At 39.3% G+C, this 239,252-nt stretch overlaps 4 protein-coding genes across 10 annotated transcripts; 2 read left to right on the top strand and 2 right to left on the bottom strand.

Annotated features, from left to right (window-relative positions):
- Positions 1-4,680: 4,680 nt before the first annotated feature.
- Positions 4,681-114,252, bottom strand: LOC124876665 (rho GTPase-activating protein 26-like). Its single transcript, XM_047379617.1, has 24 exons — positions 113,615-114,252; positions 53,815-53,910; positions 51,189-51,250; positions 50,334-50,405; positions 42,824-42,925; positions 42,609-42,719; positions 42,141-42,245; positions 40,962-41,091; positions 40,593-40,693; positions 40,071-40,165; positions 38,005-38,083; positions 35,836-35,872; positions 35,175-35,240; positions 32,145-32,219; positions 31,939-32,023; positions 31,738-31,796; positions 22,009-22,114; positions 18,072-18,231; positions 16,523-16,667; positions 16,160-16,346; positions 10,214-10,249; positions 10,001-10,111; positions 7,628-7,719; positions 4,681-6,346 (listed from the first exon to the last, which is right to left on the bottom strand). The coding sequence occupies exons 1-24, from the start codon at positions 113,766-113,768 to the stop codon at positions 6,258-6,260; spliced, it is 2,355 nt and encodes a 784-aa protein (XP_047235573.1). The 5' UTR covers positions 113,769-114,252; the 3' UTR covers positions 4,681-6,257.
- A 16,842-nt stretch (positions 114,253-131,094) lies between these two features.
- Positions 131,095-140,215, bottom strand: LOC124876465. Of its 7 annotated transcripts, none has more exons than XM_047379266.1 (9): positions 140,081-140,215; positions 139,636-139,741; positions 138,897-139,090; positions 138,262-138,349; positions 137,897-138,028; positions 137,291-137,497; positions 136,739-136,910; positions 136,420-136,499; positions 131,095-132,874 (listed from the first exon to the last, which is right to left on the bottom strand). In XM_047379266.1, exons 4-9 carry the CDS (start codon positions 138,310-138,312, stop codon positions 132,836-132,838), a joined length of 681 nt encoding a protein of 226 aa, XP_047235222.1. In that variant the 5' UTR covers positions 138,313-138,349; positions 138,897-139,090; positions 139,636-139,741; positions 140,081-140,215; the 3' UTR covers positions 131,095-132,835. The 7 variants fall into 7 exon arrangements, with proteins under 7 accessions (XP_047235222.1, XP_047235220.1, XP_047235221.1 ...); XM_047379264.1 differs by having other exon boundaries at positions 137,897-138,052; positions 140,081-140,214; XM_047379265.1 differs by having other exon boundaries at positions 137,897-138,052; positions 138,897-138,977; positions 140,081-140,214.
- A 16,989-nt stretch (positions 140,216-157,204) lies between these two features.
- LOC124876079 (putative fibroblast growth factor 1) lies at positions 157,205-159,417 on the top strand. The gene is made up of 3 exons (XM_047378573.1): positions 157,205-157,665; positions 158,709-158,812; positions 159,034-159,417. Exons 1-3 carry the CDS (start codon positions 157,371-157,373, stop codon positions 159,217-159,219), a joined length of 585 nt encoding a protein of 194 aa, XP_047234529.1. The 5' UTR covers positions 157,205-157,370; the 3' UTR covers positions 159,220-159,417.
- A 61,288-nt stretch (positions 159,418-220,705) lies between these two features.
- Positions 220,706-227,294, top strand: spry4 (sprouty homolog 4 (Drosophila)). The gene is given in 3 exon segments (XM_047380001.1): positions 220,706-220,944; positions 223,043-223,903; positions 223,906-227,294. Coding segments are annotated over 2 exon segments (1,146 nt in total). The 5' UTR covers positions 220,706-220,944; positions 223,043-223,093; the 3' UTR covers positions 224,242-227,294.
- Positions 227,295-239,252: the final 11,958 nt, after the last annotated feature.

Below are 239,252 nucleotides of genomic sequence, written 5' to 3'. Positions count from 1 at the left end.
TTCACGTAATTCCAAGTGATAATTTAGGGATATTGATAATATCTTTAAAAAGTCACTGTGCTGCAGGTTCTTTGATACAGAAAGTAGTTTTGAATCCTATAAAACCTGTAAGAAATTACAAGATTAACTGCATTTTTGCATCAAAGCATATGTAACCTTTATCTGATTTGACTGGAATTTGTCCATAAATCCTTGATTAGTTCATCTCTAATATTAACCTGAAGTATGTAATATACTAGGAAAGGAAACTATTTGCCTAATACAGTTTGATAGAAGTGTAAAAGTGCATTTTGTTAAGCCCACCCATTTAAAACGTAAGAAGCTGCAGTTCAGCCCAGATAATTTGCTCATTCTTGCTTAGGCGATGTCTCATTACATCAGTTATTTTTGTCCTAATAGTGCCAAATATCATGAGAGGGTTTTAGCTATTTTTTTATATATCCTGCAGATGTGAAGGGTCATGTGTATAGTGGTGGTTTGTAACTTTGCTTCAGGGTCCTCAGTCTTCAGTGTCACACATAACACCAGCTAACTATGATCGGCTGTTTAAAAAATGATTTATTTTCAGATGTTGCTACAGTTTTTTATGTGTATAAAGCATTCATACTAGCTTAGATAGTGGCCAAATCTACAGTTCAGGGTTTCGATTGCTTTTGCGGAGTCTAAACGCAACACCATTTACTTCTCTGCTCTACTGTCCTCAGTTTTCTAAGCAAGATGTCAACTTTCAGGGTTCATATACAGTCTGGACAAGTATGAAAAAAGTATGTATTGTATTCTCAGATTTTTCTCTCTTTCCATTTGTCTAAACGTTGTTCCTTCTGCTCTTTTTTTCATGTCTTAACTCTCTTCCTTGTTTTCTTCCTTTTTCTTCCTTCCTTGTGTGTATCCTTCATCCTTTCCCTGTATGTACCTTTTATTCCTTCCTTCTCTCCTCTCGTGTCCTACCTCCTTTCCTTTCTTGTGTTCGTTCTTCTGTTCCTGGTTTTCCTAGGTCCAATAACCCCTTTGTTAAAAATATCAGCCCCACTGGATGATCGGTGTGATGCACAGGCTTTTCAGCTTTAGCTTACCCCAAGTCTGCTTTTATCCCCACGTGTTGATCACTGAATACTCTTGTTTCGGGTGACTTTGTATACAGTATTACATTTGTCTTTAGGCGATGGAGCTTCTGGAGGCCAGCTTTAACGTGCAGACGTAGCCCCCTCCAACCCCTTCTCTTGTTTTTTATTTCCCTAAAAGCTTATAGATGTATACAAGAAATGCAGACATATCCAGTGCAATGCAAGCGTGTGTTGCTACAAAAAAAAATATTTTTACATGTCTGTCATTACTCACAACTTTCTTATACTTTTCAGTTCGACTAAAGGCCTTGCAAAAGGGAGACAGAGAGCCATAGAAATACGATTTCAAATCAGGAAGTAGACAAATTTCAGTGCTTTTGGAGATTAATCTATTGTAAAAAAAAGAATATTTTTAAATAAATCATCCTGATCCTCTTTGATATGACTAATTTTACTCAATCATTTTTGTACATTAAATGACTGGAGAAAGTAATTTTCTTTTCTCGTTTGTCGGTTTGTGTTTGATAAAGGTAGACCTGATGAATACATTAGGAAATGTTGAACATGTTTGTCTTGTGAAGTAAATGTTAATTCTACAATTCTGTGGACAAGTCTACAAGAATGCTTACTGTTTTTTTTATTTTTTAAGATACAAGTAAATACGTAGGAGAGGCAGGAGGCTGTTGGAGCGACTGACTAGAGAGAAGATTTATTTTAAAATTTTTATTTTGGCTAAACAACAGTGACCAAAGCAGAGGAGAATATGAAAAGAAACTGAAGTAATCGAACAGTTACAATTTGTGTAGCAACTGCAAACTTACTTCTTAGCACTTCTGGTTATATTTCAAATGTGTCTTTTTTTTGGAAAAGGTCTTTGCTTTGGATCTCATGTATATTGCTGTAAGGATTTATTAGTCACTTAAAAAATGAAAAAGTTAAAAAACAAACAAGGAAAAGATAAATCTCCTTGTGAAAGTAACATTTTCCAGAGCCTGACAAAATTGCACTACCCTCACATTGGTTCTCAGTCTATTTTGTGTAAAAACATGCAATTATCTTTAAACATTAAGGGCAGACCATGTTTCACTGGTATAGAGCTATGGCTTTCACTGAAGTCTGTTTTTGTTCATATTTCAGTTATGTAGATATAATCCAATGTAAAGAATATATAGATATAAAAAAAAGTTTTAAAATGGTTTATATTTACACGTCTTCTGCATTCAGTGTCAATATTTTCCCCTATTTGATTAAATGTTGAATTAGGTTATTTGTGTTGTTTTTATTTAGTTTTTTTTTGTTTTGTTTTTTCAACATTGGATTTGGCATTGTGTCAGATGATGTTTCTGTCTTCTCTGGTTAACACCGGAAATGTGGAAGAACTGATTTTTTTTTTTTAGTTCAAGCATCTTACACAATAAATTTTCCTGTTTTTCAACACTGAGCGGTGCTGGCTTCGTTCTTCTCAAGTGTAAAAGTTGTTTTATTTTGTTTAATATGAGACGACCTCATAAATTAAAAATATGTTTTATTGAAGAATCTTGAAAACAAAAATTAAGAGAAATTGCTAGATTTTAGGACAACTAAGTTGGCTTTATTTATTTACATAGTGAACTCTAGTTCAGTCCTAGTTAGAATCCAATCCAGTCAACTTCAATGTATTCTTACAGCTGCTAAAACATTTCTTTCTAATGAAGCAAAGTTGCAGCAGAGCAACCATGTGACAATAATGGATAGGAACAACTCCCGTTCAACAGGAAGGAACCTTTAGCAGAGTCTGTTTTGATTGACTGGGGGTTTTAGCACTGGTGCAGAAGATTTTTCTATGTTAAGTAAAAGGTAAACAGTTACCAGCAGTAGCCCTTTTTGTGGCTATATCTAGTTGAAAACAGCTGAACAAATAAGCCAGCAGTAAAATCTATGGGATGAGCAGCAAATCCGCAATAACTGCAGATTATTCATAAATGGGGAGTAGTAAAAGAAAGTAGCAAAGTGAAAAAGGGTAGTTGTTTGTCCTCCAGCAGCCTAAGCCTATAGCAGCATGACTATGGAGATAATCTAAGTCACTCTAAGTTTTATCAAAAAGAAAGGTTTTAAGCCTGGTCTTAAAATTAGACAGGGTGTTTGCCTCACAGACTTAAACTGAGAGTTGGATCCACAGGAGAGGAGCCTGCTATCTAAAAGATCTGCCTTCCGCTCTACTTATAGAAACAATACGACCCAACAGTAAACCTGCAATCTGAGAGCAAAGTTCTCTTGATAGTAAAGAGCTATTAATGTTACAGCTTTGAAGAAATTAACTAGTTTTTCTTTGTTACTCGTGGACAAGATATTAATTTTGGCAATATTGACCAAAATGATTATTTTCCACCTTTAATGAAATAAATAATAAATTAATAATAAAGTTACAAATTAACATATTAAAAAAGCTAAACTATTGCTTAGATAAATGGTAACACTTTAAACTGCTAACCTTTTGTGGCTGTCACCAACCCAAAATTTAAAAACATCAACCTTGCCAAAAGTCTTGTAAAATTGTAAAACTTAATTTCTTTCCATCGAAAAACTTGTCTACATTTGGAATAACACAAATGAGCATCTTCACTGATTAGACAAGTCAGAGGGCAGTCCTGACCAATCAGAAAGCAGAATTCGAGAAGTTTAAACTTTGAGGAGTCCTCATCAGTCAGCAAATCCCGCAATCAGCAGCCAGCAACTGAAACCTGCAAAACACAAAGGCCACAGAGCCCCCATATGCTGTAGAAACAGGGAAATTGTTGAGCATCCCCATACTAAAAGCTGTAATAAGCCACAAGTTCAGCATTAGTCAAAAAAAAAAAAAAAAAAAAAACGGTGACTAAGATTGGGAATAACACTACATCCAACTTGGACATAGTCCAGGTTTTAAAAAAAAGTCTGACCTTGGATGGCATTTCTTTCTGTTTATTTTTTCAGACTTGAAAGCCCAAAATATTCACACTTCTATGTTCAAATAAATGTTCATAAATATTGAAATCTCAGTATTTGTATTTTGATAACCGATGCAATAACATTAGAAAAAAATTATTTGTAAAATATCCATCTTACTATTCATACTCTAAATGATTTTTCTAGTTTAAATTTTATAGGATGGAATTTCATTTTACCAAAAGACAAAAAGCAGTGAACCACAGCTTAATCTAATCACTATATTTCGAATGAAATGAAAGAGCTTCACCGATTGGAGAAGTCCGAGGGCAGTCCTAACCAATCAGAGACCGGAATTCGAAAAGTTTAAACTTTGAGTCACATTGGCCAGAGTCCTAATATGCTGTAGAAAAAGTGAAATTGTTGTAAATCACTATACTAAAAGCAATAGTAAGAAACGTCTGTATTTTTTATTTTGTTAAAAAAACTACTTTTGTAATTCTTTCATTTTCTGTTGCATTCAAAGCTGCTAGATTTATCTAACTGCAGCCACATATTCTCTTTTGTGGTATAGACCCTTAAAATAAAAAAATAAATAAAAAAAATGGAATCAGCAGGTCAGACACAAATGAAAACCAGAAATCTTTATAAACCAGGCAAAAACCTGGTTTATAAAGATTATTAAAAATAAGAAACAAAAATCAAAGCAGAAGTCATTCAAGAGGTGTCTTTAATTCTTTGCAATCCTTCACCAAAACATCTGCAGGAACATTTAAGGCTGTGGAGAGACTTAAAAGTAAGAAAATCCTGGCAAAAAATTGCAATAAAGGAATTAAGTTAGTATGCTAGAAATACAAAATATAAAATTTCATACTTGTGAAAAAAAAATTATACCCCATCAAAATGCTTTGTTTTTATTTACAGGATCATTAAAAACACCTCAAAAGGATGAAGTCCAGGATTTTACCTTTCAGAAAATATTATAAATAAGTTTATTTATATGAACAAAGTAGTCTCATTTCACATTAGCTTGTTTTTTTTTAGTCTCCCATTTTTTTTTTACTATTTAAAAGTTCATTAAAGAAAAAATCCTGCTGATAATGACAGATAAAATAGGAAAACAAGAGCAGTCACTAAAGCCCAGAAAACAAAAACTTTTCATTAACCATAAAATCAAAATGTCCATCTGTCTCACATCATTAGGCTTTAGCATTGTCTTCATAATTCCTCATAATTAGATCAATGTTGGGGGGATGATGTTATGTTTTCTCTGTGCTGCTGACATTAAAGCTTCAGTATCTAAGTTGTGGAAAAATAAGATGGAAAAAAATAGAGGTGCTTTGTGGTGTAAAAAAAAAGAGAAAAAGCTTCCTGGTTGAGTTGAATTCAAATAATGGACCAACATAGTGCAAACATGACTCATATCTCTCCACTTGCAGCTGAGCATGTTTTAACTAGCAGCAATCAGTTGCTACTCCTATGCCTCACTGTAAACTGCTGAGCTGCCTGTGGATCCTGGTTAAGATTTTTCCCATTTCTTTTTTTCTACTGATGGCTCTGCAATGGAGAAGGGTTATAAATGAGCTTGATGCCGAAGCTGACCCGAACTGTTTGAAACACACTCATCTGTCTTGCTGATCTGGGCTCCGGCGGTTTAACTCCGAAACATCAGCCAGGCAGAGTCTCTTCCCCTGGAATTACTCTACGAGTGATTGCAAACACGTTTACAGCCAAGCCCAATCATTTCAGTCTGCTTCCGTGGTTCAAATTTCCCAAGGGGATTAGCGATCAAACAATGGATAGGTGAACTAGCAGTTAAAAGCTGAAGGCCACTTACTATTTATCTTGTTCCCTGTCAATAACGCTGTATCTACCTAATGAAAACAGGGAATGATGAACTGGCAGTCCAGATCAAAATAACAAATCAGACGTTTAAAAAAATGAATCGTAACTCTCACCTCAACAATATCAGCTCCCTTATAAGAGTAATTTTTTAAACTGTCAAGTTATCTACATTGCGGACACATGAACATTTACATCTTCTTCAACATGAACTTCAGTCACAACAATCCAACAACAGCATTTTCATTTTTTCTCTCTTTCTTCCCAGTGCAAGTCCACACTGCTTCAGTCCTGTGTTACATCCCTTTGGTTCTGCTTGGTCCAGTTTCTTTTACCCAATGGAGTCAACAAAAAAGCCAATAAAACCTGGTCCTGTCGATCATATGATAACAGGGGAGTTTTATGCAGTCAAGTTCAGCTTGGTCTACAATATTTTTCTTGGTCCAGCTATAGGAGCTCCACGTAGTTTTCTGGAATCAGTCCTGTTCGGCCATCTAGAGTCCCCTCCAGCCAGCCGGGCTCCCTGGAAGCATGAACTGTGAGGAAACAACACAAAATGTTAAATTAGATTATGTATTTTAAAAGCTATTCTGCTGAAATCAGATATTTACGTACACTAAGATTAACAATGCTTTAAACAATTTTGTAAAGGCCAGATGAGGCATGCCTTTGTAAGCTGCTGATAGGTTAATTGATAGCGTTTCAGGTAAATGGAGGAACACCTGGGGATGTATCTCAAACCACCAGAAATTACATTATTTATAAATTACATTTCACAACTTCCGGTTTTATAGGGTATTTTTTTCTTATATTACTTGAATTTCTCAGTTTTGTTAAAATTGATAATAAATATCCACATGTCCAAATATGTTAGAAAAGCACACAGGTCGCCCTCATTTTTTCATGACTATGCAACTTGGTGGAACAAGCCAACTGTAAGCTCAATATAAATTAATGTATTTATATCCAAATTACAGTTTAGTCATCAAATCACTCAATGAATCTGTGCTAATCAGGATAAACCAGTCTTTGTGTGTTGTATCACACCAATAGTGTTACGACTGCTTGAAAAAACCATGAGGTTGTAGTCTGAGCTTCTTGTGGACAGATTAAATGCTTCATCCTTGGCTGACGATGAAAAGCCAGCAGTTTTCAGATACCACTTTGAGGATTACATGTCCCCAGGGACACAGTTTGGCCCAAGAGGGCTCACATGACACTGCTCTGCATTACATAACTATCAATATTCTTTAAGGTGCCAACGTTATTTAGAGTTTAACACCTACCAGTCAGCTCTTCAGAACAAGATAACAGAATCCTTGACATGAGTTCTTTATGTGTTTGCAGCTAGGCAGAAACCATTTCACAATTTCTTCAACAAATACAGCTAAAAAGGTGAACTGCTGGGTTGACTGTTAATGAAAGAGTCAGCCTTTGGACAGCTTTAATAGCTTTTCACCATTGAATGTGTGCAAATATGGCCTTCATGTAAAGGAAGCAAATGTGGGAGTTCAAGGCTGAAGAAGCTGACATATCAGATTATTCCAGGGGTTAAAGTGCAAAGATAAATAAAGCTACCAAAAGATCCTCCTTTGTCTGTGTTGCTTTCACCTTTTCATAAAAACTGAGCAATCAAAACCTTTAGTCACATATTAAGAGTAAGAGTAAACACAGTCTTTCAAACCGTAACAAGGAAATTGAAGGAAATGCAAATCCTCACAGCTTACTCTGTGTTTTTACAACAAATTAACTTCTACAACGCCAACACACATCCTGTCCTTCTCCTTCACTGCTGCCAGCTCCGGCGTCTGACTCACCGTTCTCAAAGACGGTCCCGGCGATGAAGGACAGCTCAGAGTCGTGCTCTGCCTTGCAAGCGTACAGCGCTCGAGCCTTCCTGCCTGTCATGCTGCAAGCAAAAGGACAGGTGGAGCAAAACATCATTAAGCTTTACCATCATTTATTCATTTTCTACAAACTACCGTCAGGTGATTAGTTTATACATAAGCTTTATTAGATCAAACTGCTATTTTTGTTTTAAATTCATACAGCAGTTATACAGTATCCAATTCACTTATTGGCACCCCTGAAAAATACTTGTTAGAATATTTCAAATAAATACAGCTTTTACTCTAGTAGCATCATCTTACAAGGAAAAAAAGTCCAGCATCTAATTTGAGCTTAAATATTAGGTTTGGAATTACATTCAATTTAAAGAAATAATCGCTATACCCACTCAGCTGTACCACTCTTTTTGCGATACCCAAAAAATAGTTTTAAATAAAACCTCCAAAGGAATAGTTTTTATTTACTTCATTTTTTTTATTTTTAAGATTTTCTATGAAGTTGCAATTAACAATTCTTACTTTGAGCTTTCATGGGGTATAAATATAACCGGACACAGAGGCCCTCTACATTTTGCCACCTCTTCAAGACGGGACAAACAGGAAAACATATGTTTGAAAATGGCTACTAGAAATTAAAAGTTACTTGCCTAAATCTGTTCATATCTGGAGTCATAGCAATAATTTAAAGAAGTTTAAGATCACCAAGCTTCTGTAACAACTAATGGACGCATAATACATGTTAACAGGTTGCTTGGGAGGCATGCCAGGAAAAAGGCCTCTCTGGCCTACCATCATAAATGTAAATGTATAGAGTTTGTCTCAAATGAAATTGGGATTGACCTTTTTAGCAAGAACAAACACATTCCCGGAGGCACTGGTGTGAATCAATGGATGGTAAGTAAGGCTGATGATGTGTGATGTTCTGGGCCAGTTTGTTTCCCAAATACCCTGAAAAATCTGCTAGTGCACGGGATTGTAAACTCTGGGTTTTTCAACATAATCATAATCTGTATGCATAAATCAACATGAAAACTGTTCACTGCACACAAATGAAGGGATAAATCTATTTTCAGTGTTTAAACACATCTTTCCCAGGGGTGCCAGTAAGTAGAGGGTCCCATAAACAGCATCCTGAGTGAAAGGCTACTGTGGGTTTGAAGCAATCAGAAAGAGAACCAGGTGTTAGCAGCTCCTATAGCAGACCCGGAAACTTGAGTCTTTAAATGTGAAGCATTCAAATGCAATGACAGACATGTACGTCTGCCAAGGTTCAGTTGAGTAACTGTACCCAATCGGGGGTGTTGTGTTTTACTACAATTTAAATAGAGGGGCTTATATAAGAAGGACTGCTGCTTGCTCAGGGTATAAATAGTTCAGAGCGTTTCTTGATCCAACATGTCAACCTGATCTTTTGATAGATCTTTGATATGGAAGATCAGGGCTCACATCATGCTTGAGGGCACACAAGCATGTTCCCAATAATCAGTTGAGACATTCAAGACATTGACTTTAATAAGACTGAAATAAAATTTGCCCTGCAGCTGAAGAAATGAGGCTTATTCTAAAGACCCAAATTCCTCTCTTCCCATTTTATGTTTACAGCTTACAACATTCTAGCATATTTACCTGGTGCTGCTCAGAGATCTTATAAATATTCCTCTTTTAAAGGCCATGCTTATCCAGATTGATATTTGCATCTGCGTTTTCCAGGAGTTTTATAACATCCTGGAAATCTGAGTATAAAACATTTACTATTATTGGGTTTTATTATCGGTATGTCCTGCAAATCATGAAACAACACAATGCTGTGGTAAAGTTCTAGATCACAGATTTCTTTGGCATTTGGACCATCTTAAATCAGCACTATTTTAACACCTAAAACATTTAGGCTACTGAAATCTGGACAGAATTATGTTGCACTAAATACAGATTCTTTAAAGCAGTTTCTGATCTGTTATGTTCTTATTTGGTTTATAATAATATAAGAATTTCAATGCAGTTTTTTGCATTTTACAAGATTCAGTTTAATGGTCACAGTTTTAGTTTACACTACATCAAAAAACTGTGAAATAGCCATCTTTGCTATTTACATTAATTGTGCAATTAACTGTCAGTAATTCAAAAGCCCCAAAATAATCAAGAAGTTGGACAGAAACTCATACAAGTTGTGGAAAATCAAGGTTAAAATTTGTCCTTTACATATAAATCTATGTAAAAGTTGTTCTTTTTCTGGAAAATTGGAATAGATAACATAAGCAAAAAAAGGTCTGGAACCAAATGTTTTTTTTCCCATTCTTATCTGGGATCAGCTTTAAATAAAACAACAGAACAACATGGACGTACCTGACTGGGGAAGAGTCACTGGAAGCAGAGGAGATTGGCTGTGGACTTGAAGGTGCAGAGAACATTGGCCAGGACGGAGAACGTGGTGAGGTGGGGCTGGGAGATATTGCACTGAAAGCAAAGGTCACACATTTAATCCACAAACATATACAACCACATACTGCTTGTCAACTGTGAAGTTTACACGTAAAAACCTCCATAGACTTTTCTTACCTTGTTGGTATGCTGCCACGACTTTTTGGGTTCAGTCTGGAGACACAAAATCAAATCAGAGATTTAACTACACACTGGAAAAAAGTGTTTGAATAAACTAAATCATAAGGTCCACATTTTATCTCAAAGGTTTAATAAAGCTTTTTCCTTATGCAACATGAGCTTTTAGAGTGATCTTGTTTGTCTCTGCTGAGTAAACCCTGCAATAGATTAAAGAAAATATAAAACATTTGGCTTCAAGGATGAACAGTATATTAGTCACCCTGAGAGTCATATTACACTTTTTACTTTTAGTTGTGCTGCAGCAGTTTCTCCACATACAAACAAAACATACAAATCTCCTCCAATGGAAGTTTGGGGCTTTCAGAGATTTATTTATTCATTTATTTATTTTATCTGCATATTTTCCCAAGGTGGAATGACTATACAGCTATTCAATAACTCTTCAAAACAAATATTTGGTGCATACGTTTGCATTTGTTGTGTATTTTCTTAAATCCACACTGGATTCACATCACACATACATGCACACCCTGATATTTGGTCAAACGTCCCTTGGCAAGTTGCTCATATATTTAGCCGCCATTAACGAGCTTCCACTTTTCTAGTTTATTTAAATTGGTTGCTTTTCCTCTTCAAAATGAGGTAAAAACTAAATGCTTCATTTTATGGCTCAAATTAAGCAGCACACACGTAAACAGGACAAACTATAATGGTTTTCGAGATAATTAGCTTATGCTTTCATTTCGGCTACACATACTGTACAGCAGTAGCGTCCAAGATCACAAAAGACTATATGGTAATCTAATTTCCAAATGGTCCATCACCATAGCAATGTAAACTATATAAGCAAGCTGTCAGCCTTCACCGATAAATTTGTCATGCTGTCCATCAAATCTGTTGCTGCATGTTGGTGATGACTTCATACTGCTAAACAGCAAGAAATTCCAAAACCAATAATAATTAAAGCTGCAAGCAGCATTGAAGGCCCTCGTCCCTCAGTGCAACTTGACCTGTGGAGCGACCGCGGGAGCCTGGCATCGCCGGCTGCACGCCACCAACGAGGCCGCTGTTCCAATCCAAATGTCGCCTCTAGGTGGCCCTTTGAGCGTCATGTCGTGATCTTCACTCATGCAGAATTCTGGTCTGGCGAAAAGTATTCAAAAGTTGGGAGAAATCCGACCTTCCAGATGGAAGCTGCACTTAGTGGGTGGGGCTGAAATTATGTCATAAACTAACTGTGGCAACATGTTCACTGTTGATCCCTGATCATGTACAGGTCCTTCTCAAAATATTAGCATATTGTGATAAAGTTCATTATTTTCCATAATGTCATGATGAAAATTTAACATTCATATATTTTAGATTCATTGCACACTAACTGAAATATTTCAGGTCTTTTATTGTCTTAATACGGATGATTTTGGCATACAGCTCATGAAAACCCAAAATTCCTATCTCACAAAATTAGCATATCATTAAAAGGGTCTCTAAACGAGCTATGAACCTAATCATCTGAATCAACGAGTTAACTCTAAACACCTGCAAAAGATTCCTGAGGCCTTTAAAACTCCCAGCCTGGTTCATCACTCAAAACCCCAATCATGGGTAAGACTGCCGACCTGACTGCTGTCCAGAAGGCCACTATTGACAACCTCAAGCAAGAGGGTAAGACACAGAAAGAAATTTCTGAACGAATAGGCTGTTCCCAGAGTGCTGTATCAAGGCACCTCAGTGGGAAGTCTGTGGGAAGGAAAAAGTGTGGCAGAAAACGCTGCACAACGAGAAGAGGTTACCGAACCCTGAGGAAGATTGTGGAGAAGGGCCGATTCCAGACCTTGGGGGACCTGCGGAAGCAGTGGACTGAGTCTGGAGTAGAAACATCCAGAGCCACCGTGCACAGGCGTGTGCAGGAAATGGGCTACAGGTGCCACATTCCCCAGGTCAAGCCACTTTTGAACCAGAAACAGCGGCAGAAGCGCCTGACCTGGGCTACAGAGAAGCAGCACTGGACTGTTGTGGTCCAAAGTACTTTTTTCGGATGAAAGCAAATTCTGCATGTCATTCGGAAATCAAGGTGGCAGAGTCTGGAGGAAGACTGGGGAGAAGGAAATGCCAAAATGCCAGAAGTCCAGTGTCAAGTACCCACAGTCAGTGATGGTCTGGGGTGCCATGTCAGCTGCTGGTGTTGGTCCACTGTGTTTTATCAAGGGCAGGGTCAATGCAGCTAGCTATCAGGAGATTTTGGAGCACTTCATGCTTCCATCTGCTGAAAAGCTTTATGGAGATGAAGATTTCATTTTTCAGCACGACCTGGTACCTGCTCACAGTGCCAAAACCACTGGTAAATGGTTTACTGACCATGGTATCACTGTGCTCAATTGGCCTGCCAACTCTCCTGACCTGAACCCCATAGAGAATCTGTGGGATATTGTGAAGAGAACGTTGAGAGACTCAAGACCCAACACTCTGGATGAGCTAAAGGCCGCTATCGAAGCATCCTGGGCCTCCATAAGACCTCAGCAGTGCCACAGGCTGATTGCCTCCATGCCACGCCGCATTGAAGCAGTCATTTCTGCCAAAGGATTCCCGACCAAGTATTGAGTGCATAAATGTACATGATTATTTGAAGGTTGACGTTTTTTGTATTAAAAACACTTTTCTTTTATTGGTCGGATGAAATATGCTAATTTTGTGAGATAGGAATTTTGGGTTTTCATGAGCTGTATGCCACAATCATCCGTATTCAGACAATAAAAGACCTGAAATATTTCAGTTAGTGTGCAATGAATCTAAAATATATGAATGTTAAATTTTCATCATTACATTATGGAAAATAATGAACTTTATCACAATATGCTAATATTTTGAGAAGGACCTGTATACTACATTTGAAGTGGATCCGATGATGTATGAGGGAGATAGAGCACTTGAAATGTCCTAGGGGGCGCTGTTGATCCAAATTTCAATGTAATCCAATAGAGCTGTTTGGTGGCTGACAAAGATCAAGCATATTCAGTTTGGAACAAATCGGACCATTCATGTGTAATTTAGAGCCCAACGTATGGCCATGGCGTGACAACTACTCACTGGTGCCAATAAATCCATCTGTAAACACTCTTTCTCTTCTTAATGTCTCATTAGACGAGCCTGTCAAATGTGCCCGGGCAGCCACCCATACACACAGACAGAAAGCATGGCTCCAGTGGATCAGGTTCTGCCATTTGTTAGGGGAGGGAAAGCAAATCATGAAACATTTCTTACAGTACTATAGAATCCATGATCCGCCTATCATAATTTTTCAGACTTTTCCAAATGTGTATGCAGAGGCCAAGCTATAATGCAACCTGCAAACCATGAACTGTAAACTGTAAAGTTTTTTTTTTTAAAGTTAAAAAAATAAATCCACTCAAAGAATCTCCATTGACAAGGAAAACCTCTCACAGCTGAACATTGCAGAAAAACTAATCCGCCTTTTCAGGTTTTTTCTCTTATGTTCACTGGAACAAATGTGAGGAGTGCTCAGATTGTGTGAGAAAACAGGTACAGGTCCTTCTCAAAATATTAGCATATTGTGATAAAGTTCATTATTGTCCATAATGTCATGATGAAAATTGAACATTCATATATTTTAGATTCATTGCACACTAACTGAAATATTTCAGGTCTTTTATTGTCTTAATACGGATGATTTTGGCATACAGCTCATGAAAACCCAAAATTCCTATCTCACAAAATTAGCATATTTCATCCGACCAATAAAAGAAAAGTGTTTTTAATCCAAAAAACGTCAACCTTCAAATAATCATGTACAGTTATGCACTCAATACTTGGTCGGGAATCCTTTTGCAGAAATGACTGCTTCAATGCGGCGTGGCATGGAGGCAATCAGCCTGTGGCACTGCTGAGGTCTTATGGAGGCCCAGAATGCTTCGATAGCGGCCTTTAGCTCATCCAGAGTGTTGGGTCTTGAGTCTCTCAACGTTCTCTTCACAATATCCCACAGATTCTCTATGGGGTTCAGGTCAGGAGAGTTGGCAGGCCAATTGAGCACAGTGATACCATGGTCAGTAAACCATTTACCAGTGGTTTTGGCACTGTGAGCAGGTGCCAGGTCTCCATAAAGCTTTTCAGCAGATGGAAGCATGAAGTGCTCCAAAATCTCCTGATAGCTAGCTGCATTGACCCTGCCCTTGATAAAACACAGTGGACCAACACCAGCAGCTGACACGGCACCCCAGACCATCACTGACTGTGGGTACTTGACACTGGACTTCTGGCATTTTGGCATTTCCTTCTCCCCAGTCTTCCTCCAGACTCTGGCACCTTGATTTCCGAATGACATGCAGAATTTGCTTTCATCTGAAAAAGTACTTTGGACCACTGAGCAACAGTCCGGTGCTGCTTCTCTGTAGCCCAGGTCAGGCGCTTCTGCCGCTATTTCTGGTTCAAAAGTGGTCTGACCTGGGGAATGCGGCACCTGTAGCCCATTTCCTGCACACGCCTGTGCACGGTGGCTCTGGATGTTTCTACTCCAGACTCAGTCCACTGCTTCCGCAGGTCCCCCAAGGTCTGGAATCGGACCTTCTCTACAATCTTCCTCAGGGTCCGGTCACCTCTTCTCGTTGTGCAGCGTTTTCTGCCACACTTTTTCCTTCCCACAGACTTCCCACTGAGGTGCCTTGATACAGCACTCTGGGAACAGCCTATTTGTTCAGAAATATCTTTCTGTGTCTTACCCTCTTGCTTGAGGGTGTCAATAGTGGCCTTCTGGACAGCAGTCAGGTCGGCAGTCTTACCCATGATTGGGGTTTTGAATGATGAACCAGGCTGGGAGTTTTAAAGGCCTCAGGAATCTTTTGCAGGTGTTTAGAGTTAACTCGTTGATTCAGATGATTAGGTTCATAGCTCGTTTAGAGACCCTTTTAATGATATGCTAATTTTGTGAGATAGGAATTTTGGGTTTTCATGAGCTGTATGCCAAAATCATCCGTATTAAGACAATAAAAGACCTGAAATATTTCAGTTAGTGTGCAATGAATCTAAAATATATGAATGTTAAATTTTCATCATTACATTATGGAAAATAATGAACTTTATCACAATATGCTAATATTTTGAGAAGGACCTGTACATCATGAATGATGCCAACAGAATTTGTTGAATGTTCTGTTTGCAAAAGATTCTACAATAACAGCTTAAATATTTAAATAATGATATTTAAATAATTAAATATCATGCAGCAAACTCCCGCGAGTCTCTCAGAGACTGAAGCAGAAAACCTAATGTCCTCTCAGTAACTGTCTGAGGAATTTTCAGTAGAATCTCCATTTATTATTTCTTTGCACAAAACAAATTAAATTTGCAAGTTAGCTCACACATCAAAACTCTCTAATGCGAGAATGATTCTACAAAATGAAAACCTGCCAGAAGCACAAGCATTTTATCAGATCTATCTTTGCCTTGGCAGCTTTTTTAACATTCACACCTCACTAAAAAGGCCAACAGGCTTAGAAATACACAGTTCTGTCCACAAAGAGTAGGGAGAACATTGTGGAAAAGCTGCAATTAATTCAACAACTTTCCTTAACTCTAACATGGTGTTAGTTCACACAACCTTGGGGAATTATGACCTCTTTTTTAAGTGTGAAGATAAAATGCAGCTAAGATACAACTTTGACAAGGGGCATTGGTAAGCAAAGTGAAAGACTATTCTTTCTACAGAAGAAAGACAGAGAAGACAAAAGCAAGCCTACAAATCTATAATATTACACACTCAACATCATGGCTGCAAGTTTGCCCACTAAAGTCAGTAGATTCATTCTTGTATCATTGACTGGAGGACATTTTTCCCTCTACCTTCAAACCAGATTTGGAACTTGTTTGCTTATATGTATAACATGTAAAACAAAATAAACACAGAGATGGACTGTGGACTGGACTCACAGCAAGCTGGGTCGGATTTGCCGGCCATCCTGCTCTCCATCGATGCTGGTCAGGCTGTGTCTAGGGGTTCGACTGTGGCTGCCGGTGCTGCTACTGCTGCTGCTGCTGCTGCTGTTACAGTTTGCAGAGGAAGACAGTGGGTGGAGGTCAGCAGCTGGGGTGCTGCCAACACTGTTCCTCTGTTCACCTACAAAAATAAAATAGGATTTAAAAAGTCTTTGCTGCTATAATTATAAAAATCCACTGTGAACTCTGATTTTACACTGACCATTTAAAATGGTTGGTTTTTTTTGTGTCTAACATGCCGCATACAATTCAGATATTTTTGTAAGAGGACATTTGTTATTCAATAACAGGGCTCACCTTTCTGAGAATGTGTTGGTGTGTGGAAGAGTGTGAGAGGCCTCTCGTTGCAGGATGGCGCTTTGCCTTCAGTGCTTCTCCTCCTCAGCTGGTCGAGCTGCATGTTGGTTGAATGGCCTGTGGAATTCGGCACGTTCGTGAATATCTGTGTAAACAAAAAAAATGTTCTAAGGAAATATGAATAAACAATTTAAGCTTACAGAATCATTGAAAACCCTTCAAGTGAGAAGTATCCTACTGCTGCTCTGAAATGTCTGTTAAAATAATTAGCATGCAGATTAAAAACAAGTCATGTTTATCATGCTCTAAAACCACAGCTTATGTAAAAGAAAAAAAAAACAAAACAGGCTCTTAACATTGTGGACAAACTGGTTGGGTTTGTGAAAACTAGAAGCTATAAATGTCATCCAAAATGTCAGTTGAAAACCAAGCTGTTAAATACAGCTAGTTAATAAACTATTCCCAAGCTTTGAATATCATACGGAGCACTGCTCAATCCGCCATCCAAACAAGAAAAGGGTATGGCACAGATATAAACCTACAAAAACATGGCTGTCCACCTATCAAGTGACATCCCAGACAGCGAAAGGTGGTGCTAAAACAACCTTGGCTCAGGGATTCTCAATACAAATGCATGTTGCACTTTTTAGATATTTTTATTTTTTAAATACTTAGAAAGTAATTTGTTCTTCACACTCCACTTCACAATGATGCACTACTTTGTGTCTGACTATCTCATAAAAATACACCGAAGTAAGGTAAGGTGGAGTAAAATACCCTTAGGTAAATTTGTCTTGCAGACAAGAGCGACTTGCATCTGTTAAACTATCCAAGTAAAAACTAACACATTTATAACACCACAAAGAAAGGTACCCTAAAAGACTAAAATACTCTAACATTAAGGCTGAACATGAACCTAAAAAAATACAATAAATTAATTAATAAAGAAGAGTGACTGCAGGATCAATCAACAAGTGAGAAAATAATGCCACACTTTCATCGACGATGGTGGTGGTGACGTGACAAAACGTGGGAAAGTTTAAGGGTATAAATATTTTGCAAGGCGCTGCAGTTTAATTCATGTTAAACTGATGTCATTTTTCTAGAGTTGCGTTTCCACAGAGTTTATACTTTAATTGTTTTGTTTTAAGACTTTACAAAAAATCAACCTGCTGAATCTCAAAAGAATGAAGTCAACAACAAAAAGGAATTTCATATTTCTGTATGTGAGACATCCTTTTACCAACTCATGTCAAAATGTGTGCAGGTGGCAGAACCATTTACTTGCGTCTAATTGTTTGCTCTGTTCATTGACTGAACACTGTGTGTCCAATAGCAGGCTCTGTTGCCAACGCGAATTGTGTAAGCAGCTTGAGGCATGTGACTTTGCAGTGTACTTAGTTATTGTAAGCGTTATTAGTTTTAACAGTTAGGTGCAATAAATTATGTTTTAATGAGAAATATTGAAGATTTAATCTCAACCATGAACTTTAAGAATTAATTTATTCTTCAACCACGCCTGGACTCGCAGCCCTCCTCCTCCTCTTACCTTCTCATGGTGCTCTATGAGGATTTCCACTACAATGTTTTGGAACTTGATGTCCATGATGGCTGCGACCGTCTCCTCCTGTGGGCGGAGCAGAGTTGGCCCAAAGACCACACCCAGATTGGCGACAGTCATCAGGTTATGTTGGTGGTGACTGGCCACGCTATACAGGAAGAACAAAGAGAAAGGAGCACCACATTTAAATGAACTGAATGTCTCCTGGTTGAGGAGTTTCAACATCTTTGTTAAATTTGGATTGAACGTTTGGGCTATAAAAGCCCCGTTCTCAATGTTTTTTGGGGTTTTTATCTGAACTAAAAACAAGGACTTTCCAACCTTAAGGGGCAAATATCATATTTTAGAGCAATAAACCTGAAAACAATCTGTAAAATTATAATCACTTTTTTGCAAAAGTGTTTCAGGGCCTTTAATTTTGACAACAGAAAGCCTTTGTAGCTATGCCTCTCCTCAAACAAGAAATGAGTACCACGTATGACTGATAAAAATACTTTTTAAATTCTCGAATGGATGTGTGGCTATTTATTAGGAACAAAGAAGACAGAACTCTACACAGGATCCCACAAAAAAACATTTGCTTCAAGAATGAAACAATTGGATTCTAGGCTTTCAAGGGAAAGAACATCCCAAACTGGAGGGAAGAGGACACAACACGGTTTATATCAGATTTATTTGAAAATTAGTTGGGTTGTCTGCTTGGTTAGCCGGCTTAATAACAGACATGCCGCTCTAAGTTCGGCAATGGTAGCTGTAAAATGGTGTAACCTTAATGAGAATAATTTTATAACAGCTGAATTTGTCTTTCTTGCATGCTAGGGAAACATATAGTAGCTTTCCTTCAGCCAGCTGACCGGCAGTGCAGAGCAACAGGTGTGGGTGGGGGACTTTCCGCTTCAAAAAGCAGGAGAGACCTCTAATGACTCCAGGTTTTTCTCTGGCATCTAATTAAAAGAGCACCATGGGACTGGTATGATGGAATATTTTGGGGCTTTTAAAACCATAACTGCTTAAAACCTTGATTTTTCTTAATTGGCCCTTGAATGCTCTCTTGTAAGACCATGGCCAGGTTCCTTAAAATAATGCAGGTATGTATAGATGGTTTCGACGTAATTTTAAAAAAGTGGCACACATAATTATGACAAATAATATCCCTTTCAGTTGAAGAATCTATGAAGAGGGCTTCCCGCAATCTGTAGCCCCCCAATGATGAACAATTAGTGTCTCCAGGTGAGGTAATGCAAGAAACCCTCTGAGCTCCTTTGTTTACACTCTGAGTTGTTTTGTGCAAACCTTCCAGCTAGCATTTAATTTATAATGTAGCTGATTGACATATGTGTAAACAATTCACAATGTTAAATTAGGAATCCTAGTTTAGGTCAGATCAAAATTGCCCTTGTATAATACTCAAGGAAAATCAAAATAAGCAGAAATATACTGATGCAATTTCAAATATAAAAACATCAAATCCTTGTTTATTTATTTTGGCGGGGAAATATTTTGCCAGGTCAACATGCACTTTAATCTCCTTCATGGACGTTTGCTCGGAATTCATTGAAACTCCCTCCATGAAAAAAAGATGGTGCATTCTTGAGAAAGGAGCAGACAGATGGGCTGGTGCAACGAAAGTATAATGCCCTCAGGTACAGCTGTCACCGTGAACAAAGTCATAAAAATCTACTGTAAATCAACAACCTGACAAGGGCCTTTGCAGAAAGGCTGAAAGAGCACAGAGAACAGGGGGCATCAGCTGTCTGCATGCAGCAGGTCAGAAAAGGACAAAGCATAAAGGGAGACTGTTTAAGGGATGTTTTTGCTTCTGCCATACATTTCACAATTAACCTATGTGTCAGTAAAGCTAATCTGAATTTAGTTAAGTCATATCTGCTTAGAACAGATCAAATACAATCTTTTCTACCAACAAAAATATGAAATAATAAGGAGGTAGAGGAATAATACATTGATTGTGACTTTTTAAGGATCTCTTCTTCACTAATTGAACTCTGTTAATGATTTACTAATTGTTCGACTCATTTATGCATTTTACCTTTACCATACAGTATATAAACACTGTCTCATCCTTCTCAATGAGGCCATGAATTAATTTTCAGGCTGATGGAGAAAAAACTGCAGAGACCATAGGTGTGCTCTGATACAGTCAACATATCTATAAAACAGTATGATAATGGCCCCTGTCAGCTGTAATCCACCAAAGCTCGTGGAAATGTACCCGTCGCCAAAAGGCCTGCATGAGCTTACCCACATGTAGTATAAACATGGATGATAGCCCATTTATCCTAGATCGCATCGTGCTGCTGCTGCAGAAGAAAAGCCTAATAGAGCCACAGGGCTTAGATGCAGATTTACACTGAACACACAATGTCAGTTGGATACTTTAGAGGAATAATCGCACATACACACAACCACACATCACTGGGATTCCACAGTTTTTCTTAAGCCGCGGCTCATTTGAATTATGCAGCATTTAATAAATGCAGGCATTTAGATTTCAATAGATTTCGTCAGAATAATACGGAACATAATTGGAGCCTCAGAGTCAAAACATCCTAAAATTGTGTGTTTTATTTATTTTTTGTCAAGGAGAAAAACAATAATGCGGAATGGTCAGAGGCCAAAGACCTAGAGTTTTATTAATGATGCGTTCGAGTTGGACCCATAAGTCAGAATTTCCTACTTCCAAGTTAGAGATTTCAAATAAGCAAAACCACCTTAACATTGATATTGATATTATATGTCTACCTTATACAATGTAGTAAAAGTTGCATTTATGATTTTTTTTTTTTATCATAACAAACCAGTGGCACACAACGAAGCTTAGCGAGAAATCCGTTGTGAAAGGTGCTTTTGATTGTTTTTCAGCATTCGGTCTTCTTTGGCAGGAGTTTGCCAGAATCCAACATCTTCACTTGACAATATTTGCCCATTCTGCTCTATAAAGGTTCTCAACGCTTTTATAGATTATAAGGACATATCTGGTCGACAGGCCTCCTCAGGTGACTGACAACACGTTTTGGTCAAATGTTGTTCTGGACTTTAGCTAGTCCATTCCAGACTTTTAATTTTCTTTGAGTGAAGCCTTTCTTTTGCTAATTTGAGTGTTTAATTGGACTCACTGTCATACTGTCCATCTTTCACCGTGTGTACCTATTTGGCACTATGCTATGTGTTTATTTCCATATCTTACGGGATTATGGTAAAAACGGTCAAGTTTGGTTTCATCAGAAAATAACACATTCTCCCACAGGTTTTGGGGAGACTTTAGCTAGGCCTGAACTTTGGAATAAAATATTTTTTCCTTCAAACCTACTCCTTAATCCTGGGCATAAAGAGGCAACAGGAACTTGTTGTCACACATATAACACCATCAATACATTTTAAATTGTTCCTTTGATATTACAGCCAGGCTCTTTGCAGCCTTCCTGAGCAGCTTCTCTCTTGTCTTTTCATTAGTTTTGGAGAAATGTCTAACTTTTGTACAGAATCATGTACAGTCATGAGAAATCCAGATGAACCCAAAGTTTTAGAAAGAATACATTTAAATTTTTACCAATTTTTTTTTTCAAATTGTAGACCAGAAATTAAAACATATTCTAATTTCAGACATTTCTGGAAAAATCTGCACAGGCCCTTCAATCTCCCTGCTACAGAAAACCTGGAAAAATAAACTCTCCTGTTTGGTCCAGGGTTTCTATCTACAACCCACAATGTGTCAAATTACATAAGAATTACACTGAGTCCAAGTCTTTTTCCAGGACTAACAGCAGAACGAATCGAGAGGTACTAGAGTCCAGCAACTTTAGAAGGAAATTCAATCTAGATTCAGCTTCCCTGCTACCTTTAGATATTAAGAATTTCAATGTAACATAGTGCAGCTCATCTTGGCTTTGGTGTTTTCTCCACCTACTTGGCCAGATGTTTCATCAGGAGCTCCAACATCTGTCTGTTCTTCTCAGGTAATCGGTGGACGAGAGCATGGATCTCTGTCACTCTGGCCTCTGGGTTGTCCATCTCTGAAGGAAGGCACATAAAACGGCATTGATTGAGGTTTTTTGAGAAAAAGAGACTGTCACAGATCAGCGCATAGCAACTGTCAAATATATAAGGGAGGCACCAGTTATTTAGCTGGTGACCTGGACCCAGGAACCTTACAATCTGATGGAGTCAACTGGTGCTTCCTCCAATATAAAGTATCTCACAAAAGTGAGTACACCCCTCAAACTCTTGTTTAACAGTGTACATTTTTTGTCCCTTCAAAATAACTCAACACACAGCCATAAATGTCTAAACCACTGGCAACAAAAGTTAGTACATCCCTTAGTGAAGATGCCCAAATTGTGCCCAATTAACCATTTTCCCTCCCTGGCATCATGTGACTTGTTAGTGACACAAGGTCCCAAGTGTGAATGGGGAGCAGGTGTGTTAAATTTGGTGTTATCGCTCTCAAACTCTCTCATACTGGTCACCAGAGGTTCAACATGGCCACAAAACTCTGAATATCTGAAAAAAAAAAAAAGTGTTCTACATAAAGATGGCCTAGGCTATAAGAAGATTGCCAATACCCTGAAACTGGGGAGCTGAAGCATGGTGGCCAAGACCATGCAGCGGTTTAGTGAACGTTAAGGTTGTGTGCAGCAAGGTACTGCACCACCAGCAACATTTATGGCGGAGATGAGTGTACAAATATATTGTTTTTATACACATAATTTGTCACAAAAAGTGATTTTAAGTAATAAGGTAGACTGGGATTCCCCTGTAAACAAAGCCAGATCTTGGTCCAGCACTCTGGGATTTTCTGCTAATTGTTATCTGTTTGTGGCGACTGAAAGTGAAAATAAAGCGTTAAGTAGGTATCTGGTGAATAACTGCAAGTACAAGAATATAAAATGTTATACTCTCTGCAGGACATTTTAATTTAATGTACCCATTAAAAATGTACTGTTTTGTCCCAGGTACCTCGGAAATATATTTTAATGGAGTACCCCTTATCAAACAGAGCACTTTCACCTTTCTTTCTACATAAAAAATACACATTCCCTAAGACTGGCTTTTCATGTAAACCTAACTTAGTGTAGTGGGAACTCTTTATTATTTTCCATTTTTCATGGTTTTATGCAGACAGCCCTGCTGGAGGAGAGACAGTTCCAGTTTCCAAAAGCTCCCAGTGATCCTCTTCACCCTCAGTCCTGCCATCATCTACTCCACTCTCTATGCATCTTCTGCTTTATGAAATATTTGCTTATGATTAGAGAGTGAAGGTATCAATTCTCTGTACTTCCGAACTGATTATCTGTTCCTTTTCCTTTTTTTATTCTAATGAATACAACTTTACTAAAGACATGTTTCTGTTTTTGTTGTAGATATCTGATATGAGTTTACCTAAAAATAAGTGTGTTAATGAGTGTTTAGTAGTTGCAAATAAATTGCAAATAAATCATGTAGTTGTAAAGCAACAACTCTGGCCAGATGCAGGTTGGTAAAAAATTGTATGTAAAATAATGATTTAAACTTTTCCTGCTAATGGATCTAGTGCAACTTGAGGAATAGTGGAACAAATTAATCAACTGTATAACTCATCATCTACTATTACTTACCAGTTGAAACAAAAATCTATGAATTAGCTAATATTCTTTTAAAGGGAGTAAAGGAGTACAGTATGAAGCAGAGCATGATCCAGTCTCTTCAAAAAATGGGCAGCAGGGCAGTATTCCAACATGATAACACCCCAAACACACCTCCAAGATGACACTGCTCTGCTAAAGAAGCTTGGGGTAAGGGGGCTAGACTGGCCAAGCATGTCTTCAGACCTATACCCTATTGAGCATCTGTGGTGCATTCTGAAACGGAAGGTGGTGATTGCTCCAACATCCACCAGCTCAATGATGTCGTCATGAAAGAGGATTCCAGTTACAACCTGTGAACCTCTAGTGAACTCTACAGGTCCTTCTCAAAATATTAGCATATTGTGATAAAGTTCATTATTTTCCATAATGTAATGATGAAAATTTAACATTCATATATTTTAGATTCATTGCACACTATCTGAAATATTTCAGGTCTTTTATTGTCTTAATACGGATGATTGTGGCATACAGCTCATGAAAACCCAAAATTCCTATCTCACAAAATTAGCATATTTCATCCGACCAATAAAAGAAAAGTGTTTTTAATACAAAAAACGTCAACCTTCAAATAATCATGTACATTTATGCACTCAATACTTGGTCGGGAATCCTTTGGCAGAAATGACTGCTTCAATGCGGCGTGGCATGGAGGCAATCAGCCTGTGGCACTGCTGAGGTCTTATGGAGGCCCAGGATGCTTCGATAGCGGCCTTTAGCTCATCCAGAGTGTTGGGTCTTGAGTCTCTCAACGTTCTCTTCACAATATCCCACAGATTCTCTATGGGGTTCAGGTCAGGAGAGTTGGCAGGCCAATTGAGCACAGTGATACCATGGTCAGTAAACCATTTACCAGTGGTTTTGGCACTGTGAGCAGGTGCCAGGTCGTGCTGAAAAATGAAATCTTCATCTCCATAAAGCTTTTCAGCAGATGGAAGCATGAAGTGCTCCAAAATCTCCTGATAGCTAGCTGCATTGACCCTGCCCTTGATAAAACACAGTGGACCAACACCAGCAGCTGACATGGCACCCCAGACCATCACTGACTGTGGGTACTTGACACTGGACTTCTGGCATTTTGGCAGTTCCTTCTCCCCAGTCTTCCTCCAGACTCTGGCACCTTGATTTCCGAATGACATGCAGAATTTGCTTTCATCCGAAAAAAGTACTTTGGACCACTGAGCAACAGTCCAGTGCTGCTTCTCTGTAGCCCAGGTCAGGCGCTTCTGCCGCTGTTTCTGGTTCAAAAGTGGCTTGACCTGGGGAATGTGGCACCTGTAGCCCATTTCCTGCACACGCCTGTGCATGGTGGCTCTGGATGTTTCTACTCCAGAGTCAGTCCACTGCTTCCGCAGGTCCCCCAAGGTCTGGAATCGGCCCTTCTCCACAATCTTCCTCAGGGTGCGGTCACCTCTTCTCGTTGTGCAGCGTTTTCTGCCACACTTTTTCCTTCCCACAGACTTCCCACTGAGGTGCCTTGATACAGCACTCTGGGAACAGCCTATTCGTTCAGAAATTTCTTTCTGTGTCTTACCCTCTTGCTTGAGGGTGTCAATAGTGGCCTTCTGGACAGCAGTCAGGTCGGCAGTCTTACCCATGATTGGGGTTTTGAGTGATGAACCAGGCTGGGAGTTTTAAAGGCCTCAGGAATCTTTTGCAGGTGTTTAGAATTAACTCGTTGATTCAGATGATTAGGTTCATAGCTCGTTTAGAGACCCTTTTAATGATATGCTAATTTTGTGAGATAGGAATTTTGGGTTTTCATGAGCTGTATGCCAAAATCATCCGTATTAAGACAATAAAAGACCTGAAATATTTCAGTTAGTGTGCAATGAATCTAAAATATATGAATGTTAAATTTTCATCATGACATTATGGAAAATAATGAACTTTATCACAATATGCTAATATTTTGAGAAGGACCTGTATACCCAAGAGAGTTAAGGCAATGGTGGCCACACAAAATGTTGACACTTTTGGCATAATTTGGACATATTTGGGGTGTACACACTTTTGTTGCCAGCGGTCTAGACATTAGTGCCTGTGTGTTGAGTTATTTTGATGCAACAGCAAATTTACACTATTATGCAAGCCGCACACTGACTACCTTGCATCAAAGTGTCATGTTTCAGTATTTACAAAAATGGGAGGGGTGTACTCACTTTTGTGATATACTGTATTATGTTGCACATAGAAGCATTCATTATTAAGGTCATGTGCCAATGAACCAACTAACTGACTGACTTACTAAGCAAATAAACAAAACATGAAGTAAAGCAATTTTATTGTCATATCTCGCACTTTTATGTTTTGTGGTGTGCACAAAAGGCAATAAAATTACACAGTCGTTATCTGGCCTACAAAAAAGATATGTTGTCCTTCTTCCTCAGTTGGTGTTTTAATTGAATTGTTACTCTGCACACCAGTGACACACACTCAAAGAGAGCTCTATCTAACTGTTTTAGAAGAAAACATGTCTTTATTCAACCAGAAATTAGAATGAACAGAAATGTTTTGCACACTAATTCCAAGAAGTTAAAAGAGAAAAGGAGTTATGCTGCGTTCCATTAACCTCTGAAGTTGGAAATGGAATGTCTGAGTTTACGTCATCTCCCAGTTGTAGCGGTCCAGTTTCCTGCTTGTTTTTGTATGTATTGCAAGCAACTGTAACAGCAGTCTTACAACAATTACAATGACAATAACACTGTTCCATGCGGTATTTCGTGCATATAAACAGTGTTGAAACATCTCGTCTTATAAACACTGAAAAATAGTACGGGTATGACTGACTAAATGTTGCATAAAAAATAAAGAACTGCTAAAAACAGTCACAGGAAGAACATTTTACTACTATTGATGCGAGTATTCAACCGGGTATGGTCGTGCTGCCCCGACTTTCCGATTCGTATTTCCGAATTGGCGAGTGTTCCAGTTAAAATTTCCAGCCCGAAAGATCGGAAATTCCGACTTCCTAGTACAAATGAAACGCAGCACTAATCCTAACAACTGATCTAATTTCAGTTCTTAGGCTGAATCCCACTTCATCCCTTGACACTCACGGATGGTAGCGTTTAGCCCCACTCTTCTACGGTGGATATGTTGTCTCCACTGTTTCTATGGTGCGGAGAACTAATGGGAAAGGCTTTGTAGACCTAAAGAATGCAGAATGTTCTGGGGCACCATTGGCAATTATTAGGAACTCACAGATATAAAGTTAAATCCAAAATTATCCATACCCTTGCCTGATTCTCCATTTTAACTGACATTTCTGACAATCATTTTCTGTCTATTTAAGTATTAACTTAATTCAGTTCCAAAAATAAAAACAGAGGCTTTATGGTTGAGTAATTTCATGTATTCTTTCTCTCTCTCTTTATGCCCACATAAAAAAGAAATACTTTTTATCACAATGCACTTAAAATGAGACAAAGTATTGATTATAATTATGCATTTATGAACAACAGTAAAGTCAAATCTGAGCCATATTGGGGGCTATAAAAGTAATGGTGTTTCAGGGATATGCTTCAAAGGAAGTTTGAAATAATCCATGTAATGTCTGGTAGTTGTGTTTATTATACTGGCAAAATAACAGAATATTGTTCAAGTTGCATACCAAAGCTTTCAATAAGAATGACTGTGATTAACAGTGTACACCTTTTCATGACTAATTTGTTAGAGATCATTTAGAGATTTATCTTTTTGGTCAACTCTGCTGGAGAACGGGAAAAGCACTTTGCCTTGTATACGGTTAGGGCCAACAGACCTGTTGTTAAAGCATCACTGTTTTAAGTCAACAGAAAGGTGACAGAGCGCTCACAATAGATCAGCCCTCGAGCTCTGGCTGTCAGCAGAAAGAAATGCAACACTGGCTCAACCACGGGGCTGGCAAGCTCTGTTGCACACTTTAATACTAACAAAGTATTTCCATAAGGACAGATCATCTGCTGCAAACACAATAGACTAAAACATGAAACCAATTCATTATACTAAAAGTAAAAAAGATCAATGACTAAATGATCAAGTTAGTCAATTGTGACTAAAACAACTTGAAAATTTTGATAAACATCCAATAGGTCAACAAATAGTCATTTGATAAAAAATATAGAACACACTCCCTCCTTTATTCCCACTAAAATGGGTGAAATTACAAATAGGAGCATCAAATCAGGTTTACACAATGAGAACATCATTAATCAGCATTTTGAAAGAGGTATGCCCTGTTTAAACCTCAGACATTTACTGTAGTTTGGTGTCCTCCAGACTGTTGAAGTGAAAATTAACACCATAGCGAAATTAAAAGAGCTGTGTGAGGCCTTCAGAAAGATGAATATAGCAAATTATGAGTCTGGTAACAGTGCTTAAGGGCTCTTAAAATAATTTGAACATCGGCCATTCCACTGTACAGAAAACCATTTCAAGCTGAACACATTCAAAAGAACTGCCAACATGCCCAGGTCTGACCATCCAAGTAAGTTTACCCTAAGAGCAGAGCGCAAGATGCTAAAGGAAGTCTACAAAAACTCACAGGTTGTTGGAGCTTGATGTATGCAGATGCATGCCTGTACAATAAGAAACAACATAGGGCAGACCATGGTTGACAGACCATGACTTTTGAACACAGCCACACAGACCATGACTTTTGCAACAGATTAGAGTAAAATTTAAATAGTTGGACAGCAGAATAGAGGACCTGTTTGGCATAAACAAAATACAGCATTCCAGGAAAATAACTTCATACCAACTATGAGGGGTGAAGGTGGAAGGGTCATGGTACGGAGAGGCTTTGCTGTGGCAGAACCTGGCCTTGTTATTTTTTTTTTCCAGAGATAAAGACAACTGGATCAGACATTGGTATGTGAAAAATCCTAAATAAAGAAATAAAAAGTTTGTGGGAATGTCATAATTGTTTTACATGACTGTATCTGTAAAATGTTTAAGGGATATCCTAAATACTTTTCCAAGGCCCTTTTCACAAAAAGCAACAACGTAATTGTATAAACAAAAAATGTGTTTGAGAAATTATTTCAAGCTCTTTGTAGTTTCTCAGTTATGCAAATCTTGTTCATCAGAGCGTAAAAACATTTGCTTTACAAATTAGTTGATGCAGAGAGTTCAGCTCTGAACTGACATTAGGAGAGAGACTAAAGGGCAGCACATATCAGCGGCGCCAGACAAGGAAAGAAGTACTCCCCCATCATTTTCTGTTAAACAACCTACACTGATGGCATCTGGTAGGCGACCGATGCTGGAAGGCACGCCATCCAGCTATCATTTTAAAACCTGTTCTGTTCAGAAGCGTAGATTCCTTTAACAAAACAGACCATGGCTGAAACCCAGTAATCTATCAGTCTCAGAACATTTCCTCATGACATCCAATGTGTGTTAAAGGCACCAGTTGACACAAGAGTGAATTTTAGAGATATAGCTTGGTCAAACATCTAACTCACCCCATTTGTATACCCAAGAGCAGAATAAAAATCCTTTTAGCTATCAGATGAAACTGAACAATGATTTAAAAGATAGATTTCAGTTGATATTTGCTTAATAGGTAAATCCAAGCTTGTTAGACCAGCTGCTTGCAAAGAGGTCTTCTATTGTCACTGTTTTGCCTCTAATTTATTTATTTCATTCAATTCATTGAGTATAATATAAGACACTATCATAAACTGAATGAAGGGTTGTTTAGTTTTCAGGACATTTAGAAAGTGTAACCTTGAAGGAAAGTGTTAGGAAAGAATAATTTTAATTCGGGTATATAAAAAAATCTGGAAATGCATGGGAAAAACCAGATGTCAGCGCCCAGAAAAGTTAATCCATTGGTATTCTCCTGTCAGCGTGCACAAAAGACAGGTATCAGAAGTCAAATTCATCCTACCGCACCTTCTGCTCCTCCTCCCCTTCCTCTTCTTCATCTTTCCTTCCTTCTACAACGAACCAGTTTCCACAACATCTTTCTTTTACTTTAACCCTGTCTCATTTTTTTGTTTGATGTGTGTCTCATGTTTAAACCTGATATTGGACACAGGATGAGAGTAAACAAAGAGGAAACTTGAGGAGGAGCAAGATGAGCGACTGTGGTGGAAGGAATTGGAGATGTAAAAGGGAGAAGGAAAGAGGGAGGAGTCGGCAAAGGGAGTTCAAACCAGGACAGTGTTCACATAGCGCTCAATTGCTTCTTCGGGGATTAGCGCCGAGACAAGAAAATAAAAATACTCAGTCACATTCTTTAAAATACTGATTCATGCCACTTAAAAGCTAACTTAATCAGAACCATTAAACAACAATTATTCCAAGCATTATATGGAGAAAAGTTCCAGATTTGCTTTAAACCAGCTACATTCACATACTCAACTTCCACAAGTTGCTGGCCTAAAACAGGCAAACATGCATATAGAAGCAACCCTTCGATTCTTTCTCTGGTTGGATTCGCTATGTATGGAGCTGCATCCTGGCAGTGTTACCAGGGACAGAGTCATTTCCTGGAGCTCATTCCCATTGCAGTTGAGCTTTCCAAAAGATTTGCTGCAGTTAAACATAGAAAACCTGTCTGCATATCCTTTTAGGCCATCCCTTTAAACCAAACTGCAACTGATCTTACCATTTGTTAAAATACAGTAAAAAAAAGAATAAAATCAACAAGGAAAAAGAGCATTTTGGACAAAAATGTACAGTGATTTCAAAATGTATTCATATCCTCTAAAATATTTTAAACATTTTTAGTGTTGCAGCCACAGACTATAGTCTTGAGATACATGGTCTTCTATTTTTTTCATAACTAAAAACCTAAAATTTTTCAGTTCTTTGCAAAATAGCTCAAACTCAATCAGATTAGATGGAGAGCATAAGTAAAGCCTTGCCATAAAATGTTAATTGGATTTCACTCTGGACTTTGACTGGTCCATGCTAATACAGGAATAGGCTTTGATCCAAACCATTTCATCATAGCCCTGCGGTCCTGCTGGAGGGTGAACCTCTGTTTAGTTTTCTTCTAGCATTGGCATTTATTTAGCTCCATCTATCTTCTTATTACATCTGGGCAGGTTCCATATCCCTTCTGAAGAAAAGCATCCCCACAGCATGATGCTACCACAATGTGTCATCCAGACCAGAGAAATATCTTCTATGTCTGCTGAAATATGTTTGGTGCATTTGCCGATTTGTAGAGTGCACAACTAACAGCTGCCCTTTGAACAGATTCTCCCGCATGAGCCATGGATCTCTGCAGCTCCTCCAGAGTTACCATTGACCTCTTGGCTGCTTCTCCACTTTAGGTGGAATGCTATATTTTGGTAGGTCTACAGTGAAACCTTTTTTTTATTTTTTTTTTTACAACGGATTAAATTTATAAAAATGATTGTTGTAGATCTGATGAAGCTGATAACCTCTAGAGGAAAGCCTGAACCAGTCTCTGCTTGCAAGAGTTTATTTTGTATCCCAGCAGCAGCAAGGAAAGGAATGCAGTGGACTGAAACGATTGCTTTGGCTGTTGGACAGTAGAGATAATCAATCTCTAAAAAGGCTGAGTAAGCCAAGTTTTTTTTCCGTCAACAGGCGCTGTGTATTAAAATAGATCATTTTCAGCTGGGGTTTGGCAAAACATGCCTAAAAAAAAAACCTGAGCTAGTTTGCACCATTTAGTTCAGCAACCCGGAAATAAGTCCCATTTATCTCCTTTGCACACAAATTCATATGTTGCCGTGTTTTAATCTCATCTGAGGATCTCCTAAAACATGATAAAAGGAAGAAAAAAAAAACATAGACATTACTATTACAGTAAAAATACTGAAATCCCTGCTTAATCCATACCAAAACTGTGTGGGATGACTGAAGAGGATTTCATCTTAAATCAGCAACAAACCAAAGGTTACCCACTGAATTGCACTTTACAGAAATCTGTGCGAATGTTGTGTAAGACATTAACGTTTTTTGGAGCAATCCCTCTTTTCTTTGAATGGCTATCATGTTTTCATGAGCATTTGGGAGGTAAATGAGATGCACAATAAGAAGACACTTACTGGCAGCTTTGATGAAACTTCTCTGGTACTGGTACGTCATAAGAGGTGCAGGCAGCACCCTGGAAAAACAGAAGTCAGGTAAAAGACTATCTACTAAGCTAATAAAGCAATTAAAATATACTGTCTCCTTAGAAGCTGAATCAAGCAGAAATTGTCCAGTTATTACAGAGATATGAAGAAATAACTCTATGCCACACAAACCTGAGATAATGCTTGATGGCACTTGTTATTGTTTTAATCTCCCACTCTGGGTTGTCCAGCTCCACGTCAGCACACGTCTTAGGATCTGATGGACCGAAATACAAATATATAACTGAGATTGTCAAGCATTTTAAATATAACTACTCAGTTTCCCCTAAATGTATGTGTATGTGCACATTCTTTACTGTGTGTGTTTCTGCGTTTACCCATAGCCAGGCTCAGTAGCTTTTGTACTTTGGAGTTTACACCAACGATTCTGTACAAGCCCTGCTCATCAATACCTGCAGGAGCAAAGATGAAATTAAGAAGTTCTTCATTGGACATTTTTAAGCAATTACTACATAAGTTTATTCATCGAGCATTCTCCAGGAGTTCTGATAAACAGAGGCTGAAACACTGGAAATTAATCTTGAAAAGTTGAATATGGATTTGTTTTTTAAAGGTACAGTATCCTTCACACATAGTAGCACTTCTATTAAAGGTAAAAATGTCCTACAAGCATTATAATAAATACATCTTTTATTGTAGTAACAATGTCAAGAGCTAAGGATGCTGTTCACTCTGACAAGATTCACAGGTTCTCTGGAAGGGAAAGAGCCCCACAGCATCACATATTCTAAGTTAAGTCATACTTATACACCAGGAAAACAGAAAGACGAACCCCCAAGGCATTCCTACCATCTCATAAAGATAAAATAGAAATAATGGTTACATTTATTTGAGTAAATTTGAACAGTTTTATTTTATTTTAGTTGTGGAGAGGCATCCTGGTATAAAAACCTAGAAAATGTGGTAGCAATAATAAGGCACTGAACTGGATCAGGCAGAACTGTTTTATATGCTGGCACCAATCAGTGAGCTAACAGAAAACTGATTTTAAACAAGGTCAGTCAGCACAGTTCATCATCCAAACTGAATTTCTATAAATTAGTAATTAACCTCTTTTATTGAACTAAAGATCCCAATTCTGGCAGCTCAGAAACACAGGGACATATTCATACAGAAATTACAATGTGAATTCATCCACTGAAGAGTGAAGAGGCATAGAACCGGCAGCAACAGCAGCTCTTAGGGCATCTGCTTAACAAGGTCCCATTTTTTTTTGTTGGAACATGCAGACCTTTACTTTGACATTTTAGAGGAGCATCTGAAGGCCAGAAGTTACTAGAAACATCAAAGAGATGCAAACTCAAAAGGTGGCAGCTTTACTTTCATTTGACTTAATCTTTTATAACATGGCTTGCCATGTCAAGGACTCCACGTATTCCCACAAGAACAGCAATATCTACAGAGCCTTGTGAAAGTATTCGGCCCACTTGAACTGGTCAACCTCTTGCCACATTTCAGGCTTCAAACATAAAGATATAAAATTCTATTTTTTTGTGAAGAATCAACAACAAGTGGGACACCATTGTGAAGTGGAATGAAATTTATTGGATGTGTCAAACTTTTTTAACAAATAAAAAACTGAAAAGTGGGGCGTGCAATATTATTCAGCCCCTTTACTTTCAGTGCAGCAAACTCACTCCAGAAGTTCAGTGAGGAACTCTGAATGATCCAATGTTGTCCCAAATGACTGATGATGATAAATAGAATCCACCTGTGTGTAATCAAGTCTCTGTATAAATGCACCTGCTCTGTGATAGTCTCAGGGTTCTGTTCAAAGCGCAGAGAGCATCATGAAGACCAAGGAACACACCAGAGAGGTCCGAGATACTGTTGTGGAGAAGTTTAAAAAAGATTTCCCAAGCTTTAAACATCCCAAGGAGCACTGTGCAAGCAATCATATTGAAATGGAAGGAGTATCAGACCACTGCAAATCTACCACGACCCGGCCGTCCCTCTAAACTTTCATCTCAAACAAGGAGAAGACTGATCAGAGATGCAGCCAAGAGGCCCATGATCACTCTGGATGAGCTGCAGAGATCTACAGCTGAGGTGGGAGAGTCTGTCCATAGGACAACAATCAGTTGTACACTGCACAAATCTGGCCTTTATGGAAGAGTGGCAAGAAGAAAGCCATTTCTCAAAGATATCCATAAAAAGTCTTGTTTAAAGTTTGCCACAAGCCACCTGGGAAACACACCAAACATGTGGAAGAAGGTGCTCTGGTCAGATGAAACCAAAATCGAACTGTTTGGGCACAATGCAAAACGATATGTTTGGCGTAAAAGCAACACAGCTCATCACCCTGAACACACCATCCCCACTGTCAAACATGGTGGTGGCAGCATCATGGTTTGGGTCTGCTTTTCGTCAGCAGGGACAGGGAAGATGGTCAAAATTGATGGGAAGATGGATGGGGCCAAATACAGGACCATTCTGGAAGAAAACCTGTTGGAGTCTGCAAGAGACCTGAGACTGGGACGGAGATTTATCTTCCAACAAGACAATGATCTAAAACATAAAGCCAAATCTACAATAGAATGGTTCACAAATAAACGTATCCAGGTGTTGAAATGGCCAAGTCAAAGTCCAGCCCTCTTGATGTGCAAAACTGATAGAGACATACCCCAAGCGACTTGCAGCTGTAATTGCAGCAAAGGGTCGCGCTACAAAGTATTAACGCAAGGGGGCCGAATAATATCGCACGTCCAACTTTTCAGTTTTCTATTTGTTAAACAAGTTTGACACATCCAATAAATTTGATTCCACTTCACGATTGTGTCCCACTTGTTGTTGATTCTTCACAGAAAATTAGAATTTTATATCTATGTTTGAAGCCTGAAATGTGGCAAAAGGTTGACCAGTTCAAGGGGGCGGAGTAATTTCGCAAGGAACTGTATATATATATATATATATCAACATCCTGTTAGTATACCTGTGCCAAATACATTAATTCCCTCAATTTTTGGGGGACATATTTTTCTTGCTTTAGTTTGATCATCGAGTCTCGTAATTTACCGTCCTTCAGTATGATTATTCTATATGTTCTGGTATAGCTTGAGATCACATGACTCAAATAAAATGGACAGATGATTTACAAGGTTTTCTCCCTTTCCCAACACACCTGGTATCTACTTAGAGTCCCCTTAAAACTCTCAAAATCCTAAAAATATGTTTTTACAGACTTTACATATAGCATTTTCCATATATATAGAATACACAGAATAGAATTTAAAAACGTCATTGCACACCTAGGACAAGCAGATGTCCACTGGATATATGCAAAAGTAAAACAAACCACATGAATAAAGCAGGAGAGCAACCAGACAGATATACTGTTAACATTATACCTCGAGTTTCCACAGCGTAGATGAATTTTTTCATGACGTTGAACCCAGTGACATCCAGCTGGGCCACTGGTGATGGGAGACAAGCACAATGAGCATGAGGCGATTAGCAGCTTAGAAAAAATACATGATGAAAAGGTCTTCCACCTTTACATTTTTATAACCTTCAAAAATGTATCCTCTCTTTCCACACTTGCCTTTTAGGTTCTGCTGAGATCATATTTTGAAGCTAAAAGAGTTTGAATGCTGCAAAAAGTCTTCTTCAGTGCATTCCCAAATATTCTTAGGGACATCAAAAATCTGCGCAATTAGAATACTCCAGTTGGTGGTCTCAATTTCCCCCATTGGGGGAAACCTAAGTCTGACCAGGTGAAACAACCCCACTGTATTACACAAAAGGCATCACCGGTCACCTCTTTCCTTGTACTCTTAAGCCCCCATCTGTCATCACACCATATTCATTTTTTTTTGTGATTGCTCCAAAGCTTTGCGCTCCCTAAAATGAAGGCACCCATTTCCACATGATGATTTTAAAAACTACATGTATGTTTAGTTCCAATATCTTCAGCTTTTTTTTTTTTTGCACTGTGCATGCGTTGCCAGCTAAAATATATTCATCCCCAAAGCCCTTTTTATGCATAAATATTATAACTGATCTACTTACTGCCTTCGGTTTGGTTGTCTTTGTTGAGATTGTACACCTGCAAACAAAAGAGAGACAATGCATCAAATTGTCCAACTGTAAAACTATTTTTTATTAAGAAAGAATGTTCGTATATTATACTAAGCAACTGTTAGCAACTGATACATCTTGTGCAGATGCAAAAACCTTACCACATTATTATGATGTAAAGGAAAATTCATGCAGACCTTACATTTAATATAGACTTTAGCACACCCTATAATTAAAATTGGCCATACATGCATAGAAACCTGAAGAATGCTTGTTTTCGCTTGTTATTGCAAGCAACATTAAAGATGGATTCTAAAATGAAAGCTGCAATATTTTTCATAAGACCTTTTTTTTTGTAATTCGTAGCTAAATTTGATTTATAATCAAGGTTGAGTGTTTATTTGCTGGAATGTTTTTTTTTAAATTTTATTTCATGGTTTTACAAAGACAAAAAAATAAATGTTTGATAGTGAAGTCTGATTTTGTCTCAGAAAAGAGGTTCAAGCAGCAGTGAAACTCATGAAGACAATAATGTAGATCATTGCAGTAATGTGGTATGGTTGCATCCATGCTATGTGTTGAACAAATGTTCTGCAACGTACTCCAAGGATATTATTGTGTGTAATATGGGATGAAAAGAACTACATTTGGGCGGGAAGGTCAATACCAAAAGGGTTTAAGTTGGCAGTTCAAACATTTTAAGTTTAGTAGTGTGTTTGAAAAGTATTCACACCCCTTGAACGTTTATTTTTAAGCGATTTACTGTGAAAACCAAACACAACGTAGTAAATATCTTAAAGTCAAACATAAATAATCTGTTGTTTTCAATAACTTTTAGAATTACAAATCTGAAAAGTGTGACATACATTTTTATTTCATTCCCGCTCAAGTCATTACATAGCAAAGTTGCACATCCTTTGGGGTATGTCTACCAGATTTGCCCTAAACAATAACATTTTTGCCTCTTCTTTACAAAACAAAACAGATTCCTAAATCGATTTTTCTCAGGTGATGTCTCTTCTTCCCTGTATTTAGCTCCATCTTCCTCATCGACTCTGACCAGCTTGTGTGGCCCTGAAGAAAAGCATCCCCACAGCATGATGATACCACATTTCACGGTGGGGATGGTCGGTTTTCGTTTTCTGCCACACGGTGTGTTATATGAAGATCAAAAACGAAGAGCACCTACTTTAACAGGTTTGCTGATTTGTCCTTGAAGTGGCTGCTAGCAAACTGCCGTCATTTAACAATGTGGTTCTGCAGCTCCTCCAGAGTTACCATGGAATGATTCTCTGAATAACGCTCTGCTCTGAGATAGCTATGTACTAATCAGGTGACTTCTGAAGGCAGTTCATTGCTAAGGTTTTTTTATAGGAGTATAAGTGTAAAGAGGGCTAAATAAGAATGCATGGCACACTTTTTTTTATTGTAAAAAACTTTGAAAACCATGATTCATTTTGCTTCCATCTCACAGTTATGCACTACTTGATGTTGTTCTTTAACATAAAACCCCAACAGAATGAAATTAAAGATTATGGCTGTAACATGACAAAATATGCAAAAGTTCAATGGATTTTTAGGCACTGTAAAACATTTTTTACTAACAAAACCTTTTTTTAAATAAAGTGAACTTTTCTAAGCTTTACAAATGAAAACAAATAAAACGGACAGAAATTTCAAAGTAAAGCTTATTTCTGTTAAGAACTTCTTATTTCAAGGGTGGTTTAATCCACCTGAAACGTTCGATGAGATTGTACCAATTAACCTCTTGACAGTTAAAGAGCAAACATGTCCCAACATCAAATGCGGTTTTACAGATGAGGTAGAAAACACAAACATTTCATTTTATGACAGCTCGTCTGAGATCTGCATCTGCACGTTCCAGCTTGTGTGGTGTTAATTACCTTTGCCCGTTTGAAAACAGATATGAGGGAGGTGTCGAGGCATAAATGGTTCTGAATGTGGGCACGGAGAGCAGCACTAAAACAGTTGCTTTGGGCTAAAAAAAACAGTAAGTAAACCTAAAGTAGACAATTTCTTGTACATTTGACAAAGTTGTATGAAATCTCAGAGGACAAGATGTCCTCTTCTCTCCCCTTTTGTCTTCATCACTGTTTGTCTTCGTCATATAAGCACAAACTAGTAACCATGGCAACCTACCGGTTCTCTACCGTCCATAGCCTCCATCCACAACCTGCGATCCTCCTCTGACAGAGCCTGCATGGTGATTATGCCTTGCCTGTATACACACACAAACACACACACACACACACACACACACACACACACACACACAAACACACATTAGCTTTTTAAATTTTATGGTAAGTGGCAAAGCTTTCAGTTAGAGGCTGTTAGATCAACAAATTTCCCAGTACAGGCCAACTGCACATGAAGAAATGCATGCAAATGCTGCGTTCTACACAGGAACAAATCGCTTATAAGGAAACTATTACTGTAATCATGACATTTTATCTGCAACAAACACTATAAACAGTATAACAGTATAAAAATAGACATTTAAAAGACTTTCAGACCAATTTATACATGCAAATAAGATTTTTTTCCCCCCAAGTGTGAAACATGTTTATTTGAACATGCCAGAGTTCTGATTTTACTCTGCTGATATCAAATGATCAGCTGATCAGATCAGATATTTCACCATAAAAGGATCAGAGGAGCATGACGAACGTTCCCTGAAAAATCCATCAGCTAACAAGTATTCATTAGACTGAGAAGATTAGACGAATCATCCCAAGAGGAGCAGCGTTCATTGTGTGTTCCCACACCTCCGTCACTCTCATTAGCTGAATCTGTCCCTGTCTTCTTACAAGTTTGCAATCGATCCTGCACTAGTCATTCTGTCAGCAGGAGCACATTGATCAACTGCTTGCTTCCACACTTTAAGCCAATCATGATCCACTGCCCCAGTACAGGACATCACTCATCTGGACGCACCCTGATCAGAGTGCACAGACACATCCTGGAGCCTCTACTGTTAAGCAGGTAAAGCTCTTTGGCTCCCAAGAGTGGTGGAAATTTAAGGGGAGGATACTTGTATAATATGCTATCACAGATTTGGTTGGGTTAATTCCTGGTTTAAGTACAGCCAAAAGTATTTGTTTAAATTGTTAAGTTATTAAAGGCGCAAGACTCTTCTTTTAAAACCACATCTACTTTATAAATAGCAGGATACCATAACAGAACATCAAACAAAAGGACCTAAAAGGCATGACATGTAAGAGGAGGATAAGGTGGCAACGAAGAAGGAAAAGGTGGAGGAGGTACAGGAAGGCTGAACATCAGCTCCACACAGAGAACCGCTGTTTCTTCTTGATTAACCCAACAGCACCCTCATGTGTCCGTAGGGGGAAATTACAGCCTTGTAAAACCTAACTTGTTGGGAATCAGCGTTATTAAAGTGTGTTGATGTAATATACAAGTGCACCTCAATAAATTAGAAGACCATTTATAGGTTAATTTAAATCTGTTATTCAATTTTAAAGATTCACCACAAACAAAGCAATATATTTTAAATGTTTAGTTCTTTTAGTTTCTGCTAACTTAGGTGATAATGAGTCCCAAAATGCAGTTTCTCTGAAACATTTAGTAGGATTTTTGTGAACCTATGTGAAATTGTATGTTTTCTCCTACACAATAATGGAAGAGGCTGCTTACTCGACTTCAGCAGACCCTCATTAGCACCCTCTACAAGGATGGAAAGCTACAAAGGGTCACTGCTAAAGAAGCTGGTTGTTGAATTTGGGGGAAATTATAGAATATTCCATTCATCCTTCCATCCATTTTTTATACCTGCTTCCAAAATGGGTCAGAGGGGAGCTGGTCTACAGGCAAGAGGCAGGGTACACGCTGGACAGGTCGCCAGTCCATCACAGGGCTGGAATATTCCTATTTTTTCTTTTTTTTTCTTTTCTGAAAAATTGAGTTTTGGGTTTTCCATGGCTGTAAGTGAAAATCATTTAACCTAACAGAATTAAATCCTTGAATTGTATTAAACTGTGTGTAATTATTATTTATAATAAGTTTCTATTTTTAATGACATTATTTAAATAAATAATTGTTTCAAAGATATATTAATGTTTTTCTGTTTTTGTTTCGTAAATATAAACTATGCAAAATGATAAATAAGTGGTGAAAGGAACATTATTTCAAGAGCTTGTCATTTAAAAAGATGAAGCAGGTAATCTAACAACAAACACACCAACCTGTCCACGGCCTCGACATCAAAACAGAACCTCTTTTCTATTGATTCTGTCTTCCTCCTGGTGCACGACTTCAGGATGAAGCTCTCCTCCTCACCCTGACAAATAAAAGAGGAATAAAGCACTGTAGTTCAATAATAACACGCAAGCAGATATTTGAACTGAACACACAAAACAAAATGTTTCGGGTTTCACTTCACATGGTGATGGAGGTTTGCTTGATTAAGAAAAACTGTCTTTAGGGAAGATTTTGCAAAGATTGCAAAAAATCTTCTACTTTCACTTTGCTTCATTTTAAGCTACAGAATAATTGAAGCTCTAAATTTCTGACTGAAAGTTTCTTGCAAATGTTTTTATACTTTACAATTATGTGCTACATTGTGTTGCTTAAAATAAATTGCAGTATGTGGTTGTAACATGAGAACAAGTAAAATAATTCAAGGGGTAAGAAAGCTTGTGCACAACATTGTAGCAGATAACTGGACAGATACTACACCCTGGATGATCAGTGAATGACATAATCACCATTTTGCCCCCGGATTTGGGGTCAAATACGACCATAGCGAACTTCTTGGGCTCACGGTGGTATGTGCAGTAGTACTTAACCCAAGTAGAAACAAAGGAGCCTGAGAAATAAAGAACAAGAGGTTAGATGAAACATGATTGCAGCAAAAGGACAAGATGACAGAGGAATGAAGAAGAAAAGGTAAAAAAAAAATAACTTCGAGATGGACAGATGTAAAACAACAGCAGCAATAACAAAAAATGCTGAGTCAGCCTTGGTTCAGATAAAATGTGCTACTATGGAAACAACATGAAGCCGGAGCTGCTGTCAACAGATAAGACATGACCGATGTGACATGCTGACAGAAACCGAGGTGGGCTTATACTCACGCTTCTCCAGTACAAACAGGTAGCCCTCCATGGTGTGCTGACTGACACTCTTGTGTTCATGTGGATTCTCCTTCATCTTCTTCATCAGGCTCTCCACCTCCGATCGGGTGCTTTCAAAACGGTTCCTCGTCTGTAAGCACACATTTAGAGGAGCTAAAAACATCCATTAACGAAGCAACTGATCAAATAATGCTAACAGGAAACTTCACACAGAAACAATTGCTGTCTTTGATGTGATTAATGGATTCAAACATGTTTATAGCATCTAGCTGTGCTCATGTTACTAGTGCTAACTGAAAGCATTCACAGAACTGTGCATAAGTCTTGAATTTCTAGAGCATCTATTAAAATGGAAGGATGCTTTATAGGATTAGGGTTTTTGCAAGTGTGAATACTTACATTTAAGACTTTTTAGACAATGGCAAAGGAGCTGGGCATAAAAAACTAACAAGACTATTTTGATTTAATTACCATAAAGAACCTATCATAGGTCAGATTTGGGAAGAGATTTTTTCAGGTGTTAACAAAAACACTTTACATTTCTTCTGACAGTGCTGTTTACTGTCCTACATCAAGGGCTTTGTTGTATTTTTGAAGTGTAATAATGCCTTTCTTCCTCAGTTAAAATCACAGCACAGAGAAGGAATGAAAGTAATGAAATATATTTTTTAAAAAGGAGACCTTACTAAGGGTAATTTAAGAACTTTCAATGTAAATCAGGATTTATTTAAGACTTTATAAGGCCTCCAATTGAGATGATAAATTTAAGACTTTTAAGACTCTGTAGAAACCTTGAAAAGTATCACATCTCTTGGACATGCGATGCAAGTTAACAAGGTTTCCAGGTTCTTTAAAACAAAAACTGGCCCACAACATCATACATCCTCCACCACACTTCCCAGTGGGTATCAGGTGCGTTTGCATTTAAGTATCCTCTGTTTTATGCAACCTGGACTGTTTTCAATCAAAGCACATAGTTCCAGGTTGTAGTTCCAGGTAATTTTTTTTAAGACTTTTTAAATATCTTTACCAGAAATGCCAATTATTGACAGTTTAAAGGAAGCCGAACTGCTGGAAACATTCCTATCAATCAAAACAAATGAGACTTCAATTGATCTGAACTGCCAACTCTATCTGGACAAAAGTCTAATATATGTTTGCTTGTTTTGGGGTTCTTACATTCTGTATGCTGATAGTGAGATCAGTCTTGAAATGGTTAAAGTCCTTTGCCAGCTCATAGCCATGGTGATAGTAGGTGAACAGGCCTTGAAGAAATGCTAACAGCTGAAACAAAGCACAACAACAGTAAAGAGATGACGGGAAAGGGGGAACAAGGACAGAAAGGATCAAAAATAAAACATGAGGGGAATATTTAACATGCTTTACAAGATCGACTTTTTCTGAGTCAGTTTCTAAGCAATGTGTGCAACAACTTGTCTTTATTTCCTTAAAAAAAAACATAATAGAGATGCCCTCAGGCAAAACAAAACCAGTGCTTGCCGCCAACAGAAGGCTGCTTTTATTCGGAGCATTTGGCATGCTCGGACCTGCCACCGTAATTTGCTGTAATTAGACCAGTTAGCAGAGGAGTAACAGGAACATTTTTATTGCATTAAACGTAAATAAGAAAAAGGAGTGTTGTCTTACGGGCTCCACAAAGTCAAACATCTTCCTCTCTTGAACTTCCTGCACCTTGAAGACGTACTCCAGAGAAACCTCGTAGAAATGCTGCCTCACGTTGTCCACCTGGTTGTCCGCCTGAAACAGAAAATAAACTGCATTAAACTGGTAAATCTGGGAAGCTGGAGAGAAAGGAGGAGACAGTTAATAGATGCACAGTAGACACAGACAAATAGCCTTACTTCATGTAGATGGGACTCTTTTTTCTTTGCTGAAAGGCTCAGATGCTTCTCCAGCACTGCACAATATTTCTCTGTCTCTTTGTCATATTTCTTTTTGGCTTCCTGCAGAACAGAAATTGACAGGAGAAACTTTTAAAAAGCTTTCAAAAAATCAATGGATCCATTGATCAATCAATCGATCAATCAATCAATCTGTATTTATACTGCTTCCTTCCAAAGTGCATGTAGATCATGAAGCTTCACATAAACAAGGTACAATCACAAAACAAGTTGCATGCATTATGAACCCAACTGCTTATTTAAAAATAATTATAATACATTTTATGTGTAATGCTCTTTACATCAGTTTACAGATGTCAAAATAATAATAAAAAAATTTAAAAAGACAAAAAAAACTGAGTAGATCTAAATAAAAAGAGCAAAATGAAATATAATGTTTTTAGAAATCTTTTGAACACTCAGGTCTTTAGAGTTTTCCTTAAGGACTCTATAGTCTGTGGTGCCCTAATGTGTTCTGGGAGTGCCTTACAAAGGCGAGGTGCAGCTTTGCTGGAGGACCGATCCCATAGAAGTTAGTTTGGTTCTTGGGAATTAGAGTTGTGATGAAAGTGCTAATTGGTAAGAATGTTGTGGTCTATTGTGGTTTATGGAACTGGGGGCATTTCCATGGACACAATGATAGGTGAGGAGGCAGATCTTATATTGGATGCGAGCAGAGACAGGGAACCAATGGAGGAAATGGAGGACTGGGGTAAAGTGGTCATGTTTTTAGATTTTGTTAGACTTAGGGCAGCATTATTCTGAATAGACTGGAGATTTTTGTTTGTGATACCAGAAGGGAGGTTGTTACAGTAGTTCAGCCTGGAAGAGATCAAGGCATGGACAAGCTTTTCAACGTAAGGGAGGGTAATTGATAGACGGAAGCATGCAATATTTCTGAGGTGGAGGGAGGGGGTCTTAATGTGGGAGTCGAACGTGAGGTGGGGTCAACCTAGCCACCAAGGCTGGTGACAGAAGAGGAGGGTGAGATGTCATTTCCCTTAAATGGTGCCACAATTGTAAGAAAAATGCTTTGGTGGGTTTAGCAGCAGAGTTTTGTATGCGGGCTGTGTTTATGAAAACCTTGCCAAATCCTCTCTGCCAATGGCAAACAGCTTTTGATTGAGGCAGTGTGATGGTATGGGGTGGCATCGCCCTCACTGAAAAAACAAGGCTTGTCATCAGTGGAGGTTATCTCAATACGGAAAGACAGCAAGATGAGGTATTGCAACGAGTCGAGTTCTCATCCCAAAGAGTAAAAAAGATTAAACGACCTGCCTGCAGTCCTGACCTCAATCTTATTGAACCATTGTTGGATCAGCTTGGGTGTTCTGTTTATGACAAAGTGCCCAACACAACCGCACTGAAGAAGGGAGTTTCATCCCACAACAATGTGTGACCAAGCTGTTGAGCAGCATAAGGAAGAGGTCCCAGGTTGTTGTGGTCGTTTACGGATCTCCCACTTGACGAGGCCCTGCTTGTTCAATAAATAAATGGTTAAATTGCCAGTGTTTCTTGTTTCTTTCATTTTTAGTCATCCAAACAAGAGTCAGACAAGAGACAGAACCAGAATAAGCCTTTTGGCATTTGTAGAGAGGATTTGGCAAATCGTTCATCAGTGCAACCCACATATATTCAACTTTGCTACTCAACCCACTGTCTCATAATGCGGCATTATTTAAAGGAAAATAAACATGCAAGGCTAATTGCCAAGAAACATTGTTAAAATAACTAAACACAATTATCCTTACTTTTTTGTAGTTTAAATGCAAATTAACAGAAAAATAAAAACTGTTATTTGAATAAAAATAAGCATGTAAAAAAGTTTTAAAATATTTAGAACAATTTCAATAGCAATCTAAAATATGCTAAAAACCAGAAGCAAAAGACAAAATAAAAGCATTCAGTGATTTAAAGTTAGACTTGAAGGGGCACAAAACAAAACAACAAAAAGGCAGTCAGTCTGACTCTCTAATCAGAACAAGCAGTTGGTTCCACAGTAAAGGGATCTGATGCCTAAAAGCTTTATCACCAAACCAATTCTGGAGACACTGGGAACCACAAGGGATCCCGCATGTGAGGGTGCATTGCTCTATTGGGATAATAAGGAACTAAAAGATCTTTCAGACATGATGAGACCTTGTTATTGAGAGATTTGTTGGTGAGAAAAAAATTTTAAAATAACTGTTGGGCTGTATGGGGAGCCAGTTTCCACTATAGGATAAGTATGACATCATAGTGTGTCAGCATGTGTGTCTTCATATAAGGCATTTATGCAGAGTAATGCAACAAAAATTCAGCCACAAGTAAAGCCGCAGGTGTTTTATGAGCAAAGACCTTGAAATTGTATTTATTTAAAAGTTTATTTTTCCAGCATATCATATTTCCATGTTTTACAGGACCCTTCCTGGGAGAACAGCTGTTTATCAAACAACAGAGTATTTCAGCACATGGACAAAGACACATGATCCGATGATGAGCTGGGTCTACATTCTGAGCTGAAAAATACTGTAGAAAAAGTAAGTAAGCAACAAACAGCTGTGTCTTTCCCTTGGTCCAGATGGGAATTAGAAAACAGCTGCAGACCACATCAGAAAGGATGAGTGTTGCTCTAAACAACAATCTCTCTGTTCAAAGTCGGGCTCTCCAATTCTCTGTGGAGTTCGAAATAACTACTTTCTGTAACCTACATCTGTTAAGGCTATATTATAGGTTTCACATATTTCATGTACTAAAATAAAGACACATCTACATTTAAATAAAACAGCTAAAGGCCAGATTGCTGTTCTGTTCCATTTTCAATTAGTGTATTTAAAAAAGGGAATTTGATGAAGTTACAAAACATTTAGCAACTTAGAAATGTGACTTTGTTTGTTCACCAGCAGGTGGCAGTGTGGTGCAATAGCAGAGGATATTGTGACCTTTCCCCGGGAGGGCAAAGTACTGACATGTTTCTTTGCGGGATCCAACACAGGCACTAGGTTGACTCATCACATCTACAATGAAGGTATAAACCGCTGCTCCAATATGCCAAAAACATTATCCCACAGAAATCAAGTTAATCAGTGAAGTTATGCAATACATTATCACACATTGTACATTCAGGCACACATTCAACTCATTTAGTTATTTTGTCTCATAAACTTAAAATACATCCAATTTTTTTAAGCAGATATTTTGTAGAGGAAGCTTTAATGATAAGTATTGAATTCCAATTTTCAAAGCAAAACTAACAGTTACAATAAAATACACCAACAATTTTTTTGTGTAAACCTTCAGCTAAAATTTCAAAATCGTTCAAAGCAATTTGGACCGGGAGGCTGCCAAGAGGTCGAGTGATTCGAAATATAAGGGGCAGCAAAACACTGTTGATTCCTTACTTGTATAAACGTGCTGTTGCTTTTGTGGCTACCCCTGCTTCCTCTGTGCCCTGTGAAAAGAGGATTTTCTAAAGCAGGAAAAATTTTCCACTTTCCCTTTTGATTCAGCCTTTGTATCATAAACAAAGGTTAAAATCATATTCAGACCATATGCAGAATTTATGGATTTAAAGCTTCACACACCACAGTCATGTCACTGTAATTTCTCTGCCTGTTTTACATTTATTGTCCGTTTGATGGCACAGTAGATCAAATGAAGCATCATGAAGCTTCGGCTCATGAGTTGACCAATTGGATGGAAAGCTTCAGTGCTTCACAAAGCTTCATTTCGCCATCAGTGGAGGCAGTAATTTTCCTACAATAGCTGGTGGTGGTATTTATGTGACAACAATCTGCAGCATTTTCCATGTGTATCTCGCAAAACCTTGTGTCTAAATGTCTGATAAAACCAAACTAGAACATCTGTGTCACAGTTTTAACAAGAAATGCCCTCACAGTCTCATAGGTTTCACAAACTATTGCAAGACAGATAAATATTACCATGTCAAACTGTGGCATTTTGAGAGACTCCTATCAAAACAGACAATGCTCAAACTGAAAAAGAAAAGAACTGAAAATGTGCTTTAACCAAATTTTATCTTAAGGGTGTGCACACTTATGCAGCCAGGTCGAAAATATTTGGAAATTATTTATCATGGGAATAATTATTTTACCTGGAAATAACATAATTTATGTGATTTGTAACCCTACATATTTAGCTTATTATTTTTATTTACCAAATGTAACATAGATGTGCCATCACCTCTCATCTGCTGCTTCAGAGTCAGGTGAAACTACCAAACAAAGATTTAACCAGTTCATTTAGTGGTGAACTAGGATTAGCATATAATTCATCGTGACCTAACTGATTGTGAACTCATCTCTTAATCCGATTACTGTGCCAAGATCAGACAACGATCTGCAACAAAGGGGATGGATTAGTCAAATGTGTGCTGATAATTTGTTTAGTAATTAATGTTTCATGGAAACCTGTGCCGCTACTTATTTAAGTCGTTTGGCAACTAACTCCATGGAGAAAGCACACCGTGATCTAATAAAGACAGATTATAATCTGTCATATTTATTTCATAGGGCAGGGTGATGAACCTGAAAAAAGCCTGTCTTTGGTTTTGGTTTCAAAAAGTTGGGGGAAAAAAATACACAGTTTCTTTCTTTACTTGTGTAACGGCCAAATGCCCAGTATGCCCAGTATGCACCCAGCAACAGAGGAAACATGATGGTCTATTTCCCCCTTTTATAGCCGCGTAATGTATTTCTCTTATCTCCAGTTTAGGTCATTTTATGCTCTTGAGAGCATAATAAATAGCACTAGTAGGTTGGCGTGGGGGTCTGTAAGTAGGCAGTGTGCATACATTATAGCAGGCTTTACTTCCCATTTTTCTGGTCAATAGATAACTTTTACTACGTGAGAGTCACAAAAACTCGGATAAAACTCCACTTCCAAAACCAGTTTTTTGTCGACTGTCTTTGTGTTTTGTTTTGTTGTCCACAGCTGGCAAAACTGTATTTTAGTTCATGCACATCATTTTTTGATTGAATCTCAGTCTGCTGCTTGCAATCTAAGCCATTTTCACGGCGAGACGGAAGCTACAGTAGATCCCCGTCTGTCTGTGTCATGTGACCTGTGCTTCTCGGATATTAATGCAATGTTCTCAGAAAGGAATGTAGCTGATCTGAGTGTAGCTTAAAACTTGTCATAAAATTTTGCAACATTCAAAATAAAGTGCTGAGTTTGTGGGGCAGGAGAACAGTTTTTTTTTTTCTGTAGCTTTTGTTGTACACGACTAACTGGGGCTGCATTGCACTATGTTGCAAATCAACTTGTCATTGAGTCATATCAAAAAGAACAGGAAATAAGCTAATATTAGGGTAGCCCTAAAACACAATAAAACACATGAGTAGGACGTTACTGTGTTTGTCAAGTAAGAATAAATCTCTTTAGAATGTGATAACAAGATAATGCATATTGTAGCTGACATGCTCTGAGACATTTATAGCGGTTTTCTTAACACTGCTAACCCTGTGTTGGAGCTTCATATCTAGGTTGTACTGCAAAAATTCTAGTTGTGACAAAATACCTCTCATCTTATTCTCGACTTAATGCTAGTCTAACATAAAAATGGAATGTCTACATTAAAAATGTCTAATGATATTGTAGAAGTTTAAAAATTTTTAAATAAATGACAGTAATATATATAGTTTATTATGAAAATTATTTTTTTTTTCTTTTCCTCCTGGTGGCACTATGCTGCTACTAGGCGCCTTAACAGTGCAGCAAGTGGAGCAACTGTTCCCCCATTTTTCAGGGAGCAAACTTATGTTTTTGTTTCCCTGTTTTTTGACTCACCTCCTGCAATCTGAAAAATATATTAACTCTATGTTAATTCTTATTGTCCTTTTTTTTTAAATAAGTAATTTTATTCCCACGCTCATTCAACTGTCCAAACAGACAGCAATGCGGAGGAAAACTAAGTGAATCTGAATTGTTTTTATAAGGGTTTTAACAGAGCTGGGTCTCAGACAAAATAGAGCAGAAACTTTGCAAGGACTTGCACTGTTCAGGTGAAGGCTGGGCCTACCAGTGTTATGCAGCAACATGGAAACCCACGCAGGCATCATGCAGACTGCAATGACGCTCCCATTCGTACAAGCAGCATCCTAGTGGCTGTTCTCCAGCTAAACCTAACTGTAAACTCTTTAAGTAGGCTTAAATCATTATATATATGTGAGACAGCACACATCAGCCACAAAGAACAAAAAAAGATTTTATTTGGGGCTGAAGCTAGGGATCTCAGGCTTCAAACCATGATGTGTTAGCCCCCTACCCCTCTGATTAAGCAGATTAATGAATAAATGTCAGAAAAATACTATAACAAGTTATATATATTTATTTATAATTATATAATTCATGTGTTAGAGGTTTTATTTTGGGGAGGGTCTGCATTGTTATTGTTTGCAAACCCCAATTCTGCATTTAATGGCAGGGATTGTTCTTTTAGCACAACACCTGCCTAAAAAACTCAAAAGTAATTCTCCAAATTGTCCGGCCATAGTACTTTCTTATTGGAAAATGGCAGGTACGGGTAACCTCTACTGTCAGGTTACATGACAACCCCTCTATGCTGTTCAGGGTAGTATTGAAAAATGAAGGAACACAAATATCTTACAGTAGAACAAATACCACAAGATTTTGCCTCTTACTATTTCTTAATTAGAGGGGATATTTTCAGATGCAAGATTTCAGCATTGTAGCAGCAATATTAAAAGCAAAAACTGTCCAGTTGGCTTTGATTTTTCATTAACATTTTTGCCTGAAATACCATTTCTAGTTGGCATGAAACAACAAATCTGAGATAATCAGAACATAATTGTTGCTCAGTGGTAGAACAGGCGTACCATATGGACAGACTACAGTCCTCAACGCAGTTTCCCCGGTTCGATTCTTGGCTACTGGCCATTTGTTGCATGTCTTCCCCCTTTCACTCTCTGTCCTTTTTTCTGTCCAGCCACTAATGAATAAAGGCCACTAGTACCACAAAACCTTAAAATAGCAATACCAATAAAGTTCATTGCATCTGTATACGATATAGTCTTTAGGTTCTTTTGTTATTAGCCACACAATGTTTTGTCCCTAAGGACATACCGGACATGTTTCAACAGAAAACGTTCGTCTTCATCAGGGAACAACAGCTGATTTTGACATGTCACGTACTATCTAGTGACACCTCTGATGAAGACAAAAGTTTTCCTTAGGGACAAAAAAATTTGTGTTTCTAATAATAAAAGAACCTAAAGACTAAAACTTAAAAGTTGTATAGTTTTTATAGTTTTTGTTTTTTGTAAATGTGAGAGCTATATGAGATTTATTTTACAAAGGCTTTGTGTATTGTCCAACTACTACTACAGAAAATAAAAAAGGTTTTATTAATTATTGCTTCACCACCACTGTGGACACATCAATACTCATCCACAGCTCATGTATAATCATTTCTGTGACTGGTCCTGTGATTGTATAGAGTTGCTCCTCTTGCCTTGGCTGCGCTGATCTGCTCTTTCCTGAACCTCTCCAGCGGAATAATCAACACATCATTGGCGTTTTCGATCTACAGAAGGGCAGACACACAAAGAAATGTATTCTCAATCAGCAGCAGTATATCTTACAGCTTGTATGATTTGAGCTTGCTACATTTTGATCATTTAATAATTATCAAACCAGAACCGTAAAAGAGTTCAGATGAAAAAGAGGGACTGCAAATGTCACAAGATACTATAGAGTGGGTTCCTACAGATTTTATATGATCAGTCAGTCAGTCAGTCATTTTCTACCGCTTATTCCATAGTGGGTCACGGGGGAGCTGGTGCCTATCTCCAGCAGTCTATGGGCGAGAGGCAGGGTACACCCTGGACAGATCGCCAGTCCATCACAGGGCAAATTTTATATGATACAATTCTGTAATTGTCCAGACTGGCTGATGACAGGCAAGAGAAATGGTTTGTAGGATAGATGAAAATAGAAATGGATGGATGGACAGACGGACAGATAATGGATGGTTGGATGACTTTTAGACAATTGTGTAGGGAATTAAGTCTGCAAATGTTTTTTTATGCTTATTTAAATATGGAAAATACTTTACTTAAATTCCAGATTTGTTCTTACTTTTCCAGACTACGTAGGAATCTTGAGCAGAACACAAAGGTCACAGAGACATGTCATAAAAACCCTAAAGTGCTGACTCTCATAGAGGCCAAAGCTTACTTGTAAAATGAAGATGTTGCCATATAAAAAAACAATCATTTTCAGGTTGTGATCAAAAGGTTTACCATGACAAAAAAATAAAAAAATGTGTAAAGAAAATCCCATAATGTCTTAAAAGTAGGTCACTCACCATCCTCGTCCTCTCATCCTCCAGGTTCTGTAGCACAGCTGCAAACTCCTGAAGTGCTTTGGCTGTGAACAGTCATTTTGGTAAAAAGACAAATGTAAACAGATTAAAAAATTTACAGAAACAAGTAAAGTTCTTACGTAAAACAAAACTGTAATGTAATCCAGTTCAAATGATTTTTAGTAAAAGTACAGACAAACGCAAACAGGTGGATAGGAAAGAACTTTGTTCATTTTCATGGATCCTTCAGGAGTGTCTCTAAACCCATAATGACACAGCGGAGAAATTAACTGGATATGAAACCCCTATTCAGATTGATGTTCCTATGGTGCTTTCACAGTGAACACAGCTCTGAGTTTGTTTCTTGATAACTGGAAAGCGAGACACTCCTACATTGTTTGGGTCAGAGTTTCCACTTCTGCGACAGCAATCACAATCACAACTTCTGCACTATTTGAATGAAGCTTTATAGCGAGCATTCAAGAAGGCTGACTCTCACATTTTAAATCAGTCATATAGAATAATAGCTTAATTTCACATGTTTTACAAGAAGAAGCATCAACATGCAGCTACTGATCACTTTGGCAGAGAGAATATCAGTTCTGACATGTCTATGAACACTATAAAACAACAGCTTGGCCCAGTTGAGCGTCAAGCTGTTCCGGAAAGATAGCTGGGGATATTTAAACAGCAATGGGTGGGTGAGAGCGAAGCCAAGAGCCGCGGCCTGCACAGACAGAGCTGGACAGCCATGAGACGGGTGTGGTGACTGCACTCCCACTGACAGGGCAGGATGTTTGAACAGAAACGGTCCACATGAGTACAGGGAGTTAACAGTTTCATTTTACAACAGAACAACATTGATATTAGTCTGACACTTGTGAGCTTTAGGTCCGCATTAGGTTCAAGGCACTTGTATTAAATCAGTAAGATGATAAGATGCAGAAAAAGAAATTCTACGTGAGAGAATAGGAACAAAATTGTGTTTTTAAGCAGAAAAACATTTTTACTGTGCAGTCAACTGTGATGTATATCTTATATGCACAAATGAAGCTCCTGATCCTCGCATGAAAACAGTCTTGCATGAACAATGGAAGCTGTAAGGCAAAGATGCAGCTGTGCTTTTACAAACGTTCACATTAGCAGTAACCAAAGCTGACCAAAAGTAATTCTCAAACTACTAATTCTTAAAAAATTACATATTTATTTCAACTGCATTGTGTAAATTTGTGTGTCTGAAGTTCTAACATTTAAAAAGAATATGGTTCAAAGGATAGCTTTTGACCCTCTAACTCAGGAAGCCTTTTAAGTGTGCAGAAGATCAAAAATGTCTATTAGAAAGATTTCAGCTTTCTATCTAGTTTTAACCTTAAGTGATGCTGCATTGGCTGCATGTAAACTGACCACTGCCTCTGATTGGCTTACAATAAAAGCTTACTCTACCTCAGCCAATCATCATCACTTATTTGATTGTCTCACCTCTTGTTCCTCACTTCACCAAAGAAAAAAAAGCTTAGTTCGTGTGGCTGTGAGCCCCGACAGATGACAAGAGCTTCAATGAGCAGATTTAGTTTATAACGTGTCCAATTTAATTGTCAATAACGGTAAGTGTAACAGCGCTGTAACGCTGAAACAAGTCATTCGTTTCATTACTCGTTACTAAAAAAAGTAAAGCTGTTTATTTTAATGCCATTATTCCCATCACTGCCAGCTGGACAGTAAAAATAAAAAAATGCAAATGAAAGTTGTATTTTTGGCTAGCCCCACACAGGCCTGATTACTGCCTCACCTGTAGAATTAAGAAATAACTTAAACAGAACCTTTCTGAGAACATTAAGTAGACCTAAGACGGCGGTCAGAAAAGTAGACTCAACAGATGAGAAACAGTCACAGACGTCCACGGACAAAAACCCTTCAGTGTGGGTAAATTAAAACAATTGTGCAAAGAAATAAACTGGGTCAAATTCCTTCAGAGCAATATAAAAAAAACCATTGGCAGTTATCATAAATGCTTAATAACAGTTGTTGTAGTCGAGGGCAGCACAACCAAGTGCTAGATTTAGGTCTTAGTTACGTTTTCCACCTACGGCTTGTTTGGATAGGGTTTTAGCCTTAATAAATGAAATCTGAAACAATTAAGCATCACTAAAACTCAAAAACAGAAGAACTCTTAAAAGCCACATTCTTTTTTTTAAAGGCTATAATTTGAATCTGAATTTGGAACACTTTGAAAGATAGATTCCTAACACAAGTGAGGAGAAGAATTGAGTAAAGTGACTCACAATGCCACTGCATATTATCTGCAAAGACATGAGCTCAAAATACAGGCTGTACAAGAGACATTTGGTACAACAATCCTCTTAACAGTGGCCAAAATGTATCACAGACTGAGTTTATTGGACAACCTGATAACTAACCCTTGTATACAGAAGTTTATTACAGACTAAGCTTTAATCCCAAAATAGATCAGGGACATGCTGAAAAAAGCCATAATTTGAGTCTCGCAGATAAAAAACACAAGGGGGCTTTATAAGCCTGTTCTGTTCTGTACATAACACAGCATTGTCGAGAGCTCATTCAAAAGCATTCCTTTTCTGACACACTGATGTAAAAGATTCAACACACCCACCTATGCATATCTCGTCATCTGTCTCAGCATCTCCAATACATTGGAATTTGAAGTCGTTGAGAGAGTCAGCAAACTTCCTCTTTGCCGTTGACAAACCTGACAAAACAGAAAGATAAGAAAAGAATCAGGTCAACTGAGGCACCTGATAAATTATCTTTTTGAATGTATTTCATCCTATTCTGTGAAAGCATAGAATAATAAAAGCATCTGTTGTATAGAGTCACAGATAGAATCACATATTTTCTGTAAACTTTACCTTAAAATGTTATGTAACTGACTTCCATTGGAGTTTCTCAGAATAAGATCCTTCTCTTATGTTATGACAGCTCTTATTTATCTGCAAGTGTGTCTACCCTGCAGAAATTCAAAAGGTTCTATTAACCTTCAATCACATTAGCCACATGAGACCGTAAAAATCCTTTAACAGTTGCATGCGACTCAAAATAAAACACGAGGGCCTAAAAGCTCCAAGGAGATAGACACTCACAGCAAGTTTGGCTTCTCTTGCTTTATAACTCACTGGCAGATTTGGCTTCACTACAGCATTTCCTGTTGTTGGGCTGGCTGAGGTCAGCCGCACACAGACTCGGAGTGAAATAGGGGCAGGATAACGAGGAAGGCACAAACGGAGTCACATTATTCATATGTTTCTTAGAAACCACACATAGTGGGGACAGACTCACCGAAACCAGGGTCTCGCACGCAATCCTGGCTAAATGAATCAAGGCGCTCAAGTAGACTTAAAATAATGATCATTTTATATGGCTGGTTTGGGGATAATAATTAGTCTTGTGCTTTGGTGGTCAAAGAAGAAAGAGAAAGACTTAAAGGGGTAACATTATGGTTTGGTCAACTCAGCAGGAAATTCGTACTTCTCAAGTAGGAGTAGGACATATTCTGCAAGATTAAAAAAGAAAGTACAGTTTTGAAGGCCAATGATAGTTTAAAAGACAAAGATAGGATGTGATGAAAATGACAAAAGAGGACAGATCATGTCTCTAACAGAAACATGCGGGAGTCATGGAAAGGACAGTGAGTGAGAAGAAGACAGACACTAGTTGGCTTTGCACATGCACATGCTGCAGGATCTGTGCAGTTTGCCAGTTAGAAATAAAAAACAGGCCTCTTCAGTCCTGACTGATGTGCCAGAGTATTAGACATGCTGCTGGCACACATGGACATACATCATTTTCTCTCTTGAGACTGACACAGTGAATCACTGTAGGATGTCACCAAGCAATCAGTCAGAATGGCTTTACATCAATAAAAAATTTTAAAGTATGACCAAACTGAAACCAAAGGGTGAATATGAAAGATAAGAAAATTACTAATTTCCACTAGTATTAATAGAGTAGTAGTGTCAGGTTGGAATGAAATACATATATAATAAAGGGATGTAGCATCCAAACATTAGTTAAATAAAATAAACATGGTCAATCTTGTACTGTTTAAGTTGTCTTTGGTGCAGCATGATGTTCTGTTCCATCACAGGAAAAAAGCCAATAAAGCATGGTTTATTTTTAAGGCCAGGGTTATCATAATAAACAGTATATAGTTGTGTTTCTACAAGTAGAACCTTTTCTGGGAACCGGGGTAGTTTTCTGTGGGCATTATTTACCCCCCTTCATTCCATCTGCATCTACCAGGATAAAACAATTTACTCATATAGGAATTTACCTAAAACAAAAAGCAAGATAGTACTTTCATATTGCCCTGAACCTCTATGGGTGGAGTTTGTGATCCAACTAAGTTCTTCCTGGTCTTGTAGTTCCAGTATTCTGCTTAACTATCTTATTCAAAATCCTATTGTAATCAGCCTTAGTATATTTTGTTCCTTTGTACAATGGCTACCTGTGGACAAACAACTCCACAACCTTTGAACTTTGTCTTCAGGCAAAAATTATTTGGGATTAGGTGAATCCTCTCTTCCAAGTTTTTTTATATACACTTTTCATGCACTGCAACAGATATTAAATGTATTATGCAAAAAACAAACATGCTAACATAACTTCAGTTTCCCCAACTGTTTATTTTTAGCTGTGAAGCTCTTTATATTGCATTTAAGGATGTGCTATATTAGCAGTGTCTGCTCATGGATGCAGGTTTGAAATGTCTGTTGAACAACAAATCAAATAAAAGAATTTATGGAAATATTTGTTGCCTTTCTATCACAAAAGTTGACTACTTTACAATAACTACTTTGCATCTTATACTGCTCTATATTTACTCTCACTCACTTAAAACTGTGCACATATATTTATATTATATTGTAGATATGTTTATACTGTTTAATTTGTACTGTATTGCACCGACTACGCCAAAACAAATTCCTTGTATGTCCAAAAACGTACTTGGCAATAAAGCTTTTCTGATTCTGATTCTGATTCTGATAAACAGCACCAGCAATAGGATTGCAAAGAAAACACAGCATGGGCTGTTCAGGGTAATTGGGTTTTGAAGGATATAGGTTCAGGGTAGTAGAATGCACCTTACCCGTGTTTTTATCTAATTTCCCATCTAATTCTCCGTAAAGTCTTAAACTAAGTAGGACACATGTATTTGCTAAAACTACAATAAGGCTGATATTAATGAAAAAAACATACATAACTAGTTATTTTACCAATGTTGTTATGGATTGTTTTAAAAATAATTTCATTTAAAAATCTGCTGTTACAATATAATGCAAATAATCACATCGACAGTAAGTGAACAACCTTAAAAAACTAAAATCTGGTTCATTAAGTGCAACTAAAATGTCTACTGTAAAGGGAATTAGTTTTCACTTCTGAACTTTTAGTAGAGATTACTTTGAGTTGTATATGAAACTGAAACTATGTGCAACAAAAGTTCAGCAACAAGGCACTTTACAGTACTTCATTGCTTTTGACATGTTAATGAATTAGAATAAGAGTGTGATTGTAGAAGTAATTAGAAAAGGGCCAAATGCAACCGTTATGTGATCAATCATTTTAGCGATATAGAGTACTTTTGGAAACATAACACATTGAAAAACATGGCTGTAATGTTAATTGCTCTTGTTATATAAGAGTAGCAAAGTGCCTGTTTTCTGTCACCAATTTTTCACCAACCTTCTATTTGCTCTCTTTAAACAATGCATGAGGGTAATGTTTGCAGCATGGGTGGCCTGTGAGAGAATGTAAGGCAGGTCTGCCAGCAGTGACATCTCACTACTCTTTTTGTTCTTTACAAGACCACATCTATCCTATTACACATAAACTCACTGTTACATCATCATTTCTTCCTTTCATTCCAACCCCTGCACCTTGCATGTAAAATGTGCCTCATTTCCTTTCCTTTCCTTTGACACTGACCTATGCTTCTCCAAGTATTCCCTCCCATAAACTAACCACTAATTAATGATTTAGACAAAAGACGTTTTCAGAAGATTTCCAAAAACTTTGAATCACTCTGTAAACGCTAATCAAAATTTTTTCTTTATAGTAAAGGCCAGCACATTCTACACCCAAAACAATGTCAAAAGTATTTTTTTAACTTTGAGGTTACTGTCCCATATATACAATGCAATGAGTACAGTAGACTAATCAGTCTGAGAATGTTTATGAAATATGCAGATATATACGTTTTTAATTGCATCATTATGTCAAGCCAGTAAATGTTCACACCACACAAATATTGAATTCAATATAAATGTAACTACTATTTACACAAAATGTTTAGCAAATTTATAAAAGACAGTTACAGTACTATATTCAGCAAAGTTAAGCTGCTCATCATTAGGCTAGATACATGTTTATCTTGCAGCCACGCACAGTAATGAGGATGGCAGGTGAGGTAAGTGTTGGAGAACTGCAGCAAAGACTGTTGACTTAGGGTCTACAAAACAACCATTAGGCTAAATCTATGTGCCAACCGGTTGTTTGGTTACCATCACAAATGTTAGCATATGGAGTTTGCTAAACATGGCAGGGACTGTTTTTAGTCAAATAAGACTGAGATGGAGGTTTTCTGAAACAAACACTATCAGTGGGTTTGGCATGACATAAAGGATAATTATTTAAAAATGCATCTCATACCCGTTGTTGAGTAAGGCAAAGGAACTATGATGCTGTGGGCCTGTTTGTCCTATTTGATGCCCTGGGAACCTTGTCAGAGCGCATGACATCATAAATTCTTGACAATAATAGAAGATTTTAAATGAAAATCAATTGGAATCTACCAGTAAACTTAAAATGGGTCATCACTGGGTCTTTTAGCAGGATTAGGATTTAAAACATATGGCCAAATTAAAAAAGAAATGGTTCAACAGACACAAAATCAATTTTTTTCCCCAAGAGAACACCCAGGTGGTGACCTGAAGAGACAAAACGAGAAGAGATGCAAATATCCCTCTATAGGTATGTTCCAAACATTGTGAAATGTTTTTGTGTCCTATTTGCAAAAACAGGGCTCTAAGCATAAAGCCCAGGGGTGCAAATAATTGTACACCCAGTGATTTTCTTAAAAACAATACATTTTTCACATTAGATTGTTTTTACAAAATTGAATAAACACAAAAAAATTAAACACACAAACACACACACACGCATACACACACACAGAAACATCCTCAAAGACACTCAACTTACAATGACCCAAATCTGAGGTCTGAGCTAACTCAAACTACATTCCAAATCAAAACCACATTGTTGGCTAACGTGTTTCTGTAAAGTATGTCCATGAAAATAAAGAAACAATGCAACGTAACAACAGAGAGGCTGTTGTGTAAGAGAACGTCCACACACAGATGCAGCAAGCAGTAATCCCTTACCATTTATGGAATCAATTCTAAACCAGTGCTTCACATGTTCAAGTTTAACAGAGAGTTAAACAATGCCAGCCAAGAACAGATACCCCGAGCAAAGCGAGACCACAGGATCACATAATTGACTGACAGGTTGAGGCAATGCATTGTCAGTGTTTGTTTTTAACCAGAAATCAGCTTCTTCATGTGACTCTCCAATGCATCCAATTTTTATTCAGTTTGTTTCTTATTATTGAATAATGAACACTGACTTTTAACTGCTGTAACTGATGCCTGCAGTGCTTTAGATGTTCTTGGTTTTTCTATGACTTCCTGGATCAGAAATCGATGGCCCTTTGGAGTAATTTTAGTGGGCTGGCCACTTCTGGGATGGTTCAACACTGTTCCAGATTTTCTTAGTATGAGAAAAATATTTCTCACTGTGGTTCAATTGAGTCTCAAAGCCTTAGAAATGTATTTGTAGACTTTTTGAGCCTGAAAGAGGTCAGTGACCTTTTATTTCATCTGTTGTCTAATTTCTTTAGATTGGGACATGGTTGGTTGGCTTTTGAGATCCTTTGGCTTACTTCATCTTGTCAGACAGGTACTATTTAGGAGATATCATATACAGGTCAGGCAGTAATCAGGCTTGGATGTGGCTAGTGACATTTAAATAAAGACAATGAGGTACAACACAGTCAATTCATGATTTCACAAAAGGGGGGCAATTGAATTTTTGCATAGAGCCAGGTTCTTTTGGATAGATTTTTTTCATTAATAAAAGAAAATCAGTTGAAAGCTGACTTTTCTATTCATTCAGCTTATCTTTATCTACAATCAAATTTAGTGTGATGATCTAAAACACGTAAGTGTGTCAAAAAAGACAACAGAAAAAAACAGAAGAAATCTGTAAGCAAACAAAAACTTTTTCTGAAACATTTAAGTGTAACAAAAAAGCAAAAGGAGAAAAATTCTGCAAATACTTTTTTACACCACTTTTTTACATCATGCAGAACTGAATTGAATGTTTTATTGTCTTTACAGCATTCCATCATTGGTATCATTGAGTGGATCTACTGTTAATGCGATAAAAATGAACCAGTGGATGGAAAAATTTGAAATATTTTCAGTGTGTGTGTGTTAGCCAGTCCAGTCCAGAAGGACAGCAGAGGATAGTGAAAGCTAAAAATAGGTGACCCTGTTGACACTGGCCTTGCTGTCCTCTTCCTCTCTTCTATCACACTTAAGACAGGATTCCTGCCATGCCTCTTTCCTCCATTTCCTACTAAACCCACCACATCAGGAAATGTAGGAAAATAAAAAGCACAGTTTTGCATCACAAATAAAAATAATAACATACAGTTGTATGGTTGTAGTTCAATATGGATCCACACACCTTTTGCACTGTTCACGTAATAATGCAATTAGAATGTCGAATATTTAAATTAGGTTTTAAGAATTTTACATATTTAGAGTTTCAGGGGTTTACCAATTTTACTACAAATTTTTACATTTTGGCTTTTTGTGTATTGAATAAACACATGGCAGGATCTTTGTTCACTTGAGGTTAGTCTTAAATATTTTTAGAATCTAAACCTTAAAGACCAGACCATTTATATGTTAGACACCTATAAGTGACAGTGTTTACACTTAATCTTTTTAATGAGACTGAATAATATCTGTGTTTATAGCTAATAGAAATCAAACTTGAAACAAGTGAAGAAGTAGAACTGTCTTACCTTTGAAAAATCATGCATTTCTGATATTTTTGTTAAATAATATGATGGAAGTCATAATGAATAGACCTTTTTTCTCCCTGTTCTTTTTTTTTCTCATTCAAGTGCTTACAAGTCTGGTTGTTACTTGTAGTAACTTGGTGATTGTTATCTGGGAGCATTGATACTCCATCCAATAGGATGAATATCGTGTTTGCACGAAAAATACAAATTCCTGACACCTGGAAAATATTAGCCAACAAACACTGCATTCCAAAGTCCGTTGTGATAGTAATTTTGTACACACTGATACGTGGATGAAAATGTATATGGAATATACTGTGGAGCCCTAAAGATAATTTCAATTTCAGCAAGCTGTTTAAAATAATGTCAGAAGAAGCACAAAAATTGTAATAGACTACTAAAATCCATCTATTTCCTAGACCTTCTTGGTCCTTGCAAGGGAGCTACCAGTATCGTTTTCCAGTGGTGAAAGGGTAAAAGGGAAAAAAAAAACATGCATCCAGACACTCTTAACTACAGTAGACAGCTGTTCAGGGCTGTGGGAGGAAGCTGGAGTACCCAGAGAGAACTGGTGAGGAGACAAACTCAATAGAGAAAGAGTCCAGCAAAGATTCCAACCCTTGTGCTGCTGCAAAGCAGCATGGATGCTGCTCACAGGGCTCCAAGATATATTGCAAATAGGTTGTCATCAAACCAATGTGAACAATTTCACAAAAAGACACATTTGAATGCAGTATTTGTTGAGCTTGATATTACAAAAGTAAACCAATTCATATTTTGCATGCCAACACTATAAACAGTTTGTTGGAATTTCGCTGCAGCAGATGCTCACACCTGATATATAACAGTCACCAGATGGTAAAGGTCACAGGGTTTTCTGGAAGCTTTGTAATGACAGACATGAATGAGAGGAATGAGGAAAATGTTGATTTATCACAACAGATAAACAAATTAGAGACAATCAGTTTGTCTTCATTTAAATGGAAATCCTTTGTACCGTCAGACGTCATCCTCTTTTCTCTCTCACTGCCTCCGCTACTAAAACGAACAATTATTAATGACAACTGTTGGATGGGTGCAAAAACTTGTTATCACTCATGTAAAAACCTTGGGTTGCAAGGCACCTGCACTATGCCTTCCTCCCTGTGTGTGTGAGATCATTGTTATCTCTGTGTGAACCAGCCTCCTTTCCGTCTCACACACATACACCCTGTCTGAACTGTCTGTTGAACTGTGCATATAAATAAAGAGATAGGGTGTCAAAACTTTGTAGTTTCACTGCAAAGTGGGCTACCCTTGTCACAAGTAACTCTGACTGTATCGTTCTTACCTCTGAGTTGACTAAATAATACCTAACATTTATTGGTCCTTCGAAGCCGGATTAATTCAATAACCTTATTTCTCTTTGCTTTAACAGTGACTCTGGGATCCGTGGGGGAAGCCTGACGTCGAGCGAAGCACCGCTGCACAGCCTCCTTTAGCCGGAGTGGCTGAAAGTCCCGGTGTGTGTGAATTCACACCTGGCCAGTGGGTTATTGCCTTCCTCTGCGCGGGGTGACTCTCACAGGGTCCAAAGAGTCACCAAGAAGTCAACTCCGAGGTGAGACAGTTTTAAAATACAGTTCATAGGAAAAGTACTTAACAGTCGTTGGTAGTGCGTCGCCGGTAAGGACGCTGCATTAGGATGGTTTTATTCCACCGTGAAAGGGATAGTGACAAATTTGGTACAATCCCGCCGTGAAGGGGATTAAAGAAAACGACTGAGGATTATTCTCCTGCGAGGGAATAGAGTAAGCGCTATATAAATAAAAGAAGAAAAGTACTTAAAAGTCGTTGGTAGTGCGTCGCCGGTAAGGACGCTGCATTGGGATGGTTTTATTCCACCGTGAAAGGAATAGTGACAAATTAAGGTAGGGCCCCGCCAAGAAGGGGGCCAAATAAAACGACTAAGGGTTATTCCCCTGCGAGGGAATAGAATAAGCGCTATAAAAGTAAAAAGAACGGAGTAAATTGAGCTCATAAAATAACACCAAGTTAACTTAGAAAAAATTACAAGGTACCTGAAACTAACTGTGTGACTGTGTTGTGTGTGTTTGGAGGACTAAGCATTTTAATAGAATCAGCAGGATTCTGCTAGTCCTGTGTTTTCTTTTGCCCAGATTAAAACTACGTACTGGTGACTTTGGAGATTCAGGTCGGATTTCATTCCAGAAAATTAACACCGCTGCGAATTAGTCGCAGTAGAAGGCCGTGTTAATGTCCTCTCCTTAAAGTCTCATGCCAGTGACCTTTTATCTGGGACATTCATACTATAATTAAACTAACATAAAACATAATGGGGAAGAAACAAAGTAAACTAATTGACTTAGAATGGGAGGTAAAGTTTATGGAGAACTATGTAAAAGGAGCAGGTATGATCTGTCATAGATGGAATAAAAAATAAAAAACATGGGTTTTTGGGCAAATTAGATACAAAGGATGTCTTAAAATTACAAGGGGATCTAAAATTAGCAATAATGAAAACTAAAAAGAGAAAAATAACAAAGAACAATGGGGAAAGAACAGAGAAAAAGCTCTGATTTAACAGAAATATGTACACGATGGCATAAAAATACGGATTTTCAGGTAACTTAATTATCACTGAAATCCTAAAACTACACGGGGATCTTAAACTGGAGATTATGCATTCAAAAGATTCAAGAGACAATAAAAAACCTTGCCAGGTTATAATTTCAAAGGGGACTTTTCAGTCCCTGAGTGCTCACAGTTGATAAACAGATTAAAACAAAAAGATGAATTTAAAAAAACAACAATAAGGGCAGCTTTTAACTGACATAGCCATAATACTGAGGCCTTGAGAAAAGCACAGAAAAAAAACTTTCAGCTTAACTGAAAACAAATAAAGGGGGGGGCGGACTGCCACCCATCCCAGGTTAGAATACCAAGGTAGCCCCAAATTATAAAGACTAAGAGGTGGTTTTAGAGGACGTGGTAAAAGAAGTTAAAAGAGGAGGTGACAATGTGGACAACATGGAAACTGACCAACTGGACAACCCAGTGAACAATGACTAGAGAAGAGAGAACAGAATGTTGTTAAAGAAGTAATCTGAGAGTAAAAGATTTTGTAGGCAAGCATTAGTGAGAAACAGGTGCTTTAAAAATCATTCTATGGTGTTATACTACCAACAATATCATGATAAAATGCAAAAGATTCATTTTACAGGGAAATAATTCCATATTTGGCTCAGATTGTTTGCATTCTTGATTTTTCCTCTTTGAGAGAAGTTAAATTTCAGCTCTGTGAAACGACCTTGACAAAGAGATGCAGCTGCCTGAAAACAAAGATAAAACTTCTGCAAACAGCAGAAGTCTGTCTCTGCTGAAAGGTCTAAAAAAAAAAAATTGTAACTACCTCTGCATGTGTCAAACTCAAGGTCCGCGGGCCAAAACCGGACCCCAGAAGTTTAGTGATTCTCTAGAAGTAGAGCCTTTTAATATGGTGATTGTGTGCTTGAATGTTATTTTGTCAATCAATAAGCAGTTTTGTCTACATTCTGCCACAATCTGCCTTTTGAAAATGTTTTGAATCTTGCTCTTTATGTATACAAAAAAAAAGAAACAAATTGGCTAAAGTCTGCAGACACAAAATGAACCTGGATTGAAGCTCTAACTATGTTTATTTAATCTGAGATCCTCTCCAAATGCAACAGTATATGTCAGTCTACATGAGATACTAACAACTTCACCTACTGGTATAATATAAAGATCTGATTGAATATGTGAAACAAACAATGATGAAAGTTTTTCAACAGGTGATGCTCACCCAGGAGGAAGACAGTGTTCCTAGGAAATGCAGCTCATTCATTAACAATCAATTTTTCTCCTATAGGTGGAAGTTTTGCTGACTAATCATAGGCTGGATCTATGAAACATTATGAGCACAGAACAAATGACCAAGGTTCTGACTGACTTATGAACCTCACTGACCTGACAATGATAACATGACACCCAACAAATAACACCTTTAAGGTGGACCCACTAAGAACACCTTATTGATTCTTGGTGAATAAAAAAAAGAATTGAAGCGTTCAAAACAGACCTTGTGGAAACAAAAGGGGTTATGAGGAAACAATGTGCATTTTAAGAATAATAGAAGTCAAATTATGTTCAAATTTTTGCAAATAAAATTACTCTGACAGAGAAGTAAGTAAGTAGTGTGTGAATGTGTGTGAATGGGAATGACTGATTTTATTGTAATGCATCTTTGAGGGACATTAAAAGCGCTAATAAAGGTCTGATGTTCTGATGATCTTTGCCAAATTTATATCTTAATAAGGTTTCCAGAATCTTTTTCAAAAAATCATTTAAAGATGGCAAAGGTTCTACCTGTATTGAAAATACTGATAACCATAGGAAAGTTCATAGATCTGTCTTCAATTTTTCACAATTCTTGTACAAACAGGTTATTTAAACTTTCATGTGGCCAAATGTCTGTGTTTGACTTTCTGTTTTTGTGAAATAAATGTCTGTTTCATGTTATGTAAAAATTAGAGTCCTGAACATTACCATAATAATATTAGGTCAGTTCTCTATGGTAAAACAAAAAGATTTTAACAGATGTTTAGACTTTTTCCAGTCAGGTTCAAAATGATTGAATTAGACTCAAACTTAACATAAGATGAAATGAACCTTAACAGAATTACTGGACTGGACTGAAATAGATAAAACTTTAGTTAATTGAAACAAACTTTAGTTACTTGAATTAAATACAAAGCTGACTGAAACTGTATGTTGTATCTATAAAACTGGGTAAAACAAACTAAGATTATAAGATATAATATGCCCTTCATTTTTTGTGTTCATCAGTGAGTGAGTTTTTATTTTTTATTTTTAATAAGAACTAAACCAAGCATTATTTATAATAATAGCAACTACCAAAAATAGTGATCTCATTTTTAAATGTAATAAGGACTTACTTTATAAAATATGATAAAAAGAATAATAAGAATTTGGAAAAACAGAGGCTTTAATCCTCTGCAGGAACAGCACTGACACTGTCAAAGGTAGATCCTAGTTACAGGAATCTGGAAGCTCATTCTAGGGTGGATAGTCAAAGTCCATCCAAGGACACATTTAGATGAGGCAGAGGGACAAATACAGGGCTTAGCTGAGAGCAAAGAGAGCAACATGCATCCTGCCCTAGCTGCTGTCCCACCTGAACTGTGGTCCCAATCATCAACTGATGTAGGGCTTATAAAGGGGTTCCCACCATACAAGGTTAAACTAATATCTGAAAAAAGGCCATTAGTCCGTCAATACCCCTTAAAGCCAGAAGCTGAAGAAGATACTAAGCCAGTAATACAAGATATGTTGAAGTCAGGAATATTAAGAGAAGCACCTGACGCTACATGCAAGGCATATCACACTGACATCGCTATTATTATCACAGCCAAACATAACTCTAAAAAGATGTGCCCTTTAAATCCAAGTACTCTAATACCTACTGCAGAAGATGGAAAACCACATTCTTATAAAGCAAAAGTTGAAGAAGACACCAAACCCAGACAAGACATTTCTCAAACCCTTATACCAGATTCCTGTGTTGTGTTTGTAGATGGCTCAGCATCTAAAGATGAATATGGAAAGAATAGAGTTGGTTATGCAGTAACAACCATCGATAGGATAATAGAAGCTAAATCTCTACCCAATACATGCTCAGCCCAAACAGCAGAATTATATGCTGTAGTAAGAGCATGTGAATTACATGAGGGACAAATACTTACTATTTACACAGACAGCCAATACGTGTTCGGATCAGTACATCACCATGCTAAGATTTGGCAAAATAGAGGTTTTAAAACATCATCAGGGACAGAACTAACTCATTTCAACCTATTAAAGAGAAAATGTCAGATCTGCTATTTATAGACACAGACGTGCTGAAAGACGCCCAACAGTCAGCACCCAAGACAGAAATAAAGGCCTGGCTAAAGAAAGGAGCACAGAAAAAAGATGACATCTATCAGATAGAAGATAAACCAATCCTCCCAAAATATTTATACAACACAGCGGCTACAGTGACACATTGGGAAGACCCACGTGTCAAGGGGGGAATATGTCACATCTGGTAAAGCATTAATGCTACACTATAAATATTTCTGACTATGCAAATCATTTTTGCAGATCATGCATAATTTGTTGCAAACACGGGGGAAGAAATATTGCCTAGTTGTAATAGATGAACCTAGTGACACATTTCTTCCCCACATATGGTATCCCACAGATTATAAGGTCAGATAATGGAACTCATTTTGTAAATAAATTAATAGAACTAAGTTCTAATGCATTAGGGTTTCAGTTAAAGATTAAGGAAAACAATGGAAGAAACAGGGAGGCCATGACCCGAATGCCTATCCCTGGTTAATTATGGATGAGAATAACTCCAAATCAAACTGGTCTTACTCCATTTGCCACCTACTGTACATCATTGTATAACTCCACCCACTGTGTTCTGAGCCTGAGATCACGTGACACCAAGTTGCTGATGTGAATTTGTATTCTCAAAGAAATAGTACATGGCAGACCGTTTTCTCTGCCCTCTGACATGAATGAAATAGAGAAAGCACAACAGGAACCTTCATTAGCTGAGTGGATGAATAAAATGTTGCAGACAAAAGAAGAACAAATGTCCAGTGGTCTGCCGATAATCTCTGCTCCTATCCCACAGAATGAGGCCTGGAGACCTGGTCCTGATTAAGACACTCCACCGGAAGGATTGGAGCACTCCTCGGTGGAAAGGGCCGTTTCAAATACTCCTGACAACGCCCACAGCTCTGAAAATAGCAGAGAGGCCTTCCTGGATCCATAAAAGCCACTGTAAGCCAGTTTTGCCGTTACAGGAGCCAAACCAACCGACGGGGTAGCAGAGGAAGTCCGGGTTCAAAGATGGCCCAGCGTCTCAAACCGGTGAAGAAAACAGCTGATCTGCGCCCAATTATAAAATGGCTCTCTGTAACATGTGGACAGGACTGATAAGCTTGAGCTTAATTCTGGTAGCAGGACTCTTTCTCTATCTAAAGCAGGATCCACAGGAGGTGATACCGAACCAGAAGAGATGGACATCAGACGGGACCCATCTCAGAACACTGACGGAAGAACATGACGCACATCCATTCCTACAGAATTTCTGGTATTGTTCATGGTGGCATATGCAACACTGAACCAGGTAGAAATGCACGAAAATGAAGGGGACGATTATGATGACATGTTGTAAATAAATCACATCAAAAGCCTGAGTGAACTCATACATTGTATTTCATAAAATAACCTTACAGCAGAAAATCGGAAGAAGTTGTTGCTTAAGTGAAATGAGAAAAAGTACAATGATGACATAAACAGGGCAGATTTTTTAATTCTTTTATTTTTATGATTTCAAGTATTATTCTTTTATTTTTATGATTTCAAGTATTATTCTTTTATTTTTATGATTTCAAGTATCATTCTTTTATTTTTATGATTTCAAGTATCATTATTTTATTTTTATGATTTCAAGTATCATTATTTTATTTTTATGATTTCAAGTATTAATCAACATTTAACTTTTAATGGTCGCCGAGGGCGGCGGGGCCGTATGAGTATTTCCCACAAAATATAATCTGTTTACCGTCCGTGGGTTTTCGCTCATACAAAGTATTTTTCTTACTCGTTTTTATATTAAATGTTTTTACTTGTGATAAAAGGAGGGACTGTTGGATGGGTGCAAAAACTTGTTATCACTCATGTAAAAACCTTGGGTTGCAAGGCACCTGCACTATGCCTTCCTCCCTGTGTGTGTGAGATCATTGTTATCTCTGTGTGAACCAGCCTCCTTTCCGTCTCACACACATACACCCTGTCTGAACTGTCTGTTGAACTGTGCATATAAATAAAGAGATAGGGTGTCAAAACTTTGTAGTTTCACTGCAAAGTGGGCTACCCTTGTCACAAGTAACTCTGACTGTATCGTTCTTACCTCTGAGTTGACTAAATAATACCTAACAACAACAATAATTTAAAAGTCAGGTATTCGAGAACATAAAAATCTGAGATCAGAATTGGCAGAAAAAATTGCAATCGGTGCAGCTCTACAATTGCTTTTACAGACCAACTCTAAGAGAATTGAAATATCCAGACCAATTGTCTCATTGTCATTGCGGCAAATCTGATGAGAAGAATTCTTTCAACTGTAACATTTGACTCATGTTCAACTCGTAGTTTAACAATGACATCTGCATACCAGTGACCACTGCTGGAATGTGACATCTCGCACAGCAAAAGACATAAATAACACTATAAGCTACACAAAAGGCATGAGCAATTAACCGTAACCATGCAGCAGCACAACAACGGACCGTTGTGTGTGTGTGTGTCCATTCAAACCCACAAATACACAATCAAAAGAATGGGCTAGTGTGATATCAACAGGATATCCAGTGGTAGCCTGAACTCTGCTCTCGTTTTGTTCCACACACATGCGAATAAAAACCTCATTCATCAACTGGTACAAGCTCACACAATATTCATTGGCCGAAACAAAAGATAGTTTTCAAGTCTCTTCATTTTATTCTTTACATGACCCAACAACCAAGCAAAGACTAGAATTTAGTGATTTAATTACACAGCGAAACATTGCAAGTCACACTGCAGCCTACCACAAGTAGGATTCGTCTTGATAAAGACCTAAATTTAAGAGATTTTAAAAGGATGGTGTAAATATTACTTAGTGGCTGCTATTGTTTCTAAAAGAGCACCAACAATATTTTAATTGTGTTTACCCCCATGTGACCTCAAAGCAAAGTGTAGCTCCACCATCTGTGAAACTTGATAAAGCATGTTTCAGTAAGACTCGGGACCGTTATAAATTTAAAAACATTTTATGCTGAAAACAGCTCACCGATTTGGATTAAGTACTTTTTCTTTTCCTATACCATTTCACAAGGTTGGAGCATACAGACAAAAGGATCTTTGAGTATTTCTTGCTTCTCAGTCTCTCTAAATCCTTAAAAATTCCAGCTCCTTTTTGTACTCTTCTTCTGGACTTATCTATGATGATTGAGATGTCAAAAGAAGACAGCTTAGACTTGCAGCATCACAGATCCTCCACCATACTTAGCAGTGAGCATGAGATTCTTTTCCCCATTAGAACATTTGAATCCTTTCTTTTATACCATTTTAGTCTCGGTTGACCTATGCACTCCAGTTAAAGTCCCAGTAGTGTTAGACATAGTCACACATTTACGTCGTTGGCCATTAGATGGTTTCTATTGGTGACTGGGGACATGGTGAACACAAGATCCCGCCTCTTGCTCTAGTTCTCCAACAGCGATCTTTGGAGATTTTTTTTTACTATCCTTAGCGTCCTGCCAACCACGTGCAGTGGCAAGATAAACATGGGCCCTGATCTTGCTCTGTTTGTCACAGTTCAGGTTGTAATAAACAATTTGATGTTGTATTAAACATCAAAATGTAACACTTCCTGTGCAACCAACTATTTTCAGTCAGATGCCTATATGGCAAGTTTGTATTCTGATATTTCTGCCTTAACTGAATCCATGTTTTCTTGTCTTTTTCATCTTAAAGTGAGTGATTAAGGGAAATGGGTGTGTATGTCACATCCAATTCATGACCCAGGGAAATAGGGATTCCTTCATTACTAATTAAGCAAGTGACACTTAAATAACTACAAAAATGCCTACATTTTTTGCATTTATTTTATAGGAGTCCTTAGGGATGCCAATAAACCTGTAACTTAAAAAAACAATTATTTAAATCAATGCAAGCCCCCCCACCCACACGTTTACCAGTTGCCATTAACTGTTGAGGGTGCTTTATTTAAGGGAACAGAAGAGAAGGACTAAAGTTCAAAGCTTATGCTAATATTAAGAAACATTTTAAATACTGAACAAGGATTTGAAACGGTACCATTTCACACCACCTTCCGAGTAGTACACTGTGAGTTATGATTTTTAAAAAAAGAAAATCGACATTCAATGACAAAATTTCAACCCAATGTGATGTCTGACAGAACACTCTTACAACCTTGTTTTGTAAGTCGTTTAGTTTTACATTGATTCACTCAAAGAAGTATTGATTTATCACTAATCCCAGGACAGAAACGTAGCAGTGTCTTGATGTTAATTTGTTAAAACCCAAATCCCAGTACATCTTACAGCCAACTAAATTTCTCTGGGCTTCGTCTGCTTGCTTTCTTGTAATACAAGCATTAACGTGGTAGGATTACTTACATTACTCATGTTGTGGGGACATAAATCTGTTAACACTGTTACATTGCAGGGCCTTGTGTCCTTTCTGGAGCCCAAATGATGGCTTCCACAAACATAAATTATTATGTTTTGTGGTGAAAGCTTGGGAAAAGGTTAAGATGAGGACAAACCTACAGTTAGTAATTAATGCTGGGATATTTCAAGAAATAAATAAGCAGATGTCTGGGTATGCACAGACAGAATGTCACTCATACCACAATGGTTAACTCTTGCTGTGGTAACCAGTGTCTTTCCTGTGTTCTATAAAGATGTCCTATGTGTACGTCACTGCATGTTCAGAATGAACCTTGGTGCGTGTGCAGACTTTCCTGTACAAGGTCAATTGGAAATTTAGCAAAAAGGAAATATTACTGTCATGGCAAAACATTTGTTACAAAGGAAGGGAAAGTGTGTGAGAGAATGAAAAAGCTAAGAAATGGATGTAGCTTTCCAATGTTACCACGGTGAATGAAGGGTTAAGGGAAGGCAGAGGTCATAAGGTCGCTTTTCATCTGTCCATTGTGCTCATTCAGCTTTAATGTAAGCTAGCTGCATGGGTGCACACTGACGAACAATATTGTTGCTCATCTTGCACATTAATTATTTATCTAGTTATGAAAGCAGATCTTTGCATGCAATGAAGTACCAGATGCATTATTTTTCCTGTAATACTATCTTATAATATACATCAAGTTCAACCAAAATTATGCATTCAGATGTATAATAACATCAAATCTACACCAACTGAAAGCTTGTCACAGAGTTATATAGACTGTGTAAAGTGGTTGAGTGCTTTAGAGGTAAACAAATGGATAATTTTTACAAATGACTTTCGTTTAATCTCCTCAGGGATTACAGTACTGAAATCAACATGAGTCTTGATTTTAACAAGGTAAGAATAAAGGAAAGTTATTTTCATGCTTAGGTTACAAATAACAAAAACATTTTATCAGTGATCGACAGAAGAGTGAGCCACAAGAGCACAAATTTATATTGCATTTTACTTTCCAACATCCGTAACAGACTGTCAGTGCACTAAATATGGTTTCAATAATCGCCGGTGGAAATGTCCTTAAACAATGTCCAATTTTTCTACACAAACATTTCTGCTCAGATGCAAAGAATACACACAACAAGGTTATCTCACATTCACAGTGATTTAATTAACCATTCAACCAGCTAACCAACAAATCAACCAATTAAGCAACTAAACAATCTATCATCCAACCATTCCCCTAATCAATCAATCAATCAATCAATCAATCAATCAATCAACAAACAAACCAAAGATACAAATAAATTAATCCATTAACCAACCAATCATTTTAGGCAACATTCAACCAATTAATAAAACAACACAGTATTTAACCACTCAATCAACCCCTCAGCCATCACTCAATCAATGAATCACTTAAAGGGGCTAGCAGGACCACATCATCTGCAAAAAGAAGAGACGAAATCCACTGGTACCCAAACAAGACCCCCTCCGGCTGCACCTAGAAATCCTGTCCATAAAAGTTATGAACAGGACAAAGGGCAGCCCTGCCAGAGTCCAACATGCACCGGGAACAGGTCTGACACCGCTTGTACAGAGACTGGATGGCCCCCAAAAAAGGGCCCTCAATTCCATACTCCTGGAGCACCCCCCCCCACCGGGCACCACGAGGGACACAGTCGAATGCTTTCTCCAGGTCCACATGTGGTTGGGCAGACTCCCATGAACCCTCGAGTACCCTACAGAGCATCCTTTGAATCAATCAATAATCAGCTAACAGCAATGAATTAACCATTGCAAAGAAGTATTCAATCAACCAACCTATCAATTACTAAATTATCAAGTTATCAGGTATACAACAAAGTTATCCACCTAAAGTGACTGTCTTTTACACGGAGCTGTACCAAATTCAATCTACCAAAATTAAATATGGTGGTGTGTAAAGAAATGATTAATACTATCTTTAACTAGTTAGTCAACAAGCCTAAATTCAGATATTGGATACAGTATAGCACTGTATGGTATGTGTGGTCTGGGGCAGTGGAGAACTCTAGAACCTACAGTTAAAGAAAAAAAAGTCCCTATGCATACATATACACACACACACACACACACAAACACACACACACGGCCCCTTGTAGAAACACTCTCGTCGGTTGGTAAACTACAGCCTGACACCCAGCATTATCGATCTACACACCAGTCTTACCTCCCAGCATGAGCCAATATGTGTCACTTTTATTTTCAACAAGTATTTCATCAGGAAGAGCATTACAGAAGACAGCGTTTGCAACTTTACAGCTAGGAAGCTGCTACACATCTTATCATTGTGCATAACATTCACAACCTTTAAAATCATCACTTTTATTTTTGCAATTACTTCAATAATGATCTAAAAAATATGTGTGCCAACAGCAGCTTTGTGCACCATAAACACCAAGAGGACGAGATGGAAGCTTAAGCAGTGCTAGATGTGGGAGTCATGACAGTAAAACAGAAAAACACACAGAGGACCTACCAGTGCACTCAGGGCCCCACATTTGGAACCACTTAGAAAAGGCAAACGTGAGCCAACACATGACACAGCACTGATGGTTGACAAGCACACCCAGCGTATGCACATGCACACTGGAAACATTCCCTTTGTCTAGCTCAGCAGATGGCTTCCAGCACATCTAAACGTGTCAGTGCAGAGTCTAAAGGGACAAGTGTGAATGTGCTAAGAATGTTTGCTTCTTCAGTTCTGCATACCTGACGATGCCTGTTTGAATAAAATGCAAAATACTACAAGAGCAAAGCAATAAAGTCCAGCTGCCTTCTGATCAAGCACTCGTATTCTTATTCAGCATCGGCCAAACTGTCCATACTTAAGAAGAATCACATGGAAGAAAAGCATAAAGTCATTTTTAAGTATTCTTCCATTTCTAATGGAAATTGTAAAATCTGTAAAGTGTTGTTCTTCTCTCTGCTTGTTTAGAGTGTCGTCTCTTTGCCCTATAATAGTACCATGCTCATCAGAATCTGACTGAATGGAGCTCAGAGGCCAACAAAGCGACGAACAATGACTATATAAAGCCTAGGAACAAAAACAGGGTAACAATGACAAGCAAAAGCCTGAACCAGAATGAACTGAAAGTTAGATGGTGGAGCGGGTGCAGGAAGGGTTTTGGGAAACCTAGGGAAGCAAGATGGAAAAAGGTCCTAAAGCTTTAGAGAGGAAAAGAGGGAACTGAGCTGCGAAACAGCTGTAGGAGATAAAAATGTAAACTGTTACTGATCGGATTAAGGAGTCAGTAAAATTACACAGATGATGACACATCACAAGAAGAGAAAAAACACTATATTATTAATTTCCTTTCATTTAGAGGAGTACATGTATGTGGTCAGAAGGCACTACTAATGAAGAGTACAAGATGTTTAAGTTCAACAAAAAGGAAAAGATCAGACAATAATATTAAATCGCTTGTTCGACCAGTATTATCTGCAATTTTTCTTCTCCTGTCTGCCATGTTTCAAAATATTTTAGGTTAGTTTCACACGGTATGCATATGCTGCTGTATTTCCTGCTCAACCATCCACTCTTGCTTCTGCTATGTGTTCACCATAAACTGTCCAAGTGCCATACTTCCGAGTTCTGGATTTTCCATTACTCAGAATCAGGTTGTAAATCGACATTAAGTTAATTGAGTTTTGACATTTGTTAATCGATTCAGAATCATGCATAAATCAGATGCTAATCCTCTCTGTCGTTATCTTTGAAATCATTGTCGCAATAGTTAGAAAGACTGAGCAGACAGCAATTATTCAGACAAAAGCTGTTGTGGTGCCAGAAAAACCCACATATAAGCACAAGCAACCATCTTGCAATAGAAGTGTCAATGGCCTTAAAGCCACATTCCTTAGAACAGTTGACAGTAATCTATATCTAGCACTGAATAAAAAACTCCAGGTGGCAAGTGAAAGGAAAACAAAACAAAGCTTTATTGGGGAACTTTTTGTTAGAGATAGATGTTGTTTTTTCAAAATGCTGATTACATCTGTGCCATTTTTAGTGGCCACAATTAGCCAGTTCTCAGCCACTGCTTAACAAAAATGCTTTTTCCCAAAGCGACACGCAGACAATTGAAATGGTTTTAAAACATTTTAGTGACCAATGAAACATCATGGTGATGTTATTGGGAGGCAGTTGGGCTCTTTTTTTACTTTCAGCGTCAGCGAAATATTAAAAGAAGATACTGATGCCTTCCAAAAATGTTAAACCCAAACATATTTTATATGATATACTTTACAGTGTATATTGTTTAAAAGCTGGAATAGTTTCCCCTATTTAAGTTTTTTCTCACAAATTAAACCCAAACTTTCATTTGTATATGAATAACTAGGGCTGCACAATATATAAATTTGAATTACCTTGCATTCTCAGCTTGTGCGATATCAATATCTTAAAAAACGTTTTGATCTTAAAGGACTGAAATGGATATTTGGGACAAAACAGTTTGATTGGGACATCACTACCAAGAAACCAAAAGGTACAATGGTTAAATTATTGGATGGAGTCTAATATTTATGGGTTCGCTGTGGGAGTAAAAAGGGCCAACTGTACATCACTAGGGCTTTCACAATCTGCTGTCTCTTGTCCCAGGTCACATAGTTGTCGTATCCTGGCAACATGGACAAAGACCGCAACAAAGAGCAGAAAGTTTAGCTGTGTTTTAGTATTAAATCTGTATTTTTTTTCCCCTCATTTTTGTCATTTATATTTATCCTTCCTCTCTCCCTCATGTTACCTGTCAGCCTCCTTCAGTTTTTACGCTCAGTCACACTCTCTCCTCTCGTTGCCTCTGAAGCTTTCTGTAACCGCCAGTCAACCTCTTTTTCCCGCTCGCATTTTGGCACTGCCACGCCTGTTGCTGACACAGCAAACAGAAACAACCAGGGAGGCTTTCCTCTCTGCAAGAAAGCACTTGCGGAGGGAAATCATCCTAAAGATTGCCCGCTGCCGCTGGAAAAATCCACACCAGGAATTTGGGACACTCTGACCTGGAATCCATGTGGGGAGCCAGAAAATGCCCTGCTCTGGGTAAAACTGACCCAGAAAATTAAAGGAAAACACCAAGTGTACTGCCAGTTTTAAAACATTCTTGTGAAATGAGGAAAACACAGACACCACAAGTATATGAGTGTCACCAGTACTTGCCCGGAGGTTTTTCTGCTGGAAATCTCGGGCAAATGGCAAAGTCAGCTTATGTTGCATGAAGGTGCCAAAACACAAATTGTGTCTATGATGGTTTTGCAACAAAACAAATATGAAAAAATGTACCATTAAGTCAACAGAATCTTTGTGTGCTACTACACTGGTTTAACAACATTATCATTATATTGCATTTTTGGGTTAAACATGGCATGTTTCAGAGTCTGCACAAGGAATTACATAACCCAACATTTCTGATTTATATAAACATATGACATCCCCACACTTTCTGATGTATCACAAATCAAAATATGCCTTTTCTGTAAAAGCAGGCCATAAATCAAATTTTAGATCAAACCAGCGTTGCACCAACACAGAGCAAAGTCATTACTCTTTTGTTTCATTTTAGGTTTCCTTAAATCTGTCTTGCAGCAGAGTTTTGAGTTTTGGTTGTTCTTGTTGGCAAATGCAGGCCAACCTGAAGCCTTTGACAGTGGAAGTTTGTAATACACCAGAAAACTGTTAGTATTTATCTGGAGGGAGTTTATCATGCTAAAGGTCAGTGATTCTTTGGCTGACAAAACAAATACTGTAAATGGTTCAAAGTTTTCCCTGTCAGTTAGGTAAATGATTACTTTTAGAAACTAGCAAGTTTTCCCACATCTTCTCTTGTTTGTATCTAATTCTACTACATTTGAACTCCTTTTAGTAGAAATGTACTAAGAAATCTCCTGGTAATCCGAATCAGATGTTTTTTAGCTTGAATGGACCTGATCAGTAATCATTGCTGACTAAATAAGACTTAAAGATAGCAGCCTTAAGTAAAAGTGAGGTGTGAAAAAATAATTCAGATGAAGCACAAAAGCTCTAAAAACTATTTAAGGGAGGCCTATTTTCTAAGACATATCTGCAGTGCATTAAGGCTACAAAAGAGCGAGACTTCCTGATGATAACAGGAAGGCTGAACAGAGTACAGTAAAGATTCTGTGTTCTATCCATTTGAGCTTTCAACCTGTTTGTTATGGGACAAATCTCAGAGTTACGTTAAGGATCTACATTACCTAGGAAGTACACACAGCCTGCTGTTTTAGTCATGCTAAACACAGTAACCACTATTATAAGATGCTAAAGATATTTTCAGATGTCTATTCAATAATAATTTTTTTCTTCTTTTTTCTTCAAATATTAGCTAAACTTGCTAAAAGACTGCTGTCTCGACTATGCCCCTAATATAAATACTTAATGACCGATTATTTTGCTGTTATATCACAAGTATATATAGTTTTTATATTACAGTTCTTAAAGAGAAATAAGAATCGGCTGAAATTAGTATCTGTAAAACTAAGCATTATAGAACCAGAGATCGAAAATAGGCTAAAAAATTGTGATGAGTGCAGAGCTACCTTTTATTGTTTTACCATGCTGAAAACCCTTTTGAATGTTGGCTATAAAAGCCAAACAAACTGAAGACAGCTTTAAAGAAAGCCTTCAGTCCTCCAACATCTCATCTAATGGCCTTACCTGATGTGACATCCATGACCTATTAGCAGCACAGGCATCCTCTTTAAAACAGGAAATGCTCTACAATATACAATTTTTCTCTAACAGGGAGCTAACAGTGATAAGAGGAGCCAAAAGAAACACGTTTCATTTAAAAAGGTATGTAAAGATTAATTTTCCTTCTGGATACGGGGCTTTGGGTTTCCAGTTGAGACTGTCATTGGTAAGAGAGGATCTTTGAATAACTTAGGCTGTAACAGTAATGCAACATAAATTATTCATACATTTCCTTCATTAGAAGGGCCCCACTTTCTTTAATAACACAAGGTAAACTAATGCAGGTTAAACTGTTGAGCATTTATATGATTTTTAAAACATTTTTGACACATTACAAGAAAATGCTGCCAGTTATTTTACTATGCAAGCCATATCCTTACATATAAAGCTTGTAGGTCACTGTTCAGATCAGGCCAGAGTGGCAGCAGTTGTGATAGGCAAAAACAGACAGAGATGGTGGAAGGCACATTAACCAGATAGATGCCAGTCTTCAAATAATCTCTGTCCTGTTCCTCCATGGATGCAGACACAAACCTGCTTCTGGTCCACAGAGCAACACAAACTACCAGGATATCTCTGAAAGGGCTAAACTGTGACCTTCCCAACTCACCTTTTAGTCTCTTTTTCTAGTCTAAAGAATGGAGGTTAGAAAAATAACAGAAACCATTTTCTTCTTGGCCGTGTATCGCCACAGAGCTCAATACTTATTCCCAATATACTCTGATTGGCTTATTAGTCTCTCATAACCCTTCCTCTCCTGGAAGCTTCGGTTACGGAGAAGCTCTACTATGTTCCAGGAGAAACTGGAAGCAAAGAACTAGGAACTCATCATGAAGCCTTGCTCAAATTGTTTGGTCCTTGCAATGTTTTTTTGTTTTTTTTTTAGCATCACACACTACTCTACATGTGTCTAAATTTGTGTAAAGCAGTGAAACATGCCTTTTTTTATAAATTTTCTCCACACCTTGGACTTGCACTGAACATCATCTTATTAGCTCTCTGAACAGCAATCTTTTATTTTCGTATCCTGTTCAGTTCCACACTGAAAAGAAAGGAACCAAGAAGGCATCGAACTATCTAGGCCAGAACCGACAGCCTTCTAGTCTGAGAACAGTACCTGTTAGCGACATTTCTCCATGAGCTGACATTTACACGACATTTAGGATTAGAATATTACATTAGACCAATAAAAAAATGTTTATACAAAAATGTGGGCTTACAAAATGTTTAATACATGGTTAAGGGTTGCCTTTTTCAATAGGAACTTTTAATCTGACAAATGAGCCTCATTGACTTTATTGAATATGACTGGATCAGAAATCTCCTCGTACTCCTCGAGATTATTCAACAGAATGGTAAAGAATTCCTCCATCAGACTGATTTTTGAGACTGATTTATTTGTGTACATAAATATAGTTTAATGTAGCATATCAATGCTGAGGTACAAACATTTCTCAGATCCAATTACCTACTCAGGAGACACTATTATTGTACATTTGATGCAGGATTGGCAATCTTTAGATATGCAGTTTAATCAAATAAAGCTACTACAGTGCCTTGCGAAAGTATTTGGCCCCTTGAACTGTTCAACCTCTTGCCACATTTCAGGCTTCAAACATAAAGATATAAAATTCAAATTTTTTGGGAAGAATCAACAACAAGTGGGACACAATCGTGAAGTGGAATGAAATTTATTGGATGTGTCAAACTTGTTTAACAAATAAAAAACTGAAAAGTTGGACGTGCGATATTATTCGGCCCCCTTGCGTTAATACTTTGTAGCGCGACCCTTTGCTGCAATTACAGCTGCAAGTCGCTTGGGTTATGTCTCTATCAGTTTTGCACATCAAGAGACTGAAATTCTTGCCCATTCTTCCTTGCAAAACAGCTGGAGCTCAGTGAGGTTGGATGGAGAGCGTTCGTGAACAGCAGTCTTCAGCTCTTTCCACAGATTCTCGATTGGATTCAGGTCTGGACTTTGACTTGGCCATTCCAACACCTGGATACGTTTATTTGTGAACCATTCCATTTTAGATGTGGCTTTATGTTTTGGATCATTGTCTTATTGGAAGATAAATCTCCGTCCCAGTCTCAGGTCTCTTGCAGACTCCAACAGGTTTTCTTCCAGAATGGTCCTGTATTTGGCACCATCCATCTTCCCATCAATTTTGACCATCTTCCCTGTCCCTGCTGACGAAAAGCAGGCCCAAACCATGATGCTGCCACCACCATGTTTGACAGTGGGGATGGTGTGTTCAGGGTGATGAGCTGTGTTGTTTTTATGCCAAACATATCGTTTTGCATTGTGGCCAAACAGTTCGATTTTGGTTTCATCTGACCAGAGCACCTTCTTCCACATGTTTGGTGTGTCTCCCAGGTGGCTTGTGGCAAACTTTAAACAAGACTTTTTATGGATATCTTTGAGAAATGGCTTTCTTTTTGCCACTCTTCCATAAAGGCCAGATTTGTGCAGTGTACGACTGATTGTTGTCCTATGGACAATCTCCCACCTCAGTTGTAGATCTCTGCAGTTCATCCAGAGTGATCATGGGCCTCTTGGCTGCATCTCTGATCAGTCTTCTCCTTGTTCAAGATGAGAGTTTAGAGGGACAGCCGGGTCTTGGTAGATTTGCAGTGGTCTGATACTCCTTCCATTTCAATATGATTGCTTGCACAGTCCTCCTTGGGATGTTTAAAGCTTGGGAAATCTTTTTGTATCCAAATCCGGGTTTAAACTTCTCCACAACAGTATTTCATGATGCTCTCTGTGCTTTGAACAGAACCCTGAGACTATCATTCTACTTCACAATGGTGTCCCACTTGTTGTTGATTCTTCACAAAAAATTAGAATTTTATATCTTTATGTTTGAAACCTGAAATGTGGCAAAAGGTTGACCAGTTCAAGGGGCCAAATACTTACTTTTGGAAGGCACTGTACATTTGCAACCCCTTCTTGAGTACTGGCATGTCCTACAGACACCAGCTTGTGTGGTTTGGCTGCCAAACTTGCAGTTAGACACTATGAAAAAAAATCAGCTAATAAACTGATTTCCAAAAAGCTCCCTAAGCGCTAGTTCTGGTTCTACTGAAGAGGCAAAGACTGTGTTGAAGAAGAAAGCCCAGATTCTATGTTGAAGACAACAAGCATGAACAGTTCAAAGCAAAGACATAAACCAGGAAATAAATCAGCGGTCTCTTACAGGCTTGGCTGAAATTTTCCTTGACCTCATTCCATCAAGATGAGATAAATGGAGGGAAGGTTAAAGAAAGGCAATGACACAAAATAAATTTGAAATCCATAAATGAAGAAACGTATCCTGTATTTATTTTGTCTGGAATAACTAATCATTCTATTTACTGCTTTCACACTTTACCCCCTATATATTTTACTGTATATGGAGGTGAAGTGAGAAAATTGTGCAGGGGTTATTAGTCATAAAACTGACTTTTCTGCTTTCCGCAGGAACATTTCCTACTGTTTCTTGTTATATAATTGACATCAAAAATATGTTTTGTGGTCGCTGGATTGCTTAAGGTTCTATGCTGTTACCCTAAGACATTATTGGCTATTTTGGGTAGATAAACAAAACACTTGATTGATTACTTCTAGAGATTAAATCTCAAAGGAAAACAAAGATCGTTTTCCTATAAACATTCTGCCATATTGTTCAAGTTTTTTTATTCTCCTACAATATACAATATATATAATTTCAACAGACGTTTACAGTGGCCACCCTTTCCTACTTTTTTATGTCACTGCCCTGGGAAGTCTGAAACAAGAAAACCCAAACAAGAACAGGAAGAGGAAGTAGGTTCTCCATCCAGACTGTTTCCAGTCAGAAAACTGCAAAAGATTTATTATATGGGAACATTCTGTTACATTACAACACAGGAAATCTCAAGATTTGGGATTTAAATTGTTCTTAAAATTGATATAGTACAGACCAAACTTTTGGACACACCTTCTCATTCAAAGAGTTTTCTTTATTTTCATGACTATGAATATTGTAGTTTCACACTGAAGGCATTAAAACTATGAATTAACACATGTGGAATTATATACTAAACAAAATAGTGTGAAACAACTGAAAATATGTCTTATATTCTAGGTTCTTCAAAGTAGCCACCTTTTGCTTTGATTACTACTCCGCACACTCTTGGCATTCTGTTGATGAGCTTCAAGAGGTAGTCACCTGAAATGGTTTTCCAACAGTCTTGAAGGAGTTCCCAGAGATGCTTAGCACTTGTTGGCCCTTTTGCCTTCACTCTGCGGTCCAGCTTACCCCAAACCATCTCGATTGGGTTCAGGTCTGGTGACTGTGGAGGCCAGGTCATCTGGCGCAGCACCCCATTACTCTCCTTCATGGTCAAATAGCCCTTACACAACCTGGAGGTGTGTTTGGGGTCATTGTCCTGTTGAAAAATAAATGATGGTCCAACTAAACGCAAACCGGATGGAATACCATGCCGCTGCAAGATGCTGTGGTAGCCATGCTGGTTCAGTATGCCTTCAATTTTGAATAAATCCCCAACAGTGCCACCAGCAAAGCACCCCCACACCATCACACCTCCTCCTCCATGCTTCACGGTGGGAACCAGGCATGTAAAGTCCATCCATTCACCTCTTCTGCGCCGCACAAAGACACGGTGGTTGGAAACAAAGATCTCAAACTTGGACTCATCAGACCAAAGCACAGATTTCCACTGGTCTAATGTCCATTCCTTGTGTTCTTTAGCCCAAACAAGTCTCTTCTGCTTGTTGCCTGTCCTCAGCAGTGGTTTCCTAGCAGCTATTTTACCATGAAGGCCTGATTCACACAGTCTCCTCTTAACAGTTGTTCTAGAAATGTGTCTGCTGCTAGAACTATGTGTGGCATTGACCTGTTCTCTAATCTGAGCTGCTGTTAACCTGAGGCTGGTGACTCGGATGAACTTATCGTCCGCAGCAGAGGTGACTCTTGGTCTTCCTTTCCTGGGGTGGTCCTCATGTGAGCCAGTTTCTTTGTAGCACTTGATGGTTTTTGCGACTGCACTTGGGGACACTTTCAAAGTTTTCCCAATTGTTCAGACTGACTGACCTTCATTTCTTAAAGTAATGATGGCCACTCGTTTTTCTTTACTTAGCTGCTTTTTTCTTGCCATAATACAAATTCTAACAGTCTATTAAGTAGGACTATCAGCTGTGTACTGTATCCACCTCCTGCACAACACAACTGATGGTCCCAACCCCATTTATAAGGCTTGAAATCCCATTTATTAAACTTGACAGGGCACACCTGTGAAGTGAAAACCATTTCAGGTGACTACCTCTTGAAGCTCATCAACAGAATGCTAAGAGTGTGCGGAGCAGTAATCAAAGCAGAAGGTGGCTACTTTGGAGAACCTAGAATATAAGACATATTTTCAGTTGTTTTACACGTTTTTGTTCAGTATATAATTCCACGTGTATTAATTCACAGTTTTTATTCCTTCAGTTTGAAGCTACAATATTCATAGTCATGAAAATAAAGAAAACTCTTTGAATGAGAAGGTGTGTCCAAACTTTTGGTCTGTACTGTATATTACTTACCACACACTTGGAACTGATGTCTACTAAAAAAACAATTCAGCACCTCTATCTTTTTTGACTTACCAACAAAAACATCGCTGTTCACAAACTATTCACAAAAATATTGCAATTTTGACATTAACAATTGAATTGTATGTGCCAGAATTGGTATAACATTGTAAGAATTTGTCACTAGAGGTCAAATATGGTTATTTTAGTTTATGTATCACCAGAGAGTAAAAGCTTTGTTTTTGTTTCTTTTTTTAAAAAGCCACACATTCTCTAAAAAAATCACAAATGATTGCATATCAGTTAGCTAGAATCAACTAATTTGTTCTGTTAAAACTAATTATAAAACTTCTGATTTTAATCAATAAATCATCAAATGTTTGGGAGATCTAGAAAATATCCAAAAACCTGTTGCTCATCTCTCATAACACACTTGTGAATCTTGTCTAATGTGTGGAGTACCAGCTCTACTCCTTAATCTTAGTTTGTTTTTCCAGTATATGTCTGTGTCTAACAAGGGTCAGCATCATACCATGAAAACATCAGGCATGCAGTCTGTTAAGTCATTCAGACAATTGTTTACTAAAATGAGACAATTCTTTAAAGATTATGAAGAGAGTAACAGCTCAGTGAAATGCTCTGTTGATATCGAATTGGACAGTACATCAAAAGTGAGCATTCATGAAAGCTCTCATCAGAATCAATCCTGGTCACCCTTTTTTTTAAACAAAAAGATGCATGATATAGGAATATTTGTTGTTATGAAACATTTATTTAATTTTTGTGGCACTAGTGGTCTTCATTCTGCAAGCTGGCCGACAGGAAATGGGGTGGAGAGACAATGAGAATATCAGTTGTGGTCGAAGAACATTATCCTAACTGAGATGACAGCTGCCATCCAATATATTGTGCAGCTATGATGCCAATCACATAGTGTTTGTGTAAAATATGGAAAATGTCAATCTTCCACCTAAGGGGACTCAGTTCCCTTTGGTAGTAACATAGCTGTCATAATGTGACGTGGGGGAGATTTTGAGGTTAATAAATTGGGATGTAATTATGTACTATCCTCAAAAACAAATAAACAAAATAAATCAGCCATAAATACCTGCTACAAAATCAACACAAAGTCACTAGCTAGACAGTGCAAAATCCAAAAACTACTATGGGCTTAAATATAAACTAGAAGCTAAACTTTTCTAAAAACAAAAAGGTAATAACACACAGTCTGGGCCACCCGGCAGTCTTTAACTTGGTCAAGTTAGCATTTACCATTTCACACACAGGGCTGTTGGATTATCAGCAGGCAACCTGATAGCCATCCCACTTAGATTTTGCACCTTCCTATCTCCTATCTACTAACAAGATGCATCACTATAACTAAACAAATAATAAATAATTAGAAATAGAATTTGGTTTGAGAGATATAATTTTCACTTGGATTTGTACAATTTTGGTACAAATAAAAGTGGTACACACTAGTAGATTAAAATACTCTTTATCTTGTCTTTTTAATCTTCTAGGTCTGACCTGATCTCCTTTTTTTCTTTTTAACCCCTCTCCCTCTGGAGGCAGAGAAATATACATTTAAATTAATACCCTCTTGTCCCCCATGAATGGGCCTCCATGTCCTCCAAATGAATGCCCAACCCCCAATCAACCCCCACCATCCTCAACACGGATATCTCAACTTCAGCAAGCCAAACGCCATGCGAACCATGCACCTCAAATCTGTAATCTCCCTGCCATTAATCCTTTATTCTCCGGTTTGCTTCGTTCCTGTCAAGACATTACTAGGTTATCAGGCCAATCCTATTATTTCACCACCATGTGTAATGCTAAGTTAAACTCCTATGGCTTTGCCTCAGTGAGGAATCATTAAAAGCAGCAAATTTGTACATGTGTTGAATTTCAATGACCATAACTGTAAGCCAGATTTGCACTGCTAAAGATGTGTATCTCAGCATGCTGCTGTGAGCATGCAAACACGCATGTGTGAGCAAGCTGTCTCTGACACCTGCTGCAGCCTCGAGCAAGCTGCTATGAGGCCAAGAGCCAAGTCCTGGTGAAAGATAGTATGTTCTCAGATAGGTTAAATAATGGGAGTATCTTTCTGGAAGAAAGGGAAAAAAAGATCTCCTCTCTTTTCCTAAGAAGCAAGCAACCCTAAAGGTGCTTCTTATTATCACATTGCACACATGCAGTTTCAATGCTGATGTTGCATGGCTAAAAGCAGAAAGCAAGTTCTGTTTTCTAAGACTGTTAGTATAATTTATTAGCCATTACTCAGTAGCTATTACTCTCTTCACCCACTTTCAGGCTGGATCAAAGCCATCAGGAAGTACAGCTGATTGGCTTTTAGGTTGTCCGCTTTCTCTGTGGCCAACATAAGAAACAGACTAGACACAAAACAAATTAGGAGTTTATGTGTTTAAAATAAGTCTACAAAATGATGCACAGACTGCTAATGCTGTCATGCAGAAAGAAGGTGAAATTAAAAAGGTCCCAAATTCCATTAACAATTAAAGATGCATGGAGAATTAGCTCTTAAGATACTTGTTAAGACTTCAAAAAGGCTCTTTCAGCCAAAGCTGGGGTCCAGTGGAAGATCTACTCAGGTAAACAAGTCTTACAACTTAGGCTTTTGGATTATGGTACTTAGACCTGCCGCCCAAGGTGGATTCTTGTGTTAGGTTTGTATGGTGATGCTGAGACTACAATTACGATGCTGAAATTAAAAAATGTCATGCCAAGACGTTTAATTTATGGTACAATTTCACAATGTTAAAACTGTTAATTATTGCTGCTGTACGGCTGTGTAATTGCTCTGTTTTAAAATCAATACATCAATAAAAAGTTCTAAAAAAAAAAAAGCAAAGATTTATGTGAGAATGAACGGAGGAGAAAAGGAAGTGTTTTAAACTGAGGTTTGAATCTCAGTTTGGGTCTTCAATTTAAATACATGAAATTACATTTGACAAGAGGATTTAAACTCAGTTAGCCACTTCAATATGTTCTCCTTTAGTGCTGAGAAGCCTAATCAATAGCTCCTTAGAAAAGCCAGAGAGCAGATAAAGATTGCAATAAGTGATGGTCTGTTGGCAGTGAATGGGGAATTGACTTTATAGGACCCACTGTATAAAGTCAGACAAATGAGCTTTATGTTGTTGTGGTTTAGCTGCTTCGCTTCTAAGCCAGGAAATATTGCTTTTATCATCATCTGATACCCAGCAGGATTCCTGTGGTCAGGGTTTTAGCTGGCTATTAATGTCACACCTTGATTTGCAAAGATAAATAACAGAATTTTTATTTTCCTCACAGATCCCAAGGCTTATTGAAAACGAGTAACATACAATCCATACATACATTACAAAATCTAGCATGTTGAACTTAAAGATAATGTACTTCATTAGCCTGTTAGACATTTGCTCTAAATTTCCTCTTCACAAAGAAACCACAAGAGATGAATCACTTTTGGGAAAAACATTTATCAAGTTATGTACGAGTTTAAATTTAGATTCTGTGCAAACTCCAGATATAAACTTAACAATGATAAAGCAACACAATTTCTAATTTAGCAACAAAACATGGTGACACATCAACTAGTGTCAAAACTAAACTTATACAATAAATAAATCTGCAAAAACATATTTATGAAATGTAATGGGATTTAGTAGCATTAAATGAAAACTTTTCTCACATGAAGAACATGAAATATGTGACCACTTGTAATAAAAGAAACACATGGAAATGTAAGTTAGTTTAGACAAAATATCTTAAAAATCTTAGCTGTCCGTTTATATTCACACAAGTACTGCAGAGACATTGCTTATTGAGCTGGATAATTTGGCTCAGGGAAACAACTGGGAGCAGTATGAGCATGCACTACATATTTGACTTGATTCAGCTATATGGGTGAGTGAGCTTTCATTTACCTCAGTTTTAAAGTCCCAGAATTGGCCTAGAAAACCTGCAAAAAATAAGAACTTAGAAAAGCTAAAGACCAAAGTGTCAGTGAGACAGAAGCCAAAGAATAGCAACAGGTTCATAGTACAAGTTCCCCTTAACTTTGCTGTTTTCCAATAAAAAGGATATTTCACTGATAAATCCACAGTGCAGTCTGTTAGAATGTGTCTTATGTTTCACTCAGATCAATCTGTCTCTAATTGACTCTAGGATGCCGAGGGATGCCTTTGAATTGAGATTCCTCAGACTAACCGCTACGCTGAAAACACTCCGTTCTGCTAACTCTGACTGTATCAAACATGTCCTGTGGTATGATTACACTAGAATTAAAGTGTTCAGCCATAAAGACCACTGTCACATTTGGTGGAAAAAAGTGGGGAAGCTTGCAAGCCTGAGAATGCCATCCCATCTGTGAAGTACAGATGTGGCAGCATCATGTTGTGCTAGTGTCTGGCTTTAGGAGGGACTGGTGAACTTCATTAAATAGATGGCATAATAAGGAAAAGAACATATGTGTGAATATTAAAAGCAGCATCTCGGGGGCTACAGCCTGGAATTTAAAGCTTTGGCTCAAATATGTCATCCAGATGGCCAATGGCTCTAAACATATCGCCAAATTACTTACAAAGTGGCTTAAGGACCACAAAACTCAATGTTTTTGAATGGCCATCACTAAGTCCTGATCTCTGTCTCATAGAAAATCTGTGGGCAGAGCTGAAAAGGCCTGTGCGAGTGAGGCAGCCAACAAACCTGACTCGGTCAAACCAGTTCGGGAAGGGAAATGGGCCAAACATTTAGCAAACTACTGAGAAGAGCTTGAAAGAAGATACCCAAATTGTTTGATATTAGTCTTAATGTAGTATACTGTAACGAGACAATTCTACCAAATACTAATAAAATGCACATAAGCTTCAGAATCCTTTCAGCTCTATAGGTAAACATTGCACTATTTTTGTTGTAGAACATATCACCATTAAATTCCTTGAATTACCTTGGAACTACACAGCAAGTATAATATTATAAAATATATAATCGTAAATGTTCATATTCATAATTGCATCCTTACATCCTTACAATGTCTTAACTATTGTTTTCAATTCAGATACAAAAACAACTGTAGCTTTGAATGCAGATAGACTTTAATCCTGTGCGTGAAAATCTCATTAAATAATAATAATAATAAATACTTATGATTCTAAAATGCTTTAAAAAGGAAGGCTGAAATAATATGTACTGAGTTATCTTAAATATTATAAACCATTAATCTACTGTCTTAGAGCCCCTTCCATCTGCTACAGCCAGAAAACCCCAAACAACCTCAAACTGGTGGAGATCCACCCAAATCCCTGCCTTAAATCTCAATCCTCTTCCATCTACACTATCATAAAACCTTGAGAGAGTCATAATCCTGACCTGGAGTACCATCAGTGTCACAGTCTGACCAGACAGACTGCATTCAGGATCAGCTCAGACAGCATAGTAAACATAAGTACACATTTCTAATAGGATAAAATGGCATTTTTTAACCTGCGATAACAGAAAACACATATAAGCAGGCAGTGTAAAGTGGTAACCCTCTGCCGTCCCTGCGTTTGTGCGTCTGAATGAAACAGGGAGTCAGAGGGATGTGGGTGAGACAGAAAGCAAGCCTTGGAGGAAGGAGCGTTATAACCTGGGGATTAAATATTCTTAGCAGGGGGTTATTTTTGGAGCAAGCAGGACAAAAACAGCCAGCAGCTGAAAGCAAACGTGTGCACTGTTAAATACACAAACATGCACTTCATTGCTCACAATGCCAGTCAAATGGGGTTTGTTTGGGTTGGCTCTGGACAGCAGGGTGAAATGTCTCCCCCTCTCAGCCCCACCTTTACCTGCATGTATCCTCACCCTGTTTCTTATGATGAAGTGGGTCAAAATTCTTTTTTTTTTTTTTACATTGAAACTGTATGAAATTATTTAAAACAATTCAAATGGGGAATGGGATAAAACGATCAGTTGAAAAAGCCCTCAACAGGCTGACAATGTAAGTTGATTTTGTGCATTTCCTTTGACTAAAACTCTCCACCAAAGAGAATAAATGGTTGCAAAACTATTCCTACCTACTGACCTTTACAATGTTGTCATGTTATAACCACAAACAATTTTATGAGGATTATGTTAGAACAACAGAAAGCAGCTCATAGTAGAGATGTGGAAAGAAAATGATTCATTTTTCAACATTCCTACAGACAAAAGAATCATCTTCTTCCATCTTACAGCTCCAAGCTTTTTCAGGTACAGTTCAGTCCAAAATGATTCATGCCCCTAGCAGATTAAGGTCAAAATTAATTGTTTAATTTTACTAAACATGTTTCTCCTGATTCAAAGTAATTATATTGCTTGGTTTGATTGCTGCTATGCAAATAAATATTTTTTTAAATATTATTCAGAAGGGTAAGAACACAAGAACTGTATATCTACAGAAATACCATACCAGAGCTCGGTCACTGCATTTAGTTTAATATTTTGATGAATTTGTTCCGTGTTGTCAAGTTATGGTTGAGTTTAGGGTTCAGAAGGCTTTGGCAGTAGTTCACTTAATCACAGGGTTCATGGTTCAAGACCATAATGCTCCACATGTCAAAGAGTCAAAAAGACCTCCTGGTGGCTTAGCATCCTCAAACCATCTGTGTGTGATAGTGTGCTGGTTTGAGAGCAAAAATGTTACTCTCAAATAATAAGCTAGCTTTCTGCATCATAGCACCACTCTGGGCCTGCACTGCTCGGTTCTGATTCCCAGTGTTATTACTTCACCACAGTGGGTGTAATAACAATTGATAAGTGGCTCATGTCCTGCTCTTATAAAAACAACACAATCTCTGGCAAAAAGCATTACAGAGTTTGTCCAGGTGGCTGTGTCTGCTTGTGGTAGAAAATGAAACAATAAAAATGCTGACAAGTGGTAAAGATTCCTGTGTTTCATGTAATATGCTCTCCTTTATTTATTCAGTAAATTATTTTCAGTGAGAATCAGCTGTTTTTCTACATGATCTTTTCTAATTCAATAAGTCTACAGACAGGAAGAGGGACATTAGACATGAAACCAATAAGCAAAACGAGGAGAAGAAAGAGGCTGACACAGAGGGGAATTATTTTTGAAATTAGAAGTCTCAGAATGTGAGTCCTATACTCTACCGTCCCAGTTTCCACTCCACTCAGGGAACATTTATTGCATGTTTTTCACTTCTGTTCTCTCTCTGTTCCCTTCCCTACCAAGAAACCATCAACTAAAGCCCACTTGTACCAAAGACTCCCACTTAAAGATGTTCTGACAATAAAACAATGTGCATTTTCAATAATTATGGTAAAACTAAATTAGGCTTTGATAAAACTTAACACGTTTCATTTCTCCAAAGCAGAATTTTCATAGCAGAAAATGCTGTTCACTAAAAATCCTCACATTAAAAATACATATCTGATCTCCTCTCCTTACCAGGATGACATAAATGATAGCATTTGTGGCTCTACTGAGAAAAATGTAAGCAGATTTTAAGAATCATAGGCACAACAGCACTAGTTGCAAGATCTAAATGCAAAGATTAGATCTTATGGGTGTGTATCAAATTGTTTTTGTCTTTTTATTATTTTGTAAAATCCTAAATGGTACTGTGAGCTTGAGTCCTCTCATTCCAAGAAAATTGCTTGTTCAAGAGGCTATATTCTACTGTATTGGCTATTTGCAGCTGGTCTTCAGAGCATGTACTACAAGTTGCTTTATGAGTCAAGGGGCCTATATTATGACGCTTCAGCAAACCTAGAGTTTCTTTAACAGTTCAGGTTCAACAAACCTCAACATTGGCAATCTTGCTTAGTGGTACTACAGAGCTGGTTCTCAGCTTTGTTGGCCAAGTAAAGTTTGCTGATTATGAAAATATACATGCTAAAATAAATGATTAGAGAACATTAATTTCAACAGCTGACCTGTAGGAGGAAGCAATTTGCAAAAGCTTACATAACGATGTGTCGGAATATTTATATAATGACTTATACATTTCTGAGAGGCTGGTACAAGTTATATTTTACCAGTAACAGTGGCTGGTTGAGGACATTTTGAATTGCTATTCCTAGAATGTGTGAATGAATAAGTCTATCCATATTACAGCCTCATCATTAGGGCACAAATCAATCTGACACTTCATAGAACAGACTTCAGGCCACACTGAACATCAACATGGTTCTTGAGTGAATCTGTCAGACATGGTAAGCTCCTCCAACAACTCTGAGCATTTCACTGAGAACATTTCAAAAAGGCCAGTTATGAGGAGCTTTCACCACACGAAATCTAACTCATCCAACCAGTTGCCATACAAATCTGAAAAATCAACCCATCCCTAAAAGTTTTGCCAGTGTATAGTTCAGAACCCCAGAGGACCCCCAGTGTTTATTTACTGATTAATCAGATAGCAAACACATAAAATTAGACAAGTATCTTCATGCATAACCGTAACAAACGGTCAATCAGAAAATCTAAAAGAAATCTGTGCCTCTACAGTTAACCCCAAAATTATTCAGACCCCTGGCACATTTAGATTTGAAAATATTTTCATTTAACCAAGAACTTTGTGTATGATAGGACAGATATCTCTAAAAACATAATACAGCAATGTAAAAGAGTATCAATTATTTTATTTTTTGTTGGTTATAGTCAAATAAAAAATGGTTAGGACAAAAATTATTTTTACCATTTTCAATAATCAGTTGGAAAATCTATTGGCACTGCAGCAATCATAACCTTCTCCAAATTGCTGACCATCATTTTGCTTGTTTCCACCAGTATTTTCCTTATTTATCTTTGGTGATTAGGTCCAAGTCTTTAAGGTTAGAAAAGCCTCCTTTCTATCGCCCTCTTTAACTCTTGTTAAAGGTTAATCTTGTTTTAATTTCTTGTAAAGCACTTAGTGTTTAAAAGTGCTGTATAAAAAAAGAACGGGTTGACTGATTGACTGACATTTTCTAGCATACTTTCAATAAAGAAACTGAATCAAGCTGAATTAAAAATATGCGTTAGGATAATGATAAACCAAGAAAATAGCTGACAATGTAGAAAACACGTAAGTTAATTATGAACCTGAACTCAATATTGCAGTGATGATATTTAAATTCTATCAGCACACCAAAGTGAATACAATTCAAATCTACCTGTTTTAAAATAAGGTCCATGCTTCTGCTTTTAAAAAAAGAGGGGATATTCCCTCCTTAAGCAAAGAATGTGCTATTGCTGCTGGGTACGATAACAGCCTGCTTTCACCTTACATCTCTAGACTGGGTTTCCTGAAACATAGTGCCAGGTCTGGATTTGCCTGCCAGCTGCTGCCTCCTTTCCTTTTGTTCTGACTTATTTAAGAGCTTTGATGTGAAAGGAAAACAGCTATTTTATCAATAGCATGTGTCAGCATGCCTGTGCCTGAAATGTGGCGCATTCATTTTGCCAGGCTAAAGCCACACCTGTTGTCTCATCTTTGAGAGTTGCCTGACTGCAAAGGTAAGGAGTCAGGTGTGGCTTGTTCAGACTATAGGGTTGGTAAAGTGTGACAATTCATTAGAGAGAAAGTCTTTCTGCTTAGTAGGATAACATTGCAAGTCTGGACAGTTGAATCTGTAGTGGCCTGAGGTTTTTTATTAAAGGATAGAAGCTGTAAGACACACCTTTGCTGCACCACAGGCTGTGGGTTTCTAGCTCATTATCACATGGGTTGAATTTAATGTGACTGCCCTGGGGGGCGAAGAAAAAGAACAGCTGTGTTTCAATCTGAAGCGCCTTCGAATTTCTGGCAACCTTTACAAATTTCACTTTAGCCAAAACACCAATAGGTTGCATTACCTGGTTTGACGAGAGTAAACATGGCTGCAATGAATCATGAACAAAGGATAGTACTGGTATAGAGTTGGATTAAAAACAAAAATAAGCTTCTATCTCAATTTTTCTAAACCAAAGAAGAAACAAAATCCACACAGTAGTGTAAGAAACATTGCAAGAAGGATCTTTGTAGACTCTATTGGTGGCAATCTATTGCTTTACATAAAGCGTATTGCATTAAAATAAGAAACATTACATTACACAGGCTGGTAAGTTGGAAAGGGAAAGTTAAAAATAAAAATATTATTGTCAGTGGCCTCTGCATGCTGCCTTATTTATTACTGAAATATTTCAACTGCAACAGAGTGAAAATAAATAAAGGCCCAACCTGAATATTGTTAATTCAACATTTGCCTCACAGTTTATTTCCATAATTAGTAACTTTCTGAAGAGATTAATAATCTTATACTCAGTGTCACACAATTTCCTATCTGCCCTAACTCTACATTGTATATGAAAATCGTGGCTTTGAGTAAATAACGTTCCAGAATTACTTTTCAAGCTATTTTAATGCTGTAGCAAAGGTGATGAGATCTCCAGCTAAACGAGGTAGCAACATCTGTTTTTTTAATGTTTCAATAAATTTCAGTGGGATTAAAATTTATGTTAGTAATACACATAAATCTCCTCGAAATCATCTTGACAATAATGTCAATTAATCTCAAACTTCACTGTGCAGACGCACTTATCTTATTCAATGAAGCTCCCTCGCTTCAGCTCAGCACTCAGCAAACGGCTCCAACAGCAGGGTAGGCGTACCTATTTTCTGATCAATTCCTCCAGAAATTATTTCATCTGTGGATGAGGATTGAGCTTTCAGCTCAAGATGGTCATGTCCAACACCTGGACACCGAGGTCCACATCCTGATGGGAGTCCCTTGAAATCAGTAATGCATGTGTGAAACCTTAAGGAAGGATTTTTTTTACATCACGTGTTGCCCAAATGTTGTTAACACTATTAAACAATATACCTATGGGGTAAGAACGCTGTCAAAAACAATGTGTATGTAAAGACGGAATTGTGTGCATATTAGTCAATAGCTGTGCATAAGTAAAATCCAAAAGAGGTATTCTATATTTTCTCTATAAGAATACAAAATAAATAAAAAAATATTACAGCTTCAAGAAATTACAAACACAAAGTTCAAGTTTCCAGTTGTGGTTTATTCTTTATGAATACAATATGCTATAACAGTTTGTGAATACGATTTCTTTCCTATGAGAATACGAATTTACATCAGCGACTTGGGCGTCACGTGATTTCAGGCTACTTATTGGAGCACAGAGTTAGTCGATTCGCGTTGTGCCTGCGCTGTCACACTCCGGGATTGGATGATGGAAATAGGCCATGGAAGACAATACAGTCTAAAAGGAATATTAGGAACGGGGTGGGGGGGTGAAATCAAGAGTATTCTTATTTTTATGAAATACAAAAGTAAAACATAGAATATAATGGGTAGAGTTATACAATGATGTACAGTAGGTGGCGGTATGCACCTCTGAATTTGTTGCGTACCGCCAGCAGAAAAAGAAGAAGCAGCAGCACTAGCGCTAAGATTACGGACCAAGAAACTACGGTGCAAAGCCAGGTAATGTTAAAAGGTTTATATTTCTTAATGTCGTTAATACATGCTCTTGGTCCATCATCTTGGCGCTAGTGCTGCTGCTTCTTCTTTTTCTGCTGGCGGTACGCAACAAATTCAGAGGTGCATACCGCCACCTACTGTACATCATTGTATAACTCTACCCATTATATTCTATGTTTTACTTTTGTATTTCATAAAAATAAGAATACTCTTGATTTCACCCCCCCACCCCGTTCCTAATATTCCTTTTAGACTGTATTGTCTTCCATGGCCTATTTCCATCATCCAATCCCGGAGTGTGACAGCGCAGGCACAACGCGAATCGACTAACTCTGTGCTCCACTAACCATCCTGAGCTCACGTGACGCCGAAAATTCGTATTTTCATGGAAAAGAGATCGAATTCACAAACTGTTATAGCATATTGTATTCATAAAAAATAAACCACAACTGTAAACTTGAACTTTGTGTTTGTAATTTCTTGAAGCTGTAACATTTTATTTTGTATTCTTACAGAGAAAATATACAATACCTCTTTTGGATTTTACTTATGCACAACTATTGACTAATATGCACACATTTCCGTTTTTACATTCACATTGTTTTTGACAACGTTCTTACCCCATATATACCTCTTTGAAAATATGAGCACACTGAAGCAAGCAGTGGATCGTAAAATCCAAGTTATTTGGGTCTTGTGACACTTTATAGACAGCAACCATTTGCTTCAGCAACTTTGTTATGGTACAGCACAACCATGCAATTCACAAAGAATTGAGACACACGTGCTCTATTTAATTTATCTATGAGCATTTTGGTGTTAGTTATAGAGTTTTTATAGTCATAGAGTCTCCTGATGAATTACACATATTACAGTTTCCAGAAACAGTGCCTAGTACTGGTTCTCAGTTAAAAGTACACAAGTACACACATTAATAACCTGGGAGCATGTGACTATAAATGTTTTATTAGTTTACCTTTAAATTTTTAATCTGTTGCATTTAACTAAAATAGGCCTTGAAGACCAACTGGTATATTTATTGTAAATATTCAAGCTAAAGGATAGAATCTCACATTAAATACAAGGAGGAGGTGCTGACGTAAGCTAAAGTAGTTTGCCACTCTCCATCTGCTGTTATAGCCATGCAATTAAACAATTTGCCTCCATAACCACCTGCATTATAGGTTTCTGTACTCCTGTGTCTTTTATGGCCAAACCGCAGTGATCAGGTAGCCATGTGCAGAAAGTAAAAATGCATTCCTCAGAGTTTAATTTCTTACCTAGCTTCCTGCTTGATACCACGTGTTGTACAAGCTTCACAATTCAGTAATGTGATCGGATTAATGTGTAGCCAACAGAACTACTCTCATCCCTAAATGTCACGTTTACCTTTAAAACATTTGCCCTAAAGCAATCACCCCCTGCCAGGTTTGTTCTTTTTATTTGTTCAAAAAGGACCATGCGAGTGCCCAATTAAGTTGGTTTAATTACACTACAAGTACCTTAAGGCAGTAATAGTTTATTTTTTTTAAAAGTACCTTGTTAAAGCTCTATTATGTTTATGAACAGGCCTGTTTACTTTTTAAATGGCTGGTTGCCCTATTCAGCCAAAAAATGTAAAAATATACAACTGACCAAATTGTTTGATTTCCATCCAACATACTTTTTTGAGACCAGGTCTAGGTAGGTATCCCAGACACTCCCTCTCTCCACCTAATTCTGGGGGAACCCAAGGATTTCTTAGACTAGAATATTAATATAATCTTTACATCAAGTTCTTGGTCTACCATGGCATCTTGTCTCAAAGAGGCACACTTTAAAAAGCTCTAAATGAAGGCTTACAGGGCACATCCTGTTCAGATGCGCGAAACGCTTCAAGTTACTCCTTTCAATGCGGAGAAGCCTCAGCTCCATTTCAACCTCCCCTCAGATAATGGAGCAATTTATGTCTATGGCCTGCAAGCAGCTCCATCCATTTTTCCATAAATTCTAACCAGCTTCCCTTTTCCTGCTAAGGAAAAATATCCCCACACCAAGATGCTGCCACCACCATGTCTGATAGTGGAGATGGTGTGTTCATGAAAAATAAAAATAAAAAACCTTTTACTATCTTCTGGGATATTCCTTCTTGGTTAAATAAACATAAATTTAGTTGTAAATCTGCCAGAGGTATGAATATTGTTAGCCTAAGTCTTGTATTGCAGTTCCCATCTTACACAGGGTGTCTGTAGCATGGCCTTAACGACTACACCTTGACAAAGGGAGTTTATGATGCTTCACAAATATAAAATCATCAATTTTAGTATTAACTTAAAGGTTTTATCATATTTAATTAAAGCTAGTTATTTAAAACTAATCTTGACAGGAAACTCCAGCTTTATCTGATAATGATCAATATGAGATTTATTCCTGGGTATATCAGAATTATCCTCCAAACACAAGCTTTACTTTAGCCAAGCAGGTGTACAGAATAAGTCACCTGCAAGATCCGAAAGATCTGAAATGCTAATATTATAACAACCCATTTGTATTCATACCAGAGCTATGAGAACACTAACAATGTCTCTTCTGTGGTTCCTTTTTCAGTTCCACAAATGATCACGATGTTGATCTTAAAATTGCTACCTTGGTAAAAAATATAATTTCACACCTACACTAAACTCAAGATGGAGTGTCATAAACAGAACTGTGGCTTATACCAGAGATGACATATTGGCAAATGAAACCATATTTTTGTTTGAGAGAAAATACACATAAAGCCACAAAGCACTGAAGGGTTGAGTCACTGTGTGATTGCTGGACAGCGCAACTAATATATCTCACTGCTAAAATATTTATCAGTCCTAGTCCAGCTGGAGTCAGATAGTCCTTATCAAAGTGTCAGTGGCGACGTTGGCTGCAGTTCTTTGGTGATGAGCTTCATCAGTAATTAATCTTTGTTTCCACATGCTTTATCACCAGAAAATAAGTCAGATGGGGCTTTTTGGTGCATTCGCTGACCTAGTATACATCTCCAATAAGGAAATTGAGTTTCAAAGTACTTGCTAACCTGCATTAGATGTAGAGTAGATTTGCTTGCAATCTAATAAAAAAAATTTAAACTAAAAGGATGGAATGGTAGAAAAATTCTAATTTTTACGACCAGGGTGGTGATGCTGGAAATGGTAATTTGTTAGGTAATCCTTCTAAATTGCAATGGAGTATATGAAAGTGGGCATAAATGTTAACTTTATGGTTAAAATCACTAATGCACCCCAGTCTGAAGTCTTCTGGAGCCTTTGAAATGTTTTAATCCAGTATTGTCCTGTATTAACCTCTATCCATCTCATCATCTCTGACTAACTTCCCAATCCCATGTACTGAAAAGAAACCCCACAGCATTATGCTGCCACCACCATGTATCTTAGAGGGGATCTATGTGTTCAGGGTGATGTATAGTGCAGCTTTCTGCCTTATCGCACTTTTTACATGTAGGAAAGAAAAGTTTAATTTTAGTCTCCTCTGACTGGAGCACTTTCTTTCACATGTTTTCCCTGCTTCAAACAGCATTTTCCATCCTGTTTTATCCAACGACTTTCATCTTGCCACTGTTCAGTAAGGCTTGATTTCGGGAGTACAGGACTAAAACCTACCATGTGTGTGTTGTGACTCTTTTCAGATAATGGACTTAACAGAGCTCTTTTAGGGGTTGAAAGCTTGTCAGATTGTTTTATAGCCCGACTCTGATTTAAACCCCCCATACGTTTATCCCTAATCTCTCTGCTGTGTTCCTTGGTCTTTATAATGCTCTTTGTCCAGCGGTAGGCCTCATACCATACTACATGCCCAGAGAATTCTCCCACGCAAAACACAACACCCAGACATATTCATCAAACATAAGGACATCCTGAACAGAAAGACGAAGCCATTCAAAGATGGCGACAGCGATTAGCTGAAGCAAGTACAGGCGATACTCAGGGTCCACCTGAGAGAGGCAAAGGAAGAATATAGAAGGAGGGTAGAACAGAAGCTACAGTATAATAACATAAGGGAGGTCTGGGATGGCATGAGAACCATCACAGGCTGTAAGTTGAAGGGCAATGTTGCAGGAGAGGAAGCTGCTGGGTGAACAAACCAGCTAAACCTATTTTTTTCGCAGGTTTAATACTCCAGCTCCCATAACCTTAGATGGCCTACCTTATACCATGTTTAACACCTCATAACCACCTCAGAATGCAGACCACCCCACCCTCCACATATATGGACAGTTCAACACCCCTCCCCACCATCATCACCAATGACCAGGTGAGCAGAGAGTTGAGGAGGCTATATCCAAGGAAAGCAGCAGGCCCGGATAGTGTGTGTCCAAGGATGCTTAAAGACCATTACGATGAACAGAGGGAGCCTGTTCAACTAGGGAGGGTCCCAGTGCTCTGGAAAACGTCCTGTCTAATCCTGGTTCCCAAGAAAAAAACACCCCAGGGAGCTGGGTAACTTTAGACCAGTAACACTGACATCAAACATCATGAAGACCTTTGAATGGCTCCTGCTTCAGGTCCTTCAGATCTCAGGGCCACCATGAACAAGATCCCCTGCAGTTTAGATACCAGGAGAAGGCGTGGGTGGAGGATGCCGGCCTTTACCTACTCCACAGGGCTTACTCATACCTGGACAGGGAAAGCAGCGCTGTGACCATGGCGTTTCTCGATATCTCCAGCACCTTCAACAGCATCCGGCCTCTTGTGCTAAGAGACAAGCTGACAGATATGAGGGCAGACTCACTCCTGGTGACAAGGATTATGGACTTCATCACGGAGAGACCATAGTAGGTTAGACTGAAAGGCAGCATGTCCGACACTGTGGTCAGCAGCACCGGAGCACCACAGGGCCGCGCTTTCTTTCGTCTTCTTAACTCTGTATTCATTTGGTTTCCAGTATAACTCCAGGCCTCCAAGGATAAGGAGATGGTGGTGGACATCAGAAGGAAGAAACCACATCTACAACCTGTGTCCATCGAGGGGGTTGATGTCGAGTTGGGTGGGACATACAAATATCTGGGGCATTGCTGGATGCTAGGCTGGACTGGACAGCAAATACGGACATTCTTCACAGGATATGGTAGAGTCATCTGTACTTCCTGAGAAGGCTGCAGTCCTTAAACATCTGCAAAAAACTGCTGCAGACGTTTTACCAGTCTGTGGTGGCCAGCCTCCTCTTCTATGCTGTAGATTGCTGGGGAGGAAACAGTAAGAAGAGACATGCTGGTTGATTGGACAGACTGGTGAGGAGAGCTAGCTCAGTGGTGGGCATATAGCTGAGCTCTCTGGTGACAGTGGCAGAAAAACATCCTAGGACAAACCGCTGTCCATACTGGACAACCCCCAACATCTGCTGCACAATATCGTCCTCAGGCAGAGCAGTGTGTTCAGTGGCAGACTGCTCTCCCTGCCCAGCTCTACCAACAGATTTAGAAACTCCTTTATCCCCCTACCTATAAGACTGTATAACAGCTCCTAGTCATGGCAGTGGGGACAATAGACAATAGTCAATGGACAATAGACAATATGGCAATTTCTACTTATAACCATAATCCGTCATTTGCACCTCATCAGTACTCTTTACGTCCATTTGCATTTAATTTGTACTTAATTTGTACTTTTTACTTTATTTATTTTTCCGCTTACTTTCACTTTTATTTGCAATGTGCTGAACTGTTTACTGCAGCTACTGTTTTTTTGGCTCAATTTTTAATATTTGGGCTCTCTTTTTTTGAAAGTGGTTATTGTCTTTAGCCAAGTGCAATGAATCTGCTTTTGAGTAAAATTTGCTGGATGTTTATGTTCCTGTTTGGTATGAAACTAAAATAACAGCAATAAGAGTGGTCAGTGAAAAACTTGCCCTAATTATTATTTGTTTTATTTGTAAAAGGTTCAATACTTCTGTTAAACCCTGTATTAGCCAGCCACACAACGAAATTAAAGTGTGTCAATATGATTCAAAATCCTGCCTTGGATTAAATGAAAAAATGCAGGGCGTGTCATTGCATGTGTTTTGAACTGTGTCTGAGAATCTACTGCAACAAAAAGCGAAACAACAAAAGCAAAAGAGCTGAGCCAAGTCATGCCCTAATTTCCCTCGCTTATATCCTACGTAACAACCAGAGCAAGACCCCCAACCCCCACTGGGATGCACTGTATAAATGTCTCAAAGCAACAAAAGAATAATTAAAAGCATGTTCTGTTCAACCAAATCCCTGCGCATCAGGAGCAAAACTGCAGAAAAAATTCTAAAGGTATGCAAAAAAAGCCAAAAGACGGACACTATTCTCCAGTGTGACACATTCAGAGAAATGCTTTCAGATTCAGACACACCACGGCTCAATTTTCTGCTCCCTTTCTTTTAATTGCTTTGTTCCGATCCACAAAATAGATAGCTCTGCTATGAGCTCCTCCATAGGCAGTATGAATGACAGGAACAACCTCTCTCCTTCTTTTCCCCCCATAGACACTTTTCCTTCCTATAGCCCCGCGGCACATGCTCCTCCTTTGCTCCGAATGTCTTAAAAGGAGGTCTGCTCCAGCCCTGCTAGAAAATTAGTTATGGTGTTTTGTGTGTTTGTGTGTCTATGACCCTCATTTATCAGTCCTGTTGACAGCTGAGCGGCTGAATGACTGCCATTGCCCTTCCTACAACTCAGCAACAGCAGTGTGGTTGGCTACAGAAACATAAAGACAGAGTAACAGAAAAAAAAGTGAAAAATCAGAGAGACATGCAGCACAGCCGTGTGTTTCAGGGAATTTCCACCTCTCCTTCTCTAGGACATCTACACGCAAGCCTTCAGTCAGCCAGCAGCGTGTTTGTGAAGTTGTTACGAGCAAATAAAGGTTCCATTCCATTTGAAGTTAAAGTAATCGCTTCAAAGCAAGACTATTATCGAGATAGTGCTAATGGGTGGGGAGATGTTTTAAAAACAGTACCGAAGCACAGAGCACATGCCTAGACAATGCATGGGCTTTAGAGGATCAAGCCCCACATAAGATCAGTCTTTCAGTGGAGCCACGACAGATAGCTGTAGTCTGAGGGAGCTGTTGTCTCAAAACATTCAGTCTCTACAACCCCTTTTTCCTCTGGTTAACTTTAATCAATTTTTCATTTGAATTGTTGTTCAAATTATACAGGAGAACGGCAATCACTATTAACCAAGACCACTTCAAGCATTATTTGTTTACCAGGTCAAACAAACTTCTGCTACAAAATATGTTAGCAGAGAGGGTTTGATGCATTCACTGACCTAGTGTGAAGGTCCATTGGAGAGATAAAGTATAAAAGTACTTGCCAATAAGCATTAGACGGTGACAGAAGTGTAGTTTTCCTTATTATCGAACAGCTTTTTTAAAGCAAAGAAGGAAATTATTCTTTTCAACATTTAAGCAGTGCTAAAAGTTGTGCGCTTAACTACTGTACTGTAACTTCTAAACATTGTTTATATACCTTAGCATCTAATGGCAAAGTGAAGATGTTTATTACATTATATTGAAATTATGAGAAAATATCAGGTCAAACAGAAAAAAACATACACAATAAAATAAGAAGTAAAATAATTAATAATAATAATAATAATGTTTTTGTCTGTGAGATGTATTCTTATATACATGTTAATCTTTCATCTGGTGGCATCGTATAATCCGCTTGCTGCAAGTAAGAACTATGGGTGGGCAATATGGACTTAAAATTTTATCATGATATGATCATGATAAAAGTCATGATAAAAAAAAACTATTTATAACATCTTTTCAGTTTTTTTAGGTAACTGTGCGGCTGTGACTGCAATTATAACACCACAAACAAAGATACTGCTTTTGAAAAATATAAACAGTGTTGCAACAAAGTAATGGTTTTAGAGGGTTCATACTTTTTCAGCTGGCATATTGTATTTTTTTTCTTTCTAACAGATTGGTTTTCAATTGAATTGTACATCTAGTTTTATTTAATCTCCAAAACATGTTATTGTAACAGGCGTATTTACTTCTGAGAGCAGCTGTACTTAATTTGACTTTATTTTCCAAATTTTTTGTTTAGTAAGCTCAACATGGAAACAATAATAAAGTCAACTTTAGTGTAAACCACCTTGTTTAGGTTATTTGACAATTTTACATTTGTTGATAGTTTTTAGGCCAAATATATGATGAAAGTTATCAATCAATTCACATGTTTTACAAAACACCAATAAATTCATAAACATAAACTTACGTTTATCTAAATGTTGTTTTGTAACATTTTTTGTTTTGAATTTTTGCTTCAAGATAAATTTATTCAATAGCCACCAACAACATTCATTATTAGGACTCAGTCATGGCAAATGATTACGCTTTATCAGCTGCACTGATGCTGTGGAGAAACGTTGCCTTTTGTGTGCAGTTATCCTCATGACTCGTCAGACTACAACCTGCATTCATATAATACATTTCTATGTCAACGTCTAGCATTAAATATTAGATTTTCGATTTCTAAATGTTTTTACAAAACAAATTTTGAAACAAATCTATATTTCTACCAGAATAGGTTATTGGGCAAATTAAAATTACTATTTTTAAGAAGGTAATATTTTTTTTAGCTCCCTTAGTATCAGTATAACAAAAAATCTTAATGTAGTTTAGTGAACTCTTATAAGACTAGAGAAAGTGAAGGTCTTGGATAAGCATTCCGACAGACTGAAAACATGGCGACCTCATAAGTTTGCGTCACATAAATCATCTAAACTCAGTGACTTGTTTCCTGTATAGCAACAGAAAGTCAGACTGTTAATTAGGGTTTATTTGGCCGATTAAGTCGTGTCATGTTAGAGGTGGAGCAGCGAACCAAACATGTTTATAGTCTCCATAATTACAAGCTCTGCCTGCTTTTAAATGACAATCTGCCAACACACACACACAGTAGGGTACATATTTGTGGAACTGTTTGTATATAAATTGTTTTCATCGACATGTTTGTATGTTTAAAAATAATTTAATCAAAATAGGCTTCGTAGCTCTGAGTTTGTATGCTTGCAGCCAATGGCATACAGGTCCTTCTCAAAATATTAGCATATTGTGATAAAGTTCATTATTTTCCATAATGTCATGATGAAAATTTAACATTCATATATTTTAGATTCATTGCACACTAACTGAAATATTTCAGGTCTTTTATTGTCTTAATATGGATGATTTTGGCATACAGCTCATGAAAACCTCTTCTCGTTGTGCAGCGTTTTCTGCCACACTTTTTCCTTCCCACAGACTTCCCACTGAGGTGCCTTGATACAGCACTCTGGGAACAGCCTATTCGTTCAGAAATTTCTTTCTGTGTCTTACCCTCTTGCTTGAGGGTGTCAATAGTGGCCTTCTGGACAGCAGTCAGGTCGGCAGTCTTACCCATGATTGGGGTTTTGAGTGATGAACCAGGCTGGGAGTTTTAAAGGCCTCAGGAATCTTTTGCAGGTGTTTAGAGTTAACTCGTTGATTCAGATGATTAGGTTCATAGCTCGTTTAGAGACCCTTTTAATGATATGCTAATTTTGTGAGATAGGAATTTTGGGTTTTCATAAGCTGTATGCCAAAATCATCCGTATTAAGACAATAAAAGACCTGAAATATTTCAGTTAGTGTGCAATGAATCTAAAATATATGAATGTTCAATTTTCATCATGACATTATGGAAAATAATGAACTTTATCACAATATGCTAATATTTTGAGAAGGACCTGTACATGCTACCCTCTATAGCTGCTATGAGAATGAATTAGTTCAAAACCTACTAATGGGATGGAGCTGCTATTCATTTGCAAAGCTGTTGACATATGTGTGAAACTGTGCTGTACTCGAAAAGTCACACTTACGAGTAATGACATGTCAAAGCTGATTTAAAAGAAGTGGAGAAAAAAAAACAGAAAAAGAGGATCTTAGTCTTTCCGATGCTTATCACCATACTTGACATTCACCTGCAACCATCTTTGGAAACACAATCTGAACAAGCCAGCACCATCGGTGTGCATGCTTTCATATATATATAGAAATGACCTTTAAAGGATCCTTTCACTGAATGATGTTTTTTTCACTTTCAGAAAATTGTTTACTTCATCGAGAGGTTCAAGTCAATAAGTCATGTACTGTCATGTTTTCTGCTCCTATTCAAAAAATCCACAACAGCAATCTGTTGTGGCAAAATATTTTGTGTAGTCAAGCAATATGAAATATGAGAAAAGTCCAGCTACAGACAGAAACAAATGAACAGGAAGCATGAGCACTAATTCAAGTGGCACAAGGTAACTGCAAGTTTCACTTTTCAGTGTTTAAAACAGAGTAAAGACACAAATGAAAGCCTTTATAGGACACATTTACAAGAAGCATTTCTTCACCAGTTAAACTTTAAGGTAGAGGAGGGGGGATAATGTTCATATGTTAAAACAGTTGAAAGGAAGAAATCAAAGACTTGCTGGAAAACCCTGCAGCAAAAGCACAGATCTCAGTAAATCAGATCATCCTTTATGAGGTCCAGCCTTTTTGTACAAAACAATTATTGTTTTAAATAGTTGCAAACTAAACCTAGCAGCGCTTTGTGGTGACAGTTTTCGTGCTGCTTTAAGAGGGTATGCCAAGACGGTTGTTGATAATTATCTGGGGTAGAAAGTTCAAGTAACACAGGAGGAAAGGTAGTTGCAGACGTTCCAAAATTTACGTTTTCCGGATCTCAACTGAATAATAAGGAAAATGGTTATGGAGGTCTGTAATTATTAGCACATTTGAAATAGAAATATCCATCTATGCCCAAAGAAATAGTGGAAACAGGCTAATAACACGTCACTGTCAAATTTCTGAATGAAAGTGCATTTATTTTGGAAAACCATTAGTGACTTTGTAATGAGGTAGGTAACACATGGTAATCTATCCATCCATCCATCCATCCATGCATCCATCATCTATGAATGGATGGCCCAGCTGTCATTGGGCGATATGCGAGGTACACCCTGGCCATCACAGTGAAACACAGCGACACACAGAACAAACATAATGCATGCACACACCCAGAGCAGTTAAAGTGGCCAGTTAACCTATTATGCATGTCTTTGTCTTCAGGAAGAAGTCAGGTTACTGGGAGAGAACCCTGGCATGCATGCAAGGGAATGCAAACTCCTTGCAGAAAGGCCTTGGAAAGTACCTTCTTGCTGCAATGCAAAAGTGCTAACAAGTGCTCCACCATCCAGCACAGCTATTAATCCATGTGTTCAACTTTTCAACTCCTTTACTACAGTATATTGTGGACTTCATATGGTTTACAGACTTTAATTCTACTTTCTGAGTTGGAGCATTTATGAGATTATATATAAATCAAGTGCTAAACGTGTATTTAAAACACTTGTTGCAAAGTCTAAACAGTAAATGTTCTATGCTACGCCAGAAATTACCCAAACAAAATGAGCAAAGCACAATATCAGGAATAAATTAAAAAGAATGGCCAATGTCTAAATTAATAGATGTGAAGGGCTTTTATTTTGAAAAACTTGAATCGTCTGTTTGCAATAAGGCAAGCTTAACAGCCACAGAAGACATTGGAGGCAAATTATGTTTTTTTTTACTCAGCTGTGTTTAATTTCGTTGACACTTCTGTGTTGGACAAAAAACTAGACAAAATCTAAACAAAACCTATGGAGAATGGCTAGAACTATGATGAAAATTACTAATACACATCTAATTTTGAGTGAGAGTCAAGTATGTTGCTTTTTTGAAAACTTAACAATGACTAGTGCAAGTCTGGGACTTGAGTCCCTATCTATTATAACTGAGAGCTTGGGTGCCAGGTGAACACATCATACCATTTGTAGTGTTTCTTGAGTCTTTCTTAAAGTGGAAATATACCCCAAACCAACTTTTTTTTGCAGATAAACGGTTTAAATTGGGCCTTAAGGATGCAATCTTTATGTTACTCTTATTTTTTTTACATTTTCATGTAAACTTGCTTAATTCTGCAATATTTGTCCTAAAACCATCTTAGGGCTGCCCTCTTTGGTTTGAACAGTGGCCACTGCAGTTGAATTTTCCTATTGGGAATTGTCCTATTGAGTCTAACGGTACAGCTTGGTACATGTCTACGTCACAGCCCCGCGTTTGGGTATAAAGCCATCTTTCTCAGACACACACCCAAGTCAGGAGTGGGAATTACGAGCGTTTTATGCTTTATTCCTTCGATCTTATGCTTTACTTGACAGAATATGAATCAACATGTAAAAGTATTTCTTTCTGAAAGTTTATTTCTTTGAACATTAGCCCATGTTAGCAATAATGCTACTGACATCACTTTACCACTCAGAAACTGGAGCTATTCTATCTTCCACTGCCTCAGCAGAGGCGGATTCTGGCATTGCCGAGTCAACGCCTTGAGCCAGCAGCTCAAACTGATAAGAATCAGGCCCGCTGGGCTCCACAAAGCCTCCCTCAACCTCCGATGAAGAGAGGGGTTAAAAATCCTCCAACTCAAAAGAACTATCCATGGCGAAACTACAAGCTTCACTTTGTCGACTTTCCATGTTTCCAAGTTAAGCTAGCTGGCACTTTCCCTCGTCCCCCTGACCACAACCCCACTCCCTCCATTCATCCCCACACTTGGCCGTGCCCCTCAGTGTCTCTTGGCACTGCCCACTTTGGTGGTATTTTTTAAAATTTGTCTGGGGGCAGTGTTATGCATTTACAATGGGTTTAGTTCCATTTTAAGAAGTTCCGCCAGGCCTACTGCTCTTCAGCTAAAAGTGGGTTATTTTATAGCAGAATGCTGCTGCTAAGGGAGTTTTTGATCCCTCTCTGTCAAAATGTTTGAGTGAATGTCAGGAGGCAGGTTTTCCCGGCAGAACATGCATTCTACCAAGCTGATCCAAGTTAAATTGGCTTGATATATGGTGTGGACCTAGTCATTTTACTCTCAGCTGGGAGAAGAAGCTCAGTTTCCTGCTGGTGCAACGTAACCTGATGTTACTCTAGTTGCTTTTATTCACCTAACAGGAAATGAAATGTGAACTCAATGAAGAATTATGAACCACTTCCAAGGGCAAACAGTCATCTAAGTGTCAAAATATTTTGCTGTGCTGGTAGGAATTTTGGAAACATCATTTCCACCCCAGGACTTTCCCTAATGAGCTTTTTGAGCTTTGCCAACAGTTCTCTGAAAACAGTTCCATGTTACAGCCTCTAGTTAACCTCCACAGTCCCTCAAAAAATGTATTCCTTTAACTCATTTACAACATACAAGTATTTATTCTAAATGGTCATTCATCAGTGAGGTTTATAAATTACCTAGAGTTCATCTGGAGCTAAAGAAACAGTTGAGTAACATGAATTGGCATAAAACAGAGAATATATCATTTGTAATTTGTATTTCTGAAAAACACTGTTTTGTTAAATGAGGACGTCTTCTTGCAATAAACTAAATAAATACTTATTATTAAGGTTTATTACAACAATAGTTAAAACTAGGAATATACAGTGATTTTTAAGATTGTTAGGAGTTGTAAAATCATCATAAAGTCAAACAGTACAACTTTGGTTGATAACTGATCACATGTTATGGACCTAATTACAATAAGTTGCTATTATCACAAGGATGATGTAATGCACCTGTTGCAAAAGACAGCTTGTATTGCCAGGGTAATATGCAACACATGTTGACCTAGATGCCATTAGTTAGCTCAAAACATTAAACACGTTAAGCTAGTAGCAGCAGCTAAAAACGTCTCTGTGGGAAACAAAATAAAACTGCGGCCCAATAAAACAAGGCTAGGTAACCTTAGCATATACCAAGTAGTCATTTAGGAGTCAAGCATTCAGCAGAGGTTTTACCCACCGATTAGCAGTCATTGCTGACCTTTTCAGTTATAAAGTGAATTTTGAAGGCAGACATGAATAGCAACTAAAAGACGAAAGCTACAGAGTTGCTCAATGGAAGTTTCATTGAATTTCATTGTATAGATTAGTTGAGCCTGCATTTACCACCCCATCAAATAAAAAAGGCATTAGTAGGAGATCCTGTATGGTTATACTACCAGAATTGAAAAACTGTCAATGACCACAAATTCATAGACATTACTCACAATGCTCCAAAGCGATTTCTTGGTGTGGTGGAAAATGAATGAACCCAACTTCCCAAAGCGGGATTTTCAGAGCGGAACTTGAGGTAAATAACACGGTGCACCCAACTATGTGGATATACTTGTTTGTTTAAACCTCGTACTCGTCGTCTTCCGCTTATCCGGGACCGGGACGCGGGGGCAGCAGACTCAGCAGAGATGCCCAGACGTCCCTCTCCCCAGACACCTCCTCCAGCTCCTCTGGGTGGAGCCCAAGGCGTTCCCAGGCCAGCCGAGAGACATAGTCCCTCCAGCGTGTCCTGGGCCGTCCCTTGGGCCTCCTCCCGGTGGGACGTGCCTGGAACACCTCCTGAGGAAGGCGTCCAGGAGGCATCTGGTATAGATGCCCAAGCCACCGCAACTGGCTCCTCTCGATGTGGAGGAGCAGCGGCTCTACTCCGAGCCCCTCCCGGATGGCCGAGCTCCTCACCCTATCTCTAAGGGAGTGCCCGGCCACCCTACGGAGGAAGCTCATTTCAGACGCTTGTATCCGTGATCTCGTTCTTTTGGTCATGACCCAAAGTTCATGGCCAAAGGAGCGGTTAGGAACGTAGACCGACCGGTAAATTGAGAGCTTTGCTTTTCGGCTCAGCTCTCTCTTCACCACAACGGACCGGCACAGTGCCCCCATTACTGCGGCAGCCGCACCGATCCGTCTGTCGATCTCCTGCTCCATTATTCCCTCACTCGTGAACAAGACCGCGAGATACTTAAACTCCTCCACTTGAGGCAGGAACTCCCCTCCAACCTGAAGAGGACAAGCCACCCTTTTCCAGTCGAGTACCATGGCCTCGGACTGATCTTCATCCCAGCCGCTTCACACTCGGCTGCGAACCGCCACAGTGCATGCTGTAGGTCTTGGCTAGAGGGGGCCAGCAGGACCACGTCATCTGCAAAAAGAAGAGACGAAATCCACTAGTCCCCAAACCAGACGCCCTCCGGCCCTTGGCTGTGTCTAGAAATCCTGTCCATAAAAGTTATGAACAGGACCGGTGACAAAGGGCAGCCCTGCCGGAGTCCAACATGCACCGGGAACAGGTCCGACTTAGTGCCGGCAATGCGGACCAAATTCCTGCTCCGCTTGTAGAGAGACCGGATGGCCCCTAATAAAGGGCCCCCGATTCCACACTCCTGGAGCACCCCCCACAGGGCATCACGAGGGACACAGTCGAGTGCGTTCTCCAGGTCCACAAAACACATGTGGATCGGTTGGGCAAAATATGTATTATGCAACAGTTTTGAGCTGGTGTTTAACTTAGCCCTTGTTAAGATCAACACAAGTAATTATTATTCCCATCAATATTCAAAATGTTACTGTTTCCTATGCAGGAGTTGTTTTAGCAATGTCAGAAGCATGTTACATCCATCTTTAAACTGTGCTTTAATTTTATGGATGTAGAAATAATTACCTAGACAGGACAATACTGTGAACTTTTTTTGCTTTAAGACCAAATCAAATTTAGATTAAAGACATAATCTAGCCAAGACCTACAGCATGCGCTGTGGCGGTTCGCAGCCGAGTGTGAAGCGGCTGGGATGAGGATCAGCTCCTCCAAGTCCGAGGCCATGGTACTCGACCGGAAAAGGGTGGCTTGTCCTCTTCAGGCTGGAGGGGAGTTCCTGCCTCAAGTGGAGGAGTTTAAGTATCTCGGGGTCTTGTTCACGAGTGAGGGAAGAATGGAGCGGGAGATCGACAGACGGATCGGTGCAGCTGCCACAGTAATGGGGGCGCTGTGCCGGTCCATTGCGGTGAAGAGAGAGCTGAGCCGAAAAGCAAAGCTCTCAATTTACTGGTCGGTCTACGTTCCTACCCTCACCTATAGCCACGAACTTTGGGTCATGACCGAAAGAACGAGATCACGGATACAAGCGGCTGAAATGAGCTTCCTCCGTAGGGTGGCCGGGCACTCCCTTAGAGATAGGGTGAGGAGCTCGGCCATCCGGGAGGGGCTCGGAGTAGAGCCGCTGCTCCTCCACATTGAGAGGAGCCAGTTGAGGTGGCTCGGGCATCTATACCGGATGCCTCCTGGACGCCTTCCTCGGGAGGTGTTCCAGGCACGTCCCACCGGGAGGAGGCCCAGGGGACGGCCCAGGACACGCTGGAGGGACTATGTCTCTCGGCTGGCCTGGGAACGCCTTGGGCTCCCCCTGGAGGAGCTGGAGGAGGTGTCTGGAGAGAGGGACGTCTGGGCGTCTCTGCTGAGTCTGATGCCCCCGCGACCCGGTCCTGGATAAGCGGAAGACGACGAACGAACGAACATAATCTAGACATCATTCTTATGTCTGGCTACATTTATGATTATTTTAGTTCAGCACTTAAAATACTTTTGTAATCATCATTGTTGTTCCTACTGAGCCAGTTAAAAGGGAGTTGTTCCTCTCTGTCGCCACATGTTTGCTTAGAAGAAGGCTGCAAATTTAACTTCTCGATGCAAACATAATGTTTTACCTATTGGCATTAAATTATCAACTGAATTTGACTGTTTTGTGTTATGATGTGGATTGAAATAAATTGTATGGAATGTCGAGGAGTAAATTGAACTGAAATAAGAGACTGTGTGCTCATGTGAAACAGGTGCGTAATATGCCACATCATTTAAGGGCAACAGTATAGAGATAAATTAAAATTCAGCTGTAGTAAAGGAAGAGGATGGAAAACACTGAATGAGCAGTGAGTTATTATTATTATTAGATCATACATTGATTATGGTAGTGCATATTACACAAAGAAATTTGTATTCTTGGAGGCAATGTTCTTGCAATGTAATTCTCTCCTTTTGGGGTTTATGTAAAGTTTAAGTCCTGGTTCACATAGCGTTACGTTAGAACAGCAGTCATGAATGTGTTTCAGGCTCACACTTTAAATATTAGACATTTGTATTTATTTAAATGCACTCCTTCAGAGTAAAAGCACCGTTTTAGCGTCACTTCTCCGTAACACTGTTGCCAAGTTATTAATTCACAAACATCAAACAAACAAGCACATCAGAAGCGTACAAAACATGCTTTGCTTTTTATAAAAATCAGGACACGTCAAGTTCCTCAGAGTAACTTGTACCTGATATTCAACTGTATTTTAGAAATCAGCCTTTATCAGTATGAAAAGTACATGCAGGCATCAGCATACCAACATAAATGCTGGCAGTAATCTGTTCAGATGAAAGCAAACACTGTCCCTGCATGCCCCATAATAACACAAGCAGATAGAGACAAATGTGCTGACAGCTTGAGAGGACACTATGCACTGTACAGTCAAATCAGCCTGATCTGAACTGTTCTTGTTATGTCCTTTATCAGCAACACAAACACATGCAGACTGTGATACATTCATTGGCACCCCTGGCGAAGATCTGTAAAAAGCCTACCAAAATAAATTCTGCTTTATTGTTGAAGTAACATAATCTAACACTGAAAAACTCTATAAAATTCCAATCTTTAATGTGAGTACATTTGTTCAACGGAGGGGAAAAAAATCTCTAAAACTCACAGTTAGAGAAGTGGAGCAAAGAGTGTCATCTTGGAATCACTAAGTCTTCATAGCAACCTATATATATATTCTAAATGTAATATAAACGGTTGTTCAGGTGTGATGCAAGGACAAAGCCTTTTCTGCCCTACCATCACAAATGTAAACATGGAAAGCCAGTCAAAAACAGTAAAGACTTTTAGTGTTGTGCTGGCCTCTCTACATGTCGATGCACTCTGCTGGTCAGCTGGCCTAAAGAAGGGTCCAACACTTTTCTGTCTCTTACAATAAAGTCAAATTCAGCTATTTGGTAATATTAGCTGTTAAAAAAAAAATAGCAACCGATATAGTGTGGAAACTAAACAATCGCCACCCATCACTTTTGTTGAGGTAACACTGTTTTAAAAATACAGTTGGTAAGCTCAGAGTTCGTACAAATTTCCCACAGTAAAATTCAAGCGCTTTTCAAGCAATTTAAAGGATTTCAAGCACCCATAAGAACTCTGTACAGTACAAGCATATATCTGTTAAGCAGGACACTACATGCTAGGTATATGAGCAGATAGCCTGACTAATTAACCAGCTAACTAGCTTGTTTTATTTGTGTTACTCAAAAAGCATAATGGCAAAAGGATATAATATTCATAATAAGTAGCCTACCTAAAGACAGATACTAAATTATGCAGGTATTATTAAAAAGGTTTGCTTAAGCCTGATAATAAAGCTTAAATAGTAAAAATAAAAGTTAGATAACATTATTAAAACTGTAATAGTCTATATATTATATTATATTACATTTGAAGCAGTAATAGGAATGGCTGTTGCTTTTCTGTGATAAATAAAGGCAATTACACCATGTTATACATTTTATTTTAGATTTCTGTGTACATTATGAGAAATCAGTGTTATATGAGCAGATAATGGGGTAACAATAACGGTGCCACAGGTTGTTTTCAAGCAATTGTTTCTTTTCATTGGATTTTTTTTATCACTAATTGGATAAATGCACTGATATTCAAGACTGGATTTTCCAAAAAATAAATAATTTGCTATGGGGCTGCGCGGGAGCGCAGTTGGTAGCACTGTTGCCTTACAGCAAGAAGGACCTGGGTTCGACTCCCGGCCGGCGGTCTTTCTGTATGGAGTTTGCATGTTCTCCCTGTGCATGCGTGGTACTCATCGGATACTCCGGCTTCCTCCCACAGTCCAAAGACATGCCTGTTAGATTAACTGAACTCTCTAAATTGCCCTTAGGTGTGTGAATGAGTGTGTGTGCTTGGTTGATTGTGTGTTGCCCTGCGATGGACTGGCAACCTGTCCAGGGTGTAGGTACCCCGCCTCTCGCCCATAGGCTGCTGGAGATAGGCTCCACTATGAATATAGACAATGACTAAATCATTGTTTTAATATTTTTGCTGCAAGAAAAGAAATATTTATGTAAAAGGATTTTTTTTACTCATTTATACAAGGGAGCAACGAACAGTCACAAGAGTCTTCACACTTGTTTGTTTACAATCACCTGGAAGCTTTGAAACTTTAAAGGCTTCCAGTCTTGCTCCTGTGTTGTTGTTGTTGTTTTTTTTTTTTTTTTAATCAGTAGTTTCCATCAGTCCCATCCAAAGAGCACACATACACCTGTCCAGCTTTACTTACATTTCAGAGCCTGGATCAGCGCCTTGCCGTCTTTAATCAGCTCCTTGATGAACTTGTTGGTTTTATCCAGCTCCAGTTCGTGAGACTTGAGCCTCTCCCTGAACTGTGGACTGTCCAGGTAGCAGTCACTGAACTCCAGAGCGGGGAGTCCCATCTTCTACTAATCCAAGAACACCAGCGAAACAAAAACCAAAGAGCAATAAGATGTAGATGGGGAGGTTGGGAGAATCCCTTTGCTAATACTTCTTCTACTGCCTCTGCATTGATGGAAAATACAATTAAAATATGTAAACAATAATAACTCTCCCTACATAACCGTCTCTATTCTGAATTTTACACACAAGCACGAGTCCTCCTATTTTCTCCAAAAAATTTAATTAAAAATGAAAACACGTCGCAGATAAAGGAGCTTGGTGCGGTGCAAAGAAAAGGTATCCACAGTCTCAGGTAAAACGGGTGCTACATCCCTCTCGACCAGGACATTCTGGGTTTTGAAAAAGGTTCTGAGAGATGGAAGTAGAGGACGAAAACAAAACTCAGCTTCAGCTCCTTCTGTGGAGCGATATGTTCGCTGCTGGGCGGCTTTAAAACAAGCCCGATCAGAATCAGCACATCCTCGCAGACTGCAAGAAACCTACTTCAACGCGGATAATCCCTGACTGACGTCCGTATTGACCAATGAGACGCATGGAATGAAGAGCGTCATTGAATGGGCGGGCGCATTAGAGATACTCCAGAGGTAAGATAAAAAAAACAAAGAGCAGTCACTCTGGTCATGTTTCCGGGGACGGTTTTTGTATGAAATAAACAGCTAAATGAACTTCGTCTGATGAAAACGTAAAGCTACTTACTTAGCAGAGTTTTCTACAAAAGCGGTTTAACTCTTTATAAATGCTGTTTTACACTTACAGAACAAATTGTCAGAGACAGTTTTTCTAATTGTGTTGCTATTTTGTTGTAAACTGTCATTTTATCAAGATATTAAACCAAGACATGCCTCTGGTGACATCACATAAGGCATAAAACAACTGATCAGGGTAAACTACTTTTTTTTCTATAAAATCAGTCATACTCACTTTAGATATAATTCCCCACCTCCAGATCAAACTGTCATGGCCATATGTGCTTCCATGCACACATACCTCTGACGATATCACATATGGTATAAAACAACTGATCAGAGTGCTTCTGAGTATGTCCATTTGTTGTTTTGTTCTTCCTTCCTCTTTGTTTGTCTGTTATTTATCAAATTCCTCTTTAAATTTTGTTTATTTGCATTCTGCACAGCTGCAGCAAAATGTTTTGGCCAACCATTAGACTAGTGCATGACTTTCAGAAATATTTGGTAATAATAAAACACATGGAAGAGGTTTCTGAAGAGGTTCATGGCAGTCGGCAGGCTGGAATGGCCAGATTTTAATATCAGAGATTTTCTGTGACAACTTCAAACACGTCAACCGCACAATCTGACTGATGTGATTCATATTCCAAAGATGCAGAAATACTGCATCACCTGCCAATTGCTGTGCAAAATGTTTTGCAATGCAATCAGACTTAGTTCGAGTTCAGTCCTACCAGTTACTCCAACCATCTTTGCAACTGCAGTACAGCGTAAAGAATTGCCATCATTCTTGTCAACACCAGAGAAAAGAAGCAAGAAAAATTCCAGTTGCTTGGCAGTTAGAAAAGAAGAAGTTCAAACTATATGCAGTGTCACTGTACTCGATAACAACTTTAGACGATAAAAGCTACGTACAGCATTGTTAATTTTATGATTGGAGAAAATACACAGAAACCACTCAGATGGAAAAACTCATACAGGAACTGAAACAGTTTTGATGATCAGTGTCATCCTGACTGTTTGCTTTAGCTTCATCATCCATTGTACCGGAGTCTAACTCTAGCTTAAACACGTAAGGAAGGTTAAACTCCTAGCAGCTCAAAACAGCTGAAATGTAATTTGAATGCTTTAGAATGTGTGCCAAAGTCTGTCAATGTTTACTTGTCTCCCCACGATGTTTACTAAAGCCAACTGATCAGCTTGATGTTTTGCTGATTTGGATTATTTTACACAAATACACAAAAGGCAGTTATCTTAACTAGCAGGATTTGTGAAATCCAAATGTAGAAATCCATGCTTCATCACCCAGTGTAAATGTCTTGGTAAAAAAAACATTGAATATTACCTTTAAATACGTGGACTGCTTTAGTCTCAACTGTCTTATTAAAATGGCATCAACAAGCTAAACAAAAAGCAAAAACACTTTCTGAAAATGAGCCTAGGCATTCAGCACAAAACTTATAGAAGTATAAAGGAAGGATGTATTTGTGAGAATTTGCCTCGAATCTCGGAACTAGTTTATTTTCAATTTACTCACGATTAAATAATATTACATCATATTATCAAGAGATTCCCACCCAACTTGGATCAGAAGAACTTTGGTAGTGAAACAAGTTTTGTTGAATTGAATCTGTTAGAACATAATTTCACGTATAGACGATCTTTGCTTTTAGCGGGACGGAGCTAACTGGAGCTTTTGGCAAAATGCTCAAACGAGTAGATGCTGACGTCATTTCGAACGGAGCAGGGAATTTCTCTGCCTGGAGGTTTTAAAGGCATCACTTCTAACGCCTTCTGTTGGCAGAGTGTGGCACTGCAACTGATCGCTAAAGAAAGAAGGTGACCAAAAAACTGTTTATACATTTTTTTTCATTATTATTATTATTATTATTATAGGGTTAAGATAAAAATAGTAATAAAGACTAACTTAACTTATATTGTTGAAAAGATTATACAATTAGAGGAATAAAAATGTGTATTTTGTGAAAGCTTCAATTGAGCATTTCCAATTGTTGCAGACAAAATGAACAAAACCCTAAAATTTCATGTATATTTTCAAACCTCCAAATCAAACTACTTAATTATGGAAAACAAAGATAGATTACTATTCCTAATATAATTCTAGGGACATGTTACGCTAAACGTTCTTAAGGGTGGCATAAATTGCATAATCAGTGGAGGAAAATATGTTTTTATATGCATTACAAATTGAATGCATTTGTTTTGTTGTTGCTCTTTCAAAGATTGACATTGAAAACAAACCAAAAAGGTTGTGTAAAAATAGCCAATGTTAGGTATTTTAAGTGCTGATGAGCCTTTCAAAAGCTCCTAGTCTAAATATGTTCAGTTTGAAATAAGAATATATCATGATTGATATTATTTGACCTGTCCAGGGTGCACCCCGCCTCTCGCCCATAGACAACTGGAGATAGGCACCAGCTCCCCCGTGACCCACTATGGAATAAGCGGTAGAAAATGACTGAGTGACTGACTGACTGATATTATTTGTATAAAACTAAAACTGAAACAACAAAAAATACTTTAATGCAATAAGACATATAATGTTAAATGATCTGACATGAAACAAGCAATATAATTTTCTATGCTGAGGAACATTTTTATCTGTGTCTCATAGGCTTGAAAAACAGCTTGACTTACAAGTTTTTCTTGTAATAGTACAGAGAGACACCAGACAAATCCACACATAGACTTCTATGTAAGTTTAGAGACAACATGCACATTTTTGGAAATTGAAAGAAACCAGACTATAAGGAGCAAAAACAAACATGCATGATTATGAAGAACATGCCAATTTAAATTCAACAATGAAAAAACAACCTTCACATGTGGCTGAATTAAATCAATTCAGCAAAGAAGAGTGGGCCTAAATTTCTCCACGCCGATGGTAAATGCTCATTGCCAGCTTTCATAACTATATTGTAGTTGTTGCCATCTCAGGTTGCACAACCAGCTATAAGATTTAGGGGCAATTCGTTTTTCACATGGAAAACTGATAATTCTGTTTACTGTTTATCTTTCTCTGATTACAAAATGTAATGATCTGAAACATGTACATGAGACAAAATAGTAAAAACTAATTTAAAAGCACTACAGAAATATCTTAAAACGTTTTTATTAAGCAAAACCCACCTTTCATGCCTTTTTTTTTTAGCTGAGGTGCTTTTCTGGTTCTTTGTGTAAAAGGCCTCCTTTTATATATGAATACCTCTGTAGTTTATCTCTTAAAGGGATCCAGTTGTAGCAAGGGTTTTTGCCCAGATGACTATATAAGGCCAGCTGTTTGACTCTTAAAGATTAACTGACTTCATAGAGTTCAACCAACTTCCCTAAAGCTTTACAAATTTGGGCTCCTCTTTTAATGCATTACACATATGCCTATGACACATGCAGCTTGTTGTTTATGCTTCATGTGTTAAAAAAGTTCAAATTTAGAAGCACGACTTCCTTCCCCAAAAGCTAACAGCATCAGCGTCTGGCTGCTCACTTATTTCTCCTCAGCCTCAGTCCGTTGGGCCATGCACCCACACTCAGGAAGCGGTCTGTTATTTGTGTATATGTTCTACTATGCAGGAGGCAGGTTCAAAAACTGGATTCATCCAGTTTGCAATCAGGTACAATAGATGCAAAACTATATTTAGAGCAGGCAGCTGCTGCTGAGTCTCTGATAACACACAAGAAATATAAATATTTGAGTCTGAGGTTTTCTTAGCCAACACAGGTTGGGTATACTTTGATATACTGCAAGAACTGATTTTTTTTTTTTTTACTTTCTATCTAGCTGTTATGTCATAAAATTAAATTCTGTGCAAAAACAGGGCTCACAATGCCTAGATGTAAGACACAAATAATACATGGATGACATCAGGTACGGCATTTGATTTATCTTGAAATTTGTTCAAGACATAATGAGGTCAGGGATAAAAAAATATTTTCACAGCATAAATAAAAATCCCAATCAGAATCAATGAAAATGTAATGTTCCTATGCTTTATGGCCATCAAGAGGATGTTAATTACAGATTCAAGCCCTCTCGTAATTTTATCTGATATCATCTCCATTAAGTCTTTATCTTGACGGATAAAATAGACTGAAAACAACTACTGAACAAGAGATTCAAGGTCTATTTTTTTTTACCAATCATGTTCTCCTCTAGACACTTTAAAGATGTCTTTAAATGAACCAGGTTTTATATATCTATATCAAAATAATATTCATAGAATAATCACCAATGTATTCTTTCACATCAGCATATAGGACATCTTTTTTTTTTTTTTTTACCCGCCTACACATCACCCTTTATTAATCTTTTAAGAAATTGATTCTGAAATGAAAAGCTTCAAGTCATCTCATATTTTCTTCCTCATGGATCATGGTCTCACTTCTTCATATACAGCACCCCACAAAAGACCATGAACATTCCCACATTTCATCACCTTGCAGCCACAGACTTTAAAGTATTTTATTGACATTTTTTGGGAATGACCAATAAAAAGTACCACATCATTGTCAAGTGGAAGGAAACTCATGCAGGATTTGAATTGTGTTTTCATAAAAAGTTTGGAGATGTGTGGCATGCATTTGCATTATTCAGACCTGTTTAGTCTTAAGCTTTCAAATAAATCCAATTTGACAAATGGCTTTCTGAATGGCCAGAATGACAGAATGGCCAGCTGTTCTGTGAAAGCCTCAGAGGTTTTTTATAACAAATTGTATCAAAAAGACAAAGCAACAAACCAGACAGGTCAGGTATAAATGTGTGGACAAGCTCCTCTATGGCATATAAGCAAAGTTAGGTTATAAAACAATATCCCAACATTTGAACTTCTCACATAGCACAGAAAAGGCTTGGTAACCTAATGGCACATAGCAGTCCACATTAACTGACAGGCCCCACAAGGAGAGCATTTCTCATAGAAGCAGCCAGAAAGCCCATGGTAACTCTGGAGGAGCTGCAGTGATATGTCCACATGATAACTATTAGTTGTGGACTTCACATGTCTTTGTGCAATTTTCTATTTAAAGTTTGCCACAAGCCTTGTAGGTGTTCAACACAAACATGGGGATCAAGGTGCTCTGACCAGAATTTTTTGGCTTACATGCAAAAGACCGTGTGTGGCAGTTAACTGATGCTGCTTGTTAGAGAAGCCTCTAAGATAAGCATGGTGGTGGCAGCATCATGCTGTGGGGATGCTTTTCTCATGCAGGAACCTGAAGCTGAATACAATGCTGAAAGAAAAAAGTTTAGATAGTTCAAAAGACCTGAGACTGTAATATGTGTGTTAGGATTCTGAAAGGTAACAGCAGGAGTTTCAGGAGTGTAAAAGCTAAATGCTCTGGCTGGTCATTTAACTTAGAAAATCTAAAAACCAATCTGCTGTCTGAGCCTGAGTTGGTATATACTGTAACCATGAGTTACTACTGTATAAAGGTCATGGTTGTTTAACTCTATTCCGCTTGTCATGATCCTTTGAGGTTAGGTTTGAGTTTCCATTTCTGTTCTCACCATTTGCTTGTTTTTTCTATTATGTTCTATATGGTCCTGCCATATAGGTACATTTCTCTGTTCATTATTCTTTTAGTTCATTCTTTGAGTTTAGTGTCTTACTTATTTCTTGTGTTGTGTTGCCTGTATATTCCAGCATGTTCCCTTATGTTTGTATTTATCTTTTCCCCTTGGTAATAAGTTTTCTTGTATCTCAGTTCAGCTCCATTTGTGTTAATTAGTATCCCACCCTCAGCTTCCCTGCTTTCACTTTGCCTCAGTTGCTCAACATTTCTGATTAGCTCATTTGGTTTCTTAGTCATCTTCCACCCCTGCCTCAGTTTTTATGCGTTAGTTTTGTCATTGTTCACAGCCAGTTTCTTTCTTTCATAGGCCGTTCAAATGACAAGTTTCTGTGTCAGTTTGCCTGTTCTCTGCCCCTGCTGTATGCCCTGTTGTCCTTGTGCCACAACAGCTGAAGTTTTTCTGTTTTCTATATTAAAGTTTTCTTTCACCAGTCCATATCAGCATTTGACTCCTTCTCCGAACCACCAAACATAACAATTAGACCTAGTTTTAAAAGAGTTTTACAGTGGGAGTGTAATGCGTTACAAAGTTCAGCCCATTATTTTGCTCTTCTAACATGTAAGTTTCAGAAAAGTCGTATTGTAATCTAATTCTCAACTTACTAAATTTGACAATTTTTCCTCTCATAAGGTCATTTTTATTACTAAAGTTCAGATTTTATGAGGGAAAAAGACCACTTGTAGGGTGGGCTTCACTTTCACATATGATTATGATTGCATCGTTAGCTGTTTAGTGTTTGTGTCTTTAAATAAAACTGAAAGAAATGGTTGCATGAATTTTTCTGCTGATTGAGCCTCATACTCATTTCATGCCATCTGTAGTAATATCTTCTTACGGAAAAAAGCAGTCTCAGGGAAACCAGTTTCATACAGTTTATTTACTGTTGAATTATTGTACTTAATTATAACATTGTACTGTGTTTAATTTTCAGGGTTTATTTCATTTATTTATTTTGCAGAGCCATTCGTTGATGTGACTGTTTTGGAAATACTTTACTGTTTCAAATAATGTTGCAGTTATCAAAATGTCAAAAAATGTATCACAACAAAGAGTGGTACTTACCAGCTTTTTGAACATAGCCATTTTAAAAACAATTTAGCTTCATTTAATATTGGCACTATTTAACATTTTTTGGTGCTATTGAATTGTTCCATTGTACATTGGTAATAAAGCTGTCCTGTTCTGCCACCTGCTGGTTTACAAAGGTTACATGCTGTAAATTCTGTCTATCTTTCAAACTCAGGCATTTATTTATACCAGAAATATTTTAAAACTTACTTCAGCTGGACAAGACTGACTATATAAAAAGAGTCCTTCTGAATGTTCAAATTCAATGCCATCAGTGGGAATAATCCACCCAACCTACACCATGCAGCATGTCATAAGAAATACTGTTTAAACAGTTAGATTATGTGATTGTTGTGTTTCTTAGAAACAGTTAAAAGTAAAACCAATGCCAAAATAGAATTTCTAGTAGGAATCTGGAACATATTGTCTTTTAATTTGTTCATTTACATGAATACATAGAGTCATGTGGGACAAATCAGGATACCCTAAAAGACATTCCGTCTTTTAAAAAGAAATGCTGGGGTATCGATGTCTGATCTCTGGAAAACAAGTGAAAAGTAATTTAATTACAGGTAAGCAATTAAAATAAATCTTGTTTTACTAATTAAGCAAAAGATATAAGCAAAGTTTTAATGGCCACAGACATTCTAGCTCAGTGAAAAGTTAGAACACCCTAACAGTTTGGCTAAAATAACTTAAGTGAGTCCTTTCTTGTAGCCATTTAGCAATTTCTGACATCAGTATGAAGGAGTTTTCCGAGTCCTCACTTTTTGCTGTGGGATGTTTTTTTTTCTTCCTTCTTTTAGATGTTTTAGAGGTTTCTTGCATGCTGAGTCTGTTTCAAATCTCCCCACTGCATCTGAATGAAATCAAGATTTAGGCTTTACTCTGGCCAGGACTTTCTATTTTCTTAATTATCAGCCAGTCCTTTATGGATTTACTGGTATGGTTTTGGATCGTTGTGATGTTGCAGGGTCCACTTCTGCTTCAGCTTTCCTTATTTTAGGGAAGCTGAAGCAGAACTGATATACAGTAGAATTCATGGTGGATTCCTTAATGGTGAGCTGGTTATGTGCTGCAGCAGCAAAGTATTTATCCATATATCCATTGTCTATACCCGCTTATCCTTGCAAGATTAGAAGGTACCTTCTTACTGCAATTAGCAACTGTGTCACCATGCAGCCCGCAAAGCAACCCCCAACCCATGAAACTTTCAGCTGTATGCTTCAAATTGGTAAAAAGGTTAATTTTCTTGTTAGAAATAACCTTTATTAATATGCTCATAGCTGTTTTTCCCATCAGAATCAGAATCAGAATCAGAAAAGCTTTATTGCCAAGTACGTTTTTGGACATACAAGGAATTTGTTTTGGCGTAGTCGGTGCAATACAATACAAATTAAACAGTATAAACATATCTACAATATAATATAAATATATGTGCACAGTTTTAAGTGAGTGAGAGTAAATATAGAGCAGTATAAGATGCAAGAGCAATACAACAGTGCAGGTGATCATTGTGCAACTATGGCAGTGCAAGTAAAGCAGGAGTCCAAGCTGAGCGTTAATGTAACGCATAGAGTTGCAGGTTACAGGTGTCCTGTCAGCAAAAAAGGGGGGGAAAGGGAGAGTGTCAGGGTGGTTTCCGGGCTTTGTTAACCAGGCTGGTGGCAGATGGGAAAAAACTGTTCTTGTGGCGTGAGGTTTTGGTCCGGATGGACCGCAGCCTCCTGCCAGAGGGGAGAGTCTCAAAGAGTCTGTGACCGGGGTGGGAGGTATCAGCCAGAATCTTCCCTGCCTGCTTCAGGGTCCTGGAGGTGTACAGTTCCTGGAGCGACAGTAGACTGCAGCCAATCACCTTCTCAGCAGACCGAATGACACGCTGCAGCCTGCCCTTATCCTTGGCTGTAGCAGCGGCGTACCAGATGGTGATGGAGGAGGTGAGGATGGACTCAATGATGGCTGTGTAGAAGTGCACCATCATAGTCTTTGGCAGGTTGAATTTCTTCAGCTGCCGCAGGAAGAACATCCTCTGCTGGGCTTTCTTGATGAGGGAGCTGATGTTTGGCTCCCACTTGAGATCCTGGGAGATGATGGTTCCCAGGAAGCGGAAAGATTCCACAGTGTCAATTGTGGAGTCACAGAGGGTGATGGGGCAGGTGGGGCTGGGTTCTGCCTGAAGTCCACAACCATCTCTACTGTCTTTAGAGCGTTGAGCTCAAGGTTGTTCTGGCTGCACCAGTCCAACAGATGGTCCACCTCCCATCTGTACGCGGACTCATCACCATCAAAGATGAGTCCGATCAGGGTGGTGTCGTCCGCAAACTTCAGAAGCTTGACAGACTGGTGACTGGAGGTGCAGCTGTTGGTGTACAGGGAGAAGAGCAGAGGAGAGAGAACACAGCCTTGGGGGGAACCGGTGCTGATGGTCAGGGAGTCAGAGATGTGCTTCCCCAGCCTCACGCGCTGCTTCCTGTCAGACAGGAAGTCAGTGATCCACCTGCAGGTGGAGTCGGGCACACTCAGCTGGGAGAGCTTCTCCTGTAGCAGAACTGGGACGATGGTGTTGAAGGCAGAGCTGAAATCCACAAACAGGATCCTGGCATAGGTTCCTGTGGAGTCCAGGTGCCGGAGGATGAAGTGAAGGGCTAGGTTGATTGCATCATCTACAGACCTGTTGGCTCTGTAGGCAAACTGCAGGGGGTCCAGGAGGGGGTCGGTGATGTCTTTTAGGTGTGAGAGCACAAGGCGCTCAAAGGACTTCATCACCACAGAGGTCAGGGCGACGGGTCTGAAGTCATTAAGCCCTGTGGTCCTTGGCTTCTTGGGAACAGGGACGATGGTGGAGGACTTGAAGCAGGCTGGCACATGACATGTCTCCAGTGAGGTGTTAAAAATGTCTGTGAAGACTGGAGACAGCTGATCAGCGTAGTGCTTCAGGCTGGCTGGTGAGACAGAATTCGGACCAGCAGGTTTCCGGGGGTTCTGTCTCCTGAAGAGTTTGTTGACGTCCCTCTCCTGGATGGAAAGAGCCGTCCTCGGCGTGGGTAGGGGGCTGGTGGGGGGGAACTTCAGGGTGGGGGTTGGAGGTGCCAAGGCCCCTCTTGAGGTTGGGGAGGTGGATTGTGGCTGCAGCTGTTGGGGGGCGTCGTGGGGGATGGTTGCAGGACTGTCCCTTTGTCTTTCAAAGCGGCAGTAGAACTCGTTCAGGTCGTTGGCGAGGCGTCGGTCGTTGATGGAGTGGGGGGCTTTCGGCTTGTAGTTGGTGATTTGCTTGAGCCCTTTCCAGACAGACGCAGAGTCGTTGGCTGAGAACTGGTTTTGGAGCTTCTCAGAGTACAGTCGTTTGGCCTCTTTCACTGCCTTGCCAAACTTGTACTTAGCCTCTCTGTATATGTCTTTGTCCCCACTCCTGAAGGCCTCTTCCTTATCCAGTCTTAACCTTCTGAGTTTAGCTGTGAACCAGGGTTTGTCGTTGTTGTAATTCACCCTGGTGCATGATGGTACACAGCTGTCCTCACAGCCTCTGTGTACTCGTCCAGACTGTTGGTAGTAGTCCTGAACACATCCCAGTCTGTACAGCCTAAACACGCCTGGAGATTCTCCACAGCCTCACTGCTCCACTTCCTTGTCGTCCTCACAACAGGTTTGCAGAGCTTTAGTTTCTGCCTGTATGCAGGAATCAGGTGGACCATGATGTGATCGGATTGGCCCAGTGCAGCACGTGGGACGGCGTGATAAGCGTCTCTGATGGTGGTGTAACAGTGATCCAGAATGTTGTCCTCTCTGGTCGGACATTTAATAAACTGTCTATATTTGGGGAGTTCGTGGGTGAGATTACCTTTGTTAAAGTCGCTAACGACGATAACTAAGGAGTCCGGGTTGGTCCGCTCCACACTCTGTATCTGGTCGGCGAGCATGCGCTGTGCGACCTGCACGTTAGCTTGCGGCGGGATGTAAACACCGACCAGGATGAACGAAGCGAACTCACGGGGGGAATAGAAAGGCTTACAGTTTATGATGAAGGCTTCCAGGTCTGGAGAACAGTGCTGCTGAATCACTGTCACGTCGTTGCACCAACCACTGTTGAGGTAAAAACAGATTCCTCCACCTTTCGCTTTGCCGGAGAGTTCCGTGTCTCTGTCCGCTCTGTAGAGCTGGAATCCTGCTAGCTGAAGCGCAGAGTCCGGTATTAATCCACACAGCCACGTCTCCGTGAAGCACAAAACTGCCGATGAATAAAAGTCCGTTTTTCCCCAACAGCAGTTGTAGTTCCTCAATGTTGTTGGGAAGTGAGCGCACGTTAGAGAGAAATATTCCAGGTAACGGTGTTCGTAGTCCACGCTGGCGAAGACGTACCAGCACCCCAGCCCGTTTCCCTCTCTTCCGGCGTTTCACCGCGTGAACAAAGGTGAGCGCACCTTTGACCAGAATGTCCAAAAATTCCAGAGCAGTAGGCAGAAAAGTTGGAAATAACTCCTCTGGTGTAGTAGCCCTGATGTTCATGAGTTCTTCTCTGGTGAGAGAGCTCCGGGTACCATCACAGAAGACCGTTCTAAAGCAAAAAAATATATATATACTATAGTGAAATAAAATATAAGTTCTAATGTTTCCCTTTTGTTAGAATAGGATAAGAATGCTCATTCATCGACACACATTACAGGGAGAAATGGCCCAAGGATTGTCATAAATGACCTGAAGCTGGGGCACTGGTGTAGATAGTGGAGCAGCTGGTATAACTGGGTTGATTAGAAAGCTACAGCACACTTAGATTAAGGATGGACACCTGCTACTACACAATCTAACAGATAGTCACCACAATGGTGACACATAGTCTACTGATAATCACTGAGGGAGAACACATCCATTGCATTGGAGTGCCAGATATAAAACTACATGGGACCTTCTATCGAGGCTCTTCATCAACCTCTAACAGACGGCGACGGTCCGAGACGGGAGCCTCAGCGCTGATCTCTGTAATAATTCCTCTGCCTTAACATAGATTAAAAAGAGTTAAAAGTTAGAAACTGTTTGAGAGTCGTTCCTTTAAGAGTCTTTAGATAGAGTGGTGACTGTTTCCGGGGTCCAAGGACTGGTGGAGCTCCAAGGCGCTTGACCGCCAACAGGTTGCGGTAGCTTTGGACATTCTGGAATGCCATATTTAGTTGAAGTAAACTAGTTTTAATATTTTGGAGTTGTCTTTCCAAAGACCATTGTTCCAGAGGTCTTGATCTTTGTCTGTGTTTTGTCTGGCAAACTTATGGCTTTTTTTCATGTATTTTTCTTAGAGGGCAAAACTCTTGCACACCTCCCTTAAAACTTGTGCAGTAGGGAACTGTACAAAGAACCTGATTTCTTCAAGCTGATTTCTTGTCTTTCCTTTTTAAATCCCTCACCAGACTCATATGCCGTGGCAATGCTCTTTCTGATGGGCTCAGGCAGCTCTTTGGGTCTCATCCCTGTTGTTCCCTTTCACTTTATCCATCAGGACACCAAACTAAATGTCTGAGGTCTAAACAATGTGTAACCCAGGTTATTTTCTTAGTCAACTTTCTGAGCCGCCTGAATGCCTCACAAGTAAAATGAAACTTAAGTTGATGCAGCTCTAAATTCCGAGGACCCAAAATCGCCTCACCTCACGGCAGAAGAAGTCTACCCCATGTTGCTGCACTGTGTTGTGAGAGGAAAAGTTTACAATTTCGAAAAAATATCAATTGTTGAACAGAGCACAGACACACTGGTTGTGCACTTTTACTTCTAAATAGTGTAGAGGTCCGTGGGGGTGCACTGACGAACGGAGGCACGTCGGTTGTGTGCTGACGGACATAGATGCTTGTCGGGAGAAACCGCAGAGCCGACGTTAGCACTCGTTAGGTTGAAGATATCCTCTGGTGAGTTTTAACCTAAAGTATCTTGGAGGGTGTTAGTGGGACATGTTTAATTAGCTACCTGTTCTTCTAGATTCCACGTGTGAAATATTTTAATCAGTTGAGCAGCTACCACGTGTTATAGCTACAGATGACCCATGCAGCTGCTCATCCTGCAGACTTGACTGTTGATGTTTTAGAAAAAAAACTAAACATAGATCCGAGCCGTTGTGTGTGTTTGGATTGATTTAATTTGAAGAAAACGGGCCATATAATTGTACTTTTATGTTTTAGTTCAGAGATTAGCCATGTTATTTTAAAATCATCTGCAGTTGGTGTACCATTTATTTTATAAATGTATCAAAAAGGGATATTAAAGAATGTAATTGTAAAAGAAAAAAAAGAGTGTAACTGTACCGCACATTTGTGTGCAGGCTTTTTCTTTTTTGGGTTATTGCTCCATAGAAGCGTTTTCATCCATGGACATCTAGGACCTACCATGCACACTCAGAAAAAAAAGTACCTAATTGTACCTTTAAGGGTACAAAGGCTTGTCACTGGGGCAGTACCCTCAAAGGTACTGCTATTGTACCCTCAGTAGTGGGTACTTACTTGTACCCTTATAGATTGTACCTCATAAGTTTAGAATTGTACCTTTGGTGACAATCTTGTACCCTCTTACAAAAGTAAAAAAAAAAAAAAATGAAAAAAAAACATTAAAAACTTACTTTTCATTGACCTTTACTGTATAAAACCACCCCAAACCACCACACTCACACATTATCTCAAGTAATGTACAAAATGAAACTTTATTTTCTATTTTGACATTTCAAGTTTTTATTTCATTAGAAACTTACACACAATGTCGAACTGTAACATACAAAACGTCATCAACAGAGTATGTGTCATTTGCCTGAAAGTCCATTTCATCTCCTGCTTTCAGTAAAGTCCATTCTGCATCAACTTTTACTGTGTACGCATGAAAGTGGCGGTCAAACGATAGGGGGATCAGCATTTTCCCACAAAGAATCTATATGGTGTCAATGTTGAAGATGGATTTTATTTGCCAAAATAGTGGCACAGCCTCTGAATGCAGGACATCTATGATGAAAACATCTTTGATGGCATACTTAACACTGTTGATTGTTAATTCAGACACACGTTGAAAAACTTTGTTTGTAAAATCCACATTACAAAGATCGTGATTAGATGACAGGGCTTTCTGCAGTTCAACAGGTAAAGATAAAAATGGAGTTGCCACACTTTATCCAGGCACTTTCAAATTCACACAGACAATTCTGTGTAGAAAACTCCAAGCACTGTTTAAATTGATGTCTGTTGCTCAGAGTTTTAGCAATGTTCACAAAGTTTCGACAGTTATAGGCCACCATTTTAAAATATTGGTGTTTGCCCTCAAATCTCATGCACCACAATGACCAAAGAGGCCCATACATTTCCATCTGTCTTGCATAATGGATCAAATAATGACACTTGGGAGTAATAATATCACCAAATACATCTTTCATTTCTGTCAGAAACTCTTGAACTAGTAAATCTAACATCTCTTCTCACCTTTGGTGTAGAGGGTGACACGGGAGTGGATTTTCTCTCCTGTCCCATCCCGCTCCCACAGAAAAATGTCTTGTCCCATCCCAATCCCAGGCCAGCATAACGAAAAAAATCCTGTCCCGTCCCACTCCTGGTAAATTGACTCCCACTCCCATCCCGCTCCCATTCAGAACGACTCCCACTCCTGTGCCACTCCCATTTTTGTTTTCTTCATTTAGTCTTTTGGCAATTTCTTTCTTCGAAGGACCAGTTAGGTCCCTGTTTTTAGCTGTAGTAAAGGCCAGTTAAAGTAAAAAGAATAATAATGAAGAAATAATAAAATATCAAACAAGGAAACAGACCATGCCTATCTTAGCTGAATAAACAAAATGTACATAGTTGTATTTTACTTATTTATTAAGTGATTGTTTCCTTTGAACAATGACATCACTTTTATGTTTCAAGTTGCTGAAATGAAAGAAAAATGCACCTAGTAAGAGAACTGTACTTGTTGAACAAAAGGGCAAAAAGGCATTACCTTCACAATTAAGAAACTGTACCTCAATGGTTCACAGCCCTGGTCCTCAGGGACTCCTTCCCTACAAGTTTTAGATGTGTGTCTGCTCCAGCTCACCTGATTCAAATTCTGACATGACCTCCTATACAGGCATCAAGAATGGAGGGTCAAACTGGACAAAATTAATACAATAAAATCATCATTAAATAAATAAATGTTGTGAATGTCCCATAAGCGAAGTAAATGTAACATGAAAGAAATGTAACATTAAATGTGCCATTAAATTAAAGGTACCATTTATTTATTTAATACATCATTAGAAATAATAAAATATCAAACAAGATAATGATAAATGTATCATTATGTCATGAAATGGAATATTATGCAATTAAATGTGCCACTGAATAATTAAGTATAATTTTAAAGACGACATGACATAATTAGTGGTACACTTAATATTTAATGATGTATTAAATAAATTGTACATTTAATGGTACATTCAATTTTTTTCTATTTCACAACATATTTATTTAATATCTTCCCTTGATGAAGCCTTTCTACGAGGTCCGCGAGGGGACAAGGGGGGGAATTTTTTCTCTTTTTGTGTCCCCACGCAATAGTCTTTGCGTTATTTCGCAATACTTTGTGGGATAGTTTCCAAACCAGATAACTGCAAAAAAATGAAACAAACACTACACCCGTTTTGAGATTTATTGAGTTTTATTTTGAAATCAGCCTTAAATAAAATGATCTTCAAATCAGACTAAAAGACAGTTTTTATCCACAAGCTGTCAAACAAACTACTGAACAATAAAACTGCACGAAACCACATCTGTGACACTTTGTTTGCTTATTACTGCTGCATGATGTGTACTTTTTTTTGTACGCCATTAGTGTTTTTGTTTTTATCGTGATTTGAACGGTTCTTCTTATCCTAAGCATTTAATCGCATTGTTTACTGCGTGTTAACCTGCATATGACAAATAAACCATATCAATCACATATCAGTGTTTTTTTATGAGCAGTTTGTCATCTGTGCTGCTGTTCCAAAATGCCGAACGCAAAAGTATTGCGTGGGGACGCAAAATAAATAAATTTCCCCATGTCCCCTCATGGGCTTCCGTACCTTACCTCTTAAATCTTTAGCGCACATGCAGCAATTTTATTGGTCAGATGAGACTTGACACATGGTGGTTTGATGAATGAAGAGATGCAGGGCTGATTTAATCCAGAATCTGCTGTTGGACCACTTGTTTGCTGAGTATTGGATTATCTGCACGTTTGCCTTACAAGTGTCCCTTAATCACTGGTGAACTTGATTACGACTAAACCCGTTTTACAAGCAGCAGACTGCGTGTTAACAGTGCTACATTCAACTCTCCTGAAGTTCGGTGATATTTGCGACTTTCCTGTCAGCTCTATGAGTTTAATAGATAAGTCCTTACTTCTGACTTTACCTTACAAATCCAATTTTACCACGTCCAGTTCTCCACCTGCGTTTGCTCCCTCCATCCTGAACGCAGGTGGAAAACATCGAGCACTGTTGGCTTGTGGGTCGTGTAGTTCGTTTGACTCACATTATAGTTTAGGCTTCTTGGAAAAAAACTACACAATGGCGGCATCGATTCAAGTTTTTTTTTCTTAAAGTTTATAACAAAGTCTCTATTTTACATTTCCAAAGACAATTGATCCTATTTTATTTTCCCTCCTATTGGTTAGCTCCCGCTCCCGTCTGCTCCCGTTCATTTTTTATCCTGTACCGTCCCAATCACGTGATCTTTACTGATGCTGTCTCCCATCCCGCGGGATTCCCGAAAAAATGTCAGCCTCTACTTTGGTGCTATGACAATCTCAGAAATCTCACGGCATAACAGAAAAACATACCAATATTTACAATTAGGTGGGATGTGGTGTGCCATTAGGAAAGGCAACAACCTAAAAAGGCACAATTTCTGAGGCAGATCCTGTGACACCAACTCTCTGTAGTCTCTCTGGGAAAAGCACTGGTTTATTAGCTTTGTCATTTTGACCAATGCATGTTTTTTGCAGTTCTTCATTTATCTCTTTAATTGATATGTGCTTGTCTTTTTGAGCTTTACAAATAACTAGTTTCATAACAAGTGGAATTACACCCTCCAACAGATCATGCATTACGTCTGGTGGTAAAGTTTTGTAACATCAAAATATTGTAATCTATCAAAAGGAGAGGAACTATAAACACCATAAGTTGATTTATCATCAGGATTGTCTTTTATGCGTGCAAGGTGGCACTGGTGAACCTCAAGTGTTCTTAAAACAAAGCTGTCTTCCTGGAACAAGTGTTTAATATCATCATAAGTAGCCATACAATAGTGACAAATTCTACCCGTGTTAAATGACATTGTAAATCCACCAATCATATGAGGTGACAAGTTATCACCAGATAAAGTTGCAAGCACAGCCCAAACTGTGTGCTCAGTGTCATTAATTTTCAGTGTAAGGCCAACAGTAGCAAGTTTTTCAAGATCAGCTAGTAGAGGTTTCAAAATGGCATTCAAGCCAAACTGCTTTACAAATGAGTACCGTACCAACAATGCTAAATGAATATGTGTCTGCTTAGATCTATGTCTTTGTCCAAATTCCCAACACTGTAATAAAATGCACATAGTTTGTGTTTGGTTTGACCCCAAAGGATTTACTACTTCAAATTCATCTTCATAAAAATGTAGCCGTAGTGCATTTGGATGAGCTTTGAAAAAGGGGTGTTGTCTGAAAATGCTGCCATCACAAGTCTTTTAGAGACTCACTGTCCATCTCTGGATTATGCTCAGAAAAGATATCCTGAATGTCATCATGTGATCAATAATTTTTCAGCACTTTATCAATGGGTACATATGAATATGAGCCAACGGTTTGTCCTACTGAGTTTCTTAACTTGCAATGGATAGGTTCAGTCATATTAAGCTTGGATTTGCAGTGATTTTTCATCAGATATGGAGATCGAATAGCCTTTGTTGCTTCGCTAAAAAAATCATTAGAATGGATAACACTTTCCAGTTCTGGAGATTTTGAGATATCAAAACCACTTTTCTGCATGTGGTAACCAATAAAAGCATCGTAATTCTCCTTGAAAAAACACATTAAAAAATTAACATCATCAACAATCTCCTCTTGAACAGAAACTGGAAGATGATTTTTCTCCCTGCATTTCAGAATGAACTTACAAAGATTTTCTTTGAAACTATTTAACAGCTCACCACAAGAGGGAGGATTTTCAATAACGTTTTCTGTCAAAGGTTCCCCCAAGTCATCAATGACAAGCTCACTTTCGCTTTCATCACATTCATTGTCAAGACATAATTTTGACTCTATGTTTTCTGTACACATGTCGTCTAACAGACTCATATTTAGTAAACACGGACTGGCAATCATCAAGTCCACATGTAACATTAAAGTTGGCTTCATGTGCATGAATAAGTCTTATGTGCTGAATCAGCTTCATTAAGGTGAAAGCTCTACTTGGGCATTTGGGGCACTGGTAGGGACGAGGCATAGTGTCAATAGAGATTTATTTTTCTGGTGACAGTTAAGGGTAAAGGCTGGTCCCCATCCTCAACTATTCTTGCAATGTACCTTTGGAGGAACACTAGGGTGTTCTTCAGGTGTCTTGGGTATGCCAGGTTGAAGACAAAGTAAGTGCAGAAGGCTGAGATGATCCCTTCATCAACTGTTTGGGTGTGACAAACCACAACGTTGTCTGCTTTCACAATGGTGGTAGCTCTCTTGGTAAAGGCCATTTTCCAGTCTTGGCTAGTCAAGTGAATTGTTGGTTATGGGGATGGAGAATCACGCTCTTTGAAAGCAAAATGTAAATAAGAAAAAAAACAGGAAATTAAGTTAACAGCCTGTAACGCAGCATTATCTAATGTATCTAATGTGAAATATTCTAGCTTCAAAATTTAAGTTAGACAAAAGGAATGCTTAAGACACTAAGTACTCGTACTCGTCATCTTCCGCTTTATCCGGGACCAGGTTGCGGGGGCAACATACTCAGCAGAGACGCCCAGATGTCCCTTTCCCCAGACACCTCCTCCAGTTCCTCCGGGGGGAGCCCAAGGCGTTCCCAGGCCAGCCGAGAGACATAGTCCCTCCAGCGTGTCCTGGGCCGTCCCCTGGGACTCCTCCCAGTGGGACGTGCCTGGAACACCTCCCGAGGAAGGCGTCCAGGAGGCATCCGGTATAGATGCCCGAGCCACCTCAACTGGCTCCTCTCGATGTGGAGGAGTAGCGGCTCTACTCCGAGCTCCTCCCGGATGGCCAAGCTCCTCACCCTATCTCTAAGGGAGTGCCCGGCCACCCTACGGAGGAAGCTCATTTCCGCCGCTTGTATCTGGAATCTCGTTCTTTCGGTCATGACCCAAAGTTCATGGCCATAGGAGATGGTAGGAACGTAGACCGACCGGTAAATTGAGAACTTTGCTTTTCGGCTCAGCTCTCTCTTCACCACAACGGACTGGCACAGCGCCCCCATTACTGTGGCAGCCACACCAATCCGTCTGTCGATCTCCCGCTCCATTCTTCCCTCACTCGTGAACAAGATCCCGAGATACTTAAACTCCTCCACTTGAGGCAGGAACTCCCCTCCAACCTGAAGAGGACAAGCCACCCTTTTCCGGTCGATAACCATGGCCTCGGACTTGGAGGAGCTGATCTTCATCCCAGCCGCTTCACACTCGGCTGCGAACTGCCCCAGTGCATGCTGTAGGTCTTGGCTAGAGGGGGCCAGCAGGACCACGTCATTTGCAAAAAGAAGAGACGAAATCCTCTGGTTCCCAAACCAGACGCCCTCCGGCCCTTGGCTCCACCTAGAAACCCTGTCCATACAAGTTATGAACAGGACCGGTGACAAAGGGCAGCCCTGCCGGAGTCCAACATGCACCGGGAACAGGTCCGACTTAGTGCCGGCAATGCAAACCAAACTCCTGCTCCGCTTGTACAGAGATCGGATGGCCCCTAGTAAAGGGCCCCCGATTCCATACTCCTGGAGCACCCCCCACAGGGCATCACGAGGGACACAGTCGAATGCTTTCTCCATGTCCACAAAACACATGTGGACAGGTGGGCAAACTCCCATGAACCCTCGAGTACCCTGTAGAGGAAACCACACTGCTCCTCCTGAAGCCGGGGTTCGACTATCGGCCGGACTTCTCTCTCAAATACCCTGGCGTAGGCTTTACCAGGGAGGCTGAGGAGTGTGATCCCCCTGTAGTTGGAACACACCCTCCGGTCACCCTTCTTATGTAGGGGGACCACCACCCCAGTCTGCCAATCCAAAGGCACTGTCCCCGTCCGCCACGCAATGTTGAAGAGGCGTGTCAACCATGACAGCCCTACAACATCCAGAGACTTGAGGTACGGGTCAGGGCGGATCTCATCCACCCCCGAAGCCTTGCCACCGTGGAGCTTTTTAACAACCTCGGTGACTTCAGCTTGGGTGATGAAAGAGTCCAACCCCGAGTCCCCAGCCTCTGTTTCCACCAGGGAGTGCGTGATGGCAGGATTGAGGAGATCCTCGAAGTACTCCTTCCACCGGCCGATAATGTCCCCAGTTGAAGTCAGCAGCTCCCCACCCCCACTGTAAACAGTGTTGGCGAAGCACTGCTTCCCCCTCCTGAGGCGCCGGACGGGTTGCCAGAATCGCTTCGGGGCCAACCTGTAGTCCTTCTCCATGGCCTCACCGAACCCCTCCCAGGTCCGATTTTTTGACTCTGCCACCGTCCGGGCCGCGGCACGCTTGGCCTCACGGTACCCGTCAGCCGCCTCAGGAGTCCCACAAGCCAACCACAGCCGATAGGACTCCTTCTTCAGCTTGACAGCGTCCCTTACTGCCGGTGTCCAACACCGGGTTCGGGGATTTCCGCCGCGACAGGCACCGCAGACCTTACGGCCGCAGCTACGGGCGGCAGCATCGACAATTGATGCGGAGAACATGGTCTACTCGGACTCTATGTCTCCAACATCCCTCGGAATCTGGTCAAAGCTCTCCCGGAGGTGACAGTTGAATACATCCCTGGCCAAGGGGTCCGCCAGACGTTCCCAGCAGACCCTCACTATGCGCTTGGGCCTGCCAAGTCTGTCCGGCTTTCTCCTCCCCCAGCGGATCCAACTCACCACCAGGTGGTGATCAGTGGACAGCTCAGCCCCTCTCTTCACCCGAGTGTCCAAAACATGCTGCCGAAGGTCTGATGATACGACAACAAAGTCGATCATTGACCTCCTGCCTAGGGTATCCTGGTGCCAAGTGCACTGATGGACACCCTTATGTTTGAACATGGTGTTCATTATGGACAATCCGTGACTAGCACAGAAGTCCAATAACAAAACACCGCTCGGATTCAGATCGGGGAGGCCATTCCTCCCGATCACGCCTCTCCAGGTGTCACTGTAATTTCCCACGTGGGCATTGAAGTCCCCCAGCAGAATAATGGAGTCCCCAGGAGGGGCACTATCCAGCAACCCGACAGGGACATCAAGAAGGCCGGGTACTCCGCACTACCACTTCAGCCCGTAGGCTGAAATGATAGTCAGAGACCTCTCCCCAACCCGAAGGCGCAGGGATGCGACCCTCTCATCCACTGGGGTAAACCCCAACACGAGACGGCTGAGCTGGGGGCGACAAGCAAACCCACCCCAGCCCGCCGCCTCTCCCCGCAGGCCACTCCAGAGTAGAAGAGAGTCCAGCCCCTCTCGAGGAGATGGGTTCCAGAGCCCACGCTGTGCGTGGAGGTGAGCCCGATATTTCTAGTTGATATCTCTCAACCTCCCGCACCGGCTCAGGCTCCTTGCCCTCCAGCGAGGTGACATTCCACGTCCCTAGAGCCAGCCTAAGCATCCGGGGATCGGGCCGCCGAGGTGTCCACCTTCGTCCGCCGCCCAATCCTCTTTGCACCGGTCCCTCACGGTTCCCCCTGCAGGTGGTGGGCCTACAGGGGGATGGTCTCGCGTCTCTTGTTCGGGCTTGGCCCGGCCGGGTCCCGCGAGGAGCAACCCAGCCACCAGGCGCTCTCCGACGAGTCCCGACCCTAGGCCTGGCTCCAGGGTGGGACCCCGGCTCCGCCGTACCGGGCGACGTCACGTGCCTCGATTTTGTAGTCGTCATGAGGGGTTCTTGAACCACTCTTTGTCTGACCCGTCACCTAGAGCCTGTTTGCCATGGGAGACCCTACTAGAAGCATTTAGGCCCCAGACAACATAGCCTCTAGGATCATTCGAGCACTCAAACCCCTCCACCACGTTAAGGTGGCCATTCAAGGAGGGGTAAGACCACACTCGTAAGACACTAAGTTTGCTGTATAAATTGGTTAGGTTGACCAACAGACATTTGCAAGTTAGACATACCTCTCCAAGCATGATAAAGAGATCAGTGTTCTCCCTGAAGATGTATGGGAGAAAAAAAAGGGCTGCTTGTCTGTCAATATCTGTAAGACATAAGATATATTTGAGATTTAATCAGAATTTTATTGCTTCAAATTTATTTTCCATGTGTTTTGCAAAAAACTGAAAGTAGTAATTAGTATTAATTTACAATTTATCAATTTTGCCAGTATATACCTAAATCAACAATAAACACATAAAAGGTAGAAAATTAAAAAGAAATTAGAAATTAAAGTGTAGGCCTGAAAACACCCCAGCATGGATATTATCATATGATGTATACCCGGCACATCTTCAGTGAGAGCCTCCTTTCTAGCCTGCTGGTAGAGCTGGTACAGAGGAGACTTCCCTTGTGTCAGATGAAGCACTTTAGGCATAATACAGGCGAAGCCTTCACTGAATCGTTGTTGCATGTTTTCCATTGCAGGATGAATACGTTGTACTTCATCACACAGCTGCAAAAGAACAAATATTGTGCAGTCTTAAGTATTTAGTTGAAAACAATTTGTCCAAATTTTGGTGAAATCTTGGCCTTTCAGGTACATTAAACTTTTCAGATGAAAATGAATATGTTTTGAAAAACATCTGTACACCTAAAAAGCCACATGTCATAGGGAACCACAAGTAGCGGAAGAAGCTGTTGTAGTCTTTTATTGCTAAATTTTTATTTACGATGTAAAAGACAGAAAGAAATATTGTGAATAAAGATTTAGGACAAAGTTGGAAAGGAAAACACTTTAATAAATCTAACCTTTTTATTACACATAGCACATTTGTCTAGACTAACATACTCCACATCAGGGTAAGAAAATCCATTTCATTTTAAGACACTTACACCCCTTGATGTTCTTAAGAAAGGGTATTTCTCAAGTGTTTCTGCCAAAGTCATACCATCTGCGATCTCCTTTCGCCGCCATGCAAAGGTCTGCTGCATACGGTCTTTGACGATTTTTGTGTCAGGTTGCACCTTCTCATACTGGCTGTGTAGGACCTTTACATGAGCCTCAATGGAAAACGGATCCTCACCGAGGACATTTGGAACCTAAACAATGAGGGTGAGAGGGAATAATGTCCACAAAGGCAAATCTGATTGAACTAAATATGCTGTATTTAGAACTGTAAAATTTACAATGGGCAATCCCTTTGTACTCTTTAAAGATCTATCCACTGACTGATTTCACTGACCACTAAATTTTAAAACTAATAGATCTTAATGTCAAATCTTGTGTGATTTGTTTAATTTAGAACAATGAATAAGAGTGCCATATGTAAATACGGTGGGCATCCCGGGTTTATCAGCAAACACCCAAAGATATTGGAATTTGGGTACTTTTATGAATCCATTTGGGATACTAAGAACATTAAGAATGTGTCATTGTGTAGTTGGGTAGCAAGTAAATCAATTTACTATTTTCCTTTTTTTTTTAACTGTGCCTCTGACCTTGGAAATATTTCTTTGACTTGTTCTTGCAGATTCAACAGGCTGCTTTGACCCCATGAACCCAAACTTCTCCTTGCTGCGTCTCACTTCATCATTGTCAATCAGCGGTGCACGCTCAAATTTAAATTTGCGCTTCAAAGACATGTGACATATATGCTGATTGAAAGAGAGACATGCATGACCAAAAACGATTTATTATGTACGCTGAGAATCTAAACAGAATCTCATTTGACATGTTATTTCTGTCCAGACAAACAGGAAAGACATTGAGTATGCCTAAAACCTAGAATACTTGTAAAATCCCTAATTTTACATTATACAATTAATCTCTAACAATAAATACATTGCTGTACAGTTTCACTTACATAACCATTTCCCTCAAGATCCCTGAGAAAAGGATACTTCACAATCAACATCTTTACAGCCTGGACATATTATGCATTTGTGGGATACCTAAAACATCAAGAGAAAAAATTAAAATGATGGAGGTCAAGTTCTGACTCAACATTTGTATTATTGTAAAACTAGGTTAACATACCCCCAATAATAAGATATATAGACAATTTTGCGAGACTAAAAACTCACATTGTATACTGTGCAACAGCTTCATAGAGGACTCTGATTATTGTGTGTCTATCCTTTGGGTTTTTCTGACATGGTTCTTTGTTGTCAAGTTTTGTTTGCAGAGTTTTAGGGAATGTCGGGATGTCAAAAGTAGAAGGCAGTCCCACACTAGTTACAAGGCTTTTATTTTCCTGGGTACAAATTAAATTAAATACAAATGTTTTATTGCTTGTTGAATGTAACAATTTAAAGGGTTATAACTAATATATAAATTATGCATTTGCAATATTTGGGATGCATTTACAGACTTTTTCCCAACAACGTTTCAAGTTTGATACATTTGGTGAGACTATAAATCCAAGCAATATGAATTTTTTAGTAATTCACACTGTGTGGACAACTAGGAGGACAAGTGAATTTGCATTCATACATTTACCTGGATGATGCTGAAGAAACTTTGCTGCCATTCCTCTGGAGGCACAGGTTCTAAAGTAATTGATATTGTTGACTCCTTTTGCTGGAACAAAAACTGATTAAATTTCAGTTGCTTCTTGAAGGATCCTTGAAAAAGTACCGCAATCATGCTCTCTGTGAGGCCACAATCGACTGTATCACCATCTACATCATTATCTGAAATGCATGGCAAAAAGTCAGATTTTGGTTGGACTAACAATATTCTGGTCTTCTTTTTATAATATATTTGACAATAATGGCAAGATTTAACTTAGTCAAAAGAGCACTTATTCATCCACCAACACAACAGGAAATAACATAATTTGTCTGAAAATGCAAATAGCATAAAAATTCATTTATTAATTTTGTTTGTAAAGAAATGCTTAAACTAACAAACATACCATTTCCAAGGTTAGCTTATTTGCCTTTAGAGTATCGCGCCACTTTATTTTAAACTGAAGTAAAATGGCGCAATACGATAATAGCACATCAAGCGGCTAATCTGGAGGAGATAATGTTAGCTACTGACTCGAATGACTTAATGCTACTGTAATAGTGAAATATAAATACATTTGGAGTGGAAAAAGACACAATTCTAAAGTTGGTTGAATGTTAGCACATTTACTAAAGTAGTAGCACGAGCTTTAAGCTAGCGCTAATGCTAGCATTGCAAACATTGTCTGTCAAATTTTAATGGGACATTATTTTAATTTACAGCTTACCTCTGAATCTCTGCGCTTCTGCTTCCGACACGTCAAATGCCTTCTTCTTTAATTCTCCTTAATAGGTCCTTGGTTGACAGACCTGTAAATGCCATAGTTTGCCTTCCTCCACAAACCAGTAAAAAGATCGATTTTAATAGTCTAACTTGTCAAATTCTCAAGACAGCCAATCGGTGTTGGCTGTACATATTAGACAGCTGATTCAACCAATCAAATTAAATTTGGGAAAAAAGCTCCGCCTCTAGGAACAAGTACTAGTCATTTGCCAGTGTGACAAAATATGAGCAAAATCACAGTATAATATGAAATAGAATAATGCAAACTGCATTTAAATATGTTAGATTTTCTTCTAATCGCACAAATCCACTTCTCAGTATTTAATTGTTTTTCGTTAAAAATACTCTACCATAGCCATTTGTTGTAATATCTATATTGAATCTGTTACCTTCAAATAACTTTGTTTTATAATTTTTTCTTTCCTTGTTGTCCATCTTCTGAAAGTATACCCTAAAATTATTAATAAAGAGTACAAATATGTACCATTTACTACTTGGGAACAAAAATGTACCTTTCAGGCCCTCAAAAAGTACAATTATGTGCCTTAAAGTTCAATTATTCGCCCTATCCACCTTATTCCTATCCCCCATGATGCCTTGCGCAATTTATGGGTACGACTTCCGCCGCCAACCGGAACCGGCTTTTGTTTTCATGCTAACAATAGGCACTAATCTTCCTTTTTCGAGCATTTGGGGCAAAAATATGTGGGAACATCAGCTGACACAGCTCAAATGTGGCAAATGTTACGTCATTAACGCGGTTGCTTCAGATGGCAAAGCGATGAGTAATCTAAAAAGCTCAGAAGCGTATCAGTATCTCCATAGTAATAAAGTTGGTCACGTTTTGTTAAAAGAGGTGGGACACAATCTTCTCTACCTTAAAGCAGACATAGAGCCCAGCCAAAGCCTTAAAGCACCTTATCACCGAGCTTGGGTTTTAGTTTCAACATCAGGTGAAATTCAGACAGCTGGATGTTCATGTGTTGCAGGACAAGGCAGATCTTGCAGCCACGCTGCTGCAATACTGTGGAAGGTACATACTGGTTGTTTTTTTTGTTTGTTTTGTTTTAATAATCCTGTTAATAGCATTTTGTATTGACAGTGTAAAAACATTGTCTAACATTCTGAATTAATTTTTGATTCAGGTTGAGGATGCAGTCAGACAGGGAAAGACAGGGATATCATGCACTGATGTACAGAGAAAGTGGAATGAAGCACATAAATTTTAGACGTCATAAAGCAGACCAGATTCATGAAGGCTCATCTACATCAACATTAGATCCCACAACTGCATCCTCTTCAGTGAGCAATCCCACACTTTTCAAGGATCACAAAGAATTTAAAAGTTATATCAATTCCTCTGTGATGGCCCCTCTATTTCAGCTGCAGACAAACAGTCTTCTTTCAAGGTGCTACAGAATAAATATAGAAAACCATGAATCTTCTCAGAGCCAGTGTGACTTACAAATGCCCCATACAGAGCACAGCACAACACTGAGCTGCAAGAAGTACCTCTCTTTTTTTGAGAAATATGTTAAACTAAACCCAGCTCAGGCGGAGAAGTTGACAGAAGACACCCAGGTACCCAATTATGGCACGATGCAAGGAAGCTACGACTCACTGCTAGTACTGCAAAAAGAGTGCCCAAACGAAGCACTACCAACCCACAAAAATGCATAAATGAACACTTGCACCCCACCTTCATGGGCAGCAAGGCAACTAAATATGGGAAAGAAAATGAAGACAAAGCCATACAGCTCATGGATGCCCAAGGGCACATTGTAGAGCGGAGGGGCCTGGTGTTGTGTCCTGACCATCCCTGGTTTGGAGCAAGCCCAGATGGAATTTTGGATTCAGCACAGCTCCTAGAGATCAAGTGTCCCCTAAAGAGTGCCATGTCCCTTGTAGAGTTTATTACTCGTCCAAATGGTGACATCAGACGCTTGGAAGATGGGAACTATGTCATTCTTGCAAATGGGCAACATGGATACTACCTCCAGGTGATTGTCACCTTTAATCAATGATCTAATATAATAAGTTACTTGTGAATCTTCATTAAAAGAAACCATGGCATTAATTCTTCCAGGTCCAGCTTACAATGATGTGCCTCAAGCTGGAGAGCTGCAAGCTGGTCATCTGGGCACCAACTGAGCACCTGGAATTTGACATTTCATTTGACAAAGATCTTACAGATGCACAAATGAAGCATCTTGAAAATGTCTACTTTTCACACATGCTTCCAACATTAGTCGATGAATTTGCTGCAAAGAAAATTCAGCTCTGCCCAAAATACCTCGATCTCTTGAAAATACACTAGGCAAATAACTGGTTTTATGTGTAGTACACTCCCAAAATGCTCCAAACACTAGAACATTAAAAAATAAACAGGAAAAAATAAACTCAGGAAGCTCCACAGGATCAAAACAGTCCAAACACAAATCAGGTTCTGCAGTTATTTCCAATGTTGTCTCACTTGATGAGGATGAAGTAATCATCTTCGGGAGTATGTCAAAGATTTTATTTTTAATAGAATCAATTTTATTTAAGAAGAATCCCATAAAGTCATGGCTGCTAAGAGATAAGGGAATGGATGGCTCAACAGAGTTATGACTCTGTGTAAGTTTAGCAACTGTACTAAAGAGAAACCTAGGATTATTCTTGTTCTCTTCTATTAATGATGAGAAATAAGCTGTTCTAGCTTGGCGAAGTGTCTTTTTATACAACATTAGGCTATTTTTCAAGATTAAGTAGGAATCCTCTAGGTGTGTAGAGCGCCATTTTCTCTCCAATTTTCTAACATTGTGCTTTAAAGTATGCAGCTCTGAATTAAACCAAGGAGCCAGCCTCCTATTAATGATTATCTTATTTTTCAAGGGGGCTGCATTGTCTAATGCATCACACAATGATGAAGAAACACTATGAACAAAAGACTCAAATTGTGATGGGGCAGAAACAGAATTATTGCCCTCCATTGTGCTTTTAAGTGATAATGAGGAAATTAAAAGTGGAACAGATTCTTTAAAGGTTGTTACAGCATCGCCTGATAATGATCTACTATAATGAAATGTTCTTTAAGGTGTGGAGTACTCGGTTAAATTAAACTCAAAGGTTATTAAGAAATGGTCAGACAGGACAGGGTTATGAGAAAATATTGTTATGTCTTTACACTCAATGCCATATGTCAGCACAAGGTCCAGAGAATAAAGACAAAGGTGAGTAGGTTTGTTAATGTTTTGAGCAAAGCCAATTGAGTCTAAGATAGCATTAAATGCTATATTTAGGCTATCACTTTCAGCGTCAACATGAATGTTAAAATCCCCCACTATAATAACTTTATCTGTATTTAACACTAAATCAGATAAAAGGTCTTAAAACTGATCTAAAAATTGAAAGTAAGGGCCTGGTGGACGGTACAAAACAACAAACAGAAGTGGTTTTAGTGCTTTGCAATTTGGATGAGGAAAACTAAGGATTAAATATTCAAAAGAGTTGTAGCTATTGATTGGTCTGGGACTAATCAATAAATCCGACTGAAAGATGGTTGCTACTCATCCTCCTCGCCCAGTAATTCGAGGAATGTGAACATTTAAATAATTAGTAGGAGTTGACTCATTTATAGTAACATAATCCTCTTGCTGCAGCCAGGTTTCTGTGAGGCAAAATAAATCAATCTGTCAAAAATCAGGTCACTAACTAGCAATGTCTTTGAAGAGAGATCTTATGTTCAGTAAGCCACATTTAATTGTTTTATTTTTATTTTCGGTCTGAGTTGTGTTTATTTTTATGAGATTTTCCTGATTTCCTCCTTTTAGATTATTTTTTAACCTATTAAATTTTGGCCGTGGGCGAGACACTGTCTTAATAGGGTAATGGCTGGGTAACAGTACAGAAACTGCAGAGAGGAGTATTAAACTACGACCCTGCTTCCTGGTCTGAACCCTGGGTTGTCAGAGTTTTGGAGAACTAATAAATTTGGCCAGATTCCTAGAAAGAAGAGCGGTTGGAGGATTCTAAGCTCTTGCCAAGAGCAGCTACTACCAGTCTCCTTACCAGAACCAAGTGATTGATAACCTGTAGATGAGAAGCAAGATTTCTAAGTATACCTGGTAGTTTTCCATGAGTATAATTTTCTGAAGCTGTTAACTAAGTTCTGATACAAGTAAGGTCTAACAGGTTAAAACCTAGAACATACTAAAGAACTCCCCGGGTTACAAATACAAACCTGCTTCTGAATGCAAATCATGTTTTTGTGTCATGTGCAACTGTTATAATATTCTTATGCATAAAATCAGCTATTTTCAGTTAGAATAAATGTGATTTATCCCAATTTATTGCTCACCAAAAATCACATTTTATTTTTTATATTTCCATTTTTTCATTAAAGAGGAAAGGAGGAACTAAACCCCAAATCAACTTTTTTTGCAGGTAAACTGTATAAACTGGGCCTAAAGAGTGCTGTCATTCTGTTACTGTGCTATTCTTCCTAGTTTCATGTAAACTTGTTTAATTCTGCAATATAGCGATTAATGGAGAGGTGTGTTGGAGACCTTAATTTAACTGAGGTGCTTGTGTTTTTGGATGATCTGATAGTGTTTTCTGACACACTTGAACAACATGAGATGAGGTTAATGAAGGTGCTAAATCATCTGAAAGGTTTTGGGTTAAAGCTATCCCCGGACAAGTGTCATTTCTTTAAAACATCTGTGAAGTACCTGGGTCATGTGGTTGATGCTCAGGGAGTCCATTCTGACCCAGATAAGATTTTAGCCCTGAAAACCTGGCCTCGTCCTTCAAACCGGAAGGACTCAAATGTTTCTTGGGGTTTGCAGGGTATTATCGTAGGTTTGTTAAGGGGTACTCCCAAATAGCAAAGCCATTAAATAGTCTGACAGCAGGCTATTACCCACCAAAGAGAAGAGGAAAAAATACAAGAGGGAAACACCTAAATCTCTGTTAAACTTTAATGCGCCCTTTACTAAATGGACACCAGAGTGTAAGAGTGCGTTTCAGACCCTGATTGAAAAGTTAACATTTGCACCCATCCTTGCTTTTGCCGACCCATCTCTGCCATACATCTTGCACACCGATGCATGCTGTGAAGGACTCGGTGCGGCACTCTATCAGGAACAGGATGGGCAGCTAAGAGTTGTTGCTTATGCGAGCCGTGGGCTTTCTAAGAGTGAAAGGAACTACCCCACGCATAAACTTGAATTTTTAGCCCTTAAGTGGGCTATTTGTGAGAAGTTTAATGGTTATCTCTATGGGTCTCCTTTTTACGGTTTTTACAGACAATAACCCCTTGACCTACATTTTGACATCTGCCAAGTTGGATGCTGCTGGTCATCGCTGGTTGGCAGCTCTATCCACCTACCAGTTCAGCATCAAGTACAGAGCTGGGCATGCCAACCGTGATGCAGACGGGTTGTCCCGGCGACCTCAAGGCCCACCTTGTGAGGATGAGGATTTCATAAAGGAGAAAGGCAGGTTGGAGGACATGAAGAAACGGCTGCAAGATACAAGTGATGAGGTAGATCAAGAAGTTTTTTCTGCTCTGTGTCAGCGCCATCTTGTGGCTTTCCCAGACAGCTGTGACCCTGAGCTAGAGCAGGCCCTTGTTGTGGAGTCTCTGGTTATAGAGCCCTCGACTGTTCCTCAGTTGTTTGGTGTAGACACTTTGCCAACAATGATGACATCTGATTGGCAGAGAGCTCAAAGGGATGATCCATCCATTTCACGTGTCATCACATTTCTAGAGAGTGGTCGTAAGCCTAGCTTTAGAGAGATAAACCTTGAACCTCTAGATGTAAAGCTTTCCTTAAGGAGTGGAAAAGGCTTGAGCTGAGGAATGGTGTGCTGCACAGAAAATGGGTTGACAGAGAAGATGTTACCTACCAGTTACTCTTACCTTTGCAGTTCAGATCCAAAGCTCTGCAAGGTGTACATGATGAAGTTGAACATCTAGGGTTTGAGCGTGCATTACATCTAGCTCGTGCTAGGTTTTTCTGGCCCAGGATGGCCCAATCAGTTGAGGAGAAGTGTAAAATGTGTCCCCGTTGTTTTAGGACAAAGGCAGTTCCACAAAAGGCTGCACCTCTGGAAAATATTTCTGTGACATATCCACTGGAACTTGTCTGCATAGACTATTTATCAATAGAACCAGACAATCGTTGACACCAGAAATGTATTAGTTATTGATCACTTCACAAAAGTTGCTGTGGCCGTACCAACTAAGGACCAAAAAGAAAAACCATTGGCAAGGCTGTGTGGGACAATTTTATTGTCCACTATGGTTTCCCAAGTCGCTTACTTAGTGATCAAGGTAGGGACTTTGAATCAAAAACAATTAAAGAACTATGTACACTGATTGGCGCTGAAAATGTTTGTACCACCCCATATCACCCCCGTGGGAACCCGGTGGAACGATTTAATAGGACACTTCTGGATATGCTTGGGACTCTGGAGGAAAAGGACAAATACCACTGGAGGGATTTTGTCAAACCCCTAGTGCATGCATATAATTGCACAGGGAATGACACGACAGGTTACTCCCCTTATGAATTAATGTTTGGCCGACAGCCCAGATTGCCAATTGATCTTGTTTTAGTAATAACACCTGAAAGGGGAAATCACAGAACATATTCAGAATATGTTGCGATCCTTCGCAGACGACTGCAAGAAAGCTATTCCTTAGCTGCAGAACATTCTCAGAAAATGGGACAAAAGAACAAAACTCTGTTTGACAGGAAGGTCCGTGCAGCAGAGCTTGTTACAGGGGACCGAGTCTTGGTGAGGAATCTGAATTTAAGAGGAAAGCACAAACCCTCTGATAAATGGGAACAGAACGTTCATGTAGTCATTAGAAGGATCAGGGATAGCCCTGTTTATGTTCTGAAGCCCAAGTCAGGGGGTGGACCACATCGCACTTTGCACAGAGGTCTCCTTTTGCCGTGCGGGTTCCTGCCAATAGAGAAGGCAGCTGAACAAGGCTCTAATGTAAAAAGGAGAAATATGAAGCTGCGAAGCAAAGATGCCGGAGTGTCACATGATGGTCAAGATGACTTGGAAGATGTGTTGTACAGTGATGAGGATGAGTTTTATTCCAGTGTGGTAGTACCAGAGGTGATCACAAGTGGTCCTTTTACACAAAGGGATTGGCAGACCATTACATCTGAGTTGACTACGGTGACAGCGGGTTTCAACTCCCCTGTTGTTGAGCCACACAGTCCTGGAAATGTTTCTGAAATGTCTGACGTGTTGCAAGCCGAACTTTCTCTTCCTGAGAGTAGCAGGACATCCCCAAATGTTGCATCACCGTGTGTCAATATGGGTCATGTCATTATTAATATTCCACCAGAGGCGATACCTCTATCACCAACAGAGGACTGTACTGGCAGTGTAGGAATTGAGCAGGGGATTGAGGACACAGAGCCTGCTCGTTGTGACTTGCCACTACCGTAAGTGAGGCGATCCAGTAGGGTTAGGTGCCCGCCTCGTAAACTTACATATGATGAATTAGGTAAACCTCTGATTCTTGCTATTGGATTATTTTTCCAGACTTTAGCAACTGCATTCACCCATGATGGTTTCTTGCCAATACATGTTCATTCAGGTATGCATGGAGAGACTCATGCAGTCTAGAGGGGGAGAATGTAACCCAGGTTATTTTCTTAGACAACTTTCTAAGCCGCCTGAATGCCTCACAGGTAAAATGAAACTTAAGTTGATGCAGCTCTAAATTCCGAGGACCCAAAATCGCCTCACCAATACGGCAGAAGAAGTCTACCCCATGTTGCTGCCCTGTGTTGTGAGAGGAAAAGTTAACATTATCGCAAAAATATCAGTTGCTGAACAGAGCATAGACACACTGGTTGTGCACTTTTACTTCTAAATAGTGTAGAGGTCCGTGGGGGTGCACTGACGAACAGAGGCACGTCGGTTGTGTGCTGACGGACATAGAAGCTTGCCGGGGGGGAGAAACCGCAGAGCCGACATTAGCACTCGTTAGGTTGAAGATACCCTCTGGTGAGTTTTAACCTAAAGTATCTTGGAGGGTGTTAGTGGGACATGTTTAATTAGCTACCTGTTCTTCTAGATTCCACGTGTGAAATATTTTAATCAGTTGAGCAGCTACCACGTGGTATAGCTACAGATGACCCATGCAGCTGCTCATCCTGCAGACTTGACTGTTGATGTTTTAGAAAAAAAACTAAACATAGATCCGAGCCGTTGTGTGTGCTTGGATTGATTTAATTTGAAGAAAATGGGCCATATAATTGTACTTTTATGTTTTAGTTTAGAGATTAGCCATGTTATTTTAAAATCATCTGCAGTTGGTGTACCATTTATTTTATAAATGTATCAAAAAGGGATATTAAAGAATGCAATTGTAAAAGAAAAATGAGTGTGACTGTACCGCACATTTGTGTGCCGGCTTTTTCTTTTTTGGGTTATTGCTCCATAGAAGCGTTTTCATCCATGGACATCTAGGACCTAACATGCCCTGGACTAACACCATTGATTGGTTCTTCCATATCCTGATACGTGTTCTGCCGAGGGATGTGGTATTAACAGATTCAAGCAATTGCGATCGTTATAAGGACCTTAGTTTTCCAGGTTTTGAGAACTGCCTTATTTTTTATCTTTTGCGTATTTCTTTATTTATTTTTTTTGTGGAGGGGAAACTCCACCACTCATGGGACTGGGAAGGAAAAAACTGAAGAGTGCAAGTTCATTTGTTATTTAACCCCTTTTCAGAGAATGCTGTAAGAACTATATCTAAACTGTGATGGCTGAAATGCAATTTTTCTTTACAAAGAATGTCTTATTTTGCATGTAATTTGTCAGTATATTGAAGTACCTTTGCAAATGTTTTTAATACATTAATGTGTTTTCCTAAAGGGGTGTAAGGTGTGTTTCTTGTGGGTTGGAGGTTTCTAAGCTCTTGCCAAGAGCAGCTACTACCAGTCTCCTTACCAGAACCAAGTGATTGATAACCTGTAGATGAGAAGCAAGATTTCTAAGTATACCTGGTAGTTTTCCATGAGTATAATTCTCTGAAGCTGTTAACTAAGTTCTGATACAAGTAAGGTCTAACAGGTTAAAACCTAAAACATAAAGAACTCCCCAGGTTACAAATGCGAACCTGCTTCTGAATGCAAATCATGTTTTTGTGTCATGTGCAACTGTTGTAATATGCTTATGCATAAAATCAGCTATTTTTAGTTAGAATAAATGTGATTTATCCCAATTTATTGCTCACCAAAAATCACATTTTATTTTTTATGTTTCAATTTTTTCATTAAAGAGGAAAGGAGGAACTAAACCCCTAATCAACTTTTTTTGCAGGTAAACTGTATAACTGCCCCTCTTCTGCTCTGTGTCTTGTCTTTTTTTATAGCCTCTTTTTGCATATCTTCCAAATTCTGAGTTATGGATTTGGTCAGGTGGTCTCTCATTGCAATTGATCAAATTTTCTCGACGAGAAGACGGGTCGGGAGAACCCACTTGCCCGGACGGTACGTTTTTCTCTGGATACACAATGGACTCCTGGCAGAAGTGGAGGATTGTGTGTCTGGCGATAATATCAGTCGAGGATGTGGAAGATGTGTATATAATTGGATGTTTGATATCAGGATTTCTGCTTTTTGGAGTCAGCGGTTACCTGGCATATCGAGAAATTCGGAGAATGTCAGCAGCTGTTCTGGCAATTGTGAGGCTGCCTGGTATGTGTGATGGGATCTTCAGAGCGATCAACACTCAAACTGAGATGTTGCGTGAGCTGAATCGCAGACTGGATGTGATCCTTACACAGGATCGCAGGCAGGTTGCGGTTCCTGGACTCAGGTGAAATGGGATAAATCTTGGAGAAAGTTGTTCGCTCGGATCTGGCGAAAGACCAGGAATTTGGCTGTTTGGATTCGCCTTTGAGAAGCACCAGCGAGACTCTCAAGGCTGACGGAAAATTAAGAGTCGGCCTAACCCAAATAATTATTGTTTTTCTGAATCTGGCTCCCCTGTACGGCCTTGATGGCTGGCTATCTTCAACCTCTCCTGGAAGTTATGTAAACATGACGCTCTGTTCCCTCTGCCCCCTCGCTTCCCTGAGGACATCTGTGGACCTGCTCAGAACTTTGTGGCCGGTTGATGAACATTCCAACGTACCATCAAGGACAATGGCCTCTGGGACAGTGCTTCATGGACTTACTTGCACACACTCACTTGCACACACACAAATCCTCAAGATAAACTTATGCACCCCTCCCACCACCTTCACCGTTCATGGCATGATGTTGTTTTGTAAATTTGTTGCTTCTTTGTGCTGAGGTTTCTTGCAATCTCAAACTGTATCCTGCTAAGGACAAAGTGTGAAATATGATTTTTTTTCCTCTACTTACCTAATGTGGCCTCTTTTCTCATCTAGCAAGGGCAGCGCCTGTGAGTGGGCAGCAAAGCCTCGGTGACCCGTCCCCCCCTTGTTTTGTGTCCTGATGTATGTTTGGATGGGTTGTACTGGAATTCTAATTTCCCCTCAGATATCAATAAAGTATCTTTGAATGGAATTGAATTGAAGAAACTGGGCCGAAAGAGTGCTGTCATTCTGTTAGTGTGCTATTCTTCCTAGTTTCATGTAAACTTGTTTAATTCTGCAATATTTCCATTTCTGTACAAGACTTTGTCAGCTCTGAAGATACTTTCTTGGTATGAGGGATGATTGTCATCATTGCTGTTTCTTTCTAAATCCCATTAAAACATGATTTACAAAGCATGAATTTGAGAGGCAAAGTGCCAAATTTATTTAATGTGAATGTCTGCAGGTGTGTGAAGTAGATCCTATTACCCTATAATGTGAGATAAAGGTCTTATAGAAGCAGATCCATGAAACCTGAGGAACCTAGCATGTAGCTGTAGTCATCTCTTGTCTTATATAAGTGTTCATAGTCTGCTGCTCAGCATGGTCTCAAGCATTAGTGCTCTCACAGTTAGACAACTCTGTTGGTTTCCAGGCTTTGGCTCAGTCCTGTGTCTTGGATGCCTGTGTCACTCATTCTTTGCTTCTCTCTCTGTAGTCGGAGGAGGTAATTTTAGTCTTGACGCTGGCCTGTTAAAATGAGTCCTCTGACGCTGTTGGAGGGGTGGCGATGTGAGCGAAAAGAATAAATACGAACTTAAAGCCCATAAAAAGCAGACACTTCTCAGTTGGAGGAAGGATGAAGAGCTTGTTTCAACCAAACTACAGTTCAGAGAAAAAAGGACACGATGGCACATAAGGAGAGCTGTCACATGACTTTCCTACAGGTACGTGATGAATTCACTGGATTACCAATTATTACACAGTGAGAATGTGATTTGAAATTGAAAGTTGCAAAATGTTTTTCTCCATATCTTCTCGTCTGTGTGGACTGTCGTCCAGGTCATAATTCCCTTTTCTGGTTCTGGAAGATATTTCACCTTTATTTCAGAGGTTTATCCAGGTCCAGCAGGCTGATGTGGAGATCAGGTGCTGAAACTTCTTTAACAGCTAAACCCAGATGAAGTTTTCTTCTTTTAGTTTTAGGGATTTATTCCTTTAGGGATAAATCAGCTACCAAGACAAACATTCAAAAAGATTAGCTCCTTACCAACTTTAGCAGAAATGTAAAATATTAAGCACTTTACACCAAATTAATAAACAAAAACAGCACAATTCTAAGTACAGCTTACAAAGTCATATTTACATTTGTTTACTTCTGCATTAACATGGGTTGTTACACAGGTATGTTTCCTGTGGAAGGTATAATTTTTAGACCTATTCAAAGCTTTCATGGAGACAATATACAGGGGTTGGATAATGAAACTGAAACACCTGGTTTTAGACCACAATAATTTATTAGTATGGTGTAGGGCCTCCTCTTGTGACCAATACAGCATCAATTCGTCTTGGGAATGACATATACAAGTCCTGCACAGTGGTCAGAGGGATTTTAAGCCATTCTTCTTGCAGGATAGTGGCCAGGTCACTACGTGATACTGGTGGAGGCAAACGTTTCCTGACTCGCTCCTCCAAAACACCCCAAAGTGGCTCAATAATATTTAGATCTGGTGACTGTGCAGGCCATGGGAGATGTTCAACTTCACTTTCATGTTCATCAAACCAATCTTTCACCAGTCTTGCTGTGTGTATTGGTGCATTGTCATCCTGATACACGGCACCGCCTTCAGGATACAATGTTTGAACCATTGGATGCACATGGTCCTCAAGAATGGTTCGGTAGTCCTTGGCAGTGACGCGCCCATCTAGCACAACTATTGGGCTAAGGGAATGCCATGATATGGCAGCCCAAACCATCACTGATCCACCCCCATGCTTCACTCTGGGCATGCAACAGTCTGGGTGGTACGCTTCTTTGGGGCTTCTCCACACCGTAACTCTCTTGGATGTGGGGAAAACAGTAAAGGTGGATTCATCAGAGAACAATACATGTTTCACATTGTCCACAGCCCAAGATTTGTGCTCCTTGCACCATTGAAACCGACGTTTGACATTGGCATGAGTGACCAAAGGTTTGGCTATAGCAGCCCGGCCGTGTATATTGACCCTGTGGAGCTCCCGACGGACAGTTCTGGTGGAAACAGGAGAGTTGAGGTGCACATTTAATTCTGCCGTGATTTGGGCAGCCGTGGTTTTATGTTTTTTGGATACAATCCAGGTTAGTACCTGAATATCCCTTTCAGACAGCTTCCTCTTGCGTCCACAGTTAATCCTGTTGGATGTGGTTCGTCCTTCTTGGTGGTATGCTGACATTACCCTGGATACCGTGGCTCTTAATACATCACAAAGACTTGCTGTCTTGGTCACAGATGTGCCAGCAAGACGTGCACCAACAATTTGTCCTCTTTTGAACTCTCGTATGTCACCCATAATGTTGTGTGCATTTCAATATTTTGAGCAAAACTGTGCTCTTACCCTGCTAATTGAACCTTCACACTGGTCTTACTGGTGCAATGTGCAATCAATGAAGACTGGCTACCAGACTGGTCCAATTTAGCCATGAAACCTCCCACACTAAAATGACAGGTGTTTCAGTTTCATTGTCCAACCCCTGTATATAGATTGAATAAATTGGTTAAACAACATAAAGTAAGAGTATTTCATTAATGTGAGTTAATATTTTATTTACTGGATATTTCACAAATCAATGTTATCAATTAAATGAATTTTGCGATCTTAGTCTCTAAGGAAAATGTAAAGTTGATAAAGTTTTGTGATACAGTGAATATCAAAGAATAATTTTGGTCATTTGTTTTAGTTAATTAAAAGTTCTCAATTAAGCATTTAAGGACAATTATTTATTTTGCTTCACATTTGTTTTTTGTTTTTGTCATCACCTGCTACAGTATTTATACTCCTAGAAATTTAACCAATCTATCCTTCTAGGTTCCTTCTAGGTTCAAGGATAAATTTTCTTTTGAAAATTTTTAACCTCAACCCTACACTTCATTGTCTTTTTCTTTTTGTTCCTAATCTGCTTGAAGATACTTCTTACAGCCACAAACTTTAATCCAATTTATCAGACAGTGAACACGTTTTTTGGAATGGTGAAAATGTTTCATCCACCTTGACAAAAAAAAAACAGTTCCATCTAAAGAAAAGTAATTTCAAATCCTGAAACTGCCACCACAGTGTTGCACTGCAGGTATGGTGTTCATTTGTTTTTGTGTTGAACCTTCTTGAATAGTTTCCTAAATTTTAAGTTTATTTCATCAGCACATAAAACATTCTGCCACCGGGATAGGAATTAAAGGATTTTGTTCCATAATTAGACAAGCGGAAAATATGGGAGATTGTTTTTGTATGTGGAATACAAGTGATTGGGAGAATAGTTTCTCACTTGCCCTTCATCAATCTTGGAGAAACATTCAGTTTTTATAATGTTGCTGTTGTCTCTGTCAGGGTTTGTGGCAGTGGAGTCAGACCAGGATGCAGAGAGATACTCGGGAGCCACAGAATAGGTCAAGATGTGATTCATTTGAAGGCTAGAAAGTGCGGGTTTTTCTCACGCCAGAGGTTCAGGTTTAAAACACAGATGCATAAAACTTACAACAACGAAGCTGAACAGGAACTAAGCAGGCTGGAACTCAGGAACATAGCAAGTCTCTGGCTGGAGCATGACAGGATGCTAGAAAGACGTGGCGACGGCAAACAAGACAAACCAGTAAGCTTAAATACAGGGAAGGGAATGGTGAAACAAAGAGAATGAGAGAAGAAGGGAATCAGATGATTGCTGGCAGGTGTGAAGACAAGGTGTAGGGAACTGAGGGGATATGTTACTATGGCTATGGGAGCTGGGAAACGCAGGGACAGGAGGGGAAACTAAACTAGTGACAACTCTAAGGGAAAACATTAAACTAACTGGGAGGAGCAGGGACAAGAAAACATAAACATAAACCAGCATAGATATTAACTCCAGAAGGAACCAAACTCAAGGAGATGGAAAGAACTAAGCAAACAAAAAGAAATACTGAATAACAGAATATAGTTGATTGCCAGACAGGAACTGAAACATGAGGGACTAACCAAGAGAACTACAGGTCCTTCTCAAAATATTAGCATATTGTGATAAAGTTAATTATTTTCCTTAATGTTATGATGAAAATTTAACATTCATATATTTTAGATTCATTGCACACTAACTGAAATATTTCAGGTCTTTTATTGTCTTAATATGGATGATTTTGGCATACAGCTCATGAAAACCCAAAATTCCTATCTCACAAAATTAGCATATCATTAAAAGGGTCTCTAAACGAGCTATGAACCTAATCATCTGAATCAACGAGTTAACTCTAAACACCTGCAAAAGATTCCTGAGGCCTTTAAAACTCCCAGCCTGGTTCATCACTCAAAACCCCAATCATGGGTAAGACTGCCGACCTGACTGCTGTCCAGAAGGCCACTATTGACACCCTCAAGCAAGAGGGTAAGACACAGAAAGAAATTTCTGAACGAATAGGCTGTTCCCAGAGTGCTGTATCAAGGCACCTCAGTGGGAAGTCTGTGGGAAGGAAAAAGTGTGGCAGAAAACGCTGCACAACGAGAAGAGGTGACCGGACCCTGAGGAAGATTGTGGAGAAGGGCCGATTCCAAGGGGGACCTGCGGAAGCAGTGGACTGAGTCTGGAGTAGAAACATCCAGAGCCACCGTGCACAGGCGTGTGCAGGAAATGGGCTACAGGTGCCGCATTCCCCAGGTCAAGCCACTTTTGAACCAGAAACAGCGGCAGAAGCGCCTGACCTGGGCTACAGAGAAGCAGCACTGGACTGTTGCTCAGTGGTCCAAAGTACTTTTTTCGGATGAAAGCAAATACTGCATGTCATTCAGAAATCAAGGTGCCAGAGTCTGGAGGAAGACTGGGGAGAAGGAAATGCCAAAATGCTAGAAGTCCAGTGTCAAGTACCCACAGTCAGTGATGGTCTGGAGTGCCGTGTCAGCTGCTGGTGTTGGTCCACTGTGTTTTATCAAGGGCAGGGTCAATGCAGCTAGCTATCAGGAGATTTTGGAGCACTTCATGCTTCCATCTGCTGAAAAGCTTTATGGAGATGAAGATTTCATTTTTCAGCACGACCTGGCACCTGCTCACAGTGCCAAAACCACTGGTAAATGGTTTACTGACCATGGCCACTGTGCTCAATTGGCCTGCCAACTCTCCTGACCTGAACCCCGTAGAGAATCTGTGGGATATTGTGAAGAGAACGTTGAGAGACTCAAGACCCAACACTCTGGATGAGCTAAAGGCTGCTATCGAAGCATCCTGGGCCTCCATAAGACCTCAGCAGTGCCACAGGCTTATTGCCTCCATGCCACGCCGCATTGAAGCAGTCATTTCTGCCAAAGGATTCCCGACCAAGTATTGAGTGCATAACTGTACATGATTATTTGAAGGTTGACGTTTTTTGTATTAAAAACACTTTTCTTTTATTGGTCGGATGAATCTAAAATATATGAATGTTAAATTTTCATCATTGCATTATGGAAAATAATGAACTTTATCACAATATGCTAATATTTTGAGAAGGACATGTATACTATAATAACTAACCTGGGAGAAAATAACAACTAAGCATGAGGGAAAAGAACTAATAAAACTAAGGAGCACAGAACTACGCCAAATACAAGAACCTAGCCAGAGAATAAACACAAATGAACATAACTACTAAACAGAAAGCACATGAGAACGACCTAACTAGAAAAGTAAACAAACACAAAACCCAAAATGGCAGATCCTGACAGTCTCTTGTTTTGTATCTTTTCCTGACTGATACCTTTGTACAATGAGATTCTTTTGATATTTTGTAACTTCTCTCCAAACTCTGGCTTTAGTTAAATGTCAGGAAAGACACAATTAGGACAGCTTAGCTTTAATAAGGTTTCCAATAATATTCAATATAATTGGTGTTATGTGTGTACAGAATAAATATATCTGGAAAAGTTTTGAAACGATTATTTGAGGTCAAATTTTTTTTTACATCGCGAAATATCGGAGTTTTAACAGCGCTGTGCACACTTTTGACAGCCACTCCAGAAGTTTAAATCCTGCTGCTTAGGATGAATAAAGCGTGAACAAGACAGCAACATCTGTTTTCATAAACTGCTGTTCTTTGAACTTTCCTCCAATTTAAGCCAAACATCTTTACACAGCTTGAAGTCAAAATCCCCCTAACCTTACCAACATTCACACAGGTTGAACTCTCTTCACACACATCCACACTCTGACTGGGTCATCAGTTGGACTTTTGACGTCATTCCCTATTGAGCTGTTGCTTTGTCCAAAGGTTCTGGTCTGGCAGCACTTATGAGATATATCCTGTATTATCCCACCTCAGATCTTGTTTCTGGGAACACCCACTGAGTAAGGGAGAAGGCTTCACATTTTTCTCGTGGTTCTCGCTTTTCATTCTTTCATGTTTTCTCTCCCCACCACTTCCCTTTCTTCCAAGAAATTGTTCCAAATGTGGAATGGCTCTGATGAGGCCATGCTTCTGCTTACAAATGATAAGAAACCAGAGTTTTTTCAGTAACAATGCCAGGCTGTAGGCACAACTCCTTTTTTGTTTTTACAGGACAAGGTCCTTGGTAGTTGCTGCTCTGGGACCTTTGATCTCTGGGATAAATAAAAAGAAAACAAGCCTCAACTATTTGTATTTGGGATATGCCTTTGCATTTGAATTGGATAAACTTTTGAGGAAACAGATGGTAAGACAAGAAACTCTGGTTGGATGCTAAATCCAAAGTATGGTCTTTAAGCAGACTAAAGAATGTAGGGTGTTGCAACATTTATGCAAGAATGTGGATTTAAATGCCTTCTGGACCTTCTTATTTATTAGACTATTACAACTTGTGATATTTCCAACTGGGAGGAAAATCATTACTGCACATACCCTCTGTTATCTCCATATGCTGTTTATTTTGTTGCCTGGCCTTACTCTGCTTTCAGGTGCAAAGTTACGTCAGCATCATCTGGAAATTATTTTCAAAGTGATGTTCGGTCTAGGAACATGTACTGTCATGTTCCTCCTCGCCTGGACTGAGTCCAATTTGGATCCTTCAATGGTTTTATCACAAAAAAAAAAACAGCAGAGGAGGGAGGTTCTTATTTTTGGGAGGATATAAAGAGGGGCATTTTCTGTCATCACACAGCACACATGGCGTGGTGCTGGCCTTCATGCTTTAGACGTAGTCCTCCAGGTCTGAATGGTGAGCAGAGTGGCTCTCCTCTGTCTTTACAGAGCCAGGAACTTTGCTCTGCTGTGCCTCAGACTCTGCCTGGGATGTCTGAAGGAGATGTGACAGTGCTCCCATTTGGCTCTGTGTCTCTGGACCTGTCGAACCAGGAGCAGCGTGCGGTGACCAGGCTCTACTGTGGGAATGGAGGTTATCACCTAAGGATTTTATCAGATGGAACAGTGAATGGAGGGAGGCAGGAAAATGACACATATGGTGAGAACAATACATTTATAACTTATTCTGTGGGATAAAAGTTGTATTTCAGAGTTGGAAATTATATATGATACATTCACTACATTCACTACAAAATTGCTGTGAAAGACCTGGAAACCAAATTGTAATTCATAAAAAGCAATGTGAATATTTTACGAAAGTAACCTTTAAATTCCATAAAAATGTGTAAATTCAGCTAAAGTAAACTGTTAGTTTAAGAAAACACTGAAGTTTCAGAAAACAATCTGTAAGCTTTGTAAAAGTAGCCTGAAAGTTTTGTGAAAGTAATATTTTCTTTAAAGGAAAGTAATTTTTAAAGTTTATGTTTGAGTAATTTATCTTTCACAAGGATAACCTATGAATTCTGAAAGATAACCTCTAGGTTTAGTGAAAGTAGTAAGTAGGTAGTAACTAGGTAAGTAAAGGTGATCTGAAAGTTCCAAGAAAGCCACTCGTAGGTTCCAGGAAGTAGCCAAAATATTTAGTGAAAGTAAGCTGTATCTTCCAGAATGGAAACCTGTAAGTAATGTGAAAGTAACCTATAAGTTCCATGGAAGTAACCTAAAGGCTTTGTAAAAGTAACCTTTAAGTCCCAGGAAAATAACCTGTAAACTATATAAAAGCATCCCAAATGTTCTGTGAAATGAACCTGTGAGCTCCAATGAAGTAACTTGTGTTCCTTGACAGTTACTAGCTCAAGCTCTATGAACTTTATGGAAAATTACCATGGGAAGTAACGTGCATATTTCAGGAAAGAAAGCTGTATTATGTGTTGCCATCGGAAATTATTTCCAAAATAGGGCTTTTGTGCAATCTTTTTTAAATAACCAATTCCAGTTAAGCTGCTTAGTAATCTGGAATTTTTATCACAACTTCTCATCCTTTGAACACATTTGGACTATGAGGCTGCCTTTCCAAGAAATAAGCTGGGCAAAAGCTTGTTTTTGGAAAACATTTCTTACAGTATGTAGGTATGTTCTTCATTTTAGCCTTGGAAATGCAACAAAAAGTCATGCAGAACTGTGATGTTGCATGTGTTGCAGACATCCTGAGGCTGAAGGCGGTGAGTGTGGGAGTTGTGGTCATCAAAGGGGAGATGACGGGAAGGTACCTGGCCATGGACAAAAACGGAGACCTCTATGGTTCAGTGAGTTTTGTACTTGTGAGAATCAGTTTAAACTAAACAATTGTCTACATATTTTAAAACTATATAAAATATTAATTATTTTTGTGTAACATAAATCACATTGAGAAAAAAAAAGTGTATGGATAAATAAAATATTCAACCATACAGTTCTAGAGGTGAATTTACTAGAACCATTGAGTCACTTAATCTGACTGCTAACTGCCCATTCCTTTTTTTCTCAGCAAACAGTGAATGATGAGTGTTACTTTTTCGAACAATATGAAGAGAACCACTACAACACATATCGCTCCCAGAAATACAGCTGGTATGTCGCTTTAAAGAAGAACGGCCAACCTAAAAGGGGACCGGACACCCATCGGGGTCAGGACGCCATTTTGTTCCTGCCGAGACCTGCAGGCAATGTATAAACTGAGATGAACCACGGAAAAATACAGAGATGTTTTTAGTTCATCTAATTTTCAGCTATGTTATCCTAGACTAAGTATAGTAAAACCTGAGATAAACAGATAAAGCTGCTTGAGTGGTTCATTCAACATAACAACCAGAATGTACTTCTAAATGTACACATATGAGCTGATATTAAAATATTATCTGCTTTATGAGTACACAGTCTCCCTTCTCACTGTGGCCAAACATTTTATCAAGCTGCAGAGGTTGTCTCCACTGCACAATGAGCATTTACTTTGAGCCCTTGTTTGAAATACCGTTGCTGGGAGGAGAAAGAAATGTAAAAATAACTTTAGAGTTGATCATGTCTGCAACAAAGAGAAAAAAGGCAAACAGTAAATAAGCAATTTGATCCCTATTCCTGCAACCACTTCTGCATGTGGTGCAACAACCTCCATATATAGTGGCATACTTTATAAATAGATCTTGGATTTCAGTGGCATAATCTCACTGCAGAGAAAAAAAAGTAACTTTTTACTTCTACTGCTAATACATTTTTTGACTACATTATAGCCAATAGCACATGTAACATTTTACAAGTTTGGAGCATGAAGAGATCAGGATCTTTAAGCACTCCTCTTTGTGCAAGAGTCTAGACCATCCAGAGTCCTGGTTCTTCTCTTATGCTCTCCTCTATTCAGCTTGCCCCTAAGGAGGCCTAAGGATTTGTGTCTGGGGACTGAGATGCCATGGAAGAACATTGGTTTTGTGTCAGGTGAACCCTTCCGGTGCTGATTCTGCCAAATGTTTTGAATTGTTATTTTGCTGAAAAACCCAGCATGACACATCCTCCAACCTACTTAACAATGGGCAATAGGTGCTTTCTACACCTTCTTTGCCTTCAAGGTTCGGAATCAAACCCCCCCGAGGGCTGCATCTAGGGCTAATACCCTTTGTGTATGAGTTGCAGGCTCTATTGCTACTCCACACGTTGCCCTGATGATGTAAAATATTTAACTGTGACAAAAAAGAAAAAACAAAACAATAGATTTTCATGGCACTGGCTGCCCCAAGAAAAGAAAAACCTATAGATTACTAAACAAAACTTCTTAGGCATTACAACCTCAATTTCAATGAAGTTGGGACATTGTCTAATAGGTAAATAAAAACTTAAATCATTTGCAAATCCTGTTCAACCTATATGCAATTGAAACAAAGACAAAATATTTCATGTTCAAATATTCACTCATTTTGAATTTGATGCTTGCGACACCTTCCAAAAAAGCTGTGACAGGGGCAACTGGGGATGTTTTAGTACCCATGGCATGGGCAACTGCACATCTGTGAAGGCACCATTAATGCTGAAAGGTGCATACAGGTTTTGGTGCAACCCAAAGCATCGTCTTTTTCAGGGACCTCCCTGCTTATTTCAGTGTGACAATGCCAGGCCACATTCTGCACGTGTGGCTTCGTAGTAGAAGAGTGCAGGTACTAGACTGGTCAGACTGCAGTTCAGACCTGTCTCCCTCTGAAAATGTGTGCCACTGTCGGGGTGGGGTTTAGGGAAGGACCAACGTGCAGGCAAGAGCTGGACAGCAGCATGTTAAAGGAAAGCTTCTTCTTTATTCCAAGGTCTTTTACAAAACGTAGCAAAAACGTAGCACAGTCGAAATCCTTAACGTTTCCAAAAAACAAAGCAAGATGTAGCAAAATCGCTATAGGTGTACAAAGGTGGTAAGCCAAAAACTCACAAGAAATCACTCTGCTGGAGCGAAGCATAAACAAAACCTAGACGTGGGAGGGAACGAGGTAGTAACGGAAGGAACCAGCGAAGAACAATTAAAACCAGAGAGCTTATAAACAGAGGGGAGTGAGGCATGAACCAATGAGAAACAGAGGCAGGTAATCAGAGAAGAATGGAGAACAGGTGTGAACCAGGCTGCAGAGAACTGAGGGAGAATGAATGGTAGCTAAGAGGACCAGGCTATAGAACAAAAGGGAACATGAGGGAAGCTGGGCAATAACATAACCAAGGAACCTGACTACAAAAACAAAACTATAAATAAAAAAACTCAGGGAAACAGAACTAAGCAAAACTATGGATGAAGATAATAAACCAAAAAAAACATAAGAACCTAGAATAATGATTAACTAAAGTAAACAGAGAAACTAGAATATATGCAAACCAAAAGTAAACAATAACTAAAGCTTACCCGTAAGGGAGGCTGGAACTATAGAAACTAAACCGAGGAACTAAACTAGAAAAGAGAACAAATACCTAATATAAATAAACACAGAGATACTAAATGAGCATCTAGACTAAAGAATCCAAGGAGAACAAGAAACCATAATGATAACAATAATAATAATAATTCAATTCAAATTCAAAGATACTTTATTGATCCCCGAGAGAAAATTAGAATTCCAGTACAACCCATCCAAACATACATCATGACACAACACAAGGGGGGGACAGGTCACCAAGGCTTTGCTGCCCACTCAGGCGCTGCCCTTGCTAGATGAGAAAAGAGGCCACATTAGGTAAGTAGAGGGAAAAAAAAATCATATTTCACACTTTATCTTTAGCAGGATACAGTTTGAGATTGCAAAAAAACTCAGCACAAAGAAGCAACAAGTTTACAAAACAACATCATGCCAGGAAGGGTGAGGGTGGTGTGAGGGGTGCATATGTTTATCTTGAGCATGTGTGTGTGTGCAAGTGAGTGTGTACAATTAAGTCCATGAAGCACTGTCCCAGAGGCCATTGTCCTTGATGGTACGTTGGAATGTTCATTAACCGACCACAAAGTTCTGAGCAGGTCCACAGATGTCCTCAGGGAAGGGAGGGGGCAGAGGGATAATAATAATAATAATGGGAAAACCATGCAAAGTAATAAGAAAGCAACCATAAAGAAAACTTAACGAAAAGGAAAGAAAACAACAAAACACTAGGAGGCAGTAGAAGGAAATAAACAACCATGACTACAAAACCAAACTAAAGTCAAAACATAAAAACCACAAGTCCAAAGATGTCGCCTCACAACAGCCACATTATGAAGCGCAGAATACCACAACGGAGAGACCCTGGACTGTTGATCTGAGTTGTACATCAACCAAGAATGAGAAAGAATTCCACCTACAAAGCTTCAACAATTGGTGTCCTCAATTCCCAAACACTTATTCAGTGTTGTTGAAAGGAAAGGTGATGTAATACAGTAGTAAACATGCCCCTGTCCTGTCAAGCATCAAATTCACAATTAGTGAATATTTACAAAAACAACCACAAAGTTTAAACATTTTACACATCCAATAAATATGGAGGGCACTACATATTTTCAGGCATAACACTTTTAAAGCTGCTGTGTTGAAGTTCTTAAAGAGGTACATAGACATTAAAATCCAAATGATTTATTAGTGTACTATTTGGTACGTCAACTGATTTCCTGCAATACGGAAGTGATAATTATTACAAATTGTACTCATAGTGTACATGAGAACAAACTAAGTATCTTGCTGAACTGAAGGAAAGCTATTTGAATCTGGTTTAAAGATGACAGAGATGAGACCCAAAGCAGCTTCCTGCCGCCATTGAGTATTACTTTTCAGCTGCACAAGAGTTTGTATTTCACAACATTTTGCAACATTATGCTGGCTTGATGTTGAATATTTATCACATTTTATTTTACTCAACACTGTAACAAATATTTGACTGAATTAAAAGCTTAAAACTTGGATACTGTTACTGCAGCAGCAAGGTCTCTGCTTCACTTCATTAAATTCTGCTGTTCAACATTAAACACACTCAAAAAAAGAATCAACTATCTTGGCTTGTGTGCCTCCTAGCTGGAAACATTATTTTCACAACCAGCTTGTGGTAATGGAGTTTTGAAGGGCATATACTGCATAATCATTTATGCAACTCTTTGTTTTCAGTTGTGTTGAGGCTTGTAGCTTACAGCAGTTAGATTAGCAGATGTCTATAGCAGATGCTTATAGAAGCATACAACGCATAAAAAGAAGAAACTGCTGAAAATGAAATTTTTTAACATTAAAAACCTAATGCTCACAAACAACAACCTTAGTGGTCTGACTTTCTTCCAGCTTTGAGTTGTTCTTGTCTTTAAATCTAAAATTCTAATTGTTTCGTAATCCTGAGGCAAAAAGTGTTTCCACCAGGAAGTGTTCAGTGGACGAGGAGAAATCTGCCCTCCTGACCTGTTTATATTCAAAGAGGTCACCCACGTTTCTTGCATAGAAGATCTTTGTAGAAAAAGTAGTCACTCCATTCTATTGTGTGTTTCTGTGTTCTCCTTAAAAATGTCTTTTTTAATAAATACTATAGTCCATGACTGATGCACAACTGTAGTACATCAGACAAACAGGTGTAAATGACATGTCATCATCCATTTACCGTTCTCGCTTCTGTTTTTAAGTGGGGCGCAACTATAATTTAATAATATTTCACACTTTCAAAATCTATAGGCTTTCCAGCTCTAAAATATTATATTTGTTCTGTAAGTAAATAAATGGTTTTATTTACTGTGGGGTGTCAAAGGTAGGGTTTGCTACTGATTCGATTTAGAAAGGAGGTCTAATGTTTGCATATCTTTAAATGATGTACTTTTTTGTTAACTGTTATTGTTTTTCCTGGCGTTTTTGGATCTAATATCACATGGTAGTGGTGTTTTTTTTTATCAAACTAATTTAAGAAGACAATTGTTTTTTTTTAACAGCAATTTACCAAAAATATGTATGACCACAAGATGGCAGCATTGATAATGTTTCTAAACTCGTTTGTTCAAGTTAAGGGAAGGCATTGCTTCCCTTACTGGGTTTAGGAATTATTGTTTAAACACGAATAACACTAAATGATTTGTTGCTGTCAAGTGTGTTTTGTGTCAGCTGTAAATTTATAATGGCCAATATATCCTATGATGTTTAAAAGCAATTTCTTCTAAATGGATAAAGCTTTTCTCTGATTTAAGTTGGTTCCTGCTGCCGGTCTGCTGAAATGTTTACCATGAAACCGTGACAGCAGAGTGAACAGAACGACCTCTGTTCACCCCGATCAAATATTTTCACAACAACTTTTTAGAGGCAGAGGCGTTCTTCATCTAATCCATTCTTAATGTGTAACGACTGAAACAGGACATGGTCTGAAGAGGCTTCCAGAGGAAACGCACTCTGGAACATGGCTTAAAATGTTTGGGATGACTGCAGCTAATCTCCCAACAAGTTTCAAATTATTGTGGGAATCAAACTGAGATTTTGGAAACATACCAGTAGGATTTCTTGTCTGTAGTTTTACATTTGGTCCTCAAATGTGTTCTGAGTACAGCACTTGATCATAATTATACAATTACTTCTCACAATTGCAAAGATTCAAAACTTCTAATTAAAAAGTTATTTTCACCGAGCCAACTGAGAAAAGGGTTCGTTTGACAGCGCTCATTGGGCTTACAAAAACAAAGCACAACAGGAAAGCTCAAGGAGCTTAGTAAATAACTGACAAAAGGGAGATTTACTAAAGTCATATGGTTGCCTTTGGGAGCTATTTTTAAACCGGAAGGAATTGTTACAGTCAGATGACACAAAGACTGAGCAATCTGACCACAATCACTGATGTGTTCAGATGAGTAAAGGTGAGAAAGTCATGCCCTGAAAGAATTGTACCAAATGTACCAAGTGCGGAGTTTGTTTACTGTCAGTGGAAAGACTATTAAGGGGAAGTTTTGCATTTTCTTCATGTTACAGTCTCTGCTATCAGCCAGAATATTAAAACTCACATGTATCTGAGTGATCCAACAAAGCAAGGATTAAGAATCCATATCTGCCCTAGTTCATTCATGGACAAAGCAGATGAAAGCTTTCAAAATGCCACATTTGAAGGTGAATCCTCCATCCTTTCACAAACTTTAGTATGTTAAATGTTGCACATAATGACCAGACTATCCACTACCAGCAGCTCAAGAAATAATTGTGTCTTCTTGCATTTTATACATTGTATTCCCTCCACTGGCTGCCTACAGTAATCATAATCTTTAGTGTAAACAACCAGCCAATACAAGCACATCATCATTTCAAATGTTCAAAAGAAAGCATTTGCATAAACCCATAATATTCTTTAGAGATTGGAGTTGTTTTAAGAACTTAGAGGTCTGGTTTGGTTTTTGAGCCCTTGAGGACTAGCGGTTTGCTTCAGCGTCCTGGACCCTCTAATCTGGATTAATACTAACTGGAGAGTTATCAGCTGCAGGGAAGCCTTTTACAGCTTATAACCCGTTAACAGGACCTCAATACAAAAATCCTGAACCATCCAGTTAATGAATTAGATCATATGTTCTTACTTGCTTATATTTTCTTTTGATTTTTGTATTCCATGAAAAATGTATATGTAATATTGAAATCGCAAGACAGTAATAATGTAAATGTTAAGATTCATATTTGTGAAAATGGTGCCATTTTCAAAAAATATTTTGTTTTGTTGGGTAAAACTTAATGTGAATGCTTTTAGTTAAAAACAAATATAAAACATCAATCATGGGTTCAATTATCCTTATGTGCAAATTTCAGGTAAGGTTTTAAGATTAAATATTCAACTCACCCTGAAATCAACCAGCTCCCTAAACCAACCCCTAACACCCCCATCCCACACCACCCCACATCCCACCCCTTCAATACACATCTATACAACACCTCAGTAGTCTTATAGTTTTTTAGCAGGCTAAAACAAGTAAGCGACCTGTCTGAGCTCTAATTTATAGGACCCCACCTCCTTCCCAGCTTTACACATGCATACACTCAACCACATGCACACACATACACACACACACACACAGAAACCTGGCTGTCCATTGGCCTGTTGTGCTGTGCAGGGCAGGAAGGGAATCATTCACTGTAAACTGAACAAGGACTGGCTTCCTCTGGGAGTCCCCAAGCCTGACAGCGGCCAAGATCTCTGCAACACAAACCCCTCCAGCACACGCGCACACACACACACACACACACACACACACACACACACACTAACAGGGACTGAGAAATACTCTCTCATCTGTTACTCATCTCTCTGTCCTCAATTCCATCTTGACTTATTTCCCTTCCTGTCGGTCTTTTAGTTTCCAGTTCCTGTTAACCTCAGTCTCCATCTTTCTACCGATAATTTAAAAAATAATCTTTACTCTGGCCGTCATTGTTTTTAACATATGTTTCTGCCTTGTTTCTTTTGCTACCATGTGTATTTTCCCAATGTTTCCACATTGTTTTTAAAATTCACTTGCTTAAGAAATTGTGATGACTTTTTTAAAGTACATTTGCAAAGGAAATCCTATCAGTTAGGAGAAACACTTCCGTGAGCTAGTGTCTCACCTTCATCCTGCTTTCTTGGCCTGATATTGAAAACAGATATGCTTTGTCAGTGTCGCTGTGTGCATGCTATTCCCGTCACCTTTCTCCTCCACACAAGCTATGCACCGCTCACACGCACACCCACAGGAACAGAAACAGGAGCTGCATATCCGTCAGCTGATCCAACTGGAAATGCTGACACTGGTATCCCCGTCTGCCACCGTTACCTGAGATGGCAGGAGAGTAAAGTGAAGTAATGAGAAACATACAAAACAAGTGTGAGAAGGACATGAGGAGCGGTAAAGTGAGCAGTTTGAAAGCCCAGAGAATTGCACAGATGTTTGTGGTTTTCGCTACATCAACTGTTCTCCAAATAAATGATTTGTGCTGGATGGACAAATTTAGCACCAAACATGGAATTATCTCTTATAAGTCAGAGCAAAAGCCATTTGTTAACCATTTAACTCTCCACAATATACACCTGGGAAAATGGCAGTATGACCAAAGAAGGCCTGATTGGCTTTTACAAAAAATAAGACGTTTATCAAAGCTAAACCCTAAGGGGCAGCTTTAGAGTTTTGACTGGCATAAAATTGTAACAATATATATATATATATATATTTTTTTTGTTACATGTTAAACTTCAATGGCTTCTTTAGACTTATATGTGCTGTCTTGATGCTGAACTGTTAAGAAATAGTACTTTTGAGTCTGGTATGCTGAATACCAAAGTTTTGTGCCAATCAGGGGAAACCACAAGATTATATAGTTTTATATAGGTTGTAGTTTACTTGTGGTTAGTGTTATTAAAAATTACATGGCTTGGGGTTGAACACAATTTGTGACTTAACAACCAGAAACTTCAACCCATTTTACAGACATTTTATGTGTTACACCAGTGTTTACCACCTGTGGACATCCATTGACTACAATTTGAGCCCAATCTTATTTGTAAAATAGTTTTGTCATAATGTTGGTTTACCGACTCAGAGCATAGGCAAACAATTATGGCAGAACGGCAGATAAAACAGTTTATTTGTAACACAGCAAAAGTGAAACAGAACATGGACTGGATCTGCCGGAGGGATCTGGGTAGGCACTGAGGAGAGGATATAGGTTATTATTTGTTCTGGAGAAGACATAGCGAGTTGAACAGCACAGGAGTGAGGTCTGCTTACTGTTGATGGTGGATGATGGCTTGTAGGAGGAGGCAAGTTTTCCCACAGAGGCCAAGTTAGGTAGGAGGAGTGGCACTGAAGCTCTCAGTACTGATTCTCCCACTTTGTGATCTTCTGAGTGGCAGCGCTTCAGCTGAGTGTGCGGTGTTGGAGGGTGGACAGGCAGGTGAGCAATGGTTTGATGTTTCCAAGAGGTGATTTCTGAGTTGCAAGGCTGGAGACAGGAAAGGAAGAGACTCACAGCTGTAGTGGCTGGGAGTAGTTCCAAGAAGCTCATCTGAGCATAATACAGAGAACAGGGGCATGGAATCCAGAACAGGGTTGTCAAAGGGATCCAGATCTGCAAACACAGGACAAAAAAACTTAATTAGAGCTGGCTCAGTAAACACAGTAAAACTGTAGAACATGGTCAGGTTACCACGCCGGCTGACGTCTCCCTCCAGGTTCCTGCTCCTTGAGAGGGCCTCTTGATTGGGCTCAATAGGAAGCACCTGGAAGTCACACCCTGTAGGAAGAGAGAAACACAGCACAAGCACGAACACCTGCACATAGACCCTGTGGGTATGACAAGCTTGAGCTTAGATTTGATTGGGATTGTTAGAACAGCATTTTTCAGTTCTCCAAGAGATTCTCCAATATAGGTCTGAACCTTGACTGGACCATTCTAACATGAATATAGCTTGATCTAAATCATCCCATTGTGGGTCTTGCTGTATGTTCTCCTGCCAGAAGGTGAACCCCCATCTAGTCTCGAGTCTTTTGCAGCCTCTAACAGGTTTTCTTCAGGAACTCCCTGTTTTTAGCTCCATCCATCTTCCTATACACTCTAACCATTTTTACTGTATCTGCTGAATAGAGGTATCCCCACAGCATGATGTTGCCAACTCCGTATTTAAGCATGGGAATTCACTGGTGGACTTAATTTACTCCACTGGTGACTTCTAAAGGCATTCGATTGCACTGGATTTTACTCAGGTAAACCAGAGTACAGAAGGCTGGATATGTATGCCAAATTTTAGATTTATTAAAATTATGAAATCCTTTCTTTCTGCCACAATTACATGAATATTTGATTAGGGATTTATGTGATAGATCAACACCTACATTTCCAAATAATAAATATATAATAAAAAATATATAATAAAGTTTGTTTGTCATAACAAGACAAAATGTGAAGAATGAATAATTTTCCAATGCATTTTATAGTATTTTTCACTTTCAGAGCATGAAAAGAAAATGTCAGATCTGAGCCTGTAGGTTTTGAGCTGCACACAGAGAAGGAATAGGAAGGAAGGGAAGTTGTGGCTTTGACACCTGAAACCAAGGAAGTGTCATGACTTATACGTAAAGACGAAAGTTAGAAACTTGACATAAAGAATACAAATAATATTGTATGCTTTCTTGTCTTATGTGAATAATATGTTTGAATTTCCATCATTTATCAGTTCATCTTGGAAAACTTACTGGAGGCAAACCAAGGTCCAGGTAAGCCTTTGATATCTTGTGGATTTTTTGTGATCTCCCCAGAGCAGTTGTCCCCTCTGAGTCTCTAACATAAATCTATCAAGTGTAAACACACTTCAGAATTTATGACTGGTAAATAACTGAACTTTATGTAAAACTTTCTACAGACCATTCAAAGTGCTTGGGGGCAGATTTACTTTTTTCACTGTAAATCTGCCATTTATTAAGTGCTTCATAAATCACAAGACAACTTGGGGTTCATTGTTTGCATTGGCAGGCTTGGACATTTGGTGTGACAGGAATCTGGTATTAAACTCTCCTAACTGAACATTTTCAGCCTTTGGTGCTTCCATATGTGTTTATTGCTTTAGCTGAGTCTTTTTTCATATTTTCACACTTCATATTCTCATCTTAATAATTGAATACATTGTTACTGAAACACCAGCAAGAGAAAGTCATCAAAGCTCTAACTCCAAAATGAACTGTGCCTCCGTCTTTAAAAAGGCCTTGAATCACAATCATACAAATGTCCTTTGATTATAAATAGAGTGATTGTGTCTTAACATCTGCAATCAGGAAAACCTATTAACCGCACAGTCACAGGTTCTCAGTGTGACTCTCTAAATCACTGCCGGTGCTTCTGCAAACAGGAGAGAACTGTCAGCTATTGTTCTAGACGGGAATGCACAGGCATACACCTCATGTACTGTAGACCGGATACTGGCCTGTCTACTCAGCTGCGATGTCTCACTTACACAAATACACTCTCACACACAAGACCAACTGCGGCGATGACGCCTGTAGTAGTCAAAAAATATCCTGAATGGAAAAGTTTGCTTCAAAAGTCAGATGACTTTCTGTTTTCGTGAATTTATTTTTAACATCTTGTAATTTACACAACTCATACGTGCGCTGCTGTCTGACACCGGGTTTGAGATAAACCAGTCATCCACACTGATACAACTGCGATGACTGAGACGACCAATGTCTTGTTTATTGAAGGATTAACCAAGTGTTTATTCCTGCCACTTTAAACACATTTTCTCAGTGTAGGTGACAGGATGTGTGAGGTTTTAGACTTTACGATGATTGAACTTTGGAGAGGGGCTGTTGGGAAATTCTTGTCATGATACCTCTGTCCAAGTTTAATATGAAAACAGAAACAAAAACTGGAAAGAAACAACATCTGCTGGATATGTTGACTTCCTCTTACTGTAAGGCCCTCGTAACATTTTCTTCATAAAACATCCTCCATACAGTCTCAGGGATTCCAGTCAAAAACTCTGAAACTAAACTGGTACAAAACATCTAGTGGTGAATGACACGTCGACCAAAACAACAGAACAAACTCCATGCAAACAAAGGTTTGCATAGAGGGGAAGAGGACCCCGCCTTATTCACATAGAGAGGAGTGAGAATGTAAAATCAGCCTGAGAAATATTAGTTTCACTAAAATCTGGTTAAAAGATGTGCTATTTTGGACATTTGCTTAAAAAACTGATTGATCTAACTTTACAGCACACACAAAGTGTGTAGTACAAATGTTTGCTGTCCTGTCTTTTGTCTTTGTCAGACTATGGTGTGTTTTATTTCTGTGTGTTCTGAATGTGAGGTGTACAATAAGGCTGCTGAGTTCTACAGTCCTTCTTAAAGGAAATGATAATTTACTGAATTCTTATTTCTATACACGTTATGTGTCAAAGAAGGGGAAATCCCACTTCAATAACAAAAACTAAAAGCAAAACCTGATGAATAAAACCTCCATAAAGCCTCCTCTTTTTAGTTCCCTGGAAGTCGTCATGAAGTAGTTCTTATTCTGGTTGTACATGCGTAAGCAAAGCCATCACTCCCACTCCTTTTTGTGTTGCTGCCCAGTCTCCTTTCTGGGAAAGAATTGTCCAAGTTAAAGCTCTTATCGCTTCCCTTTCCCCTTCCTTTCCTGTCATTCAGAACATGAAAATAAACAGGAAAAAGATCTTGAGGAAAATAGAGCTCAGACCAACCAGCTGAACCCTATTTATAGCAAATATCTTACATTCCACACATCCCCAATATGTCACAGTGTTTGACTGTGACTGTGTCAATACAGGATACTGTGGCTTCCTTTCTCTTTTTTTCTGCCCTACTCACTCCCTGTTTTATTCTGTTCCCACTTCCTTTCCTTTCCTTTCCTTTCCGTTTTTAGGCAACATCCTTTCTGTGTGTTCCCAAGACCAGAGGAGTTGCTATAATTGTTCTCTAGTTGTCCAAAAGGAATGTCCAAAGCAAACCCACGTTTGAAGTGGCTCATTGTCTGCTGACCTCAGTAGGTAAAATATGTGGTAATGGGGGAAGGAATGGAGAAGAGGAAAGCTATGCAGAAGGGGGAGAAATGCAGTGTGAAGGACAGAAAAAATTTATGATTTGTAAAAAATATCCTTGAATCTAAATGTTTCAGTTTTGAAGGAAACACACATTCGTCCAAAGCCATTAGTTATGGCTTTTCTTTCCCTTCAACTGATACATGGCAAATCATAAAATCGCCATGAGTTTTTTCTTTGATGTAAACATGCAAATTTAAGAAATTACAGGTCCTTCTCAAAATATTAGCATATTGTGATATAGTTCATTATTTTCCATAATGTCATGATGAAAATTTAACATTCATATATTTTAGATTCATTGCACACTAACTGAAATATTTCAGGTCTTTTATTGTCTTAATATGGATGATTTTGGCATACAGCTCATGAAAACCCAAAATTCCTATCTCACAAAATTAGCATTTTTCATCCGACCAATAAAAGAAAAGTGTTTTTAATACAAAAAACGTCAACCTTCAAATAATCATGTACAGTTATGCACTCAATACTTGGTCGGAAATCCTTTTGCAGAAATGACTGCTTCAATGCGGCGTGGCATGGAGGCAATCAGCCTGTGGCACTGCTGAGGTCTTATGGAGGCCCAGGATGCTTCGATAGCGGCCTTTAGCTCATCCAGAGTGTTGGGTCTTGAGTCTCTCAACGTTCTCTTCACAATATCCCACAGATTCTCTATGGGGTTCAGGTCAGGAGAGTTGGCAGGCCAATTGAGCACAGTGATACCATGGTCAGTAAACCATTTACCAGTGGTTTTGGCACTGTGAGCAGGTGCCAGGTCGTGCTGAAAAATGAAATCTTCATCTCCATAAAGCTTTTCAGCAGATGGAAGCATGAAGTGCTCCAAAATCTCCTGATAGCTAGCTGCATTGACCCTGCCCTTGATAAAACACAGTGGACCAACACCAGCAGCTGACACGGCACCCCAGACCATCACTGACTGTGGGTACTTGACACTGGACTTCTGGCATTTTGGCATTTCCTTCTCCCCAGTCTTCCTCCAGACTCTGGCACCTTGATTTCCGAATGACATGCAGAATTTGCTTTCATCCGAAAAAAGTACTTTGGACCACTGAGCAACAGTCCAGTGCTGCTTCTCTGTAGCCCAGGTCAGGCGCTTCTGCCGCTGTTTCTGGTTCAAAAGTGGCTTGACCTGGGGAATACGGCACCTGTAGCCCATTTCCTGCACACGCCTGTGCATGGTGGCTCTGGATGTTTCTACTCCAGACTCAGTCCACTGCTTCCGCAAGTCCCCCAAGGTCTGGAATCGGCCCTTCTCCACAATCTTCCTCAGGGTCCGGTCACCTCTTCTCGTTGTGCAGCGTTTTCTGCCACACCTTTTCCTTCCCACAGACTTCCCACTGAGGTGCCTTGATACAGCACTCTGGGAACAGCCTATTCGTTCAGAAATTTCTTTCTGTGTCTTACCCTCTTGCTTGAGGGTGTCAATAGTGGCCTTCTGGACAGCAGTCAGGTCGGCAGTCTTACCCATGATTGGGGTTTTGAGTGATGAACCAGGCTGGGAGTTTTAAAGGCCCCAGGAATCTTTTGCAGGTGTTTAGAGTTAACTCGTTGATTCAGATGATTAGGTTCATAGCTCGTTTAGAGACCCTTTTAATGATATGCTAATTTTGTGAGTTAGGAATTTTGAGTTTTCATGAGCTGTATGCCAAAATCATCCGTATTAAGACAATAAAAGACCTGAAATATTTCAGTTAGTGTGCAATGAATCTAAAATATATGAATGTTAAATTTTCATCATGACATTATGGAAAATAATGAACTATATCACAATATGCTAATATTTTGAGAAGGACCTGTATATGAAGTTTACAAAGTTTTAATTATCGTCCTCTGTGCTCAGTTACAATAATATCCTACTTTGTCTCAATACAAACTCTTCCAGGTCCAGGAAGTGGAGATGTGGGAGTATGACATCACCTTGTCATCTTTTGTGGGCCATAGGACAAATAAAGAAGGAAAAAATAGAAAAGTTCTGGTAGAATGAGAGAGAGAGCTCAAAAGATAGGAGCAGAAAAAGACAGGAAAGATAAGAGGGGATAAGAGGGAAATCTTTCCTCTTTAGGATTCAGATTTTTTGTCACCCTCTGTACATTTTTCCAACTTTCAACTTGGACATTTTAACTTTTGATTAATTAATTTAATATATTTAAATTGCATTGGTTAACTAATCAAGCTTCTTTTGTTGACACAACAAACTGAAAAATTCCAAGTCCTGAAAGTTCTGTTTTAAAATTACTGTGTAGGAGGTAGTAATTAGGAGATTTTGTTATGTATGAGGGTGGTATTTGTTTTAAAACAACTTGCTTGCATAATTTCTCACTTCCAAATGAAGCAACTTCTAGTACTTGTACCTGACAACTTTAGCTAGAATTGTTTCTCTCAATAGGATGACTGAAAATATTTATCTTTAACCAAAATATTTTTTTTCAGACTGATGTAAGAAGTGAAAAATAATAAAACAGACAGAAACAAGGAAAAATAATATTTTCGGTCGGGAGCTGTTGATTTTTACAGACTAATACTAATCTGAATATAAATGACTAATGGGTCTATATTTAACTTCCAGGACACATTCAGAGGTTAAAAATAGCTGTTGTTAACGTCGCGTGGGCGTGAATAGACAAAGCCACAAAAACTTGGTGGAAAATTCATCACCTGCCCACTTCTTTATGTGAGTGATTGACTGTGGTATGAATCTAGCACAATGAGAGGAAATAACAGTTTAGAGACTGAGTCAGCACAGCTTCATAACACTCTGTGAAAAACAATTGAGGAGTTCAGCATGTACACATTATCGGTTTGGTTCAAGATAAAGACATAACACCTCTGCCTGTTTAATGTACAGAGGTATTATTTTAAAACATGTTCTGCATGTTTTTATCTAACTATTTATTGTGGGTGTATCAAGACTCTAGTGGAAAAGATATTAAAGCAGATTACAGTCTCTTTTAATAACCTCACTGATCTGTGAGTAGCGTTTCGGCAGTTTCCAGTCCTTATGTTTCCATTCATATAAAGATTGTGCTGCTAAAACAAGTGTCTAGATCTCTAATTAGACTGGTAGGATCAAATTTAGCCATTAGCACCACCATTTTTGTATTTCATACCAACCTACACAACCACTGTATTTCTCTTTGTAGGATCTCGATTAATTATAAAATGCGGAAGTCTCATTTAGAATTGAGACAGGATCCGGCGGCGCTTCCTCCTTGAACCCTTGTCACAGGGTTCAGGAACCAGGACAGGGACCAGTTCCCCACTGAACCCCTGGAAGGCCTGCAGACTAGGAGCAGCAGCTGAGGCGTCGCCGAGACCCTCAGTGGCGTGAGCAGAAGCTGAGGCATCGCCGAGACCCTCAGTGGCGTGAGCAGAAGCTGGGGCGTCGCCGATCCCTGGCGCTCTCCTGCCTATTGTCCGCGAGGTCCATGTTTGGCGGAAACATTCTGTTAGGCTGAGTGCAGCGTAGGACCCCAGTATGCAGACGAGCAGGCAGCATGACGGTAAGTGAACTGATTTAATATTTTGAAAAACACAAAAACTCACTCACAGGTGGAGGCAGAAGCAGACATGGACAGGTAGGGAAAAACAGGGTTGGAGTTTGGTCTTGCCTACCAAAAACAGGTAGGCAAGACTGGCATAGCATGAGTTGAATAACAAGACATGAGCATGATCCAGAAAATGTTTCCGCAAGGAATAAACAGATCAGAGGTGTATATATGGAGCGTGAACCAGGTGAAGAAAGGAGCCAGATTAGCTTGGAGCAGGTGAACCAAATAAAGTTAATTAACAGCCAGGAAAGAACAAAACGTGACTGGAACAAAACAGAGACTCTTGAATACAAACTAATAGAAACCAGAAAAACACAAAACTAAACCATAACCAGATCCAAAAACCAAACTTGACAAAACATGAACAAGACAAAAACTAAAACATGACCAAAAAAATAACAGAAACATGATTCAAAACTTCATCTGTGAAATAAGACCAACAAAAACCCAATAACACCCACAAATCATAACAGTATGGTAGGCATGCACCGAGTTAATAGTGACACCGCCCAAGGTGCTGACATCTGGAGGTGGGGCTTCAAGCCATAAGTCCAGCCATTAATAAGTCAATAGAAACACAAGAGCTTTCGAGCAGAGTAGAGACGTGCAATGCTGGATCCATGAATGGAAAAGAGGTGTATGATAACCAAAAGTGTAATGTTAGAGACGAAGAGCCTTTTCCTAATTTAGTAATGACACAGTAAATAGTGAATATATATATATATATATATATATTATGACAGGATACAGTAGGACATTGACCTGCAAACAAAAAAATATATATAAATAAAAGAACATGAACACAAATTCTACTAATACTAAGCTTACCGTATTAAAGTTGTAAGCAGTCTCCCTACAGTTTTATATTCATGCTAAAGCTGGATCTTTTGTAAACTACTTTTAAATTACCTTTAGATATAATTTGTCAACTATAAAACAACAGGCTATACTCAGTATTTTAGATGTTGTTTAATAGCAGTTAATGTACTTGTAAAAGCAAGTATCTAAGCGTGTATGCCACTGTTAAACAAACATAAGGCATAGGTCAACTGAAGAAAGGTTTTCTTGGCTTATCGTCCGTCCAAATGTCCAATGACTAATAGACATACAGCGTACTGCCATTGGGTCACTTGCCTCCACATGTATAGTGACACTGCATCCTTAATCCATAGGGTTTAATATAATATAATACCACTCTATTCATTTATATTCAGTTAGAACATCTTCAACTCTTCTGGGAAGGCTTTCCACAAGGTGTAAGAGTTTCTTAATAGGAATTTATGACCACTCTTCCAGAGGCATATTTGCAAGGTCAGACACTGATGTTGGACGAGAAGGCAAGAAGGCTTGACTTGTAGTTTCCACTCCACTATAAAAACAGGTCATACTCCGCTGGATTGCTAGACAGAGAGACATGTTTCATCACACAATAACGTCTCCATTGCTGTAGAGCCTAGTGGTGGTGTGCTTTACACCACTGCATCGGACACTTGTATTCCACTTGGTGATATAAGGCATGGTACAGCTGCTGAGTCATGGGCCTCTTTCCAGTTCTCTACATGCTGTTCTTGAGCTAATGTGAAGGTCAGATGGATTGGAGATCTGCAACTATTGCATGAATTTGGCGACCTCAGCAGACTATTTGCTTCAGCATCTGCTGACCCCACTCCATGGTTTTACATGCAATACCTTGTTATGGCTGAGTTGCTGTCTTTCACCAATGGCTTCCACTTTGTTATAATACCTTTAACAGCTGACTGAGGAATACTTAGTAGCAAGGACACTTCCCCTTTGAACTTATTTTTTTTTGTGGCATTCTATGTGGCATTCACTGAGCTGAGGGGCTAACATACTCTTTCACAAATGTTTGTAGAAGCAGTCTGCATGGCAATGTACTGAATTTTCTTTGCCAATGGATGTGAATATGGCTGGAACACCTGGATTTAATTATTTGGAGGGCTGAGAAAATACTTTGGCAATAAAATGTACTTTAGTTATTTTTGTCAAATTGTAAAGTCTCTGGAAAGACAGGTTGGTCTTAGCGTTCCGGCTCAAAGTGACTGGTAAACTCCCCCTCACTTTTTTGACAATACCCTCTAACAAAATGACTTGCTATTTGCCAAATCTTGTTAAGAGACAGCATAAATCAAACTATCCGTGCAATATTTTCACCCATATTCCTCTGTTATCATCACAATTGTCTGGCATTCGCTCAGTCACATTGGTGACTATTTTCTTCAGTGTAGTGATGTGATTAAATCATTTTTACTGAAGCAAACTAAGCAGTACAGAGTCTCGCTCAACAGGATTTTATGTTTGTGTGGGAGTTTGTACCTACAATTATGCATCCATGTGTATGTATGTTTTTGTGTGTTTTGCAATTATAGCTTTGTTTCCTTGGTAATACCTGCAGATCCCACTAATGCCGTTAGCACACCAACTTCCAGGAATGTTTCGGTCAATTAAACTTTTACTCACAAAACACTTTTTTGTATTTGGCAAATGTTTTTAAAAAAACATTCCTTTCAGATGGTATATTTTTCTTTCACAAATTTAAAGATCTGTAAACACAACTACGCATGCCTGTAAACACACCCTTTTCTTCACCTCCCAACATGCATCAGTGATCACACAACGTCTGATACAGAAGGGGTGTGTGGAGGATAGATCCATTATTTTAGCTTCTGCCTGCTGGTTTTGTTTGCAGCTCAGCAGCTAAAAGGGAGCAATCAGCCAACCATGACAATTCATAATGGCTTTTCTGCCTCATCCACAAGTCTAGAAGCGTGCCTCCGGTCGGGGCTATCCCCATGCACTCCTCCCTCCATACCCCGCCCTCCCTGCATAAAGCCTCTACCGCCCTGGATAGCTCTGAGTGTGTGTGCACATGTAGGTGGAAATGAGTGGGATGTTTGTGTGTACGGAAATTCTGGGCCGTGTTGGTGACTATGACAGCGGAAGAAGACCCCATTGAAAAGGAGTGAAGTCAGCCAGAGCCACCTGGGCCCCTGAGCCTGACTGATCATGCAACAACAGAGAAGCACCAGGCTCACGATTGATACAGAGCTGCCTCAGAATAAGGTTTCTTGGCAAAAGATCCATAAGGCAATCCAACAAGTGTGTCCCATTCAATATAGATGAAACTAATCCGTTCAGATATTCCTAAACAGAGAGTGAACATTTTCCTTCCATTGTCACATCAGTTAAATTATTTGTCTGTTTTTATTTCCCTTTTTTGTTTTAAATAGTATGTCTTGTAATTGCTGTCCAGGTTTTTGCATTTGTCCACTGGTACTTTGACAATTTATTTTTGGTGAAGGGCTCCTAGTCTTTGAAGTTGGAAGGCCTCTTGACATCACTCAAATCTTTAGCTCCCTTCAAAGTTTCATGATTTTAAACCAAACCTCTGACTGGACCACTTCAAAACCTTAATAATACTTCCAGTCAGAAGAAATCTACGAGGGGTATGAAAAATTGTAACTGTACGCCTAAGGCTATTATTGTGAAGGTTTGAAGGAAGATGTGGTTTAGTTCATCTGCTATCTTGACACTATAAAATTGATGCACATCAAAGTGTTTCAAGCAAAAACCCTTGTATTATTAATTTGTCTATTCTGCATGTGTGAGCGGAGCGTGGCTGCAGTACTGGTGGTCCAAGCCGGTGACCCGTCAAACACTCAAGCTCCACCACTCTGTAGACGGTAAACATCCAGCTGAAATGTAACTAAAGTTACATTCTACTACAGGAAGCTTTTCCAGGAACCAACTTATAACATTATAATTCAGTCATAATTTTAAATAGTCTACAGCCAGAAACTGTTAACAGCCATCGGTGGGAAAACAGGGAGTAAATCCTTAATTCAATTATTTTAAAGTTTGATGTTCTGAGGCACAAACAAAGCAACCATAAATCCTGTGAATTTTTAACAGATTTATAAGACTTGTTATCTTTTAACAGATTTTTAGATGTTCTGCTGCTACTCTGTATGTGGGCATGGTTTATCAACTTTGGAACCCATCTTTCAGGGTTTATTTACTTAATATCTGTGAATGTTAAAAAGTTCTTCTGACTTTCAAGGGATTATAATTCAATGTAAACGCAGCGAAATGATCACAATTATGGTTAGAACACCAGGATTTAATCCCGACCGGTGCTGTATTTCCTCTCTTCTCGCCCCAGTAGTGATAGAACACAGAAGTCCCTTACAAATTGTAAACAATTGCACATTTCCTTACATTTTTTGTTACTCTACACAAGTTACAAAGATTCTGCCAAATCTACTACTACACTTGTAGTAGATATCTACTATACAGGTCCTTCTCAAAATATTAGCATATTGTGATAAAGTTCATTATTTTCCATAATGCAATGATGAAAATTTAACATTCATATATTTTAGATTCATTGCACACTAACTGAAATATTTCAGGTCTTTTATTGTCTTAATACGGATGATTTTGGCATACAGCTCATGAAAACCCAAAATTCCTATCTCACAAAATTAGCATATCATTAAAAGGGTCTCTAAACGAGCTATGAACCTAATCATCTGAATCAACGAGTTAACTCTAAACACCTGCAAAAGATTCCTGAGGCCTTTAAAACTACCAGCCTGGTTCATCACTCAAAACCCCAATCATGGGTAAGACTGCTGACCTGACTGCTGTCCAGAAGGCCACTATTGACACCCTCAAGCAAGAGGGTAAGACACAGAAAGAAATTTCTGAACGAATAGGCTGTTCCCAGAGTGCTGTATCAAGGCACCTCAGTGGGAAGTCTGTGGGAAGGAAAAAGTGTGGCAGAAAATGCTGCACAACGAGAAGAGGTGACCGGACCCTGAGGAAGATTGTGGAGAAGGGCCGATTCCAGACCTTGGGGGACCTGCGGAAGCAGTGGACTGAGTCTGGAGTAGAAACATCCAGAGCCACCGTGCACAGGCGTGTGCAGGAAATGGGCTACAGGTGCCGCATTCCCCAGGTCAAGCCACTTTTGAACCAGAAACAGCGGCAGAAACGCCTGACCTGGGCTACAGAGAAGCAGCACTGGACTGTTGCTCAGTGGTCCAAAGTACTTTTTTTGGATGAAAGCAAATTCTGCATGTCATTCGGAAATCAAAGTGCCAGAGTCTGGAGGAAGACTGGGGAGTCAGTGATGGTCTGGGGTGCCGTGTCAGCTGCTGGTGTTGGTCCACTGTGTTTTATCAAGGGCAGGGTCAATGCAGCTAGCTATCAGGAGATTTTGGAGCACTTCATGCTTCCATCTGCTGAAAAGCTTTATGGAGATGAAGATTTCATTTTTCAGCACGACCTGGCACCTGCTCACAGTGCCAAAACCACTGGTAAATGGTTTACTGACCATGGTATCACTGTGCTCAATTGGCCTGCCAACTCTCCTGACCTGAACCCCATAGAGAATCTGTGGGATATTGTGAAGAGAACGTTGAGAGACTCAAGACCCAACACTCTGGATGACCTAAAGGCCGCTATCGAAGCATCCTGGGCCTCCATAAGACCTCAGCAGTGCCACAGGCTGATTGCCTCCATGCCACGCTGCATTGAAGCAGTCATTTCTGCCAAAGGATTCCCGACCAAATGTTGATTGCATAACTGTACATGATTATTTGAAGGTTGACGTTTTTTGTATTAAAAACACTTTTCTTTTATTGGTCGGATTAAATATGCTAATTTTGTGAGATAGGAATTTTGGGTTTTCATGAGCTGTATGCCACAATCATCCGTATTAAAACAATAAAAGACCTGAAATATTTCAGTTAGTGTGCAATGAATCTAAAATATATGAATGTTAAATTTACATCATTGCATTATGGAAAATAATGAACTTTATCACAATATGCTAATATTTTGAGAAGGACCAGTAGATATCTATTATATTATATTATATTATATTATATTATATTATATTATATTATATTATATTATATTATATTATAGTTTTGTTTCTGAAAAATCATTGTTTAAATTTTTGTGACAGGAGCCTTTCTTCCCCTTAAAGCTTGAGTGAGAGGTCAGTGAACACTTTTGCAGTGGGAGAAGTTACCATTCAGCCTCCTTTGAATTCCACTGTGAAAAACATCCAAAATGAAACAGCTAGAGTAAATCAAGGTACCTGGAAAAATAAAGATCAGGGTCTCACAGTCAAATTAAGCCTTTACTTATCGTTGGTTACTCAGCAACTCGTGGCCACCTCTTAGCAGATTCCTACTTTTCTGTGTGTTATGAGGACAAAGACATCTTTATAAAGCCTTCCATGTGCAGTTATAAAGTCCAACATACAGCTACATCTAGCACTTAGTGCGTTTGGTGGAAATAATATTCACTCTTTACTTGTATTGCCATCTGCCATTTGTTTCTGAGACTCTGTGTCTAATTCACAACAAAAAAAAAAAAAACAGTTTTAATGTTTATTTAATAAATATTAATACTAAATGTTGCCTGACTGACTGAGTGAACTTGGTAATCATTCAAACCAGTAACCAATCCCTCTGCACTACATTAAGGCTAATGCTGAGGGCAAAAGAGGACGCTACTACTACGCTACTGATGCCATAGATGATTTTCAGTACGTTCTAATCCCTCCTGGTCTAATACTATATCATTATGCTGCCTACCTTGAGCTGGACACAAAATAAAGACCAAAATAATATAAAAATAAAAGAGTGTATTTTATAGCATGATACTAGAGATTTAATCAAGCTCTGTATGTACAACAAAATGGAGTTAAATTGTCTTTATTTCAAACCCAAAATTATTGAGATTCAATCATCTGTCTCGTCACCCTTAAGCAACAGTCATTACTGCTTTGAATTCACAGCATTCGTTTAAGGAGCAACATGTTCAACTGTTGGCCCCTTTCCTTTATTCACTGCTCACCAGTCCCCTAGGGAACAGTATCCATTTAAAAAAGTCCAACAGAAGAAAGACAAAATGCTAGAGGTGGAGGAAGGTTCATAAGGGGTGATTGCTGCAGAAGAGCAGAGAAAGTGAAAATAGGAGGATAGATGAGGATAGGTGAAGGCAGTGAAAGAGCAAGGGAAATCAAGTAGCCATCCGGTGATCATTTTACAGGCTGAGGGGAAGTGTTCCTGGGGAGGGGAAGGAGCCAGACAAATGACTGAATTAGACCTAAGTGGGTGGCAGCACTACTCTTTTAACCGAACATCAGTTTGAAGGTAGGAAAACAGGAACCACAATGAGTAACAACAGCTTTCATTAAAGAAATAAGAACAAACAATAGTGTTGCATCCTTGTTAAAGTTCAACATACCTTCCTTTTAATCAGATAAATCTTGTAACCAGTGGGTTGCAAGACTTATCACCCTCCTTGCCTGCTGATGGTGGTCAGAGGGCTCGGTGGCACTGATTATATAGCAGCATCACTTCTGTCAGTCTGCCCTAGGGCACCTGTGGCTATGTAGCCTACTACTGTCATTGTGTGTATGAATAGGTGGATGACTGATTATAGTGTAAAGTACTTTGGGGACCTCGGTCTAGATAAAGTGCTAAACAAGTGCCATTTACCACTGACCATAGAAAATTATTTAGAAAGTTGTTACTGTGATTCCATAAAATCACCTATAAAGGTTGCACACTCTCCCTTCAGTCCCTGTAAATATCAAAACATCCCTGCATTGCATTTTCTTATTGAATGAGACAAAACATAGAGCATGGCGCACTTTCAGCACATCAAAATCTTGTTTTGCAGTCGTCCATGTAGATGTTTTCATAGGCAAAAGACAGAAGTGAATTTATATCTGCAGAGAAGAAGAATATGAAACAGATGGTCATTTCTTAGACTAAGCACCTTTTGCAAATTCTTACTCAAACTGTAGTCAAGATACATTTCAGCGCTAACAGATACCACTAAATGCTGTCCACTAGTTTCAAAAAACGATCCTGTATGAATCAGAAATTATTAGGTCTCTGCATGTAGGAACCTTCAGGTTAGAAGTCAGTAGAGTTGTTAGTGGGGAAAAACGTTTCAGTTTTTTAATTTAAGAAACATGATTCTGCTTCTGGACAAGACAATCGGTTGCATGAATTTGCTTTTGCCTGCATATGTAATCCTGTGTGCATGTGCCTGCACCATTGTGTGTCAGTGCATGTGTTCTGGAGACCTGTAAGGCCCCTGGTATCCAGCAGAGGAATGCAGCAGTCTCTTGAAAAGTAGTTATCAGCTAATGAGAATTCCACTCGGAGCAGGAAGGAAGGGCTTAGAATGCATGTCCCACAGCGAATTGAGGCGAATGTTAATCACGATGCCTCTGAGCACGAGGACTTACACACACGCACACACACACCCACACACACACACACACACACACAGAATGCCTGCATGCATGCACAGGAGTCTAGAACCAGCAGAGTTGCAGAACGGAAGGGGCGGGGGGTTTAGGAATAGAGAGAGAATGTTTTTAAAAAATAGGCTTGGTGTTGTCTTCGTGGTTTGAAACTAATTGGTTTCAGATGAAAATCATTGCACACAAACTTGAGAAGGTCCTAGTGTTGCCTTGGACTCTGTCTCCCCTTCAAAGACTCTACCCCTCTCTACCCCATTTTTCTTTCACTTTCTCTGTTTTCGTGGCTGTTGGTCTTCCTGCCGCACTGATTGGTTAATTATTCAAACTTCATCTCATTGTAGTGCAACAATCCATTGCTTAAGAGTGTTGGCATCAAAGTGAAAACCTCTTAAAAAGATCTAAACCTTGTTTGTCAAATCTTATTACAGCAAATGTAGACAATTCACACAATCTTGTGCAAAAGTTTGCATTTCTCTATTTTCTTTCCATCATTCCCATCCCTCGTTTGTGTCCCTGTTTTCCATGAAGGACACCCGGGCCTCTAGAGATCCTGTTTCTCAGGAAGAAAGCAAGCGTCCCCCTCCCTCCTGTTTTTTCATAACCTATTATTTATGTCTGACAGACCTCCTCCAGACAAATGACTGCCATATGGAGAAAGACAGAAACGCAGAGAAAAATGGAAGGAAAAAGAAAACTCTGCATCTTCTTTCTCTCTCTTGCCTTGCAAAGTCTTTTTTCTAGAATACTAATTATTATTATTTAAAATGTTCCTTTGTTTTTCTTTTAGTGTTTCTTCACTTATTTTGTCAAAACAAAACTGCCAAGACTATGAAAAAGTTGGATGTGCTCAATGTGTCTCTGGCCTGATGGAGAAATTAATCGTGACGACTCATTCCTAAGAGATGTACAGCTTCTGATGGATGTCCGCCATAGCCTCACTCATACAGTCTGTGTGGTCTACATTTCTGTTCAACATCTGTAAAGTTTATCAATATAAAATACAATCAACTTAACTTCAGAGGTAGCCACTGTAATAGTGACACATACATAAAAAGAGAATATTAAGACAGGAGGATGTACAGTACTTTGCTAAAGTGTTGATGCCTCTTGAACCTTTTCATATTTTCTCATGTTACAACCACTAAATGTAATGGATTTTTTTGGAATTATGTGATAAATTATGGATATATTAATCCAAACCATCCCTTTGTTGCGCTGGCTGTATGTTTAGGGTCAATGATCTACTAAAAGGTCTCAAGTGTTTTGCAGCCTTAGAATGGTTTTTTTCCAGTATTGACCCATATTTAGCTTTGTTCATATTCCAATCATTTCTCTGCATCGTCCCTGTCTGTGCTGAAATAAAGAATCCCCACAGCATGATGCTGCTATAACCATGTTCCAAGGTAGGGATAGTGTGTTCAGAGTGATGTACAGTGTTAGTTTTCTGTCTCACATGTTTTTTAAACTTTTCCACAAAGAGTTGTGGAGCACGCAACTAATAGCTGTCTTAGCAACATATTTTTCTATTGGCTGCTTAACTGATTAACCCTGTTAATCAGGGTTAACCCCTTGCTCGGTCTATCAGTTTAGGTACATGACCATCGTTTAGTTGGCTTGGGATACGTAATTTTATCTGACCCTATTTGAAATGTCTGGTTCCTTGGACTTCATTATGAAATTGTTGATTGTTATAAGGCCTTCGAAGAACAGCTGCATTTATACGCAGAATAAACTACGAACAGGTTGACCCTCTATATTTATTGCACCACTGGTGGTCTTTTTTTTGGGTTTTGTTTTTTTTTTCCAAAATGGGAAGACAGGAAGTGAGGTGAAGAAAGGGGGAAGACAGCCAACATAGGTCTCCGGGGTCAGTACTCGAACCCAGGATGGCTGCATATATGGGTCACGTGCTCTACCGCTATGCTGCATGTCACACCCCTAGTTTGACACTATTTACTGAATTAGGAGAAATCTTACACCAATTGTTCCGCTGGAGTTCATCTAAGTGCATTAGTTTAAAGAGGGGCAATTAAAAAAAAAGTACACCACACTTTTTTTTATTTTTATTCGGAAAAATATTGAGACTTCTCAACTTGTCTTCCAGTTCATACTTATGCACAAACTTTGTGTCAGTTTGTCATATTCAATTCTAATACAATACATAGATGTAATGTAAGAAAATGTGAAAAGGTGTGAGGTGTGGGACTATTTTAGTGAGAAAACCAAAATTTTCTTGAAAGTTTCTCACATGTGAACGTTTTGAAGTACACCATAAAGTGCGGATATTTTTCCAACTCACTGCATTTGTAATGTGTTCATATTGTTGGGTGTATATCTAATGGACACAAACCTTTTTAGATTGTCCAAATTTAGTTTTTTGTTGGATTTGTTTTATTATTATGTTTTTAATATAATTTCCCTGCAGTTATTCCTGACTTACAGCTTTTGATTTATATAAATCTATGTACATATTTTTTAACAAAACATTTTAAGTTATCCAACTCATTCCTAGCATTGCTGCTTGAGGATTTATTGTGTTAGCAACACCCGGTTTGATAGCGGCAGAAAAGTTTTGTTTTGTTATCTAGAGAGTTTATTTCTTCTTTTTTACCCATTACACACACCTATGCACATGTTCTTTCCATGCTCGGACATTACAGAACATGCCTACTAATCCCTTGCTTGTGGCTTAACTTTAATCACCTGAAATTTAACCTGTGGCTTTGGCTGATGTGCGTCTGAGATGTATTTCTTTTGCAGTCAGTGGATTATCGTTGGTTACCAACAGATGAGGAATCAAGACAAATGTAGCTGAAGAATCTACGGTTAAAGCAACCATGAGGTGTGCTCTTTTTACTTGTAAACTAAAGCTCAGGGAAGATGAAAAGCTTCACCCTACTGCTTGGACTACAATTGACCGCTGCTGAGAAGAGATCAAGTATGATTTCAGGTCTCAGTTGTCGTGTGAGTACAACAACATTTTTAGGGAAAGAAAACAAACAAAACAAATATTTAAAGAAGAATCTTGCAGTGTCTTGTGTTCATCTCATCATGAAAAAATGTTCTCCTTGTTTTACCTAACATCTGGCTAAACATCTGGAATTTGATCCCAAATCCTTCATCATTAAAATAAATGAAAATAAACATGAATCTTTCTCTTTTTTCTCTGAATATCTTCCTAATACCGTATGTCCTCTTGTTTTCCATTTTTACCTTTTCTTTTTTTAAGTCCATCCTGGTATTGCCTCTCCTAACTTATTCTAAATTTTCTCTATGCATTTGCTCTTGTCAGAACTAAAGTGTTGGTTGTTTCTGGTCCCCAAGGGAGCTTGTGGCTGGCTAATCCCTGATGAGGCCTTCTCCTCCTCCTCTTCCACCCGGCCCCCCTCTCTGATTCTTTCTTCCTTCCTTCCTCCCGGCATCCCTGGGTGTAAAGCTCCCTTGTTCCCACTGGACAAAACAGCACCTTTGTGTCCTCCTTGACTCTCTCCTTCTCCCCATCTCTGCAGCCCCCCACCACCCTTCCTGAAAAACCACCACCACGCCTTTCGTTCTCTCAAAAAGTGAAACAACATTTAAACCAAGGGAAGCAGGGAAATTGTAAACAGCAGGTTTATGGGCTTGAGGCTGAGTCCTGCAGGGCTCAGAATCCAGCAGAGCAGAGAAACAGGCCTTTGTTACAGAGGGATTAGTTTGGAAGCTGAGATGAGGGTTGCCACCTCCACCAAAACTCCTCACACCTCCACCTCAAATCACAAGCACTTAAAAAACACACCCAGTTTTAACACATGACCCACATACGGAAGAAAATATCCACTACTTGCACAAACTTGTGCTGCACATTTTATGGTCTAGGAAATTTCAACACTGAAGAAAACGACTGATATTTGGCTTTTGTCTACATTAAAAAAAGAGCAGTTATTTTGGCAACAAATGGTTTAGCAAATGTTTATGTATGTCAGCTACACACATCAGTTGTTAAGTTCATAAGTTCACACATATATTTTGTCGTAACAGAAAAAAAAGGTCTGAATGCGAGGCCAGCACTGTGTCTCCTTGTTGGTGAAAACAGCACACTGTATACAACACAAAAAAATATACTACATTTAGGTCTATGACTACGTCTTTTACCATATCAGACATAAAGTGGGTAAATTTCAACACCTCTTTGCTTTTCTGCAGCGCTATAACATGTTGCAAACAACATTCCACATCTTCTCATATTGAAAGAGTTATATACCGTTTGTAATTTTTTAATTTTTTTTTATTAATGTTTATTTCTGTTTGCATCTGTATTCAGTCTGCGTTGGCTCAGTACTTTGAGGCCCCAACTTTTTGTTCATTCAAAATAGGTTGTAGTCAGTCAGTCAGACTGGATGGAAAGCCTCTATAAACTGCTGGAAATTGACTGGGCTATTCTAATACATCGAACATACAATCTGCCTATATCTAAAATATTCTATTGAAGCTCTGGTGGTATGTTCATGGTCATTGTTCACCTGGACTCTTCGCCCCAGTCTCAAGTCTTTTCCAGCCTCTGACAGGATTTTGTCCAGGACTGCTAAGTATTTAGCTTTATTCATCTTCCTATCAACTCTGATAAGCTTTCTGGTTCCAGAATGAACGCATCCCTACAGCATGATGCTGCCACCACCATTTTTGACAGTAGGGCTTGTTTTCTGCAGAGAGAAGTGCAGTGTTTATTTAAATTGTTTTATAGATTTAATTTAGCTCTTATCTGACTGCTGTGACCCCTACATACCTTGTGGCAATCTGTTAACAAGACTTCTTATGGCTTTCTTTCAATAATGCCTTTCTCCAGGCCACTCTTCCATAAAGAACAGATTCTAACCCAGGATCAAATTCTCCCACCTAAGCTGTAAATTCTCAGCATCTCCTCCAAAGTTATCATGGACCTTTTGCCTATCTTTCTGACTAATGCTTTACTAGCAAAGCCTGTTGGTTTAGGCTATCGACCATGTTTTCGTAGGTCCTGTAGTTGTGCCTTACTCTCTCCATTTTTGGATGATGGAAAATTTAAAAACGTGTCTCCTCACACTTCACAATTATGTACTGACTTGTGTTGATCTATCACAAAAAATCATTTATATACAGTACAGACCAAAGGTTTGGACACACCTTCTCATTCAAAGAGTTTTCTTTATTTTCATGACTATGAATATTGTAGCTTCACACTGAAGGCATCAAAAACTATGAATTAACACATGTGGAATTATATACTGAACAAAAAAGTGTGAAACAACTGAAAATATGTCTTATATTCTAGATTCTTCAAAGTAGCCACCCTTTGCTTTGATTACTGCTCCACACACTCTTAGCATTCTGTTGATGAGCTTCAAGAGGTAGTCACCTGAAATGGTTTTCCAACAGTCTTGAAGGAGTTCCCAGAGATGCTTAGCACTTGTTGGCCCTTTTGCCTTCACTCTATGGTCCAGTTCACCCCAAACCATCTCGATTGGGTTCAGGTCCAGTGACTGCGGAGGCCATCTGGCGCAGCACCCCATCACTCTCCTTCTTGGTCAAATAGCCCTTACACAGCCTGGAGGTGTGTTTGGGGTCATTGTCCTGTTGAAAAATAAATGATGGTCCAACTAAACCGGATGGAATAGCATGCCGCTGCAGGATGCTGTGGTAGCTATGATGGTTCAGCATGCCTTCAATTTTGAATAAATCCCCAACAGTGTCACCAGCAAAGCACCTCCACACCATGACACCTCCTCCTCCATGCTTCACGGTGGGAACCAGGCATGTAGAGTCCATCCGTTCACCTCTTCTGCGCTGCACAAAGACACGGTGGTTGGAACCAAAGATCTCAAACTTGGACTCATCAGACCAAAGCACAGATTTCCACTGGTCTAATGTCCATTCCTTGTGTTCTTTAGCCCAAACTAGTATCTTCTGCTTGTTGTCTGTCCTCAGCAGTGGTTTCCTAACAGCTATTTTACCTTGAAGGCCTGATTCACACAGTCTCCTCTTAACAGTTGTTCTAGAGATGTGTCTGCTGCTAGAACTCTGTGTGGCATTGACCTGTTTTCTAATCTGAGCTGCTGTTAACTTGCGATTTCTGAGGCTGGTGACTCGGATGAACTTATCGTCCGCAGCAGAGGTGACTCTTGGGCTTCCTTTCCTGGGGCGGTCCTCATGTGAACCAGTTTCTTTGTAGCACTTGATGGTTTTTGCGACTGCTCTTGGGGACACTTTCAAAGTTTTTCCAATTGTTTGGACCGACTGACCTATATTTCTTAAAGTAATGATGGCCACTCGTTTTTTTTTTACTTAGCTGCTTTTTTCTTGCCATAATACAAATTCTAGCAGTCTACTCAGTAGGACTATCAGCTGTGTACTGTATCCACCTCCTGCACAACACAACTGATTGTCCCAACCCCATTTATAAGGCTTGAAATCCCACTTATTAAACCTGACAGGGCACACCTGTGAAGTGAAAACCATTTCAGGTGACTACCTCTTGAAACTCATCAACAGAATGCCAAGAGTGTGCGGAGCAGTAATCAAAGCAAAAAGTGGCTACTTTGAAGAACCTAGAATATAAGACACATTTTCAGTTGTTTCACACTTTTTTGTTCAGTATATAATTCCACATGTGTTACTTCATAGTTTTGATGCCTTCAGTGTGAAGCTACAATATTCATAGTCATGAAAATAAAGAAAACTCTTTGAATGAGAAGGTACTCATACTCGTACTCGTCGTCTTCCGTTTATCCGGGACCGGGTCGCGGGGGCAGCAGACTCAGCAGAGACGCCCAGATGTCCTTCTCCCCAGACTCCTCCTCCAGCTCCTCCGGGGGGAGCCCAAGGCATTCCCAGGCCAGCCGAGAGACATAGTCCCTCCAGCGTGTCCTGGGCCGTCCCCTGGGCCTCCTCCCGGTGGGACGTGCCTGGAACACCTCCCGAGGAAGGCGTCCAGGAGGCATCCGGTATAGATGCCCGAGCCACCCCAACTGGCTCTTCTCGATGTGGAGGAGCAGCGGCTCTACTCCGAGCCCCTCCCGGATGGCCGAGCTCCTCACCCTATCTCTAAGGGAGTGCCCGGCCACCCTACGGAGGAAGCTCATTTCAGCCGCTTGTATCTGGGATCACGTTGTTTCGGTCATAACCCAAAGTTCATGGCCATAGGTGAGGGTAGGAACGTAGACCGACCGGTAAATCGAGAGCTTCACTTTTCGGCTCAGCTCTCTCTTCACCACAACGGACCGGCACAGCGCCCCCATTACTGTGGCAGCCGCACCGATCTGTCTGTCTATCTCCCACTCCATTCTTCCCTCACTCGTGAACAAGATCCCGAGATACTTAAACTCCTCCATTTGAGGCAGGAACTCCCCTCCAACCTGAAGAGGACAAGCCACCCTTTTCCGGTCGAGAACCATGGCCTCGGACTTGGAGGAGCTGATCTTCATCCCAGCCGCTTCACACTCGGCTTCGAACCGCCCCAGTGCATGCTGTAGGTCTTGGCTAGAGGGGGCCAGCAGGACCACGTCATCTGCAAAAAGAAGAGACGAAATCCTCTGGTCCCCAAACCAGACCCCCTCTGGCCCTTGGCTGTGCCTAGAAATCCTGTCCATAAAAGTTATGAACAGGACCGGTGACAAAGGGCAGCCCTGCCGGAGTCCAACATGCACCGGGAACAGGTCCGACTTAGTGCCGGCAATGCGAACCAAACTCCTGCTCCGCTTGTAGAGAGACCGGATGGCCCATAGTAAAGGGCCCCCGATTCCATACTCCTGGAGCACCCCCCACAGGGCATCACGAGGGACACAGTCGAGTGGTTTCTCCAGGTCCACAAAACACATGTGGACCGATTGGACAAACTCCCTTGAACCCTCGAGTACCCTGTAGAGGGTATGGAGCTGAATGAGAAGGTGTGTCCATACATATATATATATATATATATATACACACAATTACATTGAAGGCTGAGGTTGTAAGATGAACAAACGTGACTGTGAAGTTCAAGGGTTATGAAAACATTTGCAACGCACTTCATTAACTGGTAAGTATTATGTATCCATTTAATGAAGTAAAGCAGTAAATGCTCATAACATGAAAACAACATATCAATGGCCTAGTCTATCTCCTGCACACTCAAAACATTGACATTCCTAAGTGAGGACTATATTAGGTAGTAAAAAGCATTTTGAGAAGAATGTCCAGTTTGATAGCTATGATTTGCAGCTGTGATCTAAAATTACCCCAAGTGTCTGCTTGAGCCTACGTTTGACCAGATGATTCAGCCGAAGCCTTAAATCTTTAACAGATAGGTGTACAAAAGGGCAGTCCATCAGCCCTGACTATTTTAACCAAACATCAATACCTCCCCGTAAATCACAAAATGACGGGTCCTCTGAAGAAATCTTGGGCATATGTTGGGAAGGTGCGTGCCCTTGAAACACACATGCAACCCGGCAAGAACGATCAAACAGCACAGCTGGACTTGATGTGCCGTGGAGAAAATGACAACCTAATGTTGAAGATTTAGCATCTAACTGGAATTGCAAAGCAAGGCAGGTTAGAACGACTCTTTGATGGGAGATATCAAGTGGCTTTTGTAGTTTTTTGTAGTTATGTTTCTTACTCACTTTCTCCCATCCTTTCCCCATCTCACTGCTGGTTCTGTACTGAAGTTTCAGTTCGACAGCTTGACTCTCCCTCTCTGTGTGTGCTTTGAACTCCTCAAACTGTTCTTTTGAAGGCCCGAGTCATAAAATGTCCTTTTATGCTGCGGCGTCTCTTTGATGGGGTTGTCACTCTGTACAATACTCTGCTCAGAAATTTCAGACAAGCATGACCATATCCACAGAGACGGACAGAACAACTGGCAGGTAGGCCTCATAAATGAGGTCTGTCCAGTTTGGAGCTTTAACAATATCAACGGATTTGATTTTTAGTTTTTTAAGATTCAAATGGAAGTGATTCAGATCTGTGTTACTAAAGATTAGGAATTTGCACATTGTTGGTGTGAAGGTATGACAGGGTTTCAAAACAAATTATTTAACAAATATGAGAATGGTTTAATTACTTTTTATTGAGATGCTTAAGGAAGTGCCAGAGGGAGTGGAGAATAAAATAACACAGTTTCCCCCTACCCCACCTGCTGCTGTGCACCCCTAGCCAGCTGGCTGAAAGAAGGCCACAACACTTTCCCCTTGCTTGGAACAAACAGAAATTTGGCTGAATGAAAGTGTCTATTTGAAAGTATATATCTCATAATCACAATGTTGAGGCTTTTATTGAAAATGGAATGATTTTATTAGATCTAAGAATGAAATGATTACCGCTTCGGATTACCGATCAGATAATGTCTTCTTTCTTTTTTGTTTTTTGCTTCTAAAACCACACAAGTCTGGACTTTCATTTGTCTGGGACCTAGTTGATTAAAGGGCAGTTGCCAAGTGTTTGTTTATACATAAAACATAATATTACTGCGACTTTTATTAATACTTCTGTTAATACTATCAATACTTCTAATGATAATACTTTTGATATTGTTAATTGCATTCATGTTCCTGCCTTCGCCGTTAGTGAGTTAACTTATGCCTGCAATAATACTTTTAACATTTCATACAAAACCACGATAATACTGATAACTTTGATACATTTTATTACAATAATGATCTTGATACAAATTTTTATTATCATGACATGCTAAATTGGATTTTATCACTGACACAACATAAAATTAACCAAAAACGTAACAAACAAACCTAAATATAAATCCTTAAAGGTAATTTGGATTCTATCTGTTATAACTTTTAGGATAGTTTGGAAAGGAGCCACACTAAAAATCAGGAGCTGGGACCTTATTGGTCTTACATCAGATGGTGGTGTCACCTCTCTTCCGGAACTGTATTTGGACCTAAACAGGTGCAGTTCCCACATTCCCTTCTCTGAAAATGCCAACAGAGAATATATTGATTGGGAACATCATCAGAGTGCTTGTGGTTATATCCTGGCCTTTAAATGTGTCACTGGGAATTTGTTTTGTTGGATGAACTGAGTTCAGCTCTTTATAGCAGGCACACAGAGGCAAAATAATAGCAAAGCTTTCTGAAAGACTCAATGTTGAATTGAATCTTTCAGCAAGCTCAAACATACTGATGAGGCGTTTGCTTGGAGTTGCTTCTGCAAGCTCTGTGTGTCAGTCGTTCTATCTTTCGTTGTGGCTCTCCACGCACCATTCTCTTTGTGCTGATGCAGTTCTAAGCAAGACAGAGGCATTGTATCATTTCATCCCGGTGGAGGAGTTAACGCGTGTTCAGGCTGGATTATCTCACCAAGGTCGAAAAGGAAAAATAATTTTTTTAAACCTTTTTGTTTACATTTTTTGAAAAAGATTAATAACAAAACTATCCTTACCTTTCTGGCTGGAGAAGTTCCTAACTAAAGGTCTCAGAGTGAACTAAAAAAGAGTGCAACCAGTTCAGAAGCTTAAACTAGCAGAAAAGATCATTTAAAGACACTTCAAAGTTGAAATATAACATGTATTGAAACACACCTGAATAAAAAACCTAAGGAGCACAGTCTGTTGAATAAAAAAATAGTTTAGCTCAAATATATGTCATGATTAAGGCCTCTCCCCAAGTCTGTGTCAGAGTGTGCAAAAGTTTCATATATCTGAGCCTTTCCAATGTTAATGTGCATAATGATGGATTTGTATGTTATCTGTATGACTGCTGCGTTGGCATGTCACATATTAGCGGCAAAACCAGCAGAATATGGCATTTACAAGTGGTGAACATGCACAAAAATCTGTCAGATGAAAAAACTTCAAAAAGGAGTCTAAACAGATTCATACCGGGTTAAGTTCTGAAGACAGTCATTATCTTGCTCTTTGTTTCAGCGTCTGCATCCATATTAACATCTATCATGACTTGTGGATCATTGTGGCAGGACATGTGTCTGAGTTGATCTGTTAGAGGTTGCTCATCCAGCATTGCATTTATTAAATCCACAAATCATTTTCTGGCTGTCCTCTGTCCGTACTTACAAAGCCCTGTGACATGCGGTGATCCGGATGTTCACTGTGTAGAAACACTAGCTTGTTTTTAACTAAATTTTTTTTTTAATAAAACTTGCATTTGGTGAAATCCTGCATTAGAGAAACATTTTTTTTTCAATCCTACTGTTCTATTAAAAGGAAATGAACCTTTGACAGGAAATGAACCTTTGACAGGAAATGAACCTATTGACATCTTCAACTGTTAAAACCTCTGAGTCAACACAATTAAATTTTACTTGGAAAATAACATCTATATTATCTTATATATCTCTGTATTTATGAGGTAATCCTCTCTATTGTAAATAAACCAGCACAAAAGTTTTTAAATCTTTTCTTCAATGTTTATTCTCCGAAGCAGGTATTCCCCTGGCCACCAACTGTGGCCATTACTGTTTGGATTGGGTTTCCCCTAAGCATCCCAACACTGAGACGATCTTTGTTCTATTGTAAAATGTGAGTACTGAGAGGCTTTTAGGAAGCTGGAACCTGTCTTTTCCCAGGATCCTCCTTACCTGAGCTTGAGAACAAAGGTGGGAGGAAAGAGCAACACAAAGAGAAGAGGTTGGGGAGCAGGAATACATCTGCAAACATTGGTCATTACAGACTAGTTTACAATAGTGGCTTGAAAAGGTGTATTTGTATTAGAAATAGCACTTGGAAAATTTGCCGATTTGTAGTTTTATTTTACAATAAGTGTGTTTTCCATGTTTCGTGCATTCTCAGTATTTCAAATATGACTAATGTTGTCACAAATATACATCTGAGATGAGATTATTGTTTCCTGCCAGACTGTCTCCAAACTATGTTGATGTGTCGTAGGATGAGAGAGGAAGACTGTGTGGTGAAACTTAAACACTATGTTTGAACATTTAATATGTATACAATGAATGTTCAGTGTGAGGTAACCCCCCACCCCCAGGGAAATTTTTTGACTAATTCAGCTTTCCATCAATATTTATTTTGTAATATATTTCCACAGACAGCTGCAGACACATAAAAACTAACTTTGAAAATTACTGTTTCGCTCCTGAGGCTCAATGGTCTTCATTTCTAACATTTCAAAAAAGGAAACTGGTACAAAGTTGATTTATTTAAAACTTAGTCAAACGGTAAGATCCTGAAAATACATTTACTTAATTTAATTATGCTGAGAGCTTTCCAAACATTGCTTTAAAATTGTTCCTTCTTTCATGAACCTGTTCTGTTTTACTACGATCTTTTCAGCGCTTCCTTCCACCTATGAAGAAATTTGGCCTACCAAAAATAATAAATGAAACACTTACAACACAGTCTGTTGTTCTCCACCGAGCATGTGAGCCATGAGTTAAGTTCTAACTATTAAACACTTTCTGAGATAAATGGGTGTTAAGTTGTGGTGTTTGAAACATAACACAGAGTCTTATCCTGGACTTTTCTTGGACTGTCATCTTTTGTTCTGTTATTAGTATTAATATTACAGTTATTATTAACTGTATACATATGGTATGAATATATTGCCTTGAGTAATCTTGTATCCTTGTTTAATTAATTTATCACATGTGTAATTCAGAAAAATAAAACAGTTAACTTGTTAATGGTACACCTGTGATTAATTTCTATGATTTTTATTGCTCATACTGCACCTTTAAACAACCCAGAGCTGTATGTTTAGAATCAGCACAGAAGATATGAAAAAGAAGCCGGAGGCTTACTTTTACACTTTCTTCTATGTCTTAGTGGCACCAGTAGATATTTTCCAGGTGTACTCAGCAACAACACATTTTTTTCTACATGTAGAACTGGACTATAGGACTGGCTGCAGCAATGTTATGATCTGAAGAACCTTCTTAATGTGTTTAGTAACTTTTATTTTGACTGAACTGAAGGATCAGAAATTTTACAAATCATGATTAATCCAGCTAGAAGCTCACAGAGAGAATTCCTACTGTTTTCTATCACTGCCAGGCCATTTAACTTTACCTGTAGCTCAGGTAAAAGTCCCTCTACTCTGTTCCTCATCATGACTCTAATGATGCTCATTAGAGTGAACCTCCGCATCATGTCTTGCTGGGCGAACAAGTGATTCCACTTGTTCCGGTGCGCAAACATGCATCAGACTCAGCTCTACGGTTTGCTCTGTGGTTGCTCTTAAATAAGCCCTGTTCGAGGAGCTCAGTGCAACTTTTCGGGTAATTATCAATGAAGGCAGACGACTCTGGACTGAACAGCTGTCCTGAACTTCTCCAGGATGGACAGAGTGCCAGTCCGCCGGTGCCTGTGCGAGTATTTGCGCAATAGCGGTGCCGCCTGTGTGAGTAAATAAAGTTCTAGCGACGCGCCTGCTGTGCCCCATATATATCAAGTGCAGAAGGGTATATATGGATGCAGAAACATTGGTCAGACAGCCCTGATAAAGATGTATAAAAAGCCTTAAAACAAGTTTCAGTTTTATTGCAGTAGCACCGGCATCTCTAAAAGATAATACTGTGTACAACTAATATCAATAATTTATATTTATTTCACATGTCAAAAATGTATATCCCTGTGTAATCAATGGATTACTGGGATAAATGGAAAATCTGAATAGGCATTACAACAAATAGACCCTTCTTATAACTGCTGACCAGCTTTTCAGTTATTTCCACTGGTATTATGATGATTTATCTTTGGGGATGAGCTCCAAGTCTTTCAGGTTTGAAGGGCTCCTAGCCATCACCCTAATCTTTAGCTCCACCAACAGATTCTCTATCAAGTTTGGACTCTACCTGTAGCTTACATCTCTGAACACAGCAGCCTGCAGCCTCTCGCCTAAAGAGAAAACATTGCTGTCATTTTGGGGGCCAATCTGACCCACATGCAGAAAACACTCAAAGAGAAAATGAAGTTTAACGTGTTTATTTGTTCACAGGTCCGATGAAGGTGGGATCTGGGACTGGAACCTCTTGGCTGCATGGAAGGGTAACAAGGTAGAGGATGATGACAATGGGGATTTTGCGGTGTGAGGTATCTTACAGTTTGTTGCAGGTTCGCCGCGGGGGAGTTATTCTGGGTCTGGTAAGTGTGGTAAGCCTGGTCACTTTGATAACTGGTCCTTTCCACAGATCAGAACTTTGATTCGTTGTTTCTTTACTGATTTGGTCCAGTGGTGCCGCTCGCTGGAGAGTGGACAGGTTTCGCTCGGAAAAGCTGAGGTTATGGAGTCCAACGGCTGCCAGCAAAGCCTGACTGGAAATCTTGGCAACGGAGGTGAGGTCAAGTAGGTTCTTCAAGGAGCTTGAACTGGGTCCAAAACTAAACCTGGAAAATAAGCGAGGACAAGACTGATAAGTCAAAGCTTAGAATAAACATGGGCATCATAAACTTCGCCAGTTGAATGTATCACAGAGCCAAAACACCCAGGCGTCGAAGTGCTGGCAGCATGCTCCTTATAAACCTCCCAGCTTAATCAAGGAGATGGAGAACACCTGTCCAAACCCAACAGCACACAAGCGACACCTAGAGGTGAAGCAAAGTAAATAGCAGGCACAAAAATACAAACAGGAACTCCCAGAGCCCTACAATTGCGAACTGTATGATGAAAAGCATAGTGGTGGAGGTCCCTGCACTATGTGGCACAACTTATAAACTTTACATTTCTACACACTTAGTAGACAGATAGGATTGGTTAATTTGAGTGTAATGCGTGACGCATCTCTCGCATCTTTTACTGCAATGGCTCTTTACAAATTCACCAGCGAGCTGAATGTATCCCATGATCTATCTCCCAACAGAACTAATTCAACACTTTGTCTCATTAGGTTAATTTCTTAGGGAGTAATTAACTAAAAAATCGAATTATTATGTAAATACAAGATTTTATGTTTGATTAATATGTCCATTCAAAAGCATCACCCCCCCCCCTTGTGGGTTCTGGTGCTTCACTTGTGCCAGATACCAACCTCAGCATTATTACCAAGCCATATTTTCTTCAAGTGCTTACACTTCACACAACACAGAGGGCAATCTGCTCCCCATTAACTAAACATGCAATTAAGCAAACAAAAAGTAACTCTGGGGACAACTAACAAAACTTTTTTTTTTTTGAGTGCTCTTACTGCCCCCGATGGAATATGGCCCTAGATGACAAGCCATATTATCCTACTCAAAAACCACCACTGATTATAATAAACCAGAAACACCTACTATTTACCATCTGCATAAATTACGTCTTATGTTTCAGGTGAGTTTTCATGTAATTGCCAGAGGAAAAAATTATTGTAATTCATTTATTTAGAGGGTTTACACATTAAAGAATTAACATTTACAACTGCAATGGTCATGTCTTCTTTCAGAAAAATAAAAGCAGCTCGTGGTTTATCATTTGTCAAGGTGTGGGTTCAAAATGCGTGGTACAGGATTCAAAGTAAAAAACCTGGCCCCATCCAATGCCAAGACACCAGTCTTGAATGAAACAGACTGTTTGCTTGGCAGGTCTCCGCCAGCTTCTGAAATATCAATCACCTGCGTTCAGAGGCGAACGGAAGAGCTGTCAGTTCCGAATATGTGAAACAGATTTCTAGGACAAGATCTTTGTACAAACATCTTAAGACCTCTGTTAAAGCAGTTTGATCCTGAACCTGTTTTCTTTCTTAACTCTTCTTCCGCTCTTTGGTCTGTGTGGCATGGCTTTTGTGACTGTGTGTGCATGCATTTGTTTGTCTCTACAGTAAGAAGGTAAAAAGGACGTAAATCACTCTGTCAAAAGGCCGACGCTGTGAAAACATCCCGAGTGCACACTTAGATACCCGTATACACACGTACACACAGGAGCACACAATGATGAGTAAAAATTCAGCTGCTGAAATATTCTACTCAATGAAAAGCAAAATGAAAAACATAAATATTGTTTTTGTTTATAGGAATAAAACAATAAAATGTATAACATTACATTTTGATGTACATGTTATCTGAATACCTAAGTCATATAGCGTCACATATTGGGTCTCTTTGATTCTTTCATGAATTGACATAACCTGTAAAGGACAAATATATTTTAGAGCCATTACATCTATAACTGCTGAAAGTATAAAGCATAAATAACATAAATAATAGGCTTTCCTATTGTTTTTCTTTTAATAAGTCATTTTAAAAGCACTTAAAAAAAGGCTTTTTAGACATGCCTCTCTTAAAAATGAGAAGTGATTATATGGATGATGATTTGCCATGTTCAGCCACTGTCTTCTGGACTATTGTACACAATACCCAAGTTTTGGTTTTTTTTTATGAGAAAATGACAGAAAAAAAATAGAGTGAGCACTTTTGCAACAATGATCTTTTCAGGAAAGATTAGTAAACAGTGAGACCACCAAGGCAACGTGAGTGTTGTTTGTGAGCCTAAAGTGTATCAAGTGAAAAATATGCTTTCTTTTACAGTTGTTCTTATGCTTATGTGTATCCTTTTGGTGCAAAACATCTGCTGATGTCAGCGGATTGTGTTAAATCAATAACTCCCTCCAAATTATCCTTTTGCATATTTAGCTAATTTTTTTCTCAATTACTGAACCTAATAAAGGCAAGTATTTGACTGCAGTATTTTAATTCCTGGTTTTACCTTCTCTTCTATCCACCACATGTATAGCATTAGCTTCTAGTGACTTTTTTGTTCAAACAATGTGTTGATGTGGAGAAACTAACTGTTGCCTGAGTTATAAAACTTGAGTGGTGTACAGTAGTAGTTTCTGATATAAGCAGTTTTTTGTCCAGGGCACAACTGTGTTAGAATGTCAGCACAGGTGCTAGATCAAATAAAAAGTTTTTTATTGGTTTTTGGTATGTCCAGTCAGTTAAAGGGTAAACATTTCTCCTGACTTCTGCCTCCTGGTGGAAAATTTGCTATATATATCTTCACTTTTTAAACTGAAATTTGAGCTGTAGTCTTTGCTGCCAATACTTGTGACTTGGGTTGACATTGTGTTCTGTTTCAATCCCAGAGTTCAGAACTACAAACGTAACATTATCTCATTTCAGCAACTTCTGTTGCTTTCTTGGAGGCCTTGCGCTCACTTTTTTTTCTTTTATGCAGTCATTGAGATTTCTCAATTTCAGTCAAAGAATGTAAGTATCATAAGCTACAAGCCTGAAAATAATGGAAAAACAAAAGTAGTAAAAACTATGACAGAAGATCTTTAAGTATGGCACACAACATCTTTTTCAGACATTTATTTATCAGTATAATGTCTTCATATTTTATCAGCAAACCTGACCACACAAGTAGGGTTTCTATGTTTTGTTTCCATTTGTCTCACCTCGGAAACTTTTTTTTTTCTTGTCTGTTTCCTGTATCAGTGTCAGACAGCTGAAAGTGCTGCTGCCCCATAAAGCTAAATATAGCACAGAGACATCTGTGGTAAGAAGATTTTGAAATTTTTTATTTAATATTTTTAACACAAAAAAACATTCATATAGTTTTGTAACAATTATTGTGAAAGTAATAAAGTACTTTTACTGTTAATCAAGTTGTGGCTCAGTAGGTCACAGAGCAGCAAGCAGTAAAGGCCACTAAAGAGAGAAAGCAAGAGGTGAAAAAACAAATTGTTATCATTCAAGTGGCCTCGTGTCAGCAGCACCATCGCTGATTGTCACCACCCTTAGTGACACACATCAGGGTTGAAGGGTCAGCAGAGGTGAAGAGGTGAGAGTGTGTTAAACAAGCAATAAACAAAGTGATTGTATGACAGGTTGTTAGCCTTTTGGACCAAATGTAAGCTCCATTTTGGTTCCCGGTTAAGCTAGAACAGAGTAATTTCCTAAGAGGCCACAACAAATGAGAATCAGACACATACACATCACAAAACTGATTTTTTTACTTTTTTATGGACATTTCGACTTCTTTCTTATTAAACTTTTTTCTGAACATCAATTTTTGACTAATATGTAATGTACAAGAAAATAACACAATCAAACATCGACCTTTGTTTCCTTTAAGTGACTTAATTTCTTCTTTGCACATCTAGAGATTGAATATATGCCCGTTCTTTTGATAAGATCAATCAGATTTACTAGGGTGCATCAGCGAACATCAGTTTTTAAGTTTTGCCACAGATTCTCAGTTGGGTAAAGGTCCAGACTTTGACTTGGCCATTCTAAACATAATTGTATCTACACCAGTCCATTGTAATATTTGCTGTATGTTTAAGGTTGTTTTTCTGTTTAAAGGTGAATCTTTGTCCTGGTCTTAAGTCTTTTGTCTCAAGACTCAAGACTCGTCTGATGTGTAAAGGTAAATTATTCCAGCGACTGAAAATGCATGGTCACCTCTCAGTTCCCTCTTTGTCTTGAGGACGACTAACAACAACTGATCAGCTCACCGGAGAGGACATACGGCTGAAGAAGATCAGACAGATACTGTGGGGGGAGGCCACAAAGACATTTAAAAACAAATGAAATAATTTTAAACTCAATCCAAAGGCAAACTGGAAGCCAGTGAAGTGATGCCAAAATAGTAGCAATTTGCTCTCACTTTTTTGTACCGGTTAAAAGCCGAGCAGCAAGATTCAAAAACAACTTTAGTCAATTAGGCAACTTCTGATTGAGCCCAACATAAAGTGCATTGCAATAGTCTAAACAAGTCATGATAAAAGCATGAATTAAAATCTCAAAGTGATGCTGGATCCATCATGCCATCTACTCTGGCCAGATGATAATGAGCATCTAACAGCATGCTGCCACCACCATATTTTACAATGGGAAGGGTGTTTTCTTGGCGAAGTGGAGTCTTAGTTATCCGCAGGAATTATGTTTTGCATCTAGACCACGTTTAGTTTTCGTCTCATGTGATCAGAGCACCTTTTTCCACGTATTTGATGTGTCCCCTGCATGGCTTGTAGCAAACAGGACATCTGATGGTTTTTGAATGGCTTTCTCCCTGCCATTTCTCCATAAAGACCAGATCTACAGAGTACACAACCAAAAAACAGATTCTCCTACCTGAGATGTAGATCTCTGCAACTCCTCCAGAGTTATAAATGGCCTCTTGGATCTTTCGCTGATTGATCTTCTCCTCGCATTAACATTAGAATGATCAAGTTTTTACATTTCTTAATCAATTCAGAATCAATCATGTCAGCACCTTGATGAATCACAAAATACATTGTACCCCCCACCCTTAATAAAATCCTGATAAAAGATATAGTGAAGCTTGCTACTTTAATGACATAAGTGCAAAAAATAGATGCATTGCTAATATTTACCTCCTTCCAAACACTACACTGTAACAAAATGTAAAAGGTCACAGCCATCCTATTTCAAAATCACACTGTGAACTGGAGGTGGCTGTCAGGTTGTAGATGTAAGGAAATGACAGAAATGGTCATGCAAAGCCCTTTTTAATGCAGTGTCAGAAAAGTGTGTGTGGGGGTTGTTGAAGTATGATGGTCCCTTTTGGTAGAACCTCATGGGATGGGGTGGTGTGGGGGATGATGATTGGATGTGACACAACAGAGGATAGGTAGGGGGCAAGGCAGTGGGTGGGTGGTGTGACCACTGGAAAAGGTTAGGCTACTGTTAGCTGGATGGAAGATGTGGAGCAGACTGGAGATGAAGTGAGGGTGTGACTGACACATGGATGGAGACGACTAGCAGGGGGCAACGGGAGGTGGCAGTGGGGGAATAATGGGGACAGGATGCGGGTGTGTTCCTTTGACATATGTGTATGTCTGTGTGTGTGTGTGTGTGTGTGTGTGTGTGTGTGTGTGTGTGTGTGTGTGTGTGTGTGTGTATGTGTGTTCGTGGGTGTGTGTTCGTGTGTGTGTGTTAAACCTGAGAGGGAAGTAAGGTCTTTGATCAGGCTAATGAGCGGCCAGTCCTTCCTTTCCTGTGCCTGGTGGTTGGCTGGGGGATGTATGGACACCTGAAACAACACACATTGCCCCAAGTTGCACACACACACACAGACACACACACACACACACACACAAAATGCGTTTACCTGCCTAATCCAGACCTAATCTGCCCAATATGCAGGATGTGGAGATCAATTAAGGAAATGAAGGTGTGGTGAAACAAGAAAAAGGAAAGAATCACTTAAATCTGTCTAACAAGTTTATCAGGTTAATTTGGTCACTGGTCAGTGAGTTTACAACCATCAGTGCATCATCATCATCTATGTTCCTGCATGAAACTAAATGCATATGAAGCATGAAAATCGTTGTGAGTCACTGTATGATTGTACTACCTAAAATAAAAGTAAGGCAGTTTTAAAATAAACAAAATAGCACAGTTGTAACTTTTTAATATCAGACTCTTTACTCTAAAGGTAATGATTTTTACTCTCTGTTGTTGACAGTAATAATTTCAACTGAACAATTAATATCCCATAATGGCAACTCAGACCTTAATGTAATTTTAAAGTAAGTATTTATTCGTCAGGAAAAAACATGCATATTTCTGTGTTTCATTGTATGTTCAAACTGATCATGTTAATTCAAGCTGTAATTCCCTGAGAATATGTGTCTGTCGTGCACAATTTTTTCACTGCCTTGGGTAAATAGATATTTCAGAGTAGAATTTCACCACATTAGGAAATTTGATTGTAGCGTTATTGCTTCACAATTTCTCTGGGTCTCACGTTAGTTTGCTTTGATTTTTTTAAAAGGTACATGTCCAGATTCATTATACTGTGTTTTAGCAAATTTCAATGCAAATTTCATTTAACTGCACACAATTTACTCAAATGTGAATCAAACATTTTTCAAAACTAAAAAAAAAAGAAGTTTTAGGACTGGTCTATCTAGAATGTTTTACTTGTATCCTTGTATTATTATTATTATTATTATTATTATTATTAGTAGTAGTAGTAGTAGTAGTAGTAGTAGTAGTAGTAGTAGTAGTAGTAGTAGTAGTAGTTGTTGTTGTTGTTGTTGTTGTAGCAGTAGTAATAGTAGCAGCAGCAGCAGTACAATTAATATTAATATTATTAGATGTAAAAGGAACGTCACTACTGATCTGATTTGCAGTCACAGATATGATGGCCTACAGAGAGACCTCTGGGAAGTAAACCAAATATAGAGCCTGTTTTAGTCAGTCATTACAACACAGGCAATTGATATTTAACAGGCTTTTGTTATTCAGGTGACAAACAGAGTAAACTTTGTGGAAATGGGGTTGAAAGAGATCCATTGCCAGAGAGTTTTGAGAATAAAATTCTCAAAACTTTATAAAATTATAAAAAAAAATTTTTTTTTTTCAAAATATTCAGATATCTACAAAGGTGAACAGTGATTTCTGAAAGATCTTTAGTACCTTAATGAACCGGGACAGCTGAAGATCCTTTATCTTTACCTTGGGGCTCTTGTCAAGAAACAGTGGAAGTGCACTTAAATCTCTTGAAATAAACAATGCATTGATTAGAAAAATGCACAAGACAGCACAGCAGAGGAAAAGCAGAAGATCCTGCAAAGAGTATGCTGAACTTACTTTTCTTTTTGGACGTAGAAGCTCGGATCTGAAAATAAGGTCACACCCGAGTTGAGCACACTGTAGTTACAATTTGAAAACCGATGAGGTTTGATAACTAGGCTGCCTATATTAGCAATACAAGCTGATGACAACATATCTCTCTCCATTATATGCATTCAAAGTGTAAAGGAACATGTTGGTCACAAATTGAAATTGTTCTGTAGTATCTGTACCACTAGTTTAGTCAAGTCAAGTCAAGTTTATTTATTTAGCGCTTTTCAGCAACAAGGCACTCAAGGCGCTGTACATACGGAAAAACATTACAATGCTACAGAAAATCAAACAACAGAGGTAATTAAAAATAAATGAATAAATAAAAATAAATAGAATGTTGGATAAGAAAATGAAAGGAAAATTGGACTGAAAACGTAACTGATAATGTTTAGATGGCTCAGTCAAAGGCCACTCTAAACAAATAGGTTTTTAATCTTGATTTAAAGCAACTTACGGTTTCATTGCTTTTACAGTTTTCTGGGAGTTTATTCCAGATTAGTGGAGCATAAGAACTAAAAGCTGCTTCTCCATGTTTAGTTCTGGTTCTGGGTATGCAGAGTAGATTTGAGCCAGAAGACCTGAGAGGTCTGGCTGGTTGATACACTGACAACAAGTCTGTAATGTATTTTGGTGCTAAGCCATTCAGTGATTTATAGACTAACAGAAGTATTTTAAAGTCTATTCTCTGAGCTACAGCGAGTGAGTGTAGGAACTTTAGAACCGGGGTGATGTGCTCCACTGTCTTAGTTCTATTGAGGACGCGGGCAGCAGCATTCTGGATCAACTGCAGCTGTCTGATCAACTTTTTAGGCAGACCTGTGAAAACACCGTTGCAGTAATCAATTCTACTAAAGATGAACGCATGAATTAGTTTTTCAAGGTCTTGCTGAGACATTAGTCCTTTAATCCTGGAGATGTTCTTTAGGTGATAGAAGACCGACCTTGTTACTACCTTTATGTACCTCTGAAGGATCAGGTCCATCACTACACCCAGGTTTCAAGCCTGACTGGTGGTTTCTAGCTGTATTAAGTGAAACTGTGTGCTAACTTTTAAACGCTCTTCCTTTGGTCCAAAGATTATTACTTCAGTTTTGTTTTGATTCAGCTGAAGAAAATGTTGGCCCATCCATGCATTGATTTCTTCTAAGCATTTACCCAGCGCTTGAATGGGTTCATGGTCACCTGGTGACATCATAACATATAGCTGTGTGTCGTCTGCATAGTTATGATAACTTACGTTGTTGTTTATTAAAATCTGAGTTAGGGGTAGCATGTAGATATTGAATAGAAGGGGCCCTAAGATGGACCCTTGGGGAACGCCACATATGATTTTTGTGGTCTCTGATGTAAAGTTACCTACTGACACAAAAAAGTCCCTGTCCTTCAAGTAGGATTTAAACCAATTGAGTGCTGTACTAGAAAGGCCGACCCAGTTTTCCAGGCACTCTAATAAAATGGAGTGATCAACAGTGTCGAATGCTGCACTAATGTCCAATTATAACAGCACTGTGGTTCTTCCACAGTCTGCATTTATACGGATGTCATTGAACACCTTGACAAGAGCAGTCTCTGTACTGTGGTGAGCAGGAAGCCTGACTGGAAGACATCGAAGCGGTTGGTCGTTGTTAGGAAGTTGTTTAACTGTTGAAATTAAGCTTTTTCAATAATCTGGTTGATGAAGGGGAGGTTTGATATAGGCCTGTAGTTCTGTAGTAGCAGCTTGTCCAAGTTGCTCTTTTTCAATAGAGGTTTGAAAATTGCTGTTTTCAGGGCCTGAGGGAAAACACCGGCAAAAGCTTTCTTGAGGAAAGCTGTGGGTAAAAGATCGATACAGCAGGAAGAAGAGCTTAGTTGCTGTACGATTTCTTCAAAGTTTTTGTAGTTTATTTGGTGAAATTGGGAAATTTTGTCAAAATCAGTTCTAGTTGGAGACAACAGTGGTACTGGAGTTGATGTGGATGTTCTGACTGCCCCTCTGATCTTTTGGGTTTTTTCAGTGAAGAAATTACCAAATTGATTGCAGGCCCTGGTAGAGAGGAGTTCAGATGTTACAGTCACAGGGGGGTTTGTTAGCCTTTCGACCGTGGCAAATAATGCACGAGCGTTGTTAATGTTTTTGCTGATGATCTCAGAAAAGAAAGATTCCCTAGCATTTTTCAGTTGTAGGTTATATCTGTATGGTCTCTCTTTATAGATAATACTTTAAGTGGTGGCAGGAATGTTTCCTAGGAACCAGCATCATTTTTGGGAGCATTTTGTTTATCCCACTTTGAGTTCCACTTCATTTACCAGTGTAAAAACAAATTACTAGGGTAGAAACTTTCTTCTAGAAAAGGCCTGGGTAGGGAGTTGGAGGTTTTAATTTACCTGGAACGTTTATATGGAGTTTTGTGGGAGGAGAGTGCTAAGCCTTTGTTCTTTTAGCATTATAAAACAATCACATCAGTTTAAGATGGTTTGAAGCTCATATATTCTGTTAACATTAACTGTAACATGCACACAAGAAACCAGGATAAATAAGCCGGTTCCAAGAAAATAATTTCAAGCTGAAAAACGTCCTGGGTCTCAAAATTGAAACATTTAATGTTTCATATCTGCAGTAGCCATCTTGAATCTGAATTTGGGTTTAGGCATAAGACTTTCCATGCTGAAATGTTGCCTGCATGGGGCATTTATTTAAAATCTTTCAAGACTTTGTATTTGAAAATTCCAAGACCCGTGTACAAAGGAAAGCTGCGATAAACCTAACTTCATTGATTTGTTATAATTGTAGTCTTCAGAGTAGGCTGGAGCCACTCCAAGCCTGCACCAGAGGAGAGGAGAGGAATCCTCAACGAAGACGGACAGGTAACAAGTCCATCTTAGACTCACACTTTTGTCAGTTTTAAGTTATGTTTTGTACCAGAGCCAGTTCTTAGCTGGTTCTGAAGAAAGTACAAAAGCCAAAAACTACTTAAATGTAAAACTGCTTCAGCCAACCAGTAAATGAGCAAGAAGGTAAATATGGTTTTGGACAGTAAAGTCACACATTTTAAAACTGAAACCATTGCAGTAATTGACTGACCTCCGTGTGAGTCAGCATTGTTTGTAGTCATCACGTACATCAGTACCTAAAGGTACGGATTATCCTGAACTTTTCTAGCTGGTCAATGGCCATGCATCAAGAAGTTTAGCACTTTTATCTCAGTTGTGTAAATGCTTTTCAGGAACAGACATAGCAGATAAAAAAAACTATTTGATGAGGCATGAATTTATAAACCCCCCTATTGTAGAAATCACATAAAAAAATTATTTGCTTATCTTCATGCCAACTGAATTCTTGAGATGTAAGACTCAGCACAACAAAAGAAAAAGTTTAGTTTTCATCAAGCTCCTCTAAAGTGGAAGAACCCCACTGGGCGAGAGGAGGAGAGAGCTCCGGTGGAAGTTAACCTTTGGCCTCTCTTCATAAGAGCGACAGGACTTCAACTGCACTTTGACTCCCAGAGACCAACCGGGCACTGAAGCATAACCTGCCTTCTTGGGCGGGGCCAAATTTCTCTTCGCCATTTCTCACATTCTAGACATTCCAGTCGCTGTGGACACATCATTCACAGACAAACGCCACACATGCACTCATAGATTAAAATTGAACAACAAGCTGTTTTCAAATACTACCTAACATTGCAAAAGTAAAGGACTTTATTCTCTTTTTTATTTATGATGAAAATAAAAGAACACCGTCTTTAAATTCCAGAGTTTTAAATATCTGAATATTACCAGTTTCGAAACTTTCTAAACACAAATATGCAGAAGCAAACTGCAAATGCCAGGTATTATTTATTGAAGAAAGTGGAAGCAAAAATGTTTATTCCCATGACAGCAGGAAAACCAATCAAGTTGAGGGCAGGACTTTGACTGGACTATTGCAACACCTTGATAGTTGGGTTTTTTTTTTTTTTGGTTTTTTTTTTTTTGCAGCCATTCAGCTGTCGATTTGCTGCTGTATTTAGAGTCTTTGTCCTGTAGAGGACCTAGCTTGTGCCAAGCGTAAGTTCTCAGACAGATAGCCTTTCATTTGATTCTGGAACACTTTGGTTTGAATTTTTCTGCTTCCAATTTAAGAGGGAAAGTAGCAGCCAAGTGCTATTAGTCAAATGCACTTGACTGATCATCAGCATGTCTACTCTGTAGCTTTATAAAAACAGCAATTTTAGTGGTTTACATGTGTGTTACTGTTATTCTAAGGGGAAAAAAAATATCGAGAACTTTAGAGATACAGTTGTGGCTGACCATCAATCTAAGAATGATTTCCCAAACTAAATTCTGTTCATAAATGGAAATCATTCAGAACGGTTGCCGATCTTCCTAGGAGTGGACATCCCACAAAATTTACCACAGAGTCAATATCATGATTTGCTTCGAGAAATTGCAGAAAAAACCCAAGAGCTCAGTTATAGGCTCTACAGTTAGCATTTTAAATGTTAAAGTTTTCAACAGTTCAATTTGTAAAAGACTGAACAAGTATAGCTTGTTTGGAAGGTTTATTCTCTCGAAGTTTTGAAATGTTGAATTTGCATAAACCTCAAGAATTCTGGAGCAGTTACTGTTGTTCAGATGAGACCAATCTAGAGACGTTATAATGCATAATGCCATATTGCACAAAATTATCTTTACTGAAAACTGCATGTCATCACAGATAAGACAACAGGCACAGGACTTTAGGACCTTGGATTCATTTAATTCAATCTTGAGCTCATCTGTAAATTATGAGGCAATCTCTCCACCAGCTGACGTTACAGCCAAACTGGCTAATAAAGCAGGGCAATGATCCCAAACAAAACAGGCGAAAAAAACTAAAAAGTGTTATAATGTCCCATTCATAGTCCTGACCTCAGAGTCTACAATGATGTGACAGAGTCATACAGTTCTACTGAAAATGCCTACTTCAAGGTGTTGCTTTTTCGTATATGGTCAGTTCTCTTTTTTGCTACAACTGTATGTCAAATTGTACTGAGAATGTGACATGCTATTTCCAGGTGGATGATTTAAAAATGCTGACCTTTAGGAGAAACCAAGTCAGAGCATATTAGCATTTGTCATAAATATGTTTTTGGCTCTGTTGTACTCTTTAGGCAACTCAGCATCGCATAAAGACGCAAGACTTCTCAATTATCTCTGATGTGAAGATTAAGTGTTCAGGCTTTCTTTTATTCATCTTTATTCAAAGATTGCACTGTCATCTTCTGATGGGTTCATTACTACATGTTTTAGTGTAAATGGGTCATGATTGTTACAAGACATAAAAATAGTTGACAGGAGCAGATTACAAAATAGTATGTTTCTGTTGTTTTTAACTGGGAACTTCTTTTTCCTTCTGTTAATAGCAAAATTATTTTGAGACTTTAAAATTAGATCAATTTATTCTAGGCTACATTTTTCCTTCGATATATTCAATACTCACTGTTACAGACATCCCTAACATTTTGACTAAATTTGAAGGGCAAAACTGACTGTCTGCAAGTCTGCTTATTTTGGCACATTCACCTCTTTAAATATGAGTGGGGTGTGTGTCTTGTGGGCTGCCTGGTAAGAGCAGAACCCCATTTGGGTTGTTCTTTCTATTTTTAAACTTTTCCATGTGAATACTTGTATATGTTTAGCAAAAAGGGGACTAAGAATAGTTCCAGGCCCTGTATGTTTGTGTTTATTAGCACACTGGATTTAAATTGCTGTCCTGGTTCTGCTATGTGTGATCAAGTTCCATTCAGTGGTACTGGATAAGTTTAGATCCAACACCCACACACACCTATACACACACACAGTCTCGACACTGACCCAGACAGAACCAGACCAGGCTACACACTAATTACATGCCTGAAATTAGACATAATATCAGCCAACTGGTCGAGTCTGGAAACAGTGATGTAGGGCCAAGTTGGAGTTATGTGTATTCATGTGTGTGATTTCTGATTTTATATTTCTGATTAATGTCTTTGAATCTGTTTTGTGCATTGTTGTGTATAACTTGTCAAATACATAAACAGCAAAGTCACAAGTAGGGAAGAAAATGTTAAAAATGACAAAAATATTGTAATCTTCAGCAGCAGAAGAACGAGTCAGTCTCTGGTTAGTGCTGCAAAATAAACTTCCCTAGAATATGTTATCTGTTGTATCCTTAATATGACCAGAAGAGAGGGGTTTCCAGCTTTGTTTTTAAAAGTGTTATGGTTCAGAATTGACTTCTTCAAGACTAAAAATCCACAAATAGAGGAGAAGGACTCTGACACAGCCTGTTTTGGCAAGGAGACTTGGAAAGGTTTTGGACTCTGTGTTCTTTTTATTTCAGCCCACAATGAAAAGAAGTTAAATGGTGAAATATACACAGACATGTGGTTTTAAAGTAAAAGTAACGTTTTCATAGCAGAGAAACTATACATTTGAGAGTTGATGTTGATCTTAAACAAAAAGAGATTATGTTACTGCATTATTAAAAGTTAGTTTACTTTTTAAGTATCAATTATATTATGCCTCCTTCACAGTGAGAAAAATCCCCAAACAGCCTGAATATTGGTTTAAAATGTGGTTTACAGAGCCCTTTCACTTTTTTTCTCAAATATTTGTTTATCTGTTATCTGCAGGATTTATTGTTTAGTGTAGAATTTAATGCAACTACACAAATGGAAAAACAAGTGAATGCATAACAAGTCCTAATATGAACTTAAATCTGGAGTGATAAAATAAAACTTACCAAACATTCCTGCTTGTTGTTGGAAATGAACAAATGAGGTTTTTGAAAATTTTACAGTAACTCATTGGCAGCTGGATGCCAGTAAGTTACTGTTGAAGGGTTGTTGTTATTATTTACACCAACAAAATCATAAGTGCAATTTGATTTGCAACACCATTACTGTTTTCTCACTTGGGCTCTGGTTTTCTTCCAATAATACCCTGTACTTATGGTGCTTTCCAATTGTAGTTGGAATGTCCAACTTCCAAGTAGGAAATTTCAACTGGAAGGCCCCCAAAGTCAGAATTACGAGTCGGAATGTCAACAGTGTAAAAACTTTCTTACTGTGACTGTTTCTAGTAGCGCTCTGTATTTTTTATGTAACGTGTAGTCGGTCATACACGTACTACTTTTCTGTGTTTATAAGACGTGAGGTTTCATTTGTGTTTGTGTGCATAAAATGCTGTGTAGAACAGTGTTTATTGTCATTGCTATTGTAAGACCGCTGTTACAGTTGCTTGCAATATGAACAAAAACAAGCAGGAAACTAGAACGCTATAACTCGGAGATGACGTAAGCTCCGACTTTCCAGTTTTGACTTCCGAGGTTATTGGAACACACCGTTAACTTCATTCATCCTCCCAAATCCTTTAGGCAGCTTTCTTGCTTTTGCTGATGAGAAGCAACCCCACAGCATGATGCTGCCACTACCATATTTCATTCTGGGTATGGTAAGTTCAGAGTGGTGTGCAGGCAGTGTTAGTTTTCTCCATTACATAATGATTTTTATACAGGCAACAAAGCTGTTATTCTGATTCTAACCAGAGAACTTTATTCCAAACAGGACTGAATATTTTGGAGTGCATGACTAAAGATTGTCCTGCCAAAAGATCCTCCTACCTAAGCCGTGGATATCTGCTGCTCCTGCAACAGTGACAATTAACCTTTTCATGGAAAATCTCAATAAGGCATAATGTTAATATGTTTGTGCTTGCAACATAAAACGTGAAAAAAAGGTTAAGAGGTACACGTATCATTTCAAGGCACTGAAAGTATTTGTCCATAATTACATGAACAGGAGCAGTAAAAGATCAAAGCACAACTTTCAAAACCACTTTTTAATCTTATAAATCCCTTTCAAAACTGTTCATAAGTTTAAGGGAACACATTTAAGGTGTCTTACAAATGATCTCAAGCAATGTAATTTAAAATAATTTTAGCTGATATTCTGAGCTATCACACTAAAAATAACAAATCTGAGATTATGGAGATAAGAAAAATAGATCTGAGCACCTCATACTTTGTTCATTTTATTATATAACTATCTCTGTGAGGATCAACACGACCAATTCTATGTGTGGACCTCAGATGTATTCATTACGTACTAAAATTTAAGACGGCACCAAATCGCTTTACAGCATATGTGCACATGAAGGAAACTGGACTCTAGTGGCATATGAATGTCAGGATGATTTTAGCCTACTCTATATTAAAGGAGTGGCTAACAATGTTGTTTTTCTTTGACATTTCACATTTAAGTGATGACACTGCAACTTTCCAGAAGCTTTAACTGGACTATTGGCAGTCTTGCCATATTTAAAGCGTTTTAGTTGATTATTTTAATAAGAAACCCAAAAAAGAAAATTCAGATCTTTATTTTTGTTCAAGAATTTTAAAACCTTTTTGAGACAAGATCGTCATGTTAAACTGTTGGAGAGTGACACAAACTACACAAACTGTCTTTTTTTCCCCTGCATCTTTACGCGCCATGCAGTGGTTTGTGTGGTTCATGAGAGCACACTGGATTTTATTTTATAATTGTTTTTGAATAAAACACTGAATTTTTGTAATTCAGTGTTTTATAGTGTGTGGTGACGATGTGTAGCCTTAGCCACCTGGTGAATAAGTGCATGCATTCTCATTTTAAAGGCATGATTCCCTCCTGGACTGTGCATGTATCCATAATGTGTCCTAGAGTTTTAATGACATAGTTTTATTGATCCCTGCTGGGAAATGTAACCTTTTTTTGTTGACTTCAGGAAGTTCACAGGTCAGGGTCAGTGACATATCAGCATTTGTTTCAGCTGACATGGGTTAGCGGTCTCATTCAGCGAGGAAATATTTGTCAATATGAACACCCGGTCTCATGTATCTGTTTTTAAAATCCCTAAACAGAATTAATGTTATTAAAATCTAGGAACCTCATCGTTTCCTGGAAGCCAAAAGCAAAATAAAGATAATCTAAATTGAAAAAGTAGATTTATTACATTTCCAAGCATTTTTTACATGTGAAAGGATAACCAACTGGTCATGGTTTATATGATTAAAGCTAGAATTAATTTAAGGTTCTTAATACTAGGAAAACGAAATTCTGGTGGTAGATTCTCATCCTAGTTTAAATGTGATTTATAGAGCACAACCTTCTAAAATTTCTTAAAATCATAAGCAATAACAATTCTTATAATATCAAAATCTCATCAAACAGTAAAAATATAAATGATAAAAACAGCAAAAATGCACCTTAATTAATCAAGCTGTCCAGATCAGATGTGTTCATAATTGAAACATTTTGTTTTAATCTTTCGAGTTGTTTGCCAATGTGTTCAAAATCACAATATTCCAAGTCCGATGAATTTACGCTCTGCATACAAAGACTATGTTATAAGAAATATACATATAGTATAAAAAAGGACTTTCATTTCAGTTGATTCTACCTGATGTAGAATTTGTTGGCTAAAGCTCATGAATAGCTGTGGGGAAACCATGATGACAATATAGAAGGGAAAGTGAGGAAACTGTGGGTTAATCACAACCGAGATAGACATTACATTATCCAGCAATAACATTACAATTAAAATTTGTTTTCATATTATCATGCAGCCTGTTTGGATTTTTCACAGCTGAAATGGACAGACTGCTGCTGAGGAGCTCAGTATTTGAGTAGAATCAGAGCCGCAAAAACCTAATTCCTTATACTTTTCTTTGACATAGAAAATGATTAATGTTTAAGCAAAGCTATTAGACCCACCCAATCAGATCCAATGATTCGATTAAAAAATATTTCTACAACCAGAGGGTTTTTTACTTAAAACTGCCTCTGAAGAAACTAAAAACTCTATTATAACAGCTGTTGGAGAGGTTAAACCTTTGCCTCTTTGGAAATTATGGACTTTTCAAAAATGTATACTAAGATGTATTCACATGTGTGGTGTATTTATCAAATCTAAATGGATTAGGAGATAAACTGGACTGACAAAATATCTTGGTATGGTGCTAATACTAACTGCACAAGAAAAAAGGAAAATAAGATTTCAGATAAAGGAAATTAAAAGGATCTTTTAAAAATGTGAAAGTCTTTAAGGCAGTTTTCAGTGCTTTTTTATAAGCACTCAATTTTGATTGAGACACTGTTACCAAACAACCTGTTGTAAAATTCCTCTGGCCGGCGTTTTTTTGTGTTTTTTTTCTTTTACAGATTTTTTTTTTTTACTAATTCAATTAGATCTAATGTAACCTATTATGGTGCAATAAGGGCAGGCCAAAATCATCAAAACTCTTTATTTTGATGGATGTGGTCACATCCACACTCATGCCCCCCTCCTCACCCTCTCTTCCTCTGTCTCTCACCACACATTTCTGTTGGCTCCAAAGCACACAAACACACCTCCTGACCAGGCAGGCAGCGAGGAAGGAAGTCAATATTTGAAGAGTTGCGCTAACTGGTATCATGGTCAAGATCTGCCTCTCAATGTAGGCTCACTAAAGTTTTTTTTTCTTACAATAGACCTCTCAGCTTGCTCATTTTGAGAGTTCTTGGAGATTAAACTAATTTAATTTGTTTATTCTGTTACCGTTGGGCTTGAGGCTGATGATGGACACTGCTGATATGGTTTTTATTCTAACATACCTACACAGCCCTATCAAATGAAAGTAAAAACTACAAACTGTGTTGATCTGTGACTTATTTTTTAACTCCAGCAGACATTATTATGAGTTTCATAACCAAATAATCTGTATATGTCTTTTACTTTAAGCCTCTTTCCTCCTTTGGAAACAGAAAGTTGCTCCTGTGTCTTTAAGGAAGGAAAAAAATGTAACAAGAGCAAACATACATATTGTGTCTTAATTACCATATACTGGAAAAATATACATTTTTGAGTATTAACCAGTGGGTGGGCTCTGTTTGAACCAGATGCCAACAAAATCTGAGGAAAGCTGAATCAACTCCTACTAAAATATTATGCTTGTTATGGCGATTGTGACCAATTTTTGTTTCACAGACCCAACACTAGGTTATTCCCTGAATTTATAAGCCTGTTTATGCCTGAGTGATTCACAGGTCAGTGTGAAAAAAATAACAAGAAATATTTACTTAAAAATGATCAATTTCTGAATAGAAATGAGTGAAAAAGCACCCAAAGGCCAGAGAAAAACTTTTAAAAAATGAGAACAATTAACCCAACTCATTTTTTTTTTTTTTTGCACTGCGTGAGGAAGCAGGAGTAGCTGGAGAAACCTACACATTCACAGGGAGAACATGCAAATTTCATACAGAAAGACCCCAGGCTGGGATTCGAGCTCAGGACCTTACCTAAATCCAGTGCTACCAGTTGCCCTACTAAATAGCCCGTATCTAATTAAATTCTGAGACAATCAAATGATTATGAATGAGTTAAATTTTTATTTCAAACATACACAAAACAACTTATATCATGTGTATTATATATATATCGATCTTCAGATATCAGACACACACTCAGACAGACAGACAGACAGACAGACAGACACACACACACACAGACATAATAAAGCATACAAGCCATAATCTATCTTAACTTTTGAAATCTTTGTCAATACTGTTCCACAAATTCAGCTTTGTACATACACCTTTTTACCCAAGGTTTGGTGTTACAGTTTTGATTTTTCTTAAGTTTTATATCAGGAAGGATGAGGAGGCACACAGACTTGTTGACCAGCTGTGAGATGTATTTTAACAGCACTAAATTAAAAAGAAAAACAAGCTGTGGCACCGCAAGCGTCCTACACAATTGTTAATTAGTAAGAAATGTGTATTGTGAAGCGTCAAGGGAGGAGGATGACTGATGGCTTTACCTGCAAAAGGAAGCTTTTGATTAAACTCTGTGGAGCTGTCACTGTAATTTACATTTTCACCCTGTGCTCACACTCGCATGACTAAGAACACGCAGACAGAACCGTTATCAGCTTTTTTCAGGTTTTTAGATGTTTGAAAGAGTAAAGAAATAAAAGACAGACAAGTACAAACAGATACCAAATCTAGTATATAGATTTTACAGTTAGTTTAAGATATTTGTAGATTAGGCATCTTCTAAAACCTACGAAGAAAGAGTTACCCTAAAATAATAGTTTTCTGTTAGAATTGGAAAGCTGTTTTTAAATATTTTTGTAAACCCTTAAGATTTTGTTAAATTTATTTAGTTAGATGGAAGAAAAAATATTTATTGGTTAATTCCTCAAACTGTTTTGGAGCCAGATGGGTCTGTTCATTATAATCGGGGCCTCACAGCAGTAGCCAGCAGATGTGGCTGGGAGTGAAGCTGGGAGGGAGGACTCCAGAGAGAGGGAGAGAGAGCTGGACCTTTCCTAAAGTGTGTGTCATCCCGGCTGATCACACCGCTGAGAGAACTACAATTCAACAAGCACTTCAGTTTGGCCGTGCCTGAGAGCCACACAGCTGCGGAAGAAAATCCAAAAGTATCCACAGTACATCTTTGTGCATCTCTGTACATCAGTGTCAGGAGACAGAAAGAAAGATGGAGATAGAAATGTGAAGAGAAAAACTGATAGGGGTCTTGTTTGCTATTGTAGGAAAGTTCTGTTTTCTGACCGTGCATCTTTGAGATATTTTTTGTTGTTGGTTGTTAAAGATTTGTTCACTATTAGCAGTTCAGCCCCAGAGCCTGTTGGTTTCAAATGGGGTTTTTTTTTATGGCGAATGTACTATGATTCACAATACTAAGACAATACAGATTATAAGCCACATAAATTAGAGCTACATCCTCAACAACACCATAACTGACAACAACTAAACAAACCACATAAACTCTGTCTATGTGGTTGCTCTAAGGAAAATGTATCAACCTATCATAAAATATCCCACATTTTAGCAGTAATAGCTCATGAAAGTCTCCATCCGCTACTTTTCTAACTTCTTGTAGTAGCTATCTGTGCTCCAGTACTGGCAATAGCTTGTACATAAACAAGAACAAAGACTGACAATCCAAATGTAGCTGTTTGGCCTTTAAAAACTCTGAATTCCTGCAGAAATGCAACAACAACAAAAAAAGCACATTATTTTAGAAAACTCAGCAGGCTAAAAGCATTTCTAAAACCGACACACATATAGTGATATGTAATGTTCTTTGGTTTGGATATGATTACTGAAATGTGTAATTCTATGAATTTCTTTGTTTTCTTCATCATGTACAGTTTTTGCTTTGATGTCTAATTCTGATTGTGTAAGTTGTTTTATGTTTAAAATTTTTAAATCTTTTGCTTCTTTTTTAACTATTTTATTCTCTCATTTTGTTTTCTAAGCTTTCGGATAGTTTGTCGAGTTTTGTACCTCTAACTCATTGTATTTTCAGTTGACTGATCTTATACATACTGATAAACAATTTACTCTGAGCAAATTGGACAAGCTGGCTTAACATAAAGAGTCACACAAATGCTAAGGTCATTGTAACTTGCAGACCAAGTCACACTCATCCCAATCTACCTATTTAATACAAGCATATTGTAAAACATTTTTGTAAATATATTGATACTTGTCTAACCAGCAAAACATGTGTTATTCAAAATGTTAGTTACTCCAATACTTGTAAAAAAAATTATTTATACAATTATTTATATTTTATGTGATAGACTAACACAAAGAAACACATAACTGGAAACCTTAAAACTGTGGTGTCGATACATGTATTTAGCTCTTTTTATTCTGATACCCCGAAATCATTTGGAATGAGGTGCATTAAGTTGCAAGACTAAAACTCCTGGCCAACATCCAAAGCGTTAAGTGCAAAGGAAAACTTACACTACACATCACCCTGTGCACATCATCCCCAGCATCATGCTTCTGGGCTGTTTTTCTTCTTCAGGGTGAAAGAAAACTTGTTTTCTGAAACAAATTTTAGACGTGGGTGGAGGTTCACCTTCCATTGTGACAGTGACACTAGATTGGCAGCCAGAGCCACAATGGAATGGCCCACAGTCTAGACCTAAATCCAATTTAGAATATGTGACAACACTTCAAAATATGTTATTCTTCTAGTCTGACTCATCATAAGCCATGTTTCATTCTCTAGATGTACAAAGCCAGTAGAGACATAGCCCAGATGACCTGCAGCTGTAATCGCAGCGGAATGTGTTTGTACAACCTATTCACTCGGGATGGCTTTATTAGTTATGCATGTCACCCTTTTTTGATTTTTCTTTAAAGTAGTGAAAACCAAGTATAACTTTCCTCCCACTTTGCAATAAAGCAGTGATTTGTGTGGGTCTATTGCACCCAACCCCAGCAAAACATACAGTATTGATGGTGGTTGATGTAATGAGACAACGTGTGAAAAAGTTCCAAGTAATATGTTTCTCATGAATTTTATAATGGAAAAAAAAAATTGTCAAATGTAGATAAATATATTTGGGAAAATAAACTTAATTATACTGGAGCATACTTCAGTGTTTTATATTAATTTATTGGTATCAAAAAGAGGCACAAGTAGTGATGTACATTAATTTAATAAAATTGACCTAATCTGGATTTTTTTGTATGTCTTTTTTTATTATTATTTATAGGTTTTTGTGGGTGAGTGCTTTATAGCTTCATAGATAATTAGTAAGAGTTACTAAAAAGACACTGCATGCCATATAAACAAAGATGTTTATTGGGATTAATTGCAGCTAACATTAATTGACTTTAAACTGCCATTCCATCCAATCTCAAACTAGAACAAATTTAATTCCTCCCTTTTTTCTTCTCTTAGTTTCTCTCCGGCTTTGTTCAAAAACAATATTCCCAATTTGGAGGTGTAGTGGCTGCCATGGTGATGCGTGCAAACGGATAATGGGGCAACTGTTAACCTTTGACTGGTTAAAAGCCCCAAGCTGAGTGGGAGATGGGGTGGGGAGGGGTTATGGGGAACACACACACACACTATGTCACAGAGAGAAAGGAAATTCGCACTCATTTCCTTCGTGTGGTTTCGGTACAAATCAACAACATCCTGTCCTTTTGTGAATCCTGGCTGCTCTCATGCTGGTTTGCGTTTCACGCACGCACACATACACGCTCACGCATGCACTCCCCCCACCACTGCCTGTTTTTTTTTTTTTTTACACCACGGTGGAAGCTGTATAGTCATACCTCACATTGTTGCAGAGGAAGGAAGGACACGTCCTTGCTCGCAATAAATGGCTTTAGATAGAACAGGAACACATGAGGGGAGCGGCTATTATTCGGGCTAATCCAGTTTAGCCATGTGGCCTCTGGCATCTTGACATCCTTGTCTTAAAAATGAACCGCCACTTTTAAAGGTCCTCTGTTTTGCACGTAATAAACGGGCCTTTATTGATTCAGATATTCAGGGCACAATAATGACTTTTTATCTCAACTTAGACATAAATGCAATAAAAATTACCTGCTGACAATAAATTAAATATTATTGGATTCATCCCAATTTTACGTTTTTAGCATGATGATTAATTTGAAAGTGGACCCTTTAGGTAAATCAGGCCTGACATTGCCGTTGTGAAAAAAGCCCCCACCCGCCATTTCTCCCAGTGCACAAACACACACACGCGCCTCATTCGTTATTTCTTCCCATTCATAAAAATCCGGGCGGCGCGCGTGCGCAATGCAATTCGGTGTCCTCCCCATTCATAAAAATGTAACCTCCGCATTTCAAGCCCTCCCCGACTCGATCTTCCCTCCCATTCAGAAAAAAAAAAACGGAGGCATCTGCGCAGCGCCGTCCCCCTTTTTCCTCTCTTCTTCCCTCCCATTCATAAAAACTCACTTCCCTCCCCCTTGGTGGTTGCAACATTATATCCACAGCTCTGCGTCCTCGACCGCAGTCGCCTTTTTAATGCACCAAGCGAACGGAGAGAATATCGCTGGAAGAGCCGCTCGTCTTTCCTCTTGGACCTAACGTCTTTGGAAATACTTAACGCACCACTCCAGACCCCCCGAGTGGACTATAGCGAGACCCGCACGCAGACTTCGAGCGTAACGAAGAGATGAGAATTGCGTCCTGAAACCCACGGTAAGTGATCTTTTCTTGGTAACAAGTTTAGAAGTCATGAGCCAGCCACTGCTCAGAGTGGCTTGTTTCATTTCCATTGCTCTGACAACCACCTCAGTCTGTCTGATCGTACGTGGGTTATAGGCGCGACGTCGCTCTACTCAGTGATGTCTTTTTGCAAGAAACTGACTCCTCAGACCCCGTGTTTGCATTTTAAAGTCAATATTTAACCACCGGTTTTCGGAGCAAACGCGAGAATAAGGCGAGAGAGAGAGCGACTGAGAGCGAGATAGGGAGAGGGATAAGGTGCAGATGTGCACTTCTGCATCTATTGCGATTATGACGTCTTTTAAATTTGCTACATTTTCGCTTACTGTGTATAAAAACGAGGCTTCATTTCGAGCTCAGTTACGTTTGTCCTTCTCGCTCTGCAGAGAACATCACGTCGCTTATGTCAGGCGATTTTTTATTATCTTTCTCAACTCCTTTTCATTTTACACCTCAGATTTTCTAATAAATATTTAATTTTAATAATAATTTGGAATTGCAACGTTCACCGTTGCTTCGGATATGTGCGTTTTGTGTCACAGTGTTCTGCAATTTTCAAAACGCTGTCCCCTTATATATATATATATATATATATATATATATATATATATATATATAAAATGTAGAAAAGACCAAATAATGATTATTTCCAGTGAAATATAAGCACTCTGAGTATATCTAGCGGCCGCCTCCGGTTTTATGACTCAGTCTATTCACATTTCCAAGGGAGCGACACACACACACGCACACAAACGCGCGCACTTGCACACGCATAGTTCCGGCCAGGAGCTCATAATGGTCTAGATTTTTGACGATCACAAGCGTTTGCGCCTGTGCCAGCAATTTCGCAACAGGTTTCACAACCAGCCAGGCTTTTTTTTTCAGTCCCCTTAGAGGAGGGAGAATAACATGATCTGGGGGTATATCAGCAACACAGCAGTGTGAAGTAACTCACATATTCGTATAAAATCAGCAGGTTAGTGTGCCAAATATGTGACTGAAATAAAAGCACGCAGCAGAGATGCGGGTTAGTGCAAATACTGTTTGCACTTGCTCTATTTCTATTCCAATCAGTTTTCTTTCGGGATCTACCTGACGTGGAGAACTTATTGAGGAAATGGATGCAGCCGATTTTACTGAGCACAACTGGAGCACTCTGATTCATCCCTGCTACTCTCCCTGCAGCACAGCAGCTTCCATTCACAAGACACCTGCAGGTTCATAAAATCAGCCCCATTCAAAAATTGCAAGACTGATCATTTTGTCTGATTCGGATTCATGCTTGTAATTTGTGCTAAAACAAGTTAAAGAATGACATCAGAGGCTACATTATAAAAGTTCAAGGATTTACCGATAAACTGGTTTACACTACCTAATTTCTTGCCTTCAGTTCTGCTTCTCTGGCAAGTTTCTAATTCCCCCTCTGCCTTGTTTTGCATCTTTGAGTCTTTTGCATGCAAGGCCTGCTCTGTAGAGCTCTGCTATTTTGTAAGGGAGAGGACAAGAGTCCAACTTCTATTGTTCTAATGTCAAAGTTAGAATAGAGAAGGTTCAAACTAAAGATCCTGTTGGTGCTCAGTCAAACAATCACCACGGGTTGCACGCCGAACAGCCAGATAATTGTATAGAATATAAGACCTGGAGAATTTTTCTACCTCCAACTGTTATGCTCTAAGTAAATAAATTACAACATGTATGAGATATGTCACTTTTAGATGAAATCTAGGGGTGATTTAGAAACTACTGATTCTAGACACCAATGAGTGCATGAAAGTTGCACAAAGGTATAAGATTTTACTTTACAGCCTACATTAAAGACAAATTTTACTGTTTTACATACAAAAGCTAATTAGAATTTCAACAAGCCCAACAGAGGTTGCATTGAAGAGCATAACCATCAGACATATTATTCTGTTGAATCCAACTTTTATCTTCGCACATTTGAAACATAACATCACCTTTTGTATAAAATACTCAGAATCTGTTTCTCATAAGTTTCAGTTTTACTAAATGGTGTCAGGGCAGCCATTGTTGCTTGTTTTAACTGTATCTCCTGTATCTGTATTTGCAGTATTGCTAAATGCTGCTTTAGAGTGAAGACGTGCGAGGCACCATCCGACACATGGAGTCCAGGGTTCCCCACCACATTCCCGGAGTGTCCTCTTCTCTCATATCCCAGCCCCTGCTGGACAGCCGAGTGCCCTACGGACGTCTTCAGCACCCTCTCACCATTTACCCCATTGACCAGATAAAGTCATCGCATGTGGAGAATGACTATATCGACAGTCCAGTTGTTGTGGCTCAGCAGCCTCTGAGCCAGAAGTCTGCAAACCGAAGAATCACCTGGCTTGGTCAGAATCAGGAGGCCTTCCTTGGTGCCAACCATAATCATCATCACAATCACCAACATCAGCTCCATCAGCTGGCCAGATGCGAGCCTCACCCTCACCAGGACAACACCACCCATCCCTGGATTTCCTTCAGCGGCAGGCCCAGTTCTATTAGCAGCAGCAGTAGTACCTCTTCTGATCAGCGGCTGTTGGACCATGCAGCACCCACTCCGACAGTGGACCACCATCCAAACTCAAAACATCACAATGGCCCCATTAACACAATCACAACCCGAACTCCTGGCTGTTTCTCTTCCTCTGAATCTAAAGTCCTGACCTCCTCTTCCTCTGCTTCCTCCTGCTCCTCTTCCTCAAAATCGCTTGACCTCAAGTCTGCAAAGGTTCCTGCTGGAGGGATTTGCTCCACTGGGGTTCAGCAAGGACTGGTTCTTATCCCTTCCTCTCCAACCGAAAAGAAGCACCTGTTTGTCTGCGAGCACTGCGGGAAGTGTCGATGCACTGAGTGCACGCTCCCCCGAACCTTACCCTCCTGTTGGGTCTGCAACCAGGAGTGCCTGTGCTCGGCTCAGAGCCTGGTAGATGCACGGCCACCTGCATGTGCCTGGTCAAAGGGATCTTCTACCACTGCACCGAGGATGAGGACGACGAAGGCTCCTGCGCCGACAAGCCCTGCTCGTGTTCGCAGGCCAACTGCTGTGCACGCTGGTCCTTTATGACCGCCCTCTCTGTGGTCTTGCCATGCCTAATCTGCTACCTACCAGCTGTGGGACTGGCCAAGCTGGGACAGAAGTGTTATGACAATGTGAGCAGGCCTGGCTGTCGCTGCAAGAACTCGCAGGCTGCCGTGAGCATCCCTGTTAGTAAAAAGGGAGGTGTGGAAACAGAAGTTGGGACCGAAAAGCAGCCGCAGGGGTCATGATAGTGGACCAAAGTATCTGCCTGTGGCCTTGCGAGAAAATGGACAGAATCTCATTTGTTAGGTTACTATAGACTGGACAATCCAACACTACCCCATTAAACAACCATATTTATCTGCTGGAAGATGACTATTAAAACAACGGTACTTAAATGGTTTCTTGACCTATGTTTGATAGTGTGTATGATTAAAACGGGCCATTTGAGGAGTTGGTTAGTAGGAACAGCTAAAAGGTTCTGTGAAAGATTTGTTTTTACGTTCTGTATGGGCGACGAGAATAAAAGACTAGATTGCATGGCCTTACGTTTGGGTTTTGCAGAAAATGGCTGAAGGCACAAAGTCATTGTACCTCTCTGCTGCCTAATATTTTTCAGATAATTTTTGTAATTCTAAGTAAAGAGAAACTGGTTGCTGATCCTCAGTTTGCAAAAGGTATTCAATCCCAGCCATCTAGAAAAGCACAGGCCAGTGTCAAATAGGAAAGCAAGTGGTTAACTGGAGAATACTGTGGCTTTTATGGTGGGCCGTTACAAGGGACCACTTCCTCTCAATACAACGATGTTCACCCTCTTTTAATTTTGCAGTTATGCTAGAAGATGCTAGCTTGGTAATATTTTATCTCTAGATTCTTATTTGAACAGGGGGATCTCTGAAAACAACCCTTATTGACTTAATATAACTGTAATTTTCCATATTTCTTTGACCCTTTTTGTGTGCTACAAGTGAGATATAATCAATTTACAGTTTTTTTTTTTTTTTTTGGCTGGTAAAGCTTAGACCCTTTGAAATATTTTGAATGCTGTTCACTGCTCCACCTCAGATGTAATGCATGTCACGATCTGCATGCTCTAGTCTAATGGTTAACCACAGTGCTAGAAGTGGATTTGTGGTAGATAAAAGTGTAAAAAAAGATTTAAAAGGAAAACAAAAACGTACAACCAACCTTCTCAGGGATTGTTCTACAATAATCTCCTCTTGAACTTGGCCTACTGCATGTTAAATTTTAAAGTTGCCTATTAGAGTCTGGTCTTCTTCCTCTTTGCACAAAAAAAGCAAAGAAAACACTTAGGGGCGAAAGAGGCAATAGTGAATAATTTAAAACGAGTAAGCTAAGTGAGAGGCAAATGGGCCATAAAACTTTTTTTTTAGAAGGGAAAGGAATGCAGGTGAAGGTAAAGGTGAGAACGAAAGGCTTAGAAAAAGTTCTTGCTGTGTTTGTATCCAATCAGCCTTTGTCAAAATCAAACCTGCCACTTGCACAACTTTGTTTTTAGGACCCCCCTTAAAGGATATACTAAAGCACAGTATTAACAACAACCTCAGCAATCTTGTATTACTTTGGCCTTCACTGCATTTACTCCACCCACACCCATCCACCTCTACGCACATCAGTGTCTTCATGAAAGTCAAATCAGTATGCTGCATAGTTGCTTGTGTGAAACAGTCTCTTTTACTCTTAAAGTCTATTTTTGTGACTTGCATGATGTTCTTAGGAATTTGCCAAAGGAAGCTATTACACAGTAGCATGTTTTCACAGTCTGAGTGACCACAGTTGTTATGCCCTCTTGCCACATAGTTGACGGCGGCTGGTTGTTAAAGGTGAACTGCTTTAAATACAGGTGGCTGTTTCTGTTGGGCACTAAGGCATATTGGCTTTCTAGCTCCTTAACTCACTGCTCTCTTTGAAGTTGGACCCTTGTCTTCCACTGGGGTACCTAACTTTGCTGATACTTGTATTCGTCTTGTTGCACAAAGCTAATAACATAGAGAAAAAAAGCAAAGAGGAAAAAAAAATACACATGGTCCTTGGTATTGAATGTACGAGGCAGGATTTCTAAAAATCAAGCAATTTAGTCGGAGAGAAAGGTGCCAAAACAGAGAGTGAATGTGTGGCTGGGTGATGGTGGGGCAGTAAAAATCACAAATGTTTTGACAATATATTTAGTAGTAGAGCTATGCAGGTGAAATGTTATTTGCTGTAAATAGTTTCAAAACATTTGTGTTCTTTAGAAGAGACTTAAATGTCCTCGAAAGATTGCATGGTACATTATAACTACAATTCAGTACAAACTATATTAGATATATATTTTAAGGGTAAGAATAAGATGTTTTCAAGAAAAAGGAGTGCAGCAGAAGGAGGGTTTGAGAAACAAAATGACTTTATACCAATTGCACTTGATTTGGAAAAGAGTGCCCGGCAATAATAAAGAAGTAGAAAAAAAATCTCCTGCTGATTATGCTATCCATGGCTCATTAGCAGTCGAGAGGCTAAGCTAATTCCCTCTCTGAGTCCTAAAGACTGTGGACTCATTGAATCCACACTGCACCCACAGTCTGCCCTGATCAACCCGTTTCCTGCTCCTTTTCTCATTAATGCATTTCTTCCTTACTTTCTTCCATGAGAAATATTCCAGCAAACACCCCTGGCCTGCCTTGATTGACAAACACAGCTGCTGTTCATAAACTTGTGATACCACAGAGATGGGAGATACAGACACGTCTGACACTCAGCCTGCTTGCTTTCTTGCCGTTTTTTACGCCCTTCTCATCTTTGTTTTTCTCGAGAGTTGTGCTGATCTTTATCACCAGTTGGACCTTTTTCCTTTCAACAATTGCTGCCTTTCTCTGTAGATCTTTTTTTTTTATTATGCACTCAATGGCCTGTTCAAGGTGTGAAAAAGAAATCAGCAACAACTATGGTGAAATTTAGGTCTAAAGTTTATTTTCAGTTTTACACACCGATGCCGCCTAATTTTTTTTTTTTTTTTACATAAACAAAAGGAAAACTATAATACAGTTGCTACCCCATTCCTTTGTACCTTTCCAATAACATTGTTGGGGATTAAGAAACGAGATATGTGCTTTTTTTGTTGGTTTGTTTGTTTAGATTTTACAAAAAGAAAAAAAATCTCATAAAAGGTTCCCTTTATAGATATATTTATTTTGAAGTTCTATTTTATATAGTATTTATTTAGATGCCAACTTTTTGTTTGTGAAGAAAGCTTATGTTGAAATGGAATGTACATTGACAATGGAAATATATATTGTTAAATATACTTGACTGTTGTGTTGTTTTTGCACTACACAGTTAAAGAAGCAGTAAAAGGATCGCTCACATATTCTTTAATGCAGTTCTGCTGAAAGGTTATAAGTAGATAATATTTAACATGCAGAAGATAGCCTTCTTGGCATCTTCATTTACTATAAATCCAACTAGTCCTAATAGTTGAAGGATGGTCTGAAAGGGCCTGAGACCAAAGTGGACTTATGCAGTCTAAAACAACTACAGTTTCAAAGACATCATAACAGTTTATGCAAGTGTTATTTTATGGGCCTTCAAACCATCGTGTTTGTGTTGGGTGCTTATTTACAGAGAAGTGATTTTTTTTTTACATGGGAAGTGCAGGTTGGAGGCAGTGCACCACCAATGATCTACCTCTGTGAAACACATATTGAGAGCGGAACATATAAAGTGGTTATAGCCAAAGTAACTGATATAAAAGTCATTGTAAAATGCAAAGAATTTTACAAAAGTATATCAAACATTTTATTGATTTTTACACTCCCTTTCTTCTGGCAGTTACTCTGACAAGAAATGTTTTACATGTTCAATTTTCAGCACTGGTTTCAGGCAGAAAGGTGGTGGGGCAACACCTTCTACTTCCATTTTTCTTAAAATATTAAGCAACTTCCCTTTAAATTAACATCCAATGCAAAAGAGCCTGAGTTAAAGGTCAAATAAAATAGTATTGGCATAGATAGCTATAAAAGTTTTGACGATGGAGTTGATTAAGAAGCTAAAACTTCCTTTGATCGTTCTCAGACTTCCGGAGAGCTTCTCAGATTAGTTGTTAATTTAGTGGACAAGCTGTTAGCAGGTCAAGGTAGCTGGTAAATTATTTTACTAGCTGTTAGTTTTACTAACTAGTCATTAGCTTCTCAGCCTAGCCTTTAACTTTCCAGACTAGCTTTTATCTTTTCAGATTAGGCATTAGTATCTGGAGTAATCTGGGTGTATTAAAAATGAAAATGTCAAGAGATTTATTTTCTAGCCAAAGGCTTCTCTTATTAGTTGTCAGACTAGCCATTAGCTTCTACTACTTGCTATTAGCTTTTCTCACTAGCCATTAGTTACTAAGACTGGCATTTAGCTTCCCAGACTAGCCATTTGATGATCAGATTAGTTACCTCTTTCAAGCTATAAAATTTTCTGACAAACCATTAGCTTCTTGGACTAGCCATTAGCCTCTTAGATAAGCCATTAGATGGTTGAACCTATACCTTGACAGACTAGCTATTAGTAGCCAGCAGGTAAACCAGGCCTGACTAAGATTAAAAATCTCCAATAAAAGGGAGATCTGGCCAAGGTAGTAACCATGCAAACATACAACTAAAATAAAATACACAATAAACTGTAACAGAATAACGAATGACTGCCTCTCAAGAAAAACAGATTTTTTCCCTTCAATCGATTTTTTCTAAACTCTTGAAACCCTTAATAGCTGGGAATGTTTTTAGTTAACAACATTTTATAAATTATTTCATGAACATGGTGAGGAAATGCTGATTTTGAATCCGAACTAATTTAGACTAAATGAAGATGCCAAGAGTGTTATCTACTGGAGGTAAGATAATAGCTGCTTATAAACTTTTAACAGAACCTCAATAAAAAAAATCCTGAACTATATCTTTAAGTAAAATTTGCACTGCCGTTTAATTTGAATAAATAAGAACCGAGAAAACCTCTGCCAATAATAGGGTTCTTATCAGGATGATCTTTCCATTAATCATCTTGCTATAAAACCTTTAATGGCTTAAGTTCCTTTACATTATCACTCTGCCTTTCTGAGGTCACCCTTCCTGTTGCTCAATAAGCCACCCACCATAAAACACTCTCAGGGCCCTAAAGGCCAAAATAAACTGAGTGACCTTAAACAGAAAGAAAACATTACATAAGAAACAGGAGATAATCCACAGACTTCCTCCGGACTATGTAACCTGAGACTTGAGCTGCTCACCTGGCCACCTTATATCAGTGCTTAAACTCCACAGCTGCTGTTCCTGTTTGTGTGTGCTTGCCTTGCAGGTTAGACTAACTTCCTCAAAGTTTATAGGGGTGGTCTGTTCTAATCAAGATGTGTAACATTCTTCTCCCCCCAAAGCACCACCTTATGAAGCCAGAACACACTCAAAAACCTTCCTGTCACACACAAACACACATTGTCGTCACCTCCCACCCGCCCCAAGCCCACCTGCACTGCTGCTACCCACAGGCGTTTCGCCTCCTACTCTCATGCACACTGTCTTCCAAATCCCAATTGTTAATTTCTGTACTTTGTGTACTTTCTGGGTGTTAACTCGAATGCGCCTTGGAGAGGAAAATGGAACGAATGAACAAGAAGAGAAAAGAGAAAAGAAAAGAAAAGAAGTTTGCCTTTCAGCATCATATAAAGAACATGTTTCCGCTGCGAAAGCCCTGTAGGCGCTGCCGTGTCTGCTCCAACAGGTGAGATCAGAGACTAACCTGCCTGTTTACCTGCCGGTCTGCCAGCACCCACCTGGGCGGACACGCACACACACACACACACACACACACACACACACACACACACACACACACACACACACACACACATTGTCATCCCCACCCCGCCGAACATCATACATATCATCAACACAGCAAGCTTCAGCACAGGCAGGTGGAGCAGAAACCATATATTATCAGCAGCCATTGTGGCAGACTGGATTTACAGAGGAACCAGTCCTGCTATGGTAAGAAAGTGTGGATGCACATAATCATTTGCACTGTGCCTTAGTCTGCACCTGGTTTTAGACCACAATAATTTATTGTATGGTGTAGGGGCTCCTTTTGCGGCCAATACAGCGTCAATTCGTCTTGGGAATGTCATATACAAGTCCTGCACAGTGGTCAGAGGGATTCTTCTTGCAGGATAGTGGCCAGGTCACTACGTGATACGGGTGGAGGAAAACGTTTCCTGACTCGCTCCTCCAAAACATCCCAAAGTGGCTCAATAATATTTAGATCTGGTGACTGTGCAGGCCATGGGAGATGTTCAACTTCACTTTCATGTTCATCGAACCAATCTTTCACCAGTCTTGCTGTGTGTATTGGTGCATTGTCATCCTGATACACGGCACCGCCTTCAGGATACAATGTTTGAACCATTGGATGCACATGGTCCTCAAGAATGGTTCGGTAGTCCTTGGCAGTGACGCGCCCATCTAGCACAAGTATTGGGCTAAGGGAATGCCATGATATGGCAGCCCAAACCATCACTGATCCACCCCCATGCTTCACTCTGGGCATGCAACAGTCTGGGTGGTACGCTTCTTTGGGGCTTCTCCACACCGTAACTCTCCTGGATGTGGGGAAAACAGTAAAGGTGGACTCATCAGACAACAATACATGTTTCACATTGTCCACAGCCCAAGATTTGCGCTCCTTGCACCATTGAAACCGACGTTTGGCATTGGCATGAGTGACCAAAGGTTTGGCTATAGCAGCCCGGCCGTGTATATTGACCCTGTGGAGCTCCCGACAGACAGTTCTGGTGGAAACAGGAGAGTTGAGGTGCACATTTAATTCTGCCATGATTTGGGCAGCCGTGGTTTTATGTTTTTTGGATACAATCCAGGTTAGTACCTGAACATCCCTTTCAGACAGCTTCCTCTTGCGTCCACAGTTAATCCTGTTGGATGTGGTTCGTCCTTCTTGGTGGTATGCTGACATTACCCTGGATACCGTGGCTCTTGATACATCACAAAGACTTGCTGTCTTGGTCACAGATGCACCAGCAAGACGTGCACCAACATTTTGTCCTCTTTTGAACTCTGGTATGTCACCCATAATGTTGTGTGAATTTCAATATTTTTTAGCAAAACTGTGCTCTTACCCTGCTAATTGAACCTTCACACTCTGCTCTTACTGGTGCAATGTGCAATCAATGAAGACTGGCTACCAGGCTGGTCCAATTTAGCCATGAAACCTCCCACACTAAAATGACAGGTGTTTCAGTTTCATTGTCCAACCCCTGTATATACAGTATATATATATATATATATATATATATATATATATATAGAGAGAGAGAGAGAGAGAGAGAATCTGCTCATATTTACTGCAAATATCAAATGTTGTTAAGACAAAGGTTATGACTCACATACCTAAATCTGACCGTGAGATAATTATGTATTGTTAGAAAAAAAACGTTTTCTAATTAGCAAGTCAGAGTTGAATTACAGCTAAATGTTCTTGGTAAGTGCAGGAGGGTAACTATTGACAAACTGACCTTTTAATATTTTAAGATTAACTATATTACTTAAATCTCATGTTGCTTAAGTTTATTTTCTTAACTTAGTTATTTAATATTTTTTTTATTTACTTAATCATTTATTTACTTAACAGCTTACTTATTTGCTAACTTACCTACTCACTTGACAATTTATTTATTTTCTGACCTATTCACTTATTTGCCCACTGACTTATTTATTTACCTGTTTATTTCTTTATTTTCTTACTAATGTATTTACATAATTGCCTATTAATTAACTTACCAGCTCACTTACGTATTAGCAAACATACATACTTAGGTACTTTCCTGCCAATTTATTTCCTTAGTTACCCGTAATTTACTTATCTACTTTCATAATTACTAACTGCTTATTTATTTACATAATTATCTATTTGTTTCTCTATTTGCTTACTTATTTTCTTACTTTATGGCTTATTTATGATTCCCTTACCTATTTATTTCTTTAATTTGCTCACTTATTGCTTAACTGTTTATTTCTTTATTTGTTTACCCTTTGACTTACTTACATATATGCTTACTCGTGAATAGCTTACCTATTTATTTCTTTATTTACTTATTTGCTTACTGACCCACCTACTTATTTATTTTCATACCTAATTCCTTCTGTATGACTTGACTTTATATTTCTGAGTTTTCTTTTATTTGGTTTTAACTCACCAACTTTTTAAATTAGTTCCCTGCTTACTTTTGTACTTCACTATTCTAATTAATCTTAGCCTACACAATTCACATTTTCAGCCCTACTGAAAACTAAAGCAGGACTGCTATAATGCACAACAAAGCAACACCCAGGCAACACAATCAGACTGGACCCATCCCACATTTGCCTGCTTATCTTCTGTGTTTTACAACCGGCATAACTCGTAAGGCTAAATAGGCCCACATCTGTGTGTCACCTGATCTGTCACTAAAATCCATTTGATTTTCAACATGAGTTTGCAGACAAAAATCTACTACTGGGAGGATGTTAGACGAGTGCTCTGCTATAATTGATGGTTTCATTAAGCCTGTTTCGGAACCTGTTTGATATGATGTTTTGAAACGCAAGCTGTAGCTTTGACTATACCAACCTTACATGCTCAAGTAAATCCCCTACAGTGTGCTCTTTATAAGACATACTGGCTCGCAAAAAAAAGTTAGTTTTGCATCTGGTATAGCACTTAGGCAAAACCTCTAGCACCACTGACAAGCCCCATATACAGATTCAAGACACATACTTGGTGTCATTGTGATCCTGTGCTCAGTACTTTTATGGTCTGTAGAATATAATCAATAAATCCAGACTGAAAGACTATGCAAATATCTTTTACTCGTACTCGTACTCGTACTCGTACTCGTACTCGTACTCGTACTCGTACTCGTACTCGTACTCGTACTCGTCGTCTTCCGCTTATCCGGGACCGGGTCGCGGGGGCAGCAGACTCAGCAGAGACGCCCAGACGTCCCTCTCTCCAGACACCTCCTCCAGCTCCTCCAGGGGGAGCCCAAGGCGTTCCCAGGCCAGCCGAGAGACATAGTCCCTCCAGCGTGTCCTGGGCCGTCCCCTGGGCCTCCTCCCGGTGGGACGTGCCTGGAACACCTCCCGAGGAAGGCGTCCAGGAGGCATCCGGTATAGATGCCCGAGCCACCTCAACTGGCTCCTCTCGATGTGGAGGGGCAGCGGCTCTACTCCGAGCTCCTCCCGGATGGCCGAGCTCCTCACCCTATCTCTAAGGGAGTGCCCGGCCACCCTACGGAGGAAGCTAATTTCAGCCGCATGTATCCGGGATCTCGTTCTTTCGGTCATGACCCAAAGTTCATGGCCATAGGTGAGGGTAGGAACTTAGACCGACCGGTAAATTGAGAGCTTTGCTTTTTGGATCAGCTCTCTCTTCACCACAACAGACCGGCACAGTGCCCCCATTACTGTGGCAGCCGCACCGATCCGTCTGTCGATCTCTCGCTCCATTCTTCCCTCACTCGTGAACAAGACCCCGAGATACTTAAACTCCTCCACTTGAGACAGGAACTCCCCTCCATCTTGAAGAGGACAAACCACCCTTTTCCGGTCGAGTACCATGGCCTTGGACTTGGAGGAGCTGATCCTCATCCCAACCGCTTCACACTCGGCTACAAACTGCCAGAGCGCATGCTGTAGGTCTTGGCTAGAGGGGGCCAGCAGGACCACGTCATCCGCAAAAAGAAAAGACGAAATCCATTGGTCCCCAAACCAGACCCCCTCTGGCCCTTGGCTGCGTCTAGAAATCCTGTCCATAAAAGTTATGGACAGGACCGGTGACAAAGGGCAGCCCTGCCGGAGTCCAATATGCACCGGGAACAGGTCCGACTTAGTGCCGGGAATGCAGACCAAACTCCTGCTCCGCTCGTACAGGGACCGGATGGCCCCTAATAAAGGGCCCCCGATTCCATACTCCTGCAGCACCCCCCACAGGGCATCACGAGGGACACAGTCGAATGCCTTCTCCAGGTCCACAAAACACATGTGAACCGGTTGGGCAAACTCCCATGAACCCTCGAGCACCCTGCAGAGGGTATAGAGCTGGTCCAGTGTTCCAAGGCCGGGACGAAAACCACACTGCCCCTCCTGAAGCCGAGGTTCGACTATCGGCCGGACTCTCCTCTCCAATACCCTGGCGTAGGCCTTACCAGAGAGGCTGAGGAGTGTGATCCCCCTGTAGTTGGAACACACCCTCCGGTCCCCCTTCTTATGAAGGGGGACCACCACCCCAGTCTGCCAGTCCAGAGGCACTGTCCCCAACCGCCACGCAATGTTGAAGAGGCGTGTCAACCATGACAGCTCTACAACATCCAAACACTTGAGGTACTCAGGGCGGATCTCATCCACCCCCGACGCCTTGCCACCGCGGAGCTTTTTAACAACCTCGGTGACTTCAGCTTGGGTGATGAAAGAGTCCAACCCCGAGTCCCCAGCCTCTGTTTCCACCATGGAATGCGTGATGGCAGGATTGAGGAGATCCTCGAAGTACTCCTTCCACAGCCCGATAATGTCCTCAGTCGAGGTCAGCAGTCTCCCACCCCCACTTTAAACAGTGTTGGCGAAGCACTGCTTCCCCTCCTGAGGCGCCGGACGGTTTGCCAGAATCGCTTCGAGGCCAACCGGTAGTCCTTCTCCATGGCCTCACCAAACTTCTCCCAGGCCCGAGTTTTTGCCTCTGCCACAGCCCGGGCCGCAGCACGCTTGGCCTCACGGTACCCGTCAGCCGCCTCAGGAGTCCCACAAGCCAACACAGGACTCCTTCTTCAGCTTGACAGCATCCCTTACTGCCGGTGCCCACCACCGGGTTCTGGGATTGCCGCCGCAACAGGCACCGCAGACCTTACGGCCGCAGCTACGGGCAGCAGCATCGACAATAGATGCGGAGAACATGGTCCACTCGGACTCTATGTCTCCAACATCCCCCGGGATCTGGTCGAAGCTCTCCCGGAGGTGGGAGTTGAATACACCCCTGGCCGAGGGCTCCGCCAGGCGTTCCCAGCAGACCCTCATTATGCGCTTGGGCCTGCCAAGTCTGTCCGGCTTTCTCCTCCTCCAGCGGATCCAACTCACCACCAGGTGGTGATCAGTGGACAGCTCAGCCCCTCTCTTCACCCGAGTGTCCAAAACATGCGGCCGAAGGTCTGATGATACGACAACAAAGTCGATCATCGACCTCCTGCCTAGGGTGTCCTGGTGCCAAGTGCACTGATGGACACCCTTATGTTTGAACATGGTGTTCGTTATGGACAATCCGTGACTAGCACAGAAGTCCAATAACAAAACACCACTCGGATTTAGATCGGGGAGGCCATTCCTCCCGATCACGCCTCTCCAGGTGAACCCGTCGTTCCCCTGAAATGATAGTCAGAGACCTCTCCCCAACCCGAAGGCGCAGGGATACGACCCTCTCTTCCACTGGGGTAAACCCCAACACGAGACGGCTGAGCTGGGAGGCAACAAGCAAATCCACACCAGCCCGCCGCCTCTCCCCATGGGCCACTCCAGAGTAGAAGAGAGTCCAGCCCCTCTCAAGGAGATGGGTTCCAGAGCCCACGCTGTGCGTGGAGGCGAGCCCGACTATTTCTAGTCGATATCTCTCAACCTCCCGCACAAGCCCAGGCTCCTTCCCCCCCAGCAAGGTGACATTCCACGTCCCTAGAGCCAGCCTAAGCATTCGGGGATCAGGCCGCTGAGGTCTCCACCTTCGTCCGCCACCTTCGTCCGCCACCTTCGTCCGCCACCCAATCCTCTTTGCACCGGTCCCTCACGGTTCCCCCTGCAGGTGGTGGGCCCACTGGGGGATGGTCTCGCGTCTCTCGTTCGGGCTTGGCCCGGCCGGGTCCCGCGAGGAGCAACCTGGCCACCAGGCGCTTTCCGACGAGTTCCGACCCCAGGCCTGGCTCCAGGGTGGGACCCCGGCTACGCCGTACCGGGCGACGTCACGTGCCTCGATATTTTGGTCCTCATGAGGGATTCTTAAACCACTCTTTGTCTGACCCATCACCTAGAGCCTGTTTGCCATGGGAGACCCTACCAGGGGCATTTAGGCCCCAGACAACATAGCCCCTAGGATCATTTGAGCACTCAAATCCCTCCACCACGTTAAGGTGGCGGTTCAAGGAGGGACAAATATCTTTTAAAATTAAGTAAATCAAGAACAGTTAAAAAAAAACTTCATGTTACAACATGTTTAGGTTTTATCCATACAAAATGTTCACATATAAGAACTTATATAAGTCTGCAAGGATGTACACTCACACGGGGCAGAAATAGCAAGTGCATTGCTGTCTGAAAATGGATCCACTAACATTTAGGCGGCGTAATGAGGTCGCTTCCCATCACACACACACACTCCATACAAAAAATCATCTCCTCCTCTCTTCACCCTGTGGAATTGAAAAGTAAAATGAAGTGAAGTGTGACAAGATGGCTTTGACTGGAGGGAAAACACATATTTCAACACTTGAAAAGTTTCTGGAGTAGCTTGAGTTGATGGGCCAGAATGCAAATGATAGGGCTTTTTTCAGGATTTTCATAGGATTTTCTGGGTTAATATGCATCTGTCCTAAATTGGAAAGGGTGACTGTTTGTTTTCATACAACTGGAGATATTCACAGTTAAAACCAGATACTTACATGCAATGTATTGAAAGGCACATAAACTTTTTTATCAGTGCAAGACATTAAATCTGACTGAACTTTCCTTGTTTAATGTTTGTTAAGATTATCAAAATTGCCTTTTATTTGCTAAATGCCAGAATAGTGAAAAAGAGATTTTTTAAATATAGTTTTTTGGTTTTAAAAAAAACTTTTTTTAAATTCAGGTCATACATCAGCTTAGTGTTTGGTAGAATTACCTTTTAAGCTGTATAACTTGGGATTGGGTATCCCTCCACAAGCTTCTCAGAATAGTTTGTTGTAATATTGGACCATTCCTCCAGACAGAACTGTTGTGAATGAGTTAGGTTAGGTTTTTGATTAAGATTAAGACTGATGTCTTGATTTGCTATATTTTCAACATAACGTTCTTCCCTCACACTTGCACTGTGCACTGGCCCTTCCTTCAGCAAAACATCCCAGAAATGTGGTATTATCACCCCTGTACTTCACAGTTGGAATGGGGCTCTCAGGGTTTAAGCTTTGCCCTATTTCCTCCAAATGTAACTATGGTCATTACAGCCAAAAAACATTGATTTTAATTTATTCTTACCACAGGAGTTTCTGAGTGCATTTTCAAACTGCAATTTGTTTTTTTAATATTGCTTTTGGAGTAATGGCTTTTTCCTCTCTGGTTGGTCTTTAAGCCCATGGTGGTACAGGATTTGTTTTATTTTGGATAATGACACTCTTTGCAGCGTCAGTTAACTTTTTGTCTTTTGTGTTTGTTCTGTGATTGATTTTCCATCAAAACATTTTTATCTCTGAGACCCAGAACCAGTCTTCGTCTTGAGCATTGTGGTGGCTAGACATTAATAATGACCAGTGCTTCCATGTAACAGTTTTGAACAGATAACCGTTGCACCTTCAGGCATCTGGAAGTTGTGCCCACGCATAAACCAGACTTGTGAAGATCCACAATTCTCTTGATGATATTGTAGCTGATATCCTCCATGATTTTGCCATGATGTCGCACAAGTAAACAGTGTGCCTTAAAATACATTTAACTGAAATGATTTGAATTACCTTCAAAAGTTGTTCCTTCTTAAATTGTTCAAAAGTGTATGGTAAACTTAGCGTATGTAAACTTTTGAATAAACAAAAAAAACGTAATGAAAAGATTCTTCCAAATACCCCTCTAATTATTCAGGCATTTGGCACATATAAATATTTTTTATTTATTTATATAGTGTATTTAAATATCTGGTTTCAACTGTAATGTGTCTTGAAATTTAAACCTCACAGCTAATTTCAACATTCAACAAGCAAACCATGGCTCAACATATTTCCCATGGTCTCCGAAGACCAAGGAAGCAAAAGAAAAAGAAAGGGCAGATTAGCCAGAATTTTTAGGACCACAGTTGTTGGCCTTCCAGCAAGTCAACCAGGCAGCCAGCCTGTCCACCACGAAACCACTCACCCAGCCAGCAAACAAGCCAACCGCTTCTTTTCATTCATTGGGGCCACTGGCATGGGACCAAGTAATGCCACTAAACAAAGAGCTACTGTCTTGCATCACTTCCCCTCGAAGAGGCCAACCAGTCCGCAGCCTCTTATCACCAGGCGCTGCCAGTCTGAAACACACCAAGGCCTCCACCACAGTGGCCTCTTTGCCGCATCCTGTTTCAAGCCTTCTCCCATTATACCACAGTGATATCAGCCTGTACCCACAGGGAGGGTCTCGTTTCAACTTTGACGAGTGTCAACAGAAAGGGCAGCGCATGAAAAGGAAAACAAATTAAACTCATCTGACAACAGTTTGAAGTGAAGTTAAGACAATCTCCAAAAATATGGCAGTTTCCCATTCAGTTTTAACTTCTCAGAAGCGTTTATTGGGCAGAAAATAAAAGCAACATTACATGATGTTTATGTGCTGAGTGTTAAAATATTGAACAAAGAAGGTATAAAGGCATAAGCTTGTTCTCCAGTTTTTCTCGGCCGATTGTGGCTTTATGATAGAAGCAAAACAACTGTTGAGCCTCGCAAAGGTATTCGTACTCCTTGAACTTCTTTGCATTGCTTTACATTAGAACTAAATGATTAAGTGTGTCTTTTGGGGTGGGGTTATGTGGCAGATCAACACAAACTAGTCATAATATGAAGCGGAAGGAAAATGTTACAGGGTTTCCAGAATTCATTATAAAAATCAGAAAAGTGTAGTATGCATATATATTTGGTCCCCCTGAGGCAATACTTTCTCAGCACCATATGTTTAGCTGCATTTATAGCTGCAAGCGTTTTGGGTATGTCTCAACCAGGTTTGCACATCTAGAGACTGAATGTTTGCCAGCTCTACTTTGCAAGAAAGCTCAAACCCAGCTGGATTGAATGGAAAGTCTCTAAAAAGCATTTGTCAAGTCTTGCCACAAATTCCAACTGGATTTTAGTCTGGACTTTGAGTAGGCCACTCTAGCACAAGAACATGCTTTGATCTAAACCATTCCATTTTATTGTTGTCTTGCTATAAGGTGAACCTCTGCCCCAGTTTCTAGTCTTTACTAGCCTCCAACAGCTTGTCTTCATGGC

The sequence above is a fragment of the Girardinichthys multiradiatus genome, chromosome 11 (assembly GCF_021462225.1).
Source record: "Girardinichthys multiradiatus isolate DD_20200921_A chromosome 11, DD_fGirMul_XY1, whole genome shotgun sequence".
Lineage (NCBI taxonomy): Eukaryota > Metazoa > Chordata > Actinopteri > Cyprinodontiformes > Goodeidae > Girardinichthys > Girardinichthys multiradiatus.
The sequence above is the reverse complement of the archived record's forward strand: the minus strand, read 5'-3'. Positions and strand labels throughout refer to the sequence as shown.

Coding starts and splice junctions, on each gene's coding strand:
- LOC124876665 (XM_047379617.1), bottom strand. CDS start 113,768: ATGGGACTCCCCGCTCTGGAGTTCAGTGACTGCTACCTGGACAGTCCA. Junction 41,092..42,140: donor TCACTATCAGCATACAGAAT/GTAAGAACCCCA, acceptor GTGTGCTTACAG/ACGAGGAACCGTTTTGAAAG. Junction 32,220..35,174: donor CTACGCTGTGGAAACTCGAG/GTATAATGTTAA, acceptor TTGCTCCTGCAG/GTATTGATGAGCAGGGCTTG.
- LOC124876079 (XM_047378573.1), top strand. CDS start 157,371: ATGGCGTGGTGCTGGCCTTCATGCTTTAGACGTAGTCCTCCAGGTCTG. Junction 157,666..158,708: donor GCAGGAAAATGACACATATG/GTGAGAACAATA, acceptor CATGTGTTGCAG/ACATCCTGAGGCTGAAGGCG. Junction 158,813..159,033: donor ACGGAGACCTCTATGGTTCA/GTGAGTTTTGTA, acceptor TTTTTTTCTCAG/CAAACAGTGAATGATGAGTG.
- LOC124876465 (XM_047379271.1), bottom strand. CDS start 139,043: ATGATTGCGGTACTTTTTCAAGGATCCTTCAAGAAGCAACTGAAATTT. Junction 137,498..137,896: donor GTCAAAGAAATATTTCCAAG/GTCAGAGGCACA, acceptor CTCATTGTTTAG/GTTCCAAATGTCCTCGGTGA. Junction 136,500..136,738: donor TCTCACTGAAGATGTGCCGG/GTATACATCATA, acceptor TATGTCTTACAG/ATATTGACAGACAAGCAGCC.